Source organism: Giraffa tippelskirchi, chromosome 4 (genome assembly GCF_054371585.1).
Source record: "Giraffa tippelskirchi isolate mGirTip1 chromosome 4, T2T-mGirTip1v1.2.pri, whole genome shotgun sequence".
In the NCBI taxonomy this organism is placed as follows: domain Eukaryota; kingdom Metazoa; phylum Chordata; class Mammalia; order Artiodactyla; family Giraffidae; genus Giraffa; species Giraffa tippelskirchi.
In genome coordinates this window covers 75,974,108-76,192,411 of record NC_137278.1, presented here as the reverse complement: position 1 = coordinate 76,192,411, position 218,304 = coordinate 75,974,108, and the positions used below count along the sequence as shown (strand labels likewise).

General features: G+C 40.1%; 5 protein-coding genes across 9 annotated transcripts; 3 read left to right on the top strand and 2 right to left on the bottom strand.

Moving 5' to 3' along the window:
- Positions 1 to 1,097: 1,097 nt before the first annotated feature.
- On the top strand, positions 1,098 to 110,068 carry PLEKHH2 (pleckstrin homology, MyTH4 and FERM domain containing H2). 2 transcript variants are annotated; one of them, XM_081591960.1, is made up of 31 exons: positions 1,098 to 1,202; positions 10,044 to 10,516; positions 11,628 to 11,757; positions 23,938 to 24,000; positions 35,059 to 35,208; positions 36,449 to 36,532; positions 37,143 to 37,224; positions 40,665 to 40,847; positions 42,316 to 43,277; positions 46,697 to 46,772; positions 48,375 to 48,469; positions 49,083 to 49,227; positions 51,775 to 51,911; positions 52,009 to 52,119; positions 52,280 to 52,366; positions 53,608 to 53,766; positions 60,455 to 60,535; positions 65,295 to 65,474; positions 69,174 to 69,282; positions 70,214 to 70,326; positions 78,335 to 78,514; positions 80,382 to 80,479; positions 82,130 to 82,307; positions 83,211 to 83,366; positions 85,796 to 85,893; positions 94,387 to 94,528; positions 101,793 to 101,938; positions 102,970 to 103,099; positions 103,867 to 103,953; positions 106,285 to 106,422; positions 107,953 to 110,068. In XM_081591960.1, exons 2-31 carry the CDS (start codon positions 10,128 to 10,130, stop codon positions 108,133 to 108,135), a joined length of 4,872 nt encoding a protein of 1,623 aa, XP_081448086.1. In that variant the 5' UTR covers positions 1,098 to 1,202; positions 10,044 to 10,127; the 3' UTR covers positions 108,136 to 110,068. The 2 variants fall into 2 exon arrangements, with proteins under 2 accessions (XP_081448086.1, XP_081448087.1); XM_081591961.1 differs by lacking the exon at positions 10,044 to 10,516.
- C1GALT1C1L (C1GALT1 specific chaperone 1 like) lies at positions 21,054 to 22,147 on the bottom strand (the record flags this gene model as incomplete). The annotated part of the gene is given in 5 exon segments (XM_081587430.1): positions 21,054 to 21,386; positions 21,388 to 21,469; positions 21,586 to 21,728; positions 21,730 to 21,940; positions 21,942 to 22,147. Coding segments are annotated over 5 exon segments (975 nt in total), but the record flags the coding sequence as incomplete, so codon positions are not given.
- Positions 110,069 to 115,035: 4,967 nt separating the features above from the next.
- On the top strand, positions 115,036 to 162,512 carry DYNC2LI1 (dynein cytoplasmic 2 light intermediate chain 1). Of its 3 annotated transcripts, none has more exons than XM_081591963.1 (13): positions 115,036 to 115,135; positions 116,908 to 117,025; positions 129,206 to 129,240; positions 130,209 to 130,278; positions 132,300 to 132,388; positions 138,036 to 138,222; positions 139,120 to 139,188; positions 139,785 to 139,862; positions 143,475 to 143,551; positions 144,117 to 144,187; positions 147,987 to 148,084; positions 148,722 to 148,814; positions 162,465 to 162,512. In XM_081591963.1, the coding sequence occupies exons 1-13, from the start codon at positions 115,128 to 115,130 to the stop codon at positions 162,510 to 162,512; spliced, it is 1,041 nt and encodes a 346-aa protein (XP_081448089.1). In that variant the 5' UTR covers positions 115,036 to 115,127. The 3 variants fall into 3 exon arrangements, with proteins under 3 accessions (XP_081448089.1, XP_081448088.1, XP_081448090.1); XM_081591962.1 differs by lacking the exon at positions 162,465 to 162,512 and adding an exon at positions 154,061 to 154,357; XM_081591964.1 differs by lacking the exons at positions 139,120 to 139,188; positions 162,465 to 162,512 and adding an exon at positions 154,061 to 154,357.
- A 1,818-nt stretch (positions 162,513 to 164,330) lies between these two features.
- Positions 164,331 to 206,374, bottom strand: ABCG5 (ATP binding cassette subfamily G member 5). Of its 2 annotated transcripts, XM_081591957.1 has the most exons (15): positions 206,072 to 206,374; positions 198,045 to 198,243; positions 194,391 to 195,172; positions 193,614 to 193,735; positions 183,528 to 183,664; positions 183,349 to 183,447; positions 178,319 to 178,451; positions 176,380 to 176,519; positions 175,552 to 175,681; positions 174,878 to 175,091; positions 174,590 to 174,795; positions 173,619 to 173,757; positions 169,389 to 169,574; positions 165,600 to 165,712; positions 164,331 to 164,780 (listed from the first exon to the last, which is right to left on the bottom strand). In XM_081591957.1, the coding sequence occupies exons 3-15, from the start codon at positions 194,525 to 194,527 to the stop codon at positions 164,587 to 164,589; spliced, it is 1,950 nt and encodes a 649-aa protein (XP_081448083.1). In that variant the 5' UTR covers positions 194,528 to 195,172; positions 198,045 to 198,243; positions 206,072 to 206,374; the 3' UTR covers positions 164,331 to 164,586. The 2 variants fall into 2 exon arrangements, with proteins under 2 accessions (XP_081448083.1, XP_081448084.1); XM_081591958.1 differs by lacking the exon at positions 198,045 to 198,243 and having other exon boundaries at positions 206,072 to 206,318.
- Positions 194,907 to 213,174, top strand: ABCG8 (ATP binding cassette subfamily G member 8). The gene is made up of 13 exons (XM_081591959.1): positions 194,907 to 194,969; positions 200,480 to 200,581; positions 201,460 to 201,610; positions 205,619 to 205,857; positions 206,322 to 206,454; positions 206,546 to 206,815; positions 208,423 to 208,585; positions 208,673 to 208,750; positions 209,619 to 209,818; positions 210,235 to 210,311; positions 210,957 to 211,224; positions 212,380 to 212,507; positions 212,592 to 213,174. The coding sequence occupies exons 1-13, from the start codon at positions 194,907 to 194,909 to the stop codon at positions 212,727 to 212,729; spliced, it is 2,010 nt and encodes a 669-aa protein (XP_081448085.1). The 3' UTR covers positions 212,730 to 213,174.
- Positions 213,175 to 218,304: the final 5,130 nt, after the last annotated feature.

Here is a 218,304-nt window from a genome sequence, read left to right as displayed (position 1 = left end):
CTCTTTTTTTTTTTGGTTAACCCTGAGATTGGCCTTTCCAGACCCCATCTTGGGATGTAAAATCCAATTACATTAAAATGACCACTCACTCAGGCTCCACGCTAGGTGCCAAGGAGGATACAAAAAGAAAGAAAACAAATCCCTGGTTTCAAAGAGCTCACAGCCTAATGGAGAGATCAGGATTGGGCTTCCCAGGTGGTGCAGTGATAAAAGAATACTCCTGCCAGTGCAGGAAATGTGGGTTCAATCCCTGGGTCAGAAAGATCCTCTGGAGTAGGAAATGGCAACCCACTCCAGTATTCTTGCCTGGAAAATTCTATGGAAAGGAGCCTGTCTGGCTACATACAGTCCATGGGGTTGCAAAGAGTCGGACACGACTGAGCATGTACACACACATGCAAGGAACTGTACACGAGGCAGAATGAGCTAAGTAGCAAGAAGAGTAAAAACCTAAATGCTCAGGGAGCAGAAACAAGAGAAGAGATTACTGGTAGGTGGGGCGACAAGCATGCTTACATGCAGATTGTTTGAGCTGGGTCTTAGAGGATAGATGGACCATTTAAATGTGGACATAGGAAATAGTAGGTAAATGTTCCAAATGGACTTCCTTGGGGTGGGGAAATGCATAGCATCAGTCTCAGGTAGGTGAAAGGCAGCTGTGAAGAATAAACCTGACAAAAGTAGGATGGAGGCCATGAACACTAGACTAAGGGATCTGTTTTTGATAACTTAAGCAAAAGGAAGCCAATGAAAGTCTTTGTCAGAGTGTACATCAAAACAGGACAGTTAACCTGACGAGAGGGTGAAGGATTGATTGGTAAGAGGACTCGCTTCAGGCAGGTAGACCAAACAAGAAGGAGCTGAGTCAGGGCAGAGTGAATGGAAAAGAGGTGAGCCCTACAACAGACTCTGAGCTCTGAGTGTGGCAAAGGCCAGAGACAGAAACTCCTGGACAGAACTCTCTCCTGGGATTAGGGACCGGGAGGGGTCAAAGTCCTGGCCACACTCCTGGTGACGTCACACGGCCGTCTGAGGCATCTGATTGGCTCCCACCTCCGCCAGTCCCTGGAGGAGGCGGCACCCCGCCCCTCTCTCCCGCCTGCTTCGAGCTTGGTGTGAGGAGGGTGTACGCTGAGAACCCCAGGAACCCCGCACCAGACGTGGCCGGGACTACGGGCGGTATTGCCGGGACCCGCGCAGAGGTAGGCACATGAGATAGGACGGCAGCCAAAAGGCGACCCCAGAGATTCCGGTGCCCGGGGATGCCCGGGGGTGGGAGGACCCCCGCCTTCTCTACAGCGCGCGGTCCCCGGTGGGCACGTAGCACGGAGGATGGGGGCGGCGGGCGGATCCGGCTGGCCGGGACCCAGGGGATGGAGCAAGCTGGTACCGGACTCAACTCCGCGCCCCCCGCCGCAGCCCCCGCACTCCCCGTTGCTTCCCTTGCTGCCCCCAGAACTGGGCTCTCGTGAGGGAGCGGTGGTCGGCGGCTCCTCGCCCCCTGGTCTCCCATGACATGTTGTTTGAAAACGTGGGGCCCAGGTTTGTGGCGCCGCGCGGGTTGGTCAGGGGGCGCACGGGGCTGCGGCGCGTCCGCTGCCGAGTGGCCCACGCAGTTAGAGATGCCGCGACTCGGCCTCCGCTTCTTGGGAGCCCCACTGCAACCTCGGGGGCGAAACTTCTCAAAACTTTAAAGAACCTTTTTCTAAACCTTGAGGTGCCAAAATGTCAAAGTGCCCTTCGGTAACCTGCCGTGAAACTGCACTGTCTGAAGTTTTTCCCCCACTTTTTAAAAGATGGGACGTTTGAGCCATAGATTTTGACGTGCGAAACGCCGTGGAAAGAGAAGTTGAAACACTTACGCTGGTAGAGCCCTAGTGCTATGCTACCTGCAAGTCACTGCTTTCTTTGTTAAAATGCCAGTCGCAAGCCTCGACCACACAGCTGTGTGTATCCCCAAGGAGCTATGGAGTGACGAAGACGGGTTCTGAGCAGTGCTACCACAGGGCAGGCTTTGCCCAAGTGGTGCTGGCTGGCTGGTGGTCAGGAGGTTCCTTAAACAAGGCAAGCCTCAGTGCGGTCAAGAAAGCCATCTTTTCTGCTTTAGGAATGGCTCCCCCGCCCTTTGCCCCCACCCCTCCCGCAGCACTACCAGTACACACAGACACACACACTTACCTGGCCAAGTTAATCTGTCCCGTAAGAGGAGAGAATTAAAGGATATGAGTGGGTACCCTGAGCTTCATCAGGGTAAGTCTAAGTAGATGAATTCTTTCTTTTCTTTTTCTTTCCCTCTAGGGATTTGTAAGAGAAACAGGAAGTCAAAGATTCAGAGAAAAGAGCATTCATTCCACAACTGTAAACAGTTCATTTTGTGTCAGTAAATGTTTCCAAAAGTCATTGGGGGTATTTGGAAAACAAAGACTTTTTCCTGTCCGCTGCTGTGAAGACAGATTACGTTTAAATGCGAAATCTAAAAATGATATTTATTTAGCAGGTAGTTATGGCTCTCAAGGGGATTCCCTGGTGGCCCAGACCAGGAAAACCCGGGTTCGATCCCTGGGGTGGGAAGATCCCCTGGAGAAGGAAATGGTAACCCACTCCAGTACTCTTGCCTAGAAAATTCCATGGATGGAGGAGCCTGGTGATCTACAGTCCATGGGGTCACAAAGAGTTGGACACAACTGAACGACTTCACTTTCTTCTTTCTTTCTTTCTATGGCTCTCAAAGCTATGTATATTGTTAGACCCTATAAAATCAGTAGTAATGGGAAAAGATGGTGACTGTTGTTCAAAATTAGAATCTTTACGAAAGCTGGTGCATTAACACAGCAGTTACTTTATATTAACTGAAATTACAGGATGAAATGAGGAAATCAGGTGTCTAGATCTCAGGGCCATTAGCCAACCATTAGCCAACCATAGGCCATTAGCCAACCAATCTGTAGTTTTGAATTTTTAAAATAATGACCCTATGAATAAGGAATGCTGATGTTAAATACCAATAATATTCCTAACATTTTGCTACTTCACTGTAAAAGTATGTAATTACATAACTAAAGAAATGAATAGATGTGTTTAACAGAATTTATTTGATGTGTTATTTTCATAGCACAGTACTGTTGGTGAAATATATGTCTGATACTTGTCATATTTGAGATTAACAGTTAACTCTAGATTGAGTTAATGGTGGAATTCTTGGCAGGGATAGCCACAAACAATAGGTTATTAATATACATCCACTTAAACTGTTACTTTTTGTTTATTCATTTGTAAATATACACTCTTTATAATTGAGGTGTAATTCACAAACCATAAAAGTTACTTTTTTAAAGTGTACAGTGCAGTGGTTTTTAGTGTATTCACAAGGTCATGCAATCAACAACACTGTGTAATTCTAGAATATTTTCATCCTTCCACAAAGAAGCTCCTAACCCATTACTATTTGATCACCATTGCCCTCTCTTCATAGCCCTTGGCGACCACTAAGGTAATATTCTGTGTCTTGAGATTTGCCTATTTTATATGAATAGAATCATACAATATGTCATCTTTTGTGTTTGGCTTCTTTCACTTGGCACTTAAGGTAATGTTTTCAAGGTTCATCCATTGTTGTAACATGTATTAGTGCTTTATTCCTTCTTCTGTGGCTGAGTAAGATTCCATTGTGTGGATGTACCATATTTTGTTTATCCATTCGTCTGATGATGGACACTTGGTTTGTTTCTACTTTCTGACTGTTTGAGTAATGTTGCTATTAACATTTGTGTACAAGTTTTGATGTGGACTTATGTATTCAGTTCTCTTGTGTATATACTTAACATTGGAGTTACTGAGTCATATAGTGATTTTATGTTAAAACTTTTGAGGAACTGTTATTTTCCAAAGCAGTTGTACTATTTTTACATTCTCAACAGCAGTATATAGGAGTTCCAGTTTCTCTGCATCCTTACCGACACATGTTATTACATGTCTTTTTTATTATAACCGTTCTATTTGGTATACAGTGGGATGTCATTGTGATTTTGATTTGCATTTTCCCTTATATTAATATTTATGATGTTGAGTATCTTTTTATGTGCTTACTGTTCATTTGAATATCTTCTTTAAAAAAATATCTCTTTAGATACTTTGCTACTTTTTATTTGTGCTTTTTATTGTTGAGTTGTAAGAGTCCTTTTTATTTTCTGGATACAAGTTTTTATAGAAAATGTGATTAGTAAATATTTCTTCCCATTATGTGGGTTATCTTTTCACTTTCTTTTTTTTAATAAAAAATTATGCTTTATCTTTGGCTGCTCTGGATCTTCATTGCTGCATGCAGTCTTTCTCTAATTGCAGAAAGTGGGGGCTACAGTCTAGTTGCAGGGGCTTCTCATTGCCGTGGTTTCTTGTTGCAGATCCAGGCTCCAGGCTTGAGCTCACTAGTTGCAGCTCATGGGCTAAGTTGCCTTGTGGCATGACCAGGGATCAAACCCGTGTCCCCTGCATCGCACAGTGGATTCTTAACCACTGGACCACTAGGGAAACCTTCACTTTCTTGATGGTCCTTTGAAGCACAAAAATATTTAATTTTAGGTTAAATTTATCTATTTTTTTATTACTTATGCTTTAAATGTTATATTAGGAAACTATTGTCTATTCAAGATCACAAAGACTTATGACTATTTTTTCTACTACAAGTTTAGAGCCTAAGCTCTAACACCTAGGTCTTTGATCCATTTGGGGTTAATTTTTGTGTATGGTATGAGGTGGGGAACCAAATTTATTCTTTCGCATGTGGATATCCAATTGCCTAGTACCATTTATTTAAAAAGAACTTTTCATTCCACCTTGTCAAAAATCAGTTCGCTCTACATGTGAGGGTTTTTTATTTGTGTATATTTAAAAATGGATTGAATTGCTCCCTTCCCCTCAAAAAAGAAATGTTGCAGTCCTAACCCACAGTATCTCAGAAAAAAAATGTGATCTTATTTGGAAGTATGGTTGTTATAGATATATTTTATAATTGAAATAGAGTTGATATACACTATTATGTTAATTTCGGTATACTACATAATGATTTCTTGTTTGGATACGTCATGAAATGATCCTCATAAGTCTAGCAACCATCTATTCCCATACAAAGTTAGTACATTGACCATATTCCTTATGCTGTATATTACATCCCTGTGACTTATTTGGTAAAGTGAAAGTTGCTCAGTCGTGTCCCCGTAGACTATACAGTCCATGGAATTCTCCAGGCCCGAATACTGGAGTGGGTAGCTATTCCCTTCTCCAGGGGATCTTCCCAACCCAGAGATCAAACACAGGTCTGCCACATTGCAGGTGGATTCTTTACTAGCTGAGCCACCAGGGAAGCCCAAGAATACTGGGGTGGGTTCAGTCAGTTCAGTTCAGCAGCTCAGTCGTGTCCAACTCTTTGCGACCCCATGGATTGCAGCACGCCAGGCTTCCCTGTCTATCACCAACTCCCAGAGTTTACCTAAACTCATGTCCATTCAGTCAGTTATGCCATCCAACCATCTCATCCTCTGTCGTCCCCTTCTTCTCCCGCCTTCAATCTTTCCCAGTGTCAAGGTCTTTTCAAATGAATCAGCTCTTCGCGTCAGGTGGCCAAAGTATTGGGTTTCAGCTTCAACATCAGTCCTTTCAATGAGCATTCAGGACTCATCTCCTTTAGGATGGACTGGTTGGATCTCCTTGTAGTCCAAGGGACTCTCAGGAGTCTTCTCCAACACCACAGTTCAAAAGTATCAGTTCTTTGGCACTTAGCTTTCTTAAGAGTCCAACTCTCACATCCATACATGACTACTGGAAAAACCATAGCCTTGACAAGACAGACCTTTGTTGGCAAAGTAATGTCTCTGCTTTTTAATATGCTATCTAGATTTAGCAGCAGCAGCAGCAGGTTGGTCATAACTTTCCTTCCAAGAAGTAAGCGCCTTTTAATTTCATGGCTGCAGTCACCATCTGCAGTGATTTTTGAGCCCCCCAAAATAAAGTCTGCCACTGTTTTCACTGTTTCCCCATCTATTTGCCATGAAGCTATGGGACCGGATGCCATGATCTTAGTTTTCTGAATGTTGAGCTTTAAGCCAACTTTCTCACTCTCCTCTTTTACTTTCATCAGGAGGCTCTTTAGTTCTTCATTTTCTGTCATAAGGATGGTGTCATCTGCACCCACTGGGGTGGTTAGCCTATCCCTTCTCCAGCGGATCTTCCCGACCCAGGAATCAAACCAGGGTCTCCCACCTTGCAGGCAGATTCTTTACCAGCTAAGCTACCAGGGAAACCCTTATTTGTTATATAGCTAATGTAAGAGGTTTGTGGTACTTGATCCCCTTCACCTATTCTTGCCCCCGTCCTTATTTCTTTATTTCTGTACTCATAATTTTATTCTGTTGATCTATCTATCCTTCTATCTATGTATCTATCTTTATGCTAGTACCACACAGTCTTAATTACTATAGCTTCGCAGTAATTTTTGAAATTGTGTGAGTCTTTAAGATTGTTTTGAGTATTCTGAATTTCTATATTCATTACAGGATCAGCTTATCAGTTTCTAAAAAAAATGTAGTTAAAATTTTGATAGAGATTGTATTGAATGTGTATATCCATTTGCAGGTGTTGCCATCCATACAAAGTCTTCCATTTCTTTAGGTCTTCTTTAATTTCTTTCAGTGATGTTTTTTAGTTTTCAGAGTACAAATCTTGTACTTGTTTTGTTAAATTTACTCTTTAAGTATTTAATTCTTTCTGATGCTGGTGTAAGTGGAATATAGTCTTGATTTCATTTCTGGAGTTTTCCTTGCAAGTGTATAGAAAAACAGTTAATTTTCATATAGTGATCTGGTTTCCTGAAACTTTTCTGATCTCAAATAGCTCTAATAGCCTTTTTCTTTTTTTTTTTTTAATGGATTCCTTGGAAGTTTCTGTGTATAAGACCATGATATCTTAAAGTAGAGATAATTTTAGTTTTTCCTTTCCAATCTGTGTGTTTCCTATTTTATTTTCTTGTACTGGCCAGACCCTCCAGTACGACACATTAGAAGTGGTGAAAGCAAACACCGTTATGTTGTTTCTGACCTTACACGGATCAGTCATTTACAATTAAGTGTGATGTTAGCTGTGGGCTTTCGTAGATACTTCTATATCAGGTTGAGAAAGTTAACTTCTATTGCTATTAATAGTTTGTTGAATGTTTTTAGTCATAAAATAATGTTGAATTTTGTCAAGTGCTTTTCTCTGTGTCTGTTGAAATGATCATATGGTTTTCGTCTTTTATTCTATTCATATGGTTCATTACACTGATTTTCACTTGTTGAAACATGCTTGCTATTTTTAAAGCTGTAGAAATTTTATAGTGGAACTAAACAGGTTATTTTAAGTGTAGAGCAAAAATTAATCAGTATGAAACACTCTTCTTGTTACTTAAGACATAGAAGCTTCGCTATATTTCGGTGCAGTGATAAGAATGGTTCAAAACCTCAGCATTTCATTTCAGGTCTGGTTTCTATTTTTAAGATTTCATCTGTATTTTCTTCTTTGTCCAGTCTACTAAAGCTAATGAGGAAAGAAATGAAGTAGCAGCAGAATTGAGAAAGAGTTTTGTGCATTGATAGTAAATGCTATTGTAAATAATGAAAAAGGTCATTAACATGGTTAATATCTTTAGGGAAAACTCATGAAACAATGGGATTGGGCTTTTAGAAAAAAATGAAGAAATGAGGAGAATGATTACTTGCTCTACAGGAAGATTCCCTTACATTATGGCTAGAATTTAGTAGCATCTGAAGGCTTTGAGATGACAAGGGGACTCTTAATGAAGTTGTAGCCTTTGTAGAACAACTTTGCTTATCAGTTAGTCAGTTCAGTCGCTGAGTCGTGTCCAACTCTTTGCGACCCCATGAATCACAGCACGCCAGGCCTCCCTGTCCATCACCAACTCCCGGAGTTTACCCAAACCCATGTCCATAGAGTCAGTGATGCCATCCAGCCATCTCATCCTCTGTCGTCCCCTTCTCCTCCTGCCCCTAATCCTTCCCATCATTAAAGTCTTTTCCAATGAGTCAACCCTTCGCATGAGGTCGCCAAAGTATTGGAGTTTCAGCTTCAACATCAGTTCCTCCAATGAACACCCAGGATTGATCTCCTTTAGGATGGACTGGTTGGATCTCCTTGCAGTCCAAGGGACTCTCAAGAGTCTTCTCCAATACCACAGTTCAAAAGCATCAATTCTTCGGTGCTCAGCTTTCTTCACCGTTCAACTCTCACATCCATACATGACCACTGGAAAAACCATAGCCTTAACAAGACAGACCCTTTGCTGGCAAAGTAATGTCTCTGCTTTTAAATATGCTATCTAGGTTGGTCATAACCTTCATTCGAAGGAGTAAGCATCTTTTGATTTCATGGCTGCAATCACCATCAGCAGTGATTTTGGAGCCCCAAAAAATAAAGTCTGACACTGTTTCTACTGTTTCCCCATCTATTTCCCATGAAGTGATGGGACCAGATGCCATGATCTTAGTTTTCTGAACGTTGAGCTTTAAGCCAACTTTTTCACTCTCCACTTTCACTTTCATCAAGAGGCTCTTTAGTTCTTCTTCACTTTCTGCCATAAGGGTGGTGTCATCTGCATATCTGAGGTTATTGATATTTCTCCCAGCAATCTTGATTCCAGCTTGTGTTTCTTCCAGCCCAGCGTTTCTCATGATGTACTCTGCATAGAAGTTAAATAAGCAGGGTGACAATATACAGCCTTGGTGTACTCCTTTTCCTATTTGGAACCAGTCTGTTGTTCCATGTCCAGTTCTAACTGTTGCTTCCTGACCTGCATACAGGTTTCTCAAGAGACAGGTCAGATGGTCTGGTATTCCCATCTCTTTCAGAATTTCCCACAGTTTATTGTGATCCACACAGTCAAAGGCTTTGGCATAGTCAATAAAGCAGAAATAGATGTTTTTCTGGAACTCTCTTGCTTTTTCGATGATCCAGTGGATATTGGCAATTTGATCTCTGGTTCCTCTGCCTTTTCTAAAACCAGCTTGAACACCTGGAAGTTCACAGTTCACGTATTGCTAAAGCCTGGCTTGGAGAATTTTGAGCATTACTTTACTAGCATGTGAGATGAGTGCAATTGTGTGGTAATTTGAGCATTCTTTGGCATTGCCTTAAAACATTTTCAACACCCAGAACTAGAAACAATTGTGTTTCCAAAATCGAGCAATAGTTTTTTGCACTTTAGAATTTCAAAATCTGTGCCCCTGCTTCTTGGCTTCCTCCTTACTGTGATTCTCCCTGGGATTCAGTTCAGTTCAGTTTAGTCGCTCGGTTGTGTCCGACTCTTTGCGACCCCATGAATTGCAGCACGCCAGGCCTCCCTGTCCATCACCAACTCTCGGAGTTTACCCAAACTCATGTCCATCGTGTTGGTGATGCCATCCAGCCATCTCATCCTCTGTCGTCCCCTTCTTCTCCTGCACCCAATCCTTCCCAGCATCAGGGACTTTTCAGATGAGTCAGCTCTTCGCATCAGGTGGCCAAAGTATTGGAGTTTCAGCTTCAACATCAGTCCCTCCAATGAACACCCAGGATTGATCTCCTTTAGGATGGACTGGTTGGATCTCCTTGCAGTCCAAGGGACTCTCAAGAGTCTTCTCCAACACCACGATTCAAAAGCATCAATTCTTCGGCGCTCAACTTTCTTCACAGTCCATATCTTACATCCATACATGACCACTGGAAAAACCATAGCCTTGACTAGATGGACCTTTGTTGGCAAAGTAATGTCTCTGCTTTTTAATATGCTGTCTAGGTTGGTCATAACTTTCCTTCCAAGGAGTAAGTGTCTTTTAATTTCATGGCTGCAGTCACCATCTGCAGTGATTTTGGAGCCCCCCAAAATAAAGTCTGACACTGTTTCCACTGTTTCCACATCTATTTCCCATGAAGTGTTGCGACCAGATGCCATGATCTTAGTTTTCTGAATGTTGAGCTTTAAGCCAACTTTTTTACTCTCCTCTCTCACTTTCATCAAGAGTACAGAGTTCCAAAGAATAGCAAGGAGAGATAAGAAAGCCTTCCTCAGCGATCAATGCAAAGAAATAGAGGAAAACAACAGAATGGGAAAGACTAGAGATCTCTTCAAGAAAATTAGAGATACCAAGGGAACATTTCATGCAAAGATGGGCTCGATAAAGGACAGAAATGGTATGGACCTAACAGAAGCAGAAGATATTAAGAAGAGGTGGCAAGAATACACAGAAGAACTGTACAAAAAAGATCTTCATGACCCAGACAACCACGATGGTGTGATCACTCACCTAGAGCCAGACATCCTGGAATGTGAAGTCAAGTGGGCCTTAGAAAGCATCACTGTGAACAAAGCTAGTGGAGGTGATGGAATTCCAGTTGAGCTATTTCAAATCCTGAAAGATGATCCTGTGAAAATGCTGCACTCAATATGCCACCAAATCTCGAAAACTCAGCAGTGGCCACAGGACTGGAAAAGGTCAGTTTTCATCCCAATCCCAAAGAAAGTTAATGCCAAAGAATGCTCAAACTACCATGCAATTGCACTCATCTCACATGCTAGTAAAGTAATGCTCAAAATTCTCCAAGCCAGGTTTCAGCAATACGTGAACAGTGAACTCCCTGGGATTAACCTCCTCCAAAAAAAGGTTACTATCATGGAAATAAATAAATAAATCTGATTCCAGATTTATTTAATGTAGGTGGTTCCAAATTTAGTATTTATATGTTTTCTCTTCTTACATCAAATAAAAATTATCTAAACTTGTGCAGGGTTGTAATACTTTGCCCAGTTAAATATGCCAAAGTGTTTTTGTTTTGAACGATCACCTGGACCTGGACAACTTTATGGTGGTATTAAGTATTAATTATAATACAAATCTAAGTCATAATTGAAACAATGATATGAAGTTTCTTTAGGTTATTTTTATGCAGGAGACGTAAGATATGCTGTTTCGATCCTTGGGTCGGGAAGATCCCCTGGAGAAGGGAATGGCAACCCACTCCAGTATTCTTGCCTGGAGAATCTCATGGACAGAGGAGCCTGCCAGGCTATAGTCCATGGGTCACAAAGAGTCAGACACGACTGAAGTGACTTAGCACACACACATACAATGCTACCAATGGAAGCAAAACTAATAATTTTGTAAATTTAATGTGGTAAAATTATGAACTGACAGATTTTTAAAAATCTTACCTGTTGAGCAGAGCTAAAATAATGACAGTACTCTGTGTGATACTATTATAGTGTCCAAAGTGATGTTAAGAACAGCAGTATTTAATTTGTTTGTTACCTATCTGTGAGAAGAATGGTTCATTATTGCTGAATTCCCCCTTTTTTCTAGATTGCTGAGACATGGAAAGCTTAAGTTACACAGAAAGTTTAAATACCCCAGTTGGGCCTCCTTCCCTGGCCTCGTCTCTCCTAAGTTCTTTCCATAAGTAGTCACCAGATTCTGGAATTTATCTTAGGATTCAAAACTTGCATTTAGATATCATTAGATGGTGGCTAGAATGTGTGTGTTGGATGATTTAAGGTATTATCCTGAATGCTAATTGATAGTATGTTGTTTGAATGCTTTCTTTCCTAGAATAATTATGGCAGAGCTTTCTGAGACAGAAGGGCCAGTAGATTGGAAAGAACGTTGTGTAGCCCTGGAGTCCCAGCTCATGAAATTTAGAGTTCAAGCAAGCAAGATACGAGAGCTCTTAGCAGAGAAGGTAAGGTTTTCTCCCTCACCTTTGTTAGTAAAACATCAGTTCTTTGGGGCCCATTTCATTTATATTAAGAAATCTCAGTACTTTAGGAGGTAAACATTTGAAAATAATGAATATTATTTAATTTTTTGTCAGGAACCTGACGCTCTACTGGGCATATTCTTTTGCTAATTTTAGAATGGATTGGACATTAAGACAAAAAACACTTCTTTGCAAATACTGGTGAACTATGTAATAATTGTGTGTATTTGATGAATGTAGAATTAATTCATGCTAGAAAGAACAGCTGTAATTTATTTGATTTTAGTGTGGTGTGATAGCATTTTGATCTACTAAATGTTTATTAAAATTATCTTTAAAGTGATTATTGTTCATTCCCTGTGTAAGATAAAATACAGTAAAACATTGTATATGGAAATATACACCTATTTAGGAATTTGTATTGACAAACAATGTATCACTAAACTATAGAATTGAATTAATATAATTCTATGCTTCTCTTAATAGTTCTAACCATGTAATTAAAATTTCATTTATGTCATAGGATTTTTTAATATATGTCTATAAAACCAATAGATTAATTCATTTGTTTATTCATTCAACAAATATTCATTGCAATGCATTTGTGCCAGACACTGTTCTTAATGCTACAGTTACAAATCTGTGAATAGGACAATGCATGTTGCTATTTCCAGGGAGCTTGGATTCTAGCCCTGTAATGTCCAATGTGGCAGGCACAACCACAGGTGAACACTGTAAATGAGACTAGTTCAAATTGAGATGTGTTGGAAATATAAAATACACACTGGATTTCAAAGATTTAGTTTGAAAAAGGAATATAGTAAAATTATTTACCTGTTTTTAACTGTAAATATGGGTACTAGAAGTTTTGAAATTATATACATAACTCACATTATATTTGTATTGGCAGTGCTGTCTGGATGGCTATATAAATGGTATCAATGATCATTCAGAACTGACCAGGAGAACTTATAGGTGGTTTCTTAAACTCTAAAATTTAGAGTGGATAAATTAAACTGCATAATTTAGAGTGGAGACTGGTACACATATCATATCTCTAAAAATCGTGTTAAATCTTACTTGCATTGCTAACCAAGAATCTCTTAGCACAGAAGAACTGTAATAAAATCCAGTAAAACACCATTCACTTTAAACTTTCATATGTATCCTCTTAAATTTTTGTGCACTAACAGCTTTTAGATGGAAAGACTAAAGTTACTCTGTTCACTTTGGGCTAGAGGGTGACCCGGTCATAGGTTTTGTGGAATGAATCCCCACTATCAATTTACTTTATTTATCACTATTAAAATAAAAATTATAACTTGAAAAAAAAAACCCACTTTGATTATCTCCAAGTTGGGAAAGCTTATCCTAACTCAGAGCTAGTGACTCACGCTTTGTCTTTTGCTCCTCTGTAAAAATCATTTCCCAGGTTGTACTATGATTGTCCCCCATGTAAAGATTTTAGCAATATCACTAATTATAACCTTGCTGCTCAACCTCACTGGACACTTCCCAAGTGTCTCAGATACCTCAGCCCTTCAACAGTTGGCCCACTGTTGACCACAGCCTCCTACTCAAAATTTTCTTGGTTCCCTTGACTATTGTACTCTCCTGGTTTCTTTATGGACTTTCTTTATAAGAAGTTATAAAAAGTTTTGCTTATTTGGGTTCCAATTAATTGACCATTAAATTCTTAATGCCAACATTTGTTTTGTTCTTCAGTAGGCTTGTCATAAGAAATTTGTGAGCGCCCATTTTGTAAATTTTAAAAGTGTCATTTTCTCTGTAAGTAAAATTGTAAATAGTTTTTGGTCATTAATTCAGTTACTAAATTTTCTTTTTTCTTTGTCAGTGAATGAAGATTGAGAGGAATATTATGTCAGAATTGCTGTTTTAGGTGTGGTTTCTTTTTTCTTCCTTTTTTTGGTGTCTTCTGTAATTTTATTTGTCTTAAATCCTTTGACAGATCTCAGAGATGGAGTGATTCATATGTGTTTTATACAGTGGAAAGAGGATAAACATGCCAAGTTATTCATGGCTTCCCAGTAAATATATTCGACACCAAAATAGGAATAACACTTTTTCATGATATTTTCTGTATTTTTCACTATTTTTTTCTCTGGATTAAAACTTATTTTTGGTAGCCACCCATAAAAATACCAAATACTGGTATTAAAATAAAAATACCAAATACTGATTTATTATGTACTAAGCACTGTACAGATATGATTTATTTAGTTATTATAACAACCTATGAAGTAGTAAGTTTTATTGTTCCCATTTTACAGATTAGGAAACTGATGATTACCATGTGCCAGGCAATCTTCTAAGTACTTTATATATATTATTTTCTTAATCCTTGTAACAGCCTATGAGGTAGATATTAATATTATTCGTATTTACACAAGAGGAAACTAAGGCACATAAAAGTTATTTACCTTGACTCAGTTCATGCTGCAATGTAAATGATGGAGCCAATATTTGGCCAATATTTGTAAATAGGCATTTTGTTTTGGGGGCTTCCCTGGTAGCTCACCTGGTAAAGCCTGCAATGCCAGAGACCCCGGTTCAAATCCTGGGTTGGGAAGATCCCCTGGAGGAAGGCATGGCAACCCCCTCCAGTGTTCTTGTCTAAGAATGCCCATGGACAGAGGAGCCTGGCCGGCTACAGTCAATGGGGGGGCAAACAGTCGGACACGACTGAGTAACTAAGAGCAGCATTTTGTTTTTAGAGCCTGAATGCTTAGCCATCCCCCTATATGACATCTCTAGTCTAGTTCTATTACCACATTCCTTGCTTCCTCTGATATTCTTACTACTCATCTGTTGTCTTTGGTTTTCAGTCACACAACGTATAAATCCATCTCTGCTTGGCAGCATATGTCTGTGTAAGTTAGGATGTATGTACGTATGTAGTAATAACAGTTTACATAATGTTACATATTTTTCAAGGCAAACTCTGTTGCATTGCTTCTGCATGCCAACCCAACTTGAGTCAAATATCGCGTTCTGGAGGCTAGTCTGTTCCCGTCTGTGATCTTTGGTTTTGTGTTAGAACCAGTTTGAGAATTCTTTCTAATAGTTCTCTGTACCTTCCCTCCAGATGGATGCAGGCCTAAAGCTGAAGATTCTTGAGAGAATACTAATTTGATTCCTCAGCTCTTTGCCAGAAATTCTGTCCAGCTTTTCTTTTCTGCTACAGTTCTGGTTCTTAGTTCTGTCTTCTTGGCACTGATTATAGACAGCTAACACTAGGTGCCAACTATGGATCCTAAGCCTTGACTACAAGCATTAGCTAGCTTAAACCCCACAGTAACTCTATGAGGTAACTATTATTATCCACAATCTGAAGATGTTGACATTATGACTGAGAGTATTTGAGCAGTAGGCCCAATATCACACAGGTAACAAATAGCAGAGTTGGCTTAAAACCTTTGATCTTTCACACTTTTTTTGTGATGCAGCTAAAAGAGTGCCTGACATATAGAAGTAACTCATTATTATTTTCCTGTATCTTTCTGACTGGACACACTGGTTAAGTGTACAAAGAGATGACCTAAAAATTATAATTATTTTTTATTATTTAGAATATTTTATTTTATTATTTAAAAACTAAAATAGTGTAATTATAGATTGATAGACATCTTTCTGAATTTTTTTAGGGAAAATGTGTGAGAGGATCTCAGAGTGTTCCTATAATTAAAGATGGATTTCAATTTCATATACATTGTATATTTTGGAGATTAGGAGAATACATGGGATCTTTTTAAACTATTTTTTTCACCTATTTATTTTTCCATTACAATTTCCAAGTAACTTCAAATATTGAAGCTTGTGAAGAAAAAGTCCTTATTGAAATCTTGGGCAAATCCTGCTGTAAGTGGGAGAGGTCTTTGGAGGAATTTAAGGAATGGTGTTGGAAATATCTCTAGTATGCCAAACATAAACTCTTCAGGGAAGCTGAGATTTAAGTAGTTTTCTACTTTACAGTATTACTAGTTCATTTTCAGAGTCGGGGGGGGGGGAAGGGAAAGTTTATTTTTCAGTTGAAGTGAATGTTATTTCCTATTAGTTAGATTTTCAATGAAAAGAAAAAGGTGAAACAAACAAAGAATTTTCCCTTTAGGCATCAGCATGGCTCACATAACTTAATGCTGCCTTTATCTGATACAGCGTTACTATCTAGCAGTTCCTGCAGCTTGACCTTCCTCTTGTCAATGTGACTTCCCTGAGGTGGTCTAGGATTCTCGTCTAGGAGTAAGGAGTCCCTGGACAGCGTTGTGTTTGCTTTCATATAACAGACCAGTCAATACCATGGTTATCCTATTTAAATCACACATGTCCTATTACTCTTTTGCCCCACCTAATATTTCACAGTGCATTCCCTGGTGGCTTAGATAGTAAAGAATCTGCCTGCAATTTGGAAGACCCAGGTTCAATCCGTGGGTCAGGAAGATTCCCTGGAGAAGGAAATGGTAACCCCCTCCAGTATTCTTGCCTGGAAAATCCCAAGGACAGAGGAGCCTGGTGGGCTATAGTCCATGGGGTTGCAAAGAGTTGGACATGACTAAGCAACTAACACACAATGAAAATTGTACCTATAATAATAATAATGAGATTTTCAGGCTGATTTAAAGTTATTTTAAATAACTTTATTTTGGGGCTATTGATTGAGGCTATTATTACTATTTTGACATTTTTATTTATTTATTTGGCTGCACCAGGTCTTAGTTGCAGCATGCAGAACCTTTAGTTGTGGCATGTGGGATCTAGTTCCCTGACCAGGGATCAAACCTGGGCACCCTGCATTGGGAGCTGCAGAGTGTTAGCCACTGGACCACCAGGGAAATCCTGAGGATATTATTTTTGATAACAATTTTTTTTTAATGGTGTGTTCCCTTCAGCAGTAGGTTTCTTGAGACCATGCAGCTTAAAATTGTTCCTATTATGATGTTAACGATTTTAAGTTACTAATAAAAGATTCCTAGGCCAAAAGAATAGAATACAAGGGACAAAAATAAAGACAGATGCTTCCAAGCCAAGGATTTTGTGGTTTCATGTATCTGGGACTGATTTTCATTTGGTTCTGTATAACTATACTCTGTGGGTGGAGTTTATAAATACCTAAGCAGCTGTGGTTCAACTAAAAGAGCACTAGGGATTCTGAGCATGAAGGCTCACATCCCATCCATGTCACTGGCTGGGGGCATTCGAAACACCAATTTCCTAATGTTTCTAATTGGAATAACAATTTCTGTCTATGACATGGCTATGAAATAATGTATTTGAAAATTCCTGGTTCCTGAACTCTAATTTTAATTCTTTTCAAGTTCTCTTCCTTGAATTATTTTTCTTTCCTCTGAGATTATTTTCCACTTTTATGTTTGATTTTTCTTTTTCAGGTTGCAAGCTTTTCTCAAATGTCTGATGATCTTTGGTGGTCCGTTTATATTTAAGGATGGGATATCTGAAAAGTTGACCAACAATTGTGTATAAAATCAGTGCTGGTTGACTATCAATATTTGCTTTAGAATGAGTGGGCTGAGACTGCTTATTATACCATGAGCCCATAAATGCCACAGTTGTTGGACTAGAGCCCTCCAAGTAATTTATTCGACTTTATAGGAGAAGAACATTCAGTCTTTTAACAGGAAGTAAATACTTAGCTGCTGCACATTCGGCCTATGGGGATAAGTGAGAAGGTTTCAGAGAACTAGTTGACTCTAGGAAAACTCCACGTGTTTTCCATTAATACCCACTATTCCCAGCCCCACATTCACTTCCCCTGTAGGTCTTTACAGGGTTGTACAGGGCATTTAGCTCTAGGGGAGAAGTTCAGGATGCTCCAATGCTTATTGTAGGCTGTGGTCTCGCTTTTCCTCTGGTTTCCAGTAATATGTTCCTCATGTCCACCTGACATCTCATCAGAAGAGCCTCACCAGCCACCATTTCTATCAACAATCTGTTCACAATCCTTAGTTATGCATTCCAGGAAGATTGAGGCTTTCTCTATAGCTTTCCTGTTCTTCTGACCTCTCACCAGAATTGCTTTAATGGTCTGTCATGGTCATGTAGATTTTTTCTACCACACACCTTAAAATTCTTCCAGTCTCTATCTATTATGCAGTTCCAAAATTGCTTCCACATTTTTAGATATTTGTTAAGCAGCACCTCACTCTCAGAACCAATTCTATGTCTCCGTCTGTGGGGATTGCTCTAACAAAATAACAACAGCCTGTGTAGCTTACGAACAATAGGAATCTTATCTCTCACAGTTTTGGAGGCTGGAAGTCTGATACCAGAATTCCAGCATAGTCAGGTTAGGGCCCTCGTCTGGGTCACTGACTTCTTGCAGTGTTACCTGGCAGAAGTGGCTGGGAGCTCTGTAGAATCTCTATAAAAGCACTAATGCAGTTCATGAGGGGCCCACCCTCAAGATTTAATCACTATCACATTGGGCTTTAGGATTCCAAGGTGTGAATTTGCCGGGATGGGGGGCAAGCATTCAAAGTGGTCCCCTTGAGAAATTATTCAATCTTTTAAAAAATGACTATTATTAAGACTGTCTTTTTAGAACAGCTTAGGATTCACAGAAAAATTGGGTGGAAGATATAAATTTTTAATGTATTCTCTGCCCCCACACATGTATAGCCATCCTCATTAATTTTTTTTTAATTTATTTATTTTAATTGGAGGCTAATTACTTTACAGTATTGTGATGGTTTTTGCCATACATTGATGTGAATCAGCCACGGGTGTACATGTGTCCCTCCGTCCTGAACCCCCCTCCTACCTCCCTCCCTATCCCATCCCTCTGGGTTGTCCCACTGCACCAGCTTTGAGTGCCCTGCTTCATGCATCAGACTTGGTCTGGTCATCTATTTCACATATGGTAATACATGTTTCAATGCTGTTCTCTCAAATCATCCCACTCTTGCCTTTTCCCACGGAGTTGAAAAGTCTGTTCTTTACATCTGTGTCTCTTTTGCTTTCTTGCATATAGGGTCATCATTACTATCTTTTTAAATTCCATATATATGCATTAATATACTGTATTGGTGTTTTTCTTTCTGACTTACTTCACTCTGTATAATAGGCTCCAGTTTCATCTACCTCATTAGAACTGACTCGACTGCATTCTTTTTAATAGCTGAGTAATATTCCATTGTGTGTATGTACCACAGCTTCCTTATCCATTCATCTGCTGATGGACATCTAGGTTGCTTCCATGTCCTAGCTATTGTAAACAGTGCTGCAATGAACATTGGGGTACACGTGTTTCTTTCAATTCTGGTTTCCTCAGTGTGTATGCCCAGCAGTGGGATTGCTGGGTCACATGGCAGTTCTATTTCCAGTTTTTAAAGGAATCTCTACACTGTTCTCTATAGTTAGCCATCCCCATTATTAACATCCCTCACCAGAGTGGTACATGTTACATATTGTTCAACCTACATTGACACATTATTATCACCCAGAGTTCATAGTTTCACTCTTGGCATTGTACATTCCATGGGTTTAGACACTGTATAGTGACATGTATGTATCATTATGGTATCATACAGAGTATTTAGTGTGGTGATGTTAGTCACTCAGTCATGTCTGACCTTTTGTGACCCCATGGCCTGTAGCTGCTGTCCATGAAATTCTGCAGGCAAGAATAGTGGGGTGGGTGGCCGTTTCCCTCTCCAACAGAGTACTTTCACTGTCCTAAAAAGCTTCTGTGCTCTGCTTATTCATCCCTCTGCACGCTCTCCTCCAGCCCCACACTCACAACCACTGATCTTTTTATTGTCTCCATAGTTTTCCAGAATGTTATGTAGTTGGAATCATACTTTATGTGGCCTTTTCAGCTTGGCTTCTTTCACTTAATAATATGTTTTAAGTTTCCTTCATGCCTTTTCATAGCTTGATAGCTCATTTCCTTTTAGCAGTAAATAATATTTCATTGTCTGGTTATTCCACAGTTTATCTATCCAGTCATCTATTGAAGGAAATCTTGATGGCTTCCAAGTTTTGGCAATTATGAATAAAACTGCTGTAAATATCTGTGTGAAAGTTTTTATGTGAACATAAATTTTCAACTCCTTTGGGTAAATACTGAGGAGCACACTTGCTAGATAGTATGATAAGAGTATGTTTAATTTTATAAGAAAGCATGCAGTGAATGAGAGTTTCTGTTCCTCCACATTCTTGCTAGCATTTGGTGGTGTCGATGTTCTGGATTTCGGCCATTCTCATAGGTATGTCAGTCATTTATTTTCACTAGCAAAAGTTTACAAAGCAGCAACCCATTTGTGGATTTTCCTGTTTTCCCTGGAAATCTCAAAAATATTCGAAATTGAGGATAAGGCTGCACAAGTGAAGAAATTCCTCTGAAAACACAATGTTGTTGCATTGTAGAAATGACGTTACACTGTAGAAATGACAATTGTCAGCAGTGAAAGAATGTGATGTTGGTGTTTGCATGTCAGTTAATTTTTTTGTTTAAGGACTATCCTAGACAGGAGCTACATTGCTTGTCCAACTTCTTTATGTAATGCAATAGTCTATAACAAATCAATAAAATGCTTTTAGACAACAGTGCTTATTTATTAAACATGAAATGTGTTGTGTTGTGCTCAGTCGTGTCCCAACTGTTTGCGACCCCATAGATTGTAGCCTACCAGGATTTTCTGTCCATGAGATTTTCTAGGCATGAATACTGGAGTGGGTTGCCATTTCCTTCTCCAGGGAATCTTCTGACCCAGGGATCGAACCTGCATTTCTTGCGTCTCCTATACTGGCAGGTGGATTCTTTACCACCAGTGCCACCTGGAAATATCTTCACAGAAATTAAAGGTGATATGAGGTCCAGAGAATGCACTTGGGAAATACCTATTTATGTATCCAAATATTTGAAAATTCTTCCAGAATCTAGATCCTTGCAATAAACTACCTTAAATAAATATTGCCATGTGGACAGGAAGTTAAATTGCCATATGTGGTGACAATGGAATATTTTACACTTTTATTATCCAATAGAAATATAAAGTGAGAAACATATGTAATTTTAAAATTTCTAACAACATTAATAAAATGAAAAACAGTAGATGAAATTAATTTTAATATTATATTTTATTTAATGTGACATTAAAAATATTATCATTTCAATGTGAGTCAATATGAACAGTTACTGAGATTTTTATTCTTTTTGTAATAAGTTTTCAAATACTGTGTTATTGAATAAAGTGTGTATTTTACAGTTCTACCACATTTCAATTTGGACTAGCCACATTTCAAGTGCTCTTGGACAGCACAGTTCTATTATTCCCCAGTCCTCTGTGATTTTCTGAACCATCTGGAGACAAGAAAATCAGTGTGTAGCTAAAATAATGTCCAAATGCTATGGGCTGGTACACACCATATGTCATTACTATCATATTTTCGGGAGTCAGTCCATCAAAAGTAATAGCTATATCTGAACAGCAGCCTTCTACTACTTGCTCAGGGTTATGAGACATTTTCTCTTGAATAAGATGTGCAGTTGGTTTTCTGTTAAATAGAATTCTTCCTTTGGAATCCTCTTTACTTTCCGCAGGAACTCCTGCATATTTCAGGCAGACTGCTAAGCTGCGTATCTTCTGATAAGTTCCAAATCACACTTTGATTTGTATACTTTTCAGACTTATTCCCCTGGATAAGGAAATGGCAACTCACTGCAGTATTCTTGCCTGGAGAATCCCATGGAGAGAGGAGCCTGGTGGGCTACAGTCCACAGGGTCACAGAGTCAGACACATCTGAGTAACTAAGCACGCATGCATGCAGACTTATTCAGAAGTCTGTTAATTCTTTTCATAGCCTCCATAGTTAAAGCAATTCCTCCTCCTACTGTCATGAAATCAAGGTTACCAGATGTTACAGTGTGGCCCAAGCAGAAGGGCTGAGATACATCCTTAGTAAACTGAATATACTCTTATGTTTTCAGTGACACCAAGTGTAGTGGAATGTGCAAGAAAGAACCAGTTGTGGCTGTTGCTGTGCTTTCCAGAGACATTTGTACATTTCCTCATCTGTGCCCACATGTCATTTTTTATCTTAGACCATAATTTTTCATTTTTAGTACTATGGTGCTCTGCTTTGTCACAGTGTTTAGTATGCGATTCTTTGAGTACCCAGTAACGCCATCGGGTTTTCATGGATGATACAGTAAACACAGATACTTTTACTAAGCTCCATGTGCTGCACTTCTGAAATGTTTAAGAGATCTTTTGTGTTAGGTGGGCAAAGTGATGGTGCTCGTCATGGTCTTGAGTTTTACCTGTGTTTACTGGTAATTTGCCCAAACATAGATATCAAAATGCAGCAAATGCTCCCAACCAGTACAGCTTTAAAAAATTATTTATTCATAACGGAAACCATCTTTCAGGCATTGAGAACAACACACACCTCAGTTGGGATTCCTGTCACCCATGTGGTCCAGAGCTGGCAGCCTTGCTTCCTGCTGCAGGAGGCCACTCCTCCATGGTTTTGAGAAAGGGGTGATCTGTTGTATCAGCCATGGGTGCTGTTGTATCACACCCAGGGTACTGTGAGTTTGAGATGCTCTAGAAGTTCAGGGCATCTGAGAATGTCAGCCAACAATAAAAGTGACAGTGAGCATAGGTTGAGCCACAGATGGCTCCAGTGTTGACAAGACTTCAACACTCGGAAAAGAATAATTCAAAATTTAGTTTTACATCATGGTTGTGTATTATGTTAATTTGTATTAGATCCTTTTTGAGACTTTTGCTTTTTTACTTATAATATCCAGTTTAGTATTTTACTTAAAATCTCCAAAGTTTTTTTTTTAATTTCCCACCATCTGAAATCTTCAAACATTTTATTATCCACAGAACTTTCAAAAAACACCCAGATATTTTTTCAACCTCTGTGCCATATGCTTTTGTGGACATATGTATATTTTATCAGAGTATCTTCTATACTCTTTCATCTTTAAGAATTAAAACTACTCAGTTGTGACTTACACATACCACCTGTAAAGCTCATGAAAATGCCACTTTCTGATATCACTGGGAGTTTTTTCCCCTATATTAAGCCTGTTTCAGTGTATCTTTTTCCTTTTTGGGGGCTCTTTTTAAATTTTTTTATTGTTTCTTTTTTGTTGAAGTATAGTTGATTTATAGTGTTGTTAGTTTCAGGTGTACAGCCAAGTGATTCAGGTTTTTTAAAAAATGATTTATTTGGCTGTACAGGGACTTAGTTGCAGCATATGGTATCGAGTTTCCCAAGCAGCGATTGAACCTGAGCTTCTTGCATTTGGGAGTGCAGAGTCTTAGCCACTGGACCACCAGGGACGTCCCATCAGTTTATATATATATGTATGTACATGTATATTCTTTTTCGGATTCTTTTCCTATATAGGTTATTACAAAATATTGAGTATAGTCCCAGTACTATACAGTATGTCTTTGTTGGTTATCTGTTTTATACATGCTATGCTATGCTAAGTCGCTTCAGTCGTGTCCGACTCTGTGCGACCCCATAGACGGCAGCTCACCAGGCTCCGCCATCCCTAGGATTCTCCAGGCAAGAATACTGGAATATAGTAATGTATAAATGTTAGTTGCTCACTCATGTCCAACTCTTTGCAACCCCATGGACTGTAGCCTGCCAGCCTCTTCTGTCCATGGAATTCTCTAGGCAAAAATACTGTTGTGGGTTGCCAATTCCTTCCCCAGATGACTTTCCCAACCCAGGGATCAAACCTGGGTCTCTTGCATTGCAGGCAGATTCTTTACCGTCTGAGCCACCAGCCCAAATTCCTAATTTATCCCTCTCCCCATCATTGGGACTTTTTGATCAGCAAAGCAATATGACATTTGAGGTCTTACTATTATCTTAGATTTAATTTATTGTTCTTAAAATATGATGACCAGTAATTTCTAACATATAGCCCAGTGAAGAAAATTCTACTGATTAATACTCAGGTAGTACATATTGCAAATAGTATCAAAATTTTGGTATTTTGTTTGATCAGTTTTTACATATGCCCTGAAAGAACCTTTAATGTGCTAAATTCTATGTAATTAATATCCATTGAAGTACTTTAAGTGTTCTTAAAGAATTCCAAAAGGGAAATACGAATTTTTGTATTTTTTATGTCTTTTCTCACATTTCAGATGCAGCAGCTTGAGAGACAAGTTATTGATGCTGAGCGTCAAGCAGAAAAAGCTTTTCAACAGGTAGGGTATAGTTTTGGTTAAAAAAAATTTTTTTGCCTCTACCAATATAAGCATTGTTTTGCCCAAAATAATCTTGAAAATAGTTTTCAGCTGTCCTCTTCATGTTGTCATTTTTACTGTTTATGAGCTAGCTCCATAGAGAAAATGTAGAATCTAACTTTGTTTTGCCCCTTAACAAATTTTCAAAAGGTCACAAATGCTTCTATTAGGAAGTTTTCCTTATAAAAAAGACTCAAATATGAATTTTATGGTTATGCCTAACCATAATGACATTTTATGTATAAAGATGTTCATGGCAGCTTTAGTTAGAGTAATAAAGAGTTGGAAATAATATGACTGCAATATTATAGGAGAATGAATTAGTGAACTGTATCTATTCCATGAAATATTAAAGAACCATTAAAAGTAACTCTTGTGACCCCATGGACTGTAGCCTACCAGGCTTCTCTGTCCATGGGATTTTCCAGGCAAGAATACTGGGGTGGGTTGCCATTTCCTTCTCCAGGGGGTCTTCATGACCCAGGAATCAAACCCGGGTCTCCTGCATTGCAGACAGATTCTTTACCGACTAAGCCAATGTGAAAAGATGTTTAGAGTTATATTGGGAAAAATATATACAGATTTTTGTATTTAACATGTTAATAGATGTTGGGGCAGGGTGAGTCAAGCCTAAGAGTTAAAAAAAAGCTGTTAGGAAACACTGAAATTTAACAGAAGTTATAATTATAGATGGAATTATAGATGATTGGTTTCTTCTTGTATATCCTCATACTTTCTAGTTTTTGGTTCTGGTACTGCTTTTACTCTGAAAAAATAAAATTTTGACAAGTCACTTAGCCCTTCCTAGGCCTTGCCCACAGTAAAATGAGTGGTTTGGATGAGCCTACCAGCCTTAAAATTTGCCTAAGGAGCATACATTGATAAATTTACATTTTATGAAAAGATCTCTGTCAGATTCAGTCAAGTCAAGAATTTCAGAAGTCTTAAATACAAAGTTGTTCCTTCTCAGAAGTGTATATTAAAGTTCTTATACTTGCGCTAGGTTTGTTATGTTTGTTTCTTCAACTTGAATACTACCAAATCTTATTTTCATCTGAAAGATTTAGTTTTACACAGTAGATTGTTTTAGTGGTCTGACTAACTTAACCCAATTTAACCTAATCCTTAGTTTTCTTTATTTAAAAATAATTGTATTAATTAATTTAATTTTTGGCTGTGCTGAGTCTTTGTTGCTGCACAGGCTTTTCCCTAGCTGCAGCGAGCGGCGGCTACTCTCTAGTTGTGGTGCCCGGGTTTCTCATTGTGGTGGCTTCTCTTGTGGCAGAGCACAGGCTCTAGGGCATGTGGGCTTCAGTATTTGTAGCTCCCGGGCTCTAGAGCACAGGCTCAGTAGTTGTGCATGGGTTTAGTTACTCTGCGCTGTGTGGGGTCTTCCCGAATCAGAGATCAAGCCCTTGTCTCCTGCATTGGCAGGTAGCTTTTTTACCACTGAGCCACCAGGGAAGCCCCCTTAATTTTCTTAAATTAATTATACTTGAAGATAAGATCTTTAAACTTTATTATGCAAAATTCAACCACTATAAGAGTAGAGAAAATATATAACGAACTCCCATCATCAATTTCAGCAATTAGTTGACTCACAGCTAGTCTATACCCCCACCCACTTTTTGCCTCCCTATCCCTATACAATGTTATTTTGAAACAAATCCCAGATAGCGTATCATTCAACCCAAGCGTGTTTCAGCATCCCATCTAAAAATAAAGACTTAAAAGTCATAACTACAGGTACCATCACCTCACCAAAAAGTTAGCAATAATTCTTTAAAACCTGAAATGTAGAGATTGATATAAGTACTAGTAGTAATGGTAAGGATGTAAGCTGTGCTTGGTTTTTTGTATTTTATATTCCTTAGCTGATGGGACCAAGTAGTAATTACTTATATCTATAAAAAGCCAATAATTAACGGTAAAGTCATTAAAGGCCACTTATATTGTAAAAGAAAAATTGTTGTGTTTATGTCATTCTCTGTCACTCTATGCATGTGTGCTAAGTTGCTTCAGTAGTGTTCGTCTGTCTCTGCAATCCTATGGACTGTAGCCTGCCAGGCTCCTCTGTCCATGAAATTCTCCAGGCAATAATACTGGAGTGGGTTGCTGGTCGTCCTCTAGGGGGATCTTCTGGACCTAGGGATCGATCCCATTTCTCTTATGTTTCCTGCTTTGGCAATTGGCTTCTTTACCGCTAGTGCCACCTGGGAAACCCCTGTCACTCTGTGTCAAATGTCTATTTTTGTAGTGGGCCCTTTATGTGTGTCTCAGTTCAGCCTGAAGCCTTGCAGCACGTGTTTGTCATTTTGTCAGCCTCTCTAACTTCCACGCCTCCTTCCCTGTCTCCCTTTCTGACTTCGGCCGTTCCTGGTGACAACCCTCTTGATTGCTGCACTCATGGCTGTCTCCATACATCTCTGTCTGTTCTGCTACTTTTCCTTTCCCTTCCTCTCCCTTTCCTTCCCTTCCCCTTTTCTCCTTTAACTGTATTATAGGAAAAAAAGAAATTAAAGATGGTTTTGTGTTGCCTTTTCTTAAGTGAACTTTATAAATTGATACATGCAGCAAATTTATTTAGTTCTGAAAATTAAAGTAAATTAAATATCTTTTTTTTTTAATTTGTGGTTTTCATTTTCCCCCTGTTTGGTTCACTGGATCTTGAAAGAAAAAAGGAATCCTTATTCCCAATTTAAAGGAATCCTTATTCCCAATTTAAAGAAAGGAAACCATGGCAATTTGTAGCCATCAGTGCCCAACTTCTGGTCTTAAGAATTTAACAAGAGTTTCTTATTTGAAGTTGTCCTTTGAGGATATCGGGCTTTCCTGGTGGCTCAGCTGGTAAAGAATCCACCTGCAATGGGTTCTATCCCTGGGTTGAGAAGATCCCCTGGAGAAGGGAATGGCTACCCACTCCAGTATTCTGGCCTGGAGAATTCCATGGACTGTATAGTCCATGGGGTCGCAAAGAGTCGGACACGACTGAGTGACTTTCACTTTGAGGATATCAAGTATAAAATTATTTCATTCTATGTGCCACATTTTTAGGGAAAATTATACAATTTTATAAAATTATAAAATTTTAGGGAAAATTATTGGTTATTTTAGATATACTGCCTTAAAGCAACACTACTAATGCCCCCTGCCCCCACCCCTACCCAGGTATAAAGGTTAATAGTTATATCCCAGAGTTTCCATATAATCAGTAGATATTGCTTTTTGTCATAACACTTTAAATTTATAGAGTACCTATTTTGTTATGCTTCAGAAGAATTTTTGGCTAAATATTTCATAGTGAATCTGAAAGTTAACAGGAAATATAAACAGAGAGCAAGTTAATTCTAAGGCACTGATTATATTACCTTTTTTTTTGCCTTTGTTAAGACTAAGTAAATATTATTAACTTAGAGTAACTGAGTCTTTTGCTCTCTTTAACAGTTTCCATGGGACTATGGTCTATCTGCTGTTTATGTTGCTTAAATCCAGCTTATCCTTTGTCATTGAGCCATATCCTAAGACTTGAACTGTATTTATATTAACCTAGAAAGAATGTTTCCCCACAAAAAACAATTGTCAGCCGCAACCACCTCAACTCTACACTTTAACTTTGTACGTTTTTTTCCCTTGTGTATTAAATGTGTGGGCTTCACCTGCATAACCATCAAATAGAAGAGAAGCGAAAAGCAAAGGAGAAAAGGAAAGATACTCCCATCTGAATGCAGAGTTCCAAAGAATAGCAAGGAGAGATAAGAAAGCCTTCCTCAGCGATCAGTGCAAAGAAATAGAGGAAAATAACAGATTGGGAAAGACTAGAGATCTCTTCAAGAAAATTAGAGATACCAAGGGAACATTTCATGCAAAGATGGGCACAATAAAGGACAGAAATGGTATGGACCTAACGGAAGCAGAAGATATTAAGAAGAGGTGGCAAGAATACACAGAAGAACTGTACAAAAAAGATCTTCACGACCCAGATAATCACGATGGTGTGAGCACTCACCTAGAGCCAGACATCCTGGAATGTGAAGTCAAGTGGGCCTTAGAAAGCATCACTACGAACAAAGCTAGTGGAGGTGATGGAATTCCAGTTGAGCTATTTCAAATCCTCAAAGGTGATGCTGTGAAAGTGCTGCACTCGATATGCCAGCAAATTTGGAAAACTCAGCAGTGGCCACAGGACTGGAAAAGGTCAGTTTTTGTTCCAATCCCAAAGAAAGGCAATGCCAAAGAATGCTCAAACTACCACACAATTGCACTCATCTCACATGCTAGTAAAGTAATGCTCAAAATTCTCCAAGCCAGGCTTCAGCAATACGTGAACCGTGAACTTCCAGATGTTCAAGCTGGTTTTAGAGAAGGCGGAGGAACAAGAGATCGAATTGCCAATATCCGCTGGATCATCGAAAAAGCAAGAGAGTTCCAGAAAAACATCTATTTCTGCTTTATTGACTATGCCAAAGCCTTTGACTGTGTGGATCACAATAAACTGTGGAAAATTCTGAAAGAGATGGGAATACCAGACCATCTGACCTGTCTCTTGAGAAACCTGTATGCAGGTCAGGAAGCAACAGTTAGAACTGGACATGGAACAGCAGACTGGATCTAAATAGGAAAAGGAGTACACCAAGGCTGTATATTGTCACCCTGCTTATTTAACTTCTATGCAGAGTACATCATGAGAAACGCTGGGCTGGAAGAAACACAAGCTGGAATCAAGATTGCCAGGAGAAATATCAATAACCTCAGATATGCGGATGACACCACCCTCATGGCAGAAAGTGAAGAAGTACTAAAGAGCCTCTTGATGAAGGTGAAAGAGGAGAGTGAAAAAGTTGGCTTAAAGCTCAAGTTCAGAAAACTAAGATCATGGCATCTGGTCCCATCACTTCATGGGAAATAGATGGGGAAACAGTGGAAACAATGTCAGACTTTATTTTTGGGGGCTCCAGTATCACTGCAGATGGTGACTGCAGCCATGAAATTAAAAGACACTTACTCCTTGGCAGGAAGGTTATGGCCAACCTAGATAGCAAATTTAAAAGTAGAGACATTACTTTGCCAACAAAAGTCCATCTAGTCAAGGCTATGGTTTTTCCAGTGGTCATGTATGGATGTGAGAGATGGACGGTGAAGAAAGCTGAGCGCCGCAGAATTGATGCTTTTGAACTGTGGTGTTGGAGAAGACTCTTGAGAGTCCCTTGGACTGCAAGGAGATCCAATCAATCCATCCTAAAAGAGATCAAACCTGGGTGTTCATTGGAAGGACTGATGTTGAAGCTGAAACTCCAATACTTTGGCCACCTCATGCGAAGAGTTGACTCATTGGAAAAGACCCTAATGCTGGGTAGGATTGGGGGTGGGAGGAGAAAGGGACGACAGAGGATGAGATGGTTGGATGGCATCGCCGACTTGATGGACATGGGTTTGGGTAGACTCCGGGAGTTGGTGATGGACAGAGAAGCCTGGTGTGCTGCAATTCATGGGGTCACAAAGAGTCGGACATGACTGAGCGACTGAACTGAACTGAAGTTGCTGATAGAAAAAAAGAATCGCACATTCTTCCAGAGAAATCCTGGCAATGTTGTAGTACATCTTTATTGTTGTTGTTCATAAGTTTTGAATGCAGTTATGTGCAAATCAACCTAGTGCTGTTTATGAGAAATCTAGTGAGGCAGAAAAGAAGCAAATAGCACATTTGGGAGATACTGATATACAAGATTCCTTCTCAACTATCTGATTAGGCAGTTGTATGCATGCATGCATGCATGTGTGCTAAGTCCCTTCAGTTGTGTCTGACCCTTTGCAACTCTGTGGACTATAGCTCGCCAGGCTCCTCTGTCCATGGGATTCTCCAGGCAAGAATACTGGAGGGGGTTGCTGTGCCCTCCTCCAGGGGATCTTCACGACTCAGGGATTGAACCTGTGTCTCTTGTCTCCTACATTGGCAGGTGGGTTCTTTACCACTAGGGCCACCTGGTACAATCTAATACACTAATTTATGCTAACCAAAGAGGAGTGGATAATTTCTCCTGTAGAAACTTTGTCTTTTCAGTTATGTCCTTAGGATCCAGTCCCTTGCCTGTGTTTGATTCAGTTTTGGTAGGACTTAGATTTAAATTTCCTTCTAATATGTGGGCTAATCTACTTTTCTTACGGTTGGTTCTTAGCATCCAAGTCATTTCTGGTTCTTAATAAATAGCTACTCAATCATCCTAATATTTAGGACCGTGTAATGATTTGCTTCGTTATATGGAAAACTATTTAATGGTGTTCCTTTTCACTTTCAGTGAGAATAGGTCTGGCCTTACTACATAAATTATGGAGCACTCTGCTGAAAAAACTGTTTAAAATAGGATTAGAATGATTAATTTGCAAAAATTTTGTATAACTGGAAAATAGTATGGGATTCAAACTACCGTTAACCATTTCTTTGTTGTATTTTGGAATAATTAAGTATCTTTGTCACATAATTGCAATACTTAAATAGGAATAGAAACTTTCACTCCCCACTCAAAAATATAGTCACATGTTGATTACCTATAGTGGGAGAGGGATGGATGAGGTTAGAGGTGGGAAAAGGGAAATATTGATATGGATAGTTAAAATGGGAACAATATTTGCAGCTTCTGCTTTCTCCAGTATAGGCAAGAAAATGGAAAATATCACTGGGAGTTGTGTCAGGGTCCCCACACTACCCTCGGGTTTGATGATTCACAGAAAGAGTCATAGAATCCTGAAAAGCTGTTATACTAGTGGTTTCAGTTTATTACAGTGAAAGTACAGGTTAACTTCAGCAAAGGAAAAATGCACGTAGGGCAGAGTCTAGGAGACACCAGGTATGAGCTTCTAGTAGTCCTCTCACAGTGGAGTTGCACAGGAATGTTCTTGATTCTTCCATCAGTGATGTAGGACAACACATATGACACATTGCCAACCAGGATTGGTCATCCAAGCCTAGGTGTCCATAATTCTTATTTCATGCTTACAAGACCCCCTCCCCCGGTCAGTCTTATAGGCATGGAATGCATACCCACTTTAGCTACTCAACCTCCAACCCCTCCAGAGATCAAAATGATACAGCATGGCCCATGACCCACATAAACAAAAAAGACATTCACTATAAATCACACTGTGAGCATAAACTATCTGGTGTGACCCAATATATCAGATATATAAAGAAAATCTTATCAGGAAGAATATTCCAGGGGCTCAGAGGTTCTTTCCCAGAAGACAGTCAAGGGCAGGTTCTTTCTTTTGGAATGTACAGGGTTTGAGTACCCCAAGCCTGCTAAATTAGCCCTTGACTGCACAAAAGCTCACCATCAACAAGACTTTGGGGAAATGGCTGAGGATTGTGCTGAGGGGGTTGATGTAACCAGAGGCTCTCCTGAAGTAAAAGAGAAAGGTAGCCTGAAAATACAAAGCATTCCTCACTGGAGAATATCCATGTATTGATAATTGCAAGAGTTTATATAACTAATTTAAATTCCTTTAGTGTTTATTATTGACCAGTCTCTGAGTAGTTAAAATTTTTATGTGTACTTGTGTGCTCAGTCGTGTATGACTCTTTGCAACCCCATGCAGTGTAGCCCGCCAAGCTCCTCTGTCCATGGGATTTCCGGCAAGAATACTGGAGTGGGATGCCATTTCCTCCTCCAGCGGATCTTCCTGACCCAGGGATAAAACCACATCTCCTGTGTCTACTGCCTTGGCAGGCGATTCTTTACCACTGAGCCACGAGGGAATCATTTTTATGTGGTTCAAGTTAAGTGAATGGAAGAAGATCTGGCCTATTTTCTGTGCACTTGTAGTAAGATATTTTTATTTTATTTATTTATTTTTTTTTTATTCTTTATTCCACTTATTTCTGTATATTTGAAATTTTCACAACAAACATTATAGATTACTCACATAAACTAATTTTTTAAAAGGCCTAATGGGTCTTAGTTAAACCACTTTCCACCAACTGTTTGCAAATTAATTAAAGCTTCTGTAGTTTCAGGGAGCTCTAGAAGTTTTTCTATGTCCTAAACTCGTTTCCCCAATTATAGTATGAGTTAGTCCCAGTTCAGGGCTTTAGGCAGAAGTATACTTGAAAGTGGTTTCACACTACAGGTATCCCACTGTTCAAGAAATTTGGATCAGTTTTTAGAACTCCTGCTACACACTATCTAGAACTGAAAAAAAAAAAAAGTCAAACAGATTTAGATAATATCCTCTATATTCAATACCTAGAAATCAATATATTTGGTATCAAGGGATACTTTGTATTGCTATCTGGGGATTCCTTGGCAGTATTGTTGCCTTTAGGAAAGTGGCTCACAGTCCTTGGTTGCCCATCAGAAATCTGTGGAAGTTTAAAAACACATTGATGCTTAGGGATCAACTCTATAAAGATTTTGAGCCTGTACTGTACTTTTAAGGGAAACAAACATTCTTTAGAATACTTTTTCCTAAATCTTGATCAGTGATTACACAAAGGTATGTTTATAGAATGACATTACCTTGAGAATAATTACAGACTATAGAATCTTATGGAATGCTGCTGCTAAGTTGCTTCAGTCGTGTCCGACTCTGTGCGACCCCATAGACGACAGCCCACCAGGCTCCGCCATCCCTGGGATTCTCCAGGCAAGAATACTGGAGTGGGTTGCCATTTCCTTCTCCAAGTAAGATATTTTTAAAGGTCACTTTGTTTATCTGTAAGCTTCTTAGCTTTTCTGTAGACCTTCTTATTCACATTAATTGCCAAGGAAAGCTGGTGAATCTTATGGAACTTGGTTTCAACAGGATCCTTTGGTAGGAAGGTTGCCTGAAACAACTTTCTGATCTCTCTCCCAAGGAGATTTTGCCACTTCTGTCAATATTTTTCTTGCCCAGGAAAGTTGCTTATCTAAAAGTCATAGTCTAATGAAACAGTTGTACAAGGCGAAGATACAGCGAAGGAGCTCTGACTGTAGCATTCATTCATAAAATGAGAACACCTTTCAAGTTGGATGTGTTTTTCAGGAAGAAGAGTCCTCCCAAGTCATAGTTTTCCAGAACTGTAGATCTTTTCTAAGTAATAGTAGGACAGTTTTATGTGGCAGCCCAATGTCCATAGGGTGACTTGCTCCAGCTTAATAAAAGGAGACTGTAGATGTAGATCTGGTAATATTTACTTTTATTCGTATTTAGTTAATTTTGTTTTTCTGTAGTATTATGATCTGTTACTTCCTCCTTGGAGAACTATCATTTTGCACTTGGTCTCTGATTTCTTTCCTTGCTCCCAAAGCTACAGAATACTTGGTGTGAAACTGACTATGCGATCCTAAGACTGACCTTTGGTATTTACTGTCCAGCTCTCTGTCTGGCTCTGGCTTTTTTCAGGACAGCATCTCTGAAATAGGCCTTTGTCCTTGACCACTTGGTCTGAAGTTCCTGCAGAAAGCCTGCTATATTATGTTAAAACATCTAAAGCTTAAAGTTACTCAAAATTGTCATTTGGATTGTAGAATACATTTTTTCTCCTATTTTTTTGGATCTAGTTTTATTTTCATAGTTTCCAGCCATGTGAGTGGTATTTAAATAAGACAGTTTTGGCAGTTGAGTTGAATTTACATTTATACAGTGAACTCACAAATGAAACTTTGTACTCATGGTTAAAAAAACAAAACTTAACTAGCCTTAACACCTCCTTCTAGGAGTCCTCATTAATCAAGTATTTTTGAGCTTTAAGTAAGTCCATTGTGATTTTTCAGAGATGTCTTACTAGCTTAAGATTTTTCACCTTAACTACCATCTTTAATTTCTAAAATGCCCTTATATGTTTTTATTTTTGTCCCCTGTAATCTGAAACATGACTAAAATTACATTCTTACCTACTGGGAGTATATAGAGTAAAAGTCTTAATATTGTGTATGGTGCCCAGTACTTTATTTTCTTTTTTACTAATATTAACGTCACACATATCTCTTCAAAGATTTTGTATACCCAGATGTGTTTTGCAGAATATCCAAGCAGAGCCACTGTATATTAGATATTAAAGTGAAGCACAACAGCCCCTAGTCGTATAGCGATCTCTTTTGTCTTGCTTTATTTTGCCCGTTATCTTTATTGCCATCTGTAACATACTGTGTGATTTTTAGTCTTTATTGTATTTGTGATGTCTCTTACCTACTAGAAAGTAATTTCTATACAGGTAGAGATTGAGGGGGGGTCTACTTTATTAAAACTGATTTCTTCTTAGGACCTGGAGTAGGCCTGGCTCTTGGCAAGTGTTCATTGAATATTTGCTAAAGTATTGAATCAGTAAATCCTCACAGAATGTACTCTCCTTCCTCTATCTTGACTGTTATGCTTTTTTACTTTCTATGACTTCATAGTTGGGGTTTTAAGGTTCTTTTGTTTTCCATCGAAAGTATGTATCTTTTTCACCTGAAGTTCAACTTTTTTTCCTAGGATGTGTTATTATACTAGGTCCTCCAATCTGAGTGTTATCTCACCATTCAACTTTTTTACTTGATATTCTTATTTTTTTTAAATATGAAAAAATGAGGGCTGGAAACTTTCTGACTCTGTGCTTAAATGATAGTTTGCATATTATCATAAATTTAAATAACATGTACGTTTCCTTACATGACAGCAATATTCTGAGAATTTTTTTTTAATTAATTAATTTATTTTAATTGGAGGCTAATCGCTTTACAATGTTGTAGTGGTTTTTGCCATACATTGACATGAATCAGCCATGGGTGTACATATGTTCCCCATCTTGAACCCCCCTCCCACCTCCTTCCCCATCCCATCCTGAGAATCTTTTATGTATCTTCATACACCTTCGAATTTACATCACTTGGGAAAATAGTCTAGTCTTTAAACTTTATAGTTGTTAAATACATTAAAACTGTTCACCGTTTTCCTTTTATGATGATATCTTTTAGGAATCTATTTAATGTTAAAGTAAAATCTGAATTTAATACTATGATAAATTAAGTACATGCATAGTTTTAATATTTTCTCCTCGGAATTTAGGTACAAGTTATGGAAGAGAAGTTAAAAGCAGCTAATATTCAAACCAGTGAATCAGAGACAAGGTTGTATAAAAAGTGTCAAGATCTGGAAACTCTAATACAGGAAAAAGAAGACATCATTCAAAACTTGGAACTGCAACTTGAAGAACAGGTTAGGAAGAATCTGATCATCAAACAGTCCTAAATATGTGCATTCATTTACTCATAATTGCAAAGAGAAAGCCTAAATTTCTAAATTTTGGTCAGAAATCTCACTTGGTAACCCCTAAGATTACATCACATTTACTGGTGAAAAGTGCAAGTTAAATACATTATCTTGAAGTCCAGAATGATTCCAAGGCAGTATTTACCACTTTCTAGATGTGAGTCTTTATGTTGGAAACACTTGGTTATCAGCAGGCATTTATGCCTGTAAAACGTTTCCAATAAATCTTTGCTTTAGATTGTTAGGGTGTTAGAAATGTTTATGAAAGGTTAAATTTTAAACATGTGTTTGACACTAATCCTTCTGCTTAGAAATGTGTACACTGTTTTTAAATCACTTTATTGCGATCAAATTTATAGTATTTATTTTTTTTTAATTTTTAAGAAAAAAACTGCATTAAGGTTATTAACCTAAAAAGTCATTTAGCATCAATTAGATATAACCACTATAAAATTATTCAATGATTAATCATTTATTTTTAGCATTTTTTTTCATTTCTCTGGAAGTCACTATTGCTTTAGATCTGTGGTTTTCCACCCCCACTGACTGGGATTTATATGATAGTCACATTCTCAGTAGTTTTGTGACCATAGCTGGATTTAAAGGTTGGCAGATATAAGCTGTGCTCAGTTGCTAAGTCATGTCCTACGCTTTGCAACCCCATGGACTGTAGACCGCCAGGCTCCTCTGTCCATGGAAGTTTCCAGGCAAGAATACTGAAGAGTTTTGCCATTTCCTTTTCCAAGATATGAGCTAGAGTTTCTCAATCTTTATTTTTTCTGAACCTTTTAAAACTATAGCACTCGAGGGGAAAGCAAGCCATACCCCAGAAGAGATTCTAATTCTCCTCTCACTAAGCTGGCTGACTTCTGTTCCACTGTTCTAAACGCTAGTGTTTCCAGAAATGGTTTATTTTATTGATAAATTCAGTGGATTGGTTTTGGCATATGACCTTTCAGAGAAAGACTAGCAGATGTTAAAACTAGAAATATATATGTATGCTTTTATTATTCTGTCTGCTGGACAGCCATTCTCATTTTATCCTCTTTTTGGTAATTTAAAGGTAGACAGACATCTTAACTTGGAAACAAGTTTTAAGTAGAATTGCCTTTTATATCTGTAACTGTGATATTTCCAGGCCAGTGAGCTTATGTTTGAACTAAGCAAACTGCTAATGTTATTTCAGAAACAAATAAGGATTCAAGAAGCTAAAATAATAGAAGAGAAAGCAGCTAAGATCAAAGAATGGGTAACAGTTAAGTTGAATGAGGTATTTATTGCCATATTTATCTTTTCCTAACCTTTTCTTTCTTTCAAATAGATCAATCATCAGAATATCTGAAACAAAATTTTGATCAGTTGGTGGTGCTGCTGGCTTTTGATTAATATGAGATAGGTAGCTTTCACTTTAATGGCTTATGTAATTCTAATGATAGAATCATGATAATCAGTCTTAAGTAGCCTCATTCTAATTAGCTGACTTTAGTTCTAAATAGTTAACTTTAAGTAATTAGAGAATAATAAGTGAGAATATTAATTTCTCATAAAATTAATGTATTCAATATTATCTGAGTGGTACACATTATTTAGTTTATATGTCAGACTAAGTGCTGAAATAATTTGGTTTAAAATAACTTTATAGTGGTAAAGGCATAGGGATGAAAAACATTGAAAACTTTTAGCTCTCGAAAGAAAAAATATTTAAGTCATAATTATCTAGGTTGATAATCTGTGCTGATAAATTCATCTGATATTTAGTTATTTCTTTTGTATTTTGTTTATGTTTAATTAGGTATTAACATTTTCTCAATGTTGTAATTTACTGGTACATTTTAGAAATTCTTATCCCTGTTTAAAAGAAAATGATTATTTTCTTTTAGTTGGAATTGGAGAATCAGAATCTTCGTTTGATCAACCAAAATCAAACTGAAGAGATAAAAACAATACAGTCAAAACTACAAGGTATGAGCACTTGACTAAGGTAGCCTAATTCGATTTATTTGCCTATATAGAATTTTACTGTTGAGCACTTGAAATATGACTTGTGCAACTTAAGGAACTGAACTTTACATTTTACTTAATTTTGAATTGATTTAAATTTAAATAGCTACCTGTCCATATGAGCACAGCTAGACAGTAGTGAATAACCCAAAGAGGGTAATTTGAACATTTAATTTTGGGGTATATTTACTTAAAATAATCAGTTTTGTTGTTTTCTATTTTCACTTGAAAGCATTGTGCTCACTGGTGATTGAAATTCTTACAACCTGAATATTTTGTGCAAAATTTTATGTGAATAAACTCTTTGCATTTTCCAATGCTTAGGCCTGTTTTCTTTTTAACTCCAAAGCCAAAGGATGGGTGGTAGAGTTAGAGATTTACTTATTAATATACTGTTGGTGTGATAGCTGCACAAGTACACATATAGCTGACGAGAAGATAGGTTACCAGGGTGTATATTTAGCTTGTGCTTCTTAGACCAATGGCCTAGGATAGTGCTTTTCAAACTTCTATTTAACAGCAGACCCCTTTCTTTTTTTAATGAGTGATTTTTTTAAAAACAAGTTTAATTTATTTTTTAAATTTTTGGTTGTACCCTGTGGCATGTGGGATCTTAGTTCCCTGTCTAGGGATTGAACCCACATCCCCTGCATTGGAAGGCAGCGTCTTAAACACTGGACTGCTGGGGAAGTCTTAGAAGAACGCTTTTTAAAACATTTTTTCCTGTAGAATCTTAAGGGATATAATTGGTAAAAATTGTATTGGGGTAATGGGTCCAGAATTCTGCAGACCTGGTCTCACCCATGCCTCTTCTTACATTTCTTGCCTCTTCTTGTTTCTCTGAAACATTTCACAAAGCCCTGGAGTTTCGTAGAATGCTTTGGAAGAATACTGATGTGGTAGAAAGCACTTGGGCTTTGAAATCAACTTTAATGCCCCACAATTTAATAGCTGTGTTATATCTCCAATTTTCTTCCTACATCAGTAAAATGGTGATTGTAATAGTGTCTAACTAGTTTCATGGGAGGTGTTGATTATAGGATGTGTGAAAGCATTTTGTCTACTGCATGTTAGTATCTATTGCTGTCATTCTGTAAAGGGAAAAGACTCCTGTTTTCTCTCTCTTAATATTTCTGATATGAGATGTGTGCAAGTTTTTCTACACTAAGCAATCATCCAGTTCTCAACGGACACCGACTGGGTGTCCCACAAATTTAACTCACTTTTGACATTATCTACTTGGATAGCACCAGATCCCTCAGCCCCACAAAACTACCCACCTCCACCCTGATCAGGCACTGAACACACACACAAATACAGAAGGACATTCTTGCTTCTGTCCAACAGACTGTAAATCCAGGGTTCCCAAGATCCCTTCCTTGGGTTCAATAATTTTCTAAAAAGGGTCACAGAACTCAGTTTATTTCCTAGATTACTGGTTTATTACAAAGGATGTAACTCAGGAAGAGCCAGATAGAAGAGATGCATAGGGCAAGATATGGGAGGAGGGGCACAGAACTTCCAGGATCTCACCAGGAAAAACACCCTCCCAGCATCACCAACTTGGAGCATCCTGAACCCTATCCTTTTGAGATTTTATGGAGGTTTCACTATGTAAGGGTGCATGATTGATGAAATCATTGGCCACTGGTGATTAATTCAACCTCCAGCCCCTTTCTTCCTTCCCTGAGGTCAGAGGTAGGGGGTGGAGGATGAGGCTGAAATTTCTAACCCTCTCATGATCTGGTTGGTTTCCCTGGCAACCCCATCCTGAGGCCATCTCAGAGCTTTCCAGAAATCACCTCATTAATATATATTCAGAAGTGTTTGAAAGGGCTTATTATGAAAACAAAAGACATTTTTATTACTCTTAGGAAATTCCAAGGGTTTTAGGAGCTGTGTGCCAGGAACGATGGATGAAGACCAAAATATTTTCTTATGTAACACATTTCCTCTACCTATATAATGAAAAAAATTGGTGTTCCTCTAGTTGATCTGGAATTCCATATTTATAAGTAAAGCTTTAGGTCTTCGTGTTATTCACCCTCTTTGAAATAGATCGTATGTACTAAGCCTAATCACAAAATGCTATTTCCCTGATACTTTTGGCTTGCGATTCTAGTCCTCACTGGTAGCCTTTTAGTTTTGGAGGCTAAGGATTATTGATCCTTGGAACCTAGGCGTTACTGGAGAAGAATAAATATCTATATAGACATGATATAATACTTTAAAAATATCTATGTGTATATGTGATTATTAAAATATCATGAATTAGTTCTGTGAGTTAGTTCTATGGTCAATATGAAAATATTAAAAAATACATCTGAAGGAGGACACTGCTTAAAGATATTTTTGTATCTCTACTCAACTATCAGTTATTATTTAACTTTACCCTTTGGTGCTCTTTCAGAATTGGGAATTTAATTTCTTGGAAACTTTTCTTACTATCACTGAAAACTCCATGTTTTTAATCTTAGAAGCATCAGTGCTACAAGTTCCAGAAGATGAATTAAACCCATGATTAGATGCTTTTATCAGGCTTCCCTGATAGATCAGTTGGTAAAGAATCCGCCTGCAATGCAGGAGGCCTGGGTTCGATCCCTGGGTTGGGAAGATCCCCCGGAGAAGGGAAAGGCTACCCACTCCAGTATTCTGGCCTGGAGAATTCCATGGGATCACAAAGAGTTGGACACAACTGAGCCACTTTCACTTTCACTAAGTGCTTGAGTAATCACTCATTTAATATTTAATATTTAATAGCTATCTGAATTCTCTGTCTAGAAACTTCCCCCTCCCCTTTTTTTCCTCTAAGTGATTAAGGTTCTCCATATCATGGTCATAGACTAAGCCCCTTTATTTGCTTTCTTATGAGAAGCACACTGAAAACTATGATAAGCAAAAGTTATTCCAGTGGTCATGTGATATTTGCCCCAGTGATCATCTAAATTTTCCTGGGTTGTCTTGACAACCAAGATCTCATTCCCATTTTCTCACTATTAGTAGCATTACCCAACAATCAAATTTTATCAGTACATACTTGATTGTTTAGTAGTACTTGACACTGCAAGAAGCTGTAACTCTCTAGTTGTTTATATTTATATCTGGATTTTTGTTTGTTTGTGGCTTGTTTGAGAGCTAACTGCTTTTAAAAGGATTAGAAAGTTTTCTCTTTGCAGTTAAGAAATATTTTGTACCATCAAAATATATAAGCAGATATTAAACATCGGTGTGTGGTGCTCGACATTGAGGGTTCCAAGTTATTATACAGAAATAAAGATGAACTTTAGGCTTTTTTCTGGTCTGAGGAGTGATTTGTCCACGTTTTTATTTATGCTTTGGTTCTCTGTTTAACAAACTGTTATGAAAAATTCGGATCTTGATTTCGATTAATGGTCTTGTAGAAGTTCAAGGAAAGAAGTCAGTTGTTTCCACACCAAAGCTTTCAGAAGGCCAGCGTCTGAGCAGTCTGACCTTTGGGTGCTTTTTGTCCCGAGCAAGGAGTCCTCCTCAAGTTGTAAAATCTGAGGAAACGAGCAAGATATCATCTAAAGAACCTGAGTTCATGGAAGGAAAAGACATAGAAGGTATTTATGGACTAGAGGAATTTACTTTAACATTTTTTTAAAAAGGAAAAATCATTTGTTAAGATTAATGCGAGTTTCAGGTTAGGAGTGTGACCTATTCATTATTTATTTAAAATATAAAAAATTATCTAATATTCAATCTGAAATTAAATATGATGCATCAAACTCATAAAGAAAAAGAACACCAGGTGAAAATTTAGTTAACTGCTTTGATTTCCCTTTATTGCCTCAAAGAAGAAAGTATTTGCCACATGTTCAAACTCTGGACCTGTGTGCAGATTTGTACCCTTCTTTTAGTCTTAAAGCCCTTCTAAATTTTGCTTTATTTGGCTTCTGGCTTTGTCAACACCACTGTGACTTTTCCCAAATATTTTAGAGAGACTTGAACTTGCATCTTTTCTATTTTCAGCTCCTGCTTCCTTCCTCCAAAAGAGAAAAATTATAGCCCTAAGAGCTGTCTCTATGCTTGGTTATGAACTTCTGAAAGCTACATAATGTTTTTCCATTCAGAGGGTTCCTTTGGTACTTGCTTTTATGCCATTACGTGGATTTTTTTTTTTTTTTGAGAAGTCATTTTCATTTTTTCCCCACTTTCTAACTTTCTCACTTTCAGTTCAGTACAGCTCAGTTCAGCTGAGGTTGCCTGGACTGTAGCTCTTGCTCATCTGCAAGTTTAACAAACTGCCTGATACCCATTTGTGGAGCCTATATAGCCTTAATTATGAAGATCCTGTCTTTGTTTTCATGTTTTCAAAGTTTTTCTTTGGTACTCTTCAAACTAAATTTTAAGTTCATTGTTTATGAAGTCAGTGGTTCATTCTATTAGTTATGTTATAAACAAAAATAAGCTATGTCTAAAGACATTTTTAAAGACTGTTATTTTTATTATAAAGATACATTTTGTAGTTATGATTAAACCAAAAGTAGAGTGAGTAAAGCTTTTCTCTGTGTATGTTTTCTTTATGGTTTTGCATATTTCATGTATTGAAGCTTGGGAATAAAGGCTTTTTTAAACAATAGCTTTACATTTATTATGTTTAAATTTACTGATGATAATTTTGAAATTTAGTAGAAAGAGGATTGTCATTTTTTTTGCTTCTAAAATAGAATTAATGGTGTTCATTTTTCTAGTGGCTTCTATCTTTGATAGTCAGTGTGGCCCTGTTTTTCATTTTGCTTCTTATATTATCTCTCCTTGGTCTATTGTCAGTTTTTTCCTCCATGTTTCTTTGTAAAAAGCAGTTTCATTTTGATAGTGTTCTGTTGAGTGTAAGGGCATTGTAGTCTATAGGAAGCTTGCAGTTTTCACACTTGGGTTTAAAAAAGACATTGAACTAAAAAAGGGTAATGCAAATCAACTTGACTCAAATGAAAATTCCAGTCTGTACAGTGTAGATACATAAAGCTAAATATACAGAAAGATTGTATGATTAAAGACAGCATGCCAATATAATGTATACTTTTCTAGAGATGGAAATTCCAGAAAAATCGGTTGATAACCAAATTCAAGAAAACAGCCGAGGTCACAGAACACTGCATCAAGGCCCTTGCATGTCAGAGCAGAATCGTAAAACAAGGACAAGCTTTGTGATGGATGGTGGCACATCCCAGAATTCTGGGGCTCCCGGGAGTGACTGGAGTTCTGATGAGGAAGATGGGAGCAAAGGAAGATCCAAGTCCAGGTACACTTCTACCCTTTCCAGCCACACATCAGAGGAGGGGGTCCAAAGTAGTAGAATGGGCAGTGAGACATATCTCACAGCCTCTGATGACAGCAGTTCAATATTTGAAGAAGAGACCTTTGGCATAAAGAGACCAGAACACAAGAAGCTGTATTCTTGGCAACAGGAGGCACAGTGGAAGGCTCAGAATTGTCCTCTCGGAAAAGGAAATTCTGAATCAAGGAAAAAGGAGCGTGATAGCTCCTCAGACGAACTCAATAAAAAATTTCAGTCTCAGAGGTTGGATTATTCGTCTTCCTCGAGTGAAGCCAACACCCCAAGCCCTATTCTGACCCCAGCTTTGAGTCCAAAGCATCCTAACCCACTCCTTGGAAGAGGCACAGAACTAGGACCTTCCTCAACTCTGCCAACCCCCAAATTAAGAATTCCTAATATTTTCAGCTTAAGCATCGCACTAGCCAAAAGGCACCTAAGCCAGCCACAGTTAAGTTCCGACAGGATGTTTGGCACAAACAGAAATGCTATAAGCATGATACGGCCACTGAGACCTCAGGAAACAGATCTTGACCTAGTTGATGGCGACAATACAGAAATTTTAGAGGCTATGGACACTAATTGTGATGATGGATTATTTTCCTACGACTGCTTAGAATCCCCAGGTTCAGAGGACCAGGAAGCCTGCGACTCAGCAAAGAAGGCAGCCTGTGGCAAACCTCCAACTCCACCTCTGCACCGGTTTCCCTCTTGGGTAAATTATGTTGCTGTGTGCAGTGCACACACATGTGTTTTTTCTCAACACTCATTTTCTGGTTTTGCTTTACTTCTTTTCCTGTTTCTTTTCCAGTCCAGTTTTGTTCTGACAATTCCCAGTTTTTAGAATTCAGTTTTCCCTTCTCTTTTCCCCTGAATCAGTTGAGAAATAAGACACAAGGGTAAGACAAATGGGAGATCCAGATGTTACCTTTATTACTGAGAAAAGAGATTTTAGAGAACTAGTGGGCACAGGAGCCAATACTGCACCTAGGAAATTGCTGGATTTTGCCACCCAGGCACAGATAGTGTTGGGCCAGCTGCACAGACTCCCTCCAGTGAGGCCTGGCTTCTCTAAAGCTTATGGTCTAGAGAAAGAACAAATGGTTGTTTTGTGCAGTAGCTACTTCTCAAGAGAAAGGAAAGGGGAAGGCGCTGGTCTCTGCATGTCCAGTTTCTCCTAGGCATTCCAGTCACATTAAGCCACTGCTTTTTCTTAGAGAGGAGAAAGTGAATGGTTGGCTAGAGATCAGGAATGTTCAATTTTTGGAGTGCCTTCCACATGGAAGGGAGCTTCTCAGGTGGCTTTAGTGGTAAAGAACCCACCTGCCAATGCAGAAGATGTAAGAGATGCGAGTTTGATCCCTAGGTTGGGAAGATCCCCTGGAGGAGGGCATGGAAACCCACTCCATTATTCTTGTCTGGAAAATTCCATGGATGAGAGAGCCTGGCGGGCTACAGCCCATAGGGTTGCAGAGAGTCGGACACAACTGAAACGACCTAGCATGCATGCATACTACGTGGAAATATCAGGGTGAAGAAAAAGGGTTCTCTCTAACGGTGGGTAAATTCTGGACCAGGACACCTACTGGTCATCAAGTTTTGAACTTAATTATTTACTTGAATGACTTTAAGAGAAATTTAATTTTACTCGTCATGAGCTTATCAATCTATTGCTTTAACCAAAAGCATCTTCCTGTATCTAGAATAGTTTGAAATTTCTTCCATTGAAACACTGACCACTAATATAATAATTAACCTATTAATTGTGTGATTCTTGGGCTTCCTGATGGCTCAGACAGTAAAGAATCATCCTGCAATACAGGAGACCAGGGTTCGATCACTGGGTCAGGAAGATCTCCTGGAGAAGGAAATGGCACCCCACTCCGGTATTCTTGCCTGAGGAATCCCATGGGCAGAGAAGCCTGGTGGGCTACGATCCATGGGGTCACAAGGAGTCAGACATGACTGAAGCAACTAACACTTTCACTTTCTTGGGAATCACTAGATTAAGAAAATTCTTCCTGAGACCTCCGTGATGATCCAGTGTTTAGGAGTCCACCTTCCAATGCAAGGGATGGGAGTTCAATCCTTGATTGGGGAACTGAGATCTCACATGCTCCAGGCAACTAAGTCCAGAAGGTACAACTAGAGAGCCCATGTGCCACATGAAGACCCAGCACAGCCCCTCAAATAAATTCATGAAAATAATTTTAAAAAATTCTTATATTTGAAACAAAGTGAAATTATCTGTTTTGTAGATTGAAGTTTTCCTTCACATACTGACATAGTTTAACCTTTAGCCTCAAGAGAATCATCTGGGTTGCAGGATTTTGAGGTTTTCAGAGTCATATTCTGTTATTATTTTTTATTTAGTGACCAATGCAGTTTTAAGCAAATAAGGCAATTATGTTTTCCTACTATAAATTCAGACCTTGAGATGTATCTCTCTTATTTACTTTTAAAAGAACATTTCATTGCAAAGTCCACTTGAAACTACCTGCAGTTTATTACTAAATTCTGGATGACATAAAAAATGGACATTATTGGCACGTGAATCTCTGGAATTCCAATTATGTTACCCTTTAGGCAGTTAGGAGTTGAAATTTTGCTTCTTTATTATGTTGAGATTATGTTGGTGATTTAGGCTAGGCTTTCACATTCGTTTTACTTGGCAAACCATTTTTACCGCTTTTTTGCCTTTCTCTCTTCACTTTATTTTCTAAAGCTATCCAGTCCTGAAAAAGTAGTATTGCTTTGCTGAAGCCTTCCAGCACATTGGCCAAGTTTGAGGTTTTATTTCTGTTTGTTGGGTATTTTCAAGTTTCACATTAAAGAGGTATATTCTAATCACCTCACTTTATGAGTTCAGTTTAAGGATTTTTAGGGGTTTATTTTAAGGCAGTTTTAAGGCATAGCCCATCCTTATGGAACTGGAATATCATTCAAAAATACGACAGTCACTCTAGCAGGTCATGTGATGATTCAGCAGCAGCTCTGATGGTCAGCACTTTAGAAACAGGTGACATCCATTGTCCCTGGTCCCATGGGTCAGCTTGCCCTCGCCTGTCTGCAGTGACTATCTGCTTCTCTCATGACTGCTGACTATCACCTTTGCCTCTCTCGTGGCTTCTAAGTATCTCACTTACTATCTTATTTTTATGTGTCTTTTTGTTCTGTCCGCTCTGCTGTTTGTCTCTGTGTGTATCTCACCATCACGCTGTCAGAGAAGCTGCCTCTGATTCATTCCGTCAGTGACTGTTCAATCTAAAGCATCTCAGATGATTAGCGATTTCATACACATTGCTTCAAAGCCCCTGGCTAGCATAGTCCTAAAGAGAACTGCCTGAGTTGCCTACTGTGTCCTGCCTCAGACAACTGTGCAGGTTAAGTGTGTTACAACGTTCAGGACATGGTGATCTATGTGTGAGGAACAACATGGAGTCCCTTTTCTCATAGGGACAGGGCTAATAGCCTTCCAGTCCCCATTTGAGAAATCTCAGAGAAGCAGAGAAGACAAAATAACAACCTACTTTTGGAACAAGACTGTATAAATTCTATTGCAGCTCTAAAATTCACTTATTATTTCACTTCAAGTGTTTCTTCAACTTCATTGAAATATGAAGGTGATAGCACTTAATGCTACTTTGTATGTGCTTTCTGACTTCAAGTTTTGGCTTTCTCTTTTGCTTTAACCATATTCTAGAACGGTAGGTTGTTAAAGATAATATCTGTGTGTAGTGAAAGATGATAAATGGTTTCTGGCTTTATGTTACGGCCATTCAAGATTTTCTTCTTTTTCTTGAACCATGTTCTGAAATGATGGCATATTAATGGTGGTGTTTATGAATAGTCAGTGGTTGTGAACAAGCTTTCTTTTACTTTTTTCCTGCCTCTTCAAAATAATTTAAAATACTAAGCAAAAATTTGGGAACAAAGATAATGGAGTGACTAATGGATGGAAAAAAATTCTGCAGTGCTGTTCACAGTGGCATATTTTAGTTGGCACTGGTGACAGTTTTATAATAATGCTGTACTCTGGTGACTGTTAAATGAAGAACAAATGAAAAACATATGTATTGAAAGTAATTGCTTCTTTGCTTCAAATATCCATCTTAAATCTCTCTTTTACATTAGGAAAGCAGAATTTATGCTGTAGCCAAATCAGGCATTCGAATGTCTGAGGCCTTCAATATGGAGAATGTTCATAAAAGTAAGTGTTTTTGCATGCTGCATCACGAATGAACCTTGAGCACTTTGTGCTAATTGAAATAGGCAGTCACAAAAGACAAACACTGTATGAGTCCACTTATATGAGGCATCCAAAGTAGTCAAATTCATAGAATCAGAAAGCAGAGTTGTGGTTCCTAGGGGTTACGAAGAGTTGGGGAAGAGGAGCAGTTGCTTAATGGGTATAGAGTTTCAGATTTTCAAGATACAAATGTTTTAGAGATCTGATTGACAACAGTGTGAATATGCTTAACACTAACTGAACTCAAAGGTGGTTAAGATGGTAAATATTATCTTATGTGTTTTTTACTATAATAAAAATATTTTTTTAAAGAATAAGTGATTTTGTATTGCCATTTCACTAGCCAAGAATTTCCTAAATGTCTAAAGTCATTTGAATAAATACAGTTTTGCTAACTTTCAGAAAATGCTTTCTGAAGTTGCTGATTTCTATTTTAAAATTGAAATTCATGTTAGTATAGGGGCACACTGATGTTCAACTCTCATGTAGCGAGTATCTTGTGATTTTACCCCAAAGAAGCTAAAGCCTGGAAACTGGAATTTCAGCTGTTTAAATTGTAAAAATATTGATCTCTATGTCTTCTTTTTCCAGAGTTTAAAACACATTCCTCCTTTCTTTCTTTCTTCAAAAATTTATTATAGAAAAAAATACATGCTCATTATGAAAAATAAAACCAAACCACAAAGAACTGTCTGAAATAAAAAGAGACATTTTTCTGTAGTTCCTTCTACCGGCCCCTTCCTTTCCTATATGTAATCTGTATCTTAGAGGTAACCATTAATGTTCTATTCCTTTTTCGCTATCTATTGTCGGTTTTTGCCAATCAGGAAATATATTCTAACCTTTCAATTTGAGGTTCACCTGATAAAGGATTAAAAGTGACGATATTTTAGCACTGGGTCACCAATGCTGCTGCTAAGTCGCTTCAGTCGTGTCCGACTCTGTGCGACCCCATAGACGGCAGCCCACCAGGCTCCCCCATCCCTGGGATTCTCCAGGCAGGAACACTGGAGTGGGTTGCCATTTCCTTCTCTAATGCATGAAAGTGAAAAGTGAAAGTGAAGTCGCTCAGTCGTGTCCGACTCTTCGCGACCCTGTGGACTGCAGCCTACCAGGCTCCTCCGTTCCATGGGATTTTCCAGGCAAGAGTACTGGAGTGGGGTGCCATCGCCTTCTCCAGGGTCACCAACAGGGCTCTGAATAATCAGAGAATATCTTCACAGGGTACTGCTCACTGAATCAGTCAATAGGTATTTGTACTCATTTTTGCCCAGCCTGAGCTGGATGGAAATACCAAAGAAACAAAAGCTAAGATCCTCACTTTCAAAGAGGTTATCGGCTAGTTGGGGAGCTAGAACACTTGGGTATGTAATGAGCCATGTAAGACAGTGTATAATTTAAACTGTAGATGCCATCGTTCTTAAAGTAGACTGTATAATGAATATCGTGTGTTCATCCAGTGTCTCTTTAATTAGAAATTTTGTTAATTCACATTCATAAGAAATAGACCTAAGTGCTAGTTAGATCTATTTTTTAAAAAAATCATTTTGTTTTCTGTTTCAGATTCTGTTGCAATGCTTTCCTACACCACATCAGGACTTTATACATCTCTGATATACAAGAACATGACAACCCCAGTGTATACAACTTTGAAGGGGGTAACTCATTATTGTTAAACACGTGGGTCTCTTCATGGTGGATCAAAAAAACTGTTTATTCAAGCTCCAAACTCCATTCTTGACATTTTACATAAACTCCCTTTATAGGGAGTTTTGGAAGTTCACACTAGCACATTATTAAGAGAGAAGAAATGGATAAATCTTGAGAAGATATTTATTTTAATCAGAGTAATAGAGGTCTGATATGCTCCATTTTTGTTATACTGCATGTGAGCCTCTACCCCATCCGTAACTGTTAATTGTTTAAAGGAAATAGTGTTAATGGTGTAAAGAAAACAACTAATTTAGAAAGCTGTTGGAATCATTGCCAGGGTTCCCCTCCCTTGCGTGAAGTGCCTGATTAAAATAAGTATCATCAGAAAAAAAAGTATCAGATATGAACAGCCTTATGGTCTTAGGAATCTTTTATCATTTACAAATGCCTTGCTGATTGGAATTTGGAATTTAACAAATGTGACTTTGATAATAGCAAGATGCTTTCTTCTATTCCTTAAAAAAATCTTATTCCATAACTTCTGGTAAAATTCTGTACCTAAAGAGAGAGATAACTTTAGAGATGGACACACAGGGAGGCTATTTTGTTTCTCTTTAGAAGGCGACCCAGATAAGCAGCAGCCCATTCCTGGATGACTCCTCTGGGTCAGAAGAAGAAGACAGTTCAAGATCCAGCTCCCGGACTTCGGAGTCAGACTCTCGCAGTCGGAGTGGGCCAGGCAGCCCCAGAGCCTTGAAGCGAGGTAAGGGAAGGTTGCACACACACAAGACAGCTCCACATAGTTCAGAATATTTAGTGGGAATTTTATCTCTACAATAGGACTTTAAAAAACAATCTCAAAGTACTGCTTTCCACTCATACGTGTTAAGTCACTTCAGTCGTGTCCGACTCTTTACGACCCTATGGACTATAGCCTGCCAGGCTCCTCTGTTCATGGGATTCTCCAAGCAAGAATACTGGAGTGGGTTGCCATGCCCTCCTCCATGGGATCTTCCTGACCCTGGGATGGAACCTGCGTCTCTTATGTCTCTTGCGATTGGCAGGTAGGTTTTTTTTTTGCCACTAGCACCACCGGGAATCTTCATAGTGAAAAGAATATTCACCGAGGACTAAGATACATATTTTAGTCCTAATCCTCTTCTGAATTTTCTTCATGATTGCAGACAGCATAATCTATTTTTTAAAGCTTATCTGTAAAAGAGAGATCACTTCGTTATAGGAATAAAGTGAAATACTTGGCTTAAATGAGGTTTCTCTTTTATAGTCGCTTTTTGATTTTGAATATAGGACGATGGACTTATTTCAGCTAAATTCATTACACTGCTAAATGGCAGAGAATACACCTAAAAATGTGGTGGTTAATCTGATATTAAGAAAACTTACTTTGGGCAGGTCTACAATTTTTGTTGATTTTGAAGAAATGTTTGGCATAGATACAGGTTCTAGAGAGAGTCAGTCATATTAAATGATATCAGTATTTTACAAAAGGCTTTAATGTGGCATAACATGTTGGTTTTCAAACTGTGTTCCATGGAACCCCTATGTACTCGCAAGCCTCTCAGCTTAAAAAGGAGCTGTTCAACTCTCATAAGTTTAATATTTTGGCTTCCATTGGTCTCTTTGCTACTACCTTGACCCCTTGACAGCTAGAATCAGGTTATATCACACTTTTGCTCAAAACACTGCAAGGACTCCTTATACTGACTATAAGGTATTACAAGATTCTTTGATGTCTTTGACTTCATCTCCTCCTTTCTCCTCTCTTACTCAGCTCTGGCCACCCAGATCCTTTTGCTATTCCTGGAACATGCCAGGCATGCTTTCAGGACCTATGCACTGAGTATTTGCTCTACCTGGTATTCTTCCCCCAGATGTCATTATGGCTGGTTCCTTTTCTCCTTCAGTGCTTGGCTCAGACACTGCCTTCTCAATGAGCTCTACCCTGACCACACTATTCCAATGCAGTCCTTTACCCTTCTCCAACCGCTAGCGCTTTTAATTTCCTTTAGTTGGCTCTATGGTTTATTTTTCCATAGCATTTGCTCTGTTTTTTGTCTGTCTCTCCCAACTAGAATCTGTGTTCCATGAGGACAGAAATTTGTTTGTTTTGTTCTCTCCTCTGTCCCTAGCATCTTGAGGCTAAGAGCCTGAGATTTGCACTCCAACATTGCCTCTGCCTGGCTATTTGACTTTGGACAAATCCTTTAATCTGTGGACCTTAGTCTCCTTAGAGAATGAGGGCTTGAACCAGAATGATCTCTGAGGTCCTTGGTAGACTGGAATTTCTTTTATTCTTTGAAAAATAAAGATACTAGTATTATCATATCCATTACTTGGCTTAGTCAAATAAATTAGAAGAATAATATAATGAAATTAACCTAACATGGCCCTTAAATGTTAATAGACACTTTAAAAGTTGCCATATACTATAATGAATAATGACTTAAGTTCTTGATTTTATTTAATATTTTCAAAATCTCCCAATTGTAGTGATTCTCCAATGTGACTTGCAGCTTGCAAGTTGTTTTCTAAAATGGCAAGTGAATTATTGCGAAAAATGTTCCTTTGAATTTTGCATTATAGCTGCTGGCAAATGAAATAGCCTGTTTATATCTTTTTTATTGCTTCTCTTTTATGAAAGATTTTCAAAATCTATACACTGGTAGTATTGGACTCCCATGTTCTTTTAATGTGATGTTACTTTAAAATGATTACAAAAGTTAAGTGTATTAAAGTGTGATCATACAAATCTTGATAAATTAAGGTTCAACATTTGTTTGCTTACATATGCATGTGCTCTGTGTGCTCAGGTGTTTCAGTCGTGTCTGACTCTTTGCGACCCCATGGACTGTAGCCTGCCAGGCTCCTCCGTCCATGGGATTTTTCAGGCAAGAATACTGGAGTGGGTTGCCATTTCCTCCTCCAGGGGATCTTCCCAACTCAGTGATTTACCTATATGCCAATATGTAAATACACATATTTTTAATTGTTAATAAATATATTATTAGACTATTACATACATTTTATATATGTGAAAATAGCTGTACTTACAATCATACCAAAATATTATTTATGTTTCTTTGACTTCCTTGAAGATTTGCATGATAGTCCTTAACCCTTTAGTTCTGTTTTCTGCCTTAAAGGTACTTCATGGTCAAAGGCATGGAATATATCTAGTCTAGGAAGGGTGATGATTTGGGATATGGATGTATTTCTTAGGAAAACTGACAACCAGCATTTGGACTGTCCAATTACTAAATATTGACTTGATTTATTTCTTTTCATCTAGGTGTGTCTCTCTCTTCTGTGGCTTCTGAAAGTGATTATGCTATTCCCCCAGATGCTTACTCCCCAGACTTGGAGTACTCACAGCCAGAGCAGAAGCTCCTGAAAACTTGCTCATCTTCCAGTGATAATGGGAAAAATGTAAACACTGAATCAAGGTTTTTGGTTTTTTTTAATTAATGAATCTGTTAGAGTCTCCAAAGGGAACTTAAATATTTTTTAAAATCTCTTTAATTAGGAACCACTGGAAAAATCTGGCTACTTATTAAAAATGAGTGGTAAGGTCAAGACTTGGAAGCGGAGATGGTTTGTTCTTAAAGGTGGTGAATTACTTTACTACAAATCTCCGGTGAGTGGAAATTGCTTGTAATTTAGAACTGAATTCCTCAATCTATAAATCAGACTCCTGACTGATTTTCTTCCATGTAATGCAATTAATGAGACAAATCATTTCTTATTATGACTATTACAGGTAATCAATTTGCATTGGTTTTCTTCCCTTCATACAGAGCGATGTAATCAGAAAACCACAGGGCCATATTGAACTTAGTGCATCCTGCAGCATTTTAAGAGGAGATAACAAGCAAACAGTTCAGGTATTTTTTTTTTTCTTTTTTATATCATGTAAAACTCAGTTCTCAATTATGTAAGCTAATAGAATGAAGACTGGGTATTTAGTATTTTTTTATTCCATTTGATGATCAGTTTGATGCCCCTAAAATGTGTGAAACCCTGGGACTTCTTAGTTAAAACTGTTATAACCTGAGTGTATGTTAAGTAAGTCTCCACTGTATTTTCTTTGCCCTTGATCCCTTACACTGTTTGTTCCCCACTCCTAACCCTCCCAGCCATTCTCAATTCTCAAGCTGTCAAGCTATTTTAGGGGAGGGTTATTTGATAAATGAATTCCCAATAAGATACCCATATTTTAATGTACCATTGAATTCAGAAGTGTTCACAATTTAATACAGAACCAGAAAATGTCAGTTCTGTGAACTTCAGATGCTCTAACACCTAAGTGGGAAGGATATTAGGGAGCAGAGGGGCTGTCCTAGTTCCCACGAAGTCACACCACAGAGGGGGCTGCTGACCATTTCACACACACGTAATGCCAGTCTTGCTGGAAACCTTTGCCAAGTTTAAAAAACAAAACAAGCTATTGAAATAGTTTGGATAGGTGACTTGAAATTCAGATGACTTATTTCTGAAATGCTTTCCTAATTGTTATTTTCTTATCTTCCTCTTTTGGAGGGTGAAATACAACATTTTATTAGAAAAGTACGTTTTCATTGTTTTCAGTGGCTAATACTTGAGGACTGCCCCAAAATGTAGAAAGGAGAATCAGTATATTTATGGCTGATTTGCATTGTTGTACGGCAGAAACCAGCACAACATTGAAACAGTTTTCCTCCAATTAAAAAATAAATTAAAAAAATAAACATCTATTTAAAAAAAGAATCATTTGTAGGCTTCTGAAACTGCAATTATTCTGCTCCTCCTTTCAACAACTAGGAACCCGTAGCACATTTAAGGGAGAAAAGGAAAATCTAATGAGAAAACAAGATTAAAAAATCATGACCCCAAAACATAATACTATGAAGAGTTTTAAAGTAAATGGAAGTGAAAAAATTATTTCCACAAAAAGTTAATTATCCTTCTCACAAAGTGGTTAAAATATGCTGCATGATTTATAGAGTCATTTATTTGGAACCTAGGATTCAAGTTGCAGCATATTTGTTTCCATATTAGGTAGTGATATTTGAAGAATGGACAAGGAAATGATAATTATTCTAAAATCTCTAGTTTCCTTTTCTATCTCTTTCTCATCCTGTTCTAGTTGACCACTGAAAAACACACATACTATCTGACTGCAGATTCCCCCAATATATTGGAGGAATGGATTAAAGTGTTACAAAACGTTCTTCGAGTACAAGCTGCCAACCCCCTTTTCCTGCAACCTGAGGGCAAACCGACGGTGAAGGGATTGCTCACCAAGGTGGGAACTCTATACACAATAGCAGGGTCCCAGGCAGTGACAGAATCAGCCCTGCAATCATAAAAAGTGGCCGTCACAGAATATATATTGTTTATGTTGTTTTGTGGTGGGAAACAGTGTTTTAAGTTATGATACCAAAGACAAACACCATGAAGATGAAACGTGACAAATTTGACTATTCTGCATAAAAATGTAAATGTTCTTACTATCAGAACTTCTCTAAGCAGAATTTTTAAAAGATCAATGAGAAGCTTTGAAAATGTATTTGAAACTTAAATACAAGCTTTTTATAATCAGTAAGTAGAGGGTAAATACCAGTGAGGGGAAGGAACAAAGGACACAGTGAGAAAGAGGTTGAGATAGAAATCCAAACGATCAATAAACATATAAGAAAACGTTCTACTATCATTAATAATTTTCTTAAAAAGCAAGAAATAATGAATATTTTAAAAAATCTGATCAAGGGAGGACCTTTTTTAAAAGTATGAAATACAGTGTTGACACAAGTTAAGAAATTTGCTACTGAGTTTACTTTAGAAGGCAGTTTGGCAATGTCTTGGCTAAAGTGTTTTACTCAGTAAATATTTTTGAATGAACAAATAAATGAATAAATATTAAATGTTTTAAGAAGATATATATTTAGACTTTGATCCAGCAGTTTCAGTCTAAGAAATTTATGCTTAGGAACTTATCTTAATTTGCAAAGCATTCAAGTATGAAGATGTCCATCACAGCATCCTCTTTCTGATTAAAAAAAAAAAAGAGAGAATAATTAACATGCATTGAAATGCAGGTTTTAAGTACAGGATTGGATCGATTTTGGTAGATATTTAATGTCACTCTCTCAAGATATAGAACATTTCCATTGCTGCAGAAATATTACTTTCACTCCATGGTTTATAATACAGAAAAACTGAGATCGTCTTAGATGTAGAGTAGGGGATAGTTTTAAATATTTATATAATCAGGTAATGCTTTACTGTGCAGTCATTTTAAATGTGCAAAAGAATGTTTAATGTTTTAGAAATAGATTATGATGTGTTATTAGGTGATAAAATAAGTGTAGAGTATCATATAGTTATCCCACTGTTGGTAAACATATTTGTAGAAAAATGTCTGACTAGGAAATATACTAAGGTATACTGGATATCTCTGTGTGGTTTTTCCTTCATTTTTGCTTAGTCCTGTTTTCCAACTTTATAATATAAAGTCTAGCTTTCTTTTTTAAAAGATTTTGCAAGTCTGTCAACCTCAAACATACATAGGTGAACTGTTTTCTAACTTTTTTAGAATGAGTAAATATTGATTTATGCTAAGATAAATATTATTTAAAAATTTTTAACAATACAATAAAATATTTACACATAAAATACTGCACACGAAAGTAATCTTTGCATCATCATGCATCACTCATGTGCTTCATTTATGTAAGAGGTGAGGAATTTAACTATGATGAGCTGTGCCACCCTGTAATTTATGCTTAATGTTAATGTGGGAATATGAGTGGGTGCTCATCAGTACCAACTATTTTAAAAGTGAGAGAAAAAAATTCACCAATACATTCAACAAAGAGATGCACTATATGTTTTTCTGGATCATTCTATCACCATGAAAATGGTTTTTCTTTTACTCATGGGCTTGAGAAGTCCCTGGTATTGTGCTAATATATGTTTTCCAATGAACCCAGTGCCACTTTAAATCACATTCTTATTCCAATTAATAATAACTAGTTGTCCTACTGTTTCAAGGACTGTGTATATCAAATCCTTAGGCTTTAATATGATCTCATGGCTAAGGGTTTATAATTTCATTCACAATCAGTGTTTTTGGTTTTTTTTGCTTTTTTTTAATTATAGGCATGCCTTGTCAATTTTCACTCCTATTACATTTCTACTGTTCCCTGCTTCCCATTTTACAACTGCATTTTAAATGAGTGCAAGTTGATGTGATTATCAGATGACTAAACCACTAGGATTTATAGACAAGCATGCTTATTAGATTTCCTTCCTACCATTTGTGAAGGGTTATCCACCCCCATATTTTTACCTGCAAAGCCTTATATGAGAAAAACTCTTTCTGAATGACTTGTTCTGAGCTCACATTCAGGCTACAATCCCAGATATAGCAGAGCAGTGTTTGAATACTTTGGAGGGGAGGAGACTTTTTCAAGTTGTCACACTGTTATTATTAAGTACAGAAATATGTAGGCAGATATTAAGAACTTGACTAATTTGATTGTGGATAGTCAGTTTTACAACTTTTAATGTTTTGGAAGAACATTTCCTATATAGAAATGCACTTATTTTAAAAACGTGTATTGAACAGTTACCCCATGTCAAGCAAGGAGCTGAGGTATTTAGATGAATAGACTGCTGCCCCATCCCCCAGAGAGCCTCATATCTAGTCGGAAAGAAAAGAACATAAGCATATTTATAATGATACATTAATACATAAAGTGTTATTATTGACATGTATCATAAGGTGCACAGAAAAGCTGAATAATTCAGACTGTGGGGTCAGGAACAACTTCTCAGAGAAGGTTTGTCTGCACTGAGTCTCCAAGGAGAAGTAGGATTTAATTTTGGAAATGGGCAAAGGAAGGTATTCCGGGCTGGAAGACAGCATGGACAAAAGACAGTGTCTCAAAGAATGGCCACCTATGTAAAGAGCAAGTCCTTTGAAGAAAGAGTTGGAGGGTCCTGATCGTGGAGGACTTTTTTGATCTTGTTAAGGACTTCGGTCTTCATCCTAAAGGTGATGTGGAACCCCTCAGGGTTTGTAACAGGGGCATGACTGTGTTCAAGTTGTTAACAGATTGCTCTGCTGAGAGGAAGATGAATTTGTGGGAAGCAAGCTGGAGTTTCTAAGAACAGTACGTGGAGGTGGCTTTCCTGAAGAGGATGAGACTCTGAAGTGGTCATTGGGAGAGAGACCAGAGGGTGAATCTAAATAATGTTAGGAGGTAAAAATCTTCAGTTAGACTGAAGCCAGCAACTAGGAAGTTGGAGAGATAAGGATAGCTGGTGAAAGATAGTGCCAGATGATAGAGACCTCAGAAAAGGGGAGCTGTTTAGGATGATCAAAAGGTTCTTTTGGGACTTGTCAGTTTTACAGCTTGTGAAGACACCTGAATTAAGAAGTCCGGCAGGCCGTGGCAACACAATCTCCATCAGAGGAGAAGGCTCAGTTGGAGAGAACGATTTGGGGAATTATCATTGTGGATGTGATAGTCGACTCCATGACAGTGAGAGAAATCATCGAGGAAAATATGTAGAGTGAGAAGAGCAGGGGACTGTTAAAAGGACACTAGGTTTCCCAAATTTGAGAACACATAAAGGAGATACATGAAGAGACCCTGCAAAGTAAGTCATGGAGGCCAGGAGTGGAGTGTTTGACAGGGAGGGAGTGATCTGCAGTGTCAGATGCAGAAAGTGCACTGTGGTGTGTTCAGGGGTAATGGGGAAATGAGTAAGAGCAGTACTGAATTTGGAGGACTGTCCCTGCTTCCTGGCACATGAGAAAGAATGGAGCTGGGAGGGAACATGGTGTCAGGAGAGGCATTGAGGTCAAAGAAAGAGTGGCATGAGTAAGGAGAGAGGGAGCTAGGGGGAGGTTGAGGTCACAAAGTAGAATGTAAATTTCGGAAGTGGAACAATTCCCAATGAAGGAAAAAGGACCAGGGTGTGGCCAAGGGGATGAGTAGCAAAAATGGAGGGACAGCAAAGGCTTTAGAAATGAAAAGAAAAAGCTACTGTGAGTTGAGATCGTAGGGATGTAGTGCAGCATAGAGCCTCAGGCAAGAGTTCAGGAGCCAGACTGCACACCAGTGCACATCCTGGCTCTGAAACTTGCCACTTGTGGGACCTTGAATAGATTTCTTAGCATCTCTGTGCCTTAGTGCCCTTTTCTGTAAAGTGGGTATAATATTAGTGCCAATCTCACAGGGTGTTGGGAAGATTAAATAAATTATTTAAGTGTGTAAAGTGCTTTCGAACAGTGCCTGGCACATCGTAAAGACACCCAAAATGCTAGCTATTATTATCATAAGAGTTTCCCCTGGATGATGAAGTCAGCGAGACAGGTGACATGATTAGTAGTAGAGAAGGCATGAAAATATAGTAGAGGAGAGAAGACCATGGGAGCTTGTGTTTTGTGTGATGACAAAGGCCAATCAGGATACAATACACTATTTGTCATCAAAGTTTCAGAGAGAACTGATACATGTACCTTTGTTACAGATGCAAGGTAAAAAAAAAATTATTCTTTCAGCTTTTTAGTTCATCAAAGCCTTGAAGTGTGAAATTGTCTTTAAATCTTTGTGTGAATTCTTCTAGTGTAGTTTATTATGATTTATTTTTCAGAATAAGTCAGAGTTGGGAGAAATCTTAACATAATCAGATTTACCTAAAAAGATAGACTATGTTTTTAAAACATGGCTTTTACAGTGACTTGGCAGAGGTCCTTGTTAATTTGTAGTTCCTCAAAGGCACACATTGCTTTATTTAAAGATAAATCATTTCCGAAGTATACTCTTTATAGCCAGATGCATTATGCTTCGATTTTAGTGAGACTCCTTTCTGGAGTTGGTTTAAAAGAAGAAAAAAGTAAGCGGTATAACACAAACTATTTAAAACTTCCAGTATATTTTTCTGTAAGTACATGTTTCTAAATTTAATTAAACTGAAGCATTTCTTGCCAAATGAAACATTTTTTGTTGTTGTTTCTCCTCAAGCAACATTCTGAATCCATCAGACTGTTAGATGGTGGAGTTATTTGTTTGCTTAAACCATACTTTGGAAGGCCCAAAGACTGGCTCCATTTGTGGGTTTACATGAAACATGTGTTTTACTTCTCCTTATGCATAGCAAAGAAGGAAGTGTTTATTGAGTAACTACTAGTATCCTTTATTTACATTTTCTCCTTTGGTCATAGAACAGCCCACTGAGGTGTACAGTCATCCCATGTTAAGGAAAGAAGTTGGGAGGTCAAGTCAGTTGCCTGAGGGCATCATCTATCCAGTATGTGGTAGAACTGGGATTTAAACCTTGGTCCATTTGACCTCAGAACCCAGGCCCTTTCTGCTGTTGTGACTTGCCCACTGCAAAATCCATTCTTCTCTGTTTAAATGTTGTCATTACAGGGTCCCCGCGAAATATGTGTGCTTCCCAACCCCACATGCTGCCCCTGCCCTAGTGGTGTCTCCCCTTACCCCCTCAGTCTCGGACACGTGGACACACACCATCTCAGGACCTTGGTGCTTGCTGTGTCCTCGCCCAGAGTGCTCTCTCAGGTGACTGCATAGCTCACCTCCCTCCTCTAGGGCTTGACTCTTAGGTGTTGGTGACGCCTTCCTGACCACCATGTTTTAAATTGTAAAACACATCCCCTGCTTCTCCAAGCACTTCCTTCTCTTTTCCTGCTTTATTTTTCTTCTTCATATTTATCACCATGGGCAAGCATGACAACGGGATGTTGGGTTTTGTTTTTACCAGCCAGTGTCTTGGTTTCCCGGTGGTGGGTCTCTCCAGGCTGAAGTCCATTCTAACTATTGAAAGAGAGGGTCAAGCCTCAAGGCAAAAATTGGCGGGGCTGCCCAGGTAGTGGAAGTATTGGGCACGCTCAACCAGGCACACCACATTCTAGGTCTGGGGCAGCAGAACCCATTACAGATCTTATCCACTGGAGGGAATGGGGTTCTTGGTGTTTTTCTAAACTTGAGGGTATAGCTGGGACTGTCTGACAGAGATCTTCAGTGCCTAAACCTGGACAGGACTGGGGCAGGGAGGAGCTCATAGTGAGGATCTTGCATTGGCAGGTAGGTTCTTTACCATAGAACCACCTTGGAAACCCAATAGTTAGGATCTTACTAAAGCCACTGAACAGTGAAAAAGCTGTAATATTCAGTACAAACTTTTGTGTAAATGTGTAGAATGTGTGTGTAAAATGTCTTAAACACACACACAAAACACATCTAATGTGCAAACTTTGTATTCCTAATGAAGATACGTAGCACACTGCTGGTTTAGTTGTCTGTCTGCTTCATGAGGCAGTGAGCTCCTTGAGGAAGGAAACTGTCTTGTTCATATCCATCCCCCCAGTACCTAGATCAGTCCCTGACTATTCAGAGTCAAGAACCAGATTCAGATTCCATCCAAGTCATGAAAGATAGTTCCTGACATATAGGAAGTACTCAATATATAAGAGTAGCTTTTAATGTTGTTTTTATTATTTTGTGTGTATCCTTCTGGAGAAGGCATCAAGTATTTTGCATGAATGTAACTTTTGTATTTTGGAAATCACTAGAATTCTTAGGTTTCAGTCTTCTTGTTTCTAACATTATGTGTTAACCTGCAGTGCCACAGGATTATTGGAAATCTATGTAATATGGAAACTATGAAAAATACTTACTTGTGAAATTGGCATCTTTTAATCCTTAGTCTTAGATGTAATACTTGACATCTAGTAAACATTCATTAAATGTTGAGTGGTGAGCATGAAAGCAAACATGCCATGCTACTAGTATAACAGGTAAATTACAAATAGCATTCAGATAGTCTGGTTGAAATGTCACTTATAACTTGAGCAAACTGGATAGCTGTTCAGATAGCTTCAAATAGAGTGTATATGCCATACTTTAAGGTGTCAGAGTTCTGAGCTACATTTATAATTCTTTGAAATATGATTTCAGGTAAAACATGGTTACTCCAAGAGAGTCTGGTGTAAACTTATAGGAAAAACATTATATTATTTTCGTAGTCAAGAAGATAAGGTATGTATATGTTTTTAATATGCTGATTAGAGGAATTCTTTTGTTGATTATGGCTTCAAGTTTTTCCTTTCACTGTTCTATTGCTAGCCCAAACTTTAGAATTTTTGATGATGTTGAAATTTTGCATAAAATTTATTACTAAGGTAATCATGGGCCTACAGGGATCTTGATTCTTAATTATAAGCCTTAGCAACTTTTAATTAATGCTTCTTCTAAGACCTAGAAAAATCTTCCTCTACCCCACTCTCAGCCATCAGTTTCTCATATTTTTCAAAATCTGACAGAATAGCTAAGTTTGAATGATGGGAGCATCAAGCTAGGAAAGAAGCTGGAGAGAAAAAAGAATCCAGTCCTGTCCCAGGCCCTTGAATTCCTAGACACCACTTATCTATCCATCCATCTACCTATTTATGTCCCATTGGTTCATTTTTAATTAATCTCTGTTCCCCAAAGAACTTGAGTTACCTTCATTTTCAGAGGAAAAAAATGATGTCTTCCAAAGGTGAAATGTATCCCTAATTATCATTGGATCAAGAGTATTTGCATAAAACAGTGATGCCTGCTTCACAGAATAGCAGCCTGTGAGTGATTACTGTATTAATGAGACCAGACTTCTTGGTCTGGTACTTGGTCCACTGACCACATAGGTCAGTTAGTATTTCTCTGTTCTATTTTTGCAGCCTGCACTCTCGGTTCTGGCTAGCCGTATTTATTTGTTTATTGGCCACTTCATGCAGCATGTGGGATCTTAGTCCCCTGACCAAGAATGGAACCCACATCGTCCACATTGGAAGTGCACAGTCTTAACCACTGGACTGCCAGGGAAAGTCTCCTGACTAGCCATATTTAAAATGCATTTCCTTATTCTCAGGATTGCTCATGGGATGGAAATTAACACAGTGAAGCTTTGAGAGTGTTATCTCTGAAGCGGTGTGGGAATATGCTTATTAAAATAATACAAGAATAAACACATTACAAAATTGTATATCCCAATATAACCCTAACTCAGTTATCAATCAGGAAACCAGCAGCCACTCTGTGTATTCCATTTATAACAGTTTTAACGTAGAATTAGGGACAGACATAACTTTTAGAAACGTCAGGGTGGTAGAGGTTGGGGAAGAAGCTGCCACTGAAGGTCCAAGAAGCAGGACCAGCGGTCTGAGCACAAAGCACAGAGGCAGCTGGTCCTCAGCAGTTGACTGAGATGCCTCTGTGACTCTTCCAGCGGCCCAGGCATCTGACTGCAGCTGTCTCAGGAGAACAATTACTCCTCTGACACCCTTACCTTCCACATTACATGCAAATTCTCTCAGGCAAGCTCTAACTTGGAACTATGCAGGGAAAGGGATTGTGACAAATATAGTGCCCAGCTTCTTTTCTGCAATTACAGGGAGACTTTAGAAGAGGGAGGTTGGGATGCTGAGTTTATAATCCTCAGTCTAGCACCTCTGTGTTAAAGCACACATAGCAGAAAAGCCAGAAAGAACTGTACCGAATGTTGAGTGGTGGTAGAATTATGGATGACTTTTTTTTTCCTTTTTGGGGTGAAAAGTGAAAGTGTCAGTCCCTCAGTGTGTCCTACTCTTTGCGACTCTGTGGACTGTAGCCTGCCAGGCTCCTCTGTCCATGGGATTCCCCAGGCAAGAATACTGGAGTGGGTTGCCATTTCCTTCTCCAGGGGATGTTCCCAACCCAGGGATTGGACCTGGGTCTCCTGCGTTGCAAGCAGACTTACCATCTGAGCCACCAGGGAAGCCCCTCCTTTTTCGAGTACCTTTCAGTTTTTACCAAATTTCTATAATAAGTGTGTGTTTTATAAATAGAAAAGTGATTTAAAATTTACCAAGAATAAAATTTAAATGTTCTTACTATCACTACTACTAATTTTTATTATTTAATAAAAATGGATAACATTGATCATAGAAGGAACAAGTCAGAAGAATGTAAATGGATGAGCAGAAATCCATTATAATTAGTGGAAAAGTATTAGAATGCTTGTGAATCAGTATAGGCTAACTTCATTTTGTGCTACACATGTTTCAGAAACAATTTGTCTTTATCTCGATCAGTGTCTTTTTAAAAATTCAGTCAAAATATTTGAAAACACCAGGTCTATTCACCCGTTTCCTTGGTGAAAGGAATGTTGTTGTTGTTTATTCACTGAGTCATGTCTGACTCTTTGTGACTCCATGGACTGCAGCACGCAAGACTCCTCTGTCCTCCACTTTCTCCTTTGAAATTAGATCAAATTCATGTCCATTGAGTTGGTAACGCTATCTAACTATCTCATCCTCTGCCGCCCCCTTCTCCTTTTGCCTTCAATCTTTCCCAGCATCAGGGTCTTTTCCAATGAGTTGGCTCTTTACATAATGTGGATTGGAGCTTCTGTTTCAGCATCAGTCTTTCCAATGAATATTCAGGGTTGATTTCCTTTAAGCTTGACTGGTTTGATCTCCTTACAGTCCAAGGGACTTCAAAAGGAATAACCATCCTTAAATATTGAGGTGGATGGAACCTTGATTGTCATATGATTAGATATGCCTAGAGCACACAATTAGGATAGTATTGTCATGTATTATCATAATAGAATTAGTTTTCTTTATCCGATTTTTTAAAGCTTGCTTTTTATTTATTAATGTGACTTTGCTGCCCTATTATTTTTGTTTTACTACCTTTATTTTTCTGAAAATGTAGATAAGTTAATTTTACATTTTTCCTTCAGAAGTAAATTTTCTTTATTCAGTACCCAGAATAGTAATTTCCACATAGTAACTACTCAGAAAATAATTGTTATGAATTTAATGGGGAAAGAAGTTTTTCTCATAAAATAGAACACATGTAATTAAGTGAATTGATTTTTTACTATTAATCAAGTATTAGGCAGATAATATTTCGTTTTAGATAAGATATCTAGGGAAGATAGTTTAAAAGCTACAAATCTCAAGCAGACTGTGTATGTTCCTGGAATAAGTGTACTTAATTAAAGCAAAAGTTTTAAATCATAGCAAATAATTGTTTTTGTCAGTAAAAGAGTAGGTAAAATTTAATGTAAATTATTTTTAAGATTTTTTCTTACCCTTAAATTAAGATGGAAGAAATTGTGGCATTTTTTTGTGATTTATTTTATATATGCTGCTGCTGCTGCTAAGTCGCTTCAGTTGTGTCCGACTCTGTGCGACCCCATAGACGGCAGCCCACCAGGCTCCGCCGTCCCTGGGATTCTCCAGGCAAGAATACTGGAGTGGGTTGCCATTTCCTTCTCCAGTGCATGAAAGGGAAAAGTGAAAGTGAAGTCGCTCAGTCGTGTCTGACTCTTAGCGACCCCATGGACTGTAGCCTACTAGGCCCCTCCATCCATGGGATTTTCCAGGCAAGAGTACTGGAGTGGGGTGCCATTTCCTTCTTCAACAGACCTGTCAGACGTCCCTAAACCAAGTCTTTAGACAGGAGAGGCTGAGGTGGGGGTTCCGGACACCCACCACAGTACCAGAGCATCTTTAAGCGAGCCCTGCAGTCGCCGGTCAACCCGTTCTATACTCACCGGTGAACCTCTGGCGTCCGTCCGCGCCCTCCCGGAAGGCGGTGGGGCACTCAAAATAATCCAGGTGCTCCTCTACCCTCAAGACTGGCCCCAAATCCCCCTGCCTCGTCTGTTGCTAGGACCACGAAGGCCTCTGCCGGGACCAAACAAATCCGAGGAGCCAAGCAAAGGCTTTCGACCGCAGCAAACCTACGGCACCTTATTTTATATATACATGTACATATATCCCTGGTGGCTCAGTGGTAAAGAATTCGCATGCCAAGGCAGGAAATATAGGTTGGATCCCTGGGTTGGGAAATGATCCCTAGAGAAAGAAATGGCAACCCACTCCAGTATTCTTGCCTGGGAAATCCCATGGACAGAGGAGGCTGGTGGGCTACAGTCCATGGGGTCACAAAAGAATCGGACATGACTTAGTGACTAAACAACAGTATACACACACACACACACATATATATGTGTGTGTGTGTGTGTGTGTGTGTGTGTGTATAGGGGGGCTTCCCTGGTAGCTCAGTTGGTAAAGAATCTGCCTGCAATGTGGGAGACTCCGCTTTGATCATGGGTTGGGAAGAAGCCTTGGAGAAGGGAATGGCTACCCACTCCAGTATTCTTGCCTGGAGAATTCCATGGACTGTATAGTCCATGGGGTTACAAACAGTGGGACATGACTGAGTGACTTTCACGTTTTCACTCTTCATATATAAAAATAGCTTCAAAACACTTTTCATTTATTGGGATTTACAATGATAGTTAATCATACGTCTTCACACTAGCTGTCTGACTTTTTTACTTTTTTATCGATAGTATTGGGACTATGTCTATGCTTGTCCTTTTAATCCAATAGATTAATCAAATCAATTTTGTTGGAGGGTTAAAAGTCAAATGAATATTTTGACTGAATAACCTAATTGCTTGACTAGGTAGTGGATCATTTTGATCAAATTGAATAATTTGAACCACTGTACAGAAGTGGCTTCTTGCTTTTCCCACAGAAACTAAATGTCTAGTATTCAGATTGTTCTTTTTTTTATCACAGTTGGCATGTTAACTGTGGCTACCCCACTTTTGTAACAGTGTAGATAATCCAGTTACCTTTAGTTATTCATTTAAAAACAGATATGGTTTATAAAGCCAAGAATGAAAAGGACTATGAAAAATTTTAGCAGGAAAAGATTCAGAAAGTTCCTTTCTTACAATTACTAATATTTACTTCAGTTTCCTTTAGGTCAGATCAAACTCTGGGAGGCTAAAGTTGAAGAGGTTGACAGATCCTGTGATTCAGATGAAGATTATGAAGCCAGTGGGCGAAGTCTGTTATCTACACATTACACTATTGTGATCCACCCCAAAGACCAAGGTCCAACTTACCTCCTAATTGGATCCAAGCATGAAAAGGTATGTAAGGACTAACTGGTTGATTTAGAATGAGTTAGACTAATATGATTAAGTATTGGTAATAATTTTCAAATGAGCATAAGTAGGTACAATCAAGGGCTCCCCAAGTGGCTCTGGTGGTAAAGAGCCTTCCCTCCAATGCAGGTTAGACGTAAGAGCCACAGGTTCGTTCTCTGGGTCGGGAAGTTTCCCTGGAAGAGGCCATGGCAACCCACTCCAGTATTCTTGCCTGGAGAATCCCATGGACAGGGGAGCCTGGAGGGCTGCAGTCCGTATGTTCACACAGAGTTGGACACAATTGAAGTGACATAGCATAGCACAGCAAGTACAATCAAAGACACATATACATTTGTTAGACATAGTATTCTTTTAAAAATAATTTTATTCTAATATATTTCAAACTCAGAAAATATACTCCCTTATTTACTTAACAGATGTTAGATTTCATGGTATTTTTTTAAAAAAATATTTATTTATTATTTTTGGCTGTGTTAGGTCTTAGTTTCCACACATAGGATCTTTCATTGTGGCATACAGGCTTCTCTCTAGTTGTAGCATGCAGTCTCAGTGGCCTCTCGACATATGGAATCTTAGTTCCCCAACCAGGGATCCAATATCAAGTCCCCTGCATTGGAAGGCAGCTTCCTAACCACTTGACCTCCAGGAAACTCCCAGATTTTATAGTATTTTTTTATCAGTGTGAATTTAGTAACCGTCTAAATGGCCAACAATACAAAATTGATTAATTAAATGTATGTATATGATAAAATATCCTGCAAGCTTTATATTTTTTATATTAAAAATAGATCGTTATAATTTCTGAATTTTACTAATATATTATAAAGAGTATATTAGTATAATATTAATATAATCTCAACTATGTTAAAATATACATATATATTTTAATAGATAAGAGCCACTGTATTTGGGGAGCAGAAAATGGGTTCTTTTTTTCATTTCCTGCATATAAAAAGTTATACAAAATTAATGTATAGAACTTGATGTTTTGGAAATAATTATGTACTTATGAAACCATCACCATAACCTGTGCCATAAACCTATCCATCACTTTTCCTCTTGACCTCTTTTTTAATCATTATTTTTGTGTGTGTGATAACAACTATTTAACATAAGATCTACCCTCTTAGCAAGTTTTAAGTATGTGATACAGTATTGTTAACCATAAAGCACGATATTGTACAACAGATCTCTAGGACTTACTCATTTTGTATAACTACAACTTTGTACTCTTTTATGAATATCACCCCGTTTCCCCTTCCCTCTAACCCTTGGCAACCACCATTCCACTCTCCACTCCTATGAGTCTGATGATTTTAGATCCATCATATAAGTGGTATTATATGATATTTGTCTTTCTGTGTCTGGCTTGTTTCACTTAGCATAATGTCCTCCAGATTCTTCTGTGTTGTCACAAATGGCAGGATTTCCTCCTTTTTAGGGTTCCATTACATTCCATTGTATGTGTATACCATATATTCTTTACCCATTCATCCACTGATGGACACTTAGTTTGTTTCCATGTCTTAGCTGTTGTAAATAATGCTGTGATGATCATGGGGGTGTGTGTATCTTTTTGAGTTACTGTTTTATATAAATTTGTATTACAAAGCTTCCTTCACATAAATACCCAGAAGTAGAATTGCTGGATCATATAATAGATCTGTTTTTAAATTTTGAGGAACCTCCATACTGTTTTTCCATAGTGGCTGCACCAATTTACATTCCCACCAGCAGTATACAGGGCTCCCTTTTCTCTATATCCTCACCAACATTTGTTATTTCTTGGCTTTTTTTTTTTTTGTAAGATGATAACTCATTGTGATTTTCAGTTGCATTTCCCTGATGATTAGTGATGTTGAGCCCCTTTTCATGTACCTGTTGGCCGTCTATATGTCTTCTTTGGACAAATGATCCTCTTCCCATTTTTTAATTGGAGTGTTTGTCTTTTTGCCATTGAGTTGTATGAGCCTTTTTTATATTTTCAATATTAACCCCTTATAAGAAATATGATTTGCAAATATTTTCTCCTATTCAGTAAGTTATCTTTTCATTTTATTGATGATTTCCTTTGCTGTGTGGAAGTTTACTAATTTGATATAATTCTGCATATCTATTTTTGCTTTTGTTGCCTGTGCTTTTGGTGTCATAAGAAAGACCAGTCTTATGTCCAGAAGTTTTTTCTCAATGTTTTCTTCCAGGTGTTTTATGATTTCAGGTCTGATATTTAAGTTTTTATTCCTTTTGGAGTTGATATTGTGTGTTGTGTGAAATCAGGGTCCAATTTGTTTGTTTTGCATATGGGTACCCAGTTTTCCCAGCACCATTAATTGAAGAGACTATCCTTTGCCCACTGTATTCTTGGCAACCTTATCAAAAATCTGTTGACCATGTATGCTTGAGTTTATTTCTAGACTCTATTCTGTCCCATTAGCCTAGTAGGACAATCATTAGGCCCATTAATGAACTTACTGTCTGTTTGTATTGCGGCACCATACTATTTTGATTATTGTAGCTTGGTAATATATTTTGAATTAGGAAGTATGATCTCCCCAGCTTTATTCTTCTTGTTCAAAATTAATTTGGCTATTTGGGATTTGTTGTGGTTTCAGATGAATTTTAAGATTGTTTTTTCTGTTTCTATTTTTTTTAAATTGGATTTTGATAGAGATTACTTTGAACCTTTATTGGTTGCTTTGGGTAGCATGGACATTTTTAATATTAATTCTTCCAGCCTATGACTGGATGTCTTTCCATTTACTTGTGTCAACTTTAGTTTCTTTCATTAGTATTTTACTGTTTTTATTGTATGAAGCTTTCACCTTCTTGGTTAAGTTTATTTCTAAGTATTTTATTCTTTTTTTTTTAATTTTGGCTATTGTTTTGGGATTGTTTTCTTAATTTCCTTTTCAGATAATTCATTGTTAGTGTATATGAACACAGTTAATTTTTGTATGTTGATTTTGTGTCCTGCAACTTTGCTGAATATATTAGTTCTAACAGTGTTTTTATTGAGTCTTTAGGATTTTCAACAAGTAAGATAATGTCATCTGCAAACAGAGATAATTTTACTTCTGCCTTTCCAATTTGGATGCCTTTTATTTCTTTTTCTTGCTCTATTGCTCTGGCTAGGGCTTCCAGTGGTATGGTGAATAAAAGTGGCAAGAGTGGGCATCCTTGCCTTATTACAGATCTTACAGGACAAGCTTTCAGTTTTTCATCATTGAGTATGATATTAGCTATTAATTTTTCTTAGATGACCTTTATTGTGTTGAGGTATGTTCCTTCTGGGTTTTATTTCCTTCTTTAAATTTTCTGGACTTCTTAAGTATTTTTTATGTGTTATTTGTATGTATGAGGAATCAGATTTTAAATTTGATAGAATTTGTTTTATTCCTGAAAAGACTATTAATTAATTATATTTATTCTAGCCTCTTAAGGTCATATTACTTTCTTAGTTTTCTTATGCTTTTCTAGGAAAATAATAAAAATGTGAACAATGGGAAAAAGGCACTATGAGCACAATTCAAATGAGCCTAAGCGGCTTTTAGTTTTATTTAAAAATTAAGAGTTTTTTTCCAGTGTCAAAGTTTTTTACTGTCTATTCAAGTTGTTTTTTCCTTAAGTTATCAAAAACTGTGTCTTGGTTAACATCTGTATTAATATGTTTTAATTTTTAAGGACACTTGGCTTTATCACCTGACTGTTGCAGCTGGAAGTAACAATGTGAATGTTGGATCTGAATTTGAACAACTTGTTTGCAAGTTGCTAAATATAGAAGGGGAACCTTGTAAGTTTATAATGTATAAGTCTTTATAGTTTATGAAATGGACCCTAGCCCCCTTTGCCTAGTAGAGTTTTCGTTTTGTGGATTCCTATGTACCCATTCTTACTGGCTTTGCTTGTCATGGGCTAGGATTCTCACTGTGGTTCTTCAGCTACAGGGACACCATCATTCTTCAATATGCTGTATCCTATCTCACCTCTCTGCCTTTGCTCACATTACTCCCTCTGCCTGGACTGCCCTCCCTCCTTCACATTCCCCACCAACCTGATGAAATCCTATCTACCTTAGGAGGTCCCCCATCCAGCCCATCCCAACTCAGCAAATGGCTCATAAAAGGTGCTTAATAAATGTTAAAATTATGTCCCAATGCACTTTACCATTTAACCCTTTCATAGAATTTGTTGCTTTGCATTGATTTTTTTTTTTTTTAATGGCTGAAGTTTCCCCATTGAGAGCCTAGATTCTAAACTCTGCTCTACTTAATAGAGATCACATTTTATTTGTGATCTGGCATAGGCATTCAATAAATGTTGATTTTAGGAATGACTTCAAGTTCTTCATCTTTCTGTCTCCTCCTGCTCTAGTTTCTTCTCTGCAACTTGCCCCCAGCTACCTTTCATGTACAGTCATCTCCCTACCTAGGTCACCAATCTTTAGCACATTTAAGCAACATAACCAATGTCCTGGTTGACTTGTTCTGGCCTATAATATTTGTACCAACCTCGTCTAACTTTAATTTATCCTAAAGAGAAATATGAGAATCCCAATGGCCTAGAAACTGAAATAAAATAATGTTATCAGAGGTTTTTCATGACTTTTATGACTTAAATTGTGAGCCAGGCCTGAATGAGCTAATTTCTAAAGGGCTAATTTAATGTGAGGCCCAAATAAGTGATTCTTTCTGTTTCTTATTTATATTTCATTTTGTACTTAGCCTCTCAGATATGGAGACACCCTACTTTGTGTCACAGCAAAGAAGGAATCATTTCCCCTCTGACAACACTACCTTCAGAAGCTCTACAGACAGAAGCAATTAAACTATTTAAGGTAAAATTTTATGTGGCATTATATATCAAAAAAACTTGAAGTTAACCTTTGCCAGGGCTTCCCAAATGGTGCTAGTGGTAAAGAACCTGCCTGCCAGTGCAGGAGATGCAAGAGACACGGGTTCGATCCCTGCGTTGGGAAGAACCCCTGGAAAAGGGTATGGCAGCCCACTCCAGTATTCTTGCCTAGAGAATCCCATGGAGAGAGGAGCCTGGCGGGCTACAGTCCATGGGGTCACAAAGAGTCAGACATGACTGAAGCGACTTAGCACAGCACATATATTGTTAAGCATTTTAATAGGAAAAAATAAAAATCTAGGTTATAAAGTTTCACTCTTTTCAAGAAAATTCAAAATATGATGACAATGACAAAGAAAATATACTGAAATAAAGTTAGATGAATTTAATATGCTTTCTGAGTGAGGATTTGAAATTTCTCTGATAAACTATGGTTTAGGCCATGTGAAAGACTTAATATCAGAGTCATTTTCTCTTCATCTTCTCAGAGAGATTTCTGACATCACCAGACCTCACTGTTGGGAGAGGAGTCAACACTGTTCTTCTTCTCCAATGCTAATATGCTCGAATTCTTATTACTCAACCTCTATTAAGTCCCTAATCACTTGAAACATGCCAATTATATCATTCTTTACCCCTGCCCCATTATCCCCTGGAGAAGGGCATGGCAACCCACTCCAGTATTCTTGCCTGGAGAATCCCATGGACAGTGGAGCCTGACAGGCTACAGTCCATGGGGTCACAAAGAGTCCGACATGACTGAGTGACTAAAACTTCCACTTTCATAACACTTTCACTTTCCATTATCTCTGTCATCAGTCACCTTCTGGTCACCATCAGTCACTCCTCAAATTTCGTTAAGGATTTTGGCTCCTAACTCACATTCTTTCTCTCTGCCTTAAACTTGGCCATTATACTAAATGACTTTGCTATCACTTCACTCACCAATGCCGTGGCCTTAAGATTGCTGACCTTCTCAATGTCAGTAAGCTTGCTGTTTACCCTGCTTCACCTTTCCATTCTCCATGTCCACACCTTGACCCCAACATGCCTCATAAGTACACCACTTCTAAAATCTTAAATCCTAATATATCTTTCTTTAACCATAATCTCATGGTTAAAGAGCCCATGAGCTCTCTTACTTTCTTACTCTTCCATTTCTCATCCTCACTAAGACCTTTTTTTGAGTAATTTATTTTCTTTGAGATCAAGAAAGAGCACTATAGTTCCTTGGGACCTATAGTCCCATGCATTCTTCAGCCAAACTCCTACCAAGATCACTGCTGTGGTCTTGCCTGCTTCTGTATTAATTGCATGTGTAATGCTAGAGAGCATCACATAGCTGTGTGGACTGGAGCCTATGTAACTCTGTGGTCTTCATTCCTCAGGGCCAACTGTCTCTCTTTGCTTGTCTTTGGTCACATCCCCTTAAACTCCCTACTCAGTAATGCTGCTCAGAACAAATTTAATTTCATTGGAAAAATTAGAGGGCATCAGAAACGATCACCTTGAATCTCACATTCCAAGAGACATTGTTTCATCTGTTTATTCCTCCATTACTTCAGTCTCAGAATATAATGTATCTTCTATGGATTCTTGTCTTGACTCTGTGCTGGCACCTTGGTACTTCATTTTCCCTTTAGTCTCTTAGAGTCTTCAGTTTTTATCTCTTCGTTCTCTTTTTCTTGCCTGTATTCCTCCCATCTCAAAAAATTATTTGTTTACTAGATAATACTAGGGAATTGTTGTTAATTTGAGAAGTGGATGATGATGACATGATGCTTATGTGGAAAAATCTTCGTCAGTTGGAGAGCCCTACTGAAGTATTAGTAAAATAGCATGATATACATTAAAATACTACAGAAAAAAGTGAGTACAGGGATTGAATGAAATAGGTATGGCAAAATGCTTGTTGACAGCTGTTGACACTAGGTAATGGGTACATTATACTATTCTCTCTACTTTTGTTCATGTTTTAAAAATACCATCATAGAGTGTTTTTAAAAATCCACCTATAGAATACACAAATACCCAAAGTAAGACAGACGTTATACAAATATATTTGAAAATCTGGATGAACCGGTCAACTATATAACAAAATATAAATGGCCAAAACCAATTACATGGGTGAATAAAAATTTAAACAGGGGAATTTACCAAACTTTGTAAGTGTAGAAAATTTCAGTGCTGTTCAAGGTGTCCGAAAGCATAGGAAAGAATGAAATTTTGCAAAATTTTTTTCTTTTACTTTCTTTAGGGTAAAGCTCAAAGCTATGTATATATCAAACATATGCAAGTGTAGAGAGAATATTATAAAGTATAAGATACTCACCATCCAGCTCCACAGTTGTCAACCTATGATTAGTTTTGTTTTATTCTCCCCATCTCTATTGCTCTCCAAGACTAGGTTATTTTGAAGCAATTCTCAGTCATCATGTCACTAGATTCTCTTTGTGAAGTAAGTATTATTTTTATACCAAGCCCCAGAAAATATTATAGAAAACAGAGCATTTCATACAAAAACTAATCAAATATTAATAAACAGACTCCAACATCATATTAAAAGAATACTAATCCAGATGTTCAAGCTGGTTTTAGAAAAGGCAGAGGAACCAGAGATCAAATTGCCAACATCCTCTGGATCATCAAAAAAGCAAGAGAGTTCCAGAAAAACATCTATTTCTGCTTTATTGACTATGCCAAAGCCTTTGACTGTGTGGATGATGATAAACTGTGGAAAATTCTGAAAGAGATGGGAATATCAGACCACCTGACCTGCCTCTTGAGAAACCTGTATGCAGGTCAAGAAGCAACAGTTAGAACTGGACATGGAACAACAGACTGGTTCCAAATAGGAAAAGGAGTATGTCAAGGCTGTATATTGTCACCCTGCTTATTTAACGTATATGCAGAGTACATCATGAGAAACGCTGGGCTGCAAGAAACACAAGCTGGAATCAAGATTGCCGGGAGAAATATCAATAACCTCAGATATGTGGATGACACCACCCTTATGGCAGAAAATGAAGAAGAACTGAAGAGCCTCTTGATGAAAGTGAGAGAGGAGAGTGAAAAAGTTAGTGTAAAGCTCAACATTCAGAAAACTAAGATCGTGGTATCTGATCCCATCACTTCATGGGAAATAGATGGGCAAACAGTGGAAACAGTGTCAGACTTTATTTTTTTGGGCTCCAAAATCACGGCAGATGGTGATTGCAGCCATGAAATTAAAAGACGCTTGCTCCTTGGAAGGAAAGTTATGACCAAACTAGACAGTATATGAAAAAGCAGAGACATTACTTTGCCAACAAAGGTCCATCTAGTCAAGGCTATGGTTTTCCAGTAGTCGTGTATGGATGTGAGAGTTGAACTGTGAAGAAAGCTGAGCACCAAAGAATTGATGCTTTTGAACTGTGGTGTTGGAGAAGACTCTTGAGAGTCCCTTGGACTGCAAGGAGATCCAACCAGTCCATCCTAAAGCAGATCAGTCCTGGGTGTTCATTGGAAGGACTGATGTTGAAGCTGAAACTCTAATACTTTGGCTACCTCATGTGAAGAGTTGACTCATTGGAAAAGACCCTGATGCTGTGAAGGACTGGAGGCAGGAGGAGAAGGGGACAACAGAGGATAAGATGGCTGGATGGCATCACCGACGTGATGGACATGAGTTTGGGTAAACTCTGGGAGTTGGTGATGGACAGGGAGGCCTGGAGTGCTGCGGTTCATGGGGTTGCAAAGAGTCAGACACGACTGAGCGACTGGACTGAACTGAACTGAATCCTTGGACATAAGTATACTTCTCACTGATGCATGTTGATGTATGGCAGAAATCAACACAATATTGTAAATTATCCTTTACAATTATTCTTCAATTAAAAATAAATTTTAAAAAAAAGAATACTAATCATGAGTAAGAGAGATTTATTCCTGACCATACTAATAATTGGCTTCCCAAGTGGGTTAGTGGTAAAGAATTCGCCTGCCAAGCAGGAGACACAGGTTCGGTCCCTGGGTTGGGAAGATCCCGTGAAGAAAGAAATGGCAACCCTACTCCAGTATTCTTGCCTGGGAAATCCCATGGACAGAGGAGCCTGGCAGGCTACAGTCCATGGGGTCACAAAAGAGTTGGACATGAAGTTGGACATGACCTAGAGACTAAGCAACAACAACATACTAATAATTAATATTCAATTTAAATGATCTAAACATTCCAACTACAAGGTAGAGATTGTCAGAGTGTATAAAAAAGCAATATCCAACTATATCCTGTCACAAGCAGTACTTTTTTTGTTTTCTCACATTTCTTATAAGAAAAAACAGACTAACATTTTTAAATAGCCCTCCCAAAAGATTTCACTCCCAGAGCTTCATTTTACTCTCAAATTTCAATGTCACTAATAAGCCCAATGTATTTAATTCATTGAAACAAATATACTTGTAAAACACCATAACTGAAGTTATTTGATACATTTATAACAGTAATTTGGGGTTGTTAAATTAGTATGCATATCTTTTTCAGAATTCATAGAACATTTTATGAGTATTGAAGCTGCTTCCCATGCCTTTAGGAAATCCATCCCAAACTTCCTCAGGCAAGAGTAGCTACTTCCCTAGTCAAGATCAAAATGAAATTTCACAGTTTTATTACAATGAACTGTTAAAATGAAGAATGATAAGTATTAATATCCTACTTTGGAAAATGTCTAGGAAATATCATGCTATAACCTTTTCCTAGTAAGCTACACTAAAATTTAATCTCTTTGGAGGAAAAATAGTATGTATTTACATTCATTAAGTTAAGTTGAACGGTTCTATGAAGACCTACAAGACCTTCTAGAACTAACACCCAAAAAAGATGTCCTTTTCGTTATAGGGGACTGGAATGCAAAAGTAGGAAGTCAAGAAACACCTGGCGTAAGAGGCAAATTTGGCCTTGTAGTACAGAATGAAGCAGGGCAAAGGCTAATAGAGTTTTGCCAAGAGAACGCACTGGTAATAGCAAACACCCTCTTCCAACAACACAAGAGAAGACTCTACACGTGGACATCACCAGATGGTCAACACCGAAATCAGATTGATTATATTCTTTGCAGCCAAAGATGGAGAAGCTCTATACAGTCAACAAAAATAAGACCAGGAGCAGACTGTGGCTTAGGTCATGAACTGCTTATTGCCAAATTCAGACTTAAATTGAAGAAAGTAGGGAAAACCACTAGTCCATTCAGGTATGACCTAGATCAAATCGCTTATGAGTATACAGTAGAAGTGACAAATAGATTTAAGGGACTAGATCGATAGACAGAGTACCTGATGAACTATGGACAGAGGTTCGTGACATTGTACAGGAGACAGGGATCAAGACAATCCCCATGGAAAAGAAATGCAAAAAAGCAAAATGGCTGTCTGAGGAGGCCTTACAGATAGCTGGGAAGAGAAGAGAAGTGAAAAGCAAAGGAGAAAAGGAAAGATATTCCCATCTGAATGCAGAGTTCCAAAGAATAGCAAGGAGAGATAAGAAAGCCTTCCTCAGTGATCAGTGCAAAGAAATAGAGGAAAACAACAGATTGGGAAAGACTAGAGATCTCTTCAAGAAAATTAGAGATACCAAAGGAACATTTCATGCAAAGATAGGCTCGGTAAAGGACAGAAATGGTATGGACCTAACAGAAGCAGAAGATATTAAGAAGAGGTGGCAAGAATACACAGAAGAACTGTACAAAAAAGATCTTCACGACCCAGATAATCACGATGGTGTGATCACTCACCTAGAGTCAGACATCCTGGAATGTGAAGTCAGGTGGGCCTTAGAAAGCATCACTACAAACAAAGCTAGTGGAGGTGATGGAATTCCAGTTGAGCTATTTCAAATCCTGAAAGATGATGCTGTGAAAATGCTGCACTCGATATGCCAGCAAATTTGGAAAACTCAGCAGTGGCCACAGGACCGGAAAAGGTCAGTTTTCGTTCCAATCCCAAAGAAAGGCAATGCCAAAGAATGCTCAAACTACCACACAATTGCACTCATCTCACACGCTAGTAAAGTAATGCTCTAAAATTCTCCAAGACAGGCTTCAGCAATACGTGAACCGTGAACTTCCAGATGTTCAAGCTGGTTTTAGAAAAGGCAGAGGAACCAGACATTAAATTGCCAATATCCGCTGGATCATCGAAAAAGCAAGAGAGTTCCAGAAAAACATCTATTTCTGCTTGATTGACTGTGCCAAAGCCTTTGACTGTGTGGATCACAATAAACTGTGGAAAATTCTGAAAGAGATGGGAATACCAGACCATCTGACCTGTCTCTTGAGAAACCTGTATGCAGGTCAGGAAGCAACAGTTAGAACTGGACATGGAACAACAGACTGGTTCCAAATAGGAAAAGGAGTACGTCAAGGCTGTATATTGTCACCCTGCTTATTTAACGTATATGCAGAGTACATCATGAGAAACACTGGGCTGGAAGAAACACAAGCTGGAATCAAGATTGCCGGGAGAAATATCAATAACCTCAGATATGCAGATGACACTACCCTTATGGCAGAAAATGAAGAAGAACTACAGAGCCTCTTGATGAAGGTGAAAGAGGAGAGTGAAAAAGTTGGCTTAAAGCTCAACATTCAGAAAACTAAGATCATGGCATCTGATCCCATCACTTCATGGGAAATAGATGGGGAAACAGTGGAAACAGTGTCAGACTTTATTTTTTTGGGCTCCATAATCACTGCAGATGGTGATTGCAGCCATGAAATTAAAAGACGCTTACTCCTTGGAAGGAAGGTTATGGCCAACCTAGATAGCATATTTAAAAGCAGAGACATTACTTTGCCAACAAAGGTTCGTCTAGTCAAGGCTATAGTTTTTCCAGTGGTCATGTATGGATGTGAGAGTTGGATGGTGAAGAAAGCTGAGCACCACAGAATTGATGCTTTTGAACTGTGGTGTTGGAGAAGACTCTTGAGAGTCCCTTGGACTGCAAGGAGATCCAATCAGTCCATCCTAAAGGAGATCAATCCTGGGTGTTCATTGGAAGGACTGATGTTGAAGCTGAAACTCCAATACTTTGGCCACCTCATGCGAAGAGTTGACTCATTGGAAAAGACCCTAATGCTGGGTAGGATTGGGAGCAGGTGGAGAAGGGGACGACAGAGGATGAGACGGTTGGATGGCATCGCTGACTCGATGGACATTGGTTTGGGTAGACTCCAGGAGTTGGTGATTGACAGAGAGGCCTGACGTGCTGCAGTTCATGGGTCGCAAAGAGTTGGACACAACTGAGCGACTGAACTGAACTGAGCTAAGTTACTTACGCTACTATTTCCCAAAATACTTTTCTCAGTAAACTAGTTCTTAAAGATGCCAATTGATATTACTAGAAAAAAATAACGATGAGAAGGGGTTGATCTCTGTTTTGTGTAGAGAATATAAACATAAACAAGAAAATATTTTGTCTTTATGAAGTTTATATTCCAGTAGACTCTAGAGGCTATTAATGTTCCATATACCCATAAAAAGAATGCATATTCTGCTCAGAGGTGGGCTCTTCTACAAATTAGGTCAGGTTGATTGATAGTATTGTTTAGGTTTTCTAAATCCATACTGATTTTTCTACCTACTTGTTCTCTCAGATGTTGACAGGGGTTACTACAGTCTCTCACTTTAATTGTGAATTTTGTCTATTTCTCCTTACAGTCCTATAAGTTGTTGCATCATGTATTTTGAAGCTATATTATTAAAACATTTAGAATTGTTACCCCTTCTAGGGTCATTATAAAATGACCCTCTTTATCTCTGGCAGAATTCCTTGCCCAGAAATCTACTTTGTCTGATATTAATGTCACCACTCCAGATTTCTTTTGATTAATATTATCACAATATATCATTTCCATCCTTGTAAACAAAAGCTTTTGCTAGTAAGAGAATCAGTATAATTCATGCAGAATAAATCTTATCATTTCTCACCCGAGTATATCTGTTTTTTTCATTTAATTCAGACCTGCCAACTTTTTATAAATGCAGCAGTCGACTCTCCCGCAATTGATTACCACATATCTCTAGCCCAGAGTGCTTTACAAATCTGTCTGACACATCCAGAGCTACAGAATGAAATTTGCTGTCAGCTCATTAAACAGACAAGATGGAGACAGCCACAGAATCAACCAGGACCACTGCAGGTATGTGTTGATACATATACACGCAATTTTGAATGATGTTGTTTTCCTGATTATAAGTATAATACATATTCAATATAGACATTTGGAAAATACAAAAAGTATGAAATGGAAAAACAATTATTACTATTTTGATGTATATCCTTTCAGTTTCTATAATCTATATATAAATGTATATATGTGTATATTTATGCACTCACAGTTTTTCACATTACTAAATTTACAGTGTGCATGTACTTTTTAAAAACTATAAAACATAATCATTTCCCCATAGCTTTCAGCAGTCTTCAAAACATTAATACTAGTTGCATTAATATCAGCTGCTGTACATTTAGGTTTTTCCAATTAATTTTCCTATAATAAATACCACTGCAATAGACATCTTTGAACCTAAATTTTGTGTGCAAGTCCAGTGAATTTCATTGTGTCCACTTCTAGAATTTTCCATATCTTCAACAATATTCAGTGTAATTCTTCTGTTAATTTCATTTCAGGTAAAAAGTAGTACTTCACTATTGACTTTGGATACATTTCCTTAATTATTACAGTCACATTTATTTTCAGGAGGGTTTTAGTCACTTGTGTTTACTCTTCAGTGAATGCTTCTTTTGATCTTTGCTTACTGACTCTCTGTCAATCACAGGATAAAATAGAAATTTCTTACCCTAGACTCTTGGGAGTGGATCTAGGTTTTGTGGGACTTGAAACTTGTGCAATGAATAGTGAGAAAAAGAATACAAAATTTATTACTTTTACACATTTTAAAAGAACAAGTGAGCATGTCATATGACTATGACAGCTCATAGGGCCTGTCCCAGGGATTTGGAGGGGACCTGTGCTTGAGCGGGGTTCTGAAACTTAAGGTTCATGTCTATCGGGGGCCCTTCATAATCTGGCTCCAGTGGCCTCCTCTTTCTCCACTTCATTTTATACATCCTGTCTCCAGTGTACAGTGAATGAATAAACTCTCCTCATTCTTCGAACAACTCTGCCTTTGCATTATCCTTCACCTGGCAATCCAGAACCCTCTGCATTCTTCCTACTTGTGGACTTCACAGTCCAGCCCAAGCAACATCCCTCCCGTAGATTCTTTCCTGACTCCCACATCAGTAATCAATTCCGTCCATTGGTTATACTTAAAAAAACATTATTACAGTGTATTAGTGATGCTGTATTATAGATTACTGTTTAAATATATATATAATGTCTTCTCCTAGATCGTAAATTCTTCAAGGGCAGGGCCTTTCCCCTTCTCCTTTTTTGTATGACATTTAAAAAAATATTGAAGTTATACTTACTTAATTAAAAAAATTAAGATATAGAATACAGGCCAGAGCAAGAGAATAATAAAAGTCATATATAACTCTATTACCTAGAGATACTTCTGTTAATATTTTTGTGCTTGCCCCTTGTTTAGCTATGTATGTATGTATGTATGTATGGGTAGACCAGTTTTGCTTTTTGTATAAATTATTTTTTACTACTTTTCAATTTGCCCTTTCTTAGTGCCATTACTATATTTCAGTGAAGAAGTTAACACATAAATGAACAAAAGGGAACAATTTCCCTAACCTTCTTGTGTAATATCAAAAAGGATTACCATATGATATCCTCTGATACCTCAGTTGTAGACAGCTGTATACATAACTAGATGGATTATGGTTCTGACCCAATATGAAGCTTTTATGATTTTATGTATTATAAATGCTCTAAGGAGATGATGTCTACATGGAAAAAAGCAAAAACATTTTGGGATCAAGAAAAACTGTCATCATCCTTTCACTCTCACTTCTTCTCTCAGTCACACTCCCCCGACTTAGATCTCTGATGACCTCATGGTGTCTAACCTGTGATGCTTCTCTTTGTCCAGGGCTGGCAACTCTTGGCGCTCTGTGTTGGGCTCTTCCTTCCCCATCATCCTTTCTTGTGGCTCCTTAGGCTCCACCTAAAGAGAAATGCAGATTCCAGGTACGCAGAGTTCTAGCTAGCTGCACCATTTATGTGGCCTCTGTGTCTGCAATAAATCACAGGTATTTAGTAACCTGCCTGGTACATTTGTGGAAGGATGTGTGAAACAAATGTTGATACAGGAAGCCTTTGGTTATCATTTATGCAGAGCTAGAAAAATATTTCCTTTGTTATGTTAAATCTCTTATGGAAGTTTGCATTAAAAGCTTGAAAAGCTGACAAAGAATATTTTTAAGTTAAAAGTCTATGTACATTTCAAGTATGAATGTCTTATAGTTAGTGGGTGTTCATCCAATAAAAGCAACTATTTTGTTTCCTTATTTTTTCTATTACTATTTTCTTCACATTTAATTCTTTTATGTAAAAGACTTCTCTGATAGTCTTCCCACCTTTTATAATTGTGTGTATTTGAATTACCTCAGAATTTTTACTCCTTTGAAAAAGACTTTTCCAAGTCACTGTTAGAATGACTTTCTTACAGTAGGGCCTAGGGTGCCTAGACAAGGCTGATTGGGATCATTTTGTCCAAGAGGTTCATATTAGGTTGTTTAAATAGACTCTGGGACTCAAACAAACGATTAAATGAAAAAACAGCTTGGAAGCAGTAGGAAAATATCTTCCAGCTCATAATATATTTTTGGAGACTCTGTCATCAAGATCATGTGATTACAATTGTAGTCACTGAGAACCACCCGCCCCCTACAAAGGTAAGATTTTAAAGCCCACCTAAAAGGCACTTGAATGCACATATATTCAGGTACATTATCAATCTGCTTTTATAAATGAAATAAAAATTATATGTAACAAATAAGGACAAATAAGATCTCTATCCAGCTTTTACTGGATTTATTTACCCTAGCAGTTTTGTTTAATGCTTAACGTTTTTAAAGAAGTACCTGTTTTGTAAAGAAGGAATATTTATTTATTTATTTGGCTGAGCCAGCTCTTAGCTGTGACACGTAGGATCTAGTCCCCTGACCGCATCAAACCTGGACCCCCTGCATTGGGAGTGCAGAATCTTAGCCACTGGGCCACCAGGGAAGTCCCAAGGAAAGTACATTTTTATTTTTGTTTGAAGATATTTTCTTATCTTGCTCAGCAGGAGTGGCATTAACCTCCGTGTTCTTCAAAAGAGAACCCTCTTCCTCATGCACTACTTAAGTTATCCTGCTTTAGTCTTTATACAGTTATTTTCTTTATATTTGTTAATATAATCACTATATGTTGACCGTGTAATGTCTGGTAATTTTACATTTATTTTGTGATTATAATAATAATACAATAATGATGAAGATTGTTTTGTGGGAAGTCTGGTTTAGTCAGTGGCAAAAGTAAAGACACTAGAATTTGAGAAAAGTGACAGCAGTTAATATTATCACTCAATAATGATAATATTGTATTAATATATATCAATATTATATAATATTAATTTTATATTTTATATTATTGTGATTATGATAATTAACATTATATAATATTAATGTATATTAATATAGCAGTTAGTATTATCATTCAATAATGATAATATAATATGCTGTCAACATTAGCATGATACATTGTAATAATGTACACCAAGAAAAGTCTCCTTAATGGTTGCATTTATCTTAATTAAATTTATTCTTAGGTTTTATCTTAAGTTTTGTATTATAGGACAGAATTTGGAAAATATGCCATTTACTGCCAGAGATGTGTAGAAAGAACACAACAGAATGGAGATCGAGAAGCAAGACCCTCAAGAATGGAGATTCTTTCCACCCTTCTTCGAAACCCATATCATCATTCTTTGCCCTTCAGTATTCCTGTGCACTTCATGAATGGAATATATCAGGTAGATTAGATTTTCTACCCAATGAACACATGCTTAGCCCAGAATCCTGTGTATAACCTCTGTGGTGTTGAGAGGTGGGATTGTTACCCTACTTCTGTCAGCAGCTGGCAATAATAAACATGCAAATATATTAGATTTTCTGTCAGGACAGTTGAGTTTTGAAACAGGTTTGCTAAAAAAGGATGCACACTAAAAAGTCCATATTGAATGAAATAAGGGAGGATTTTCATTACCATTATAATTCTGATGGAGAAAAGCAAAAGTACTTCGGTTGAGGGCTTCCCCCAGCAGTGTACCAGCTAGGTGAGGAAATGATTCCTGACATGGGATGTGTACAGGTTTAGTCCCTTTAAAGTCTCCACATCTTAGTAATTCTCTGGGAAAACTGTCCAGGCCTTCCAACTCATGTCTAGGTGATTGCCTATTAACTGAAGCAAACATATTCCAAAGCTGGCAATTAGTCTTTGTAACTCGAAGCCTTTTATCATGGAATTCAGATACTTAACTGCATATTAAAGAAACAAAAATTAAATGCTTAAAAGTGTTCATATGTTTAAGTGTATTTCTTTTTTGTTCTTTTTTTCCCTTTGCTTAAAGATTACATACTGTTCTGTGGTTCCTAATGGGCCAGCATAATATCTCTGCAAGAGGTTTATAGCTGTCAAATGGTCTTTCTATTTTGAATTCATGTCTGTTGGCTGAAGCCAGGAATTCTTATGTCAGGCTAATGACTAAGATGACATTAATTTTCTCCAGTGGAACTTTGAAAAAAAGTTAAAGCACCTAGATAAATATATGTTATCATTAATCATGCATCAGGTATGCCCTGTTTCCCCCCTGAAATCTAGGTTTGAAATGTGTGTACCTTTTTATTAAGAGGAGGACTATGTTGTTTCTATTTAGGTAGTTGGATTTGATGCATCCACCACAGTGGAAGAGTTTTTGAATACTTTGAACCAAGATACAGGGATGAGGAAGCCAGCGCAGTCTGGATTTGCATTGTTCACAGATGATCCTTCCGGCCGGGATTTAGAGCATTGTCTTCAAGGAAACATCAAGGTAAAACCAACTCCTTTTAAGGAAGCAGACCCAGCAAACAGTAAAGAAGTTATTCTGCTATTTGCAAAAAGTTGGCTTCCTTGCAGCCAAGGAATTCTGAATAAAATCTGTGCACACATACATTGTTATTGTTGTTTAGTTGCTAAGTCATGTCTAACTTTCTGTGACCCTACAGACTGTAGCCCACCAGGTTCTTCTGTCCATGGGATTTTCCAGGCAAGAATACTGGAGTGGGTTGCCATTTCCTACTGCAGGGGATATTCCCGACCCAGAGATCAAACCCACATCTCCTGCATTGGCAGGCAGATTTTTTTACCACTGAGCCACCAGGGAAACCTCTCACACACATACATCCTACATGTTAAAGAGAGGAAGAGGATTAATAATAGTAATAATACCCTAAATATTAAGGTAGAAAGAGTGGAGGTATGGAAGCTCTATTAAAATGGCTTTCCATTTTATTCTTTCACTCAGCGGTATCCATTTAACTGTATATTGTGTCCCAGGCTTCCTGGGTAGCACAGTGGTGAAGAATCTGCCTGTCAATGCAGGGGACACAAGAGATGCAGGTTTGATCTCTGAGTCAGGAAGATCCTCTGGAGTAGTAAATGACAACCCACTCCAGTATTCTTTCCTGGAAAATTCCACAGACAGAGGAGCCTGGCAGGCTACAGTCCATAGGGTTGCCAAAAGTTGGACACGACTGTGCACTCACACACACACACTGGGTCCCAGGAGCTGGAGCAGACCCTTTGGGGAATATAGGGAAGGAACAGAAATATTCCCTGTGCATAGTGAATTTCTAATCTGCTTAGGGACGAGTAGCCTTATACATTGATAACCTTAAAATTGAAAATGATAAATAGTTTAAGAATGTGGTAAACATTCTACAGAGGAAAAGATTACATTCAGTGGAAATTAGGGAAGAGCTCAGCTGGACTTTGACTGGTAGAAAACGCACCAGGCTTCCCTGGTGGCTCAGATGGTAAAGAAACTGCCCGCAATGCGGGAGACCCAGGTTCGGTCCCTAGGTCGGGAAGATCCCCTGGAGAAGGAAATGGCAACCCACTCCAGTATTCTTGCGTGGAGAATCCCATGGACTGAAGCCATCCATGGGATTGCAAGGAGTCAGACATGACTAAGCAACTAACACACACAAGAAAATGCACCTGTGGAAATAAAGAAGCGATTCCAGACATAGGGAAGATCATGAGCAAAGACAGAGAACTGGAAGATTCTTTAAAAATGTTTTCTAGGTCATAGTAAAATAGCTTTAATGAAGTTTCCATCTAGCGATGGCAACGATTAAAAACATAGGATACAGAACCGTAAGGAACCTGAGAGAAATAACCCACTTATTTTGCAAATGAGGAAACCGAGACCTAGAATGAAAAATAATTTATGGCAAATAAATAGCTGGAACCAGGTCTGCATCCTCTTACTTGACATGGTCCTTATTGCTCTTGGGAATAAGTACCTTTTTATGGAGTAAAGGTACTTCTCTGATTTGGAGATGAAATATTTGGAGCAAAGCAAAGGATGCACCCGTGAGTTTAGAGCATATAAAACATCAGTACTTTCATTTCACTCCCAAAGCCTAGCTCCATTTGCAGAATGATCTGTTGGATCTCCATGGGTTAAATATGCAATATGTTAAAACTCATACTTAGTTCTTTATGAGTGCTTGTCAGAAGATGGGATTTGCACCCCACTCCCACCTGTTTCTTCAGCTGCATTTTGAGGCATCTAGATAAATGAATGTCTTTTTCTTTGCAGTTTCAAGTATATCCTGTTCAGATCAACAATTCCAAATGTAAATTTTTGAGACAGACATTCCTTGAATACTTTTAATAATTGATCAAGAAGATAAACTAGTATTTTTGGTTGACTTGAGCTGAGTAAATATTAGGGGCTTTGGTGAATAATTGCTTACACCATAATTTTAAAAACTTTTATTTATAATTCTGTAAATAACAAGATTTTTTAAATTTATGTTGTTCCTGAAGAATTTTTGTTCTTTCCCCAAGAACCTTAACATTATATTTCAGATTTCTTTGGTATAACTTCAGCTATTCCAATCTTTTTAAACTCAGAAGGCGGAAAAGTTGCTTTTCGGTGACTAAATCATGAAAAAATTCCTGGAATCTTCTTGTTTCCAGTCTCATGCAATCCTTCATTAAGTTTCCTTTTTGAGTAAAAAATTCATGGCCATCGTCCAAAGTTAATGTGTGTCCAAAAGGATAAGAGGACCAAAGAGTGATTTATAATTAAATTCGAAACTCAGAGCTGCAGAAGCTTAAAACAGAAAGCTTCAGTCCATTTGGTTTGATTGCATTAATTGAAAATTTTCAGTTTGTAGACATGCTTGTCTTCAAAAAATACCCAATGTAAAAAACATTATGAATCTCCATTTTCTACTTCCCTTCTAGATTTGTGACATTATATCTAAATGGGAACAGGCTTCTAAAGAACAGCAGCCTGGGAAATGGGAAGGTACGAGAACTGTTCGTCTCACTTATAAAAACAGGTGTGTAATTACATCGCCAAGTGCCAAAGTAAGAGTATACACTTATTTTCAAATCATGCACCTAAAATTTAGTTTCCTGTTTAATAGCTTAAAAGTTATATTTATTTATATGTTTTCCTAAAATGGTAGCTCTATTTCTGTAGAAAGAAACTGTCACCTAAAATTTTGTCTCTAATTGTAGTCTTTTAATATGAATAATTATATTTTATAAAAATATGTGTTTGGACAAAGATTAGAAGAAAACTATAAGGAAAAAAGTAGTTGCTCTCTTAGGGTAGTTGATAACAGTTTTTCACTTTCAAAATTTCGTTTAACACTAATGTTACATTTTTTCCATAAGACTGAGTATTCAAATATCCTACTGCAGATATGTAATAAGAATCGTTTGTTTACCCAAGTCTTTTAGAAGTGGTATGTTCATATTCATTCAGTCTTGTTCTTTCATATTCTCTCTTCCTTTGTATTTATTGAGCTTCATCTATAAGCCCAGCACTTAGCTGGATGCTTTGGATGAAATGATAATAAACACACACACAATCCCTGATCTTTTGGAATTTACAGGCTAGTGAGGAAGATGGTTGCTAATTTTTCTCTGAAAGAAAAGCGCATGGCTGTGTGAGAGCACTTAACAAGAATCCTGTCCTAGACTGGAGACTTTGGGAGGCTTCTTTGAGGAAATGATGCTTATGTCAAGGTCAGAAGGAGGCTGAGAGTGAAAGCATTGAAACGGGTAGAAAAGGATGTACAAAGCCTGTAGAGGGAGGCTGAGCAGTGTTTCGGGAACTGGGAAAGAGCTGGTAGGACTGGAGCACATACTTGCTCAACAAATAAAATTTATTTTAGTATTTATTTATTTATTTTTGGCTGTGCCGGTCTTTGTTGCTCTGCAAGGACTTTCTCTAGTTGCAGCAAGCAGGGGCCACTCTCTAGTTGCGATACACAGGTTTCTCATTGTGATGGCTTCTCTTGCTGCAAAGCATAGGCTCTAGAACACATGGGCTCAGTAGTTGTGGTGCATGGGCTTAGTTGCCTCTTGACATGTGGGATCTACCCAGACCAGGGTTCACACCTATGTGTCCGGCATTGGCGGGTGGATTCTTAACCACTGGACCACCAGAGAAGCCCACAACAGGTACAGTTTTAATAGACTTTAGCATATGGTCAGAAACGAGAGTTTTCTTTATTCTTTAAAAAAACAAAAAAACAAAAAAAACCACGCTTCTTTTCTTCCATGTATGAGCAGAAGGTGGTATTTAATATACAGTGTTCACTGACCAGGTCATATTAACTGTAGAACAACAACAAAAACAAAAAATGTATTTTGCTTCTTTTATTTGACTCTTATACTTCATAAAATAAGGGATCTAAGCTATCAGAGTAAGAGCCTGGTAGAATTATCGCTGTAGACTTGACTTTAAAATTTTTAGAGGCCTACTTTTGGAGTATGTTCCTAGCTCTGATATTGGGATGTAAGAAGTAAAGGTACTATATAACAGAAAGAATGTAACAGCCTTTGATCCAGTTCAGGATCTCTTTTTCTGATCATTTATCCCAGAGAAATACCCACATAAGTGGGCAAGAGTATTCCAGTAATTTTTATAACAATGAAAAATAAATGTGTTAAGTGACACATGTTTATTAGTAGGAGAATGGTTAAATAAATATTGTGCATTCATACTGTGGATTCCTCTCATACACTCAGCCACTAAAAGGCCACCACTGTTTGAACAGACCCCTTGGATCTGAGTAAAAGGTCCAGGTGGCAGTAGTAATAAAGAACCCACCTGCCAATGCAGGAGACCTAAGAGATACAGGTTCAGTCCTTGGGTCGGGAAGATCCCCTGGAGAAGGGAATGGCAACCCACTCCAGTATTCTTGCCTAGACAACCCCATGGACAGAGGAGCCTGGCTGGCTAAGGTCCATAGGGTCGCAAAGAGTTGGGCATGTATGCAGATCAGGAAGCAACAGTTAGAACTGGACATGAAACAACAGACTGGTTCCAAATAAGAAAAGGAGTACGTCAAGGCTGTATATTGTCACCCTGCTTATTTAACTTATATGCACAGTACATGATGAGAAACGCTGGGCTGGAGGAAGCACAAGCTGGAATCAAGATTGCCAGGAGAAATATCAATAACCTCAGATATGCAGATGACACCACCCTTATAGCAGAAAGTGAAGAAGAACTAAAGAGCCTCTTGATGAAAGTGAAAGAGAAGAGTGAAAAAGTTGGCTTGAAGCTCAACATTCAGAAAACTAAGATCATGGCATCTGGTCCCATCATTTTATGGCAAATAGATGGGCAAACAGTGAAAACAGTGGCTGACTTTATTTTTCTGGGCTCCAAAATCACAGCAGATGGTGACTGCAGCCATGAAATTAAAAGACACTTACTCCTTGGAAGGAAAGTTATGACCAACCTAGATAACGTATTAAAAAGCAGAGACATTACTTTGCTAACAAAGATCCGTCTAGTCAAGGCTATGGTTTTTCCAGTAGTCACGTATGGATGTGAGAGTTGCACTATAAAGAAAGCTGAGCGCCGAAGAATTGATGCTTTTGAACTGTGGTGTTGGAGAAGACTCTTGAGAGTCCCTTGGACTGCAAGGAGATCCAACCAGTCCATCCTAAAGGAGATCAGTCCTGGGTGTTCATTAGAAGGACTGGTGTTGAAGCTGAAACTCCAATACTTTGGCCACACCTGATGCGAAGAGCTGACTCATTGGAAAAGACCCTGGTGCTGGGAAAGATTGAGGGCAGGAGGAGAAGGGGACGACAGAGGATGAGACGGTTGGATGGCATCATTGACTCGATGGACATGGGTTTGGGTGGACTCCGGGAAATGGTGATGGACAGGGAGGCCTGGCATGCTGCAGTTCATGGGGTTGCAAAGAGATGGACACGACTGAGCAAGTGAACTGAACTGAACTGAAGTGGCTTAGCACATGAGCCACTAGAGCTTCTCTGTTCAGGGATTCATGAGCTGAGTGACTCACAAGAGTTCTGGGTAATGAGACAGTGACTGTTTTGGTATCTAAGGTTTTAAAATCTCATACTCCTAGAGATATGCAGGATTACTTAAGTAGTAGAAATTGAACAGGCTCTAGTCCTGAACCTTCTAGATGATTGTTTTAGTTCTGTGGTCACTGGGAGCTGCTACTGCTGCTGCTAAGTCGCTTCAGTCGTGTCCAACTCTGTGCGACCCCATAGACGGCAGCCCACCAGGCTCCTCCGTCCATGGGATTTTCCAGGCAAGAATACTGGAGTGGGGTGCCATTTCCTTCTCCAGTGCATGAATGGGAAAAGTGAAAGTGAAGTCGCTCAGTCGTGTCCAACTCTTAGTGACCCCATGGCATGTAGCCCACCAGGCTCCTCCGTCCATGGGATTTTCCAGGCAAGGATACTGGAGTGGGGTGCCATTGCCTTCTGGAGTGGGGAGTGGGGAACAGTGATTCTCAAAGTGTGGGTCCCAGACCTGCAGCTTCAGTATCACATGGAAACACATTGAAATGCCCATTATTTGGTCCCACTTCAGACCTATTGAATTAGAATCTCTGGGGAAAAGGCCCCAGAGTCTGTGTTTTAACAGTTCTCCAGGTGATTCTTACTCATGCTAAGTTTGGAGAAGCACTGATCCAGAGGTCCATGTTGCTGCCTGTATGTTTTGTGGAAGGAAGCCAGCGCCTGGACCTGACCTGCTTGGTTTTTTTGTGTATTTAGAATAGATTCAGGAATTCTCATTTGGTTTTGTTGGCCCTAAATGGAATTATGTCCATGTTTAAGACTATTGCTAATAATGCATATCTTACGAATGCTGATTACATACTGATTTTGACTATGATGGCCACAGTTGGAACCAAAGTTAAATGAATGAAATGGAGAAAAGTGGTCTGAAAGAGACATAAGAATAATGTGCCAGCTGTAGCAAACTCCACCAGGAAGGATAAAAGCAGTCATGAATAACACATTGCCTTGTTAGCAAACAAGAAAACAAAACCAATTTCATGACAGTATCTTTGACATCAGAAGAAAAGCAACTCAACTATAAGATTTAATTTCTAACAGGAATCTGAAATGGCTGGGTAGCCACAGCTATGAGAAAGTACTGTTTCTAAATAAATGTGATCATGCTTTGCTTATGTGTATAAATAGCTTAGGAAATGAGCCCTAATGCCCAGTGACACAGTTAGGAGGGGAACTAGCTGTGACCTACCACACAGCTACAGACTTGATTCTTCATCTGTCAAGGAGCACTGTGATAAGCAAAACTAAAGCACCACTTCTCTTTATCATGGAATTTTTATTTATATTTAGTAAGTTATAGAATTTTAATTATTTACAGGTTAAAGATCTAATTAATAGGTTTTGAACTTGTTCTCGTTTGGAAAACTCTTTGGTAATAAAACTATTTGGTAATGTTTAAATTCTTTTCATATTTATTAACAAACCACTTATTTAATTTGGTTTCTTACTGTCTGTGTAAAATTCCAAAATCAAGTCATGTTTTTAACAAAACTAAGCTGGCAAGGGTCTTTCCCTACAGAGAACAGCTCTTCTTTCTCCCCTCTTTGAAACAAAAGTTTATTATCAATAATTCTGTGTTGTTATTTTCTGGAGCATAGTTTAAGGTTCCCATCTCTGCCACCTTTAGTGTACTGTGAGAGCATGTATACTGAGTCCTAAACCAAGAAATCTCTTGACAGGTCACCTAGTTTATCCCATTTCTTCCAGCTGTGTTCACACCAAAAAAAAAAAAGTTTCCTGTATGAAGAGACTCTTGTGAGTCTGAAGACCTCTAGAGAAGAATCATCATCATAGTAGTAGTAATAATAACTACCACCAATATTTATTGAGCACTTAACCGTAGCTTATGGAGAAGGCAATGGCACCCTACTCCAGTACTCTTGCCTGGAAAATCCCGTGGACGGAGGAGCCTGGTAGGCTGCAGTCCATGGGGTCGCTAGGAGTCAGACACAACTGAGCGATTTCACTTTCGCTTTTCACTTTCATGCAATGGAGAAGGAAATGGCAACCCACTCCAGTGTTCTTGCCTGGAGAATCTCAGAGACGGGGGAGCCTGATGGGCGCCGTCTATGGGGTCATAGAGTCGCACACGACTGAAGCGACTTAGCAGCAGCAGCAACAGTGGTAACCGTAGCTGAAACTCCAATACTTTGGCCACCTCATGCGAAGAGTTGACTCATTGGAAAAGACCCTAATGCTGGGAAGGATTTGGGGCAGAAGGAGAAGGGGACGACAGAGGATGAGATGGTTGGATGGAATCACCGACTCGATGGACATGGGTTTGGGTAAACTCCGGGAGTTGGTGATGGACAGGGAGGCCTGGCGTGCTGCGATTCATGGGCTCGCAAAGAGTCAGACACGACTGAGTGACTGAACTGAACTGAACTAACCATATAGCAGGCCCTGTGCTGAGCTCTTTATACACATTATCTCATTTAATCCTAACAGCACCTCTCAGTAAGTATTATCATCATCTCCATTTTATAGATATGAGGAAACTGAAGCTTTAGAGAGTTAAACCGTTTACCCAAGGCTACAGAAGGATTTTTCAAGGTTTTTCTGGCAAATAATTTCCATATTTTTCAATTCTCACCACCATTCATTTATCCATTCATGCCATAAACATCTGTCCAGTGTCTGCCAGTGCCAGGTCTTATTGAAGCCCTAGAGATTCAAAAGTGAATAGATGTTTCCTGCCTTCTAGAATCTTACAGCTCATGTCAGACATGAATTCTTAGTAATGTGACTAATGCCGTGGCAGTCACACTCTAGCGGAGCAGTGAAGAACACGGCCTGTGCAGAGAAACTGCTGGATTAGCATCCTGGCTCCCCCACTCACTCTGTGGCCATGAGCAAGTCACTCACCATCTCTGGGCCTCAGGTCCCCTTGACGTGAAATGGAGATGAAAACAGTACCTACTTAGGGTCACCTGAAGGACTAAACATTAGCAGATGTAAAACAGTTGGATCAGGGCCTGCCACACAGTAGATGCTCCAACGATATTCGCTCTTAATGTAAATATAACATGTCTGTGTGCAAGATGTTGTGGGAGCAGAGAGGAAGGCTTCACAGAATGATGACTCCTGAGCGCAGGACTAGAGGTGGTGGCCGTAGAGGCCGGAGGAGAACAGGGAAAGGGGAACAGGTCACAATTGCACGTTTTGTAGTGTTATCAGCAGGCCATGGTGGACAGAGGAATGAAGGAAGGTGAAGGGAGAGTGAAGGCAAGCTGCTTCCTCAATAGGTTTACGTAGTGATGAGAAAGGCAACAGTAGGAAATACATGCTCTGAGGACTGAAATCTGGAGCTGGTTGGAGGCTAGCTAAAGGATTACCCAGCAGTACTGGGAGAGCTCTGCCCCATTTGGAGTGGTGTGTGTTTGCTGATACTGGTCCACATAGTGATGTGGTTTCCATCACATGGTGTTCAGTTTCCTCAATGTCAAGTGAGGACATTTGGGAATGCCCCTGCCGGCCAACGTGTGCCCTCTTGCTGTGATAGAAGCCCCTCTGCTTCTGACCCCTTCAGGGTTGGGGAGCAGTTGGAAGCTAGTCATATTGGGACAGATTTAGATTGTGTTCCCTGGGGCCTTTCCTATTCAAGATCCATGGATTTGATTTTCTGACTTCTTTATCATTTGGGGGACTTGTTAGTTCCTCTCCACATTCTCTCCAAATCCCTGTATAGTTGTTGGAGCCCAAACTGTCCCATTAGGGGCTTGGGCCTATGATTCCTACCAGTTGTGTTCCTATATGTGTGTCTGGAATTGTTTTTCTCTTTTGTGCCCATAGTGCTTCATCTTCCCTTCCCAGGTGCAGTCTTACTGGCATGCCAGAAATGATAGAAGATGCACTTTAGCTCTTCTTGTCTGTAGGCATTTGAACATTTGGTTCTTTTTTCCCTCCTATTGTATTACCAATTCAAACTTTTACTAAGAACCTTCCAGTGGCTACACTTAGCTAAATAAACCCTAGTGCATGATAGTGATGAGTAAGACATAGTTCTTAACTTCAAGTGAAGAAAATATGCTAAGTACAAAAATGTTCACATCCCAGAACCCTTTGCTGACATCATTTTGAATTAAGAATGTATTTCTATTACCCAACCATGTTCTTCTACCAGTTAACAGTTTGCCATCATGCAGACACAGATAATTATTTTTTTCAAGAAACCACTCTGAATGATGGCCCAGGCCAGTGATTCTTAAGCTGGCGTGAACAGAAAGAGTTATCAGAACGATGGGGAGGAAGAGCTTTTCAAAGTACACCTCCCCGTGCTTTCCCTGAGATTCTGACCTGGTGCCCTCTCATTTCTTGCTATTTGAGATAATTACCATGAGAAATTTTGTATCTGATGATAGTGTGTCCTCTCCTTCAAGTGGATGGGGGAAAAAAGGCTGGAAATCCAGTTATAGTTAATTGAGCACATACCTGACAAATTCTGCCATGGTGTTGTCATGACAATATTAAGGTATGTCACCGTGCTGCTTTTCCGCCCCACCGTTGCAGCATTTACAGTGTTTATAGGGCTCTCTGCCTGCTCTGTAGCCTAGAGTCAGAGCCTCAGAAACCTCATATAAAGAAGTGGCACAGGACTTCCCTAGTGGTCCAGTGGTTAAAAATCTTCCTTGCAATACAGAGGACACGGGTTCAATCCCTGGTTGGGGAACCAGGATCCCACACGCCGCAGAGCAACTAAGCTGGTGCACTGCAACTACTGGAGCCCTCGCACTGCAACTAGAGAGACTCCACGTGCCACAAGGCAAGATCCTCATGGTACAAAGAAGATTCTGCATGATGCATCTAAGATCTGACACAGCCAAATAAATAAATAAAATTTAAAAGGACAAAGAAACAGTACAGTGATTAAATACAGAGGATCACTGAATTGATGAAGACCTAGGCGAACAAAAGCCAGATCATATTTCAATAAGTAATAACGATAGCATGTAAACTATATTTGAGATCCTAGGGCTGTTTATCAGAATGTGGCAAAAAAAAGTCAAAACATTTAAATGTGCAATTACTTTTAGATAGATGTACTATCTTTTAGATTCCTGGAGAAAACTGCCCCCATTTGACCATTTGATACTGATTTTTAATTGAAACCTTCATTTCCTATTCTCTGTTATGTCCAACGTGTGTAGGAAAGATCATGAGTGTTTTTAAAATTGGGTTTATACAGCCCACTGGTCTCAGGTCCTTCCTCAGTAGCAGCTAAGATATTTCAGGGCATAAAAATAGCATAGAAGCACCCCTCAACCTCAGCTTCAGAGCAGTTTTTCTCAGTTTGCTGGTAATTGTTATAAAGAATAGAAACAGAGGTCATCAACAGATCGTAATTATCTAAGTTTGTATCACTGAGAGAACTATTGTTAGAACAACCCCATATCAGTCCTCTGGATTTCTCTTTACCTTCTTCTTTTGTAAGTATATCATTTAATGAAAATTTTCCTCTTTTTTTACAGATTATATTTCTCAATGCAAGTTCGAGGAGAGACTGATAGAGAAAAGTTGCTGTTAATGTATCAAACAAATGATCAAATAGTGAATGGACTTTTTCCTCTGAACAGGGACCTGGCATTAGAAATGGCAGCTCTTTTAGCTCAGGTAACTTCCATGTTACGTAGAGCAATATTTTGTAAAGATAAAATACTAATTTCTTCACTGAATTAAACATACTAAAACAATATACCTTTTGTAATTCTTTAAATTCAATTTGCTGTGATTAACACCTTAAGAATTACAGGCATTGTAATTACAGTTTGACTCCCATTGCTGACAATTGCAGTGATGTAGAATGAGACAATGTACCATAAAGAGAACCTAGTTTCTTAATTGTCTTGAAAGTATCCTACTAGGTTTTGCATTTAATAAAGGATTTTGAGTGTTGAGCTATGGGGTTGTGGATGCCTTGCTGAAAATGTTCAGTAACCAAGTAAGATCAGTCTTTTAAAAAGCTAAAACATTTTCTTCTATTGATATTTGCCTGTTATATCAATTAAGATTAAATTAAGATGACTATAAACTGCACATGCAAATTAATAGTGACAATCAAAAAAGAAATATTGGTATTATTTGTCCCTCACATAGAAAGTGTTGGGGCCCAGGGCAGTCTGCCCCCAAATATGCCTCAGTGGCATGTTGATTATTTTGAATTAAAGTTGCTTTAGAAACAACTGGTGGAAAAAAAATGATATATACTTATAAAACACTCTAACCTACCTCTTTTGCCCTAAAAGCTGAAAATAAATCTCCCATGTGAAGGTATCCTCTCTCTAGGAGGAGGATAGAAAGCATCCTTGTCCACAGTTAGGGAATTCAAGGCTAAGGAAGCTGTATAAACAAACTGTTACTACTTCATGAGTCTTCTACCCCAAACATAAGCCTCTTTGTTTTGTTAGATCTTGGTAAATAATTGTTTCTTTGTCTAAAAATGATATATAAATAGCTTGCTTTGGTCATTTCAGGGGTTTTGTATCTATAAGCGGGCTTCCCTGGTGGCTCAATGGGTAAAGAACCTGCCTGCCAGTGTAGGAGATGTAAGAGACATGGGTTCGATCCTTGGGTTGGGAAGATCCTCTGGAGGAGGACATAGCAACAGACTCCAGTATTCTTGCCTGGGGAATCTCATAAACAGAGGAGCCAAGGGGGCTACTGTCCATAGGGTCGCAAAGAGTCAGACATGACTAAAATGACTTAGCATGCATACAGCATATCTGTGAGACCTCTGTGCATTCAACTCGTTCATATCTCCTGATAATCTGTCTGGTGTCAATTTAATTATTAGACCAAGTTAAAGTTCTCTGGATGGGTGGTGGGGAGAAATCTTCCCCTCCCCAGCGAGAGGTAGGCATTCTGGTGTGTCTACAGTCAAGAGGAATGTGTTCTTTGTCCTCTCCTCCATTCTGCTGTCATTTTCATGGTCCTGGGGATCTGCCAGAGCTCCAGCCATTACATCAGTGTTCCAGGCATCAGAATGGAGGAAGAACTGAAGAAGGGCATGCCTTCCTGCTTATGAGAATCTTCCTAGCAGTTATATAGAACGCTTCCACTTATGTTTCTTTGGTCAAACTTAAGTCACCTGACCTTACCAACCTACAAGAGAGACTAGAAAATGTAGTCTTAGCTGGGCAGCAATGAGCCTTAAAAAATTCAAAGTTTTTATTTCTCAGAAAGGTAAGAAAATGGTCATGAGAGGCAATGCGCAGTCTCTACCCTACCTGGGTCTCTGCACATTTTAATTAAGGGAAATGATGTGTTGTTGGCTTAGATTCCCCAGGGTTTTCAGTCTTCTCACTCCTTCTACCATCTCAGGACATCTTAGTCATTCTTTTCATTTTATCTACCACCTATGCCCATGATTCCCAAATCTTTTCTCTCAGCTCATATTGCTTTCATGGGCTCCTGAAGTTCAGCATATCAGGAGCTAATCATCTTCCCTTTTCTTTCTTCACATTTGCATCTTCACTGTGACACTGCCTCTGTTCGATCTGCCAGTTCAGTTCAGTTCAGTCGCTCAGTCGTGTCCAACTCTTTGCGACCCTGTGTACTGCAGCACACCAGGCTTCCCTGTCTATCACCAACTCCCGGAACTTGCTTAAACTCATGTCCATCGAGTCGGTGATGCCATCCAACTATCTCATCCTCTGTCACCCCCGTCTCCTCCTGCCCTCAATCTTTCCCAGCATCAAGGTCTTTTCCAGTGAGTCAGTTCTTCGCATCAGGTGTGGCCAAAGTAGTGGAGTTTCAGCTTCAACATCAGTCCTTCCAATGAATATTCAGGACTGATTTCCTTTAGGATGGACTGGTTTGATCTCCTTGCAGTCCAAGGGACTCTCAAGAGTCTTCTCCAACACCAAAGTTCAAAAGCATCAATTCTATGATGCTCAGCTTTCTTATAGTCCAGCTCTCACATCCATACATGACTATTGAAAAAGCCATAGATTTGACTAGATGGACTTTTGTCCACAAAGTAATGTCTCAACTTTTTGATATGCGGTCTAGATGGGTCATAACTTTTCTTTCAAGGAGCAAGCTTCTTTTAATTTCATGGCTGCAGTCACCATCTGCAGTGATTTTGGAGCCCAGAAAAATAAAGTGTCTCACCATTTCCATTGTTTCCCCATCTATTTGCCATGAAGTGATAGGACCGGATGCCACGATCTTAGTTTTCTGAATGTTGAGTTTTAAGCCAACTTTTTCACTCTCCTCTTTCACTTTCATCAAGAGGCTCTTTAGTTCTTCTTCACTTTCTGCCATAAGGGCGGTGTCATCTGCATATCTGAGGTTATTGATATTTCTCCTGGCAATCTTGATTCCAGCTTGTGCTTCATCCAGCCTGGCATTTCACATGATGTACTCTGCATATACATTAAATAAGCCCGGTGACAATATACAGCCTTGACACACTCCTTTCCCGATTTGGAACCAGTGTGTTGTTCCATGTCCAATTCTAACTGTTGCTTCTTGACCTACATACAGATTTCTCAGGAGGCAGGTCAGGTGGTCTGGTATCCCCATCTCTTTAAGAATTTTCCACAATCTGCCAAGCAAGCTTCAAATCCAGGAATCATCACTGCCTCTACCCTCCGTCTCCCTTCCCCCCAGTCTCCCGGACCTGCCTATTTTAATTCTGTTCCCTCCTCTCCACGCTGACTGCCATTACTATGGTTCAGACCATCATCATATCCTGCCTACTCTTCTGCATCAGGCTTCTAACTAATGTGTTTTTCTCTGGTCTAGTCCCCCACAAACTTTTATTCTCCAAGCAGAATCTAGAGAGAGAGTCCAGTTGCCTATTGCTGCATAATAAATGACTCCAAGACTCAGCCCAAAATAACAATTAGGGCAGGGATGTGTAACGGCAGCTTGTCTCTGCTTCATATGGGATTGGTAGGCATAACTTGTAGACTGGTTGTGACTCTGTAGCTTAGGGCTGGAATCATCCGAAAAGTTCGTTCACTCGCACATCTGGTGGCTGATGCCATCTGTTATTTGGAACTTAGGTCAATTGGAACACCTGCTTGTCCCCTCTTCAAGTGTCTGCTTGTGCTTCCTCACAGAATGGAGGTAGGGTGACAAGAGCAATGTCCCAGAAGAGACAATATGTGGAAGCTGCCATTTTCCTAAGGTTGGGCCTAGAAACTGTGCCATGGTGGTTTGTCAGGCAGCACTGATAATACAGTAACTGGAATGGAGATACAGAAAAAAATGTGAATCACTGTGTCATTCCCTTATTTACATGGAAGGACTGTCATGATCTAAACTCTTCTTGCCCCTCCAACCTCATCTCTTAACACTCTCTACCTTGAACTTTATGGTCCTGAGTTGTATATGATTCACTTCTTCTTTCCCCTTATGCTTTACTTGTTTGTCTGCTCTGTTTAGCCACCTCTACTCCCATGCCTCTACCTGTTAACTTCAGCTGATCCTTTCATTTTTATCTTAGGTTTCACTCATGCCAGAAACCCTTCTTGAATTCTTCCTGTATGGGCTTAATGTTCCTCTTAAGGTTTTGGTAATGGCTTGCACGTATCTATTACTGTCCTGACCCCAGTGGCCTTCCTGAAAGCAAGGGCTCTCCTTATTCATCTTTGTATCTAGCACAGTGCTTTACACACAATCCATTCTCCATCATGTTCTTGGATGCATGAATAGTTGATAATTTAGTTTACTTTCATGGCAATTTTATGGTCATCAGACTCTAAAGCATTCATGCTACACTAAGTATTCCCTTTTTGCAGTGATAAAAAGCTAAGGAAAGAACTAAGTCACATATTTTCTTGGAGATAGGATTAGGAGTAATTTCTTATCATGTGTTGTTCTAGGCTTTGATTCCCTAACGTCACAGATGCTCTGTTAAAATCACTCTCATTTTTGCTAAAATTTAAGTTCATTTTCTTAACTTTTAGTTTTGTGGAGAAAGAAAAAATTATCTCCAGGAAAAATTATCACATTCTTTGGAGATACATACTTCTAATATTTTAGATGAATTTTTGAAAGGAGTAGAAAGGTAAAACAGTACATCTAGAAAATTCTGAGTGCTTTACTAACTGAAAAGTATAATTTCTCCATCTACAGAAGGAAAAGTAAATAATACCTCTGATCACTTCCTCAGAGTAGTTTTTGCAGAGATAAATGAAATATACTAAGGAAATCTGAGATCTGTAGAAGATAAAGTTATTTCTGTTGTAATTTGAGTATTTGTAGGTCCTTGTTGATATCCTCTGTCTTAATCAGGAAGTTCTTGGAGCTGATGTTCTTATTGTATTTGGTGTCTGATAATGTGCCATGTTGATGTGAGGCATATGGGGAAAGCACGCATGCTCGGTTGCTAAGTTGTGTCCCACTTTGTGCGACCCCATGGACTTCTCCTTTGGAGGAGGAAATGGCAACCCACTCCAGTATTCTTGCCTGCAGAATTCCATGGACAGAGGAGTCCATGGGGTTGCACAGAGTCGGACACGACTGAGCAACTAACACACATACATGGACTATAGTCCGCCAGACTCCTCTCCCATGGAATTCTCTAGGCAAGAATACTGGAGTGGGTTGCCATGCCCTCCTCCAAGGACTCTTCCTAACCCAGGGATTGAACCCATGTCTCTTATGTCTCCTGCATTGGCAGGCAGGTTCCTTACCACTCATACAACCTAGGAAGCCCTGTATGGAGAATACCTAAGTTGACTCTCCAGATATTTGGAGTTAATTCTCCAAACATTTATTGTGATCATTCTGTGCTACACAGTATGCCTGGGGCCAGAGAGAGTGACCTTGAACTTGAATATTCCATTACAGGGTTCCCTAACAGCCAGGATTGCCTTAGCTAGCTTACTATGTTTGTAACTATTGTTTGTACAATTGCCATATCCTTGGTGGAGAAGGCAATGGCACCCGACTCCAGTACTCTTGCCTGGAAAATCCCATGATGGAGGAGCCTGGTAGGCTACAGTCCATGGGGTCGCTAGGAATCAGACATGACTGAGCGACTTCATTTTCACGTTTCACTTTCATGCATTGGAGAAGGAAATGGTAACCCACTCTAGTATTCTTGCCTGTAGAATCCCAGGGACAGGGAAGCCTGGTGGGCTGCCGTCTATGGAGTCACACAGAGTCGGGCACGACTGAAGCAGCTTAGCAGCAGCAGCATATCCTCCAAGGATAAAAGGTTAAATCCTGGTCTGAGGGTTCACAGCTAGCTGTGCTGAGTACTGCCTGCTGATAGGTGGGGACAATGAAAAGCTTGCTCTGGGGCAGGATTTCAGTGTATTTGAAGAGCAGATGGACAACTTTTATTTGGTGTGAGGAAATGAGGATAATACCTCACGAGATGGTGAATGACAGGGAAACCTGGTATGCTGTAGTCCATGGGGTCGCAAAGAGTTGGATCGGACTGAGCGGCTGAACAACAACTGATTAGACAGGAGATGGGAGTGAAAAAGTTGAACAGCAAAGCCAAACCAAGAACAGGGAACCTATAAAATTATAAGAATTGACTGTAAGAGCAAAGCTCAGCTGAGAAATTTAGACAGTAGCTGGTCACAGTAAGAACTAGATAAAAGAAGTCACGGGAGTCAGAATTCTCAGAGGCATGTTGTGCCAACAGCTTACCTGGAGACAGAGAGACCCTTTTCAGATGGAGAACCGGTGCTTTCTGTAGGACCATCTCAGTCATGATGGAACCCTCCATCTGCTTGCTGGGGTGTGTTATAGGTAAGGATGTGGATGTTCAATGTGCCTCCCACCCCATCTCACTCATTGAACCCTCTTTGGTACCATATACAAAGAAAGCAATTAACACAGTTTATCACAAGTATATATTTATTCTTCAGTCTGCTCTACTAGACAGTAAACTCTTTGAGAACAGGAACTGTGTTCAACTTTTTTCTTTCTCATATAAATTAGCACAGTGCCTGACATATAATGAGAACTCAGTACAGGTTTGGATGAGTGGATGGGTGGGAGAGTGGATAGAGAGAGGGAGGGATAGATGGATGGTTTGACAGGTTGGTAGAGGGGTGGCATCTGTGTAGTCTGTTAATAGAAATAAGGATTGAACATTCTTTCATTCAGGGAAAAAAGGTAATGAAGGGCTTTGTTTCCAGAAAAAACAGAACAATAGTTTGAGGGGATGCATACAGTCACATTTATGGAAAAAATCTGAAAAGTGATGAGAATGTAGTACTTGCTCCCATTATATTCAGTAGAGACCCTTAAAAAGTGCAAGTAATACTTTTTAAAGATTTTTCATAGCTTTATATCTATTTTTAATTTCTAACTTATATTTTGCCTTATTATCACCAACCAAAATTGTACCTTTAAAATGAAAAATTATCTAGTGTTGTTACAGGCAATAGTAGAATTAAGTGACCTTGAGCAAATATTGTACTATCAGATTTTAACCTAGGATGATTAATGTAGAAATGAAACTATATTGTATCATGTTAGTCACTCAGTCATGCTCAACTCTTTGCAACTCTGTGGACTGTAGCCCTTCAGGCTCCTCTGTCCATGGGATTTCCCAAGCAAGAATACTGGAGTGAGTTGCCATTTCCTTCTGCAGGGGATCTTCCCAACCCAGGAATCAAACCTGGGTTTCCTGCATTGCAGGTAGATTCTTTACCAGCTGAGCCACCAGGGAAGCCCACAAGGAATGCTTAAATTATAGACTTGTTTCATAACTAAACTTCAAATGAAATTTAGATTTAAATAATAGTATTTATATATAATTACAAATTCCATAATCACACAATCATGACAAATAGATTTATGTGTTGTATGCTACAGTGTTTAGAAAAAAATAAAACTAATTTTCTTTCTAAAATTCTTTTAAAATATCCTCTATTTTCTCTTTTTTTGGGTTTCCAATTAGGTGGAAATTGGAGATTTTGAAAGACCTTTTTCCACTCCAGCAGGTCATGTTACTAATCAGTGCAAAACAAATCAAACTCTAAAACAAGTCATAGAGAAATTTTATCCTAAAAGGTATAGAGATGACTCTTCTGAAGAACAGCTAAGGTAAAGAACTATTTAAAGGGTGGATGTGCACTAGTTTTTCAGCGATATTTTTCTGTACAAATTTTAAAGATGAAAAAAATTATATGTAATGATTTGCTCAAGATTTTTAAAATATTGTTGAATACCAAGAGGTTATAGTTCTTTTTATTTGAGATGTGTCTGGAAACTTTAGTAGTTAGAGTTAAACTTTTTCAATAAGAAAAAAATCTGCCTTAAGATCTTCTTTTTATTTGATCTTATTCATTCTTGTCCAAATTAATCTTGCTAATAAATAAAAGGAAAAAATTGGCTAATATGTTTAATTTTATGTAATGTTTACAAGAAGTTTTTTACCTCTTAGGGTATTCCATTATAAACAAATTGGAATACAAATAAAGTATCTTCTTACACAAAGTTTTTTAATAAAAATTTTTAATTCCACTCTACTAATTTAGAGTTTTGATTTTTGAAAACTTATAAAGAAAAGGCATAGATTCAAAAATAGAGTCAAATCCAACTCACCATGAAGTTTTTTAAAACAGAAGCATTTGTGATTACTCTGTTGTCTCTGTAGAATAAGTGGTTGCCTTCATGATTTTATTTAAGAGGTTTCCCCTGCACCCAGCATCTCTCCGAGCCAGAAGTGGTAGCACCTAAATTCCACCGTTGGGGATTCATTCTTCAGTCTCCAATTCTTGTACTTCTTTAAAAATGAAAGTTATACCCATGAGATTCTAGGCTAATTATGCAAAGGTTTGATCTTAGCTTATCAGATTTTAAATTTTTACCTGAAGGGAGTGGGGAGCAGGGAACCTAGGTCATACTGAGAGCACTAACGGGGGAATTTGGTGAAAGGAATGCTACCCAAAGGGCAAGGGGTGGACAGTGGTAAGATGGGTGCCACTAAACCACAGCTTCCCCTGGGTAGGTCTCCCCTGGGTAGCGTCCCCATGAGTAGGTCTCCCAATGGTGTCTAGGATTCGCTCAAGGAGAGCTTTATCTTGGGAGGATGATACACTGTTTGTGTTTTTCTTCTTTTTTTTATTTTTTAGGCAGCTTTGCCAGCGACTGTCAACCAGATGGATGGCCCTCCGAGGACACAGTGCTGCTGACTGTGTGCGAATCTATCTGACAGTAGCCAGGAAGTGGCCGTTCTTTGGTGCCAAGTTGTTTCTTGCAAAAGTAAGAAATGGTAGGGGGAGCCTATCCAGTTTAGTAGAATATAAAGTGATAACCGTAACCCCAGGTTTAGTTTATTCAACTTTTTAAAAGAAAATAATGGAATTTCCAACAATATAAAGAAAACCATGACAGGACACTGAGGAAAGAGCAGGAATGCCATCGGCATCTCTGCCTTTTCCCTTCTGCTCCAGTTTACCCTGCCAAAATCATTTCTTACATTCAGAAGGCTTAATCAGTAGACTGAAGGCAGCAGTTTAGCTCTGCTTTCTTCTCTTGATTCATTCATCCATCCACTCATTTACTCTCTCACTCATTTGTATTATTTAGTAATTATGAATTTTGTTTGCCAAACACAAAGCTGAGCTCTAGAGATACAGAAGCCCATAGTTTCAGATAAGTTATTCTCACACTTTCAGGAACTTGCAACCAGTGTTGCAATAGGTCTGGAAACCACTAATGGTTAAGAGTGACATGACAGTGAGGAAGGAGAGACAAACCCTGCTAGGGGTTAGATTAAGTGGACTGTCCAAATACACATGTTAATAAATTACAGATTTGGGTCTCGAACCCAAATTCAAGACCCAAATTTGGGTCTCCTAATTCACTATTCTTTCCATTATACCACACTGTCTAGTCCTCAAGTGAGATGTTTAATAATAAAATGTTGTTGCTGTTGTTCTTAGAAATGTTGTACTGCATTTAGACTAAAAACATTTCTGTAATTTTGCTTAGCATCTATTATATAGTATATTTTCACCTCTTCATAGCCCATAACCCCATCATCCCTTGGAAGTACGTTCATGTGGCTGGCTATACATGAGGATGGTTTAAGCATCTTAGAATACAACTCCATGGTAAGATTAAATCCTTAAGTTTTGCATTGAGTCAACTATTTCCATTGCTCAGTGTGCCATAAACAGAAGATAATGATACCTTAATCTTATTTTTCTTATACACAGAAAAATATCCTTCCTAATACTATATCATGAAGTCATTTTACAAATACAACCATGATTACAATTTAATCTTTTAAAACAAGATTAGACAGGCTATGTATTGTGTATGAGAAAAATATTAAGATAACATGACTAAATTGCAGTCATGGTTGTATTTGTAAAATGACCCCTCATTTATAGTGTTCAGAAGATGGCTTCCTGTGTTAAAATAACATTAAGATAACATATCTCTTGAAGATAACATTAAGGTATAACATTAAGATATCTCTTGAAGATAACATTAAGGTAGAAACTTTAGTTAGCAAAATTTTAAGTTCAGTTTCACTAAAGCTTCTGTAACAATTTCTATACTTTCCCATAATATCACTTACCCATTCACTTGTACATATACAGTATCTTAGAGTTATTTACGTGATTAATTATAAAGTCAAACTGTGATTTCTATTTATTCATTTATCTATCTGAAATTCACTTTATTTTCTATCATATTTTATATATATCAGATTACTTTTTAAAAAATCTTTTAACCTGGTGGACAGGGTTTGCTCAATTCACTTGGTAGGTGTAGTGGGCTCTCCTACTTGTGGCTATAGTCAGGATCACTGAGAATTTCTTGGAAATGAGACTATCCTTTAGTGTTTTAGTTACTGTTTCTCCTTATAACTGTTGAAAACTCTTTTGAAGGCGTTTGTATTTCTTGAGTGGGCTTTCCCATGGTTCAGCAGTAAAGAATTTGCCTACAATGGAAGAACCACAGGAGACATCAGTTCAATCTCTGGGTCGAGAAGATCCCCTAGAGGAGGGCATTGGCAACCCACTCCAGTGTTCTTGCCTGGAGGGTCCCATGGACAGAGGAGCCTGGCAGGCTACAGTCCATAGGGTTGCAAAGAGTGGGACACGACTGAAGCAACTTAGCACGGCATGGCATGTTTCTTGAATGCCTTTTAGTTCTTGAATAAATAATCTGAATATAGATTATAAAACCAGTGACTTAAAGTCAACAAAAATTATACACCGCTATTGAGTTACCTTGGCTAAGTAAACCAGTTTGTTGATTCTGAGAGATGGACGTACAGACCAGGAGATTGACACTGATGGCCTGCAGCAGGGGAGGTGTCCAGTACTGGGTGATCTGCTCCAAGTCTTGCAAGCTAACCATTAAATACACAGATTCCTTTCCTTTTCGGCTGCACATCTTTAAATTATATTTTAAAAATTGCTTTAGGAACACATTGGGAAAAAGGATTTGCTGCATGTGTGACAAAGGGTTGTTATCCTTTAGGAACGTGGATGTCTTTCCAGATAGTAAGGAAATGATGAACATAGCAACAGACAGATGGGCCAAGGAAGTTCACAGAAGAAATACTAATATTCAGTAAATGTATTTTTAAATGTTAATCTCACCATCAATCAAGTAAATTCAGTTTAATACAGTGAGATTTTACTTGTCACCGATCAGATTGGCAGAGCTTCAAACAAATGATGATATCCTGTGTTATCAAGACTGCAAAATGCTGGAAATGTAAATGGGTATAACGTTTCTGAGTTTTGAAAGGTTTACTTTTTTGAGATAGCAATTTTAGCTGTTGAGGTTTATAACCATAGAAATAATTATCCTATGTGTATTATGAAATATGTCCCAAAATATTCATTGGAGTAAGATAGTAACAAAAAAATTTAAATATTCTTCAATAGATTAGTTAAATAATGTCTGTCTATAAAATCTAAATAAATGTCTATAAAATCATTTAAAAGCATTTTATATAATAGCAAGTATGTTCGGTGTCATGGAAAGATGTTCATAACATTCTGTTAAGTTAAAAGAAGGAGAAAGTTAAAAAAGAAGTAGTATGCATGATACTGGTTATGTTGACATATATCAAGATCTGTTTATCAGGGTGAACTTTATGGATTTGCCAATATTTGACCCATTTTTTACCTTAAAAAAGCATCAGGTTCATATGGTTCAACCAGATAGGTAGGTAAGCAGGTAGATAGACAGTTAGAAATCTTTAAGGACAAATACAGTGTAAATGCTACGTAAATAGTTACTGGTACACAGCTAATTCAAGTTTTGCTTTTTGAAACTTTATGGAATTAAAAATATTTTCCATCTACAGTTGTTTTCCATCTGTATCAGTATCTTAATGGAGATATATGTTATTAATCATCTCTCATCTTTCTTTGAAAATAGTGTATAACATATTTACTTTTTTCTTCTCTTTGAAGAGGTTAGTAGTCAGCTATGTATACAAGAGTCTAATGACCTTTGGAGGCTATCAAGATGATTTTATGGTAGTCATTAACAATGCACATTCAAAGGACAAACCAACAGAGAAATTGATTTTTGCTATGGCAAAACCCAAGGTGAGTAGAAGCCTTTATGCTAACTTTTTTATGCTATTTTTTCTCACACTAAAATATTTATTGTGCGAAGACTTAAGTTCTTGATGGGAAAACAAACTGCTTATAACCATATAATCATAGGTCCAAATTTTGGCTTACATCTTCTCCCTAAGCCTTGGTTTCTTCATCTAAAAAATGGTATAATGTTCCTTTTTTTTTTCTGAATTAAGAATTAAATGAGGGGATCATGAACTGTTTAGCCCAGACTTTCCTGGTAGTCCAGTAGTTGGGAGTCTGCCTGCCAATGCAAGGGACATGGGTTCAGTCCCTGGTCCTGGAAGATTCCACATGCTGTGGGACAACTCAGCTCGTGCTCCATGACTCCTGAGCTAGAGCCCATGCTCTGCAAAAAGAGAAGCCATGGCAACAAGAAGCCCACGAATCCCAACCAGAGATTAGCCCTCACTTGCCCCAACTAGACAAAGCCCACACAGCAACAGGGATCCAGCACAGCCAAAAATTAATTAATTAATTAATTTTAAAACATAAAATGTTTAGCTCAGTGCCTGGTATACAGAAAGATCAAAATAAGTGGTCCTGGCATAAGTTGTTATTGTCAGGTATTTTATATGCATTATCTTATTTACTTGGAATAATTCACTTAATGGACTCATTAGTGAGAAGAGTGAGGTTTTCAAGTTAAGACATACTTGTTTCTTTACAATTTTAACAAGTTATGTAGTTTTAATGTCTCTAAGTAAAAGCAATAAATAAAATGGCTGCATTCTAACATGTGATTCCAATTTTAGGGAAAAGAATGAGAAACTAATTTTTCTAAAACTTGGTCTTAAGATTATCAACTAAAAGAGACTACTTTTTTAGAATCTGAAGCTTTAAAAAATGGCATATATGTTTCTTAATTAAATCTATACTTAAGTGAAGGCGGATGGTAAGTGCAGAAGATCATGGCACACTTCAGTTTAAATAAAGAGTTAATATAATACACTGAATTTCTTATTCATGTATTCACAAGTGTGGCTTTAAGATAACTGACAGAATTGTACTATTGTCACATTTTCTAATATTGCCACTAAATTTGATTTTTTTTTTAAAGTACCACTTTCTCCTGGTTTAAGTAATGGAAAAATAGATGGTGCTGAACATGTAAGTATAGTTGACTCTTGAACAACACAGGTATGAACTGCACGGGTCCACTAACACATAGATTTTTTTTCAATCGTAAATACTACATTACTACACGATCCATGGTTAGTTGAATCCATGGATGTGGAACTATGGATACAGAGGAACTGTGGCTACAGAGGGGCGCTGCAAAATTACACACAGATTTCTGACTGCTGAGAGTGTCAGGGTCCCTAAGCCCTGTGTTGTTCAAGGGTCAGCTGTACTCCACTGTTTGATCTGGTTGAAAGGGAATTCTGGTGGCCTGGGCACTTGCAGATGGAGACCACTCATGGCCAACCCTTCACTCTCTTTTGAAAATGATGAGAACTTCTCAAGAGGATAACAATTCCACTTTTCTTATTTTAGATTCTTGAAATCACCCTATTGATCGCCAGCTACATAAACAACTTCTACCAGCAAAAGGCGGTTCACCACCTCTCTGCTCCAGCACTGCTCTCAGCTCAGACCCAGGGTTTCCAAGCCAGGGTGATGGGAAGCCAGCCCCTTCTGGCAACCAGCAGACCAACCAAAGGCCCCACTTTGCTCTGAAAGCTCAGGGGCCTAAACATCTACCCCTGTCCTCTAAGCAATGGCTTCATCAGCTTCAAAAAAGTTCATTTACACTCTGGCAGCACGACACCCACACAGTAGTAGTCCATTCTTTAAAAATAATGGGAGTTACTCTCTTTCATTTGATTTATAAATATTCAAATAAATGCTTGTAATAAAATTTAAACAAACACACACATAAAACCTAAACAAATTTTCCCATATGCTGGTTTTCTTTTAGCTTAACTGGGTTAAAATTTGCCATTTTTTTCCATCACCTTTTCCTTTGCCATCAGACACATCAAGGCTTTTTTTCTCTTAAAAAAAAATATTCTAACAATCTTTAGAAAGGGAGATTCAAGGGAGTTTTGCCAAACTCTCATTTGGCAAACCAGTTGATTATTTGGACATGTTCACTGCCAAAAAATTATGTACTATAATTAAATGTGCTTTTAATTAATGATATGGTGTTTAGAAAGAAGTAGAGTATACAATTTAAGAAACAGCTGCTGGGTAGTGTTGAAGGGTAAGTTTTTATTTCTATGAATCACTGTGTGAAAAAGCAGGCGCTAGGTAACCAGAACCTCCAATGTGGTTTTAGAAAGTATACCCTGTCACCTTTTCAGATCACTGGAGTGTAAAACTTAAAATGAAACATTGATTCCTGACATTCCTTGGCTATCAACATAACCCAAGTTCACTGGAATATTGCCCACATTTCATTCCATTGGTGCTGGGTCATCTTGACCTTGCTTTGTTAAATAATAATATCTTTGAAAACAAAGAAATTTTAAAGCTTTGCTTCACACAGTCTTTTAAATTATAGTTTGAAAATAAATTCCCCAAAATATTTTTTTTAAAGAAAAGAGAAAGTAACTCTTCTTCAAAGGAGATAAATTTTTGTTGAGTCTAGAAACCTATTGCTTTACTAGGTTACATAAATGGTCAGTACATTCCAGTTTATGTCAAAATAAAGTACTTATTTTTATTCATGATGAAAATGAAACTGTGATAAGACATGAAAATTATATTGTAAAAATGTTTAATTGAAATATTAATCATGAGTATACTTAATTTTATTTATGTGTAGAATATTTTTTATTTATATGTTGGACATATATTTATCACTTTGTGTATGGTATTTTTTTAACCAGTTGGGAAAAAAAAAGTTAGCTGCTGAGTTAATTTGTTGGCGAGCCTTCTTGTTTTCTTTTTTGCTGCTTTCTCCCTGTGACAATGTACTATTCTCACACTAAGCCTTTTAAAAATATTCCATCCTACGTTAGCATCCTTAGAGCAGAACCAAGAAATACACTGATCAAGTAAGATTGTGCTTTATTGATAATGACAAAGGTCAAAACCACCCATAGAAATACATTGCCATTTACTAGTTCTCCTAATCTTTTGAGCCACAGCCACTCACTGTGTAAGCAAATTAATTTTTGAGAATAAACTGGTTACCAGTTTGGGGTGACTCTCAGGCACCTTTTGGCTGGGATACGGTAGAGTTTCTGAGTTCCCAGAAAACCGTTTAATAATCATTAGTTGGTGAGCCAGAGGCTTGGCTGAGCTTTTACATATGTATGAGGACTTTATTCTCAGGCAGGAGTTAGTTCACCATGTGGTAAGCCCCCCCTAAAATCTTCTAATTTAAATGAATAGTGAAGGCTTAGCTTAAATGGTAGTACCCTAGACTTGGCATTTATTTTTGATAGAGCAGAGATAAAATATTTTGATGGAAAGAAATCAATTTTCTGTAACTGATGATGTGAAAATTTTATTTTCTGGGAAATTACTTTTATATAGCCGTTTAAAAATTCAAAGTATGTTATTATGATTGGTTACAAGAGAATAATGTTACATGTTTAATTGTAATATTTGTCTCCTATCATTTTCCTCCCTTTCAATCATAATAAATGATTTACAAAACCCATTTTAAGCATTATCTTTTGAATAATCTTCAAGAAATACCTAATGTTTTCATTGTCAAAGCTGAAGTGTACTACTAGTGAAAATGGTAGTTATTACCTCCTTCTCCTGCAGTCATGCTTTGTCTTCTATGTTGCTTTGCTTTATCCATATAAAAAGAAGCTGTTTGGACAAATTGCAATTATCATATATATATATATGCTTATTGACATATATACAATATGTATAAATTATGACGTTCTCCCATGATATTGTAATAAGCTCCTTATAGGTAAGTTGATTGGACTGTCTAAAATTTTATTTTAAATGTTCTAGATTTGTGTCTGTGTGTGTCCTTGAAGTCAAATACTGCCATAGCTTAGAAATGAATTTAACTCTCAATTTATAAGAAAAGTTGGTCACAACTTACAAAGTCTTGGCTTGAAAAAAGTGCTTGTTAGTGGTTGTTTGGACATTTTTTTCCATAGAAAAAAAACACATGGTAGTCAGGTTCCTGGAACAATACTTGTAGCCCATAATTGTACTGAAGTATAATCCTGAAGAATTAGCCACCACGTATAATCATATTTTTCTAGAAAAAGGCTTTAAGTGTTGTGGGATGCCAAGAACACATTTCACCCACCCCGCTCCCACCCCCAGCTGTCATGGAATTTGGACTTCTCAATGCTGAGTCTCTGGGCTGATTCCTGTGGACCGAAGGCTTTAGGAATGCGGGGACTGAGGAAGCGAAAACGAGGAGCTGAACTAACAAGGTGAAGCAGCTTTTCCGCTAACTGGTTCACGCAGGGACCTCATCTCCCTTCACATTCCCCCCATTCTCTTTTCCCTAAAGGAAGAAAGGGATTTTACTGATACAGAGTACTTCATTTAGCAGGAAATATTGCCAGTTTCCCTCAGAGAGGGAATGACTTGATTTTCTTAATGCTTGTTTGAAAAATTCCAGAGAAGGATTCTGATTAGCTCAACTCATGTTTAACTTTAAACACTCATATAGAAGAGCACTTAATTATTAAAACTCTATATAGTGGAACCTTATGCAGCCATCAAAGCTATGTTTATTATGCATTTTTGAACAATTGATACAGGAAAATACATGTTGAAATCAGAATGTTAATTATACAGTAAAACCTCAGCTCTTGGAGCAAAAAAGACTGGAATGAAAAACATCAAAATGTTGTTGTTACTTCTGGCATTTGCTTATTATACCCTCTTTGTTTTTTTTGTATACTATTTTTTCTACAATAAGCTTATGTAACTTTGAAAAAAAGGAAAATATATTAAAATTCTGTCACTTTCTGGGCTATTGTTAATAGCCTCCATATATGACTTCCAGACTCTGAAGCATCCTTCACACAGCTACAAAAAATTATCTCACTGAACTAAGGTCTAGTCATGTTGTTGTTATTGTTCAGTAACTAAGTCACATCCAACTCTTTGTGATCCAATGGACTGCAGCACTCCAGGCCTCCCTGTCGATCACTATCTCCCGAAGTTTGCCCAAGTTCAAGTCCATTGAGTCAGTGTTGCTATCCAACCATTTCATCCTCTGCTGCCCTCTTCTCCTTTGGCCTCCAATCTTTCCCAGCACAAGGGTCTTTTCAGTTTTCAAACTGTGGTGCTGGAGAAGACTCTTGAGAGTCCCTTGGACAACAAGGAAATGAAACCAGTCTTAAATCAACCCTAAATACTCATTGGAAGGTCTGATGCTGAAGCTGAAGCTCCACTACTTTGGCCACCTGATGCAGACAGCCAACTTGTTGGAAAGGTCTAGTCATGGCACACCCCTATTTGAAATCTTATTTGGTTTCTCATAACCAACATGGTGGAGAAGACAATGGCACCCCACTCCAGTACTCTGGCCTGGGAAACCCCATGGACGGAGGAGCCTGGTAGGCTGCAGTCCATGGAGTCGCGAAGAATCAGACACGACTGAGTGACTTCACTTTCACTTTTCACTTTCACGCACTGGAAAAGGAAATGGCAACCCACTCCAGTATTCTTGCCTGGAGAATCCCAGGGACGGCGGAGCCTGGTGGGCTGCCGTCTATGGGGTCGCACAGAGTTGGACACCACTGAAGCGACTTAGTGGCAGCAGCAGCAGCAGCAACCAACATGGTAAAATCCAGATTGCAAGATCTTTCACGGTAGCCCAATCTACCTGCCTAGTTTACTCTCCCACCTTAGCCCCACCAGACACTTCTACCTCAAACTATTCACAGGTCACCAAATATACTCTGCCCACACCTTTACCTTTTGCATAATTGCTCACTTCATTCAGCAAGCAGCATAAAATTATCTCCCCCTCCATCACCACCACTGAAATCTGTGAGTCTTCTTGGGCTGATCCGGAAGAGGAGTCTTAATCTTTGTAAACTCTTGAACAATTTTCAACTACCATGGAAAGTCACTTTATTTGTCCAAATATGAAGCCTTATGGCAGAAAGTGAAGAAGAACTAAAGAGCCTCTTGATGAAAGTGAAAGAGGAGAGTGAAAAGTTGGCTTAAAGCTCAACATTCAGAAAACTAAGATCATGGCATCCGGTCCCATCACTTCATGGCAAATAGATGGGGAAACAGTGGAGACAGTGGCTGACTTTATTTTCGGGGATTCCAAAATCACTGCAGATGGTGACTGCAGCCATGAAATTAAAAGACGCTTATTCCTTGGAAGGAAAGTTATAACCAATCTAGACTGCATATTAAAAAGCACAGACATTACTTTGTCAACAAAGGTCCGTCTAGTCAAGGCTATGGTTTTTCCAGTAGTCATGTATGGATGTGAGAGTTGGACAGTGAAGAAAGCTGAGTGCAGAAGAATTGATGCTTTTGAACTGTGGTGTTGGAGAAGACTCTTGAGAGTCCCTTGGACTGCAAGGAGATCCAATCAATCCATCCTAAAGGAGATCAGTCCTGAGTGTTCATTGGAAGGTCTGATATTGAAGCTGAAGCTCCAATCCTTTGGCCACCTGATGTGAAGAGCTGACTCATTGGAAAAGATCCTGATGTTGGGAAAGATTGAAAGCAGGAGGAGAAGGGGACGACAGAGGATGAGATGGTTAGATGGCATCACCGACTCAATGGGCATGAGTTTGAGTAAACTCTGGAAGTTGGTGATGGACAGGGAGGCCTGGCGTGCTGCAGTTAATGGGGTCGCAAAGAGTCAAACGACTGAGCAACTGAACTGAACTGAACTGATGAAGCCTCAGGAGGCAAAAAGATAGAAAACAGAATTCATCTTCTTAATCAGATCAAGGTGAATCATGTGACTCAGTCCTGAATCAATGCTGGTCATTAGGGCCCAGCCAGATAACCTTCACCTGGTTACCGTACTCACTTCTTCAACCACCTGTCCCAGTTATCATTATAACTTTAACTTGCTAATACTGTGCCTAGTCCACAGAAAACATTGGAAAAATGTTAGCTGCCATTATTGTTATCCATAGCAATAGGGCTTCCCAAGTAACATGCAAAAGGCATAAATTTCCAGAACCCCAGCCATCATGATTTATCACAATTTGTCCCACATCAGTTTGTGAGTTTATAGGTGGGCTAGCCCCAGGATATATAATAGATGCTGACTCCATGATGTGTCAGCCTCCCTTGCTACCATCCTTTCTCTTTTGAACTCCCCTCCATTACTTCCCTTCCTATGTATTACTGTAGCTTCTGTGTCTCCAAAATGCACCTAAGTATTGGGAGAAGTTTGTCCCCAAAGGTTTTATGAGAAGTTAGTGCCTTTTATTTCCATCTGTTTCATTTCCTTGTGTTTCTTCAAAGCTGCTGATCAACCACTTACCGTACCATAACAGGTATTAAGCACTTAAAACAGTGTTTCAGACACATATAAGTTATGTTTTACATATATTTATCTCATTTAAAACTCATAATTTTTTTCCTGCTTTTCCAGAATGGAAGCTAAGGCCCAGAGAAATTGAGTAATTTATCCCTAGTGGCAACTTAGTGTGGCTGAGTCAGGACTTCAAACCATCTTACTCCAAATTTCATATTATTGAACATCATGCAATAGAGACTAAGCAAATGGCAGAACAGTAGAGGGAAATTTATCCTTCCAACAATCAGCTCATCTTGGGCTAGAGAGCCTGGGTCAGCGTTCAAGACAGATCAAACACTGTCACTGCCGTGAAAGTTTCACCAACTCCTTTAGACCTAGTTACTTGTTCTTATGTAAATCATACCTCTCTGCAATAGTTTATATCTTTGGCTTCCTTTAATTAGTTTGTGTGTCATATAGCAATATTAATAACTCAGTGTTTGTTATTGACTTGGATATAAGTAAATGAAGTATTACGGAGATGCATTTGCTTTATTAACTTCTTAATAAACAATGTGCTGGGCTTCTCTGGTGCTCAGATGGTAAAGAATCCACCTGCCATGCAGGAGGCCTGGGTTTGATCCCTGCGTCAGGAAGATCCCGTGGAGAAGGGAATGGCTACCCATTTCAGTTTTCTTGCCTGGAGAATTCCATGGATAAAGGAGGCTGGCGGGCTAGATAGAGTCTGTGGGGTCGCAAAGAATCGAACACGACTAAGCGACTAATATTTTCTCTCACTTTCAAACGATGTGCTATTCTACACAATCTGAAACAACCAAACAAACAGAAGGCTGGAAAATACTAAAATCTTTGCCTCTAGTAAGTCAGTAGAAAACAGCTCAGGAGATTGTTTCCTCCTCCACTCCCAAATCACTGTTATTGGGGAGAGAAAAGTAATTGAAGCCAGAGACCCCTGGCATATAAATATTCGGTACTCAGGAGAATATTTTTTATATAAAAGAACACTTCCGGCCCAGAGTTTTTTAAGTCCCAGATTTACTGCCACGAGTCTCCTCTCCCATCCAAAACGGCTGAAGCTGAGACGAGAAAAGAACGCTGAAAACTACCTTTCCCATGATGCCTCTACTCCGCACGCAACCCATGCTTGTGACGTAGCTACCATGGCAACGCAATACCCTGCTGTAACCCGGCCTCTCTCCGAGTTCGCCGTGCGGCTGATTCTAGGCTGGGCCTCCCGCGGCGACCAGGACACTGGGGCGGCCAAGCCACGATGCCCAGGTATCCCCGCAACCCTACTTGAGCCTGGTTTATGCAACCCTCGAGAGCCTCCCTTCTTTCCCGAGTCAGCCTGAATGGGGTGGGGCGGGGAGCGGCGGTGGAGGGAGAGGCCGCTGCCAGTATATTTGGGGAGAGGAGTTACACGCGAGACCCATTGTAGGTTTGTCCTGTTTGCGGTTCCTGTCTGGTTGGTCAAGGTACTATCCTTGAGGGTATGGATTCTGCCCAAAGCAAGTAGGAAAGTTCCAGAGGTGGGAAAGTTAAGAGATGTTGAAAGATGATTCAACTCCAATCATTCATTTCTTCAAAAAGAGTTTTTTGAGGGCCCGGGAATGTTCTAGGAACAGGGTTTCAGGCGGTGAGCCAGACCACAAACCCACTTCCTCAGGGACCTCTTGTGCGGGTGCAGGGGTTTAGGACAAAGATAAAGGAGGGGAAAGTAGTGAAGACATTGTGAAAACTGTAAGGTCACATTTTAAGGGGAGGGGGTGGGGTTTTAATCACCTATCAGATACATTTTAGCTCTTCTCTATGATGTTTATTTTAGTTACTTGTTCTCAAGATCGTGCTAAAACTTCCCTGAACGACTTGTAATGACATCATGGGGAGAGTGTGGTACTGGAGTCCTTCACAGAACGAGATTTCTGGGTTTTTTTTTCACATTGTGGATGGGCTGTGTGATCTCTGTTGAGTTTATGAACCTTAAGCTTCTCATCACAGTAAACGGTTACAACACCTCTTTCTCTTTACTGCTGGGAACTTGGAAAGGAGATAATCATATTATGAAGAAATGGGTGTAATTGAAGAACAAACAGGCCCAGACTGAGTTCTTAGGGGCTCGCCTGTGAAGTAAATGTGTGAATTTTAGTGCAGAACCCCCTTTTCAATTCCTGGTTCTTGAAAAATAAACACTCACTAATTTTAGGTGATTATATATAGGCCAGGCCCTAACCTAAATGAATTATCACATTTTACAATCATGGCAATCCTATGAAGTTGGTGTTGTTTTTTAATCAGTAGTTTAGAGGAGAAGAAACAAAAGTGAGCCTGGGGACTAGCACAGAAATGTGAGTATATTAGGTTCTCAATAAATATTTGTTGAATGAAGGATCCAGAGAGGTTAGATAATTTACTCAAGTTGGCATACTCTATGCAGAAAGTAGTAGATTCAGGCGGATAAAACATGAAATCTTACTCATATTTTTTAGTTCAGTACGCCATAATTTATTTAGGCTTTACTTAAAAAAAAAAAGATCTGTGTAGAGAGGTGAATGAAAGGATGATTTTCAAAAGGAATTTTAGGTGATTTTCTCCCTTTATATTTTAAAGAAGGAATCTTGAGCCAAAAAATGTATAATTTAAAAAAACTAAAACTATTTCAGGTAGCAAAGGTTATGTGGTAAACTGGTTTTACATGTTTCCCCCTTTTCCTAGATGTTGGTGGTTTTCCAGTTGTATGTTTCCAAAAGGCATTGTACCTTCATGTGTGTCTGAGAAGCTAACACATACAGCTTTCAGCCCTGGCCGGGAGTCCCAAAATAAAACAACCTCAGATCCTGGCAATAAAGGCTCTGTTCATCATTTTCTTCTTCCATCTAGTACACAGAAAATGACTAATCCTCCAAAGTTTTACCAGCTCATTGTCCTCCCCCACAAATGATATTGGTTTGTTTTATAAATCTGATTGAAATGAAACTTCTCTGGGCTGGAAAGAAATTTTTGTAAGGATTCTTTTTGTTTTTCTGAATTTTGGTTATCTTTCTCTCATATAGTGAAACTCTCTGGGAAATTGCAAAAGCTGAAGTGGAAAAACGGACAAGTAGTGGAAGTGAAGGTGATGGAGTTGAAATTGGAGAAAAGTCTGTTTTCTTCATTGGCAGTAAAAACGGGGTAATGCATTTTTTTGTAATTTTTTCACTGCAAGCATTGTGATGAATTAATAGCCAATGGTAACATTTATTCTAATACTTTGGTAAAAATTTAGGTATTTCAACTCTTAAACCAGATGACCAATGTCCAGCCTGCTGGTTACTTTAAATCTGGTTGGGCCCTGCTCATGGAAGGGTAGGAACTAACACACCCAACCTGCCTCTTCTTGTCAAGTGGTGTGTCCTGACCTGGGCCACAGGAGCCCGGAGGAAGGGGTGCTTGTGTCTGACTAGACAGCCCAGTTAGTTCAGTTGCTCAGTCGTGTCCAACTCTTTGTGACCCCATGAACTGCAGCACGCCAGGCCTCCCTGTCCATCACCAACTCCTGGAGTTTACTCAAACTCATGCCCATTGAGTCGGTGATGTCATCTAACTATCTCATCCTCTGTCGTCCCCTTCTCCTCCTGCCTTCAATCTTTCCCGACATCAGGGTCTTTTCCAGTGAGTCAACTCTTCGCATCAGGTGGCCAAAGTATTGGAGTTTCAGCTTCAACATCAGTCCTTCTAGTGAACACCCAGGACTGATCTCCTTTAGGATGGACTGGTTGGATCTCCTTGCAGTCCAAGGGACTCTCAAGAGTCTTCTCCAACACCACAGTTCAAAAGCATCAATTCTTCGGCGCTCAGCTTTCTTTATAGTCCAACTCTCACATCCATACATGACCACTGGAAAAACCATAGCCTTAACTAGATGGACCTTTGTTGGCAAAGTAATGTCTCTGCTTTTTAATATGCAGTCTAGATTGGTCATAACTTTCCTTCCAAGGAGCAAGCATCTTTTAATTTCATGGCTGCAGTCACCATCTGCGGTGATTCTGGAGCCCAGAAAAATAAAGTCAGCCACTGTTTCCACTGTTTCCCCATCTATCTGCCATGAAGTGATGGGACTGGATGCCATGATCTTAGTTTTCTGAATGTTGAGCTTTAAGCCAACTTTTTCACTCTCCTCTTTCACTTTCATCAAAAGGCTCTTTAGTTCTTCTTCGCTTTCTGCCATAAGGGTGGTGTCATCTGCATATCTGATGTTATTGATATTTCTCCCGGCAATCTTGATTCCAACTTGTGCTTCATCCAGCCCAGCGTTTCTCATGTACTCTGCATAGAAGTTAAATAAGCAGGGTGACAATATACAGCCTTGACGTACTCCTTTGCCTATTTGGAACCAGCCTGTTGTTCCATGTCCAGTTCTAACTGTTGCTTCCTGACCTGCATACAGGTTTCTCAAGAGGCAGGTCAGATGGTCTGGTATTCCCATCTCTCTCAGAATTTTCTACAGTTTATTGTGATCCACACAGTCAAAGGCTTTGGCATAGTCAATAAAGCAGAAATACATGTTTTTCTGTTACTCTCTTACTTTTTCGATGATCCATCGGATGTTGGCAATTTGATCTCTGGTTCCTCTGCCTTTTCTAAATCCAGCTTGAACATATGGAAGTTCACGGTTCAACATATTGCTGAAGCCTGGCTTGGAGAATTTTAAGTATTACTTTACTACCATGTGAGATGAGTGCAACTGTGCGGCAGTTTGAGCATTCTCTGGCATTGCCTTTCTTTGGGATTGGAATGAAAACTGACCTTTTCCAGTCCTGTGGCCACTGCTGAGTTTTCCATATTTGCTGGCATATTGAGTGCAGCACTTTCACAGCGTCATCTTTCAGGATTTGAAATAGCTCAACTGGAATTCTATCACCTCCACTAGCTTTGTTCGTAGTGATGCTTCCTAAGGCCCACTTGACTTCACATTCCAGGATGTCTGGTTCTAGGTGAGTGATCACACCATCCTGGTTGTCTGGGTCGTGAAGAACTTTTTTGTACAATTCTTCTGTGTATTCTTGCCACCTCTTCTTAATATCTTCTGCTTCTGTTAGGTCCCTACCGTTTCTGTCCTTTATTGCGCCCATCTTTGCATGAAATGTTCCCTTGGTATCTCTAATTTTCTTGAAGAGATCTCTAGTCTTTCCCATTCTATTGTTTTCCTCTATTTCTTTGCATTGATCACTGAGGAAGGCTTTCTTATCTCTCCTTGCTATTCTTTGGAACTCTGCATTCAAATAGGTATGTCTTTCCTTTTCTCCTTTGCTTTTTGCTTCCCATCTTTTCACAGCTATTTGTAAGGCCTCCTCAGACAGCCATTTTGCTTTTTTGCATTTCTTTTTCTTGGGGATGGTCTGGATTCCTGTCTCCTGTACAATGTCATGAACCTCCATCCATAGTTCATCAGGCATTCTGTCTATAAGATCTAGTCCTTTAAATGTATTTCTCACTTCTACTATATAGTCATAAGGGATTTGATTTAGATCATACCTGAATGGTCTAGTGGTTTTCTCCATCTTTTCCCAGTTTGCACGAAAGAACCATAAATACTATTCTAATGGTCATATTTATAGATAACTAGTATAGCTAAAACAAGCATATATATATTAAAAATATGAACCAACCATATAGAGTATAGTACATTTACTTTCACTTATCTTAAATTAGTGTCACAGAAATGGAAAGAACCCTGGAGATAGTCTAGTCTTCTGCAATAGGGATTCTTACCCTGGGATCCATGGAATTACTTTTTGGGGTCCATGCACTCCCTAGAAATGTATGCAGAATTGTGTATGTGCACTGGTGGCTTTTGGGGGGAAAATTAGATTTCCCCAGGGTTTTAGTACCTCATCAAAAGGTTGAGAGCCATTCCAGACAGCGGTTGTATAGTCTAGGTTTGAATATGTCCAACAATGGGAATGCTCTCTTTCACAAGGCAGCCTGTCTTAGGTAACCTCTCACTTTTGATCTTTCACTTTGGAGGAAGCGAGCTGCCATGTTGTATGCAGGTCCAGTGCACATGGCAAAGAACTAAAGCCTGTGGCCAAGAGCCAGCAAGGAACTGATTGCCTCTTGCCAGCAACCATGTTAAGGAGCTTGGAAAATGATTCTCCAGTTCAGTTGAGCCAAGAGATAACTTTTGTTCCAAATGACATCTTGACTACAACTTTATGAAAATTCTTAAGCCAGAACCATCCAACTAAGGTACTCACAGATTCCAGACTCTGAGAAGCCGGGTGAAATAGTGGCTGTTGTTTTAAAACTTGATAAGTTTGGGAGTAATTTACTATGCAGCAATAGATAACTAATGCACATAAAAGCTACAGGAAATTCCCTGGCAGTCCAGTGGTTGTGACTTTCTGCTTTCACTGCCAACAGGATGAGTTAATCCCTGGTCTGGAAATTGGGATCCTGCAGGCCACACAGCCATGGCCAAAAAAAAAAAAAGGTACATATAAAGACTAAGCAAATAAAAAACAAAGAAGTTTTAAACTTTGGGGAAAAGAAACAATCATACTTCTGCACTTGGCATGGCAAAATAATAAATATACTTAACATTTTTTTTTTAAGATTATCCAAAAGATTATCCAAAGGCGTGTAAAGCAAAATAACAAGCCTCTGCACACAGTTTGGAATCTCTCCTCAAAGCCACCATTTTCATATCTTTTACTGTTTCATCTATAATTGTACTTCTTTACTTCTGAATAAGGTGCTTATGGGCTATTTCCATAAACACAATGTTAGACATTACCTGTTGAATCTCTGATAGAAGACTATTTACTTCCACATCTCTCTCATACTCGCACTTCCAGTAACGTTGTGGTTATCATTTTGAGCTAAATCAGTATTCAGGGTTAACTTAAGTATCTCTTTCACAAGTAGCTGCATGGCTACTGTCCCTCCCTAACATCCTGGGGATTCCCTTTGCATCTTTGTGTTGGAGCTCCAGTTTCCTGGATCCTATGTCTTCTTTTTTCTTGGTTTACTCAAGTGTGTCTTTGAGGAGTACATTCTTTTGTAGTTTCCTGGGAAAGTATGCATGGGAAGTAAAATTTTTGAGACCTTGCACATCTAAAATATCTTTATTTCATCCTCACTCTGGGTTGAAAGTTTATCTAGGTATAGAATTCTAGGTTGGAATGAATCACTTAACCTCTCTCTAACCCTAATTTCTGTGTGAGTCTGTTATCTCTTTTAGTTAGGAGTGACTGAAAACTCAATTCAAAGTGAGTTAGACACCATCTTGAATAGTTAATATCCCCTACACAGTTATACTTTATCTGTATTCCTCTTGTGATGTGTGCCATTAGATATCATATGGTCAGGCTGCAATCTCCAGTATACTGTCACAAGTTTCATGTGTTCGTTTATTTTCATCCAAATACATTCGTTTATGCTGCCACTCCCTGCATATTTGTCAGTTACCATACAAATACACAATGTGTGCTGCGGTTTTCCTCCTCTTTTTATTCTTTACAGTGATATATTGCACTCATTCATGCCACAGGCTTTGGTAATATATATGAGGTCATTTTGTTTTTCTGTGATAATATTGCACTTATTATTACTTGCACAGTTTTGCATCTGTGGTTGTAATGTATTATTCTAAGGCCTTGTCTCAGCTGCTTTGTCCTGTGAAATACATGGACCCTCTTCCATTATTCTGTTAAAATTTTTTTGTTAATGTCATACTAATGACATCTCAGTTTATCTGGACCTTTCTCTCTTGCTTTCTCTAATCTCATTTGTTTGTCAAGTTTTTAGGCATGATCTTCTGATCCTTCTGACATATGTTTCATCTCTTATCAAGGTATAGACATTCTGTGTAAACTATTACATACAGAATAGATCAGCAAGGTCCTACTGTATCGCACAGGAACTGTATTCAGTGTCCCATAATAAACCATAATGGAAAGGGAAAAAAATAAAGGTTGCAGAAAATATTTTTTTCAAAGGGTTAATCATTCTAATATTCTTAGACTGTGGCTCAGAAAACTTTATCACTGACTAGTCTTTCACTTCCCAGAGCTTATTTTCTCACCCTAAACCTCAATCTCTAGGTGGTAGAAGAGAGGAAAGGAAGCTATCTAGACCTCCATGTTTTTGCTTTTCCAGTTCTCCACTGTCTAAGATCTGGTTATCATCAGATCCTTTCCATGGTTCTGTAAGGGATAGATAATCGTAGGCACACATCTTCCGCACACATCTTCCACACACATCTTATCAATTATGTTCCCCTTTTCTGCTGATCCTGAAGATGAAATCTGATCCATAGCATTCTAAGAAAGTGTTGGCAGTTGAGATAAAATCTGTTTGTCATTTCTTACTCTAGTAATGTCAGTTATCTCCACAAAGATTAGCAAAAGTCAGCCAAAATCCATATGTTGATGTGTGCACAGGTTTATCAAACCCTTAAGATCAACAGAGAGATAATTTCACATAGAATACATTATATCTTTTGAGAAATATAAGTATTGTGTACCATAAGGGGAAGTTAGTTAAGCAAAATGTTGACTATAACATTAATGTTCTCACTGAGACATGATTGGAAAATACTCAGGTGAAAGAATTTTACATATAAAATAAGTTATTATTGTTTTTATCACCTACTATTAGGATAATTACATTTTGAAAATAATATTTAGACATTTTGTGTAAATTCATGGTCATGGAACCATTGAACTTGAAGTTAATGAGATAAATTTATACTTAGCTAATACCAAATTTCAACATTCAGAAAACTAAGATATGGCATCTGATCCATGGCAAATTGATGGGGAAAAAGTGGAAGCAGTAACATTTTATTTTCTTGGGCTCCAAAATCACTACAGATGGTGACAGCAGCCATTGAAATTAAAAGACGCTTGCTCCTTGGAAGAAAAGCTATGATAAACTTAGCATATTAAAAAGCAAAGATGTCACTTTGCCAACAAAGGTCTATATAGTCAAAGCTATGATTTTTCCAATAATTGTCTATAGATGTGAGAGTTGGACCATAAAGAATCCTGAGCACCAAAGAATTGATGCTTTCAAATTGTGGTGCTGGAGAAGATCTTGAGAGTCCTTTGTACAGCAAGGCGATCCAACCAGTCAATCCTAAAGGCAATCAACCCTGAATATTCATTGGAAGGACTGATGCTGAAGCTCCAATACTTTGGCCATGTGATGTGAAGAGCTAACTCAGGGAAAAGACCCTGATGCTGGGAAAGATTGAGGCCAGGAGGAAAAGGGAGCAACAGAGGATGAGATGGTTGCATGGCATCACCAACTCAATGGACATGAGTTTAAACAAACTCCAAGAGATAGTGAAGGACAGGGAAGCCTGGTACACTGCAGTCCATGGGGTCACAGGGTTGGACATGACTTAGCAACTGAACAACAACAATACCATATTTAGTGTGAATTAGTACTTACATTGATCTAGGAAAAATTATAGTAGTAAATATAGTTTAAAATATTTTAACTTTATTTTTATTTCATAATTTAACAATATTAAGGTCTTCTACCTCAGTTGAGTATAAAAGCCAGGAGACATTTAAATATCTAAGTCAGCATCTAAGTCAGTGTCATTATCTTAAATAATATTCATTTTTTAAATTCAGTTATTTCACTTTTAGGAATTTCATTTAAGGAATAATTGAATTGTGGTAGCTTAGACGGTAAAGAATCTGCCTGCAGTGCAGGAGACCAGGGTTCAATCTCTGGGTCGGGAAGATCCCCTGGAGAAGGGAATAGCAGCCCACTCCAGTATTCTTGCCTGGAGAATTCTATGGAGAAGAGCCTGGTGGGCTACAGTCTATGGGGTCGCAAAGAGTCGTACATGACTGAGCGACTAACACACGCAATGATGTTTGTCACAGGGTTTCAAAGGGTTATTTATTGTTGTGAAAAATAAGGGGGAAGAGGACAGCATATCCATCCGAACACTTTAGTAGCAAGAGATCCTGTCCCCCTCACTGTAAGTTTCTGTTGTTTACCCAGGGATGCAAAAAGGGTTTGGAAGTAGCCATACAAAGCAGGAACAGATGTATCGTATGTTCATGTAGCTTTGGTTGGATTACAAAGTTCTGGCCAGAGACACAGAACTGCTGATGACATTGTCTAAAAAAGGTCGAGACTTGCAGATCCAAGATGCTGATATTCATCCTATTTGGGGTTTATATTACAGACCTTCCTTGACTTACGGTGGGGTTACATCCCCATAAATATTGTCAGTCAAAAAGTGCATTTAACACATCTGACCTAACCAACATCATAGCTTAGCCTACATGCTTGTGTGCTAAGTCACTTCAGTCATGTCCAACTTTTTGCAACCCCATGGACTGTAGCCCACGAGGCTACTCTGTCCATGGGATTCTCCAGGCAAGAATACTGGAATGAGTTGCCATGCCCTCCTCCAGGGAATCTTCCTGATAGCTTAGCCTAGCCTACCTTAAATGTGCTCAGAATATTTACCTCAGCCTACAGTTGGGCCAAGTTGTCTAGCACACAGCCTATTTTATAATAAAGTGTTGAATATCTTGTGCAATTTATTGAATAACATACTGAAAATGAAAAACAGAATGGTTGTAAGTGTACTGGCTGTTTCCCCTCATGATCGAGGGCTGACTGGGAGCTGCAGTTCACTGCTGCTGCCCACCATCACAGGACGAGTTCATTAGTACGTATTGCTAGCCCAGGAAAAGTACAGTTTCTACTGAGTGTGTATCAATTTCTCACTTTCATAAAGTCAAAGAATCATAAATGGAACTATCCTAAGTTGGAGACTATCTTATTTTATGATATATATAATCTTATATATATATATTATAGAGAGAAACAGTTATAGTATATATGATACTATTTTATTTTTGTGCTTCATGTGTCTACCTAAGGGCATGTTAAAGGCATGTTACAGAAGTTAGTCAGGAACTAACTTCTGTGTCAGTGAGGCTGCATCTTTACCAGGCAGCGTCAGTGCCCAGGTATCCAGAGCACCCTTCTGTGTCCGGCCTGTGTCCCAGAAGGATACATGGACTTTGGAGGCCTCTCAGTAGTGGAGTGAAGGAAAGAGTCTCTTGAGGCAAAGGGCACCTTGAGGTCGGGGTCATAGGTGGGTTACCCAGGCCCATGGAGGGGTGAAGTGAACAAGACTAATGACAGTAGCTGAGAGGGGAAGGTAGACTGAGCCGGAAGAGATGACAACCAAGAGGGTAGGCTGATACAAGCCTCTTAAGATTCCTGCAAGAGAAGAGAAGTAGAGTAATTGCCTATAGGTGGCACTGGAGAGCAGGGAGAGCCCTGAAGTATGTGGGGGTGATGAAGAATAAATAGCCTTCTTTAATAGGACCACAGAGGAAGTGGTCAAGAGATAGTCATATGTTAGTGCAGGCCAACAGGTAGAATGTTCTGAAGAAGAAGTTGAGGATTCAGGGCAGCTGGATTTTAGAAGGGAGGAGATTATTATGCCAGATGAAGGGATATGTAGAGGATTATGGAATTAGAGTTGCAAGGATGACAAGTCAGAGGAAGGCTGTACTTCTGCTGTGATGGACGTAATGGAAGAGAATGTGGGGTTCATTTTGATAGTCGCTCAGTGAACTTGTACCATGTCAGTGCTTCTTGGACTTGGAAACCCAGGAGTCTGTGGATGCCTTCTCAAACGGCAACAGTTTACTAGTGAATTTTTAAAATTTCGATTGTTATTTTAATGATAATCTAAAAGCTGATTTCAGTGCCCAGAGTTGAGTTTATTTTTATTTGAAATTCCACCAGGTCTTATACATTTATATGAAATTATAATAAAAATAATTTAAATCACTTCTATGGAACCATGAGAATTTGAAACGATTGGCTAGATATTATCTAAGATTCCTACCAATTCTAAAATACAGTAATTCTGTATACTTTCTTGCACATTGAATACATTAATTTTTAGGTGTCATAGTCCTCATTATTTCAAAAAGTTAAAAATACACTACATGTGATACATGTAAAGTGTAGGATAATTAGAAAATCCTGATTTTCTTTAGAAAATAAATTACCTATAAAGTTATCACCTGGAAACATTCACTATTAACATGTGATATGTCTCTAGACTTCTGTTTGTTTCTCTATCTGTATGTGTATGTATATGCATCTCAAGGAAGAGATGACTTTTAACTGAAAATAGGGTCATGGTAATCTATTATGCATCTCTTACCGTGTCAATATGTCTCAGTTCAATTCAGTTCAGTTCAGTTGCTCAGTCATGTCTGACTCTTTGCGACCTCAAGGACCACAGCATGCCAGGCCTCTCTGTCCATCACCAACGCCCGGAGTTTACTCAGACTCATCTCCATTGAGTTGGTGATGCCATCCAGCCATCTCATCCTCTGTCGTCCCTTCTCCTCTTGCCTTCAATCTTTCCCAACATCAGGGTCTTTTCCAGTGAGTCAGCTCTTCACGTCAGGTGGCCAAAGTATTGGAGTTTCAGCTTCAACATCAATCCATCCAATGAACACCCAGGACTGATCTCCTTTAGGATGGACTTGTTGGACTCTTTGCAGTCCAAGGGACTCTCAAGAGTCTTCTCCAACACCACAGTTCAAAAGCATCAATTCTTTGGCTCTTAGCTTTCTTTATAGTCCAGCTCTCACATCCATACATGACCACTGGAAGAACCATAGCCTTGACGAGACAGACCTTTGTTGGCAAAGTAATGTCTCTGCTTTTAAATATGCTATCTAGGCTGGTCACGTGGTAATAACTTTTCTTCCAAAGAGCAAGCATCTTTTAATTTCATGGCTGCAGTCACCATCTACAGTGATTTTGGAGCCCAGAAAAATAAAATCAGCCACTGTTTCCACTGTTTCCCCATCCATTTCCCATGAAGTGATGGGACCGGATGCCGTGATCTTAGTTTTCTGAATGTTGAGCTTTAAGCCAACTTTTTCACTCTCGTCTTTAACTTTCATCAAGAGGCCCTTTAGTTCTTCTTCACTTTCTGCCATAAGGGTGGTGTCATCTGCATATCTGAGGTTATTGATATTTCTCCCGGCAATCTTGATTCCAACTTGTGCTTCATCCAGCCCAGCGTTTCTCATGATGTACTCTGCATATAAGTTAAATAAGCAGGGTGACAATATACAGCCTTGACGTACTCCTTTTCCTATTTGGAACCAGTCTGTTGTTCCATGTCCAGTTCTAACTGTTGCTTCCTGACCTGCATACAGGCTTCTCAAGAGACAGGTCAGATGGTCTGGTATTCCCATCTCTTTCAGAATTTTCCACAGTTTATTGTGATCCACACAGTCAAAGGCTTTGGCATAGTCAATAAAGCAGAAATAGATGTTTTTCTGGAACTCTCTTGCTTTTTCGATGATCTAGCGGATATTGGCAATTTGATCTCTGGTTCCTCTGCCTTTTCTAAAACCAGCTTGAACATCTGGAAGCTCACTGTTCACGTATTGCTGAAGCCTGGCTTGGAGAATTTTGAGCATTACTTTACTAGCGTGTGAGATGAGTGCAATTGTGCAGTAGTTTGAGCATTCTTTGGTATTGCCTTTCTTTGGGATTGGAATGAAAACTGACCTTTTCCAGTCCCGTGGCCACTGCTGAGTTTTCCAAATTTGCTGGCATATTGAGTGCAGCATTTTATCAGCATCATCTTTTAGGATTTGAAATAGCTCAACTGGAATTCCATCCCCTCCACTAGCTTTGTTTGTAGTGATGCTTCCTAAGGCCCACTTGACTTCATATCCCAGGATGTCTGGCTCTAGGTGAGTGATCACACCATCGTGGTTGTCTGGGTCATGAAGATCTTTTTTGTACAGTTCTTCTGTGTATTCTTGCTACCGCTTCTTAATATCTTCTGCTTCTGTTAGGTCCATACCATTTCTGTCCATCTCTGTCCTTTATTGAGCCCATCTTTGCATGAAATGTTCCCTTGGTATTTCTAATCTCATTCTATTGTTTTCCTCTATTTCTTTGCACTGATCACTGAGGAAGGCTTTCTTATCTCTCTGTGCTATTCTTTGGAACTCTGCATTTAAATAGGTATACCTTTCCTTTTCTCCTTTGCTTTTCGCTTCTCTTCTTTTCACAGCTATTTGTAAGGCATCCTCAGACAGCCATTTTGCTTTTTTTGCATTTCTTTTTCTTGGGGATGGTCTTGATCCCTGTCTCCTGTACAGTGTCACAAACTTCCGTCCATAGTTCATCAGGCACTGTATCAGATCTAGTCCCTTAAATCTATTTCTCACTTCCACTGTATAATTGTAAGGGATTTGATTTAGGTCAATATGTCTATTCCTACCTTATTCCTATGATCTGCATGTTATTCATTATATTGATGGTCATAATTTAGTCAGTCCACTATTTGGAAAATTTAGATTGTTTGTGGTCTTTCACTTTGGTATAACACCTACCAATAAATATCTTTCAATTATGTATTTTAGTACTGTTCCAATTATTTATTTATATATATTACTACCAAAAAAGTCATTCAATTTAATCATAGCCCAGATGTAATTTGGAGTCACGATTTATCTTTTTTGGGGTAAGTATGGTAGGTTCCTTGGCTTTAAAAAACACATATATAGTGAAATAATCCGTGTTTTTGGTAGTCCAGAGTTTTCTAAACTGCTTTCTTCGAATCCTAAAGGTCTCCTTTGGTAAACTTTCCCTGCTGCTCTTTTATTTATATTCCTGTAAAAGATTGTCTTAAAAAAGTAAAGCTTCACTGTTAAAAAAAACAAACAAACAGTGACTTAAACCACTAAACCAGTCCCTGGCTCAGATGTGAGGTTAAGTTTCATGATTAGTGGCTGAGATGGGATCAGAACCTCTATTTCCTGACTCCTAAAAAGAAATTTAAAGTACATCTCCTAGAAATAAGACAAACCAAAAAAAGTATTCTAACCTGGTATCTGGATTGCTTACTTGGAATATCTCTTCAACATGTCCTATATTTGTGTGTTATCCTTTTTTATTTCCACTTCAACAAATTGGAATTAAAACATTTTAGAAGACATAATCATCAGCTTAACCAGTAATTAGCATAAACGAGTAGAGAGAAAATTTAAGACAGCTGCCAAGTTGACCACTAAAATGAGGTTTGATTTTCTAGTATTTGTCATCTGTGGTACTTTATAATTATAATAATAGCAGTGTAGTTACACTCTGATGGAAAGTTGACAGTTAACTTTTTCCACTTATCAAACTCAGGAGCAATTCTGAAAGTTTCTGGTTTCCAGGTAATTTATCATTCAAGTGATTAAAAGCTATTTTGGGCCACGATTATGAACAATAATAAAATTTTACATGTGGGTGACATTAACACAGTATTCTTTCTTTTTTAATTTCTAGGGAAAGACTACTATTATTCTAAGGTGTCTTGACAGGTAAGTGTTATATTAAACTTTAAAATACATTTTTGCTTGTTGTGTGAGGCAAATTAGAATCTAAAAGATGTATTTCCATTTTGCAACCTAAACAAAATATTCTAATTCTTGTGAATCCATATTATGGCTTTTACAATCTTCCTTTAATGATGAAACCAACAATAAGCAGAAAAAAAATTATATAGGATTAATAATGGATTTCCTTATTTGGGGAAAGAAATTAACGTAATTACTTAATCTGTAATAGATAGTACTTAGTTGTTTTGGCTATGCTACTCTGATAGTTAAACTCTTTTAATTTTATCTAGTTCATGATTGTTTGAACATAATCTTTGAATTGCTCATGGGTACGCTTTTGACGCACATTATTGGTCATCAAACTGTACATGTTGCCATTTGTTTTATGTACTTCCTAGCCTTCTTTACCGTGGAAGCATGCCACCAGGTTAAGATATGTGTTTCAGGAAGTTGGTAAGGAAAGTCTTGTTGGTTTGCAGCTCTCATTAGCTAAATGATGCCGAGGTTTGAGCTATGCTTTCAGTTGAGAACTGTATAAAAAATCTTTTATTGGTGTCCCCATTAAATTGATAGTCATTAGGTTCCCAGCTCCCCACATCGAGGCTGAGCATAAACCTATTGTCTTTGCTTCCCACGTGGCCTGGATGCAGAGAGCTTATGCCCTGACACAGCCACCAACACTGCCAGCTCCTTCTCTGTTCCCCGAATGGTGTCACCAGGCGCTGCCACTACATGCAGGGGCCATTACTCACCTCTGCAGTTGCCACTAAAGTCTGTTAAGATGTTTTTTTGAAGGCTTATTTAATTTTTGTATAAATTCTTAATCATTTTTATCTCAATGTGTTATACACAGCATAACTTCTCTGCTAATAAAGTTCTTAAGAAGCAAAAATAAGGTAAGATGATAGCTTAAGAAAATGATGGTAATAATACTTGTCTTCACTGTACAGGGATGAGCCACCAAAACCAACCTTAGCTTTGGAATATACGTATGGAAGAAGATCAAAAGGACATAACATAGTGAGTGTCTTTTTGGTGATGTTGCTCTACACGTGTATGGAGAAGTAAGGATGCTGACATTGTTTTACATTTTCCATCTTTTCCACAATCAATAAACATATCCAGGAGTACACTTCCTAGCTATGTAATACTTTTAAAGTCAAATGCAACTCAGCGCAGAGGAAGCCACCCAAACTGTGAAAATATTTTGGCCTTCTCATTTGTTATGTCTTAAGATGCTTGAATAGGATTACTGTGTAACTTTAGTGTACAGGCTTTGGTCATATTTTCTTCTTTCAAATGAGAATAACATTGTGAGTTATCTTGTCTCCCCAAAAAACCTGCTAAAAATATACATTTGACCTGTTGGATATTTATGAAAATATACGGCTTAAAATCCAAATTATTAGCATTTTTACAAATACATCTTAAAGTTGGTAATCCTATTTGAGACCACAGGCCCTAACTGGCCATAATCCTATTTTCACTTGTGTTAGTTTGTCTGTAGAGGAGAGTTAGAAATTGTTCAGGATAGAGGGAGAACTTATAGTGTATGTTAGGAGAATAAAAATTCTAAGTAGAATTCTCTTTTGGTGTTCCCATAAGGGAGAGGTCATGTCTTAAATAAAGTTACGTGTATGGAGAACAATCTAGAATAAAGAAGGTCCCATATCTCCCATAACTCCCATAACACAGGCAAATTTTTATAGATTGATCCAGTCTAAGTGTTTGTTCATTAGACGGTGTATAGAGAGTTAAAATTGGCTGTTGCTGCTTCCTGAATTCACCAGTGCAACTTGGTTATTAAAACTATGAAATTGAAAAGGAAAACAATATATTGAGATGTGGGAGACTCTGAGTCAACTTTCATAAGCTTAACTTTTGAGAAAAGCTCTAAAAGCTTTTCTTCATCCAGTTGTGAATCAAGATTTTTCCATTGAAAACTTATTTCTCCCCACAAACATTAGAGATTCAAATACCAATGGCAAAACAGTTTCAATGGTTGAGATGATAACATGTCAAAAAGCAAAATATATTTATCTAAAACTGCTGTAATGACCATCTGCCTCTTCTAAGTTCATGGTATTGGGCACATAAAAACTCATGTGATTTCTTTTTCAACTGTTTGTTTCTGCTAAACTTCACGCTCTCAAGTTGGGCTTTTCTGTATTCATTCTAGAAGATTCACATTTTTCTCAGATTGAAGGTCTCCTAAGAGTTCTAAATGGAAGAGCTTTATCAGCTCCTCACACAATTGTAATATCTTGAAGACTCTCAGTATCTGGCCGGAAGGAGAAATGCCATCAGCTAGCCAGCAGTCTAGGACAGTTGCCATGGAATAGGTGGTCTTTTTTCCAAGCTACTTGGCTGCCTAGCCCTTTTAGTCCCCCTATAGTTTGAGTTCTCTGAAAAGGGAAGCAGTTGTAGAGAGTCCTTGTCCCCCCACCTACCGCTTGTATTCAGCCTGTCACTGTCCCCAGGGATGTCAGGCCCAGACCAGCTGCTTATACTTCTGCCCAGTCGATCCTGATCTGCAGGCCGGACTGCTATCTGTCTCCCCGTTTTCTCTTGTCTTGTCTTTATGTCTGATTTATTGTGTGAGCTTCTGTCTTCTCCCTCAATTAGGATGTTTTCCGGTTCAGTTGTTTTATTTCTACCTAAAATTATAACTGTTTTCAAAAAGATAATTGCAAATATGTTCAATTTGTTAATTTTATTTCTAATGTGAGTGTTTGCTACCTGTGATATTTACAGAGTTGGGATGCTGCTTAATGTCTTCTATTAAATTAGGGTAGAAACAGGACATTTAGGACCCATGTATATTCTTAACGTTTCATCTTTGTTCGTTGGAATAGATGTTTTAGTGCATTTTGAGGGATGGGATTGATAAAGGAGAAAATTTTGACTGCCACAAAGGGTCTTAAGGACTGTAATATCTTGTATCCATAATTATTACTGGCTAGTACTAATGAACTATAAGAACTATTTAAAATGTAAAAACATCAAAGAATATTAATATGAAAAAAAACTGTTTTTTTCAGCCAAAAGATATTGCTCACTTTTGGGAGCTAGGTGGAGGAACGTCTTTACTGGATTTAATTAGCATACCAATCACAAGTGATACATTACGGTAAGTGGGGCCAGTGAGGAATAGCGGTTAGTAAGTATCCAGTGGAGGGCACAGGATGAACATGAGTTTTTTGTGAATCAGAATTCGCAGGGACAGTTTTATGTTCCTGAAGGTTTACCTTCACTTCCTTTCTATGTGTCTGAACTGTAGTGCTCTCAGAGATTTTAAAAGAACCAAGGTTCTGGTTCCAAATTAGGAAAGGAGTACGTCAAGGCTGTATATTGTCACCCTGCTTATTTAACTTATATGCAGAGTACATCATGAGAAACGCTGGACTGGATGAAGCACAAGCTGGAATCAAGATTGCCGGGAGAAATATCAATAACCTCAGATATGCAGATGACACCACAAGTGAAGAAGTAAAGAGCCTCTTGAGATGTAAGTGAAAGAGGAGAGTGAAAAAGTTAGCTTAAAACTCAACATTCAGAAAACTAAGATCATGGCATCTGGTCCCATCACTTCATGGCAAATAGATAGGGAAACAGTGGAAACAGTGACAGACTGTTTTTCTGGGCTCCAAAATCACTGCAGATGGTGACTGCAGCCATGAAATTAAAAGACGCTTGCTCCTTAGAAGAAAAGTTATGACCAACCTAGACAGCATATTAAAAAGCAGAGGCATTACTTTGCCAACAAAGGTCTGTCTCGTCAAAGCTATGGTTTTTCCAGTAGTCATGTATGGATGTGAGAGTTGGACTATAAAGAAAGCTGAGTGCCAAAGAATTGGTGCTTTTGAACTGTGGTATTGAAGAAGACTCTTGAGAGTCCCTTGGACAGCGAGGAGATCAAACCAGTTCATCGTAAAGGAATTCAGTCCTGAATATTCATTGGAAGGACTGATGGTGAAGCTGAAACTCCAATACTTTGGCCACCTGATACAAAGAACTGACTCATTAGAAAAGACCCTGATGCTGGGAAAGATTGAAGGTGGGAGAAGAAGGGGACGACAGAGGATGAGATGGTTGGATGTCATCACCGACTCAATGGACATGAGTTTGAGTCAACTCCAGGAGTTGGTGATGGACAGGGATGCCTGGCGTGCTGCAGTCCGTGGGGTCGCAAAGAGTTGGATACGACTGAGCGACTGAACTGAACTGAACTGAAGGTTCTGGCCTGTGCTGAAGTGAGATAGTTGGCATCCAACTAGTAACATATTTTGCAAGCCTACAAACAAACAAAATATGTCAGATAACCTTGGGCAATATATTCACTTGGCAAAAGAAAATTATTTCAAAAAATAAATTTGAAAACTCAGTTCTTTTTAATACCCATCCAAGCATGAGCTAATTCAGCCCCTGAGTTTTTCCTGCAACTGGGTATTAAGTCTCCTTTAAATTTAATGGCTTCCTTGGTGGCTCAGGGGCCTGCAATACAGGGGACCTGGGTTTGGTCCCTGGGTCAGGAAGATCCCCTGGAGAAGGGAATGGCTACCCACTCCAGTATTCTTTCTTTCCAGGAGAATTCCATGGACAGAGGAACTTGGCAGGCTGCAGTCCATAGGGTTGCAAAGAGTCAGACATGACTGAGTGACTAACACACACTTGAATTTAATACTAATTTAATACTAATGTTAATATCACTGAGGGGCTTCCCAGGTGGTGCTGGTGGTAAAGAACCCACCTGCCAGTGTAGGAGACAGAAGAGACACGGATTAGATCCCTGGGTCGAGAAAATCCCCTGGAGAGGGGCATGGCAACCCACTCCCATATTCTTGCCTGGAGAATCCCCATGGACATAGGAGCCTGGAGAGCTACAGCCCATAGAGTCACAAAGAGTTGGACACAAGTGAAGCGACTTAGCACGCACACACACCAGTGAAGAAGCCTCATGCAATGAAAGTTTATGAGTTAGAAAAGGAAGAAAGTGTCTGTTTGCTGACCTTAAAGAAAAAGAACCTGGGGGAAAACCTCAAGCTCTTTGGTGGTATTTTCCTGAGGCTGATTCCCACATGTTGGCCAAATCAGATGTGGAAAATTGTGACATTTCTCACAATGTTCCTGGGAACCCGTCTTAGCCAAAGAAAACAGAATTAAAAAATCCGAAATATCTTACTGTTGTCAGAGTTTAACACAGACCATTGCTGCTGGACCAGATACAAAGGGCTTGACAATTATTTGTCAAATTTCAACCATTAAGATCTTTAGAATTTTTTCTTGTTAACAGGATAATTGTTTTTCCATAACTAGCTAGTAATGTTGGCTTTCTCTGTCCAGTAATTTTTTTTTTTCGTTTAAAGAAGTAAAATTTAGTGTCTTTTACTTATCACAAAAATGTTTTATGCTCATAAGGAAAACTTGGAAAAATAGTGAAACGTACATGGAAAGTAAAGCATCTGCAATCATATGAAAAAGGACTATTCTCAACATACTGAGGTATTTCTTTCAGTGTTTTCAGTGATGTAAATATACTTTGTACAGGTATGAGATATTGTGTATACACATTTAGATCTTGCTTTTTCACTTAAAACCACCATTTCCCCCGACATTATTTTTTAGAATCATGGGATTTTACAGCTGTGTAGTTCTCACTTGTCCTCTTTTAACAGAGACAAATAATTGAAGCTGCCTGGGAATTAGGGCAACTCATGGTGGTGTGGCTGAGAGGAGATGACAGGGGCGGGAGCAGCTGAAGGAACAAGAGCTGCCGGCCAGCATGGCCTGAGGCAGACAGGAGTAAAAAGGCTGGGAGCAGCTCTTCCCAGACTGTGAGCTGGCTCCAGTTCTGGCCCTCTTGTCACATCACCTTTCTGTATTACCTCACTTCCCTTCTCTAGACCTCATGGGCTTGTAGAAATTCTGGTTTCTGCAGAAAGCCAAATCTTTCCACAGTTTCTTCACTGCCTCGTTTTGTGAGTTCCTGGTCTTTCCATGGAATCCCAGAGCAGCTGGAGCCTGCCTCAGGAGAGGAGAGGGGTCAGGGTGATGATGAACAGAGGGCAGGGGCGCCACAGGCCTGGGTCCAAAGCAGCTTTCTGAGTGGTTGACAAATTCATGGAAAACATTTCACTCCTCATTAGTTGCAAATCTCAGAGTGTTTTGTGACTGGAATTAATTTGACATGTAATTTCCTTGAGTTGGACAGAGCCCAGCAACCCTACCAAATGCTGTTAGATACTGTTTTTCTTTAAAATGACTGTTCATAGAATAATTATAGATGCATTGAACATTGCCACAGACCTTAGATAATTTGTAAGAAGGCATTTCCTGTAGTCCACTTCTCTGTTTTCAGAGATAGTGTTTTATAAAAAATTTTTTTAGCTGTCATTTGCTATGAAGGCAAAAGTAACACAAGTGTTTGCAGTGCAGTGGAAACATAAATTTTAACCTTAGAAAAAAGTTGAATAATCCATTTTCCCTTTGATTAAAACAAAGTTATCTTCATTTGGAAAAAATGATGCACTTTATATATATTTTACCACAGTAAAAAAAAAAAAAGGCTAAACCATGGTCTTCTTTTTTTTTTTTTAACATTAATCATGCTAAAACTCTGAATATAAAATTAGTTTCCTTTATATATATATACACACACATTATAATTAAGAAAAGCTGTTTCTGAGCTAATTCAAATGAAAGATATGGTTGGCTAGACAATTTAATGGCATAATAACTTTATAGAAAATCTAGGTAGTGTCTAAAAAGACTACTTTCTGGATTTAGACCTATAGTATAGAATTTAGCTGTTGTTTTGCTTTACACAAAATAGCTGATTTGCTCAAACTAAACAAAATAACTGTTGTTGTTTAGTCATTAATTTGTCCAACTCTCTGCAACCCCATGGACTGCAGCCCACCAGGCACCTCTTTCTATGGGATTTCCCAGGCAGGAATACTGGAGTGGGTTGCCATTTCCTTCTCCAGGGGATCTTCCCGGCCCAGGGATTGAACCTGCATCTCCTGCCTTGACAAGTGGATTCTTTAGCACTGAGTCACCAGGAAAGCCCAGATAACTTGACTATATTATAACTAGCATATATTATAATTCCTTGCTATTTCTGCTAGCAAGGAAAAAACCAGTTTTTTTTCTGTTGATCAAAGATATATTGGCCCATGATTATGGCTGTACAGACTTATTACGACCATTCTCTATAATACTCCTAGATTTATGTTTGTTTTTTATTGTAAAATAACATAAAATTCACCATTTTAGCCATTTTTAAGTGTACAGTTTAGTGACATTCAGTATTATTCACATTGTTTTGCCACCATCACCACCATCCCTCTCCAGAGCATTTCATCTTCCTAAATTGAACCTGTACCAGTTAAACAATAACTTCCTACTTCCCCCTCTTCCAACCCTTGACAACTACCATTCTAGTTTCTGTCTCTATGATTTGACTACTCTAGCAGCTACCTCATGTAAATGAAATCATCCTTTTGGGTCTAGTTTATTTCACTCAGCATAATGTCTTCAAGATTCATCCATGTTGTAGCATGTGTCAGAATTTCCTTCCTTTTTAAGGCCGAATAATATTTCATTGTATTCATATACCACATTTTGTTTACTCGTTAACCCACTGATGAACATTTGGGTCATTTCCACTCTTTTGCAATTGTGAATAATGCCGCTGTGGACATTGGTATACAAATACTGGTTTGAGTCCCTGATGTCAAAACACCCAGAGGTGGAATTGCTGGATCCTCCTATGATTTTTTGAGGAGCCACTGTACTGCTTACCACACTGTCTACTCTGCTGCTTTACATTCCCATTGGCATTGCCCCAGGGTTCCAATTTCTCTCTATTCTTTCCAACACTTATTTTCTGGATTTTTTATTTTTATTTTTTATTGTCGCTAACCTAATGGGCAAGAAGTGGTTTTGTGGTTTTGATTTGCATCTCTCTAATGATAATACCGGACATCTTTTCCTGTGTTTATTGGCCATATGTATGTCTTCAAATACAGAAACGTGTATTTGAGTTCTTTGCCCATTTTTAAATTGGGTTGTTGGTTGTTACTGAGTTTAGATTTATGTTTGATATACATGAACGTGAGCATGTGTGTATATGGTCATGGTGGTGGAGTGTGTGGTGGCCTGTAGTGAGGTAGCAAGGCCTTTCAGAGTGGTAGGTACAGCGGAAAACCATGTAGTTCTGGGTCTAAATACCAGCTCACTAGTTCACTAGTTATATGAGTCTGTGCCTCAGATTTCTAATCCATAAAATGGCCATTGTAACATTTTCTAGGAAGTCTTGTTGGGTTAGGAGGAAATAAGCTAGGTAGACTCCAGGCAAGGTCCATCAGTAAGTGTTTTCTTCTCCTTCACCACATTGTTGTATTGTTGCTGCTGCTGTGATTATTATTTTTGCTTCCCTTCTTTGGAACACACAGCAAAACTGAGTCTAAACATGGCACTGTTGGATCCAATTGCACATTATATGAACTGGACTATCAGTTCAAACAAAAAGTTTGGTTGTAACACTTAAATAGGTTGTAATACTTTAAAACACTTAAGTGTTTAACACTTAAACACTTTTCGCTAGGGAAAAGCACTGGAATAAATAAGGCTATAATTTCGGCATATTTTTCTTAGAAAATTGCTGGTTTTTTTCTTATAGTGTTATTCTTAGAAAATACATTTCAGTATAGTAGGGTTTCAAATGGTAATTATTTTGAGTCTTTTTTTTTTGAAAGATGTTTTTATTTCTTTAGGACGTTTTCTATTGTACTTGTTTTGGATCTTTCAAAACCTAATGACCTTTGGCCCACCATGGAAAATCTGTTGCAAGCCACAAAACTTAATGTAGATAAAGTGATAATGAAACTGGGGAAGAAGAATTCTAAAGCAGCTTCTGAAATGAGACAGAAGATGTGGAGCAATATGCAGAAGGACCATCCAGTGAGTTGCTGCTGGGATTATTCTTGGAATTCTTAGCCCCACACATAGTTAAAGATAACATCACAAACAATTTCTTTAGATTTTTATGCATGAGTTGAAATTCATTTGATGTGGATGAACCTGTTCACTGGAAAATTACAGCAATTAATAAAACCTCAGAGCCAAACAAGGAAAAAGATTTCATTTGTCTTCTCATTAGACATCTACCGTGATTGTTACGGCATATTACACCAATCAAAAGGAACAGAGTTTTAAAGCAGTAGTTTGATACTGATTTTATAATCTCTGTGAAATGAAGATACAAAACCAGGTTGTACAAATGTCACCTGGCAAAGACCAGATAAGGATACAGTTTTAAGCAAGGAATAAAGTTTTAACAGCTTTTACTGTCATTCTATACATTCATTTATTGTCTGTCACATAATCAGTATCTTTTTATCATCTGATAATTAAACTATCAAGTTGCAGTATGGTAACACAAGTCTTTTATGTACAATCAGGAATGTCATCATCTAGAAAACTAAGAAAGTTATCTTATATTGCCCAGAGTTCATATGAGTGTGTTTTACATAAGGAATATCAAACAAAACTGATAGTTATGGTTCCCGTATATGCAGTATAAATGTTATTATAACAAACAGTTAATACAGATAAAAACAGGAAGCAACATATAAGAAAAGAACAGAACATGAAGAATAAATATGGTAGCTTAGGGAATTGTCATTTCTAGTTTTATGCTTGAGAAATGTAGCTTCAAAAATTAAATATTGGAGCAACCTCTCTCAAGCCAGCAATGTTAACACTATGGGCAGATTTAAAATGACCTAAGTCGTAGAAATTGCTGAATACATAGTAGTAAACAATTACAGTGAATCAATGAAATATGTTTGTTAACAGGATCGTGAATTAATTGACCCATTTCCAATTCCTCTGGTCATAATCGGAAGTAAATACGATATTTTTCAGGTGAGCTCTTCCACTTCTAGTTGAGCTTGTTGTACATGCTTGCCTAGCCTTTATAGGAGAGAAACAAAAGTAATAATGAAATGAGAAAAATGACTCGGGGCAGGGGAGAAGTCAAGGAGTCACACATCTTAAAGATTTTGGAAAAGAGAATATAGTTGGGAAAGAGAAAATAGGTGAAGAACAGTGAAACAGTGGAATGATGGGGATAAGGCAGATTTAGAAACTGAATCCGGTCCAGTCACCAAGGGACAGGACTTATGTCCCAACTTTTAAATTGAAGAAAGTAGAAAACTGGTTTCTTCTTATCTTTGCTTGTCAGAGAATCCTTGGGGTATTCCACTTGATAAAATGTGTGCTTGTATCTAAATTCTATTGAGCTAAGTGTTTAAACAAGGAAAGATCTGACAGTGTAGCTCTAGAAGGCTGCAGCTATTGTTCAGCTTCTACAGAACCAAATGCCAAGGTAATGGAATCCTACTCAAGGTACCTTTCAAAAAATGAAGAAAGAATCTATTTCTGTATTTAATAATTTGTACTTTTCTGCTACAATACTAGTTCTCTCAACTTTTTTCTTTTTAATAACATAATGTCTTCAGGATTTTGACTCTGAGAAGAGGAAGGTAATATGCAAGACACTTCGATTTGTTGCACATTATTACGGAGCATCATTAATGGTTTGTATGTTTCCTATCCTTTGGGTTTGAACAGACAGTAACAAATTTGGAAAGATTACCAGCTTGGTGCACAATAATGAATGTGGATGCTTTTAGTAATGCATGTCATTCTCTCCTTTCCATTCCCATTGCCCTCAAAGCCTCTTGTTACAGAGTGTTTATAATGTATTTCTGGAACACACACTGCTAGATAGCCTACCATTTCCTTGAAGTGAAAGTTCTACATTTTTAATAGCCATAAATCCCCATCCGTCTTAGAGATAAATTGGTTATTTATCTATTCATTTTTTAGTTTTCCTTTAAGAATTAGAATCTGTATTCACTTAAAAGAAAAAAGACTAACAATTTTTTTTTCAAAAAAGCTTTAAAAATGCTATTTGTCGTAGAGGTTAAAAATAATGAACTTGGGAGTCATGCTGCCTGGATTCAAATCTCAGGGCAACCATTTACTAGATACGGGGTCTCAGATAAGTCACTTAACCTCACTGAAGCCTTAGTCTCCTCCAGGGTAAAAAGGACAAAAATAGTCCTACCTTCATAGGGTTGTTGTGAGGGTTAGTAGCAGGAATACACCTGAAACCCTGAAACCCTTAGCACAGGGCCTAACACAAATCTCAATAAAGGCTGGTTCTTGTAACCATTAGCATTATCTTCCACAGCAGGACCAAATGTTGCTAGATATCCTCTAATGCAATAAAATATAAAAGCATTTTTATTTTTAAAAAAATGCCTCCCGTTTGAATGCTCTCTTTTGCCCTCTAAATCAAGTGCTCAGAGGAACCTGTAGACAACATGGCCTAGTCCCCAGCTTTCATGGCTAGTATATTGAGACTGAAAGTAATAAGTATGATCTGTATTTAAAATTCTTATACTTTCCAGAATACTCCAAATACATTTTATTATGTACTTCCTTAAAAATCATCACCTTTTATGTTTGAACTGTATCTACCTACTTGCATATTAGGTTGACAAAGTATTTTGGAAATATTCTTTTTTAAAAAATTATATTTCATTTTTTTTCCATTATGGTTTAATTACAGGATAGTGAATATAGTTCCCTGTGCTATACAATAGGACCTTGTTTATCCATTCTGTATATAATAGTTTGCATCTGCTATTCCCAAACTTGCAATCCAACTTTCCCTCACCCTCTCTACTCTGCCTTGGCAACTACGGAAATATTCTTTACTGTTTTGAAAAGTAACTTACTCATTCAAAGTAGCTTACTCATTCAGGGTACAGAAGCAAAGACCATGGATCTTGTAGTTGCTTACTTTCGCTTCTAGATAAAGCTCCACATTTACTTCTGTTTAGTTAGCTGAGGAAAATCCCTCTCTTTGTTTAGAAACAGATCACATTTGATGATCCATCAGTGCCCAGTCTGCTCTTAGCAGTAAGAATTTAATAATAGGTGAAGTCAGATCAAACCAGGCCACAGCAGACCTGCAATTAGTCATGGCTCACAAGACCCTAGAAGTCCAGGAACTAGGGAAAGGATCTGAGAATCTTTCATCTCAGCTCTCAGTAAATCAGAGGTTGGTTTTAGAAGAGCATTCTGGACCACCATGGAAACCAGAGAGCTTTTCTAGCTTCCCAAATCAAGAAGAGAGCGGCCAGAGCTAACAAAGCCCCACCTTTCATTTTCACTTCCACTCTGACCTTAGAATCCAGACTTTGGTACTTACTGCTTTCCAAGGTTCAGTGATATAGAGCAGTTTTTGTTTTTTTTTTTTAAAACATAGTTTATCCTTTATAATTCAGTCAAGAATACTAATTGAGTAATATGAGCAATCTAATCAAGTTAATAAAAACAAAAAAGAGAAAAACATTGGTAAGTAGGACCAGATTCAGTGGAGAGCCCCCAGGATGGTAGGGGACTTAAAATTATGATATATGAGGAACAGCATAAAATGATATTCTGGCATTTGGAATGTGATAACAGTCTTGAAATGAAGGACTGATCCATGGGAAAGGGGTTAAATGTATGCTTTCTTAGAGTCAAGAACAAGGAATCAGTGGGGTTTAGTTCAAATTAAGAAATTTCTAGTACTGCCATTATCTGAAAATGGAATGAGTTGCTTTTGGAGATCATGAATTCCCAGGCATTGAGTTCATAAGTAGAACTCTACATACATTTGTGGAGGATGTTTTCAAGGCAATTGACGCAGCAGATAGGGGTTGGGATTGGGTTGAGTTAGAAAAACTTCTCATGTCCTCCCAACCCTGCAGTCCTATGAAATACACTTGTGATGAGGTTTTTTTCCTCACCATATAGGAAACATAATAGAGAATACAATGATGATAAAAAGTTGTGTTTTTAAAATTCAACTGAAGTTTTCATATTAGAATATTGTCTCAATAGAAGCATAAAATTGTTTCAATTTTTAAAATTTATCAAATCTTATATATTCACATGAGTGTTCTCCCTTGAATAATTTCACCCTGGTAAGTTAAGTGTTAGTCACTCAGTTGTGTCTGACTCTGCGATCCCATGGACTGTAGCCCGCCAGGTTCCTCTGTCCATGGAATTTTCCAGACAAGAATACTGGAGTGGGTTGCCATTCCCTTCTCCAGAGGATCTTCCCAATCCAGGAATTGAACCCAGGTCTCCTACATTGCAGGCAGATTCTTTACCTTCTGAGCCACCAGGGAAGCCCTTTCCCTGGGAACCTGTTCTTAATCTGAAAAGTGAAAGTGAAAGTCACTCAGCTGTGTCCGACTTTTTGTGACCCCCCCATGGACTGTGCAATTCTCCAGGCCAGAACACTAGAATGAGTAGCCTTTCCCTTCTCCAGGGAATCTTCCCAACCTAGGGATCAAACCCAGGTCTTGAACGAATCTTATCCTGAACACTGATCTCTTTACCTTATAATTACATTTCATTTTGGTTCAAGATTGTTTTTCCTACTTTCATACATCTTAGTCATTCTGATTTGGCTGGGTGACCTTGGTATTTCCAAAAATTCAAAATTAGTCTTAAAAGGTTTTGTAGGGTAGCCATATGTCCTGGTTTTCATCTGATTTCTCAGCTTAATGATTAATAGTACCCACACAGTTTCATTCTTCTAAAATATTCTGCTTATGATCACTTGGTTATAGACCACCGCTGAGAATAGTCAGTAGCTTACTTTGCAAACTCTAAAGGCAAATCCGAAGAGAAGTTTTAAAGTTGTTTTAGTGAGTATCAGTATTGTTAGACTAGTCTGCAGCTCCCACATTAACTGCTTTGAAGACAGCAGTATGCCTTTGGATGGAAAAGTTATTTATGATACATACCTCCTATTTTTCAACCAACCAGATTGCATTTTGGTAATGATTACGGTCCATTTGTGGGAGTAGCTGAAATGATTAGTGCATAAACACAAGTCCATACAATAAATATATGATGCACTCATGAAATTTTGAAGAGTGAGTTAAAACAAATTTATTGAGATTTCTTTCTTTTCCTTTATTCAGGTTTTGTTTTGCTTACTCAAACATAAGATTCTGTTGGGCAAATAAATAGTAATTCTCTCTGCAGTCTGTACTTGTTGAAAGCCATGTTTATTTTACCTCTTTCTGTGATTTGAAAGCAGAGCATGTAATTTATTGTCCTGATTTTTTTCTTTTTAGTTTACCAGTAAATCAGAAGCTCTATTACTGAAAATACGCGGAGTTATTAACCAATTGGCATTTGGCATCGACAAAAGGTACCATTAAAATATATTTTAATATCTTTTTTACCTTTTTTTTTTGGTATTCTCTCATCTGATTACTGTTCTCACAAGTCTCTTGTTTCTTAACTGGGAAAAATGCCTCAGATGACTGTTCTTAGATAATCTCATATTATCTCTTGCTTCTTATATTGTTTAAATATTTAGCATATTTTACAACTAAAATGTTATATAATAGTTGGAAACTTGAATAAAATAATCATACTATTATACTTGTTTCCTTTTAGTAGCTCTCTCACTATTATCACTTTTTTATATTGATTGGAAATGAATTGATCATTTTAGTAAGTATTTTTCTTAGCCTTGCTGTCTTTCTTGGTTTTGATTTGAGGTAGTTTGGGTCTTTTTTTTCTCCTATAATACCTTTATTAGCACTATACTTTATTTTTTGAATCAGTTATGTTAATAATCATTCATTCATTTTGAGAAATGCTCTCACAGGGGCTAGATATAAAACTTGGCTCTTGTATTTACAGTAGGGAATGGCAGGATATTTGATTGCTAAACTAAATTAGATGCTTTTTTCTTCTTATCCGTGTAGCAAATCGATATGTGTGGACCAGAATAAACCTCTGTTTATCACGGCAGGATTGGATTCTTTGAGTCAGATAGGTTGGTGAACTTAAGATTGTTCTATTTGTTTTAACTGCTTATTGATTTTATCCTACTGCCTGTTCATCTCCTAACCCTAACCACCATTTCTGGTTTCATTAGTATTGTTGTTATGTCTTATGTATTTATTTGTGTACATTGTATTGATGCAGAATGCATCACATTGACATATTTGTGATGAAAGGGATGTTGGCACATGAGTGACTGATTTCTGATCTCTATATCACTAAAAAAAATTGCATGTGCTTTTTTCTCTCACTGATTTCCAGGTACTTTTAAATTTTAGCTCCTTGGGTTTAGAAGAAAATCAAAAGGACAGAGTAGTCAGGAAATTCAAAGCTATATATTATAAGCAATGATGAAAAATATAAGAGATTCAGGTGTTGGAAAAACTCAAAAAGAACACAGTTGCATTAACTAGGTATGCCTTAATTTTTTGTTATGTAAATACTTCATCTAATGGGATGTTTCCTATACTTATCCCTAGACTCAGGAAGCAGAAGAAATTTCAGGAGTTTGTATGGTCAAGCTCCCTGTCTTCTCACAGAAGTAATTTCATTGTAGAGATTTTGGGGCCTAGCAACTCTGTACTCTGGGGTTGGCCTAGTTTGGTTTTAACACTAATGAACTGTGGTTTTCTTTTTTCCCACCCCCCGTTACTCTTACATGCTGAAGTTGACTTCAAACGTAGAGATCTTTGTCATGAGATTATAGATTGAATTGGAATGAAAAGAACAGAGGTGTTAATGATTATAAAGACTGATTTTTATAATTATAATTATTATAATTGCCAACTTAATTTCATTAGCAGTGAGAATCACTGTGTGTAATGATAGAAATGCTGATGGAAATCTTTTGCTCCTGTAAGTAGTTGGAGGTCAGAAAAGGGTCGAAAAATACTGAATTTAAAAAATCATGGAGCTTGGACCTCATCAAAGTTAAAAACTTTTGCTCTTAAAAGTCCATGTGAAAAGAATAAAAAGATATGCTACAACCTGGGAGAAATTTTGAACTACATGCTTTACAAAGGACTAGTATCTTGAATACATAACAGTAAAAAAAAAAAATCCAATTAGAAAAATACGTAAAAGATATGGCCAGATATTTCACTAAGGATATACAATAATGGCAAATAAGCACATGAAATGATATTTAATTTCATTACATGAAGGAAATGCAAATTGAAACTACACTGAGATATTACCACACACTTAGCAGAATAGTTAAAATATAGTGGTAACACCAAATGCTGATGAGGGGATGTGGAGAAATTGGATCACTCATACATTGCTGGTGGGAATGTAAAATAGCCACTCTTTTTTTTCTTTTGAATTTTTTATTTTGTATTCTGGAGGAGGGCATGACAACCCACTCCAGTATTCTTTCCTGGAAAATCTCATGGACAGAGGAGCCTGATGGGCTACAGTCCATGGGGTCACAACAAGTTGGACATGACTGAAGTGACTTAACATACATTAACATACATTTTGTATTAGAGCATAGTTGATTAACAATGTTGTGATAGTTTCAGGTGAACAGCAAAGGGACTTAGCCATACATATACATGTATCCATTCTCCCCCAAACCCTACTCCCATCCAGGCTGCCACATGACATTGAGCAGAGTTCCATGTACTAAACAATAGGTCCTTGTTGGTTATCCATTTTAAATATAGCAGTGTGTACATGACCTTCCCAAACTCCCTAACTCTCCCTTTCCCCCAACAATCATAAGTTCATTCTCTAAGTCTGTGAGTCTTTCTGTTTTGTAAGTTCATTTGCATTATTTATTTTTAGATTCCACATATAAGGAATATCATACACTATTTCTCCTTCTCTGACTTACTTTACTCAGTATGACGATACTCTCTAGGTCCATCCATGTTGCTGCAAATGGCATTATTTCATTCTTTTCAATGGCTGAGTAATATTCCATTGTGTATATATATATATATATATATATATATATATATATACCACATATTTATCCATTCCTCTTTTGATGGACATTAGGTTACTTCCATGTCTTGGCTATTGTAAACAGTGCTGCAGTGAACACTGGGGTACATGTATTCTTTCAGATCATGTTTTTCTCCAGATAAATGCCCAGGAGTGGGATTGCATGGTCATATGATAGCTCTATTTTTAGTTTTTTAAGGAACCTCCATAGCAGCTGGTCAACCACTCTTGAAAACAGTTTGATGGTTTCTTATAAAACTAATCGTGCAGCTACCATATGACCTAGAAACTGCACTATTTGACATTTGAGAGAAATGAAAATGTATGTTCACATAAAAATCTGTACATAAATGTTCATGATATCTTTATTTGTAATAGCCCAAAAGTGGAAACAACCCAGACATCGTTCAACAGGTAAATGGATAAACTGTGGTATATCCATACCATGGAATATTTACTACTCAGCAATAAAAAGGAACAAACTATTGATATATACAGAAACTGGGGTTACTCTCCAGAGAATTATACTGAATTTTAAAAGCTAATCAGAAAATGTTACATATAATTCTATTTATATAAAATTCTGGAATGAAGAGATTTTAGAAATGTAGGAAAGATTAATGGTTGTCAGAGGTTAGGGACAGAACTGTAGGTGGGGAGGGAGGGAGAGGGACCAAGGAGGAGGTGAGTTTGGTTCTAAAAGGGCAACACGAGGGATCCTTCTGGGAATGAAACTGTTCAGTGTCTTGACTGTGGTAGTGGATACATGAACCTTCAAAGGTGATAAAATTGTGTACAACTTAATACACACACACACAAGTGAGGACAAGGAAGAAATTTGGGAAATCTTGATAAGAGTGGTGGATTCGATCACTATCTTACCCACCAAAGTGGTAAGGAGGCCCTGAAAGATAGAGTGAAACAGTGAACAGTGTAGATGCTAGAATAGAAGGAATGAGAAATCTCAGGCTATGCATTGAAAATGGCCAAGAAGTGGCAGCGTATTTTCAAATTTTTCACATTAATTTTTAAATTATACAGGCAATGCATAAAGACATTCTCCTTATAAATCTTGAAATAGTACATATACAATCAAGTTTAATATTCCATTTTCTATACATGTGAATGTGGTATAGACAAAAACTATTTGTTTTAATACAGTTGTATTATTCTGTGTCATTTTGAAGTTTTCCTTTTTTACTCAGTACACCTTAGTGCTTTCTCCATATTAATGCTACATATAGGTCTGTTTGGAACTTTGACTGCTGGATAGTGTTACAGAGCATGGCTATGCATAGTAATTTAGTTCACTCTACCTCTATTGATGGACATTTCAGCTGTGGCCAATTTTTCACGAATACAAATAATGCAGCTCTGTGAAATCCTTAATGGATGTATGCAGGTGTTTCTAAGATAAACATTCAAAACTAGAATTTCTGGTTAATAGGATGTGATTTTTTAGTATTGTCATAGTATTTACTAGTGCCATATTACCCTCCAGTATAGCTTTCACAATTTGCATTCTATTCAACAGCACATAAGAACATCTGTTTCCTTAAACATTCACAAACACATGAGCATGTCATATTTTCTATTTTTCTTGAGCATCTACTTAAGTGCATGGAAAGAGAATTACAATTTACTCATTACTCTGTCTCCTCTCCCTCTGGAACTAGAATCTGTCCCAGTGTCTTGTTACACTGGGCTGAGGTAAATTTTAACAGTGATTATAGAAAAGGAAATGAGTGATCTAAGATTTAAGTATCATCTATTTTATTGATAGTAATAGTTTATAATGTTTTAGTCAATGCAGTCATTTGAATTAAAACTTCCAATTTTAGGATCTCCTCCTCTTCCTGATAATGACATTGGAAAGTTTCATGCCCGTTCACCAATGGAACTGTGGAAAAAAGTGTATGAAAAGCTCTTTCCACCAAAGGTATCTATTTCTCATTCTTTTAAAGCAAGAATTTTCAGCACTATTCAACAGTTGGGCTTCCTCTTGTGACTCAGCTGGTAGAGAATCCGCCTGCAATGCGGGAGACCTGGATTCAATCCTTGGGTTGGGAAGATCCCCTGGAGAAGAGAAAGGCTACCCACTCCAGTATTCTAGCCTGGAGAATTCCATGGACTGCATAGTCCATGGGGTTGCTAAGAGTTGGACATGACAGCGACTTGCGCTTTTTCACTTTTGCTGTTATTCATCAGTTATTGGGAAATGTTCAAACAGGCCTATTATAGTAACTTTGTTTTCTACTTACATGCTCAAATCAATTAAACGCTTGCTTAAAATCTACTGTTATGTCTGACCCTGTGGGGCTGAAACAATGGGTAAGACACAGTTCTCACTTTGCTTCCAAACAGAGCTCTTTCTGGTTGTTAGAGAAGGGAGAAACAGCATCCAAAAGGGAGAGAGAACCTGGGGAATTTGAATTGGCCTTCAGCGGTGATGAAGGCCCAAAAGATCAGCCTTTACTGGCTGCCCAAGAAACAGGAACTTCGCTTGTGAGGTTGATGATGGTCATTGAAGGTTTTTGGTTATGGGCATGAAATGACTTAACAAATTGTGATTTCAGAGTATCAACACACTAAAAGATGTTAAGGACCCTGCACAAGACCCTCAGTATGCTGAAAGTGAAGTTGATGAGATGAGAATTCAGAAGGATCAGGTATTATCCTAAACATTTATTTCATCTTGAGTTTATCACAGAAATATCCTTAGAATTCCATAAGTTTTTCTCAACTTATTTACTTAACTTTTTCCTTTCAAAATTATTTATATATCTTCACTATATATATATGCATATATATATGTGTATATGTATATATATATATATAAATTCTGATATGCATAAAGGAGGAACTAAAGGTCACATAACATTCTACCACCCAGAGATGACCTAGTGTTCATATATGCTTTTTGGACTTTCCAGTATACTTTATGTTGAAGACGGGTAGTAATTCTTACCTCGCTGTTGGGAAGACACTTCCATAATATTCTTTTATTTGTGGGATTATTTAGAAGGTTTTGTTTTTTATTAGGACATTTAGATGTATCCATACTTTTCTTGGTGGCTCAGACAATAAAGAATCTGCCTGCAATGCGGCAGACCTGGGTTCGATCCTTGGGTTGGGAAGATCCCCTGAAGGAGGGCATGGCAACTCACTCCAGTATTCTTGCCTGAAGAATCCCCCTGGACAGAGGAGCCTGGCAGGTACAGTCCATGGGGTTGCAAAGAGACGGACACGACTGAGTGACTAAGCACAGCAGTTTAGATACTTTTTTCATATCAGAAAGATTAAGGACTGCCTAATCTGAAAGCACACAGTTGACAAAACCCAGGAACTCTCAGGAAAGTGATTAAAAGTGGAGACTGCTTTCCATATATGTGCCCAGATAGCATCATTTGTGATACACAGTCTGATATAAGAATGTAAGAGTTGGTAAATTTTTATCATGATCCAATATTGAGATTTTCCCAGATCTCCTTTTAGTTTGATAAAATGAGTCATTGTGAAGAATATAACCTTATATAAATAAGCTCAGTAAATGGAAAGCCCTGACCACCTCTCAGGTGGGATTTGTAGAGCTGTGTAACTGTTGCTAGGATAAGCTGAACACAGCCACCCACTGTAAGCAGGGACCAGGGTCTTTTTCTCAGCAGTCGCCTTTCACCTTCTGGGGCCCTAGAATAAGTAAGCAAAACATTTTAAGTACAGAAGACTCCTGAAAAATATGTCATGAATATTTAGAGGGTGTTGTAGCTGTAGCAAAGTGAGAGGCATGTTGCAGGAACACGAAAATGACCTCATGTAACCCTTATTGTGTTTTGCAGCTTGGCTATAGAGATTAGTTGGAAGTCATCTCTGAATTAATATTTATCTAGGAGTTAGTGACTAACTGCCATTGTTGATAAGATTATCTCTTTATATTATACAGTGATCCCTTTTATACACTTATTATTAAAGGGCAAGAGTATTTCTGAGCATCTTCAGGTTTCACATTCAAATCCATCTTCCCTAACTGACCTAAAACCATATGAGTTTTGAGTAGAACTGGAAAGCAGCCCCACAATACCTGTATCATTCTTCCCTTGTACCTCACCAATTACCACATTCTCTGGACAATATATTTTTTTAGACTCACTTGAAAAGTTATAATGTCCTAATTTTGCCTCTAAAGCAGTTTCATTTATGGTATTTTAGTAGATCAATTGATTTTAGTTTGCACATGTAGTACCCACCTCTGCTTTAAAAGTCATGCTAATGATTAGCAGTTGATACTCAATTATTTTATAGACGTTCACTTCCAAATTTTGACATTCTAATATCCAAAACTTTTATATCCTTTCATGTTCTTCCAAAGCCGTTTCAGGGCCTTACATTGTTTCCAGTTGTCTACTGATAAACACAGAATCTGATTTATGTGTGAGAAAACTCTCTGTAGATTAATTTTGAAAAACCCCTATTTCCTACTAAACATTTAACAATACATTTTCATTTTTTATATAGACAAGATAGTCAATGCCACTTTTATTAACATAGCCTATAAAAGAATTCATCTGCTGTAGGTGAAAATCTAGTCTACAGCTCTTTCTAAAAACACTGCCTTCTTGATCTTTTAATATGATTATTGCTACACTAACATTTTTCAGTGAAAATAGCATTATAATCTTTAGATTTGATTTGCCTATTAAAGAATAATATCCATCTAAAAGAAATGTCTCACTCAAGGTTTTCCATAATCACACAAAATTATGTCCCTCCCTAAAAGCAACTGGTAAAGACTTGACATCTATACTGTGTACTATGTGTCTGCATACCTTTAACCCAAACAGTTACTGATTCTTGTACTTAGGAAGAAAGATGACATCCTGTTTCACTGAAAATCCAGTTGCATATGAGTGGAGGGCTGGCCCTGGGCCTGAGACCAGACCTGATCCTCCGTTTGACTCCCTCCCATCCCCAAGTCTCATTATTAGTGGCTTAAATAATTAGGTATCAAACCAAAATTTAGTACCCTTAAGCTTTGGCAATGAAATCAGAGCACGCCACTTCTAAGATAGAGAGGCTAATTCATGAGTCCCGTTCAGTTCCTCTAATACTGAGCCTTCAAAAAAGCCCAAGTCGTGTAGAATCATCAGGCAGGAAAGATGTGTTCCTTTAAACCACACTTCACTTAAACCATACTTCTGTTACATTATCCTGCCAGTGAGGGGGGAGGCACTGAGACACAGTAGTCCATAATGCCTTACTGTAAGTTCTTGGTAGTAGAACATGTCATTTATGATCCCTGTCCAGAATCCCTTTTGCTCCCAGTCCCCACTGATGCATGAAGATCCTCACAAAGACTGGAATTAGTCCCCCCTGGTTTGAGGATCAACCTTAAGACCCCTTTTCACCTTTTCTGCAGACTAAATGTCTTTCCTAATTGGCTCTCTTTTGTCAGACTTCACATGGGCACCAGAAAATAGTTCCTTGGTATTTACTATTTTTTAAAAGTCTTCCAGTTTTAAAGCACTCCTGATTTTAAGGGAGTTGAGTATAAAAAGCACTTGCTAAACTCTTCTACCTCTTTTCTATATTTTATTGTTAAAGCAAAAAAAAATGGAAAAGGTTGGGGTAAACAGTTATTTTTAAGGTGGTCTTGGTTCAACCATACATATACATTTTGAATCCCTGTTTTCAAAAAACTCAACTGATTTATAATCCCCAGGCCTATAATTTAAACACAGACACACACTGATTGATTTACATTGATTGATTTACATGTTGGGGGGAAATGTTTTTTACTGTCCTCTATTGCAAATGGTGTTTTAAGCATTATATATATTTATATTTGAAAACTTTAGAAGCTTTTAAGAAGCAGGCTGGAAACCCTTTTTGGTTTTGCTTTCTCTTTTAAAGTGACTCTCTAGAGTGGCCATGAAGAACTGTAGTGTCAAGAGAGCCCTCTTAGTTGCTATTCCTTTAAAACATCATCGTATAATGTTGAGGTCGCGTGAGAGCAGTACTAAAGATCTAGTGAACACAGTGAGTTCTATATCACACCAGTTACTCTCCATCCTCCTTCTGGCATGGCTGGGGGACCAGCCCAGTTCTGTCACTTTACTACTTACAGAAGGGAGAAACTACTAGCACAGAATCTCAAAGCAATGCCCTCACCATTACCATTGGTAAAAATAATAATAATAATTCAGCACTTCCAATTAAAGGCAAAGTTTGTGATAACTGATTACTGTGTATTCTTTATGAGCTAACAATCCTTGAAACCATGTTACAGGTAAGATAACTGGTGAACTGAGTTAATGTCATTAAAAATAAACCAGCTATAAAGACTACTTTGGAGTTAATACTATTGGAAAAAATTCTTCAAAGTCATTATAGTGTTTTGAAACTTTCAACATTTAAATTTTAATAACTTAGGATATACATATGAAAGATCATCTGCCATTTTTCTGAAAATGAGAATGCAGTTTTCTTTTCCTAGCAACTATGAACTTCAGTTACATTAGGCAAAGGGCAGGGATTGCCTTATCTTGCAGAATAACCACTTTCTGCTTATCTGAAACAATGATAGACTTTGTACACTTAGACACTGAACAACATGTAAGAAGCCAAGAGACAATCCCCTTAGATGGTCCCTTTTGCATGTTAGTTGTCTCATGCAGGTTTTCCCACCTCCACTAAAGTTTATCTTTGTTTTATGAATTATAAAAGTAACATACACTCATGGTGAAAAAATCAAGACATAGAAGTATATAATATAGAAAATGGAAGTGTCCTGCCCTCTCTCCACCTAGTTGCCTTTCTCATTTGACACATATAACACTATTATTTTTGTTGGCTGCCTACAAAGTCAGGTGTCAGTGAGCACTGAGGTATTTAATCAATCCTTACTGTGAGATATCTAAGCCATTTCCAATTGCATGCCAATAGTGCAGTGAATCGGAGAAGGCAATGGCACCCCACTCCAGTACTCTTGCCTGGAAAATCCCATGGACGGAGGAGCCTGGTAGGCTACAGTCCATGGGGTCACTAATAGTCGGGCACGACTGAGCGACTTCACTTTCACTTTTCCCTTTCATGCACTGGATAAGGAAATGGCATCCCACTCCAGTATTCTTGCCTGGAGAATCCCAGGGACGGCGGAGCCTGGTGGGCTGCTGTCTATGGGGTCGCACAGAGTCGGACACGACTGAAGCGACTTAGCAGCAGCAGCAGCAGCAGCAGCAATGCAATGAATATCCTTCTGCTCTTCTCTATTGTGCTATATGATGAATTTCTAAAGGTATAATCACTGGGTCAAAGGATATGTACATTTTAAATATTGATACTTTGCTAACTTCAACCACAATTTGACAAGAGTTGAACAGCAAATGTTTAAAAATAAGATCATTTTTATATTCTTAAAGCATGCATGAATGTGAAAGTCACTCAATCATGTCTGACTCTTTGTGACTCCATGGACTATACAGTCCATGGAATTCTTCAAGCCAGAATACTGGAGTGGGTAGCTGTTCCCTTTTCCAAGGGATCTCCCAATCCAGGAATTAAACCCAAGTCTCCCGCATTGCAGGCATATTCTGTACCAGCTGAGTCACCAGGGAAGTCCAAGGAATGCATGTAACAATGCCTAATTTTGTTACTTGAAAGACAATTTGTATGCACTATTTAGAACATAATTTTGTCTAAAATTTTAATTCATCTCCAAGTACATAGAAACTCTGAAGACTACATTTCTAGAAAATACATCCCGAGTATAGTCATTTATAAAGTAGTTGTCAAGAAATTTTGAGAGTGATAATACTGTTATAAAGGATACACTGTTACACTGCAAAAATGCTAAGGCAGTTTTAAGGCTCCTAGTTTAAATTTTTAAGTTTTTTACTAGTAAAACATGTTTTTGTTTTAGGAACTGGAACAGTACAAAAGAAGTTCTTCCAAGTCTTGGAAACAAATTGAGCTTGACTCCTGAACCTAATTCAACTGTAATGTAACCTATTTCTTCTTTTCCAAATACAAGTAATATTTTATTAGTTAATATTACAGTAATAAGGGAGGAAAGTTTAGATGTGTAATTTATTAAAGGAAAAGTGGAATTTTTTTGTCTTAGTGCAATTCCTAAGATACTTTTAAGTCTCTTAAAAAAATTGTATAATTACATGCAATATTTTTTAAATAAAAAGAATCTTTCAGGACCTACCTTTAACATGTTTTTAAGTAGTGGATACTTGGTTCAGCATCTATAAGTTTCTGCTTATGTTTTCAGGAATATGAAATTAGGAGCATTTAGTAACAGTTGTAGGTATAAGGTTAAGCATTTATATTAGACACATTCCTTCTCTAAGGCATTCTCAGCTATGTCTGGTAGGAAAGTGGAATTGGGGTCACTTTCACAGGTATCATCATTTTACTCTAATTAATGGTGAAGCACAAGAAGCATCTGAAGTATTTATCTAAAAGCCACATACCTGAGGTGCAGTTAAGATGGTGGAGTAGTAGGACGTGAAGCTCCCCTTTTCCCACAAATGCAAAAATACATCTACATGTGGAAGGGTTCTTACAGAATATCTACTGAACACTGGCAGAATACCTCAGACTGCTGAAAAAGCAAGAAAATCTCCAGGTAACCAGATAGGAAAAAAGGTTAAAAAGAAAATGAGAAAGGAATCGGGATGGGACCTGCACCCCTGGGAGGGGGCTGTGGAAGACAAAGGGTTCCTGCACCCTGGGAAGCCCCATCACCAGCAAGATCTGCTGGGACAGAAGGCGAGCTTCAGAGCCTCAAAGGAGAATGCAGCAGCCAGAGTAGAAGAAAAACTGTACAGATGGTCATGGTGGCAACCTGAAACACAGGTCTGCCATTGTGGGCAGGGAGGGTGTTAGAACTCAGGCTTCAGAGATCAGACCTGGAGAGAGGACTAAGACTGGCTGTGCAGAAACAGCCTGGGAGATGGTGCTGAAATCTAGTGTGACCACAACTGAGGGTGTGAATGGAGGAAGCCCAGGCCATCTTAGAGGCCAGGTGTCATTGTTTGGGGGCGGGATCCACCATTGTAGCCTTTTTCTTTGTGCACAAACTCACAGAGGGCAGGACACCACCTGCGCTGGTTCCAGGGTTGGTTACAAACCACCAGCACCACCTCCCTTGCAAACTCTAGCAGTGATCATGACCGGCCTCCACTCCCGTTGCATGCTCCAGGGGTGCATCTGAGCCACCAACACCACCAAGGCTCCCAGGACTGGGCACCAGCTGCTGCATCTGCACACTCCCTATCAAGGTGATAACAACCAGCACATGCTGAGGAAAGACACAAACAGGCATCCACACTAAAAAGAGCCCTTGTACCAAATAGAGTAAATCCACACAAGCTAGACAAGGACACTCCAACATATAAATAGCCCTTCAAGACAACAGTAGATAATTGTTTCTTCTAAACTCAGAGTAAAAGAAATACAAGTAAAATGAAGACATAGAGGAACCACTCCCAGGTAAAAGACCAAGAGAATTCTCCTGAAAGAATAAATAATGAAACAGGCCTCTGCAGTCTAATAGACACCAATTTCAAAACGGAGGTAATGAAAATACTAAAGGCAGCAAGAGAAAAACAGAAAAAGAGTTACAAGGGAACCCCTATAAGGCTATTAGCTGATTTCTGTACAGAAATATTGCAGGCCAAAATCAAAGCTACAATGAGCTATCTCACACTGGTCAGAATGGCCATCATCAAAAAGTCTACAAGCAATAAATGCTGGAGAGGATATGGAGAAAAGGGAACCCTCTTTCACTGTTGGTGGGAATGCAAATTGATAACAACCACTGTGGAGTACAGTATGGAGATTTCTTAAAATCTAGAATGAAACTACCATACGACCCAGCAATCCCACTACTGGACATAAACCCTGAGGCAACCATAATTGAAAAAGACACATGTACCCCAATGTTCATTCCTGCACTATTTACAATACCTAGGACATAGAAGAAACCTAGATGTCCATAGATAGATGAATGGTTAATGAAGTTGCGGTACATATACACAATGGAATATTACCTTGCTATGAAAAGGAACACATTTGAGTCAGTTCCAGTGAGGTGGATGAACCTAGAGCCTATTATACAAAGTGAAGTAAGTTAGAGAAAGACAAATATTGTATATCAACACATATATATGGAATCTAGACAAGATAGTACCTATGATCCTACATGCAGGGCAGCAAAGGAGACACAGACATAAAGAACAGACTTTTGGACACATTGGGAGAAGGAAAGGGTGGGATAATTTGAGAGAATAGCATTAAAACATATACATTTCATGTGTAAAACAGCCAGTGGGAGTTTGATGTATGACACAGGAAACCCAAAGCCCATGCTCTGTGACAACCTAGAGGGATGGAGTGGGGAGGGAGGTGGGAGGAGGGTTCAAGAGGGAAGGGACATATGTATACCTATGGCTGATTCACAATGATGTATGGCAAAAACCATCACAATATTGTAAAGTAATAATCCTCCAACTGAAAATAAAAAAAATATTGCAGGCCAGAGGGGCATGGCAAGATACATTCAAAATACTGAAAGGGAAAAATCTGTAACCTAGAATACTCTGTTCAGCAAGATTATTATTTAAAATAGAAGGAGACAAAGAATTTCTCAAACAAGCAAAAACTAAAAGAATACAGCAATACTAAGCCTATCTTAAAGGAAATATTGAAAGGTCTTCTCTAAATAGAAAAGAAGAATCTGTCACAGTTGGAAAGTAAATCACTTCAATAATCCAGTACACAATTAAAAAATTCTATGAAAGTGATGATAACCACAATGAACAGCAAAAGGATGAACATGAAGATGTAAAAGAGGACATCAAAATCATAAAATGTGGGGAAGGGAGAGTAAGAACATATAATTTTGTTTTCCTCTAGAATGTGTTTGAGTCTCTATGACTACCAGTCCAAAGCAAGTAGATATAGAAAGGGATTAACATACTTGAAGAACGGGGTAGCTACAAATCAGAAACATACAACAGATTCATAAAACACCAAAAAGAAGAGCACACAAGTATAATACAAAAGAAATAAACCATAAAGGGAAAAAGGGAAAAGAAGAAATATAGTCAATGATAAAGTTTAAAATGGCAATAAATATATATCTTGAATACATATGTGTCAATAATTACCTTAAATGGCAATGGACTAAATGCTTCAATCAAATGACACAGGGTGGCAAATTGAATAAAAAACTTGAGCCTACGATATGCTGCCTACAGGAGTCCCACTTTAGGGCAACGAACACACATAGATAGGAAGTGAAGGGATGGGAAGAGAGTTCATGCAAGTGGAAATGACAAGAAAACAGGGGTCTCAATACCCATAGCAAAACAGACTTTAAAACAAGGGCCATAAAGAAAAAGAAGGAACTAGACAATGATAAAAGGATCAGTACAACAAGAGGATTTTACACTTGTCAGCCTAGATGCACCTAACGTAGGAGTACCCTAATACATAAATACTAACAGACATAAGGGGAGAAATAGACAGGAATACAATAAGTAGGACACTTCAACACCTCACTCATATCAATGGACAGATCTTCTAGACAGAATAAGGAACAAAGATCATAAGTGATACAATAGAACAGTTAGACTTAATTGACATTATCAGGACATTACATCCAAAAAACCCCACAGAATACACAATCTTTTCTAGTGCTCATGGAACATTCTCTAGGACTAACCACATACTGGGCTTCCCTGGTGGCTCAGCTGGTAAAGAATCCACCTGCAATGCAGGAGACCTGGGTTGGGAAGATCCCCTGGAGAAGGGAATAGCTACCCACTCCAGTATTCTGGCCACATATTAGGGCACAAAACAAGCCTCAACAAACTTAAGGGTATAGAAATTATCTCAGGTGTCTTTTCTGACCACAAAAACATAGAACTAGAAATTAACCACAGAAAAAGAAATGAGAAAAAAAGATTACATGGAGATTAAACAACATGCTACTAAAAAACCAATGGATCATCAATGAAAGCAATTAAAAAATACCTTGAGACAAATGACAATGAAAACATAGCCATACAAAATCAGTAGGATGCAGCAAAAACAGTTCTTAGAGACAAGTTCATAGTAATACAGGCCTTCCAAAGAAAAAAAAAGAAAAATCTCAAGTAACCTAATCTACCATTTAAAAGAATCAAAAAGGAAGAACAAACAAAACCTAAAGTCAGAGGTAGGAAATAATAAAGATCAGAGAGGAAATAAAAGATCTTTAAAAAATAAATAGAAAAAAAATATCGATAAAACCAAGAGCAAGTTCTCTGAAGGGATAATAAGATTAACACATCTCTGGCCAGGCTGGCCAAGGTAAAAAGAGAGAGAACCCAAATAAGCACATTAAGAAATTAAAAAGGAAACACAAAAACAAAAATATGGATCATTGGCACAAAATAGCCCAGAAATAAACCCATACACCTATGGCCAATTAATCTTTGACAAAGGAGGCGTGTGTATGTGCTAAGTCGTTTTAGTCCTGTCTGACTCTTTGCAACCCTATGGACTGTAGCCCATCAGGCTCCTCTCTCCATGGAATTCTCCAGGCAAGAATGCCATGCTCTCTTCCAGGAGAAGCCATACAATGTGAAAAAGACCGTGTCTTCAGCAAGTGGTGTTGAGAAAGTTGGACAACCACATGTAAATTAATGTAGTTACAACACACCCTCTCACCATACACACACACACACACACACACACACACACACATACACACACACACAAATCAAAACGGCTTAAACATGAGACATGACACCATAAAACTCCTAGAAAAGATCATAGGCAACACAGTCTCTGGCATAAATCATACCAACGTTTTCCTAGGTCAGTCTCCCAAAGCAATAGAAATAAAAACAAAAATAAACAAATGGGACCTAATCAGAGTTACAAGCTTTTGAACAGTAAAAGAAACCACAAACAAAATGTAAAAACAGCCTACAGGATGGGAGAAAAATTTGCAAAAGAAGTGACCAACAAGGGCCTAATTTCCAAAATATATAAACAACTCACACAACTGAACAATGACAAAAAAACAACCTAATCAAAAAAATGGGCAGAAAATATAGACATCTCTCCAAAGAAGAAATACAGATGGCAAATAGGCACGTAAATAGATGCTTAGTTCAGTTTAGTCACTCAGTCGTATCTGACATTTTGTGACCCCATGGACTCAGCATGCCAGGCTTCCCTGTTCGTCACCAACTCCCAAAGCTTACTTAAACTCACTTCCATTGAGTCGGTGATGCCATCCAACCATCTCATCCTCTGTCGTCCGCTTCTCCTCCCACCTTCAATCTTTCCCAGCATCAGGATCTTTGCAAATGAGTCAGTTGTTTGCATCAGGTGGCCAAAGTATTGGAGTTTCAGCTTCAGCATCAGTCCTTCCAGTGAAGATTCAGGTCTGATTTCCTTTAGGATGAACTGGTTGGAGATCTCCGTGCAGTCCAAGGGACTCTCAAGAGTCTTCTCCAACACCACAGTTCAAAAGCATCAATTCTTCAGCTCTCAGTTTTCTTTATAGTCCAACTCTCACATCCATACATGACCACTGGAAAAACCATAGCTTTGACTAGATGTACCTTTGTTGGCAAAGTAATGTCTCCGCTTTTTAATACACTGTCTAGGTTGGTCATAACTTTTCTTCCAAGGAGCAAGCGTCTTTTAATTTCATGGCTGCAGTCACCATCTGAAGTGATTTTGGAGCCCCCCAAAATAAAGTCTGTCACTGTTTCCACCGTTTCCCCATCTATTTGCATGAAGTGATGGGACTGGATGCCATGATCTTAGTTTTCTGAATGTTGAGTTTCAAGCCAACTTTTTCACTCTTCTCTTTCGCCTTCATCAAGAGGCTCTTTAGTTCTTCTTCACTTTCTGCCATAAGTGTGATGTCATCTGCATATCTGAGGTTATTGATATTTCTCCTGGCAATCTTGATTCCAGCTTGTGCTTCATCCAGCCCAGCATTTCCCATGATGCACCCTGCATATAAGTTAAATAAGCACGGTGACAATATACAGCCTTGATGTACTCCTTTCCTGATTTGGAAACAGTCTGTTGTTCCATGTCCAGTTCTAACTGTTGCCTCTTGACCTGCACACAGATTTCTCAGGAAGCAGGTCAGGTGGTTTGGTATTCCCATCTCTTTCAGAATTTTCCATAGTGTTGTGATCCACACGGTCAAAGGCTTTGGCATAGCCAATAAAGCAGAAGTAGATGTTTTTCTGGAACTCTCTTGCTTTTTCAGTGATCCAACGGATGTTGGCAATTTGATCTCTGGTTCCTCTGCCTTTTCTAAATCCAGCTTGAACATCTGGAAGTTCACAGTTCATGTACTGTTGAAGCCTGGCTTGGAGAATTTTGAGCATTACTTTACTAGCATGTGAGATGAGTGCATTGTGTGATAGTGTGAGCATTCTTTGGCATTGCCTTTCTTTGGGATTGGAATGTAAACTGACCTTTTCCAGTCCTGTGGCCACTACTGAGTTTTCCAAATTTGCTGGCATATTGAGTGCAGCACTTTCACAGCATCATCTTTTAGGATTTGAAATAGCTCAACTAGAATTCCATTGCCTCCACCAGCTTTGTTCATAGTGATGCTTCCTAAGGCCCACTTGTCTTCACATTCCAGGATGTCTGGCTCTAGGTGAGTGATCACACCATCGTGATTATCTGGGTCATGAAGATCTTTTCTGTACAGTTCTTCTGTGTATTCTTGTCACCTCTTCTTAATATCTTCTGCTTCTGTTAGGTCCATACCATTTCTGTCTTTTAGTGAGCCCATCTTTGCATGAGATGTTCCCTTGGTATCTCTAATTTTCTTGAAGAGACCTCTAGTCTTCCCCATTCTATTGTTTTCCTCTATTTCTTTGCACTGATCACTGAGGAAGGCTTTCTTATCTCTCGTTGCTATTGTTTTGAACTCTGCATTCAAATGGGTCTCTCTGTCCTTTTCTCCTTTGCTTTTCGCTTCTCTTTTCACAGCTGTTTATAAGATGCTCAATAGTACAAATAATAGATGTTCAATACTGCTAATTTTTAGAGAAATGCAAATAAAAACAATGAAGTAACATTTCACACTGATCAGAATGACCATCATTAAAAAGCCTACAAATAACAAATGCTGGAGTGGGTGTGGAGAAAAGGGAACCTTCCTACACTGTTGGTGGGACTGTAAGTTGGTGCAGCCATTGTGGAGAACAGCATGGAGGTTCCTCAGAAAACTGAAAACAGAATTCCCGTATGATTTAGCAATCCCACTCCTGAGCATATTCCCAGACAAAACTATAATTAGGAAGACACATGCAGCCCGATGTTCACAGCAGCAATATTCACAATAACTAAGATACAGAAATGGCCTAAACATCCAGTGACAACGAATGGATAAAGAAGAATTGGCACATATATACAATGGAATACTACTCAGCCATAAAAAAGAATAAAATAATGCCATTTACAGCAACATGGATGCAACTAGAGATTATCATACTAAGTGGAGCAAGTCAGAAAGAGAAAGACAAATACCATATGATATCACTTATATGTAGAATCTAAAATATGACACAAATGAACCTATCTATGAAACAGAAACAGACTCAGGAACATAGAGAATAGACTGGTAGTTGCCAAGGGGGAAAGGGCAGTAGGGGAGGGGTGGACTGGGAGTTTGGGGTTAGCAGGTGCAAACTGGTATATATAGAATGGATAAAAAACAAAGTCCTACTGTATAGTACAGGGAACTATATTCAGTATCTTGTGATATACTGTATCTAATATATATATGTATATATACACACACACAACTCAATCACTTTGCTGTACAACAGAAACTAACAACACTGTAAGTCAACTATACTTCAGTTAAAAAAAAAAAAAAAGGGCTTCCCTGGTAGGGCAGTGGTTAAGAATTTGCCATACAATGCAAGGGATATAGGTTCAAGATCCCACATGCTGCAGAGCAACTAAACCTGTGTGCCACAACTACTGAGCCCACATGCCCTAGAGCCCCTGCTCCGCAATGAGAAGCCCGCACACCACAATGAAGAGTAGCCCCTGCTCACCACAGCTAGAGAAAGCCCATATGCAGCAACGAAGACCCACCACAGCCAAAAAAGTGAAATACATCTTTTTTTTTAAAAAAAAGAAAATACATTCCTGAATCCCCACAGCCAGAGATCCTCAATCAGTGGGTCTGGAATGAGGTTTAGTAATCTGCATTTTTCATCAGTACCACTGGTGATTCTGACATACTTAGAGTACAACTTTTTGAAGAACAGACAAATTTAAGGAAATACTCTATCAATCAGCAGACCAAAACTGTATGAGTTGGTAATAACCAAGATCATTTCCAAGGTAGGATAGGCTTTAAGAAGCCTTCTAATTTCTGGAGACGTATCTGCTAGCCAAGTTCAGTTGGAGTAAGCATAACTGCTGTCATCAAACAGGAAAGTAAGTTATCCCATGTTCTTCCATTTCCGCTATAAAATATGTTAACTTTACTATGCCATGCACCCAGCTTTAAATAAGCATTTACTAACCTTAAGAACACAAAGATTGATGAGTGGTATCGGAGTGGACAGCAAACTACCCTGTTATAGCAATGAAATATAAGTTCTTAAACTAGTGACAGTCAGTGCATATGGTTGCAGTCCTCCGGAAAACAGAATTTTCCCCATGTCTCCAAGGAACTACAGTCATAGAAACAGACAGGCATCTTTCTTGAGTACTGCAAAGAAAGAGCTCCCTTTAACACTGAATGTTAGGATCTCAGAAATATCACTGACTTGGTGGAAACAGGATTTTGTATGATTTGATTTTCTTACACATCACTGTCCATTTTTAGCTTGAGCAACCATCACATGTTGAAAGTCACTGTGTTTTTCTAAGATAGTGTCACTAACATTTAACAGCTGGAAGTCACGTGCTATGTCAGTTTTCCAAATGTTTCTGAACTAGAATGAAATTCCATCTGCATATGAATAGTAGAAAAATGTTTCCACTTAGATTGTACACCCATATCTTTAGTAAGTTGAAATCAGTGATTTCAGAAGAGGTTCCCGTGGGACTCTCTTTGAACTGCTTTAATAGATTATCATCTCCAGAACTGTCTATAACTGATGTGACATATATAATCTGTAAGGCATTGTGTAACTATTATACCATAATCATCAGTGTCAAAGACCTTTTATAAAAACTGACAATACTATTTTGGTAATTTACCAGTGTCTCCAGATTCTTGAATACTGTTCTGAGAAACAGAATTTTACCATGGTTTCCTTAATAAAATGATCTTTCTCACTATAATGTGAGATATTTCAAATACTATAATTTATCATTCTTTACAAGTTAGGTCACAGTAACTGAACAAGTTCATGTGCTCTCTAAGATAGTCTCATTCAAAGTTACCATGGTAACATGGAGACAGTTTCATTTCAGACTTGTACATGAATTATTTGAAGATCAGAAAGATAATCCATCATTTAGTCCAGAACCCACTTTTAATAATCTATATACAAAATTTGATCCTTAAAAATATGTACTGATCAGCATTCTTTTAATTCAAGAACATGAATTCCCAGCACGAAACTCTGCTCTTCTTAGTGTAAATGTTGCGTCAGTTGAGCATCTTTTCTATGTGGACTTAATTTTTTTTTTTTCTTATGTGGACTTTAAATAACAGCTGCTCTCTAACCTTAAAAAGGTCATTTCTCAGTTCATGCATACACTTTATCTAGTAACATTTAATTTTGTAAGTAACCTAAGTTGACAGTGAAAAATAGCAAACTATTTTTGTCTAGTGTGCTGTTTTCAGTTCAGCCTATTCCTGCCATTTTTCATTTTTAACCCTCAATAAAATCAGTGGATGCTCTGTGTCAGGGGTCTTCACTCACCATCTATCCAACATCCTCTCCATGTGACTAGGTAACTTATCTGGACTTGGACACATAAATATGGGTTTTGAAATGATAATGAAACCATTTTTACCCAATTCTGTGTGATGCTTTGCTTCAGTGAAACAACTCTTTTTCTGTTACTTACAGCTGATAATATTCAAATATTTTCTTTTTTACCAAGTCCTTTATCAAATGTAAGCATAATCTTTGACCTATTTTTTCTGTGTCTAGAACAAAGACAAACAGTCACACTAGTCTCCCATAACTTTATGAATTATTATTTACATCTTTGAACCTGCTCCATCACAATTTCCAAATAACACATGTCCCTCCAAGTTGGAATAGCATTGCAGGCCTGCATGGATCCAATGGGCACAGATGGAGTCTTAATGGTTAAAAGACTTACAACGTACTACTGAGAATCATGTGGCATTCTTACTTCAGAAATTCAAAGGAGTCATGTATATCTAGGAGCTTAAGTTCCATTTCGTAGCAGTGTCCTTTACTATCTGCTAATGAGATAATCCCTTATTTTAAAAACAATTATTCCTAGGATGACAAGAGCTGGGATAAATGAATACAAAATGAGAAAATTTGCTGTGAATCTGGATGTTGCACCTGGGCAGTTTCTCTCAATGAACTGAGCTCCTTGAGTGATGGTACACATTGGGTTAGTTGACACAGAAGCATTTGAGTGGCCTGCCAGGGAAAAGATTGACAGTGTCAGATATGGTACTTCCAAGATAATTTAATCCACATGTGTTTACCAAATGCCCATTAAATGCTTAGTATTCTGCTAAGTACCCTTCTTCATAAAGATACAGGACTTTTTAGAGAGCCCAGAATTCATTATTAGATGAAGCAATAGTGAGTGTTGGGAGCCTTGAAGGTGGAAATGAGTTTGTTCCCATTTTGGGTATATATTCATTACCCAAATGAATGAATAGTACTGATAAAAATTATGATCACTTAGCATTGAGTATCCCAAGGTTACTAACGTTACCACCTAGAGAGATTTAAAACAACCATGACATTCTGCCTTGTTCTTTCGTTGTCTTCACAGAGTGGCCTGGGGTTTCCAATGGCCAGGAGGGCCTTGCTGTATTCCCACTGCCCTCTTGTGGGATTAGGGAACAGACTTGTGCCAAAAATGGCTTCACTCAGCTGCATACTCTGTACATTTGGGGGGAACAGGAAGCCACTGCAGCCTGTTTCAATCTGTTCAGTAGGTATAGGAACTGATTCCATCCAGAATATATTAGAATTTACTTCAGTGTATGTTAAATCTGTCATTTTCTAAAAGCATCAGAATGCCCCTAAGCTGCTGACCTTTGACAAGTGATTAGCTTGATGAATGCTTACTATTTTAAAAATCAGAGAAAATGTTAGACTCTTCAAAGCAAAGTTTTAAATCTATTTTACATTTTACAATAGTTTTTTACTTAAAAAATACATTCCCTCAAGAAATTGTGTTTTCAAATGAATATATAAAAATAAATTCCAAAATAGAATACTTACCACAAGTGAAATTCTGTCCATAGAACTCATTGACTACGAGAATCTCAGAGCAATATTTTTGGAATGTAAAATAACCGAGGATTTTAAAAGGAATAGGCATCTCTTGTATGTTTCTTAAGAAAAAGCAAAAAGAAAGAAAGATAAACTTCAATAGGCTTTGGTAACAGTCCTACCAAATGAAAAGAAAGGCAACCCTTATGTTTCCCAAAAGGAATGTACATAGGTTTTCATCTCTCATGATAAAAATTATGCTTATTACAAAAAGTTCCAACAACACTAAGAAGTATAGAGAAATACCAGCAGAAATAATTGCTGTTAACATTTTGGTGATATATGTAATACCTATATTTATAACATTTTACATAAATGGAAATCAACCTACTCATCCTCTTTCCTAACCTGCTTTTTCAAACAAACATGTAGCTCAGATATCCTTTCAAGTCAGTAAGCATAGCACTGCATCATTTTTAATCACAGCTTGGTGGTCCACTATAGAAGAAACCTTAATTTAACACACCCCTGATGATGGGCTGGTATTTAATTTTATTGTTAGGCACCACTGATATAAACAGAAAAGAAACTAACAGTAACACATCACATTAGAGGAGGATATTTGTGATTAAATAGACCTGAGCGTGCTAGAGTATGAAGTGAGAACTGAACTGTAACACAAGGGATGGAGAGAACCAGCAGACACTCACTGTGAAACCTATTTCAGGAGAAACCTCATGCTGGCCTGTGCCCTTCTTGGTTCACTCTATAGCTTCTATCAATCAACAAATATGTATTAAATTCTTTCTGTTTGCAAGGCACTAATTCAGGGTGCTTAAGGAGTTCAACAGACGTACCCTACCCCTAAGGACTCATAATGGAGTTGGGAGACATAGATTATATATCCTTAAGACTATAAAAATACACAGTGGTGAACAATTTGTGCTTAGAAAGTATAGAAAAACAGTACCAAGTGTCCATGATATTCTTGTATTTAGTATTTACGGTTTCACCAAGTGATCCCTGACTTTCAGTTATTGACAATGTTCTGAGGCATGAAATTGACTTAGCCACATTGAGAGGTGGCTAATTGGAAAGGATAGATGGGAGTCTGGGGAAGAGGAAGGACACTAGGACGGCAGCACAGTATGAGCACAGGCCTGTGTGACTGAATGGGCTAGAAAGGCTCGAGCAGAGGATCTGAACTGGGAGCAATGGGAGGTGAGTTGAGAATGGTAGCCATGACCAGCTGTTTTCAGGGCCTTGTAGGGGCTTGCCATTGAAGGACCATGAAACGATCACATGTCAATCAGTGTTTTAAGAGTATCAATGTGGCACCAGCACGTAGCATGGACCAGAATAAGGACAGAGGAGGAACAGCAATGAAGGGAGCAGGCTACAGCAGAAGTTCAAGGGTGAGATGACAAAGGCCTGGAACAGGATGATGGCCAGGAGAGGACAGCTGCCCAGCTGGCTGGAGTGTGAGGAGATAGGAACCGTGGGTCTTTGTCCTGTACTGCACCCCACAGGGCAAATGCAAAGGCCCCACATGCATTTGTGATTTGACAGCGGGGAAGAAAACCAATGTGATCTGGTCACTGATCCAGTGTACAGGTAAGTCCAAGAAGAGAGTGGTCATTCATTTATTTACTCAGTCCAAATATATTTTTGCAAACCTAATTGGTTAAAGGCCTTGGGCCAGCCACTGAGAGAAGCTGTAATGATGAATGAGATACAGCTGCTGCCCTCAAGATGCTGACAGTCTATCTAAAGAAGACTGCAACATGAGCAGTGAGACTTAACAAAGGGGCCTGTCAGAGACAGCTTGTCCTGCCAAGGCAATGGCAGGCAGGCTTTGTGCAGGTGCAGAGGGGGACAAATTGATCAGTGAAAGACACAGGAGGAAAACCAGGCAGTGACACAGAAGTCCTCACAATACATCCAAGAGGGAGGAACCACAGACCCAAATTTATTGACATGGGACCATCCACAAGGGTGAAAAAATCATGCATACCTTACTCTTTCACAACAGTATGAGCTTATTTTAATTAAAGATTACATAAGAGTCTAGCAAAATACACAACAAAATTTAACTCTGGGCTGTGATACTTCAGGTAAATAACTTACTTAATATGTTTCTACATTGTGTGTATTTTTTCCCCAAAGAACCTGCATTCTTTTGTAAGGAGAAAGAACAAAGCTATTTCCACTTGAATTCAAAGGAAGAGGGAGCCAAAGAGGCAAATGTTGTAGGCAGTCAGCCAGGAAAGATGAGTTGAAGGAAAAATATAAACTCAATGACTAAGACGTTGATATGGCCTTCAGGAGTAGTTTCACCCCAATGATGGGGGTGGAACCCAGGTGAAGCCTTGGGATATTGAGGTTTTGCAAAGAACTCAAAAGCATTTTGGTAATGTTAGCCACTGCCTCCCTCTTAAGAACAATTAGTCCCCTCTTCCTATAAACCAAACACATAACGATTCAAATAAGAAAGAGGAAATGCTGCTGAAGGTTGGGTCTGTAACTTGCGGGCTTGATTTCATGCCATTGGGGTGACTGGATCCTGTGCATTTTTCATAGATGTGAACAAGCCACTTAAGCCACATAGGCAAATACAATGTCATGGTGTCACTGCACAAAAATATCTCCTTAACTGGCCAAAACCTAGCTCACTTTGCTTAACGGTATCTCACCTTTTATAAGTCACTACAGTTCATGAAGTGTTTCCACACTGATGACCTCATTCGAGTCTCATGTTCCCTTGAGACAGAGAGGGGCTGAGATCATTGTCTGCATCTTATAAACGAAACTAAATAAGATGGAAAAGCGACTTGCCAATAGTCACTTGGCAGCTGAGAGGTAGGAGGAAGACTCTGACTTCAGGGAGCCACATGCTTCCTGAGAGGTTCTTCGCAGTGTGAGCAGAACAAAGTCAAGTCTGAGCTTAGTTTCCTTACCTGAACATGGATTGCTCTGAGCTAAATAAGTAAACAAAGAAATGTGATTACGTGTAATAGCTGCTCAGTAGCTTTTGTGTTTGGTTTTTAAGTCAAAGAAATAGCCGTCTTCACGTTTGCTCAGGGACCCATAGTTTGCTTACTAGATCCAACTCACATCAACCACCAGGGACCACTTTCACCCTCCTAAAATTTTCCACCCTTCCTACTACTACTTTTTAAAAATACATGTATGTGTGCATGTGTATTTTTTTCTTGGTTATAAAATAATGCTTGTCCATTATAGAAAGTTCACAAAATAGAGGAAAAGATAAAGAAAAATTAAAATGAATGTCACCCAGAGATAACTACTGTTAACATTTGGTGCATGTCCTTCTGGTCCTGATACTTTCTTCAGCAGTCTCTTACCTGGTGGGCTCTTTTCTTATCTGACTATTCTAACTCCCTTAAAATACCTGGGAATTGAGAGCTGGAATAGAAACACAACAGTGCCAGGGGAAGAAATGGACTAAATGCGTGCTAATTAGCCTGTAATAGGCTGTGCTTCTGGAGGATAGCTTGGTTTTTCTTTTGCTATAATGGCTTATGACATATGAATCATATTGGTAACACACCTAAATCATCATTTCCTGAATCTCACTCTGAAGACATTTTATTGAATACACTGTAAACAGTTCAAAGTCTAAGCAATACTGATTAGTAAGTACTATACACACTCCGGACTGTGAGGTGATAAAGAGTATCACCACGCTCCTCTGGAATGCCTTACAATCATCATTAGTAGGTGGTCATTAACATCAAATCACACCAATCTAAATCGGTTGGTATTGTTAGATCTTACCTCACGAAGCCAGAGCCCATAAGCACCCCAGCAATGGAGAGCAGGGCCACCACGCTGTTGACCACATTTGGGTTTTGGATCACGCCAAGTAGCACAAGGCTTAGAAATTCACCAATTAAGTGGGGGGCCAAGAGAGCAACAGAGAAATATCCAAATCTGGCAGCCTCAGGGTATAAGGCCAGAGTCCTAGAAAAACATAAGGTCTTTAGTTCCTCTCCAAGGTTATCATATAAGAAAAACTGCACAGTTGCCTTCTAGGAATAAATCCATGGTAGTTAGTGGGTGGGAAGAGTCTGCAGGGCAAGCCAACCCCCCCCCCTTTGAAAGGCCTTTACAGAGCCAGCATTTGAGACCATTTTGTCCTGCAAACTGTTCTGTTGGCCCCAAGTCAACTGAGCCCCCTTTTCCTTTTTTACAGCTGCTCAGCTCTCCCAGAAAAATACCACCACATAGACGATGGTCACAACTCACTGCAGGAAGTAGGGCTAAAGTGTCCAGGCTTCTCCATAAGCAACCACATTCTGCCTGGCCAGTGCTGCTCCCACCCTAATGCTAAGGACTCACAAAACTTGGTTCTCAGCCCCTCCTCCTGGGAGCCTCAATCCTGAATCCTGGGGTTATTGCCAGTAATGAGAACCCTTCACCGCTTTTCTGGGGAGGGAATTAGCCCTCCCCAGGCCCGTTCCATTCCATTCTTGTCTTCTTCTACCAAACCCTTCCACTGATTTGACCTTCATGTTCTTGTAAACAAGCTACCCTTATAACCCCTTATATTCCTTTCACCAAATAACATTTCCCTGGTGATAGCATGTCCTCAACAGCCCTCAGACATGGCTGCTCTTTCTCCCATTTGTAGAGTAAGGAGGAGGAGTGAGCATGTCTTAACATCCATCCGTCCCTACCATTCTTCAAGGTCACCTGCCTCTCCTCCTATACCAATCACGAAGTTTGCTTATACTATCACTTCTCTGCCCCAGTGCAGTCCTCTGTGACTTGTAAGGCATTGTCTCACTTTTCATGCTTTCATAGCTTCTGGACCAGGGTCAGTTTTGCACTCCTGGCCATCATTATTATCCTCAAGGTCTTTAATCTTGATAATTCATCAACACCAGTGCCTCCTAATTAGGTAACCTGATCAATTCCAGTGACTCCACCCATTTAATCTTGATCACTCACCAGGTTTTATATTTAAATGTTACTTGTTACTTAAAACTGTTCTATGTTAACCTGATTTCCCCATCTCTGGTCTAATCTGGAAACTTGATCTGTGAACTATCCAATTTTCTATAGTTTCATCTACTCTCAATCTAGTGGTTTTCCTCAATGGTCTTACTTAACCTGTCGTAAAATAACCATTCCTTGAGTCTGCTAACCTTTTAAGCAACTTCCCCCTCTTCATTCTATCCTATACCACCAAGTTTCTCCAACAGCATCTCCTTCTTCCATCTCACTCCTTCTTCCCTTGCAAACCTGACTTGCACCCCCACCACTCTGCTAAAGCTCTTTTTAGGAAGAGCACCAATGACTTCCTTAATCTTATGATACACCTCCTTGAACATCTGCAGTACTGACAGGTTTATTATATGCCCTTGAAACTCTCTCCTCTCTTGGCATCTCTGATGCTGCCTGATCCTGCTTCTCCTTCCACCTCTCTGCCTCTCTCACTGAGTCACTTGCCTCTTCCCACTCTCTGTGCCTCTTAAGATATTATATTCAGACTGCTTCCTCCCTTTCTAACATTCTCTCCTACAAAATCCATTCCCAGGTCTTGACTCTTACTCCTCTTGCCTTCTTTTTTTCTACACCAACCTGTCACCCAAACCTCAGACTGACATCTCCAGTTGGGTGTCCTGTAGCATCTCAGATGCAATGTGTTCAAAACCAAATCAATTCTCTTTCCTGGCAAGCTCGATAAGGAGGTTGTCACCTTCCCATGGTCCCAGGCTGAAAATGCAGGCATCATCCATGATTTTATTTACCCCACAAATCCATTTCATTTCAGTTCATTCAATTCTACTTTCCCAACATCTCAAAGGGACCCCCCCCCCCAACTTTCTGTTGCCACTCTTCACCAGGGCCTCTGTTGCCTCTCTTCACCAGGGCCTCTGCCCTTCCCAGACAGTTGCCAAGGCTTCTCACCGGGCTGGCCAGCGTCACTGCCCTAACTCCAATCTGCAACCAAAGTGATGTGGACCTCACCCTCCTGAGTCAAATAGATATGAGTAACTCCCTGAGGTTTGAAATCCTCCACCATTTCGCAATATCTAATCCACCTCAGCCCCTTAGCCTGGCATTCAGCACCTCGCCTACCAGGCTCCAGGGCCATCAGTCATATTTTCCACTACTCCTTCCAACTCTCCTTTCGCCACAGCACAACTGAACCTTTTCTCTAGAAAGGTCTCATGTGTTTTTCCTTCTAAACTTATGCTCTTTCTCTTTCTTCCCGTGGAATACCCTTGGCTCCTTTACCATCTGTTCAAATGTTGCTCATCTCTCAAGTTCTTCTTTATAAAGCCTCCAAGAGGCCCTCTCCCTTCCCAACCAAATGAACCTTTGGTCTCCTTTGGGTAAATCCCTGGAATAATGACGGGGAAGAGACATATCCCATTGGTGCCTCAGCTTCCTCATCTTCAAACAAGGATAATGAATAATGCCATCTTTACAGAATGGTAACCAGGATTACATGAAATGATATATTTAAACCTCTTAGTGCCTGACATAAAAGCAAGCACTCAATATGTTAGTCATTATTATTGTCACTATATTCCTCAGCACAGTGTTTTTTATAATAATAATAATAATATTTTACTAATATTGGTTATATTAATCTTACACTTTGAGTTAAAGCCATGTGGAGATTTGCTTATGTCCACAATCCATCATCTGAAATTTTAGGGGCAGATGTGTTTTGGAATGCGGCAATTTACAGATTTGCAGAAGGTGTCACACTGCATAGACCATGCTTGCCAAAGTGGGGTTCAGGACTTCACCTGCATTCAAGCACATTAGTATTTCTACTAAACAGAAGTGTTGCTGTTAGGAGAGTACAAAGAACCTTGTGTTGGTTCCAATCAGATTTTGCTGCTGAGTGAGTTCAGGTCTGATATGCTGCTAAGAGTCAGAAAAAACTCCAGCTTTCAGTCCCCACAAAGAGTCAGATGTGACTGAGGATGTACACATGGGTTGGGCCTGTAGTTCACATCACAGATCAGAGATTCAGCATGTTCCCGAGTGTCAGAGGATAAAGAGGCTTCATCAGGACCAGCAAGGAGGGCCATATGGTCCCTGCCACACCCTCGACTGTGAGAGTCCACCCTCTTGCTAACCAGAACAAGCAGCTTTGCCTCTGTCACTCCCCAGGTTGACACCGACATCTAAGAGCCTGCAGCAAGCCTTTCCAACTCCTCATCTTAGAGCTCAAACTAACGAGGCTTTTGCTTACCTTCTACCTGTATTTCACTTGATTCGTAATAATTAGTCACATTGCGTATCATGGGTCTCTATACTAGTAGGAGCACAGGCACATGAATGCAGTGGCCTGAAGAAAGACAATGTCTCCAGGACCGCCTGAAGCCCTCTCTTGGGATGACAAGCTGGGCACCTTTCACTGCTGGAGTCACAGAATACCACGTGATTCCCCCATCTTAGAGGAAAGCCACAAGGATTAAGGAAGATACATCTGTCACACCAAATCAACAAATGACTCTCTACATACTTTTGGATTATATCTGTTAAAAGTTCTATGAAATAAAAAGCATCATCTACAAACCATCCATCAAAAGCATCCGGGATGCTTCATGGTTTTTCAAAGCCCTCTTCCCATAGTCACTCTTGATTCCTCAAGCCCCCATCACCCCCAACCAACTGCGATGCCCCAGGTCGGTCATTGAAACCTCAGGCAGCATTGCTGCTCTAGCTCACAGCGGCCTGGGAGCCTCTGCACCTAGTCCCAGCTACTCCCGAGCCCTCTCCTTGGGTCAGTGAATGTGGGACAGGCTATTCCCTGGTATGTGTAGTCTTACTGGTCTGCTCTCAGATCCCATGTGGCCCCCAGTGGGGTTCTTGTATTTGCCCTGAAGGATGGAACGTTGTACAAGACTTTGGTGGGCAAAGACAGACCCTCCAGAGCGGAGAGCAGTTTATCCTCGGCCTCTCGCTCCACTGGTCCCACTGGCCATGGGAGGCATGACCAAAGGAGAACTGAAGGCCTCTGGACACCCTCTTCCTTACCAGTAGCACACACCGCAGCATATGAGGCTGGCAATGACGCTGAAGGGAAGCACGTGCAGCATGTAGGCCAGCAGCATCTGCCACTTGTGGTACAGGCCATCCTGGCTCTCCTGGTCACTGACAGCACGCAGCACAGGAACTGGGCACAGAAGGCAGGTTTCAGAAGAGCCAGTCACCACACAGCTGGTGGAGGGGGGGTGGAAGGGCCGGGAATGGTGCAAGCCCAGGCTGAATTTGAGGTCTATCAGCACTGGGTGATGAGGACCAGCTGGGGTCCTCCCCAGTGATGGCGAGAAGGGACTGCCATCCATAGAACTATGGACACCCCTCCCCCCACTGAGAAACATACACTCTACCCGAACTATAGTAGGATTACAGTAGGATCATTTATTTCCATGTCTCTAAAGTGGAGGAGGGGTGTCACCAATTCAAGAATACACATGCAAAAGAGACAAATGAGTGACATGAGGCACTGTGTCCTCTTTTTGTGCAGGTCTTGGCACAGAACATCAGGCACCTAGGTATTGCTTCTGGACTCCCACTGAGTTTGAAAACTATATGCTGGCTGTCCTAAATTAGGCTCCATAAAGAACGTTAACAGTGCAAAGTTGGCCAGGCATCCAGGCCCCGGTGGGCTGCGCCTCCTCATGGCTAAGATAGGATACCAGGGCTGATCTTCTAAAACTGCCACCATCAGCTGCCCCATCAGCTCCTCATAACTTCCTGTTTCACCTGGATCCTCAGAAACCCTCAAGGAGATCCACGTGGTGACCTAATTCCCACTGAGGTGTTAGCAATTCACAAGTTACCTTTTCCCAGAGAAAGAACCTGGCGAGGGCCAGGTTGAGCTCAGAGGAATACCCTTATGTTGGTGCAGTCTCGCAAGGTGTCAGCTGGAGAAAGGAGATATTCAGGGAGAGAGAAGCCCCCACCCCCACTCTGGGGGCACACCTCCTGGGCAAGGCACTCACACAGGGTCACAGCATTGAGCATGCCTGTGTATGGCATGGCACCCACAAATTGGTACAGGAGACCCACGCGATCCTGGATGGCACCCTTCAGCACATCTTTCCCGAGTCGTAGAAGGAAGAAAATGATGAACAGACCCATGATCAGATTCTGAGTGAGACGCATCATCACTGCCAGCTTATTTCTCAGTAAATTTCTCATCACTCTCCTGAAAGCCAAACAACCCTGTTTCAATTGCTTTCCTTTTATGGGTGGATGTCTACCCATCTAAAATGGGGTGAGGCTCTTACCTCAAGAGAATACACAGCTTAGAAAGGGCTCCAGGAGAATCTCTGGTTTTGAAAGGAATCTTTGGTAATGTTTTCAGGTATTTTGTTCTTTCAATAGCCTCCAAGGTTTTGTGATACATTGCTGATTCTTTGTAGGCAGATTCAATCATCTGGACTCTTTTGTAGGTTTCTATTTCTCGTTCTTTGCTTTGGGTATCCACTGATGTCAGGTCCACTGAAAATTTTTTGCCATACAAAGAAACACATGTGCTTTTAAATGCATATATATATACACAATGGCTAATATATGTTTCATCATTGATTTAGGAGTTCTAGCCATAATACTTCATCTCATCAAAATAACACCTGTTATTAATGCCCACCTATAAAAATCTTTTTCAATATTTTAAAGCTATCAGCAGGGCCTTGAGGCCCTGTCTGGGAGAATCCAGAAGTTCAGCTAGTTTTCCTCTGATCAAGTAGAAGGGCACCATTTCAAGAGAGGTCCCCCACCTCATTCTGACAGGTCATCTGTGGCAAGTTAATTGACTCAGCCAAATTAATATTTTGAAGAGTAAAAACACCAGAACAAAAGCAGAAATAAAATCCACTTGTACAGGTGTCATTTAAGCAGGAAGCTGAGATGAGAAGGCTTTAAAAACATTTATGATCAGGAATATGAAAGAAAAACTTACTATAAAAATCAAAAGGGTTTGAATGTTCAGGACAAGGGTAACCACAGCCACTGAAGAAATCAAGCATTTCCACTGGTGTCCCACAGAAAACCAGCTCTCCGCAGCTCAGGATGGCGATTTTGTCAAAGAGCTGATCGAACGACAGACAGTCTCAGTGTGTAATCAGGTAACTTCATCCTTATAGAAAACAAGTCTCAAGCAGTCAGTCCTTTGAGTGTCTCAGCCATTCATGAGTACTCTTACTGCGGCCATTGGAGCCACTCAAAATGCATCCCTACTCTTTCCAGCCTGGCTTGCCACTGTGGATCCTGCAGCCTCCCAGCTTGCACCCAGTATCATGTCTAGGATAGAAAGCAATTCATGGACCTGGTCAGACAACCAGGGTTTGAGTCCCAACCGTGACCCTAAGTGAGAGACCTTGGACAAAGTTTTTTTTAAAATCTCAGATCTTCATCTATAAAAGTCAAATAATAGCCCCTAAAAGGATCCTGAGATTAAGGTGAGATTTTTGGATAGGAAATCTATATGATTTAGAGGAAAAACACAGACTTGAAAGCCAACTCTTAGTAGAATATGAAGGCCAGTTCCAGCTTTTTATTAACTGTGATTTTGGCTCCATTATGTATCATTTCTAAGTCTCACTCTTTCCTTCTGTAAAGTGAAAATACTGGTATCCACCTCAAGGGGTTGTGGTGTGGATTAAATGAGCTAGTGTGAATCAGACATGACTGAAGTAACTTAGCACACACGCATGCAGGTAGATCTCAGCCCAGCACACATATACCCACCCCTGACGAGTTGAGCTGGAACAACAGACATCGCCCTCACCTGGAAGAGCTCAGAGCGGGGCTGGTGGATGGTGAGGATCACAATGCGGTCCCTGCGAGCCAGCTCTGCTAGGACAACGACGATCTGATTTGCAGTCATGCAGTCCAGACCCGTGGTTGGCTCATCAAACAGCATGACCTCTGCAGGCAAAGAAAGGCCAAACATCTGAGTCACTGCCAAGCCTGCACTCTTGTGCTCTAGATTCAGAAAGTTGAATAGTTCCTTACTGAGCTGTCTTGTCTCATCCAAACAAATGCAGCTGGAGCCCAAGAGAAAACAACTGATCTGGGAGGGCCCAACTCCCAGCTCCTGAGCACAATTCAGCCTCAATCCTTGCAGGGACAAGGCAGCAACCAGATCAGTCCTCTCACATGGCACTATGGACCATTTTGGCTCCATCTGGGGTACCCTAACAGGGAACAAGGGCTGGTGGGCTGGCACCAAGGTGTTTCTAAAAGGCTGAGACTGCTGCTGCTGCTAAGTCGCTTCAGTCGTGTCCAACTCTGTGCGACCCCATAGGCAGCAGCCCACCAGGCTCCCCAGTCCCTGGGATTCTCCAGGCAAGAACACTGGAGTGGGTTGCCATTTCCTTCTCCAATGCATGAAAGAGAAAAGTGAAAGTGAAGTCGCTCAGTCGTGTCCGACTCTTAGCGACCCCATGGACTGCAGCCTACCAGGCTCCTCCATCCATGGGATTTTCCAGGCAAGAGTACTGGAGTGGGTTGCCATTGCCTTCTCTGAAAGGCTGAGAAGAGGCTGGTTAAAAGGACAAAATCTCGAAATTATAGTAAGTGAAGTAAGTCAGAAGAAGACAAATACTATGTGGTATCACTTATACGTGGAATCTAAAATATGACACAAATGCACTAATCTACGAAACAGACCCACAGATATAGAGAACAGACTGGTGGTTGCCAAGGGGGAAGGGATGTAGGAAGGGATGGATTGGGAGTTTGGGATTAGCAGATGCAAAGTATTATATATAGCACGGATAAACAACAAGGTCCACCTGTATAATACAGGGAACTATATTCAATGTGATATCCTGGGATAAATCACAATGGAACAGAATACAAAGAAGAATGTATATATGTAATACTGAACCATTTTGAGGTACAGCATAAATTAACATGGTAAAGCAACTATACTTGAATAAAATAAATTTTAAAAAAGACACAATCTCACTTCCTGTCTAGCACTTTCCAATACCAACTGGGTTTCTGCACTGCAAAAAAACTCTGACCCATGAAACAAAGTCCAAGATGGGGCAGGAATTTGAGTTCTTTAGATGGTTTAATTGTAGCTTATTTCTACCCAAGAAGTATGGGGGCTCTTAAGAACATTCCTCTTATTTGCTCTGAAGAGCAGGCAGTCTTGGTCTACCCCAATGTAAAGAAAGTATGCAGATATGTTATGTCTTCTTCCAAGTGTATAGAAGTGACAAAGTTTCCCCAGGTATTGGGGAAAATGACCAAGGCAGGAAGGAAAGATGGCCACCTCATCTTGGTGGCCTATCTTCCGGTATACATACTTTCTCATATATCACTCAAAGTTCTATTTTAATTCCTACCATTTCATAAATACTTCTAGTCATACCAAAACTCACTGCCTCTTCAGAGCAGACACAGTGGCACTACCCTAAGTAAGAAGTGAGGATGGATAGGGCAGGGTCCATATTCAAGGAAGACCTTAATTGAACATCAACACAAAAGCAGTGCTTCCAAGTCTAAGAGCTGTTTTATACTTGGATGATGGAATCACCTTAGGAACTATATAGCATTTCCAAAGAAACTGGCTTCCCAGTTTGAAAAACCTCAGTGGCTTCAGTTTAACACAAACGACTTTCCAAATGGAGACTTGTGAAGAAAGGGCTAAAAATGTCTGTAGACATATGGAAGATGCCAGGCAGCAGCCAGTAGCAGTTCTGGGTCCCACTTACTGGGATCCTGGAGGAGCTGGGCTGCAATGGAGACCCGGCGCCTCTCGCCATGGGAAATTCCCCCAAAGCTGTAGTTGCCAATCAGTTGATCTGCCACATGGCTCAAACTCAGCTCCGTCATGACTGCCTCCACCTGTAAGACACAACGTCCAGGAAGGCTGGTCACTGCTGGGTTGCTATTCTAATTCATAAGCTGAGGATGGCAGGGAGGAGGCAACACACTTCTCTTGAGTGCTTGGGCCACTTTTAGACTCACCACATCCTAGGAAAAGCACCCTTAATACAGAAGAATCCAGTTTGATTTAAATCACAATGGGTTTCCCTGGTGGCTCATTGGTAAAGAATTCACCTGCCAAGCAGGAGACTTGGGTTCAATCCCTGACTTGGGAAGATCCCCTGGAGAAGGAAATGGCAACCCACTCCAACATTCTTGCCTGGGAAATCCCATGGACAGAGAAGCCTGGTAAGCTACAGTCCACAGGGTCTCAAAGAGTTGGACATGACTTACCAACTAAACAACAAATCGAATTAAAATAAATAATATGAATTTGTTTTCCCTGAAAGACCTTAGAGCAACAAAAACTGCTTCTACTAGTTTCAGGGAAATTCAGCAGGAAACAATGGAGATTTCGTTGAACTCCTGTTTTCAGATGCTACAGTTAGTCCAGCCCATAAGAAAACCCCCAAAGGCATAGTTACAATTTAGCTTAATTTTTTAATCTTTGGTTTTTGAAACTTTATTATAATAAATGTTTCATATGTTTAAGAAAAGATTCAATTTCGTTTGAACTAAACCTTGCTTTTCCTCTGTAACCCAAATAAGTCCTGGAGTCCCATGTGATCCAATCTCACTGTGGTTTTGGATCAAATATAATCCAGCTATCAAAAATAATTAAAAACAAAGCCAATCTTTATTTGAATCTCTTTAAGGACTTTAAAAGGGACCTACTTTATAATCTCCAGCCACACTTTAAAAAATTCCTTTTTCCCAATTCTTGTCACCCTGCTTATCTTATACCCTACACCTCCCTGAAACCCTCTCCTTACTCAACTCCCCAAAACAATAATCACTAAAAAAATTCTTTACTGACTCAAATCAAGAAGGTTGGCCTTTTCCCTCCCTCTCCCTCTTTTCTTCCTCAGCTTATCCCTTCTCCAGAGACCCTTCAAAAATCTCTATTTCTGGCTCTCCCCTGATTGAGTACCCTTCTCTGCATTAGACCCTGGGGAAAGCAGATAGAAAGAGACTGAGAATACTTATATATATGGCAATGAGTTTTGTTCCCATACATCTCTAATGAGATTGTGTTTCTTTTGCAATGAAAAAAGAAACAAAATACCACATTAAAAAATAACAACAACAAACTAAACTGGAGTAAGGGAGGGAATAACTTATGGAACAAAGATCCAGAGGAAACAGGGAGTCGGAACAACACACGAAGCTTTCACCAAAGAAAAGACACATCTGAAACAGATATAAAGGAATAATGAGGTGGTTAAAAATGCGTAAGTAAGCTGGTATGATTTGTACTGGAAAAAAGAAGGGTGTTTTCTTGCCATCAGAGTGGAAGGATTCTGGAACCGAGTATCACTTGACATGGCAGGGTTTACATGTGCACCAGCCAGGGCAGATTTCTGAGCATCACTTTCATCTGCTCTGCAACAGCAAGAAAGGAGTAAAGCTTGCCCCTCCTGGCTCGGAAGGGATGGAGAGAGGAGACTTTTACTAAACCTGTTTCATATGTCTCTGGCTAGAAGCCTCTTCCATGTTTTGCAAACTGCACTGAGAACAGAATAATTCTCAGAGTCTTGGAAGGGACCACGAGGATTATTGGGATCATCAATCCTCTTCATGCTATATGATTTCACATAAACTGATTCATTCTTCATATCAGCTCCAGGAAAGATGCATCATTACTCTGTCTATTACAGGAAAGAAAGGTCCCTAGACTGCCAAAGGTCACAGCATTAACAAATGGCAGAGTTGGGACTGAGAGCAAACCATGTGGGTTCTCAAGTGGTCCAAGAAGTATAAGGGCAGGCACAGTCTGCTCACATCAATCACAGCTTTAAGTTTGTATTTGCAGAGGACAGAAGCAGATCTGTTGCACTTTCTGCTCTGTCTAGTCAAAGCTATGGTTTTTCCAGGAGTCATGTATGGATGTGAGAGTAGGACTAGAAAGAAAGCTGAGCACCAAAGAATTGATCTTTTGAACTATGGTGTTGGAGAAGACTCTTAAGAGTCCCTTGGACTGCAAGGAAATCAAACCAGTCAATCCCAATGGAAATCAGTCCTGAAAATTCATTGGAAGGACTGAAGCTGAAGCTGAAACTGCAATACTTTGGCCACCTGATGCGAAGAACTGACTTATTGGAAAAGACTCTGATGCTGGGAAAGATTGAAGGCAGGAGGAGAAGGGGACGACAGATGGTGAGGTGGTTGAATGGCATCACCAACTCAATGGACATGAGTTTGAGCAAGCTCTGGGAGTTGGTAATAGACAGGGAAGCCTGGCATGTTGTAGTCCATGGAGTCGCAAAGAGTCGGACATGACTGAGTGACTGAACTGACTGACTGCTCTGTTTATCATAGATACTTCCTTCTCCCTAAACTACTTTGTCAGGATTTTACATCCTGTAGACTGTATCTGCTCACAAAGTAACCTCAAGCAGGGAGAATATTATGATAGGAAAGTTTGAAAGATATTTAGGGGCTGCAAGTGCCAGGAAGAGGGACCATTCACAAGAAGTGAATTTGCCATCGACCAATTTCGGATACCCTTGAATTTTCTGAGTATTTATGCAAATATATGCATTTTCAGGAAGGAAAGCTCAGTGGCTTTTTCAGATTCTCTCCCTGGGGTATGTGATGTAAATGGATCACCATCGCAAAAGAACCTGCTTATGAATTCCTTTTTCCCACTCAAATACCAATAAGATCTTCTCCTACCCATTTTAGAGAAAAAAAATACTAAAGCAGGGAGACAAGCCTGTAGAGGGCTCATCTGTCACTGTCAGGGGGCCTAAGTCATAGGAACATGCCTGTGCCTCCCCGTGGAATGAACTCTAACCTCCATCTTTTCAGACCACAGCTGGGCCCAGGGAGGCATGATGGAGCCAGAGAACCTGGTTCTTGTCCCAGTTCTGCTGGTCTGAGGTGCTGGATCTCAGTCTCCTTGGGGATCAGTTTCTTGAGCTTAAAGACAGAGGTAATGCCTCCTTCATAGAGCTGATGCCTGAATGAAATCAGATAATGTGTGTGAACAAGGTCTGATGGATGTCAGCCAGGGGTGAGAGTACAGAGTATAAGCTGGGAGAATAGCAAGAACCTTACAATGCCTTCTGAGCACTCTAATGTAACCTCCAGGGAGGCTGATAGCTCTTCTTGAAGGTTCCTCTGGAGTGAAAGCTATGCACCAGGACATCCAGGGCAGCGCGTCTAGGACTCTGAAACAGAAGAATGCCCTTTCCTGACCCAGCATTATAACAGCAAGCCTGCTGGTACTCCAGACACCATTCAGGCCTAGCTCCACTCGCCAAGCCCTGAGAGTCCAGCACTTGGGTCAAGAGGAGTAACTCCCTGATGACAGGTTCAAAGGGGCCTGATAAAAACGGAGTGACTGCTGCCCCTTCAGCTGAGATAGAGGATTCCCTCAGAGCCTCAATGGCATTGAAGAAAGAGCAGCTTTGGCAACTGAAGTGCAGATGTAATGTGTGTGCCCAGGAGGAACCTCATTGAGCCTCAGGGTGGTGAAGTCTCTGAGGCAGATGTCATGGGCAGGAACCTCTTTCCCAGGGAACTGTGCCTGCTCTGCAGGTGGCACATTGACCTGTTCTTGGTTCCCTGTGTGTTTCCAGTCCAGACAGAAATGAGACAATATTTTTAGGTGAGGTCCCTGTGAGTTTATCCGCAACTACTTCCAAACTGGGCCCACTTAAGGAAACACTGGAACCTAAGAAGAGCTGACAATTCACCAGCTGAATCCAGTTTGGATGAGGCACATTCAAGATGTCTCAAAGAAAGTTGAGAAAAATCTCAACAGGACTGCAGGGCAGTCAATGAGGAAAACAACCATATCCGTTCAAATAGAGAGCTCCCAGGACAGCACCATCCAATAAAAATATAATGCAAGCCACGTTTAGAATTTAAACATTTTAGTGGCCATATTTTAGAAAGTGAAAAGAAACAAGAGAAATGAATTTTAGTGGTATAATTTCTTTAACCCTATACAACCAAAACATTACCATTGCAACCAATAATCAATATTTTAAAAATTACTAATGAGATACTTTATGCTCTGTGATTCCAGACTAATCTTCTAAAATCCGGTGTGTATTTTACACTCCTCAGTTCAGTTCACTTCAGTCGCTCAGTCGTGTCCGACTCTTTGCAACCCCATGAATCACAACATGCCAGGCCTCCCTGTCCATCACCAACTCCCGGAGTCTACCCAAACCCACGTCCATCGAGTTGGTGATGCCATCCAGCCATCTCATCCTCTGTCATCCCCTTCTCCTCCTGCCCCCAATCCTTCCCAGCATTAGGGTCTTTTCCAATGAGTCAACTCTTCGCATGAGGTGGCCAAAGTATTGGAGTTTCAGCTTCAACATCAGTCCTTCCAATGAACACCCAGGACTGATCTCCTTTAGGATGGACTGGTTGGATCTTCTTGCAGTCCAAGGGACTCTCAAGAGTCTTCTCCAACACCACAGTTCAAAAGCATCAATTCTTCGGCGCTCAGCTTTCTTCACCATCCAATTCTCACATCCATACATGACCACTGGAAAAACCATAGCCTTTTTTTTTTTTTACACTCATAGCACATCTCAATTAGGTCTAGTCATGTTTCAAGTGCCCCAAAACCACATGACTAAAGCCACATTTCAAGTGCCCCAAAGCCACAGTGGACAGAGCAGCTCTAGACTCTTAGACGGTGAAGACTGATGGGGAGGAATGGGCAAATGGAGGGACGGGGCAGTATGAGGCCACAGTGAGGTGATGCCCTGGGTGGCCCCAGGGCAGTACCCACCTTGTTCTGGAAGAAGCCCTGGGAACCGCGCCGGATGGCCAGCAGTGCCGTGTAGTTCAGCGTCTCGCGGACAGTGAGGTTGCTCAGCAGAGTGTCGCTCTGCGGGGAGGGACCTGTCAACATCTTCCAAGGCGCCCCCCCACCTCCCAACTCCTGCGGGTGGGCCAGGATGCGGGCACCTGCAGGACGTAGGAGAAGCAGTCCTGGAACTGCTCCCTGCGCAGTTCCTGGCCGTTCACGAACACCTCCCCAAGCAGGGTCCCAGTGCGCCGCAGCCTCCCAGACATGGCGTCCAGCAGCGTGGTTTTCCCTGAGCCTGGGAGACGACAAGAGAAGGGCCTGGAGGAGGCCATGCACGAGGCCTCACAGGAACTTCCCAAGACCCTCGGTGAACCCGTTGTCCAGCCCTGACTTGTTCTCCCTTTGGCTTCGTGGGCCAGACTCATGGCTCCAGCCATGAGTCCTTCCAACTTGTTCCCTTTCAATGAGAGGGGATGGGCTGTTTCTCTCCTCCAGGTCTGAGCTGGAGGAGCTCTGTCTGCCTGTTTATTCTCTTTTAAAGCTGCTTGAGGCTGAAAAATAAAACACAGAATCAGACTCAAATGAAAACCATGGCCCTTGGAAACATTTGGATTCTAGGGCATTTGAATTTCTTTTTGTTTGTGACTCCCTGGGATCCTCTGCTGGTTCCTGGATGTAAGGGACACGGCCCAGAGCCTCACTAGTGTGGTTGAGTACCAGCAGCATCAGCAACTATCTGAGAGCTTGTCAGAAATGCAGAATCTCAGGCTCCAACTCCTAACTCAGATTCTGCATTTTAACAAGATGCCTGGACAGTTTTCATGCATATTCGAGTGTGAGAAGCACTAGCTTAGTGAGTCCTTCAGTAAAAACCAAGTTGGCCTCAGCCTACACTAAGAGTCTTGAGCATAACCCAGCAGGTTGTTGCTAAGAACTTTCCTACAAGATGGGATGAACTAACCTCCCTGTACTGGAGTGACTAGAAGGTGAGGTTTCTCCTGGTTTGCTTTGTCTAGGGTTAGAGTGATCTCTTGGGGTAAGACACCAGCTTGCCCTTCCCATTCTTGTTGGACACAAGCTTACATGGGCCCAGTTAATAGGGACAGGAACAGGAGTCACCAGGCCTTTCCTGAGTAAGGCTGTTAAGAAGTTAGAATGAGTAAGAGAGGAAATTATCAGGAGGCTCTGGGCTCTCTGAGAAAATGGCAAGAGAATTCTACTGAGGATGTGATGACTTGTGCAAAACAAAAGAAAGGATCTTTTGTTCAAGTATTTTAAAGAAACTGCTGGTTACTCTGAGGGGTGCAAAGATGAAAAGCCAAGCTCCTGGAGCAGTGGTTTTCTTATCTGACCCACGACTGACAAAGCTCAGAATCAGCCCCAGTGTGCTCAGGTAGAGGTCAGTGTGGGGAAGGGAACAGAGTGATTGAAAAGAAACAAAATGTGACTTCACTGGGGTTGTCTTTCAGAATGTGCCCTGAAGTTTCTCAGTCACAATATTTAGCTTTGTCTGTGGTTCTTCTAACTAGGAGCTCCCCTAGCCTTACATTTCTAGCATCCCATCTCAACTCTAATAGACCCTCCAACAGCCTATAGCCTGGATTCCAGTTCCACCACTATCTCAGAACTAGCCTCCTTCTTGGGGCTAGTTTCTCTGTGTGTTGTTTGACCTCTCAGCAGCATCTGATACTGTTGCTTGCCCTTTTCTGTAAATCTCTCTCTCTCTCGGCTTGAGTGCCACCTCATCCTCTTGGTTTAATCCCGTCAGTCTGGCTGCTCCTTCTCAGCCTCCTACCGGTGACCCTCACGGTCCCTCTCATGTCGCACATCCTCAATGACCAATAGTGACCAACTACTTGCTGCTCAGCATGTGAGGGAACCGCTTTAGCTGGAGCTTCTCCAGCTCCATTCAAGCCTTCAGATGACTGCAGGCCCAGCTGACATCTGACTACAACCTCATGAGAGACCACAGACAGAAGTATCCAACTGAGGCATACCAAATTTCTGACTTGTAGAAACACTGAGAGATAATACCTGATTTTTATTATTTTAAGTCACTTAGTTTGGGTATTTTTTAAACACAAAAATAGGTAACTAAGACTGTCTTTTGTTTAAACATGTGTTAAATATTTATTAACTCATTTATGGGGGTAGCAGGAGGATAACACAGCTCAAGCGAAAAAGGATATGAGAAACTAGTATGCCTCATCAGTGAGGAAGATTGGAGTAAATTGCAAAGTTACATGGATAATGCCTTAGGATATGACACCAAACGTACAGGTAACAAAAGAAAAAATAGACAAACTGGACTTAATGAAAATTTTAAACCTATGTTTTTCAACAAAGACATTATTCATAGTGTGCAAAGGTAGTCCACAGAATGACAGAAAAATATTTGCAAATCTTATATCTGATAAGGGATTAATATCCAGAATATACAGAGAGAACTTCTAAAATTCAACAACAACAAACAAATCACCTGATTCAAGATTGGGTAAAGGACTTAGGGAAACAGAAATCAAAACTACTATGAGATATCCCCTCACACCTAATAGCTACTATCAAAAAAAGAAAACAGAAAATAACAAGTATTGGCTAAGATGTGGAAAAATTAGAACCCTAGTGCACTGTGGCTGGGAATATAAGATGGTACAGCCACTGTGGAAAACAGTATAGTGGTTTCTATAAAAACTGAAAATAGAACATCATCTAGCAATTCTACTTCTGGGTATATACCCTAAAGGACAGAAAAACAGGGTCTTGAAGCAGTATTTGTACACCCTTTTTCACAGCAGCATTATTCATGATAACTAAAATGTGGAAGGAAAGTGTCCACTAGTGGATGAATGGATAAGCAAACTATGGTCTGTACATATAATGGAATATTATTCAACCTTAAAAATGAAGGCGATTCTTCACTATGCTGCAACATGGATGAACACTGAACACATTATGGTAACTGAAATAAGCTAGTCACAAAAAGATAAATATTGTGTGATTCCACATATTTGGGTACTTAAGAGTAGTATGGGACATAAGTACACTTTCATAAGGACAGAAAGTGTAGTGATGGTTGCCAGGACTGAGAGAAGGGCAGAAAGGGAGTTATTCTTTAACGGGAATATAGTTTCCATTTTACAAGATGAAAAGTTGTGGGGATGGATGCCAGTGATGCTTGCACAACTATGTGAATGCATTTAATACCACTGTACTGTATACTTAAAAAGTGGTTAACATGGTACACAAAAAAATACTCAAAATGGCTTAACAACTTATATATGAGACATGACACCATAAAATTCCTAGAAGAGAATATAGGCAAAACATTCCCTAACATAGATTATAACAATGTTTTCTTAGGTCAGTTTCCCAAGGCAAAAGAAAAGCAAAAATAAACAAATAAACCTAATCAAACTTATAAGCCTTTTCATGGCAAAGGAAACCATAAACAAAATGAAAAGACAATCTATTGACTAGGAGAAAATATTTGCAAACATGTGACCAACCAGGGCTTAATTTCCAAGATATACAAACAGTTCATACAGCTCAATAAAATACAAAAAACCCAAAAAAACACCCAGTTAAAAAATGGGTAGAAGACCTAAATAAACATTTCTTCAAAGAAAACATATGGATGGCCAAACAGGCACATGAAAAGATGCTCAACATAACTAATTTTTAAAGAAATGCAACTCTTACAGAAAAAAAAAAAAAGAAATGCAACTCAAAGCTACAATGAAGTATCACCTCACACCAGTCAGAATGGCCATCAAGAAAAAGTCTATGTAATAAATGACTATCAAGGGGGTGTGGCAAAAAGGGAACCATCCTACAATGTTGGTGGGAATGCAAACTGCTACAGCTACAATAGAAAACAGTTATGGAAGCTCATTTAAAAACTAATAACAGCTATCACATAATCCAGCAATCCCACTCTTGGGCATATGTCCAGAAAAGATGAAAACTCTAGTTCAATAAGATATACACATCCCAATGTTCATAGTGGCACTATTTATAATAACAAAGACATGGAAGCAACCTATGTGTCCAGAGACAGATGAATGGATAAAATTAAGTATATACAGATATTGATATATGTCTACATATATCTATGTATAAACACACACACAAAGGACTATTACTCAGCCAAAAAAAAAGAATGAAATAATGCCATCTGCAGCAACAGGAACTGAGAGATTTTCATACTAATTAAACCAGAATTAAATACAGAATTAAGTCCAACAGAGAAAGACAAATATCATGTGATACCACTAATATGTGGAATCTTGAAAAATGACACAAATGAACTTATTTACAAAATAGATAAGACTCACAGACATAGAAAATTAAACTTATGGTTACCAAAGGAAATGGGGGCAAGGGAGGGATACATTTAGGATCTGGGATTTAACATACACTCTACTTATATAAAATATATAAATAACAAGAACGTACTGTATGGCACAAGAAACTATACTCAGTATCTTATAATAGCCTACAATGAAAAAGAATCTGAAAAAAAACATATATATAATTGAATCTCCTTGCTTCACACTTCAAACTAACACAACATTGTCAACTGTACTTCAGTGAAAAATTGAAAAATAAAACGGTTAAAATGGCAAAGTTTATATTACGCACATTTTACCACACTAAGGAAAAGGAAAAAAAGGTTAATGCCCTATAGGGCAATAAAACCATGACCTTCGGGATTATCTCTTCTAGAAGGACAAAAATCATCTGTAACTAGTCTTCTGCAAAGGAAAATTCAGCCTAGAGTCTAAGAATTACATGATAGATAATAATGAGTTGAATAAAATTATCTTCCCCCAGAGAGTGGCTTTCACTTTTCACTTTCATGCCTTGGAGAAGGAAATGGCAACCCACTCCAATACTCTTGCCTGGAGAATCCCAGGGACGGGGGAGCCTGGTGGGCGGCCGTCTCTGGGGTCGCAGAGTCGGACACGACTGAAGCGACTTAGCAGCAGCAGCAGCAGAGAGTGGCTGACTATAGGCAGGCTTGCATTAGACCATTCTCTAGTGAGACTGTGAACACCTAAGTCATCTTCTGCCTCACTAGTAAAGATTTGATAAAAATACCGCTTTAGATAAGATACCAATGAAATCATCTTATGAAACACTAAAAGTAATTCATAGAATTAATTCATTTGCTTAATCATTTATTCAGCAAATACTTATTAAGCACCTACTATATGGCAAGCCCTGTCCTAGATACTGAGGATCCATCAGGGAAAAAAAAGACCAAGCTCCCATCCTCATGGAACTTAAAGTCTACCGAGAATTCATGTTCGGTATAAAAGAATAGACAGTCATAAAAACCATGGCAAAGAATTATCAGAAACCAACCCATCAGACCCTAGAAGAGGGGTCCCCACCTGTTCTGCTGAGATGTGTATGAAGCATGATACTGGCCTGTGGGACACACTTCCAAGAAGTGGGTTCAATTCCTTGTTGTGCTACATGCCACCCGTTTTATCCTACACAGAGAAAGCAGCAAGTGACACAATAGTATAGGAATAACTCAGCTTTTCTCTTTAAGGAAGTATAGTTATCAAAATGAAAATTAGGATGACCCTGGGTGTTATGATACATGCATACAATTAGAAATGATTAAAAACTGAAAACAGAAAATGAAATGAGGAACTTTCCTAGTGGTTCAGTAGTTAGGACTCTGCGTTTTTCACTGCTGGGGGCATGGGTTCAATCCCTCAATGGGGAACTAAGATCCCATGAGCCATGTGGCATGGGCCAAGAAAAGAGAAAACAAAATGAAAGGAAATCTCAGGAAAGTGTAACCCTTCAAATCAATGAATTCCTTTTCACTTCATCTTAACAGCACTACTGCTACCATCCAGTTGTTCTCCCCACCCCCTGACTGTAGCAGGAGAGTGGCTGTGGATGTAACTCCCTGAGTCGAAAGAGGCTGACCACACTTAACTTTTATCAGAGAACTACACTGCCCACCTCTATCAAAAAGAGCAATGCAAGTGGAGAGTAGCTAAAAGTGTCAACAATTTGCAAGCAGAACCCAATCAAAACAGGCTCCTGGGAAGCAAATTTGTCAGAATCTTTCAACCTTAAAATGTGCAGGATAACCTAGTGTAGACTCTGTGACGTGCCACATGGATGCCTTCTTCAGGGCCAACACACCCTTTTCCCCACAGCTGTGCACCCTCAGCTGTGACCCTCACAGAGCGTTGCCCCAGCCCCAAAGGGCTCCACCCTCCCCACCAATGATTGGCTGATGCAGGGAAAGAGGAGGCGAAAGACAAGGTAGCGAACAGGCATGTAAATAGCCTCAGTGTAATATTTAGTTTCTTTTTTCAAAAAAAAAGGATCTGAAGTAAATATGGTGTAAAGTAAAGATTTGATAAAGCCAGTTGTTAAGACAGGAATATTATTAACTCTCTATCTTGCCTGTGTGTTTAAGTGAAGTGAGTGAAAGTCGCTTAGTCGTGTCCGACTGTTGGCAACCCCATGGAATAGTCTATGGAATTCTCCAGGCCAGAATACTGGAGTGAGTAGCCTTTTCCCTCTCCAGGGGATCTTCCCACCAACCTGTATGTTTAAAATACATCATAATTTTCAAAAGACCAGTGCACATGGGGGGTAAACGGGCATCTTTGTGCTTATTCAATTCCTATTCCCATCACCAGGAAGGAAAATTGTGTTTACTGAGCACCCCTATATGCCAAGCACTATGTTAGCTGATTTTCAAACTCTGAAATAGGAATTAACTTACATGTTCAGCAGGATGTCATTTTTTTCAAGGATCTTTCTAATGATTCTTTAAACCTTTAGATGTTTCTCTGAAGACCTATAAGATCTTCTAGAACTAACACTAAAAAAAGATGTCCTTTTCATCATAGAGGATTGGAATGCAAAAATAGAAAGTCAGGAGATACCTGGAGTAAGAGGCAAATTTGGTCTTGGAGTACAAAATGAAGCAGGGAAAAGGCTAACAGCGTTTTGCCAAGAGAATGAAATGATCATACCAAACACCCTCTTCCAACAACACAAAAGACGACTCTACACGTGGACACCACCAGATGGTCAATACTGAAATCAGATTGATTATATTCTTTGTCTGCAGCCAAAGACAGAGAAGCTCCTTACAGTCAGCAAAAACAAGACCGGGAGTTGACTGTGGCTGAGATCATGAGCTCCTTATTGCAAAATTCAGGCTTAAATTAAAGAAAGTAGGGAAAAACGCTAGACCATTCAGTTCAGTTCAGTTCAGTCGCTCAGTTGTGTCCAAGTCTTTGCGACCCCATGAACTGCAGCACGCCAGGCCTCTCTGTCAATCACCAACTCCTGGAGTCTACCCAAACCCATGTCCATCGAGTCAGCGATGCCATCCAACCATCTCATTCTCTGTTGTCCCCTTCTCCTTCCGCCCCCAATCCTACCCAGCATTAGGGTCTTTTCCAATGAGTCAACCCTTCGCATGAGGTGGCCAAAGTATTGGAGTTTCAGCTTCAACATCAGACCTTCCAATGAACACCCAGGATTGATCTCCTTTAGGATGGATTGATTGGATCTCCTTGCAGTCCAAGGGACTCTCAAGAGTCTTCTCCAACACCACAGTTCAAAAGCATCAATTCTGCGGCGCTCAGCTTTCTTCACTGTCCAACTCTCACATCCATACATGACCACTGGAAAAACCATAGCCTTGACTAGACGTACTTTTGTTGGCAAAGTAATGTCTCTGCTTTTAAATATGCTATCTAGGTTGGCCATAACCTTCCTTCCAAGGAGTAAGCGTCTTTTAATTTCATGGCTGCAATCACCATCAGCAGTGATTTTGGAGCCCAAAAAAACAACAAATTGGGAAAGACTAGAGATCTCTTCAAGAAAATTAGAGATACCAAAGGAACATTTCATGCTAGACCATTAAGGTATGACTTAAATCAAACCCCTTACAATCATAGAGTGGAGGTGACAAATACATTCAAGGGATTATATCTAGTAGACAGAGTGCCTGAAAAACTACGGACGGAGGTTCATAACATTGTACAGGAGGTGGTGACCAAAGCCACCCCCAAGAAAAAGAAACGCAAGAAGGCAAAGTGGTTGTCTGAGGACGGCTTACAAATAGCTGAAAAAGAAGAAAAGGGATAGGCAAAGGAGAAAGGGAAAGATAAACCCAACTGAATGCAGAGTTCCAGAGAAAAGCATGGAGAGATAAAAAGCCTTCTTAAGTGAACAATGCAAAGAAATAGAGGAAAACAATAGACTGGGAAAGACTAGAGATCTCTTCAAGAATAGTGGAGATACCAAGGGAATATTTCATGCAAAGATGGGCACAATAAAGGACAGAAATGGCAAGGACTTAACAGAAGCAGAAGAGATTAAGAAGAGGTAGCAAGAATACACAAAAGAACTATAAAAAGGTCTTTATGACACAGATAACCACTATGGCTTGGTCAATTACCTAGAGCCAGATATCCTGAAATGTGAAGTCAAATGGGCCATAGGAAGCAATACTACAAACAAAGCTAGTGGGGGTGATGGAATTCCAGCTGAGTTATTTCAAATTCTAAAAGATGATGCTGTTGAAGTACTGCACAACAAATTTGGAAAACTCAGCACTGGCCACAGGACTAGAAAAGGTCAGTTTTCATTCTAATCCCAAAGTAAGGCAATGCCAAAGAATGTTCAAACTACTGTACAATTGCACTCATTCCACATTCTAGAAGGAAATGGCAACCCACTCCAGTGTTCTTGCCTGGAGAATCCCAGGGGCAGAGGAGCCTAGTGGGCTGCCACCTATGGGGTCACACAGAGTCGGACACGACTGAAGCGACTTATCAGCACATTCTAGCAAGGTAATGCTCAAGAGCCTGCAAGCTAGGCTTTAGCAGTATGTGAACCGAGAACTTCCAGATGCACAAGCTGGGTTTAGAAAAGTCAGAGGAACCAGAGATCAAATTGCTAACATTCATTGGACCATACAAAAAGCAAGGGAATTCCAAAAAACATCTACTTCTGCTTCATTGACTATGCTAAAGCCTTTGACTGTGTGGATCACAGCAAACTATGGAAAACTCTTGAAGAGATGGGAATACCAGACCACCTTATCTGCCTCCTGAGAAACCTGTATGCAGGTCAAGAAGCAACAGTTAGAAACTTATATGGAGGAACTGAGCAGTTCAAAATTGAGAAAGGAGTATATTGTCATCCTGCTTATTTAACTTTCATAAGAGTATATCACGCAAAATGCCATGCTGGATGACTCACAGCTGGAATCAAGATTTCTGGGAGAAATATCAACAACCTCAGATATGCAAATGATACCACTCTAATGGCAGAAGGTGAAGAAAAACTAAGGAGCCTCTTAAGGAGGGTGAAAGAGGAGAGTAAAAAATCTGGCTTAAAACTCAACATTCAAAGAACTGAGATCATGGCATCTGGTCCAATCACTTCATGGCAAATAGATGGGGAAAAATGGAAACAGTGGCAGACTTTATTTTCTTGGGCTCCAAAATGACTGCAGATGGTAACTGCAGCCATGCAATTAAAAGACACTTGCTCCTTGGAAGAAAAGTTATGACAAACCTAGACAGCATATTAAAAAGCAGAGACATCACTTTGCTGGCAAAGGTCCATATAGTCGAAGCTATGGTTTTTCCAGTAGGCGTGTATGGATGTGAGAGTTGGACCATAAAGAAGGCTGAGGGTTGAAGAATTGATGCTTTTGAACTGTGGTACTGAAGAAGACTCTTGAGGATCCCTTGGACAGCAAAGAGATCAAACCAGTCTATCCTAAAGGAAATCAACCCTGAATATCCACTGGAAGGACTGAAGCTGAAGCTCCAATACTTTGGCCACCTGATGCAAAGAGCCTACTCACTGGAAAAGACCCTGATGCTAGGAAAGATTGAGGACAGGAGGAGAAGGGGGCAATAGTGGATGAGATGGTTGGATGGCATCACTGACTCAATGAACATGAGTGTGAGCAAACTCCAGGAGATAATGAAGGACAGGGAAACCTGGAGTGCTGCAATCCATGGGATCGCAAAGAGCCGGACACGACTTAGCAACTAAACAACAACAACCAGGTTCTATTCATAGTCAGACATGCCATCAGATTTCATTCTAATGTCAGACGTCTGGCCATCCTGCTACAATTTAAACCTGTCTCCTTAGTGTGGTGTTCAAAACATGCCAAAGCCTCTTCTGAGTCCTCATGGAAAATGTAGGGAACTCCCTCCTCGGCTTACCTGAGCTCCCTAAGATGCACATGATCTGCCCACTCTCAATGTACAAGGAGACATCTTTGAGGATCTGCCTGGTCCACTTCTGTCGGCGAGATGCAATGTCCCACCAGGGCCCCACATGGTAGCTTTAAAGGAAACCACACAGGGGAAAGGCAGCATAGAAGATTCCAGACCCTTTTCCCCCAGTGCCAGTCCTGGCTCTGCCCAGCCCAAGTTCTCTCTGGACAGGCTCCTAAGTGTGGTTTAGCCTCAGTGTCCTCTGTAGAGCCTGGCAGGTAGTGACAGAAGATCATCTCTGTAAAGACCTTTCTGGCAGCTGCTCTGAATGCCAGCTCTCTTTGGCTGGATAACAGATGGCAAACAGGACACTGTTTATTCCTTCAATTGACCCTGCGTTCCTTCACCCGGTTTCATTACACCTTGTATGCCCAGTACCCCCATTTTCCAAGCCCTCATCATCTGAATAGGGCAGGTTATAGACCAGGGAGACACGAGGGGAAGGGGCAAGAGGCAAAACACAGGGGCAGGAGGCAGGGCACAGCTTCCAGTCCCGCTGTGGGCAGGAGGAGGGGCTGTTCACAGTGGCTCCTCAGTTCCCTCTGGCAGCCCTTCCCCTCTCCTCTCTCCACCTCCACCCACTAAAGAGGGAGCCCAAGCCTCCCTGCATGCCCCCCATTAGTGAGGAAAGCCAGCAGAGGGCAGAGGCCCACTCCCCTCAGGCCACAGCTGCCCCTGACCATGGCTCAAAGCTCCCAGCAGATGAAAGAGGCGCCTCCTTACCTGACACTGTACGAGGCATGGAAAATGCCCAGGCTGTGTCGAGGCTTTGCAGGAACCTCCTCTAGGAAGCACTGGGAACTTCTGTTTACTTGGAGTTCTGAGGACTCCCCAAGAGTCAAAAGGGGGAGTTCGCCCATGGCCAACAAGCAGCAGAGACTGGTGGATTTTCTGGCCTGACCCTCCCTGGAGTGGCCTCCGCCAAGGAGTCAGTGGCAGACTGTCCTGCCTGCTCCTCACCTGGCCCTGGGGCCCCTCCTCAGGACTTCCCAGCGGCAGGCCTGGGCTTGGTCGTGGATGCCATTATCTGATGTACCTTTAGCCAGAGTGTGTCTGTGTGTTATCTCGACAGGGGACAGAACACACAGCCCGTGTTTGTGGGAGGGCTTTCCAGAGAGGAATGCTGGGAGCCAGACCAGAGGTTGCCCGGCTCTGGGAAGCAGACAATATTGGCCCTGGTCAGCAGCAGCTAAGTCCAAAGGAAACTGCAGAGTCGAAGCGCAGACACCGCGGCATCCCATGGCAGAGGAAGCCCCAAAGGACACAGGGCTGGAGAGCAGCACTGCTCCCCAGGATGACTTGGTGAGTGATGTGGGGTCACCAGAGTCCTGGTGGGTGGGGGGCGAATCAGACTCTTCTCTCCTTCTTAAGGAACTTTCAGTCCTAACTTACCACCAGGTCCACAAGCAGCAGGACTCTGCTTCCAGGGCATCAAAGGGCTGAGGGAAGCGGGGGTCAGGGGTTGGGGGGGTTCTCTGAGGTCACTTCCTGCTTGAAGGTGGCTCCTGTAGGGAAATGATATCGTGTTTGTGACTTGGGCTGATCTGGCTCTTTTCTAAATGCGGCTCCATCACAGAAGGGCTTCCCTGGTGGCTCAGTCGGTAAAGAGTCTGCCTGCAATGTGGGCAAGCTGGGTTCAATCCCTGGATTGGGAAGATCCCCTGGAGAAGGAAATCGCAACCCAGTCCAGTATTCCTGCCTGGAGAATTCTATGGACAGAGGAGCCTGGTGGGCTACAGTCCATGGGATCACAAAGAGTCGAATATTACTGAGTGACTGACACTTTCACTTTTTCCATCACAGAAACGTCCTGGGGACACTGCAATGTCTCCTCTGTCCCTGTGGCTATCAAGTTCAGAGACTCAGTGGCGACAAACTGATGAGACAGGGTGGCAGAGAACCTTGTGAGAACATCAGAACGTATGCCCCAAATACAGCTACAGCAGGCAGTTGTAAGATCCTGGAGAGAGCTGGAAGGAACAGAGGACAGCCAGGGGACCAACAGGTCCAGGGTTTCTGTCCTCATTTTACATGAGAAATGTTTGCCTAAAAAAAAAAAAAAAAATGGCCTTTGACTGAAATCAGGACGTGGGCAGGGTTTGAAGCAAGAGGTGAAATCAGAACACAGAGAGGAAGCAGGTCCCCACCCTCCATCGCCACCCCACCCCACTCCACTGTTTGATCCGTCTTTGGTGGCCTGTGAAGGGGTGAGGGGTGGAGACAGACAGACTGAAGGACTGAGGACTCCACGCCACCTCAGAAGGGCCTCAGGCCACCCAGACTAGCCTTGAGTTGCTAGGACCTGACTTCAGCCAGGCCCCAGGAACCCACCCTCTCAGTCAGCTCTCAGCCACAGCAGGTAACCACTGTGCTCTGGGAATACCCCAGGGAACCAAAGTCTGCCAGGAAAGGATTCCTGGAAGCCCTGACTGCAGTGTGTACAGCCTGAATAGGATACAAAATCTCCAATGATTTTGAAAAGGACACTTTCTAGAACGTCTGACAATTCAGACACCACAGCTTGGGATGCAAAGAACTGCCTGCATATGACATCCAGGAAGGGGTGCAGGCCCTGCCATTTTCAATTTCCTTTCCTTCACTCCTGTTCCTCAAGGTGCCAAGTGACAGTCTGTCTCTAACATTTATGGTGCCCAGAACAAGAAGCCGAGGGCTATGTATCCTATGTCTTTGTTGTTGTTCAGTTGCTAAGTCGTGTCCAACTCTTTGCAACCCCATGGACTGCAGCACGCCAGGCTTCCCTGTCCTTCACCATCTCCTGGAGCTTGTTCAAACTCATGTCCATTGAGTCGGTGATGCCATCCAACTATCGTATGTTCTGTCGCCCCCTTCTTCTCCTGCCCTCAATCTTTTGGGTCTTTTCCAATGGAACTGTATCCTATCTCTAGATACTTAAAAATTATCAGTCAAGTTAAGAGCTATTAGGAGAAGGCAATGGCACCCCACTCCAGTACTCTTGCCTGGAAAATCCCATGGATGGAGGAGCCTGGTAGGCTACAGTCCATGGGGTCGCTAAGAGTCGGACACGACTGAGAGACTTCACTTTCACTTTTCCCTTTCATGCACTGGAGAAGGAAATGGCAACCCACTCCAGTGTTCTTGCCTGGAGAATCCCAGGGACGGCGGAGCCTGGTGGGATGCCGTCTATGGGGTCGCACAGAGTCGGACATAAAATAGTTTCTATCCTCCTAAGTTGACATACCTTCTTCACAATGTGGAAGGCCAGATGTAAGCCAAGAAATTCTAGGACTTGTGGCTTCCAACACAAGCCACAGCCTGTCTCCCTTCTCTGCCCACGCTCAGCACCACACATGATCTCACACACCCCTGCATGGCCACCCCACCCTGCCCACACACATTACATCCACCCCTCCACAGACAAATGCCCCTCTGACATGGGGTGCCCCAAGGGATGGGCTGAGGACAAGGTTCACACAGCCCTGGGAGTGGGCCTGAGGCCATCTGGGAATTTGGGGGTAGTGAGTACCCAGAGTGGCAAGTGCCCTTGGCCCACAGACTCCTCAGTCCATGGGCAAAAGTCTGGCCAGAGGAGGACAAAAAGGGCCCAGGCCTCAGTGCAGAGCCTTCAGCACATCACTGCTTTCCCAGGGCACAGCCTCTGCATCTGAGAACAAGGAACTTGGGCTCTGCACTCCCTGAGTTTCCTCCTACTCTATGCTTCTGACTCAGGAATTTGATCAGAAGTTAATACAAGGAGAAATTACAATGTAGCTCAGCAGGAGCTGAGCTGGTTACCTACAAATAAACCTGCTTTTGCTTTTTTCCATGTCACCTGTCAGAAATTCAAGTGATGATCTGACAGTCATACTGATTAAGGTGTCAGCCGAATAGATATTTAAGCATTTGAAAAATACAGAGGGTTTGTCAAAACCTCAGGAAGAGTCTAACAAATCCTTCCTAGGAGCCAAGGAAAATATTTCAAAATGGAACAGAGGCAGCCCCCGCCCAGCCACAAGTTCTCTTCTGAAAGTTGAGCTGCCTGTGGTGGCTGGGGCCCCGGGCTGACCTGTGCCTGCCTACTGTGCCCAGGGTGAAGAGGGGTTGGAGGAACCCAGGAGCAGGTAGCACACACCCCTCTCCTTTATTTTTGTTCTCATCCTGATGCCTCTTTCCCCAGGGCCCCATCACCCTTCACCTTCTCCAAGCATCTGCCTGGAGAGTGGAACCCCCTAGGCTTAAGGTCACCACCACAGCTTGCTCCAGACTCCAAAATGCCCAACCCTTTCTCGGCAACTCTTCCACCTCCAAAATCTAACCTGGTGAGCTTCTGGCCCAGGTGTTCATTGTGGAGCTAACTCATTCCTTATACCAACTAACACCCCCCCTGCAGACATTTACCTTTTAAAAATAAGCAAGTAGGGACTTCCCTGGCGGTCCAGTGATTAAGACTTCGCACTCTGAATTCAGGGGGTGCAGGTTTGATCCCTGGTCAGAGAGCTAAGATCCCACATGCCTTGAGGCCAAAAAAATCCAAAACATGAGACAGAAGCGATATTGTCCAATAAAGACTTTTAAAAATGTTCCACATTTTAAAAATCTGTAAAAAAAAAAAAAAAAAAAAAGCAGGATGCATGTTAGCCTAAGTGAGTCTCTCAGTAATGGATAAACTTTCAGATGATTTAACCAAATAAAATGGGAAAACTAGGAGGTGGGAATGCTGGTGGCAGAGGTGGGGAGGGAGGGTCAGGGCTGACCTCCCCAGGAGTTTCATTCTCCATTTCCGAGGGCACAACCCCCTCACCTCCAGCTCCTCCAGCTCCTCCAGCTGGGAGGACTCAGGACTTCCCCTCATGGACTCCCTCTCTCAGCTTTAAAACCTATTTTTAAATATTTCAGACAAAGCAGTTTAAAGAACAGTGAACTCCCATACCCATCATAAACTTCCCAATAGCTTTGAAAATCATCCCCCCTCCCCAACCTGCCCAGGACCTTCTCTCTCCCCCTCAGTTACTCTCCCCTACCCCGTATTCCTTCCTACACCCCAAAGACAATCCTTCTGCTGACTTAGCTGTTTATCTTCCAATGTTTTTCTGTATAATATACGACCTTGACTGTTCTGGTTCAAACATTAAACAAAGTAAGTAGCTCTGGTTGGCTGTTTCCACACTCTCCTGAACTCTGGGGGCTACTCACAGTGGGCTTGCAGCAGACCATCACCCATATTTATTTCCCTCACCTCCACTGGGCTCAATGTCATTTTTAAGGGCCTCTTACCTCCACCATTGCAGGGGTGCTTTAAAAAAGACTGTTGGGTATTATTTTCATGTAAGTCCCAAGCTATGTTGTGTTCACTTAAAGCACACATGGACACTGTGTGCACAGTGAAAAGACACCTTGATCAGGCATGTCAAAGTCATCATGCCTCTGTGTCTGGCCTGTGTTGCTCCATCCTCAGTGTCTCATCCACTAAACTCTAAGCTTCCCAAAGACTGTCTTTTGCACAGTCACACCCCAAATTCCAAGCCTAAAGCATGTTGTGGGCCTCCTCGTGTTTGCTGGATGCTTGATTGACTGATCGAAGGAATGTATCAGTGGGGGAATAGCAGTCCTGAGGGGAGAAGATCGGAATCAACAGAAACTGGTTAATGAATGCATACTTTCCCTGCACTACCTCAAGGAAACAAAACTTGAATGCATTTTTAAAAAGCAGAAATCTCTTAAGGCAAGTTTTTCCTTGTTTGGGCCTCAGCTATTTAAATGATTGAACTGATAAAACAGAAGGAATTCAGATCTGCAGATGGTGAGTATCATTCACATTATCAGCTGATACCATGAAATACTGATTTGTTTGATGTATATTCAAATAAAGCGGGCTTCCCTGGTAGCTCAGTTGGTAAAGAATCTGCCTGCAATGCAGGAGACCCCAGTTCAATTCCTGGGTCAGGAAGATCCCCTGGAGAAGGGATAGGCTACCCACTCCAGTATTCATGGGCTTCCCTGGTGGCTCACATGGTAAAGAATCCACCTGCAATGCAGGAGACCTGGGTTCGATCCCTAGGTTGGGAAGATCCCCTGGAGGAGGGCATGGCAACCCACTGCAGTATTTTTGCCTGGAGAATCCCATGGACAGAGGAGCCTGGCAGGCTACAGTGTGTGGGGTCACAAAGAGTTGGATACGACTGAGCGACTAAGCACAGCACAAATAAAGCAGCCATGGTTATGTGAACACAACATGGCTTGTGACTTACATGAAAATAACATCATCAGCAAGATGATGACGATGAAGAGGGTGATGATAACAACAGTGATGACAGGGACTTACTCTAAAATCTCCCAACAGTATTTTGAAGAGCTTTGTTGTCCAAAATCCTTATCAAGATAAGATGCAACTTTTCTAAGAGCAATGTCTTCACAAGTATTGAGCACTAGCTTGTTGACAACTGTTTTCCTCTCACATGCTAGGTACAGAAAGTCTGGGATGAGATACTAAGCCAGATTCAGGAAAGGGAAAGTTAAAAGGCCTTTTCTGAACACAGAGGCTAACAAAGCTCTCTCCAGTCCAGGGTCTGGGTCTTGTTCACGATAGGTTACTTGGATCAGGTTCCAGCAGGACCTGGAGGGAAGCCCCACAGTTTTCTCTGCAGAGAAGAGAAGCCCTGCCCTCATGCATGCTCCCCTTTTTTTCTCAGAGCCCTTGGGCTCCTCCTGCCTAAATCCATCTTTTGCCCACTTGGGATCTCATCCACACTAGCTACTGCTCTCACCTCTCCAGGTCTCCTTCCTCCTAAGTCCTCCTTCTAAAGAAGCTCCTCATCTGTCATGTCTCCCAGCAGGGCCTCCAGGACAGCGTGTTCTCCTCCGAAAGTGACAACAGCCTGTACTTCACCTACAGTGGCCAGTCCAACACCTTGGAAGTCCGAGATCTCAGCTACCAGGTAGAGACACACCTGAGGACAGGTGGGAGGAGCAGACAGAGAGGGCCAAACAATTCCCCAAGCAGAAGGGAAGGGTGAGTCCCAGCTGGAGGCCCTCTGCCCCTAAGGTGTTCAGGCTACACTGATGCCTCATGTGCTGGGTGCAAGCACTATGGAGACTTTCCTCAACCACACATATTGGAGCTGAGGTTGATGGGCATGAAAAAGAGAATGAGACCTTTGTTAAAACATAAAGCCAACCATGTGACCCTGTCTGAAAAAAAATCGCTAAAACTTATTTTTAACTTTATATTTTGAAATAATTTTAGACTTCTGAAAAAGTTGCAAAAATAGTGCAGAATTCTTATATACCCTTTGTCCACCTTCCCCTAATGTTAACATCTTGCTTACCCATAGCACAGTGATCAAAACTGAGACATTAACCACAGTATAATACTATTAACCAAACTACAGACTTATATAAGATGTTATGGAAAAGCCCAAATGAAATTTTCAGCCAATCTAATAATAGTGCACATTATAGGTCTGCAGTGAGGATTAAATGAGACAAGGGAAATAATAAACAGATGAACACAATGTCTTGCACACAGTAAACACTTGATAAGTTATTAGTAGATCACTGTTGAGTGAAAACATTGTTTTGGCCCATGTTGTGTTTTTATTTCTGTTCTGCTATTACACATGCTTCCCAACTGTTCTCTTCAGACTTGGAAATGGCAGCTTCAGGTTCTCAGCATAGTGGAGCCCACCTCCATATCTGACAGAACCTGGGTGGGGGACCCCCTCAGGCCTGTTGTGTTTTGGCAGGAGGATTTCTCTTGGAGGGAGGTGAACAGAAGTTGAAGCTTTCTGAGGAACCTTTCTGTGTCTCCCCACAGGTGGATCTGGCCTCCCAGGTACCTTGGTTTAAGCAGCTGGCTCACTTCAAGATGCCCTGGACATCTCACAAGGACTCCTGTGAGCAGGGCATTCAGAACCTGAGCTTCAAAATGAGGAGTGGACAGATGCTGGCCATCATAGGGAGCTCAGGTATCACTAGGGGCAAATAGCGGGACAGGGGGTTCTCTGTCTCCTGGGATGCAGAGCAGTCCCTCGAACACATGGACGCTCCTCACAGAACTTTGCTGAGCAACCGAACAACACAGCAGAGTTGTGAGAGCACAAGTTCCAGGTGCGGCAGAGCTGGGTTCAAATCTCAGCTCGTCCATTTACTAGCTTTCACGAATCACAAGTAGGCTTCTTGCAGCTGCAGCCAGAGCTCTGATCCTTCATTAACATAGGGGTAAGTCATTACCAGCGCATCAGGCAGCTTTGGAATTGAATGCTCTTTCCAGGGGACTCCTCCACCGCAAGGAACACTCATTCATTGTCCTCCCCTCCCCATCAGATTCCTGTTTCAGTCAGACAGTGGGTAGGCACAGCCCCTGCCACAACTCACGTCTTGGATACCCCAAGTCTTAGTTCAACCTTCAACCATCGGCAAAAATTCAGATTTCTGGAGTGCTTCAAAAAGTCACTTCCACAAGCCAGACTTAGAAGTGTAGAATAAGCTGGAAGGGGGCTTGGAGAACAGAGTTCTGTTCCCCTCACAGTATTCTACCTTTCCTCCTTCTGACCACCGTGAAAACTTCTTTAGAGGAGGTCTTTCTGCCCCTGCATCATTCACCCTTCATTTAACAGGTAAGACCAAAGTTTAGAAAAGAGGAATGATTTACCTAAGGACATATATTTAATGCAGAATAAGAACTAGAACTCTGGTCTCCTGGTTCTCAGATGTTTAAAAAAAAATTCAACTGATTAAAGTTTAAAGATCTTATTAGTTTTATTCAACAATTCATGAATTGGGCAGCATCCCACCTGGCAGAAAGTATTGTGTGGACTGGAAAGTTTATTTGGATTTTTCCATAAGATGTTAGCTACAGCCCAATAGCTTTGGTGTGCATGCTAAGTTGTTTCAGTCATGTCTGACTCTTTGCCTGCCAGGCTCCTCTGTCCATTGGGTTCTCCAGGCAAGAATACTGGAGTCGGTTGCCATGCCCTCCTCCAGGGGATCTTCCCAACCCAGGGATCAAACCCACGTCTCCCACATCTTCTGTACTGGCAGGTGGGTTCTTTACCACTAGTGCCACCTGGGAAGCCCAGAAGCTCTGGAGAGCTGTACAAAATGAATGATTTTTACAGGCAGAATGAAGTAGGACAAGGAAATTATTCTAGAAAAGGGCTGATTGTTTTAGGCAAGGTCACCTTTCTCTGGGGAACAGTAGGGGTCCATCAGTGATGACCAGGCAATTTCAGATGCGCTGGTTTGAGATTCTATTCCCAGGAGAGATCGAAACTATAATTAAATTGGGTATTACATCTCAGTCTGGGGACATGGAAAGGGAAAGGAAAGGGAAGTCGCTCAGTCGTGTCCGACTCTTTGCGACCCCGTGGACTATAGCCTACCAGGCTCCTTCGTCCATGGGATTCTCCAGGCAAGAATACTGGAGTGGTTTGCCATTTCCTTCTCCAGGGGATCTTCCCGACCCAGGGATCGAACCCAGGTCTCCCACATTGGAGGCAGACGCTTTAACCTCTGAGCCACCAGGGAAGTCCGCTGGGGACATGGGGCTTAGCACAAGTTGACTCCACTTGAAGTTTGTTGTTTATTTTTTAAACAAAGATCAAAGACATTTCCCCCTTACACAGTGTCAGAGGGAGCATTTTATACCTTCCAGTTAATCATTTCCAGAAGTAGAGATTACTCAACTTTTTGACCATCTGCTCCAAACTTTTAGTCTTCCGCTGGGGAAGTTCTGTTTACTGTCTAACCAGAGGTCAAATGAGAGGATATGTGCAAATGAACTTTGTCACTGAAATACCACCCAGAGATCAAGTCCTGCCTACTGCTGGCCCTGGCCCTGCAATTCTGATCTAAACAAGAAAAATGTGGAAACTTCACAGGCCAATTTTATTTGTTTGTTAACACCTGGTGGCTTTTCTGGTTACACCTGCTTTTTCTTCATGAAATGAGGATCTAGGGAACACATGGGCCTAAGTAGGCACTTCAAGCTAAGAGTCATCACAGTTAATCCTGACCACCACAGCCCTGTAGCTGTTAGAATCCCTGATTTGTGGTTGAAGAAAGGGAAGTCAGGAGAGGCCAAGCAGGAATCACACACTGAGTGTGTGATTTTCGACTCTAGGCTAGTGTTGTTGAGCTACAGGTTTACTTGGCAGAAATTATTTAAATGATTTCTTAGAAAGGTTATCAATTATACCACCTGTGACTTATATTCTGCCATGCGATTCTCCAGGCAAGAATACTGGAGTGGATTGCCATTCCCTTCTCCAGGGGATCTTCCCAACCCAGAGATTGAACCCATGTCTCCTATATTGCAGGCAGATTCTTTACCATCTGATTGAGGAGGGAAGCATACTCTGCTCACCAAAATTATAATAGTAAAATAAAATTAATTCAAACAGCCCCAGGCATTTAAGCTTCTATAGAATCAGCAGTGGTGCTTTTCCAATGAATAAATTTACTGAGTTGGCGAAGGGTGTTGAATGCCTGTGGGTGTTTTCTCCTAATTCATGGAGGATCTCCCCAAACATACCCTGGCAACCTCCCCTGGAAAGACTACCCACACCGCTCACAGTTTTGTTCAGGAAACGTGGTCTTCCTGCCCCCTGATTGAGAATCCTAAGGTCCCTGTGTTGGGAAAGTCACCTGTGCTTTCAGAGCCTGGATCCAATGATGTCCAGGCTGAGCCAGGAGTAGGGTCAGAACCCTCCCTCTGGCCTCCCCCCTGGCTATTTTGTGCCTCCTAAGTTCTCTTGAATGAGGTGCACCCAGGAGGCAGTGGACAGGTCCCTTTCCACGCTGAGAACCTCTGGTCCGTAAGCAGAAGGATGACTGAAGAGGCTACTTGTTTTTTGCTTTTATGCACTGGGGACATGGGGCTGTAGGCAGGGGGCTGCTTGCAGAAGGCCTGGGAATGTGGCAAGGAAGAGTTGTTGTATCTGTATGTTGGCGCTTTCCCTGTTTAAAAACTACTTGGAAATTTTGCCCTCCAAAAGGAATTTACAATTAAGAAACCAAAACCCTGCCTAGGGGAACTGGACTGAGCTGTTCCTGGCAGCTTTGTTTAAGAACCCTTTCTCAGACCCTAAGCCCTATTTGACTTGCAGTTTAAATGGCCGTCAAAGAGTCTCACAGAATCTCATGGAACCTGATCCATTCGGACACGTTTCCAAATTGATAGCAATTCCTGTGTCATTCAGAAGTGGATGGCGTTAATTTGTATGTAATGGATCTATTTTTTTAAAGAGAAAGTAGAAAGTACTACTGATAAAAATAAGAGTGTAGAGAAATTCAGAACTACTGTGCTGTAGTTTAAAAATCATTTCCACATCTATTACTTCTCTATTTTTTTTCTCCCTGTCTGAAAATAGGTTCCAGTTTTGCATTTTTAAAAGACACCTTATTAATTCTCCAAAACTAGTCTTTCCCACAATGCCCGCTTCTGAGCCAAATGATGGGGAAGGATGAAATGTTGCTGGCAGGTTTGTGAGACAAAAATAGTTAAGCTTCCCAGTGCAATTAACACCAGCCCTGCTTGGGGAAGGGGACATACACTCTGGGCACAGGCAGTCCTGTGACAACCAGGACTCCAGCCTTCTATCACATAGCCACAGGCTGGCCTGACCTGAACACCCAAGATTCCCAAGGATGTTCAAGTTGGCTGCTCCATGCAGGTCAGAGGGCTGTGCCATCTTCCCTAGAGAAGGACAGAGCAGGAAGTGGTGGCTGGAGGGTGTGTGGGCAGCAGAAGCTCCGTTCTCGGGAATATATTTTCTCTTTAATATTTATCTATTTGGCTGGATCAGGGTGGGGGGAGGTTGTGAGGGTGGGGAGAGTGGGGGTGTTCCTAGTTCTGGGTCAGGGTTCAGTTCCCGGACCAGGGATTGAACCTGGGTCCCTTGCGTTGGAAGGCAGATTCTTAACCCCTGGACCACCAGGGAAGCCCCTCAGGGATATTTCTGGTGGCTTCTCAGGTTGTGGGAGAGCCTCTTTGCTGGACGTGATCACCGGGCGAGGACCTGGCGGCAAAATTAAGTCAGGCCAAATCTGGATCAATGAGCAGCCCAGCACAGCGCAGCTGGTGAGGAAGTATGTGGCCCACGTGCGACAGCACGACCAGCTGCTCCCCAACCTGACCGTCCGGGAGACCCTGGCTTTCGTGGCCCAGCTGCGCCTGCCCAGAAACTTCTCCCAGGCCCAGCGCGACAAAAGGGTAACTAACTAATCCCAGTGACCCCAAGAAGCCATGACATCCTTCCCCTGCCCATCCTTCCCTCCCTGACCTCAGGGTCCAGCCATTCCAGGCCAACTGTGAGCAACCCAGCTCACTATCTGTCCATCAGAAAAAGTCCACCAAATGCTCAGCCCTACCCTGTTTCCCCCGTTGTCCCATCTTAGCCCCAAACGTGCGACAAATATTTGCTTACTTGTTTTCCGCTTCTCCGTGCCGGCGGGGAGCCAGGGCATGGCCACAGTCCCAGCAAGTGGTGCCTTGCTCAGCAGTGGGAGCTGCTCCGGATGCGTGGAAAGAATCCGGGAACAAACATTGCATCAGGGAAAATTTAGGCCAGAGCCTTAAACTCAGGCGTCTTTCTACTTTGGAGCCGGATCTGCCTGGCCTGGAGCAGGCCCGCGCAGCCTCTCTAAAGCCCCGGGGTCGCCCTCCCTCTCACCCAGGTGGACGACGTGATTGCGGAGCTGCGGCTGCGGCAATGCGCCAACACGCGCGTGGGCAACATCTACGTGCGGGGCGTGTCGGGGGGCGAGCGGCGCAGAGTCAGCATCGGAGTTCAGCTGCTGTGGAACCCAGGTGAGGCCGGAGGGGCCCGTGTGAGCTGCCTGGCTTAATCCGTTCCAACTGGAGTCCTGCCCATTAAACCAGGCTTCTCTCTGTTGGGAAGGAATCCTTGTCCTGGATGAACCTACCTCTGGGCTCGACAGCTTCACGGCCCACAACCTGGTGAAAACACTGTCCAGGCTGGCCAAAGGCAACAGGCTGGTACTCATCTCCATTCACCAGCCGCGTTCCGATATCTTCGGGCTGTTTGATTTGGTCCTTCTGATGACGTCTGGCACCACCATCTACCTAGGGTCAGCCCAGCACATGGTTCAGTATTTCACCGCAGTCGGCCACCCCTGTCCGCGCTACAGCAACCCTGCCGACTACTATGGTGAGTCAGCCAGGCCAGAGGCATGAAACAGGGCTCCCCTCGACCGCAACCCTGCCAGGAGAGAAACTCTCAGGGGCTTCAGGGGAATAGGACCAAGGATGGAGGCAGGGGATGAGATGGGGTGTATTACAGGCTTCAGTTTACCCAGCATCAAATGCTAGAAATGGCACACCCTTGTGCACATGACTATTAAGAACCTCATGATAGCTCCAAACCATAGGAGATATAATCAAAGAGAGTTTGGGTCGGTTTCTGGAATTATGGTCTTTATTCAGATTCTGTAGGGAGAACAGGAAATTTGGAGTTGGAAGCCACTAGGAAATCTTAAAGCCGTGCCCTGGTTCCCCCACAAAGGCAGGGAACCCAGAGGCTGTGGGTGGGGGGCCCAGGGCACAGACCAGTTCAGTGCATTTTGGGGGGTCTTGACCCATGAATCTCTAGATATGAAAATTGCTGTCAGCACCAGAGATGCCTTCCTGCTTGGGGTCCTGAGACCTCAGCATATGGCCCTCAATTCTTGCGGGGACAGTTGCCTTTCCAGGTGCCCACCTTGAAAGCAGGCCTTGGATCCTGAGTGCTGAGCAGTGCCATGGCTGCTGGACAGGCTGCATGGCTGTACCAGGGCCAGGAGAGCAGCAGCTGTGGTTTGTCCCAAACAGGTCACCTGGGGCCCAGCCTTCCTCCCAGGATGGCCTGGTGTAGCAAGGGCCTTCCCAATACACATGTAGGTAAGGACCAGTTCTTTGAGGGCAGACACTAGGCCCACAGGTGCCAAGCACTAGAGGGTGTCCCTTTGACCGTTGCAGCCCTGCCAGGCCACGGTCATCTTCATCCTTACAGATGAGAAGACTGGAATCCTTGCAGTCAGGTGCAGAAATGGGCCTCTCACCTCCCGTGCTCAGGAGGGAACACCCTTATCCCAGTATCCACCCTCCAACCCTCTGAGAGGACAGGCCACTCTTTCTGGCCCACCAGCTCTCGCCCTCTGCACTCACTCACACTGTGAACTCACCTGGAGGTCACCCATCTGCCTGTGCTCAGATACCAGCTTGGCTTCCTGCCAGTGTGTCATCCTCTGGTCTGTCATCCCCAGATAAGGGGGCAGAGGGCATCTGCCAGCCTGGCCACTGAAAGCAACATACTGTAACCCTAGAGAGAAGTTGCCAGAAATCAGGTGCCCACATCTGGAAAAACAAATCTTTTTCTTAATTTTATATTATCATTTTTTGGTGGGGGGTGGTTCTTGCCCACAAGCCCTGGGGCAGTTGATCCTCACGGATCTGAGGGCATGGCCTGGCAGTGCCCAGAGAATCTGACACTTGAAGTTATGGCCCTACACAGTGAGGGGATCCTTCATGGTTTACAAGGCCCCTCTGAGATGTTTTCCTGCCCTGAGATGTGTCATGAAAATGGGAAGAGGAAAGAGGCAGAGAGGTGAAGAGTGATTCCCCCTGGGCATCTCTCTGCTTCTCTCTGTTCTGATCATCACTTTGTGGTCCACTCTCAGAGGGTGAGGAGTGTGTCCCAGGGTCCCCTCTGACAGCATCGTGGGCCATGAGCACCTGTGGGACCCAGGTCACCCATGGCCCTGTTCCCACTGCTTACAGTGGACTTGACCAGCATTGACAGACGAAGCAAAGAGCAGGAAGTGGCCACCAGGGAGAAGGCTCAGTCCCTTGCGGCCTTGTTTAAAGAAAAAGTGCGTGGCTTTGATGACTTTCTATGGACAGCGGAGTCCAGGGAGCAGGGTGTGGGCACTTGTGTGCAGAGGTAAGGCAATGGGTGGCCCTTGGGGGAGAGCACCCTGCAGAAAGTGGCTGTCCCTACACCCCCATGACACTCTCTATCTCCTGACAGCCCGGCTCCTGACTCCAACCCATTCCAGGCTCCCACTAAGCTGCCCGGCCCCCTACAGCAGTTTGCCATACTGATCCGGTAATTATTTGCCATTTCATCACCCCCGTGGCTCCCAAAAGTCTTAGTTGTATCAAATTATGCCCTTTTAGAGCTAAAGTGAATTTGAAGGAGGAATTTAATTTGAAGAGGTAGGGTCATTTGAAAAAAACAGCACCAGCCCTCTACGTGATACAGAGAACTTCTGTTCCTTTGATTCTTGAAACAAAATCAACATTTCCTTGCTAGCCAGATGCTCGTAGAAACCATCCAGAATCATTGTAAAAAATTAAATCGATATAGGAGACCCTCAAGTGGACAAGGGAAGTTTCCCTGCTACGCGAGCCCTCACAGAAAACCAGATCTGAGTATTTGGTGTGAGCCCAAGATGTTTCCATGCATATAAATATTTTAATATATAAATGAGATCATGCTAAGTCACTTGGTTGTGTCTAGCTCTTTGTGACCCTATGGACTGTAGCCTGCCAAGCTCCTCTGTCCATGGGATTTTCTAGGCAAGAATACTAGAGTGGTTGCCATTTCTTCCTCTAAGGTATCTTCCTGACCCAGGGATAGAAGTCTTATGTCTCCTTGTACATACATCGTTACACTTCTGATTGGCTATTTCCTCAGGATGACTTCCGATTGGCTATTTCCTCAAGATGACTTCTTTACTTAAAATTGCAAGGTGATACAGTGTTGGTAAAAGTCACAATCATTTCCTGAGTACCAACTGTGAGACAGATGTGCTCCTCAGTCACCTCATTTGATCCTCACAGTAACTGTGAGGTGGGCACCACTCTTCCCATTTTACAGAGGAGAAAGATGAGGCTTACAGAGATTACAGGACATTGCCAAGGTCACAGTGCTGGGGTCTGGTGTTCCCTTGGCACCTCTTCTGTTTTTTAAGTCGTCAGATTTCCAATGACTTCCGAGACCTCCCAACCCTCCTCATCCACGGGGCGGAGGCCTGCCTGATGTCCCTGATCATCGGGTTCATCTACTATGGCCACGGGGCTGTCGAGCTCTCCTTGACGGACACGGCGGCCCTCTTGTTCATGATCGGAGCTCTTGTCCCTTTCAACGTGATCCTGGATGTCATCTCCAAATGTGAGTGTGGCCTGCTCTTTGTGACCCACATGCAGGGCTGTGTCAGCCATGCTCTGAACTGGACCAGGGCTGGCCTGAGTTCCGCTGAGCTCCTGGAGAAGACAGGTCTGCTGAACAATTTCGCCGTGACTGCTAAATAAAAACGGAGGGTTGTTTTTAAACGTCACATATTAATATTAGTATGCAAATGAGAACAAATTACCTAGGAGTCTGAGGCTTTTCTCTCCTAGCAGGAGTTATATTGACAGCAATGCACAAGTCACAGAATTATAAACATCTAAATTAGGATCAAAAATTGCCTTTTTTTTAATATATGACATTGAGGCAATAAAACCAGCTTTAATTGTACAAAGAGAGACTCAAAAACAGCAACACTGTAATTTCATTTTTTCATCCTCCTTTTCTCCCCTTTTTAGGTCACTCAGAGAGGGCACTGCTTTACTATGAACTAGAAGATGGGCTGTACACGGCGGGACCATATTTCTTTGCCAAGGTGACTGGTCAGGCTTCAGAGTGAGTGCCACGTGGAAGAGAGGGCAGAAGAATCTTCTCCACATTATACAGAAGTTACAGGGAAGCATTTTGCTCAGTGGTGGGGCTAAGCATCATCTGTGGCTGCTGACGCCACAATCCTTAGGAGAATTTCAGAGACTTTATGAGTCTCTGAGAAATTTTTTAAACGTTTATCAGAAGGCCAGGACCGTGGACCAGGAATGACATTTTTCTGGCCACCAGAAACCTAACAAAGAAGAGGTGTGCAACACCGACACCTAGCATACTTCACCTCTCAAGTCTCTCCACGTCCCTGGAAGGCAGGTTGGAAGGATTGATGCTCCTCATTTCAAAGAAGTGGAGGCTCAGAGAAGTTAAGTGGCTGCCTCCAGGCCACACAGCTACCATGTCTGGGTAGACAGAGTGGGGATCTGAAACCAGGTCTCCAGAGCTCTGAACTGCCCCAGAGGGAGCAAACAGCACCTGCAGGGGGAAGTCAGCAGTGAGTTCATGCTTGTGGGTCCCACATACCTGTGCCCACTAACCCTCTGCTGGCAACCCCAGTCACCACCAGGAGGGAAGGGTGGGGACACTGGGGGCTGAAAGATCAGCAGCAAATAAAGGCACTGGCTCACATCCTTTGCAGATCCTGGGGGAGTTTCCTGAGCACTGTGTCTACATCATCATCTATGGGATGCCCATCTACTGGCTGGCCAACCTGCGCCCAGGCCTCGAGCCCTTCCTGCTGCACCTCCTGCTGGTGTGGCTGGTGGTCTTCTGCTGCCGGGTCATGGCCCTGGCCGCCGCTGCCCTGCTCCCCACCTTCCACATGTCCTCCTTCTTTGGCAACGCTCTCTACAACTCCTTCTACCTCACTGGGGGCTTCATGATAAGCTTGGACAATCTGTGGACAGGTGAGGTCAGCTCTCCTCACCTGCTCAAGCTTTTTGAGGCCTTCTGTGGCTGGATCAGTCTACTTTCCTCTGGCATTGTGAGCTCATCACTTCGGTCCAGCTCAGAGTTGGGAGCAGGTTCCAAAGGACGGGCTCCATGGTGGGGTGGGGCAGATGGCACCCTCTTATACAGCCCGGCTGACACCCAGGGGCCACCCTTGACTCTCCCTCACTACATCACCAGTGAGCCAAATCACTTCTTCCTCCCATGTCTTTCTGAAATGTCCTCTTGCCTTATCCCCCACCCTGGCTCCTATCAGCTGATCTTGGGCCAACTGTGATAGTCTGGTGTCTATGACCTTGGTTCCTCCACGTCTGAACCCTCGCCCCTGAAGCGCTAGCTCCCTAAGGTGCAGAGCCAGTCACTGCTTTGTCTCAGTGGTCCCAGGGCTGCTCACTCCTGGCTGCCTCCACCCGACTCTTCTGAAGCCCCCAATACGCTCCACGCCCTCACAGCTGAGCCTGTGGATCACCGCTCTTCACCTTCTATGGGCCTTTCCTGATGAGCCGGGCAGGGTTCATTGCCTCCTCCTCCTCCCTGAGCCAGGAAGCCTCCATTGGGGTCAGGGTACAGATTCAGTCATCTCTGTAACCTCTGGTGTGGGGCTGCTGCGACTCCAGAGTCCATAGGTTCTATGAAGCTGAGCACGTGCAGGACCTAATGAATTACTCTGTGGAGTTACTATAGGTCAAGCACATGCAGGACACCTAATGAAATTACTCTGTGGAGTTACTGTAGGTCAAGCACATGCTGGACACCTAATGAAATTACTCTGTGGAATTACTGTAGGTCAAGCACATGCTGGACACCTAATGAAATTACTCTGTGCAGTTACTGTAGGTCAAGCACATGCTGGACACCTAATGAAATTACTCTGTGCAGTTACTATAGGTCAAGTGCACGGTGATCCTGCAGCCACTCGGCCCCTCTGTCCCCACAGTCCACGTCAACAGCTTCCCCTCTGCTCTTTCACCCTTTTGTCCTCTCCCCTGCTCTCAGCTCCCTCAGGTGACTTGCTGCCCCTGGGTCAGAGCCACCACGGCCTCTCTGCAGGCTCACTTCCTAGGAAGCAGGTGGTTAGGCCCTGTGAATAATATGAGTCTCACTCTCTCCAGTGCCCGCATTGATTTCCAAGGTGTCCTTCCTCCGATGGTGTTTTGAAGGGCTGATGAAGATCCAGTTTGGTGGGCACGCTTATTACATGGAAGCTGGCAACGTCACCATCCGTATCCCGGGAGACATGGTAAGTAACGCAGGCCTTGGCTGTACATAGACAGCAGACCTCTGAGCATGTTTTTAATGAGCTCACTGATGTCTCTGTCCCCAGATCCTCAATTCCATGGGCCTGAACTCTTATCCGCTCTACGCCATCTACTTCTTTGTCATTGGCATCAGTTGTGGCTTCGTGATCCTGTACTATCTGTCCTTAAGGTTCATCAAACAGAAATCAAGTCAGGACTGGTGATTCACGCCCAGACTCCTGCCTGCTGGTGGGGGCCATTCAGCTGGTGGAGGCCATTCAACTGCACTCCCTTCCTCCCAAGGAGCCCCTTCCCAGGCACAGGGAGGACCAGGACAAAGCTCCGCTACATCCGGTCCACACTGCTGCAGTGGCACAGGCTGGCCACAGGATGGCAGTAGAATAAAGACAGTCAAAAGGGATTTCTGATCACCAGCTAGAGCTTGAGTTTACTGGGAACCTGAAAACCATACCTGGGGGACACCTACAATGTCATTGATTTATTTCCTTTTGATATATATATTTGTATAGGCAACTAATACAAGATGGGAGCAAATTAGGTATGAATCGAGGAGTTAGGCCATGTGGAAACAGTAACATAATAGCTCGTGGAGTATTTGGCCTCATCTTCCAGGGTCCCCAAACACTGAGACATTCTCAATACAGAAAATGACCTAAAACATACCAGCGATATGCCATCTCTTCTTTTTGTGTGATGTCATGTGCCCCAAAAGCTAAACTGAACAATTAAATATTTATTGAGCAATTGCTCTGCGCCAGATTCAGGGCAGAACACTTTTTTATGTAGATCACATTATTCAGTTCTCTGTTAAAACAACCCTTTGTGGTTGGCGGTATCCCATTTTATAGATGAAGAAACAGAACTGTTTACTAAGTAAGGTCCAGGCCTAATATGTAGTGGGGTCACGTGAGGTCAGAAAGGCCTATAGGAGTTAGCGGGCAGAAGGCAAGTCCTGGGCCACTGTAAGGCTTGGAAGCCCAGGAAGGCTCCAGAAGATAAAGAGGTTTATAGACACTGTGTCAGCTCAGCCAGGCCTCTCACAGTACATCTCACCTCTCTGGCTGAGTCTCAGACCAGCCTGGAACCTTTTGCAGTGACTGGTATGGCCCTGGTCATGTGCTTCCTGTCTGAGCTTTGAGGACCAGCTGACCCAAAACAGGTACACAGAAAGCAAGGAGGAAGTTATCCTCAAAGGAAAACCAAAGTCTGAAACAACAGAGGGGGCAAGGTAGATGGTTGGGAGGCAAACAGTGAACTTTCTCCTCGGGTTTCCTAGACCATCACTGCTTGAAGTGGGAGCCCTGGGCCAGCAGCATGGGTCCTGCCTGGGAGCTGGTTAGACTGTCAGTATCTCAGGCACCAGCCAGACCCACTGAATCAGAATCTGTATTTTGGAAAGATCCCCCGGGCTTCCCCGGTAGTCCAGTGGCTAAGAATCCTCCTGCCATTGCAGGGGACTTGGGTTCGATTCCTGGTTCAGGAAGCTCCCACATGCCGAGGGGCAGCTAAGCCCATGCGCCACAACTACTGAGTCCACGTGCTGCAACTACTGAAGACCATGTACCTAGAGCCCATGCTCTGCAACAAGAGAAGCCACTGCAATGAGAAAGCCTGTGCACTCCAACAAAAAGTAGTCCCTGCTTGCTGCAACTAGAGAAAGCCCACACGCAGAAATGAAGATCCAGCACAGCCAAAAGTAAATTAAAAAAAATATATCCTCAGCCAAAAAGTAAATAAATAGATCCCCAGGTGATCTGTATGTATATCCAGGCTTGAAGAGCAGTGCCTAGCACACTTCCCTTATATAAGACATCCATCCAACTTGGGATATTCATGTTACACTGTAACACTTCACATGCGTCACTGTAACACTGCACATGTGTCATTGTTACACTGCCACCATCCAAAGGGCAGACCCCACTCAAGACTCATTTACTGTTCTGACAATGTCCTGCATAGCAAAAGGAGCCAGGTCAGGATCAAGCATTGGATCTAAGCGTCAATTCACTTTGGTCTCTTTTAGTTTAGAATAATCCTCAACTTTCCTTAACTCCCATGACCTTGACACATGAGTGTTTTGTAGAATATCTCTAGATTTGGTTTGTCTGATACACTTTTATGATTAAATTCAGGTCATGCCCCTTTAGCAGGAGTATCACAGAGGACTGTGCCCTCCTGGTTGCATCCTCTCAGTGGCACGCGATTTCAGTTTGTCCTGAACTGATGTTAACTTCGATCACCTGATCAAAGGAATACCAGGCTTCACATGGTCAACAGTTTTCCCTTCTTTTGTAATTATTAATAAGCATTTGTAGGTAGGTATTTTGAAACTGCTCCTCAAACTTTCCATTAATTCATTTTAAAATTTGTATCAGTATAAATTTGTGGTTTTCTATTTTATTCAGTGGGCTATAATCTTTTTTACTATCATTCTTAATTTAGATGTTCAAACTGTCCCTGACGTGGCCATGAGAGCCTCTTCAAGCTGGCTTCTGCCTCCTTTTGATAAGTCCCCCTCATTCTCTGAACACTTTTGCAACTATTTCATACTCATCCTGTACTTTCCCACCTCCCACCCCACCCCACCCCAGTCATGGAAGCAGACATTTCTCTAAAGAATCTTGGTTCCTTTCAGTAGAAAATGGCATTTAGAAGCCATTAGAAGCCAAGATGGAGAAGGCAATGGCACCCCACTCCAGTACTCTTGCCTGGAAAATCCCATGGATGGAGGAGCCTGGTAGGCTACAGCCCATGGGGTCGCTAAGAGTCGGACACGACTGAGCGACTTCACTTTCCCTTTTCCCTTTCATGCATTGGAGAAGGAAATGGCAACCCACTCCAGTGTTCTTGCCTGGAGAATCCCAGGGACAGAGGAGCCTGGTGGGCTGCCGTCTATGGGGTCGCAGAGTCGGACACGACTGAAGCGACAGCAGCAGCAGCAGCAGAAGCCAAGATATGAGTGATAAGTATGCTCATTGCCATTGGGGTGTCACATGGGTGTATATGTGCATGTGTATATGTGTGTACACACGTGCACACACCAGGGAACCAGTGAAGTTGCTCAGTCGTGTCTGACTCTTTGTGATCCCATGGACTGTAGCCTACCAGGCTCCTCCATCCGTGGAATTTTCCAGGTAAGAGTACTGGGAGTGAGTTGCCATTTCTTTCTCTAGGGGATTTTCCCGACCCAGGGATCGAACCCAGGTCTCCCACATTACAGGCAGACGCTTTACCGTTTGAGCCACCAGGGAAGCCTCTGTCCAAATTTTTATATATATTATTTGTCTCCCATACCGACACATCCAATTCCAATCTACCACCACAGAGTGGATTCTTCTCTTTTCACAATTGTAACTCCCTCCTCCCATTGTAAGAAACCTGGCTTTCACTAACCTTAATATTTTTGCTCATTTCATTCATCTCTATATATAACCAATCTCCCAACTACACTGCACTCCTTGGCCTGTGTAGATATCCTGCTAAGACTCTAACTCCCAAATCAAGCTGTCTCCAAGTCAGCAGAGATGCCTTTCTCACCCTACTCTGGCCCATCACACATCTCTCCCACCCCCACTCACAGCCCACAACCCCCCATGCCCAGGCTGTGGTCAGGCTTTAGGCCTGACTGGAGAAGGGGGAAGACCACTGGGTTTTTTCTTTAACTCCCCAATGATTCCCGCATGTAGGGAGAGTTGACAGTCACTGAGGTACATCATGTGATTTCATTCTACAAAAGGTTTTAATAACTCAGTGGGCTATGGTGTTCAGGACTGCAGGGTCACAGAACAAGGGGCAAGGTGCCAAGGCAGGAGAGATGCAGAAACTCCAGGAGAACTTTTTTTTTCTCTCTCTCTCTCTCTCTCCTGGAGCTTTACTAAATGCCAGTGTGGATGTACCCCCTCAGAGATTGGTTCCACTGGTCTGTTTTAAAAAATGCTCCTCAGAGGATGGGAGGCCAGGGAGAAGAACCACTATTCTAGAGGCATGGACACAGTTTAGTGAGCCCTCCCTGCTCTAAAAGGGTAGAGATCTGCTTCTGTGTAATTATTAAAAGCAGGGGTTGTGACAAGAACATAGAAAACATTCCTGGACATAAATAGAAGCAATATTTTCTTAGGTCAGCCTCCCAAGGCAAAAGGAATAAAAACAAAAATAAACAAATGGGACCCAGTCAAACTTATAACCTTTTGGACAACAAAGGAAACCATCAACAGAATGAAAAAACAACTTATGGGAGAAAATATTTGCAAATGATGCTATCGACAGGGTGTTAATATCCAAAATATACAAACAGTTTATACAACTCACCAGCAATAAAAAAAAAAAAACCAATCAAAAAAATGGGCTGAAGATATGCAGATGGTCAACAGGCACATGAAAATATGCTCAATATCACTAGTTTTTAGGAAAATGCAAATAAAAAATACAATGAGGTAGCACCTCACATCGGAATGGCTATTATCAAAAAGTCTACAAATTATAAATGCTGCAGAGGGTGTGGAGAAAAGGGAACCCTCCTGGAACACTTGTTCATAGGAATGTAAATTGGTGCAGCCACTGTGGAAAACAGTGTGGAGGTTTCTCAAAAAACTAAAAATAGAGCTACAGGATGATCCACCAATCCCACTCCTGGGCATATATCTAGAAAAGATAAAACTCTAATCTGAAAAGATAGATCCATTCCAATGTTCACAGCAGCACTATTTACAATACTGAAGACATGAAAATAACTGAAGTGCCCATCAACAGACAATTGGTTTAAGAATATGTGGTGTATATATACATATATACATACATACACTAAACAGAATACTACTCAGCCATAAAAAAGAATGAAATACTGCCATGTGTGCTAGGAAACTATCGACTGAAACTGCCTGGCTTGGCCAGGCACGATAATAACCACTTGCATGAGTTGTCTCACAACAGGAGGTCCTGATAAAAAAATATTAGTGCTACCACAAAAAAATTAGGAGAATTCAGGAGGGGCCAAAAGGAGGGAGGAGATGCCAGCCCATAATATGTCCTGCCAACCTCCCAGAAACCCTCACTCTGGAATCCATCATGGCTGAGAGATGCACACACCACCAGAAAGGACCCCAAGGCACAGGACCAAATATAGGCACAGGAATGATGATTGGTCAAGACAACGTGGAAGGCTAACCCCATCACTGTCAAACCTGACACTGGGTCACACGGCAGAGCTGTTCTCCCAGGTTCCCTTACCCTGCTGTTCCTCACATAGGTGCCGCGTTCCAATGCAGTCTTTTGCTTGGTCAGTCCGTGTGTCTCCTCAGTTGACTTCCTAGTGTTAAACAAACAAGAGTCCCACTTCAGTACCATTTGCAGCAACATGGATGGCCTTAGAGAATATCATACTCAGTCAGACAGAAAAATATTGTGTGATATCACACACGTGGAATCTAAAAAATAATACAAGTGACTCTATATACAAAACAGAAGCAGACTCATAGACATAGAAAACAAACCTATGGTTACCAAAGGGGAAGGCAGGGGGAATATAAATTAGGAGTATGGGACTATAAAGAAAGCTGAGCACCGAAGAACTGCTGCTTTTGAACTGTGGTGTTAGAAAAGACTCTTGAGAGTCCCTTGGACTGCTAGGAGATCCAACCAGTCCATCCTAAAGGAGATCAGTCCCGAATATACATTGGAAGCACTGATGCTGAAGCTGAAACTCCAATACTTTGGCCACCTGATGCGAAGAACTGACTCATTTGAAAAGACCCTGATGCTGGGAAAGATTGAAGGTGGGAG

Excerpts from the sequence above, each read along its gene's own strand:
- DYNC2LI1 (XM_081591962.1), top strand. Across the intron at positions 139,189-139,784 it reads GTAAATACGATATTTTTCAG|GATTTTGACTCTGAGAAGAG; the intron begins GTGAGCTCTTCC and ends TAATGTCTTCAG. Across the intron at positions 139,863-143,474 it reads ATTACGGAGCATCATTAATG|TTTACCAGTAAATCAGAAGC; the intron begins GTTTGTATGTTT and ends TTTTCTTTTTAG.
- PLEKHH2 (XM_081591960.1), top strand. The coding sequence starts at position 10,128 with ATGGGAAAGACTAGAGATCTCTTCAAGAAAATTAGAGATACCAAGGGA. Across the intron at positions 35,209-36,448 it reads AACTGCAACTTGAAGAACAG|AAACAAATAAGGATTCAAGA; the intron begins GTTAGGAAGAAT and ends ATGTTATTTCAG. Across the intron at positions 101,939-102,969 it reads TCTTCTGAAGAACAGCTAAG|GCAGCTTTGCCAGCGACTGT; the intron begins GTAAAGAACTAT and ends TTTATTTTTTAG.
- ABCG5 (XM_081591957.1), bottom strand. The coding sequence starts at position 194,527 with ATGGGCGAACTCCCCCTTTTGACTCTTGGGGAGTCCTCAGAACTCCAA. Across the intron at positions 183,448-183,527 it reads GCTTCTCCTACGTCCTGCAG|AGCGACACTCTGCTGAGCAA; the intron begins GTGCCCGCATCC and ends CCCTCCCCGCAG. Across the intron at positions 165,713-169,388 it reads ATGGGCTCTGGCTTCGTGAG|AAACATACAAGAGATGCCTA; the intron begins GTAAGATCTAAC and ends CTTTTTCTTAAG.
- ABCG8 (XM_081591959.1), top strand. The coding sequence starts at position 194,907 with ATGGCAGAGGAAGCCCCAAAGGACACAGGGCTGGAGAGCAGCACTGCT. Across the intron at positions 200,582-201,459 it reads TCCGAGATCTCAGCTACCAG|GTGGATCTGGCCTCCCAGGT; the intron begins GTAGAGACACAC and ends GTCTCCCCACAG. Across the intron at positions 205,858-206,321 it reads AGGCCCAGCGCGACAAAAGG|GTGGACGACGTGATTGCGGA; the intron begins GTAACTAACTAA and ends CCTCTCACCCAG.